Source organism: Vidua macroura, chromosome 6 (genome assembly GCF_024509145.1).
Source record: "Vidua macroura isolate BioBank_ID:100142 chromosome 6, ASM2450914v1, whole genome shotgun sequence".
Taxonomy (NCBI): Eukaryota; Metazoa; Chordata; class Aves; order Passeriformes; family Viduidae; genus Vidua; species Vidua macroura.
In genome coordinates, this window is record NC_071576.1 from 1,284,001 (window position 1) to 1,572,358 (window position 288,358).

General features: G+C 47.8%; 1 protein-coding gene across 1 annotated transcript; it reads right to left on the reverse strand.

The window, feature by feature from the left end:
* Nucleotides 1–17,938: 17,938 nt before the first annotated feature.
* MDGA2 (MAM domain containing glycosylphosphatidylinositol anchor 2) lies at nucleotides 17,939–225,461 on the reverse strand. Its single transcript, XM_053980828.1, has 18 exons — nucleotides 225,354–225,461; nucleotides 160,436–160,575; nucleotides 140,856–141,030; nucleotides 129,336–129,532; nucleotides 125,069–125,201; nucleotides 111,953–112,222; nucleotides 96,353–96,682; nucleotides 84,569–84,862; nucleotides 66,196–66,465; nucleotides 53,287–53,435; nucleotides 44,722–44,899; nucleotides 42,125–42,145; nucleotides 35,888–36,043; nucleotides 33,751–33,909; nucleotides 30,299–30,429; nucleotides 26,092–26,197; nucleotides 23,455–25,594; nucleotides 17,939–18,544 (listed from the first exon to the last, which is right to left on the reverse strand). The coding sequence occupies exons 1-17, from the start codon at nucleotides 225,424–225,426 to the stop codon at nucleotides 25,506–25,508; spliced, it is 2,871 nt and encodes a 956-aa protein (XP_053836803.1). The 5' UTR covers nucleotides 225,427–225,461; the 3' UTR covers nucleotides 17,939–18,544; nucleotides 23,455–25,505.
* Between the last annotated feature and the right edge of the window lie 62,897 nt (nucleotides 225,462–288,358).

Here is a 288,358-nt window from a genome sequence, read left to right on the forward strand (position 1 = left end):
CATAAATAACTGAAATTAAGGAAATTTGGGGAGTTTGAGAGCGGAAAAGCTCTGGGTTGTCGCCTCTGGACCAGCCAAAGCCCTGTGGCTCCTTGTACTGACTCCAAGCCTGGAGACTCCCTAAATTACCGGCGGGTTTTATCCAAGCTCTGCCTAAATTCCACTCCAGCACTCATCCCCATGCTCCAGCTCCCGGCTGAAGGGACTTTTCCAGGGATCTGCCTGGGGTTGGGTGAGGGAGACAGATGGACACCAACCAGGGCCGGAGCCAGGAGCTGGCTTGGGATTCCTCGGGAATTCCTTGGGAATTCGTGCCTTGTTGAGGCTTTTCTCAGGATCTCCTCACCTCCACAGTGGAGCTCCCCAGCTCCTGACCCCTGGAGCTGGCAGGGATAATTCCCAGGATTGGCTCCTGTGTGCTGCATCCCTGGGAACGATGGACTTCCAAATGAAGAAGGAAAGCAATCCCAAAAATCTGCTGAGGGAGGGGAGAGGGATCTGCTCCGCACGTGCTTTGGCTGTGGGATAACCAGCACATCCCCAGAGCTCCTCTTCCAAGGAAAAGCAGCCAAAAAAAAGACGTGCAGGAAGGGAGAAGCCTCCGAAGGTGCTTTCCCAGCTTGGTGCTCAGTGATCAGAGAATCACCAAGGTTGGAAAAGTCCTCCAGGATCATCAAATCCAACCTTGGACCAATCCCACTTCTAATCCACATTGGGAAGTGCCACATCCACTCTTTTTTTTTTTGGGTTGTTCAGAGGGAACTGCCTTAATTCCTGCATTATTTCCCTCATTCTGTTTTCTCTGATTTAATTTTAGACTCGGTCTGAGGTTGAACGAGAAAGTTTAGTCCACTGTACCCAGAATTAAACTGGGGTTGAACTGGGGTGTATTTGTGGTTTAATTCCAATGAAACCTCTTCCCATTTTCCCAAGGTCTGTGTGTCCCAGCACAAGAGCACTGGAATAATTCCTCACTTTTCCCCAGCAGTGGGAATTACTCTAAAATAATAATCTTCAGCTTGTTCCCATGCTCCTGCTGTTTCCAAGATGGAAACACCCAGGGAAGCGATTTCCAGCAGCAGAACACTTTTTAATTAAAATAAAAATATTGGGTTTGGAAGCCTGGGGCATCAGCTGAGTTTTGAAACTCAGAGAAGGAAATCTTGGGTTTGGGTTTAGTGACATCTCCAGTGTGGCACAATGTGGTGAAAATATTCCAGAGATCCACCAGGAACTGGGAATTCTGCACTTGATTGGAATGAGCTCATTCAAGGCAGAGCATGAATCAGGTTTTTCAAATACATATTTCCACATTTTAGATTTTTTTAATATTTATATCAAAAGTGCCCAACTTTCAAAGGACTGTTTTCTTTATTTTTGGGATTTTTTCCCCCCCAGACTTCCCGAGATTTTTCCTGCAGCTACAAAAGTCTCAGTTTGGTCTTCTCCCAACATTTTGTAGCTTCCCAGGTGTTGTCCCACCTCTGGAAGTGCCCAAGGCCAGGTTGGACACTGGGGCTGCTCCCAAGCCCCTGGGACTGTGGAAGGTGTCCCTGCCTTGGCAGGGGTGGAATGGGATGAACTTCAAGGTTTTTCCAACCCAATCCATTCTGGGATTCCATGATATGCAGTTAAACAGGAAAATAAACAAGTGAAGGACTTCAGTTTATTGAAATGTGATTTTCTGTCTATTGAAACAGATTTTTGGTGGATTCTCTTTGACAACTTTGGCTGTGCTTTATTCCAGACCAGGCAGTTTGTAAATTCCAGGATTTTCTTGGGAAGCACAGCTCCTGCCCTGTGCTGCTTAGGCTGAGTCCAGCTGCTCTTCCAGGACCTGCCTCCTTTCTAAATCAATACCATAAATACAAATTAAAAAAAAAAAATAAATAAACCATATATTTTTAACTGAAATGTTCCCAGCTTTAGCTTTGTGGAAAAATTCCATGCTCGGGCAGGAAGGTTGGGGGTTGTGCCACTCCCAGGGATCTGAGGGAATAAAATTAATCCATGAGCTGAGGGAGAGCCCTGGCAGCTCCCAAGGATCAATAACATTTATTTCCAAGTGTTAGAGAGCATCATTTGCATTTGGGGAGGTAGCAAACAAACAATTGAATTTTAATTAGCATTTTTGGGCTCTTCAGGGAGAAAATCCACGGATACTTCCAGGGGATTTCAGGCAGCATTGGAGGCAAAATTCCGACTCGTTTTTGATGTTCTGCCATTCCTGAAACCACCTCCAGAGATTTCCATAAACTTCCCACTGCCAGGACTTATTCCAGCAGCCCAAGAGTGGCTCTATTGTACTCGAAAATGTTTTGTCATTTTACATTCCTAGGAAACTGCTGAGAAGGAAAATGGAATAAATAAAAAGCCCAATTTTCTGGGATGAAACCACAGCTTCAGCTGGGAAAACGATTTTTCTTTTTTTTTTTCCCTGCACATAATAACGTTTGGATAAACAGAGCAGCATTTTCTCTGGAATAAATAATTGTGCTAAATGTCCATGTAAATGTTTGAGGTGGGAAAATACACAATGGGAGACAATAAATACTGGGAGTCAGAGCGCTCACGGAATGTGGGATTGCTGTTCGTTCCCTGGAAATGGCTGTTCAGGTGAGAAAGGGAGGGAAAAATAATCCACAAATATTTTAACCAGACCTTTATAAACCCTCAGCCAGGTGTTTGTGCCCATGGAAAACTGGAATGGCTCCATTTAACGGGAGGTTGGAAATGTTTACACAGGGTTGAGACATCCAGATTCCTTAACCGTGGCTTTCCCTCCTTCAATCCCGTTTTATCTTTTATATCCTGGCTTTGGCTGCCTTGCCCTTGGAAATTGTCCCTTCCCACGTTTCCTGTAGGATCCTTCAGCTCCTGGAAAGCCACACTGAGCTCACCCCAAAGCTTCTCCTCTCCAGGTGAGCAATCCCAGCTCTCCCAGCAGAGCTGCTCCATCCCTCTGCCCTGCCCTGGGGAGATCCCACCTGGAATTCTGCATCCATCCAGCCTCTGATATCCTTAAGTGTTCCTGGTTTTTAGCCTTCTTGCCCTTGGAAATTCTCTCTCCCCATCTTTCCTGTGGGATCCTTCAGACACCGTCACCCCAAAGCTTCTCCTCTCCAGGTGAACATTCCCAGCTCTCCCAGCAGAGCTGCTCCATCCCTTGGATCATCCTGGGCCTCCTCTGGGCTCTCCCCAGCAGCTCCAGCTCCTCCCTGTGCTGGGCCCCGGGGCTGGAGCCAGGATTCCAGGTGGGATCTCACCAGAGTAAGGCAGAGGGGAAGAATCCCTGAAGTTCTTCAATTCCTCCACTGAAATCCCACCCAGCTCCAGGCTCCCCATTCCCACATCCCATTCTCCAGCTCCCTCACGCTGCTCCAAAGAAATCCCACAGTGCCCCGAGGCAGCGTCCACCCCGGAAAAGAACTGGAATTGTGCAACCAGGCTGGATAATGCTGCTGGGGAGAAATTCCCATCAGTGAGAGGGAAAAGGAAAGGAAGATGTGTGATCCCAGCTCATTTTTAGGTCCTGGAAGGCGCCGAGATGTCATGGAGAGCGGGAATGATGTTCCTGCTCCTGGTGCTTGTCTGGAAATTCTGGATTTATTTCACATTTGTTGTTTCAAGGCAAATATTCCATGGCAGGCTGAGACTTCTCCTTTGGAAAGCTCCTCCCCACCCTCCCAGGCAGGAATTCCCAATTCCCAATCTCCCATCCATCCCTGCCCTCTGGCACTGGGAGCCATTCCCTGGCTCCTGTCCCTCCATCCCTTGTCCCCAGTCCCTCTCCAGCTCTCCTGGAGCCCCTTCAGGCCCTGGAAGCAAACTGGAACTTTGGGAATTCCACCCCTTTTATCCCTAACTTAAAATAGAAGTCGCTCTACTTTTCCCAGGACAGAATACACCAGGATATTTTTAATCTTATTTCCACTTCCTGAATTTTTTCCATCTGTTTTTCCTCACTAGACCCCCATAGTGAGCAGTGATGACATCACAGTGATGTCATTATCTCCATTGACATTAAACAATCCCTAATGGATCCTGCAGGAGACCTGGCCTGATATCCCTGGACCTGGAAAGGGCCATTCCCAGGAACTGTTGTTAGGATTGACCTCGCTATTTCATGGTTCTGTTTTCTTTGTGCCATTGGGCAAAATCCCACTAGAAACCACTTTTCCAATTTTGAAATAAACCCCTGAAAAGCCAAATTTTGCTAATATTGTTTCCATAGTTTTCCCTGGAATATATTCCTCCAATTTTCTTACCCAAATACCTTGGGATTTAGGATCCACACTCTTGGAAAATCAAAACCTGAGATGTTTTTCCCTCTTCCCCATCATTTGCAATGTCAGAGAAAGGAATTCAGTCTTGCTCCCTACAATTCCTGACAGGACGTTGGAGCCAGGTGGGAATTCTGTTCTCCCAGGAAAAAGCACCAGCCTTTAACCTCCCAATCATCCCTTAAATTCTTTTCCTTGGATCTTTCAATTTCCTTTTCTGAGAGGCTTCGGACTCAGAGCTTGTCCTGGGCTGTGACAAAATCATCCCTTGGATGTTTTTATGCTGAGGGAGGGATTTGAATTCCACAGGAAGGCAGAAATATTGGGAATTGTGTCATTCTGAGGGAAGACTTGGTCCGTTATTTATGGGACAATTTATGGGACGCTGTGGAGTGGAGAAATTTGTGCTGCTTCAGGCAGCACCAGGAAATAGCAGGAATTATCCATCATTTTCTATTTATTTGTTCCAAGTCTAATCTGGAGTGATAAGGAAAAGCCAGGAATTCTGATCACACCATCCTGGCCTTAGGAATCCTAAAAAACTCGAGGAATTTCACAAATATGTGGAGGAAAAATCACATTTTGTCTTCTTGTTTCTCCTTTTTTAACTCCCTCTGCTGAAGTCATCACGGAGCTGAATTAACGGACGCTTTTATCCCTTTCTTTTCGATTTAAAAATTAAATCTCCAGTAAGTAAAAAAAAAAAAAAAAAAAAAAAAAAAAAATCTATTTTTTAATAAAAACCCCATTCAGTCCTGGTTTATTGATGAACTCTGCAATTCCTGCTGATCCATGGGCCTGTCTCCAGCCCCAGCCTCCTCAGCAGAAATAAAAGCAGGAATCTGTCATTAAAATGTTTTGCTGAGTCCCGCTGAAAGTTGGCAGGAAAAATCTTTCCCTTGCAGGGATTTTCCTTCGGGAATTCGCAGCAGGCAAGGGAAATGCTGAAATACCTCAAGCACACAATCCAAGAAAACCTTTGGAATGAGAACCTTTGGCTGCCTGATCCATTTGTTGGCGGTCGCGCCGTGGATTCGCTGGGTGAAGGGTGGGAAGCTCTGGACTCTCCCCGTGCTGCTCTGGCAGGAGGGGAGGGAGGGATGGATTTCCTCTTTCCATCCTCTAAAATTCCCTCCCTGGCTCTGCTGGGCTCTGGGAGATGTGCCCATTCCAGTGCTGATGGAAAGGGAGCCAGGATCCATGGCCTTCCTGCAATTCCAGGGGTTCCTGGGCTCTCCTCCACTTGGGAAGATCCAAACTGGAGCAGTCTGGGGGTCCCTGCTTGGGGTCTCACCTTTTAATGAAGAGAAATTTGGGGGGAGCACCGAACAGGGAATATTCCCAAATCCAGGACTCATGGATACCATCCTGGGAGCAGCACCTGTGTCCATGAAAGAATTCCCAATTTTCCATCCTCTGAAACCCCTCTGAGCTGTGCAGACAGTGGGGAATCTGTCACCAACCCCTGAGGAAAAACCTGGAATGTCAAACCCTGGCTGGGACACTGGATCAGCATCACTGCCTGGGGTGGGGTTGTGGTGGAAATTTCCCAGGATTTTAAGTTGGGTTTTTCCAGGAATGCAGGGAGAGCTCTCAAGGAGTTCAGATTCCCAAGCTGTGACCGTCCCTTAGAGCCAACAAAATTGTCCTTCTTCCACACTGCAGGGTCATTGCATACTCTTAATAATAATTTATCTAATTATAAATAATTAAAATATAACAAATATCGATAGCACTGACATTAATGTTACTAATAATTATACAGAACTCTAATAACTAAAGTAATAGTTAGAATAATATTATAATAAGTAGATCTAGAATTCTAATAATTCTAATAACTGCCCTGTGGCAAGCTCTTCCCAATACACCTTTTCCATACTTTTTTTTTCCAATGGAATAATTCAATTTTGAAATCATGGAATCATTAAAGTTGGAAAAGACCAGGCAGGGACACCTCCCACTGTCCCAGGCTGCTCCAACCTGGCCTTGGGCACTGCCAGGGATCCAGGGGCAGCCCCAGCTGCTCTGGCAATTCCAGCCCAGCCAGGAATTCCCAATTCCCAATCTCCCATCCATCCCTGCCCTCTGGAATTGGGAGCCATTCCCTGGGTCCTGCATTTTTCCATGTGATCTACCTCCCACAAAGGCTCCATATTTCATTTTCCAAAAAAATTCTTCTCCTTGCCATTTATGCTGCTGCCTCATTCTTGCTCCATTTGGTTTCCTTTCAATCATTCCCAGGCTCCCTTCACATTCCAAGGGGATCCCTGCATCACTTTTAGGGCTTCTGTGGGATTTTACTGTCCTCGAGCACTTCCCAAACTCAGTAAATATTCCCTGCACGAAGAAATGAGGAAGACTTTCTTTAGGAAAGGATTCCCGGCTGGGAGGGTGGGGAAGAGCTGGGATGGAATTGCCAGAGCAGCTGGGGCTGCCCCTGGATCCCTGGCAGTGCCCAAGGCCAGGCTGGAGCAGCCTGGGACAGTGGGAGGTGTCCCTGCCATGTCTTTTTCCAACCTTAACAATTCCATGATTTTAAAATTGGATAATCCCTTCCAACCCAAACCATTCCATAATTCCATGACATTGTCAGGGATGCCAAAGATTGCTCCAAGCTTTTGAAGAGAAGTTTTGATTCCCCACACCCCTCGGTGCTCGTTTTGCCAAATATTCTCCAATTCCAGGAGCCAATCCCAGAGGGAATAAAACCCTTCTGTGTCCCTGTTTCCATGAAAGTGCAGGAATTAGTGACTTCCCGTGGATTTGCAGCTCCATGAGTGCCTCCAGAGATATTTTCCCTGCTTTTTCCAGCCCTCTGGAGAGCTGGAAGCGTTCCCAGCCTGGTGTCAGGCCTGACGAATGTCCTGGCTGAGCGAAGCTCTCCGGCCCTAAATGAGAAATGATGACTCCGTGATGAATTCCAAGGAAATCCAAGCTGGCTCTCTGTCCAGATAAGCAGGGAAAGAAATCACAGGGAATGTTGCTGGAATGATGAGAGTCTGGTAAAGCACAGCTTACAGGAGCTCAGCACATCCCCGCTCTGTTGGAAGCGATTATTTTCCATTTATCAGATCCGAGCAGGGAAAGAATTCCCGTCCCTGCTCATCCCATTCCTCAGGAGCAAATTCCAGCACAAAGAGGGAAGTTATCCCGAGCGGGGAAAGAGCAACCTGTTAAACCCCAGCTGGAAAAAATTTGTGGATTTTCCTAAAGAGATCCTTTGAAAATTGCATTTCCTCCCGTCCTTGGATTCTGCAGGATATTGGGAACACGAAATATTCCAGCTCCCAATCAATCATTGCTATTTATGGATAATTCATCTTTCCATCCAAGGGACAAAATGGACAATTAGAGCTCCTTTAGAGCAGAATTTACAGCTCTGAGTTGGGATGAAGTGGGAATGGGACGTTGGGTATTAAAAACCTCCAGTTTGCATGGAATAAATCCCATATTAATTGATTTTTATGGATTTATGGCATCACGGTTTTACTCTATTGAATAGTTCCTATTATAGTTTATCATCCATTTATCAGTGTTTTTATCGATATTTTATTGTATTTTAATTTGTAATTCTCACTCTATTTTTATCAGTATTTTTATCAATTTTTACTCCATTTTTATTTACACTTCTTACATTTTGCAAAGTTCTTACTGCATTTTTATCAGGCCTTTTATCAATATTTTTACTGCATTTTCATCAATATTTTTGCTGTATTTTTAGTCACAGTTCTCAATCTATTGAATCATTCTTACTGTATATTTCTTAGTCCTTTAATCAGTATTTTCATCAATATTTTTACTGTATTTTTGTTCACAATCTTTACTCAACTGAATAGTTCTTACTATGTTTTAACTATTTTAAGGATAGTTCTTAATATATTTTAATAGTTCTTACTATATTTTAATAATTTTATCAATATTTAAATCAGTACTTTTATCAATATTTTAATCAGTAAATAATATACTTTAGTATAGTATATTTTACTATATTTTATCAGTATTTTATCAATATTTTAACTGTATTTTTATTCATAGTCCTTTACTAAATTGAATAGTTCTTATTATATTTTTATCAGCCCTTTTATCAGTATTTTAATCCGATTTTACTGTATTTTTATCAGTATTTTGTCAATATTTTACTGTATTTTTATTCACAGTTATTATATTGAAAGTCCTTACTGTATTTTTATCAGTCCTTTTATCAGTATTTTTATCAACATTTTTGCTATATTTTTATTCATTTTTACTATATGGAATAGTTCTATATTATTATTATTATGTCACTATTATTAGTATACTATAATAATTATAATAATTGATTATTATAGTTATATATTAATATTATTTAATAGGAAATTAATTTAATAAAATTAATTAAATTGATTCAATTAAATGAATTTATTATTGAAATAATAATAATAATAATAATAATAATAATAATAATAATAATAATAATAATAATAGTAATAATAATAATAACAGAAATTCAAAAAAAGGTGATGTTGACCCACGGGATTCATTCCAAGGGATGCTGCTTTAGGAAGTGCAAAAATACCCCAAAATCCAAGGTGGAAAGGTGGAAAAGCCAAATCTGTGTTCATCCAGCACATGTCAGCCAGGTCCTGGGAGACTGCAGCAGTAATTAAATCAAGTATTAATTAAATAACTCTAATTAGTGCTGCACAAATATTTGTAAAGCCCAGTCCTGGAATGCTGGAGGTGATGAACAAAACCTCGGAGCAGATTCTTCATACCCACAAAAAAACCCAAAAAAACCCAAAACTCCAAGAGCTGCCCCCAAACAAAAAAGTAATCAGATAAAAATTGTTAGAAGTAAAAAAAAAAAAATTAATTTAAATAATAATAAGTTTTAAATAATAATTTAAAAACCCCAATCAAACAGAAGCAAAATAGAAATTAAAGCATCTACACCTCCTGCATTGCAAAAATCCTGGGAAAAGCTTTTCCTTCTACAGCACAGGGGTGCAGCCAAGCTGGGAGGGAGAAGGGAGGAGGTCTGATCATGGGGCAAAATTCCTTCTGGAAGGCAAAAGGAAGGGAAAAAAGAAAATCCAAAAACTGGTGGGAAGGAGAAGTTCCCATAGCAACAGCACCACTTTTTCCAGGGAAAAGGAGGAAAGAATCAAGGATATGAAAGAGGGAATCAAAGCAGCTTAGGGGATATAAAAAAATAGGGATTGTTGATAAATTATAGATAAAGCTGCTGAGAATTCCTATAAATCAGCTCAGAGGGAAATGGAAATGTTGATTGAATCCAAGGAAAAGAAAAGGATATCATTTGCATTCTAACACTTCCCTATAAATTATGGATGGGTTTTGTTTGGAAAACAGCTCTGGGAGGGAAGCGGAACGAATGAAAGGCCAAATATTTGACTGTAACTGCAAGTCTGGAATGGGTGAGTTTTCCTGCTTCCATTGGCATGGGATGAGCCACCGGGAGTGGGGGAAAACCAGAGGAACCCAGTGGCTCTTAAAGGACCCTGCAAACATCCCAGAATTGTTTGGGATGGAAGGAAACTTCCAAACTATCCCATTCCACCCATTCCATGGCAGGGACACCTCCCACTGTCCCAGGCTGCTCCAGCCCCAGTGTCCAGCCTGGCCTTGGGCACTGCCAGGGATCCAGGGGCAGCCACAGCTGCTCTGGCAATTCCAGCCCAGCCAGGAATTCCCAATTCCCAATCTCCCATCCATCCCTGCCCTCTGGCACTGGGAGCCATTCCCTGGCTCCTGTCCCTCCAGGCCTTGTCCCCAGTCCCTCTCCAGCTCTCCTGGAGCCCCTTCAGGCCCTGCAAGGGGCTCTGAGCTCTCCCTGGAGCTTCTCCTCTCCAGGGGAACATTCCCAGCTCTCCCAGCAGAGCTGCTCCATCCCTTGGATCATCCTGGAGCCTCCTCTGGACTTTCTCCAGCAGCTCCGGGTCCTTCCTGAGCTGTGGAGAAGCTGGAATAGCTTTAAAATAACTTGTCCTAAAGAGAACATATTGCCCAGCACAATTCAGAGTCATCCTAAGGCATCATCGGAAAAGACGCATCGGAAAAAAGCAGGGAATGTCCTGTGCCGTGTGCTCTGGGATGGCCCTGCTGGAGCAGGGAGCTGGGACCAGATCATCCACCAGGATCCCTTCCAAGCGGAGCCATTCCATGAATTCTCCTGCCTTGATTTCACCTCCTGGCACGAGGATCCCTCACTTCACCTCTTCTCCCAAGAAGATCCATCTCACCCACAGCAGCAGGTTGGACACGAGGTTTTCCACCTTATCCTTCTCAATCGGACCAGAAGTGGTGAGGAAAACCTGGATGAAGCTCCCAACAGACAGATTTCCCAGGAAATTATTCCCATGGAATGATGGAGACAGAGCTACACGCACAGACTGAGCTGGAGAGTTCCTTCATGGGGGATTTGGGTCTCTCTGGGCAGAGGATGACCTCGTTGGGTCCCCAAGTCTGGGGCATCCATGGGGAAAAATCCCATCCATGGGGAAAAAATCAGGTCAGGAACAAAGCCTGTTCCAATGTTTAATGACCTTTCCACGAAGAAATTCCTCCTGGTGTCCAACCTGGACCTCCCCTGGCACAGATTGAGGCCATTCCCTCTTTTCCTGTTTAAAAAAATCCACCCAGAAAAGTCCTCCCTAGGCAGGGCCTCATGTCAGAGGTTTACAAAAGCCTGATTCCCAATGGGAATGCATCACACATTCCCTGACAACATCCCTGCCTTTATCCACCACAAATAAAAATTCCTGCCTGGTCACTCACGTGAAAAATAAACTTCTGCTGGGAGGTGCCTGCTCCGAGGAGAAATTCCCACGCTGAAGCGCGGATTAAACTCTCCGATCACCCGGATCAGAACGGGGACGTCACAGCCCATTAAACCCCGCTGGAAATCCCGATATCCTGGCAGGAAGGACGCGGAAATCTTTCATTCTTCGCCGAAGGAGAAGCTGTTCCGTGCCACGGGAGACCAAGAGGCCGTGGCTGCCTGGGCGGGAATTGAGGAGCTGCCCCGTGCCGGGCTGGCCCAGACAATCCCGATTAGTTCCACCTGGCCAGAAACTCCTGCCTGACCTGCAAATCTGCCAAAGCACCCGGAAAATGGGAACAAGAGCGCCTGGCAGGGATCCCAGAGGAGCAGCAGCAAGGACAGCCCGCACAGCCACCCCATCCGCAGGGAAATTCCCGCTGCTTCAGCTTTTCCCTGGCAAATACAGGCAGGAGGAGTTGAGGCAGCTGTGTCTGGAGGGGAATTCCTTCCTGGCACCTGCAAGCAATTCCCTGGAGCCAGGAGATTGGATCCTATTCACAGATTCCACATGTTCAGAGACGCTGAGGGCAAGGAAGGCTGTGATCTCCTGTCCTGTCCATGAAGGGTGGGTGGGAGGTCATGGAGAGGACAAATCCCAAGTCAAGGAGGATCATGGAATGGGATGGATTTCGACAGAATCACAGCGGGATTTGGGTTGGATTTGGGATGTGACAGCTACACCATGCACTTTAAACATCATAGGATCATGGAATGGCCATGGCAGGGACACCTCCCACTGTCCCAGGCTGCTCCAACCCCATCCAGCCTGGCCTTGGGCACTGCCAGGGATCCAGGGGCAGCCACAGCTGCTTTGGGCACCTGTGCCAGGGCCTCACCTTCCTCCCAGCCAGGAATTCCTTCCCAATGTCCCATCCATCCCTGCTCCCACACATTCCCTGTGTTCTGTGCCTCCATCCCTTGGAAATCCTCTCTCCATCTTTCCTGAACCTCCTTCAGGCACTGGAAGGCCACACCTGGGTGACCCCAAAGCTTCTCCTCTCCAGGTGAACATTCCCAGCTCTCCCAGCAGAGCTGCTCCATCCCATGGATCATCCTGGTGCCTCCTCTGGGCTCTCCCCAGCAGCTCCAGCTCCTCCCTGTGCTGGGCCCCGGGCTGGAGCCAGGATTCCAGGTGGGATCTCACCTGAGAGGGGCAGAGGAGCAGAATTCCCAATCCCTTTCCTGCTGCCCACGCTGGGCTCAGCCCAGCCCGGGGGGCTCTGGGCTGGGGCAGGTCCAGCTCTCACCCACAGCACCCCCAAATCCTTCCCCAGCTGCTCTTCCCAGCCCGGGTGGATGCCAGGAGTTGTCCCAGCCCAGGTTCAGGACATGGATTGGGACATTCACTCTTAGGAAGTCCCTCAGGAGATCCCCTCAGGCTGAGGAACTTCTGGTGACACGGGGGGGTTGTACCCTGCATGTCCTTGTTCCTCTGGATATTGTCCACGTCCCTTCCAGGCTGGTCTTCCCATTCCCTTGGGGATTGTCACTGATGTTCTTTTGCACCTTCCCCTCATTTTGTCAGCCTTGGGAGAGACCCTTCCAAGGGGCTGATAATGTCCCTTCCAAGGATTAATAATGTCCCTTTCCAGGTTTGAAAAGGCCCCTTCCAAGGGGTCAACGATGTCGCCTCCAAGGCTTAAAAATGTCCCTTCCAGGGATTAAAATGTCCCTTCCAAGGGTCAGTAGTGTCCCTTCCCAGGGGTTAAAAGTGTCCCTTCCAAGGGGTTGATAACATCCCTTCCAGGGGTCAATAACGTCCCCTCCAAGAGGGTAAAAATGTCCCTTCCAGGCGTCAATAACGTCCCCTCCAAGAGGGTAAAAATGTCCCTTCCAGGGGTCAGTAATGTCCTCATATTTTCTCCTCACAGAAAATGGGGAATGAGACAAACCCAAATGCTTTTTTTAAATTTTTTTTTTTTTGCTACAATGGAGAAAATAATCCAAAACTTGCTCCTAAATCGTCTTCCTTGCTAATGGGTGATGATTGCAGGCACAGAGAGAGCCCAAGTGGGGCTTAAATGGCCTCTAAAGCTCTTCCTAATTGGAATTATGGGTCCTGCTGCTCACCCAGCAAGAGTTTTCTCCCTGCTGATCCCGTTCCCTGCTGGCGCGGAACACACAGGAATACTGATATGGAGCTAAAGCCTGAGAGATAAGAAAGTCTCTGATTTGATTGAAAAAGAAATCAAGAGCCAGCTTTAATTAAAAAGATTTATTTATCAGGACACCTGATGGGAAGAGCAGCCTGGCGTTTCCCATTGGATTCAGTCTGGGGAACATCTGGGACAGCATCATGTGGGAAACATGGATCCCGGGGAGTTTGCCCAATATTGGGAATAACGAGGCTGCCTGAGAGGAGCTTGGGATGCAAATTTGGGAACAACAGCGCTGTGAAAACGATGGCAGAGCTCGGTGGGACATGGGGCTGCCAGCAGGGAGGCCACAGATCCCGGCAGGATCTTCCACTCTGGATGATAAAATCTTCCAGAAAATACAGGGAAATAGGAGGATTCTGGGATTTTTACCTTTCTTCTCCAAGGTGGGGTTGTCTCTGTGGGCTGGGAGGTGGCTGCAGGACTCCAGGTGTCCCAAAGCCACGTGGGAAAGCTGCCAGGGACTGCTTGAGGAAGCAGCATTCCCAGCAAAAAGGGCTTTGGATGCTCAAGGAGCTCTTGTTCCTGCAGGTGTTCACCTTGAAAGGGTTTGAGTGATGCCATGGCTGCATGCCAGAGCTTAAAATTCCTATTTGGAACAAATGCAGAGGCACCAGGATGATCCCAGGGATGGAGCAACTCTGCTGGGAGAAAAGGCTGGAAGAGTTGGGAATGTTCAGCCTGGAGAGGAGAAACTTTGGGGTGAGCTCAGTGTGGCCTGAAGGGGCTCCAGGAGAGCTGGAGAGGGACTGGGGACAAGGGATGGAGGGACAGGAGCCAGGGAATGGCTCCCAGTGCCAGAGGGCAGGGATGGGTGGGAGATTGGGAATTGGGAATTCCTGGCTGGGCTGGAATTGCCAGAGCAGCTGTGGCTGCCCCTGGATCCCTGGCAGTGCCCAAGGCCAGGTTGGACACTGGGGCTGGAGCAGCCTGGGACAGTGGGAGCTGTCCCTACCCATGGAACTGGATGGGATTTAAGGTCCTTCCAACCCAAACCATTCCATGATTCTATTCTATTCCACTCCATTCCATATTTTATACAAGGAGGTGTCTGCCTGTGGGATTTTCTAGGAAATAAGTCAGGAAAAGCAGCCAGGCAGCGCAGAGGGTCGTGGTTTGTGCTGTCCATTGAGGCAAACTTGGGAACAAAAGTTATTCCACAGCTGGGGGATTCCTTCTGGATTGTGGGAAACATGGACAGACATTCCCACACCTTCTCCAGACCCTCCTGGATTTCCCAGACCCCTCTCAGTTCCTCTTCTGCAGCCCTGACTTTGTCCCTGCCCGTGCAAAATCTCCTTGAACCCTTCCCACGTCCCTTCCTCCCTCTCTGTGCAGATGCCGAAGGCCGAAAATCTCTGGAGCAGGAGCCCTACCAGGACTCTGGAGCATGGGGTGCTGCTGGTCATTAGGGTGCCTGATTAGCACCTCATTAGCAGTGTAATTAGCGGTGCCTGATCATCAGCTCCCGATGAAATGCTGGATTCCAGGAGGCTGGTGGCAAAAAAAAAGGGGGAAAAATGATAATAAAACTCCAAGGGATTCTCACCTTTCCATGGCCACCATTCCTTAATATCCCTTAATTCAGGATTGGAGCTTTTGGCAGTTTCAGGGCATTCCATGGAATTCCAGACTAGTTTGGGCACAAAGAGACCTTAAATCCCATCCCATCCCATCCCATCCCATCCCATCCCATCCCATCCCATCCCATCCCATCCCACCTTTCACTGTCTCAAGCTCTGTCCAGCTTGGCCTTGGACACTTCCAGAGATCCAGAGGCAAATCCTGAGCCATGAACTCCCTCTCCAAGCATTTTTCCTGGCTGGATTTTTGGTGGCCACTAAAAATCCTCCCCTCTCAGGAAATATTCCCTACAAACTCACATTCCCTAGGAAGCCTCATTCCCCAAAAAAACCAGCCCACCTCCAAATTGTTCTTGTGATCCCAGCTGCCCTTCAAGCCCCTTGGAAATGGGACACACATCCCAAGATTTCTTAAAATGAAAGGCCTGAGATCCTGCAAAAATCAATTCCTGGGAGGTTTTGTAATCCTTGTTCCCTGAGGAATTAGGCTGGAAATGTCAAGGATTACTGAGCACAGCAAAACTACAAATTTTTGCTGCATGCCAAAGAAACTGGGATTTAGATCCCTCCTCAAAATGTCATCTCACAGCTATTTTTTATTAATTTTCACCGCATAATTAAGCAATGTGAGAGAAGCATTGTGTTGTGGTGGGATTAGAGGGAATAATGGGGATTAGGAAAGGCCTGGAGCCACTCCAGTAATACTTTAATCCTTGCAAATACACCCCTGGCCTCCTGGCAGGAAAAAAAAAAAATAAAAAAGCAATGTGCCAAAAAAACCTCCAACAGGAATAAAAAATATTCCCTAGGGAGACAAATCTGACAGTCCTGGCAGTGCTACATCCAGAGCAGGAGTATTTTAACTCCACAAAAATAAGCAATGGATTAGGAGCAGGAATTGATTTATCCATGCATTTTTCAGGCCAGACTCAATCCCAGCTCATTTTATCACAAATTGGTCCTGGTTCTGCAGATAAAGTCTCCAAAAATCTGTTAAAATCCATCCCAAAGACAGATTGGATAATTCTGGTTTGGCTCGGAAATTTTTAAGAAAGCAAGGCCAAAATCAAATTTTTTTTTCTGAGATGTTTGTGTGACCCAACTTCCACAAATCTTTATGGAACTGTGTGGGGTGGGAACAGAGAGGTTCAAGTCTTGGGGTGTAAATCCAATTTATTTCTTATAATTCCGAGGGATAGAAAAAAATTTGTTATAGTTGGATGGGGCTTGGAGCAAACTGGGATCCCCTTTCCCAGGGGTGAATAGGATGAAGAAAGTTTTCCACCCCTCAGTATCCCAGGGATAATGGGGTAATGGCCTGTGGAATGACTTCGGGTTGTGAGATCCAATGGGATAATGGGATATTTTAGGCTGAAAAACAGGAGATGGGAAAGTTCCTCTTTTTTAAGGTGTAAATTCCAGTGTGTTGCTGTTTGTCACCACCTGTGGAGAGCAAGACTCATCTGGGAACTCTGAGTTTTCCCTCAGGAATTCGCTTGGGTATGTGGTCACACCGACAGGTGCTTTCCTGTGTTTCCTTGTTTCCTGTTTTCCCTGCCTTTTCCCATCACGGAAACGGCCTCCATGATTTTCCACAGGATGTCACCGATCCAATCAGCAAAATGATGGAGGCATTTTCCATGGTGGGAAATCATGGAGGCCGTTTCCGTGATGGAACAGAGCAAGGAAAACAAGAAGCAAGGAAACAGGAAAACAGCACAAGGAGCACAGTGTGTTTCCATTTCCATGGCCTCGTTTCACCCACAGGAAAAGTCCTGAAGGGTTCTGGGAGGGTTTGTCCCCCCACACAGACCAACAGGGACAGTGGCACCTGGGCTGTGCCAGCGCTGGGGTGGCAGCAGGACTGGTGATTGTCCCCTGGGCTGGCACTGCTGGGGCACCTCCAGTGCTGGGGGCAGATTTGGGATCCCCAGGTACAGGGCATGGAGGAGCTGGAGCGTGTCCAGGGAAGGGAACGGAGCTGGGAAGGGGCTGGAGAATTCCTGAGGGAGCTGGGAAGGGGCTGGAGAGTTCCTGAGGGAGCTGGGAAGGGGCTGGAGAATTCCTGAGGGAGCTGGGAAGGGGCTGAGCCTGGAGCAAAGGAGGCTCAGGGGGGACCTTGTGGCTCTGCACAGCTCCTGCCAGGAGGGGACAGCCGGGGGGGTCGGGCTCTGCTCCAGGGAACAGGGACAGGAGGAGAGGGAACGGCCTCAGGCTGGGCCAGGGCAGGTTTAATTTGGCTGTTACTGGAAATTTCTTCATGGAAAAGGCGGACAGGCAGTGGAACCCCAGGGCAGGGGTGGAGTCTCCGTCCTTGAGGGGATTTAAATCCCTGTGGATGTGGCACTTGGGGACACAGGGCAGGGGTGGCCTTGGCAGTGCTGGGGAACGGTTGGACTCCATGATCCAGAGGGCTTTTCCAACATAAACAATTCCATGATTCTAAGGTTTAGTCCCAGCAGAAGAGCTGGACAAGACCAGGAAAACCCAGGCCATGCCTGCAGCAGAGAATGGTTGTCAACCCCAAAAGTCCTGATGGGCACCCTCCACCCTGGGCCACGTATCCAACAAGCAGGAGAAATTTGGGATTGCCATGCAGCGATCCAGGTTGGATCTGGGGGTGCTGTGAGAGCTCCGTGTGCCCATCCCTCTATTCCCACATGGCACAGGAGGAGTTCTGGGGAACATCCTGCTCTGGCAGGGCACACACATCTCCATTTTTGGTCGCTTCCCAGGGATTACATGGGAATTATGGAAAGCCAAAGAAAAGGATTCTGACCCTCAACTGTCCATGAAGCTGGAAAAATTCTGCTGGAGCCAGTCAAGGGAAGGACTGTCCCCCATATGGAAGAGGGTGGCCCAGACTCTTCCTGCTCTAATTAAGACCTTTCCATACTTAACAAGAAGTGGAGGGATAGGGAAACACATTCCCACATTTTTACACCTCCCAGGAAGGCAGGGACATATGGAACGAGGAATATCCCCATCCCCCACCAAATCCCATCCCTCCCCTTCATCCCGGTGGACCCGGGAGCAGAAAACACTGGAAAAGACAGAAAATACTGCTGGCAATGGAAAAGGTACCCCAAAATCCGGAGTGGCTTCTTTTTTCTTTATAAAATGTACATAAAGAACATGAAACCCTTGAGGTAAAAGTGAGAGCAGTTTGGAACTCAACCAGATACAGACCCAACAATGACCCGAAATCAATCTACAGTGGGGGTGTAGGAAAATAAGAGAGCAAGTTTGGGTTCTGTACAACAGTGGGGATCGTTAAAATGTCCTCGTTATCCTATTTACATTAAATACATCCAATTACAGGTATTTATAGGGTATTTACAGACACAAATACCACGTTTGTCCCCTTTGCAGTTGGAGCGTGCAGCAGGTCTGAGCGTTCCTGAGAAGGTGCTGAGGCTCTTCATTCTTGATCTCAAGAACTTGTGTTCCTCCAATCCCTTTCGTGGCCGTATCCATCCAAAAATTCCGCAGGTGTGGCTGTTGCAGTGATCCCGTTCCTCCCTCCCATCTGTGGAAGGTGAAAGTTGCCTGCACAAATCCTGGATCCCGAGGGATCGGCAGGAATGTTTCCCCACTTGTAGCCATGACCTTGGCGGTGAGCAGAACTCAAGATTCACTCGTCCAAGCACCCAACATTCCAGTCTGTTTCTCAATGGGAAACAAAAAATCTTACGGAGGCTGGAAAAGGAAGGAAATCGGTTGTAAATCACCTGTCATAGGTCCTGTAAGGTGACATCCAACCTGAATGTGTCGCAGAGGAACCAGGCAGGAGAGGCACAGATCCATCCATCCCATCCATCCAGGCCCATCCAGAGGGAACTCAAATGGTTCTATTTAGGTTTCAGTTTCTTATCAGGAATCTGAGGTGGATTTTCTCACTGTCAGGTGTTGGAACAACTGCCCAGGGCAGTGGGGAATTCCCATTCCTGCGGGGATTTCAGAGCCCTGTGGATGTGGCGCTTGGGGACATCGATCAGTGGTGGCCTTGGCTGTGCTGGGGCATGGTGGGACTCGATGTTCCTGGAGTTAATTCCCAACCTAAATGATTCCATGATTGTGGTGCTCCCAGTGGGAAATGACTGGTGGATGAGGGCTGAACTGGGATGTTTTAGGGAATTTGAGGAGAGGCGCTCAGGGAAGAGGGAATTTCTCCTCACACCTACGGAGTCCATCGAGTGACTCCCTCAGTCTGTTCTCACGTGAGTTTTAATGTCACACAAAATATCCAAGGCCAGGCTGCATGGGCCTGGAGAAACTGGAATAATGGAAAGCTCTCTGCCCATGGAAGGGTGGGACTGGATGGGATTTAAGGTCCTTTCCAACCCAAACCATTCTGGGATTCTGGGATGTGTTGAATACAACCCCCCCAGTCTGACAGATCCAAAGGAAAACAAAATAATATTTTAACAGGGAACAGCAGGATGTACGATCCCAATTTCCCTGTGTTTGGGTTAATGATCACTCCCATCTTTTATCATGCCGAGCACAATTCCCTGCCTACACCAACATTCCCGTGGGATCTGGGGGTGACACAGTCAGGGTTTAGGGACAGATGACAGCAAACTTCTGCACACTGTAAATCCCAAGAATGTGGGATTGCAGGAGCTGCAGGTCCCTAAATTCCTTTGCACAAGGGATAATCCAATGGTTTCATTCCTTCTGTGCTGACTGACACCGGAATCGTGGCGGAGCACGTAAAAAGGGGAGAACATTCCTGCAGTGCTGCTTATTTTCCATAAAACGTAAAAAAAATAATTTGAAATGTAAAAATAACCTTTTTTGTAGCTTTTGATAGTTTTATGGGAAAATCCAAGAATTGTTCCAGATGGCTCCCAATTTCTTTATTAGCATGGGAGAGGCAGGGACTGCCTGTAACTCCAAACTGGAGCCTTTTTTTTTTTTTTTTAAATGGAAATGCTCCAAAAAGCCATTTTCCTGATGGATCACACATTTCTGGGGGAGGAAGAGAGTTTCAATTATCCTTCAATATATTCAAAAAATATTCAAAAAAGCATTCCCAGCAGGTAAACTCTCCCAAAATAAAATCAGGAATGCCTCTTCCACTCAGCATGGAAAAAAACCCAGATCCTTCTGCCTGAGCTGCTCCCTACAAAGGGAATTCACTGCCCTGACTAGGCAGGCAAAGAGAAAATGAACAAGAAGCCGAAGATTGATTTTGTTTTAAAGTTTGGGGATCCCAATTGCCCCAAAACTGATTATTCCATCTCCATGGTGGATGCAGCAGGAATTCCAGTGCTGGATGTCAAGGAAAGCTCTGGGGTCAGTGGAGGTTAGGGCTTGCAGAGGCTGGAAGATGCAGCTCCATCACTTTAGGAGGAACCAGCAGCTCCTGTCCCAAATTAAAAGGAGATTTCACATTCCCAGGCATTTCTGGCCTTCAAATCCTAATTGTGCATCCATGGTGCCACTGGAATGGGTTTACCCCCTTCTAATCCATGTTTTTATCCCTCCTTGTGTCCCATCCAGGATCCAGGCCAGGCTGGAGAAGAGGTGGGTCGGTAGCACGGTGAGATCCGAGTGTTTCGTGATTTTATGTGGGATTCAGGTTGTCCAGAGAAGCTGCCCTGGATCCCTGGCAGTGCCCAAGGCCAGGTTGGACACTGGGGCTGGAGCAGCCTGGGGCAGTGGGAGGTGTCCCTGCCATGGCAGGGCTGGCACTGGGTGGGATTTAAGGTCCCTTCCAACCCAAACCATTCCATGATTCCATGATTATCCCTGGTGAGGCGTCTCCTGCCTTTTCCATGCTCCGCTTTGAGCTTCTCCCAAACCCTTCCCTTCTTCCTATTCTCTTTCCAAACACACATTGGGATCTAAGATGAGGTTTTTTTATGGGAAATCCGTGGCTCAGACAACATTTAACCCTCCTGCTCCGTGGGTGACGGTACAGCCAAGACTTTTTTCCACCAAACCAGGTTTTTGAGGCAGTCTCCTTCCACACCCGGAATAATTGAGATATTTTCATTCTTAAGCAGCTCAGCAAAGCATTGACAGGAGAATTTATCCAAAGGATGCCTGGCTATCCAACTTGATTGTTCTTCCAATAGATGGCAGGGGTGGCACTGGATGGGATTTAAGGTCCCTTTAACACAAACTACTCCATAATTCTACGATTCCATGATTTCACATTCAATGTGCTTTGTGAAAGAAAAAGGAAAGTTCTCCAGGGCCATCCTTATGCTCCCAGATCAGCCTGGGAAAGAACTGAAAAAACCTGGAAAACTTATCCTGTGCTCCACCCTCCTCTGCTTTGGGAACACCCAGATAATTCCTGCAGCCATCCCATCAAACCCAGCCACTTTTCCCAACATCCCAGGACTTCAGCTGCACAATTCAGTATTTGATGTCCAGTTTAAAAATCCATCAAGGGCATTTCAAGGTTGGATACCCCAGAACTGAATCAGAGGGGTTTCAAATTCCAGGGAACTGCCAGTTCTGACTGCCTTTGATTGCTGATCCAACATTTTCACATCCACTTTCAGTCCAAAATGTAACATAAAATAAAAACCAAGAGTAGGAAATTCATATCTCAATTTGTTCTTCTTATTCATGGCCTGGAGTAAAATCCCATTTCTTTTTCAGTGCTTTATTTTGGGAATGTAGAAGAAGATAAAACTACTCCTACAGTCAACATTTGGAAGAGAAATCCTGCTTTTCTTAGCACCTCCTGCACCCCATAGTAAAACAGGAACGGGCATGGGAATACATTTCCTTTCCCACAAAAACCTGGCATCTTCAGGACACACAGATTATTCTGCCCTGAAAAAAGACATCTGTGGTCTTTGTCAATCGAAATTCTTTATCAAATATTCCATGGGAGCGAGGGAAAGGAGAACTCAAATGGAAAGAAGAAACAGGATTTCAGCCTGCAGTTTTTGCTTGGGATTTAAACAATGGAGCAGGATCTCCTGTTCCTTATCATCCAGCTCCTTTATCACAGGGGGAATCCCAGGGCACTTCCCAAATCCTAACTTCCCACAGAGTTCCCATCACTCCACCACCACCAGCCCTGCGGCCAGAGCTCTGCCCAGAAAGTTCATCTCCAATGGGCATGTAAGGTTCAGTTGGGATTTTTGAGGGAAATTCAAAGGAAAAGCAGGGAAGTATTTTAAAGGCAATGGAATGCTTCCCGTTTTCCTTCAGCCTGGTCTGTGGAAGGTGTCCCTGCCTGTGGGGCTGGAATGGGATGAGGTTTAAGGTCCCTTCCAACCAAAACCTTCTGGGATTCTGTGGAAATGACTGACAGACGGTCACTCTGGCTCCCAGCAGATCCAGCCCTTCCAAAGAGAGTCCTGCCAAAATCGCCCATGGAGAAGCCTCCTGGATCACCCCTCAGTTCCGTGGCTCTCAGGAGACATCCATGGGAAGATGCACGGCAAGGTTTGGATCCTGAGTTCCAAGACACACCAACCTCCAAAAAAAATCTGCCTCGGGGTCTCACCATGCCTGACCTGCTCCTCCATCCATCCATCCACAGTTAAAATCCAGAGCTTCCAATGGGAAATTTGGTGATTTCTCTTAAGGGGGTCAAACACCTTGATCCATCCAGACTAAAGAGTTCCAAATCCCCCAGGCCACCAGACTCAGAATTCCCACCATCTTCCAAACTCCACAGTCCATCCAGACTCAGAGCTCTCACTTTCTTCCAAATCCCATGGTCCATCCAGATTTGGAGCTTCCACTTTCTTCCAAACCCCATGGTCCATCCAGACTCAGAATTCCCACCACTTTCCAGACCCCGCAGTTCATCCGACTCTGAATTCCCATTGTCATCTAAACCCCACACACCATCCAGACCTGGAGTTCCCACTTTCTTCCAAATCCCCCAGTCCATCAGACTCAGAATTCCCACTGACTTCCAAGCCACAGAGTCCATTCAAATTTGGAGCTTCCACCATCTTCCAAACCCAACGGGCCACCAGACTCAGAGGTCCTACCATCTTCCAAACCCCATGGTCCATCAGACTCAGAGTTTTCCAAACCCCATGGTCCATCCTACCATCTTCCAAACCCCATGGTCCATCCAGATTTGGAGCTTCCCACTTTCTTTCAAACCCCATGGTCCATCCACGCTCCGAACTCAAATTTTTCTCCAAACCTCAGAGTCCATCCAGATTTGGAGCTCCCAGCATCTTCCAAACCCCGCAGTCCATCCAGACTTGGAGTTCCCACTTTCTTCCGAACACACCAAGGTGCTGATAACCCCAAGGTTGTGGGTTCGATCCCCACAGGGGTCATTCAGTTCAGATTTGGGCTCGACGATCCTTGCAGGTCCCTTCCAGCCCAGAATATTCCGTGATTCCAGGGATGAGCTTTAAGGTCCCTTCCAACCTAAACCATCCTGGGATATTCACTGAAAATGTCCTGACTTGGAGCTCCCACAGTTTTCCAAGCACAGGAACTTAAAGACACCAAAAATGCCTAAAAACCAGGGAGCCAAGAGCATCCTGGGAACGCTCCAGCTCCTGAGTGCCACCAGTATGGACCAGTACAACTCCAGCTGGCACCAGTTGACCAAGGAAAGCCCTGCCAGCGTCTCAACAAACACACGCACCACGGGGCTGCCTTACCTGGAAAGAGGCTTTATTGAACAGAGCTGGAAAATTATCTCTTCAGTGGAATTACTGAATTTGCACAAACATTTCTCTACAGAATAAAAAAAAAAAAATCAAGCCTTGTCATTGTTTTACTGCATCTCGTTGTGCTTTTTATACTCATATTTGCAATTATTATACTCATCTTTTGTTTGTTTTCACGTTTGTACTCCAATTATTTGCATATCAGGTTTTGCTTTTAATCCTAGGGTGTCGAGAGAACACAGAATAATAATAATAATTATTATAATTATAATAATAATACTCTTCTTTAGACAAAAGTCTTTTTTTTTTTTTTTTAAATGAAGTTAAAAGCTGAGCTAATTTAAGGAAAAAGGTCTTCAAATTTCATAACCAACTGGAAGGGAACTTTACAATGCAGTGGAAAACCGGCACGTGTTCGGGTAGCTCGAACCCATTTTGTACAGCTTTTTTGTTTTTGTTTTTTTTTTTTCCCTTGTAAAAGTGGATTATTTTTAATTTTTTTTTTTTTTAGATTTTTTTTTGTTTGTTTGTTTTTTGAATTTCGCTACAATAACAAAATAATCTTTCACCCTCTGCACCGAGTCTGGCTCCGGGGCAGAGGCAGAGCCCCCTTGGAGCGTCCGGAGCTCCAGATGTCGGGAGCCATCCCAACGGAGGGGGCGAGTAAGAAAATCCTCCTGTGTTTCACCACCTTCCGCACCAAGTGTGTGTGTGAACCACCTTTGTTCCTCTGGTTGACCCACTGGAGAACCTGAAACGACGACGACGACGACAACAAGAAGTGCTGCTCCCATCGGCAGCACCACCGGGAGCTGTTTCGAATGGATAAGAAGCTGAAAGGCCATGGCTGTCTGGAAGGTCACACAGCACGGATCTCATCCCAAAGGCTTTCCACAGCAGCTTAGGTCCATCCATCCTTCTCCAGAAGCGGCTCCGTCTCCTTGCCTGCACACCCAGGCTCCAGAGTTTGTTTAGAAAAGAGTTTGCACAACCCACGTTTTCAGCAGTGCAAAGCTTCCGTGTTGAAATCATCGTTATTACATTTATTATAATTTTTTTTTATTTTTATATATATATATTTATATATATATATATATATATTTTGTTCATTTGTTTTGTTTTTGTTTTTTGAAATCAGGCTTGTTTCATTGAAGGCACTTGGTTTCCATGGCAATTTATAAAAGACGGTGGTTTGGTTTCTTCACTTCCGTAGAGCTGATGACTCCGGTGGGGAGGGGAGAGGGATCTTCCAGCGGCCGCGAGCAAACTCCCAGTGAAGCCTGTGACAAATGTAAGCCCAGGTGGCACGTCCTGGGTGGGAATGCATGCAAAAGGAGACAGCACACAGTCACCAAGCAGAGCCGTGAGGAACGAAACGGGAACGTCTGCAAACAGCTCCGATTCCGGGTTATCCTCGAGGGGAGGTGACAGCCGAAGTAGAAAGGGCCGACATTTGTTTAACTCTACGCTGAAAACCTTCGGGAAGGGAAAATGAACGCCAGCTCTTCACGTACCCTGTTTGCAGTGAGGTGTTTCTCTCTCTCTGTGTGTTTGTATTTCCTCTCTCTCTCTCTCTCTCCTTCCTCTTTTTTATTTTTTTATTTTTTTTTTTTTTGGCAGGCCATTCGGTTTCCATGGTAACAAGCAAACGATTCATTTGAAACAAAACCAGCCATGACTTTGTGCTTTGACAAGGGTTTCTAGAGCTCTTTGCCGAGAGTTCAACCAGGTGATGCTGAATTCATCAGTGACCACAAAAGCACCTGAAGGTCTCTTCCTTACTTAGGCCAGATCTCGGTCTCAAGCTTGGTTCTTAGTGAGTTCCACTCCCGTGATGCCTTTTCAAGTCCCCAGTGCTTTCTTAATCTGCTTTTTTTTTTTTTTTTTTTAGATTTTTAAATTATTTATTTACGTATTTATTTAACTTTCGAGTCAGTCAGTGGAGGAATCTTTGGTAGTTTGTTTGGAAATGTCCATTTTACAAAGACTCTTTCTTCATGCCAGTGCCTGGTGAATCTTTTGTAGCCTCTGCCAGGATAAGGTCACCTCTGATGACTTAAGACAGACATGAGGATGAGGAGTGGGAGAAGCCGTATATGTGCTAATGGTCCAACAGCACCTGATCGTAGATCTGCAAAAAGGGGAGAAAAATAGAATTAAAGAGGAGCCCACACCCCCTCAGCATTGCTGCAGTGTTCCAAAGTCACCTCCCACCACGAGGGGACAGGGACAACCCTCACCAATGGGACCGAGCAGGAACTGGGATGCAAATCCACCTGGCTGTGTAGTTACCTCTGTTTTAATGCACACACAGGGTGGAGGGATGAGACAGAGCCCTCTGGGAATCCCAGCAGTTATTCCCATGGATTCCACATTGTTTGGGCCCCCTGGGCGTTGTTTTGATGTTGGTTTATCTGCCTGAGTATCTCAAATCCAGCCCAACCTCACGCACCGCTCTCACCTCTGCCTCACACCCACCCAACATCTTCCCACCTGAGCAAAGCATTCCCAAGGACAACATCCCACTTTAAACCTTCCAAGTGAAACAAAGCAGGGATTGTTCTGCTGGAAAAGATCCATTTGGGAAGGAGGAAGAGAGGAAGGAACTTGTGGGGAAGAGCCACTCACTGTTGGCCGGTTGGTCTGATTTCATACACTCTCCTTCCACAATGGACACATCGTCAATAGCAATGTCCCCTTCGATTCCAGGGCCACGGATCCCTTCAAAGATGAGCTGGGAAAAAGAAGGTCGGAGGGTGGTAAATTAAAAACATCCAGCGGAGCAGAGGGGGATAAATAAAAAACGTCCAGAAGATCAGATCTTAAAATCAAAACCAGCGCAAAAAGAAAGGACTTTTCTTAATTTTAAGACATATGCAAGTATCTAATTTCAGATTGTGGAAGTAAATTCCATGCTAGGGTCTACTTTTCCCAACATGTGGGTTCTCATCAGGTTTAGAGGCTTTGATTCCATCTAGGAATGGTTTTTCAGAGGAATTGGGATGAGTTTTGTCACAGTGAGTGACACAGTAGAGATTTTATTCCAATTTAAGATGAACTTCAACCTCTGCTGAGGGGATGACCGGGGTCTTAAAGTGCTCTTGGTACTTTTCTCTCCAATATTCCTTGTCTGAAACCAAACTGCTGGAAGAGGAATTCGTGCCTGGATCTTGAGACGAAAACGTCTCCTCCCCCAAAATCCAGCCCATGCTCCTTGGCAGCAGGAACAACACCAATCAGTGGAGTTGAAAGTCCAATTTTTCCGACAATGGAAAACAATTTCCAGCCTAAAGGGCTCTGTCCAAACACAACAGGCAGCATTTAATTAAAAGCTGCATTTGGCAGTGATTTCGGTGGCCCTCAGAGAGGGGTTGCTCCACGCTCAGAACAAATCACAGCCCAGGAGTTGGCAGGGCATGGAGCAGAACCCAGCCTGCAGCTCCCAGGGATGGGCAGGAGGTGCCAATTGAGCAGAATTCCCTATCAGTATCCCAAAAAAACCAAAAAAAACCAAAAACAAAAACAAGAACAAAAACAACAACAACAAAAAAAAACAAACCACCAAACCAACCTTTTATGCTTTTGGACAGCTGTTGTTAAAAATACTGCATCAAACTGGAGAAAAGGGGTATGGGAAAGGTCACTCTGCTCTTAATGGAATGGAATTATGATCCTAAAAGGCCAGTCCAGACTGTCTGGGGGGGGGATTCAGCTTCTGCCTCATCCCTGGAAGTGTCCAAGGCCAGGTTGGACAGGGCTGGGATGTGCCTGGGATATGGAAGGTGCCCATGCCCATGGCACGGGTGGAATGAGTTGATTTTTAATCCCTTCCATCCCAAACCAGTCTGGGATTTTCTGATTTTTCCACAGGATCTCAGGCAGATTTTTACGCTCCCCTGAGTGCCCCCCTCACCCTTCTCCCTTTCCCTGCTGGGAACTTGGGGTGTCTCAGGACAATCCCACTGGGTGGGGGGGGGTGCAGGAGGGGTTTCAGGGTGTCATTAACACCCCCAAAAGTGGGGAGCTGAGAGTTTTCAGTTTGGTGCAGATGGACCTGAAAAAGAGGGCTAAAATCCTTCTGGAGACTGGGCAAACTGGGACAAACTGGTATTCCACGTTCCCCCCGTCAGGGACACCTCCAGCCTGAAAACTGGGAATATTCCCTTTTGGATGGGTGGGTGAAAGCACCGAGATCATTCAAACACGGAGATAAATCCTAAAGTAGCTCCAGAACAGTTTTGTGATTTGGGATTGGGAATCCTGCAGGGCCAAGGGCTGCACACCTGGATGTTCCCAGCCCATCCTGCTGATGTTGGAATTCTTTGGACACAAAGTGACCAAATCTGGGTGGGCTGAGCCCCACAACGAGGGGGTGGCACTGACCCAAACAGGAGTGACCAGTACCTGCTCATCCCAATACTTCATGATAAATCCTGGAATTTTTACTTGGACACTGCAATATTTAGATGTTAAATTAGCAATAAATCCAATCCAAATCATTCATACCATCTCCATGTCCTGCTGCTCAAACCTGAACTAAAATTGACATTTTCTGGATGACACAACCAACATCTCCCTCTGTTTTTGGGGTTCTATATTTCTGGAGTGTTCCTTCCTTAAAAATATTGAATATCTGAATATCTGAGCTAGACTTATGCACTTTTTTTGAGATTTAAAGCACTGCAGTCCTCCCAGATCCTCATGACAAAAGCTTTGTTCTATATCACAGCGACTGACAAGGTATAAAATCTTTTACCCCTATAAATTACCCTATAAAAAGTTTTAATTTCCATGTCACTGCAGTGTTTTACTGCAAAGATTCACTTCAATTCCCTCTCCTTAAATTTAACTTGGAGCTTTATATTCCTTCCTACTTACACGCCTAAATGGAAAATAAAATTTGCTGTGATGCAAGAGATGCTGAAAAAAAGATAATTTAAGGCTCCAAGAGCTCTGACATTTATTTGTTATATTTGGTCAGAGCTTTACATTCATTTTATGCTGAAACCCTTAAACATAACAATGTAAAAGGTGAAAAACAGCCAAGGAGAGAAGCTTCCCTTTGGAATCTCTCTCCTCCACTCCTCTGGATTGCTGCTGCAAATCCTTTGTATTTTCCTGCCCAAGAGTCTGATTCTTCCCTGATTTTCTAAAGCCCTTCCCAGCTCTCCAAAACCCCCTCAAATCCATCTCTTCCTTCCCTTTCCCAGGGCATTTATTATGTTCAGATATTAAATCACTTCTCTCTCCTCCACTCTTCAGAATTCTTGGATTTATCCGACTTCACCAATGAAAAACTCAACCACTCTGATTTTCTGTGCCTGGCCTGGGGTCTGAGTGTTCCTGAGCTCTGCAATTCCTCTTTCCATTCCTGACTGCTTTGTTCCCATCAAAGCTCCCACACTCCCAACCTGGAACACCTCCCACTGTCCCAGGCTGCTCCAGCCCCAGTGTCCAACCTGGCCTTGGGCACTGCCAGGGATCCAGGGGCAGCCACAGCTGCTCTGGCAATTCCAGCCCAGTCAGGAATTCCCAATTCCCAATCTCCCATCCAGCCCTGCCCTCTGGCACTGGGAGCCATTCCCTGGCTCCTGTCCCTCCATCCCTTGTCCCCAGTCCCTCTCCAGCTCTCCTGGAGCCCCTCCAGGCCCTGCAAGGGGCTCTGAGCTCTCCCTGGAGCTTCTCCTCTCCAGGGGAACATTCCCAGCTCTCTCATGTCCCACTGTACTTCACATCTCCCTCTCCCTCAATTTTCCTCTAATTCCCATCCTTGGAATTGCTCTGCAATCCCAAACCCTTTCTCTCCTGCCAATGCCTCTCATGCACGGAAATAAAAACAAAGGGTCAGGATCAGGAATTCCCTAAAAATACAGGAAGTGGAACCCAACGTGGGTTTTTAGAAGAGGCCAGGTTGGACATTGGGGCGTGGAGCACCCTGGGATAGTGGGAGGTGTGGAATAAGATAGGGGTGGAACGGGATGGGATTGAATGGGATGGGATTGGATGGGATGGGATGGGATTGAATGGAATGGGATTGAATGGGATGGGATTGAATGGGATGGCGTTGAATGGGATGGGATTGAATGGGATGGGATTGAATGGGATGGGATGGGATGGGATGGGATGGGATGGGATGGGATGGGATGGGATTGAGTGAGATGGGATTGAGTGAGACGGCATTTAATGGGATGGGATTCAAGGTCACTTCAAATCCACTTCAGCCTGTGACTTTCTCCCAAAAAATACCTTTTCTCCCCTAGGAGACCTGGAAGTGACAGAGAGGGCTCAGAGGAGCACTCAGGGCATGGCTCGTGACTCCCACATTCCCTGAGGACATTCCCAGCCTCACCCAGAGCAGGACCTGCTGGCAGCAGCTGCTTTTTTGGGAGTGTTCCAGTTCCAAACAGCTCCCAGTGTGCCTGGGAAGTGCCCCTAAAGATCCATCAGCACCTCCCTGTCAACCCCAGCAGGAAATGTGTGAAAAACCTGTCACAACCCCCTGTGTCTCATGCTCCCAGATCATTCATTTTCCTGCAGGAAATCCACATATTTCCAAAAACCTTTCACACAGGGGCCCAAAGTAATTTCTCCCAGCGAATAATTTTATATTCCACTTGCTAATCTGAAATGAAAACCTGCTGGAATCGCTCCCAGCATCTTTGGGAAGCTGGAAAGTGTTTTGAGTTCAAGCATTGTTAAGCTCCGTGGTGCTCGAGGAAAGCAATTATCTGTCCATGAGCAGCTTCCAGAGCTGGGAAATCCCAGAGAAAAGGGTCATTATTCCCAGTCTCCCTCCCAGCCCCGAATTCCCAGTTCCTGGAGGTGCCAGCCTCACCTGGAATGAGGTGGGGGGGTTGATGTTCACCCGGGCTTGGTTCCAGTGCTGTCCCTTATTCCCACTCGAAGACCACAAGGGGTTTTCTATGGCAGTCTGACCTTTGAGCCGCAGGTAAACGTTCAAACTTCCTGGAAAACAGCAGGAGAACTGGAGTTGGGAAGGCTCTGCCTGCATGGCTGCAGCACCCTCCTCACCCCTTTTCCCGCGGATTCGAGGTGTGGAAGTTTCCTGGAGTAAATTCAAAACCTTTTAAATTCAGGAATGCAGAGGGGAACTGAGCACCCATCCTGCAGCTCAGGCAAGGCATAGGAATTCCAGGGAAAAGAGGCAAAAAGGAATTTTCTGTGGTTTAGAGCAAGAAATTTGCATTAGACCTCCTTATCCAGGGCAAAATCAGCGATTTGGTTGTTTTGTGCTGAATTCTTGCTTGTTTAAACTGCCCAGCTTTCCTCTGCCCATTGCTGAACTCCTGGAGTTCCCCAGAACCAGGCAGATCCCTCTCAGGGGGAGACCGGATGCCCTTGGGAATATTTCTGGAGGACAACAATATCCTCTGAGTTCAAAAAAACCTCCAAAATCCCTCCCAGTGCAGGAAAACCCCCCAGAGCTGCACCTTTGCCCACCAGTAAGTAACTGGTGCCAGCACGGACATTTTTGACACCAGGGTCACCTGCAGGCATGAACAGAACCAGATTCTCTTGGTTCTCTTGTATTTTTGGCACCAAAAAATAACAAATTTCATCTCTCTGGGTTCATTAATTCACAGGATTTGGGGGTTTTGGTCCTATTTGCCACCCTGGTTGCCTGCAGGTGTGTGGGGCAGTGAGGTCTCTTTGTGCTCTGTAAATTCAGTGTATTTCTCTTAATCTGAGACTTTCAGACAACCAAATTCCCACAGGAGCAGCGTTTTTTTGGGATGCCTGGCACAGCAGATCCCAAAAATTCCAAGGAAAGCTCCCAGATCTGCACCTGCTCAGGAGCAGTTCTTATTCCCAGCAAAAGCCAAACTTGGAGCCTTGGAAAACATCAGGCTGGAGATTTATTGGAGCAGGAAATATTCCCCTGATGGTCTTTTCACCAGGGTGAGAGAATGGGACCAGAATGGGACCGGAATGGGATTGGAATGGGACTGGAATGGGACTGGATTGGGACCGGAATGGGACTGGAATGGGACCGGAATGGGACTGGAATGGGACTGGAATGGGACCAGAATGGGACCAGAATGGGACTGGAATGGGACTGGAATGGGACTGGAATGGGACCGGAATGGGACTGGAATGGGACTGGAATGGGACCGGAATGGGACTGGATTGGGACCAGAATGGGACTGGAATGGGACTGGAATGGGACTGGAATGGGACCGGAATGGGACCGGAATGGGACTGGAATGGGACTGGATTGGGACCATCCATCTTCCCTGAAGGATCTGGGAAGGGAGAATCAGGAGCAGCTCCGTGATCCCGCCTGGAATGCAGGGAATGGGCACAAAGGAAACGGGATCTGGAGAGGAAAGTCTGGATCTTCCTCCACACAAAGCAGGGAAAGCAGAAAGAGGTTGCAAAGGAGTTCCTTTAGCCCAGCCCAGAGGTTTGGAGCAGGGCTGGGAATGCTGCTCAGCCTCATCCCTCCTCCAAATATTTATATTTATTTATAGTTATTTATCATTTTATATTTATTTAGGTTTATTTCTCTTTATATTTATTTATAGTTTATAATTATTTATATTATTTTATTTATTTCTATTTAATTTTTATTTATTTATATACTTATTTGTGTAGTGGTTTTGGCTTGTTAATTTGAGATTTTTTGGTTAATGTATTAATGAGTGTGGGGGGTTTAGTGTTGGTTAATTACTAATTTACTTACTTCTGCTGTGAGGTGGGATTAGGAGAAAGGTAAAGAAGGTTTAAAACTTTAAAAGGGTATAAAGAAAAATTTATTAATAGTAATTAAAAGGAAGAGTAATAAGAAGTAGAATAAAACTTTTAGAATGCTTTCTAACTTTTAGAATACAGAAACACTCTTTAACCCTTGATGTTTGTAGTTTGTTCTTCCTAATACACCATAAATAAATGACCAGAATATGACCAGATATTGCAATTTCTGTATTTCCTCTCAGAATGGAGTGGCTGAATCCCTTCCTTCCAATAAAAAAACCCAGCAAAGAGCCAGGAGAATTCCAACCTGGAGCTGCATCCACCTTCCTGCAGCACAGAGACAAAAAAAAAAAAAAAACAAAAAAAACCCCAACCTGAGTGCTCTTGTCTGCTCTGCTTAAAATCTGAGCTCTGCCTGGGGGCAGGGGGAGCTCGGACAAAGCAAGCACCAGAACTCTGGGAGGATGAGTTTGCCCTTGAAATAGAGATAAAAATACATCAAACCAGGTCACTTCGACATTGGAAAAACTCTTGGCACACTGGGAGCACCAAGAAACCCGCAAAGGACTTCCAAAAATTGGATTTTTGTTCTTTGGGCTTTTAAATTTTCTCACTTCTTTTTTTTTTTTTTTTTTTTTTTTTTTTCCCCCATACCACAAAAAGAAATTCAATGTGGGTGTTGAAAGAGGCAGGACTAGAAATAGACTGGCAGGTACCCTTTGAAAATCCAAATTCCCACGGTGTGTGAGCAAATTTTTCATTACTTTTCCACAGGAAACACCAAAGGAATGCAGCTGCTCCCTGCCTGATCCCGAATCCATCAGGAATGCCCAGAACACTCACAGATACTCCTTGAAAATCCAAATTCCTGCGGCTTTAGAGCAAATTTTCCATGACTTTTCCATGGGAAATGCATGAGGAATGCTGCTGCTCCCTGTCTGATCCTGAGTTTAGCCAGGAATGCTTAAAACACTCACAGATATCCTTTGAAAGTCCATATTCCTGCAGTTTTTGAGCAAATTCTCCTTGACTTTTCCACAAGAAATACATGAGGAATGCTGCTGCTGCCTGCCTGATCCTGAATCCATCAGGAATGCCTGAAACACTCACAGATACTCCTTGAAAATCCATATTCCTGCGGCTTTTGAGCAATTTTTTCCATGACTTTTCCATAAGAAACACCTGAGGAATGCAGCTGCTCCCTGCCTGATCCTGATTCTACTCAGGAATGCCTAAATCATCCCGTTAGAATCAGGAAAAATCCTTGTTAAAATCAACTTTTCCCTTTCCAGGCTCCAAAATTCCCATTCAGAGCAATGGGATTCCCATGCAATTCCCTGCCCAAAATCTCCCTCATGCAGGAAACACTTCCCAGCTGTAAGAGGGCAATTCCTCCTTCCTACAAATTCCTGATTAGTGGAAAACAGAATTTTGCCACGGTTTGGATGCCCTCAAGCACCTCCCTGGGTTATGGCAGGCTCTCAGAGGAGCTGACGCTCTTCCCGTGCTTTTCCTTCAAACAAGAGGAAGTTTTTCCAGGTATTTTTCCCAAAGGAATTGGCTTTCTCTCACCTATGTGCTGTCCATACATGTGATAGTAGAAGCTGAAGCAATAGGCCGTGTTGGTGGCTCCGTAGGGATTTTTGGGAGCGACGCTGAAAACGGGACTGACGAGTCTGGCCTTCTCCCCCTCCAGCCTGGGCCGGGACGTCTCGATGTACATGTAAAAACCTGGAAAAATCCAAAGGGAAATTGTTGGGATGAGGCCCTCAACGCCGGTGTACATGTGAAAACCTGGAAAAATCCAAAGGGAAATCATTGGCATGAGGCCTTCAACATCTGTGTACATGAGAAAACCTGGAAAAATCCAAAGGAAATCGTTGGGATGAGGCCTTCAACCACTGTGTACATGTGAAAACCTGGAAAAATCCAAAGGGAAATCGTTGGGATGAGGCCTTCAACCACTGTGTACATGTGAAAACCTGGAAAAATCCGAAGGAAAGTCGTTGGGATGAGGCCCTCAACGCCAGTGTACAAGTGAAAACCTGGAAAAATCCAAAGGGAAATCATTGGGATGAGGCCTTCAACATCTGTGTACATGTGAAAACCTGGAAAAATCCAAAGGGAGGTTGTTGGGATGAGGCCTTCAACACCCTACACAGAAGAAAATCCTTAGGATGAAGCCCTCAACACACAGGATTTTATGTAGATGTAAAACCCTGGAAAAATCCAAAGGGAAATCCTTAGCGTGAGGCCCTCAACGCCTGGGATCGCTCAATGCTCATTGAAAAACATGGAAAAATCCAAAGGGAAATCATTGGGTTAGGGCCCTCAACGCCCAACGCAGATGGAAATCCTTGGGAAGTCTCAATCTACACGTAAAAGCCTGGAAAAATCCAAAGGGGAATAACTGGGATGAGGCCCTCAATGCCCAACACAGATAAATGCAGGAACACCTTGAAATGATCAAGCATCCGGATAATTTTTTACTTCCATCTCCCACCATGTCATTTCTGGGACTCATTTTTTCCTACATGAAGCCCCCGTGTTTCCAAAATCTGCTCCAAAGCTGTGTTTTCCATGAAAACTAAAATCCAGGAAGCAGGCCAGTGTTGGAAAACATCTCCAAACTGATGAACCTTTGCACAAAATCTGAGAGGGTTCAGCCTTCTGTCCTGAGGGGGGGATTTCTCCCTGGAAACATGACTTGTAAAATAAAGGGAAAACATCATGATGGAAACCTTGCAAGGAGTATTTTCCACTTGCCCTGTCAATCCCAACGAAGACAATATCCATTTATTCCACTCCTGGACGTGCCAACCACAGAGATGTTATTGAATTGATCCAACCCAATGAATGTGGTGCAGGATGAATTTTTCCCCTTTGGAAGCGCACACAATAAAATAGCAGGAATTACTGAGGGTCTGGATAAATTCAGCTCGATGTGTTGGACTTTTCAAGTGCAAATCCCCACTGCAGTCAGGAGCACACGATAACAGGGGCAGCAGATTGAAAATTGCACTTTCGAACAATAGCCAGAGCAAAAATGGGGCAAAAACCACCTCGTTGTGATGGGCTGAGAGAGCCCAAGGGAGAATTTAAACGATGTAAAGCAGGGGAATTTTTAAGATGAGCCAGATTGCCCCACTAGAGTTTAATGTGAAGGGAATCGCTTTGAAAACGGCACAATAAAAATAAGGCAAGGTGGGAATGGCACCATCAGGGGCTGTGCTTTGGGACCTGTCACTCCTCAGCACCGGTAATTCCTTCTAGAAGTCCTTGAAGGATTTTGGTCTGAACTCAGAGCCCCTTGCAGGGCCTAAAGGGGCTCCAGGAGAGCTGGAGAGGGATTTAGGATAAGGGATGGAGGGACAGGACAAGGGGAAATGGCTTTAAGGTGAAGGAGGGTAGATTTAGATGGGATATTGGGAAGGAATTCCTGGCTGGGAGGGTGGGGAGGAGTTGGGCTGGAATTGCCAGAGCAGCTGTGGCTGCCCCTGGATCCCTGGCAGTGCCCAAGGCCAGGTTGGACACTGGGGCTGGGAGCACCTGGGACAGTGGGAGGTGTCCCTGCCACGGCAGGGATGGGACAAGGTTAATTTAAATCCTTTCCTATCCCAATCCATGTGGGATTCCATGACCAGGGAATGGCTGAAGTGCCTGTCCTGGGCAGTTCCCTTTTCCCAGATTGCTCACTGCTGGATCTTACCCTCCTTGGAGCCGGTGCGGTCGGCGTTGGGCCCCGTGTTGGGCGTGTACTTCGTGTCCCTCGTGGCAGTGCTTTGTTTTGTCCAGTCAAAGTTGTCGGTGTCATCTTGAGTGAAAAGGCAAATGTTCCCATCCTCAAAGCCACAGTGGAACTCTCCTGCCAAGACAAATAACAGGAATTTACAGGCCAAGGTTTTCCATCCGATCCTTATTTTTCAAATTCCTTGTCAATTATCCACAGTTTTCTTTAGCAGCAGGCTCAACAACAACAACAACAACAACAACAACAACAAATCAGGGTCATGGATTTGTGCTGGTGAAATTGAAATGATATTTGTATCTTTTTGTAGAGCTCCTCCTCACATATTCAGACTTATGCAGTGGTTTTAAGAGCTGTTGTCTCCTTTTACATTTCTAAAAAGCCAGGGAGAACAGAATCATTCCCATAAAACATGAAATATGGGGGGAAAAAATGTGGGAAGTGGTTTAGGAATAAGACATATTATGTGGTTTAGGAATAAGAGACAGCAGCTTTTCAAATTGTAAACATTATCTCCAAGTGGCATCTCCTAAATTATCCCTCATTTCAATAGGGATGGAAAGGGAAGAAGTGAATAAAATGAGGCAAAGGAGCTTTGGGATGGACATGAAGGAAATCTCTAAAAGTCAGGACATTGCAGCACATGGAGGGATACCAGGAGGAGAATTGAATCCCCATCACCAGATTGTCATAACAAATTCCTGGGAGGAATATCTGAATCCATATGGGAAGGAGAGGTGTGTCCTGGACACACCTCCTGGATTTTCACTGGGATTTCTGTGGTGTATTTGAAGAAAGTGGTAAACACGTAGGTCCAAAGAATAAAAATTGCCAAGAACCCCAAGGAGGATTCCTGGGATCCTCTCCTGCATGGAATTGTGGGAGCCCAGTGATCCCAGTGATCTGCCCTGCTGGGTGATGATGGGATGAGAAATTCCTCCTGTAATTTAAGAACCAAAACAAAGCCCAGCTTGGAGGTTCAGCTCTCACTCAGAGCATTACAAGGCTCCTGTGGAGTAGGACGTGCAAAAGCTGAATTTCGCTGCATGAACAATTCCTGCTGAGTTTACTCTTCCTGCAAAGTCCATTGATTTATCTGAGAAAAGAAGGAAATCTCCCTTCCCCAGGGAGAAGGCAGCTGCCTGCACACGGTGTCAGCTTGGAGGGGTGCAATTTATATTCATTGGTAGGAGAAACTCAAACCCCCGGTGTCGGGGGATTGTTCATCCCTGTTAAACTGAGGAGGTGGATAAATGTTTGCAGGTTTGGGCTTTTGGGGAGCTCTAAATCCACTTAAGCCACTGGAGCTTCCCTGTTAATCAGTGAGGAGAGAGGAACCTGGAGCTTAGTGCTGCAACACCCAGGTGATGCTGCAGGCTCAGAAATAAGCTTGGAAAATGCACTTCAAACCACAGGGTGCACTCGGAGTGATTTCCAAATATTCCTGGTTCTCCTCCCGCCTTTTCAAAGAACAACACGAGGCCAAAGGGGTCCAGGGGGGGTCAGGGAGGAGGCCGGGGAGGATCCTGCCCCTCTGCTCAGCCCTGGGCACATCTGGAGTGCTGTGCCCAGCTCTGGGATCACCAGGACAGCAAGGACAGGGAGCTCCAGGGTCTGGTCCAGAGGAGGGGTGTGAGGATGAGGAAGGGCTGGAGCATCTCTGTGCCCAGGAAAGGCTGAGGGAGCTGGGGCTGCTCAGCCTGGAGAGGAGCCCCAGCTGAGAGGGGCCTCAGTCATGTCTGTCCCTGTCTGTCCCTGTGTGTCCCTGTCTCTCCCTCTCCATCCCTGTCTGTCCCTGTCTATCCCTGTGTGTCCCTGTCTGTCCCTGTCTGTCCCTGTGTGTCCCTGTCTATCCCTGTGTGTCCCTGGCTGTCCCCAGGTGTCCCTGTCTGTCCCTGTATGTCCCTGTCTATCCCTGTGTGTCCCTGGCTGTCCCCAGGTGTCCCTGTCTGTCCCTGTGTGTCCCTGTCTGTCTGTCCCTGTGTGCAGGAGGTCAGAGCAGCCCCAGGCTCTGCTCCAGGCCCAGCGATGGCCCCAGAGCCACGGGCAGGGACTGATCCCAGCAATTCCCTGCACAGGAGGCAGAACTGCTGCCCTGGGCAGTGCCCAGCCCTGGGCAGAGCCCAGAGAGGGGCTGGAGTCTCCTCCCTGGGATATTCCAGAGCCACATGGACACAATGCTGTGCCCTGGGCAGGGAGTGGCACCCGTGACCCTCTGGGGTCCCTTCCAGCCTGATCCATCCTGGAATTCTGTGCCCCTCCAGAGCCATCAGTATAAAACACAACCCTATAAGACCAGGTTCTCACTGGAATGCAGCTCCCAGAACCTTCCTTGGCTCTCAGCTCCTCGAGCAGACTGATTTGGTTTCCCAGTAAATCCATGGACAGCATCAGATCCCCCGGGAGAATTCACTCCCCAAAGCGCCGCTCCTTCACTGCTGCCCTGAGCAGGATGTGGGATTCTGCTTATCCCTGGTACCCTCAGCATGCTGGGAGCTGCTCTGGGGACCAGCGAGGGAATTCCTGCCTGGGAGGGGCTGGGCTGGAATTGCCAGAGCAGCTGTGGCTGCCCCTGGATCCCTGGCAGTGTCCAAGGCCAGGTTGGACACTGGGGCTGGAGCAGCCTGGGACAGTGGGAGGTGTCCCTGCCAGGGCAGGGCTGGGATGGGATTCAGGTCCCACCAACCCAAACCAGTCCCTGAGCCTTTGATGGTTCCAAACCCTTCAGGAGAGAGATCAACTGATCGACATCTCCGTCTTTATCCCAAGCCTGGGAAGGGAATTCCAAGACCCCACCAAGGCTCTTGAAATGTTCCAGGACTCAAACGAAGCTCTCTGAACAAAGTGCCAGCTGTGCCTCTCCAAGAATTCTTTTTACACCACCTGAGCTCCAAACTCTCTTGATTTACCCCACATTTTTTCCTGCTTCCGCCTCCAGCTTTGCATCTTCCTGCAACGCAGAAGTTGCTGCTTCTACACAAAGAGATGAAATTAAAAGGCAAAATTTAAGTGAAGGAGAAAAGTTTTGATTCCCAGATCCAGTCCTGGAGCAAAGTGAACAAAAGAAAGAATTTTCAGCCATTCAGCACTTTCTGCACTGCCCTTCCAGGGCCTTAAAAGCTGCATAAATGTCTTGTGCCCTCAGAGCTTCATTAAGAAATTCCACATCAGCAGAACAAAAGATTTTTTTCCTGAGGTGAAGAAAAAAAAAAAAAAAAATATTCAGGCCAGATGGGAAAAAAAAAAGAGAGTCAAAGTTTGCCATTTATTTGATAGTCAAACATTGATTTTAAGTGGAATACCTTGGAAAAGGTTAGTGGTAAATGTTCTTGGCACTGAACACTCCTTAAAAAATGACACAAGGAGAAAAATGGGAGAAAGCTCCTCAGGCTTTGCTCCATGCTTTAGTAGGAGAATTTAAATAGACCTGGATGGTCTGGAGCTGTTAATTGCTGAGCAGGAGGGCAGGTGGACCAAGCAGCTCTTCCACAGGTGCTCCAGCCATGGCCCTAACGATGGTGCTAATTAACATTAATGAGAGTGGTGGCTTTTGTCAGGGCACATGGCAGCTCTGGAAGTGGATTCAGGTCATTAATAATTTCCTTGCCCATTAGGGCAAAAGCTGAAGCTGTTCTGGAGGTGAAACCCTTCATTGTAGCACGGATTTGTGTCGTCTATTCCCATAAAATCCAAGTTGGATGTGACTCCTGAACATCTCCTCTCTTCTGTTATCCAGGGGTGACCTCTAATTGTACAAATTGATCCAAAATCCTTCTGGTTTACATTAAATGGTTTCTGTTAGGTGGTAAAAAGTGGAGATGTGAGGCTCCACCTCAGCACCTTTGATGCTTCTTGCTTGGGTATCGCAGAGATTGCATCAAAAGGCAGGATCTAGGGAATGGGATTATTCCAGAGGTGAAGCAGGAAGAGCATGACTTCAGTTTCCAGTCAGGAATCTTGTCCTGGTTGGATACAGCTCCTCCTCTTTGTTCACACAGCATAAAGAAAACCAGAAATCGGCCCAACAGGTTTAGGAACAACAGGGATTTGGTAGGAAGCACAGACAAGGGAGCTGGGAAGGGGCTGGAGAGTTCCTGAGGGAGCTGGGAAGGGGCTGGAGAATTCCTGAGGGAGCTGGGAAGGGGCTGAGCCTGGAGCAAAGGAGGCTCAGGGGGGACCTTGTGGCTCTGCACAGCTCCTGCCAGGAGGGGACAGCCGGGGGGGTCGGGCTCTGCTCCAGGGAACAGGGACAGGAGGAGAGGGAACGGCCTCAGGCTGGGCCAGGGCAGGCTCAGGGTGGGCAGCAGCAGGAATTTCCCCATGGAAAGGGGGCTCAGGCCTTGGCACTGCCCCGGGAGGGTTGAAGTGCCCATCCCTGAGGGATTCCAAGCTTTGTGGAGGTGGCACTTGGGGCCACGTGGCAGTGGTGGCCTTGGGGAATGGAGATGGGATGCAGACTGGGATTTCTTTCCTACCAAGGGATTCCACTCAAAAAATCTTCAGGGAAAGCAAGCAAAGCAGAATTCTGCCATGGCTTTGGCCACCCGAAAGGAGTGGCCCTGGGGACCCTGCAGCTTTGGTGGGAAATCTTTCCCATCCCTCCCTTGAGCCGACACATTCCTTATTCCCATTCCACCCACATTCCATCATGATCCTACAAGACTTCCGGAAAATTAGCTTGAGATCTCAAAATCCTAGAGGAGCGTGAAGCACTTGGGATTGTATTTTTTCTTCCCATCAGAGCCTAGATTTAATATATTAATTAGCAAGAGCTTCACTCCCTGCTCGTTAGACTCCATGGGAGAGGTTCCTGCAGCTCCTGGCAGCTTTGAGCTAAGCCCTGCTTAATTATTAACACGTTGGACAAGATCTTCTGCAAATAGGTTTAAAATTTACACAAAGGCTTAAAGTTGAGTCTGAGGGATGGAGGAGGGCCTGCTCCTGCCTGATGGCTCTGCCCTGCAGCAGGAAAAATGAGAGACTGGACCTCATTCCTTAGGCGGGAATAATTTCGGGACGTGCAATTAAAAACAAGAATATGCTGTGACAGAAAATATGGATTTGTTGGGGTTTGGGAGAACACGATGGAGCAGGGAGCTGTGGGACTGTGGGAACAGGGTGGTTTTACTGGGATGTGCCGAAGCTCCAGCCCAGTCTCCTGCCTGGATGTTTGCAGGGATTTGGTGCCCAAGGGAAAGTGGAAGAACAAAGTGTGACTTGGACATTTCCAGCCTGGGACATTTCCATCCCTGTGCCTGATCATGTCCGAGTTCTCATTTCCAGTCATGCCTGAGGAGCTGTGTCCTGAGAATTTGGGGAGAACCAGGATCCACTTGGGGTCTCCCCATTTCTCTGTGAAATGAATCTGTGATTCCTGGACCACTGTGGGGAAGAACTTCCTTCTTTTTGGTGTCAATCTGCCCTAAAAAGCATGGAAATAACTCAAGAACCACCAGGAAGGCTCTGGGGAGACCTTGGAGAACCTTCCAGAGCCTGAAGGGGCACCGGGAGAGCTGGAGAGGGACTGGGAACAAGGGATGGAGGGACAGGACACAGGGAATGGTTTGAAGATGAAGGAGGGTAGATTTAGTTGGGATATTGGGAAGGAATTCCTGGCTGGGAGGGTGGGCAAGGGCTGGGATGGAGTTCCCAGAGCAGCTGGGGCTGCCCCTGGATCCCTGGCAGTGCCCAAGGCCAGGTTGGACACTGGGGCTGGAGCAGCCTGGGACAGTGGGAGGTGTCCCTGCCCTTCCATGATTTCCCGTGGCATTCCCAACACCTCCTGAGCTGCTCCACCTCAGCTGGGTCTGAATTTTAGCCCATGAATATTTTCCTTTGGGTGAAGTCTCTGGGGCAGTGAGAAAGATGAGCTGGAGCTGTGTTTTTCCTTCCTTTATCCTTGTTGGAACAAGAGGAATCCCAAATGACACCTTCAGGTGGTTCCTGCCACCCATGGGCTGCGACTGGAAGTAAAATACTTCAAATTTACTTTTAAAGAGGAAGTTAAATACTTCAACTTTACTTTTCAACTGGGAGTAAAATACTTCAACTTTTCAACTGGAAGTAAAATACTTCAACTTTACTTTTCAACTGGAAGTAAAATACTTCAAATTTACTTTTGAACTGTGAGGGACAAGCAATGCAAGGACTGTTCTTCATGGCACGAAAGATAAAACAATACATAATTTAAATACTTACGGAGATGTGGATTCACCGGAGCTGGAAAACAGAGGGAAAATAAAATCAATGCAAAGAAAAAATTCTAATTCATCAATATTCAGATTATCCTCAATTTCCTCTTGCTGAATATTGAAATTCATCTACTTCACACCTTAAGAGGTTGGCAGAGAATGAAATCCAAACGTTCACAAAGTCCACAATATCCTAAGCATGGGAATGGCTTCCCTGCTCAATCCAGAGGAATCTGTGCAATGCTGACACCCGGGAATGGGATTGAAGGAGGGATTATTCTGTGGCTCTGTTTGCAGCAGGAGAAATTTGAGGATGGGTGATTTAGTAAAAGGCCCTCCTGCCACAGCCCCACACATGTGGGCAGCAGAAGGAGGCTGAGCTCAGGGCTGGAATTGAATTTTATTCACAGAAAATCCAAAATTAAGTTTTATCTCCAGCTAATGGGGACATCTGACAATGCCAGAGCGTCACTCCAGGTTTTCTTGCTTTAATCCCAGCCTAAGATTCAGCAAAATCCTAAATTCAACCTGGAGTTTCCACACCAGCTCTAAATTAGCACCACTTCATCTGAAACACGAGCAGCGATTTGCTCCAGTGTCATCTCCCCGAGAAACCCAATTTTTACATCTTTTACCTACAAATTACCTCTGATTCTCCCAAAAAAAACCCTCAATTTTACAGGATCCCTGAGTGATTGAACCTGGAATTAGCTGCGCTTGCTGGCAGCTGCATTGACTGAGGCTTGATTTGTTACTAAATGCAGGGCTTTGGATGGAAAATCTCATCAGGTGTCACCTCCAGTCACACGCTCTGTGTCACACACAGGCACAGAGCAGACAGGAAAATGAAGGTGGTTAAGCTGAATTTATCCAGGGGGGAAAAAAACCCTCCAAAACAACCAGAAAAAACCCCAAAAAAATCCCACTTTTGGAGCAGCGCAGCTGCAGGACAACGTGTAAAAGAGGTTGGAGGATCCTGGGGATGTTTGGGATGGGATTGGGATGGGTTTGGGGGAAGTTTTTATCATTTTGGTGGGGATTTTGTGGCAGGAAGATGGGGATAAACAAGGAATTATGGAATTCCATAATTAAGGAATTATGGAATTATGGAATTTAGGGATCCTTCCACCTCTTCTTTAAGGTCCTTCTTGCTCATTCATTGCAACTTTTACAGCATAAAATCAAAATAAAAAGAGAAATTCAGATATTCATTAAATAAAACCCCAAAAATAAGTATTTGGAAGGATTTAACAGAGTATTGATTTTCTGGGAATACAGCAAACAGGATGTATGGATATTGTGTTTTTCTTGTTAAATTGAAGTGGATTAATCTTTGTCAGGGTGACCTTTTAGAGGGAAAATTTATAAAGCCCTTCCATTATTCCTTATATAAATTTATAGATTATATCATCTTGCAAAGGACTACAAACAGCTGCTGTTTTTTTAAAGACAGTAATTCACATTAAAATAAAAACTGCTCATTCTGGGGGAAAAAAACAACTTTGTTTGCAGGTTTTTCTTTAAAACTCATCCTTCAAAACAAGAATCAACTCTAAGTATGCTGTTTGATGAAGTTGGCATCCATTTATTCAATTTTTTCCTTATTTCCCACGAAAAAAAAAAAAAAAAAGGATGGGATTCTGGGGTTTTCCTGTCCAGAATTATTTTGTTTGGGTGATTTTGTTGTTATGAGAGGTGAAGATTTTCCTCTGTTCTCATTTCTCCTCTTCCTTTTGGGATGACCACACTCATGACGTGGGAAATTTATAAAGTCTTTCCATTATTTCTTACATAAATTTATAGATTTTATAATCTTCCATAGTAGCACAGTCACTGGGGTTTTTTTAAGACAATAATTCACATTAAAATAAAACCTGCTCATTCTGGAAAAAAACCTTTGTAAATTTTTCTTCAAAACTCATCAAGAATCAACTTGAAATCTCTGATTTCACGTAGTTGGCATTAATTTATTCCAAATTTTCCTTATTTTTCACAAAAAATTGATGGGATTTTGGGGTTTGGCTGTCCAGAATTTTATTAGTTGGATATTTTTGTTGTTCTGAATCATCCCAGAGATTAAGATTTTCCTCTGTCCCCATTTCTCCCCTTCCTTTTGGGATGACCACACTCATGATGTGGGAAATTTATAAAGTCTTTCCATTATTTCTTACATAAAGTTATAGATTTTATAATCTTCCATAGGAGCACAGTCACTGGGGTTTTTTAAAGACAATAATTCACATTAAAATAAAACCTGCTCATTCTGGAAAAAAACCTTTGTAAATTTTTCTTCAAAACTCATGAAGAATCAGCTTGAAATCTCATGAAGTTTGCATTAATTTATTCCAACTTTTCCCTATTTCCCACAAAAAATTGATGGGATTTTGGGGTCTGGCTGTCCAGAATTTAATTAGTTGGATGTTTTTGTTGTTCTGAATCATCCAAGAGGTGAAGATTTCCCTCTGTCCCCGTTTCTCCCCATCCTTTTGATGACCACGCTCATGACCATGCTCGTGACATTATCCCAGGAGTGGGAACAGCCACGCCGTTCCGGGTGACCCAGAACATTCCCAACCCCCTTTTCCTTGGGTTTTGGATCCTCACCGCTGTATTTGATGACCCGGATGGTGGAGTCGCCCTCCCCAAATCGGGTGATGGGCGTCAGGCGGACCTCGTAGGCCTCGGGCTTGATGAGCTCCGTCAGGTTGTAGGTGATCAATTCCCCCTTCTGGATGTTCCCGTTCACCGTGATCTCCTGCTCCCACCAGCGCTGCTGGCCGGCCTGCAACCCAAAAAATCCAAAAAATCCAAAGGTCAGGCGTTTTGGGATTTGGCTTCACCTTAGAAAGCAGAGCAGACCTGGGCAACCTTCAAAATTCCGGAAGAATCAACGAGGGATACAACAAGGGATTCAACAAGGGATGAACTTCTTGAAGTATCCCACCATGGAATGTTTCTGTAACAAACCACACTGAAAATTGGGAATATTTCTGCCAGAGGGCACTCCTTCCCTGCCAGCTGCCCATTGTCTCCCCACAGAAACCAAACGGCACTTGGATGGGTTTTGGGGCAGGAAAAGTGTGTGGGAGCAGAGCCTGGGCAAAATTCCAGAAGAATTAGAGATGGAACAAAGAATGGACTTCCTGAGTTATCCCACTGTGGAGAATTTCTCTAACAAACCACACCAAAAATCGGGAATATTCCTTCCAGAGGTCCGATGGCCCTTGGATGTGTTTTGGGACAGGAAAAGTCGGGTGTCACCCCAATTCCTGAGGATTTTGGATGCTCATCAGGCAGGGATTACAGCCAAGGAGCAAGGGCCAGTTTGGGGTGACCCAGAAACACCGAGTGGATCTTGTGGCATTTAAAAAATTTTAAATCCTCAATTTTTAAAAAAATCAGTGTTTTACACTTAAAACTAGCTTGTCAAAATCTGAAAGATCTTTCCTTTGGAAAGGAAAAAACTTTTTCCTTTCAAAATTGTTGTCCAGCCTGGAATCCAAAGGATTCAAAGGTCGGAGGTTTTGGGATTTGTCTTCACCTTAGAAAGCAGAGCAGACCTGGGCAACCTTCAAAATTCCAGAAGAATGAGAGATGGAACAAGGAATGAACTTCCTGAGTTATCCCACTGTGGAGAATTTCTCTAACAAACCACACCAAAAATCGGGAATTTTCCTTCCAGAGGTCCGATGGCCCTTGGATGTGTTTTGGGACAGGAAAAGTCGGGCGTCACCCCAATTCCTGAGGATTTTGGATGCTCATCAGGCAGGGATTACAGCCAAGGAGCAAGGGTGAGCTTGTGGTGATTAAGTTTTAAAAAATAAATAGAATAATCTTTTTCATTTCATTATGTCAATGATATCTGTGAGCACAGTAGGACAAAAATTAAAAGTATTCCCTATTCCACCTCATCTTTGGATAAGGAACCACAGAAACAGAGATTTCCCAAAGAATTTCAATAATTAACGAGGAAAATTTGCAGTTACCCAAACCAGACATGAATTTCTACCAAATTCAGCCTCTGCTTTGAATTCTTGCCCTGCCTTCCAGAAGCAATAAAATCTCCATTATTTTCTCCTTTCAGAAAGGAAAACAATTGGATTTTTCCTTTCAGGATCATCCCTCCAAAACCAGGGTTGGATACTGATATTTCTCCATAGGAAGCAACACAGATTTTGATTTTTTTTTCCCCTTGCAATCAACACCAGCTCTGGTCTAATCCTTATTTTTCACCATGGAAACCAGAGGAAAAAAAAAAATCTGAAACAACAGAAAATTGTTGCTGTGTTGGATGGAAAGCAATCCTGATTTTCCAGCTATGCTGTGGAACAAATACATATATAAAAATTAATATATAAATACACAAATATTAAAAAATTATAAATACATAAAATTATACAAATAAAATAATAAAATAAATATATACATACATAAATAGATCAACATATCAATATACAAACATATCAATATACAAATAATAAAACTACATATAAATAATATATATATAAATATATTGATAAATATAAATATTGATAAATATTGATAAATAAAGAAATTCAGGATCTGCCACACCCACCTTTGGTTTTCCCACTTGGAAAACCAACCCAGCATTGGAAATGGCACCATAATCCCAGGAGCTGCTTCCCAAACTTGGGAAACACCAACAACCTGGACTGAAAAATATGGAAATAAATGGAAGTAAATGGAGTCCAGGACTCCATAAAAGTAGGATTTAATTCCTACAATGCCCTGGGGTGCTGGAAACTCCCAGCACCGAGCTGGAGATGCTCTGATTCCAAGCTGGAAGAATCCAAAACTGTTTCCTTTGGAATCACCTTGGCTCCCCTGGATGGGAAAGAGCCAAATCCTCACCACCTCTTCCCAAAATTCCCAGTGCAGCCCATCCCTAACGTTGAACCTGTGCTTTTTTCCATGAAAAAAAACCAAGATTGAGGCTTCCAAGAGAAAATCCACAAGAAACAATCATGAGACACAACCTTGCACCTCAATCCCTGTGTCCAGAGCCAGAATATCCATAAGAACCAGGATTTGGTTGGAAAAGGAATTTTTGAAAGGAAAAGAGTCTCATAATCAAAGCCCTTTCCCTCACAAAGACAAGGCTGAAACTCAGGTGGGGAAGAGACTTTGGAATTACAAATTTCCAACGGTGAGGAATTGACTTTGGTGAAGCTGCAATAACAATTTTCCAGTGGTTTGGGAATATTTATGTAGCTCTGAAGAAAAATGGGAGAAGTTCCTGGAGCATTTATTTGCATTATGCTGTAATTAATTAAGCAGAGAATCTCCACACTCTGGCAACGTGGAGCACTGAAAGTTTCTGTAGGTCAGGACTCCTTTTTTCCTTGGAATATTTAGGAATCTTTGTTCCCAAAGGAGACAGAAAAGCAACAAGGGGGTGTAAACGGGGCAGATTTTTATTCCAGAAGGTTGGAACCACCCCAGTGCTGCCAATAAAAGGAGATTTATTCCTTGTCTTTTGTTGGAAACCTCTATTCTCTTAAAGCCTTGGAATTCTGGATTTCCTGAGGAGTCAATCCTCTGGGATGATTAAAGATTGATTCCTTGCGTGTTCAGATATGTTCATAAAAAATAAACATCTCCTCACTCTGTTGTTCGTGGCCTATTGATTCCCAGCACAAATTCCTTCATTGACTCCACCAGCTGGACAAGAATCTCTTTAATTAATGACAACGTTAGTTGATGACAAAAAAAATTAACGACAAAATCAATGAATCCATTGGATACTCCATAAAAAACTGTGGCGGTGTTTAAAGTCATTTCTTTGCCATTTATAACCATACAGATAGATTTTCCTTAAAAAATAAGAGATTTCTTTGGAAGTTTTATATCTAAAATCGGGCTGTTCGGCTCATGGACAAATGGAATATTTGCAAATATTCCATTTGCACATCACACAGGGAAGATTCCTAGGGATTTCCTAGGGAAAATTTGTGTTATTCCTGCTTTTCTTTCATAATCCTGACTGGAATATAATCAGAGTAATCCAGGTGAGAATATAAAATTGAGGAGTGGCTCCTGTGTCATCTTCATTCCCAAGGATGGATTTGGAATGACTCAGTGACAAATAGCTGGGATTCAGGCAAGCTGTAAGGGATGGCCAGTTCTTGATGGCAGAGAATCACGGAATTGTGGAATATCCTGCATGGGAAGGGATCCCAAGGATCATCCAGTGCAGCCCCTGTCCCTGCACAGACCCCCCAAAATCCCGCCCTGGCCATCCCTGAGGGCGTTGTCCAAACCCTCCTGGAGCTCTGGCAGCCTCGGGGCTGTGCCCATTCCCTGGGGAGCTTTTCCAGGGCTGATTCCACCCTCTGGGGGAAGAACCTTTCCTAAAATCCACCCTAAACATTCCCTGGCCGTTCCCTGGGTCCTGTCCCTCTCCCAGAGAACTGAAATCGGAGCTGCCCTCAGGAGGATGTTGAGGACCACAGTGAGGTCTCCCCTCAGTCTCCTCCTCTCCAGCTGCACCATCCCAGTGCCCTCAGCTGCTCCTCACGCAATTCCCCTCATTTTCCCTCATTTCTCTCTTTAATTAATATTTTCACAGCCAGCAGAGCCCCACACCCTGACGTGTCTTTCCGTGTGGAGCTGGTCCTGCCTCCCTGCTCTCCTGCAGAGGTGGCTCCCGGCTCCTGTGGATCCAGCTGGGAACAGCAGCTCAAACCCAGCCCAGACTGGGCAGGCGAGGCTTGGCGCGAGCCTGGGACAAACTGATCCTAAGTGTCCCAAGTGGGAGTGGGGCTCTGCTCCCAGGGAACAGCAACAGGACAGGAGGAAATTCAGATGTTCCAAGAGAGGTTTAGGATGGATTTCAGGGAAAGGCTCTTCCCCAAAAAGGTGGAATCAGCACTGGAACAGCTCCCCAGGGAATGGGCACGGCCCTGTGCTGCCAGAGCTCCAGGAGCCTTTGGACACCGCTGCCAGGGGTGCCCAGGGTGGGGTTGCTGGGGGTCTGGGCAGGGACAGGAGTTGGGCTGGATGATCCTTGGGATCCCTCCAACTCAGGGTATTCCAGGATTCACTGATTTGGCAGCTGCATGCTAAACCTCTTTGCCTTCCTTTTCTGCTCTAAAGCCCTTTCAACAGTGGGCACAGTCTTTCCCAATTAAACCACTCCTAATCCAGGAGAACAATCCTGGGCATGTAATCGACTTCCTTCTTGCAGGATTATATCAATAATCCTCCTGGACTTGCTCCTCCCATTAATTTCTATTATTTCATTATTTTATAATGTTTATCATCATTATTTCTGTGATACATACAACAACAACAAAAAAATCTCTTTCCCCCCCGTTTTTTCAAGAAACTAAAATTCCCAAGTCTTTAGGAATAAGGAATGTGGAATCCAAGGATGCAGAATGTTTTAGATGCAGATTTTAGGGGCCACAAATTGACAGCTGAGAAATTCAGGTGTCAGAAACAGCTGGTCCTGAGCCAGATTTATTGTCTGAGATCTGAGGATGACAGGGATGGGAACACTTCAGGGAAAGTTGAAAAGTCAAGGAAGCCACGGAGCCAACAATGAAATCCCCTTGAAATGTGGAAAACGGCTCCGGCTTTGAAGGCAGGGTGGGAAATGGTCACCAAGAGAGGGATCCTTTTTATCAGAGTGAAATCAAGCTCCAGCACCAAGATCTGCTAAAATCTGGAGAACTGGGATAGAAACCACTCTGCCTGCTGGAATCCCATCCCAAGGGATGATAATAAATGATCTTCGAAGCTCTGCATTAGGATATTTCAGTCCATTTGGTAAATAAATGGGAATCTGGGGGATTGCAGAGCTGGGAGGGGGATGTTGTTCCCTTGTTTTTAGCAGCTTCAAACCTAGGGACAGAGAGAGGGACTTTGGATAAAGGTCTGGAGTGCCAGGACCCAGGGGGAATGGCTTCAAACTGTGAGAAAGTAGGGATAGATGGAATATTGGGAAGGAATTCCTGGCTGGGAGAGGAGCTGGGCTGGAATTCTCAGAGCAGCTGTGGCTGCCCCTGGATCCCTGGCAGTGCCCAAGGCCAGGCTGGACACTGGGGCTGGAGCAGCCTGGGACAGTGGGAGGTGTCCCTGCCATGGCAGGGGTGGGAACGGGTGGGATTCAGGCTTCTAAGCCACAGCATTTTGGGAATCTGGGATTCTTTAATCAGAAAGGCAATAAATGTACCCTCACTCCCTTTATCCATAGCCATTCATCCAGGGCTGTGGGATCTGTGCCGCGGCACTGACAGAAAATTCCCGTCTCCGTTTTCAGCCAGAGACTGCTCAGCCTTCCCAGGAACCCTTTCCCAGGATATTTGAATCCACCTGTCCCTGCTCAGCGCCGAGTGACAGCAGAAGTCAAAAATCCACACAAATCCAACCAGGAGGAAGCGCCAGAGCCGTGCCCTGCTTGGGGCTGTTTGAAGAGATTCTCATTCCCAACCCGCGGACACCGCGGTCTCCCGGGGCTGGGAATAAAGGAAAGGTGGGAGCTTGAATCTTTTATGGAACAAGCTGGAACAAGCTGCTCTCTGGTTTACAGGGAGCAGCTGAATTTTTATGACTCCTTCACGGCGGAACTGCTCCTTTTCTAGGTCACCGCGGCTGCGGGGCCGCGGCTGTCACCCGCTGTCACCTGCTGCGAGCAGCCACCGCGGAGATCAGAGCTGCACGCCCTTCCTGGCTGCTCTGGAAAAGTCTCCCTGGTTCAATTTGCCTTCATCCTGCTGACAGGAAATATCAGAGAGCCGGAGGCGCCCGCTCGGATGCTGGGAGTCGCTAAACGTTGTCACTTATTGGGAAGAAATGGAATTCTGGCTTCGGGGACAGGCAAAGTGTGGGAAGGGAACATCTCCACGCGGTGCCAGAGGGAGCCAGAGGTGGCTGGAGCAGCTGCAGGAATGGAGCTGTTACCGTTAGAACCAGGATTTGGCTGGAAAAGGAATTTTTGAAAGGAAAAGAGGCTCATAATCAAAACCCTTTTCCTCACAAAGATAAGGATGAAACTCAGGTGGGGAATAAAGTTTGGATTTACAATTTTCCAACAGTGAGGAATTGACTTTGGTGAAGCTGCAATAAAAATTGTCCAGTGGTTTGGGAATATTTATGTAGCTCTGAGGAAAAATGGGAGAAGTTCCTGGAGCATTTATTTGCATTATGCTGTAATTAATTAAGCAGAGAATATCCACACTCTGGCAACTCCCTCTCTCTTCCCTCACTGCTCCTGGAAAAGCACGAGGATATTCACAGCTGCTCCAAACTGAGCTCCGTGAGGCAGGGGAGGTCCAAAAGTGGTTTTGTCTGGGTGGATAAACTTCCAGGAGCAGAGAAACCCTCTGAGGGGCATTTGGGACCATTTTTTAAACGTTTGGGAAATGTTTTCTTGGAACAAGCTGCCCAGGGAACTGCTGGAGTTGCCATCCTGGAAGTGTGGATGTGGCACTTGGGGACGTGGATTGGATTTGCTGGTCTGAGAGGGCTTTTCTGACTGAAATATTCCATGATTGGATGCTGAATAAAATAAACTCCTGGAGTGTTGGTGTCCCCAAAGGCTGGCCAGGGAATACACACAGGGATGCTTGGAAAAGCAAAAAAACAACCCCCCCCCCCAAAAACAAACAAACAAAAAAAAAAACCCGAAAAAACCCCAAAAAAACCAACCAACCAACCAACCAACCAACCAACCAAAAAAAAAAAAAAAAACAACAAAAAAACCACACCCAAAAGAAAAGAAAAACCAAAAAAAACCACCCTGGAAGAATCTGGGTCACTGATTCCAAAGCCAAATCCAAAAATGCATCGTTGAAATGCAGAAATGCAATGCAAAAATGCATCCATGGAATGCATTACTGTTGGAATATTCTTCAGACGGCTCTTGAGGAGATGGAAAAATGTCCCTCCTGTGCAGGAATGTCTTGGCAGACCTCGGCACATTCCCAAGGAAGCTGAGGGTGACCAAATCCAGGCAGTTCCCTGATGGGACACCAAGGTTGTCCCCATCCTTCAGCTCCAAATGGAAGGGCTGTGCTCAGCAGTGCCCTTGGAATGGAAATTCCCTGTGCTCCACACTCCCTTTTCCAACAATGCCCCATGCAGGAGGATTTGGAGCTGCTCCAGGATCCAGACCAGATGTCCTGACAGTGCCACATGTCCCAGGTTTATGGCTGATTCCTTCGGCCACCAAATAAATCCCAAAGCAAATCCCAGAGTGCCACGGGCAGGTGAAGTGAGGTCCCACCAGGAAGCTCACAGAGCCCAAAGGCTCTCCAAAAATAAAATAAAATAAAATAAAATAAAATAAAATAAAATAAAATAAAATAAAATAAAATAAAATAAAATAAAATAAAATAAAATAAAATAAAATAAAATAAAATAAAATAAAATAACAAAATGAAATTAAGTAAAAATAAATAATGTAAGATAACATGAAATGAAATAATAAAATAAAATAAAAAATAAAATAAGATAAAAATAGAATAAAGTAAAATAAAATAAGGTAAAAAAATAAAATAAAAGTAATGTAGGATAAAATAATATAAATATAAAAAAGTCAAATGAAATAAAATGAAGTTAAAAAAGTGAAATAAAACAAGAAAATAAGAGTAAAATATAGTAAAATGACATTTAAAAAATAAAATAAGTGGAAGTAAAATAACAGAAAATGAAATGAAATAAAAAACAAATGATGTGACGTAACATAACATAACATAACATAACATAACATAACATAACATACATAACATAGCATAACATAGCATACATATTGTAACGTAACATGAGATAATGTAACGTAATATAACATAACATAACATAACATAACATAACATAACATAACATAACATAACATAACATAACATTACGTAGCGTAACGTAACATAACGTAACGTAACGTAACGTAACGTAACGTAACGTAGCGTAACGTAACATAACATAACATAACATAACATACATAACAGCATAACATAACATACATAATGTAACATAATATGAGATAACGTAACGTACCGTAACGTAACATGCATAATGTAACATAACAAAACATACATATCATAACACGAGCTAACATGAAAGAAAGCAGCGCTCCCTGCGGGCCCGGCCGATACCCCCGAGCCCGGGAGGCTCCGAAGGCGAGCCCCGCGCGGGCGATTCCCGTCCCACCTGGCGGATGCCCAGCCGGTAGGCCAGGATGCGATCCACGGCGCCGGGATTCATCTGCGTCCACTGCAGGCTGTAGGAGTAGACCCGCGGCCGGTTCTGCCACAGCGGGTTGTACGTGTCATAGTAGAATTCCGGGGCGTAGGCTTTTCCTGGGGGAAAAGGATGGAATTAGGGAAAGCAGTGATGCCTCAGGTTTAGCTTTTCTATTTTTCACATTCTGTGCTGTTTTAATGTGCGGGTCTGAGCTTCATCTGGTGAGCTCTCTGGACAGAGCAGGGAGACAAAACAATTCCTGCTCCAGCTGGGCACCAAGGACAAATGATCCAAAGCTCAGGCCCAGGAGCACAAACAGCGTGGGCTGGAGAGAGAAAAACAAGCAGGATGGGAGTGCCTGGGCTAAAGCTGGAATGGGACAATGAACTGCAAGGTGCAAATGGAGCAGAGCTGATCCCAGTGAGAGCCCCCGGGAGCGCTCGTGCATTTTGGGACCATTTTGGTTCCTCTTGGCTGCAGCCCTGGCTGGGCTCTGGTGCTGCCCAAGGTGGATCCATGGAGGAGATCCTTTGAATAAATCCCTGCTTTATTCTGTGACTCCATCCAGCCTCTGCTCCAGGGCAGCCTTCTCAGGGCATCACTGGAAATCAGGCAGCCAGCGATTAACTCAGCCAGCCAAGAATTCACCCATCCATCGGGAAAAGGAGGGAAAACACAGGGAAATCATCAGGAAATAACTTCAGTTGGGCATTCCCAGATCCAAGGGTTCCAACTGGAGCCACCCCTCATTCCCAGCATCCAAGGGCTGAGATCCAACTGCAGCCATCCCTTCATTCCTGGGATCCAAGGGATGAGATCCAGCCCCTCATTCCCAGGATCCAAGGCCTTGAGGTCTTTCTACTTCTATCCATACTTCTGCAGGGATTTGGCAGTGGGGATAATTGGGAAAGGGATGGAAAAACCTGGGAAAGCATGGCCTGCCTGTCATATGGAATATGGGAGAGGTATGGATTCACTAGTCCCTGCCCTTAACTGGGATTTTAGGAGTTTGTGACAAAACAAACACTGAATTTAGGGATTTTCTCCTCCAAACTATCCCTGACCCAGGTGGAAATAGAGAGGGATTTCAAATTCAAAATGGGACAATTTCCACCAGCAGAAAAGCAGTGAGAAGAGGAGGAAAAAAGGCCTTAAAGGCCCCCCAAAATGCAAAGGAACAAAGGCAAAATCCTGGGAATAAACAGCAACATGGCACCTATTGATCCAGCTTTTCTCTCCGACCACTCTTTTCTTCTCCAAGGATAAAAAGCCCTTTTAGCCAAGATATTTTTCCCAATTTCCCGGGGAAGGAGGACCTTCAATTAGCCCGGAGTGGAGGAGCAAACAACAATATTCCAAGGAGAGGGAGCAAAGCAAAACTGCTGCTGGAAAAAAGGGACTGCAGTGGGGATAAAAAGGGAGCAGCGGTCGAGACGATTTGTTTTCCTTGTTCCTGAGAAGTGGGAATAATGGGAAAAGCTCATGCTGGATGCAAATTATCCTCTTCCCACTCCCACTGCTGTTGGATATAATGGGATCTCTGGGGGGGACTGAGAGGAGCCGTAATGAGCCACTTGTCACAGGAGGGGCACTTGAACAACACCGGCACCTTTGGGGGAATAATGAGGCGCCTGAAGAGCTGCATTATCCCAAATCCCTGTGAAAACAACACTGGGAATGGAGAGGCTGGAAATTCAACAGCACAACACTGAGAGCTTCCCTTGTAAACTTTGGGAAGTGGGGATGTGGTTTGGTGTGCAGGGAAAGCAGAGGTGGCTTCTGGAAGTGTGGGAGTTATGGGGAACCGGGAAATGTCCCCTGTCCCCAAAGCCCTTGGCTCTGGATCTTGGGAGAGGAGGGACCTGGAGCTCCTGGATATGATCCAGGGGAGGGATGTGAGGACGTTGGTTTGGTGTTTGTCTCCGAGGCTTCCCAGAGCTTTGAGTGGAAGCAGAATTTGGGCTGTGTCACACAGGAAGTTCAGCTCCTGGTCGGGAGGTTGGCAAGATGTGGATTTTGGGGTGGGAAGATCATTTTTAGCTGGGATGACAGGAATGTGAGAGGTTTCTGGGATGTCAGCTCTTAATGGGCTTCCCACCTCAAAGCCCAGGTGGTCCAGAGTTTGTGGAGTCTCATCCTTGGGGATCCTGTGCGCAGCTCTGGGATCAGCAGGACAGGAGAGACCTGGAGCTCCTGGGTCTGGTCCAGAGGAGGGATGTGAGGATGAGGAAGGGCTGGAGCATCTCCGTGCCCAGGAGAGGCTGAGGGAGCTGGGGCTGCTCAGCCTGGAGAGGAGCCCCAGCTGAGAGGGCCCTCAGCCCTGGCTGTCCCTGGGTGTCCCTGGGTGTCCCTGTCTGTCCCTGTGTGTCCCTGGGTGCAGGACCTTGGGCACTGCCAGGGATCCAGGGGCAGCCACAGCTGCTCTGGCAATTCCAGCCAGGAATTCCTTCCCAATATCCCATCTAAATCTTCCCTTTCCCAGCCTAAAGCCATTCCCTGTGTCCTGTCCCTCCATCCCTTGTCCCCAGTCCCTCTCCAGCTCTCCTGGAGCCCCTCCAGGCCCTGCAAGGGGCTATGAGCTCTCTCTGGAGCCTTCTCCTCTCCAGGGGAACATTTTCAGTGATGAGCATTTGTTGTGCAGCATTCAATCCCTCCAGGCAGTGCACCCAAGCATTTTCCACCAGCCCTGTACCAGTGTATGGTCAAAAATGGGATGAAATCTCGGTGGCACTGAATTAGACAAACCAAGAAAAGGGGAAAAGTCACTTCAGCTGCTCCATCCCAAGCTCCACTGGGATCTAAAAGATGGAGAAATGTCCTGAACAGAAGTGGATTGAGGCATTCCCCTTGTCCTGGCACTCCAGACCTTTATCCAAAGTCCCTCTCTCTGTCCCTAGGTTTGAAGCTGCTAAAAACAAGGGAACAACATCCCCCTCCCAGCTCTGCAATCCCCCAAATTCCCATTTATTTACCAAATGGACTGAAATATCCTATGCAGAGCTTCAAAGATCATTTATTATCATCCCTTGGGATGGGATTCCAGGAGGCAGAGTGGTTTCTATCCCAGTTCTCCAGATTTTAGCAGATCTTGGTGCTGGAGTTTGATTTCACTCTGATAAAACGGATCCCTCTCTCGGTGACCATTTCCCACCCTGCCTTCAAAGCCGGAGCTGTTTTCCACATTTCAAGGGGATTTCATTGTTGGCTCCGTGTCTTCCTTGACTTTTCAACTTTCCCTGAAGTGTTCCCATCCCTGTCATCCTCAGATCTCAGACAATAAATCTGGCTCAGGACCAGCTGTTTCTGACACCTGAATTTCTCAGCTGTCAATTTGTGGCCCCTAAAATCTGCATCTAAAACATTCTGCATCCTTGGATTCCACATTCCTTATTCCTAAAGACTGGGGGATTTTTGGTTTTTAAAATAAAAGGAAAGAGGTTCAGCTGGTCCCTTCTAGAGAAAATGATCAGCCAGGATTCCTCATCCTGTGGTCCCTTGGGATCACTCAGCCATTAATCCCTGAGGAAAATAATCCCTTAAAGGAATTGTTGCTGGACTGGGAAGTGCAAATTCCAACTGGGATGAGAGCAGAGCAGCACAGGGATCCCAGCAATCCCACAGGTGCCCCAAACCCTGTGTCCCTAAATGTCCCAGATCCCAGAGGGTGGGACTGGTGTTGGCTCCCTGTCCTGCAGGAACGAACAGTGGGAACTGTGTGGACACGGAGCATTCAAGGAATCATTGCTTTATCTGTTTCCTCCTCCTCTTCCCATCAAGTTCTGCCAGTTCCTCGGAGTTTTGGGGCTTGCAGCAGCTCTGTCTCATGTTTGTGGCACTGCTGGTGGCAGGAGCTGGCTGTGAGCGCTGAGCAGAGCAGCTCCCACTCTATCACATTCAGGGAAAGGAAATAAAATCAGAGATTTATAAATGCTTCTCGTTTTGGCAGCCTCAGCTCCAGCCCTTTCCATCTTTACAATGCTGGGAGAGCATAAATCCTAAATAAAACACTGCATTTAACTGTGTGAAATAGTGGGAGATGCTGAATTTATGGAAAACGCTGCCCCTTCCCGTGCTCTGCTTTATTCCAGGATCTCTGTTTTATGGAAGGGTTGCAGGAAGAAAGAGAAGATGTTTTGTTCTCTATTTGCATTTGGGGAAGGCAACATCTGTCTCCTCCTGGATCTGCCCCTCATCCCAATCCTGCAGATGGATCATCCCAGTCACCTCCTGCCTCCCCAAAACCATGGAAGCTGAAAATCAGGGAATTATTTGGCTTGGAAGGAACCTTAAAGATGTTATTGCATTTGTGGCCTTCCCTTAATCCTCCAGGAATGAATTCCAGGGCCTTCCCTGTCCTCCAGGAATGACTTCCAAGGTTTGGATTGTTTGGGCTGAGCAGCTGAAGGCACTTGAGCAGGGTTAAGGTTAATAAAGTCTATTAATATCAAAATATTAATAATAAATATTCCCCCCAATAGGTGGAGGAAGCAGCTGCTCCAGGGAATTCCAGGGACAGACAACTCCATACCTGCTGATCCCACTGGGAACTTGGGGATGAGACTTTCCCACCCGTCCCAGAAAAATCTCTTCCCAAAATATTTGCAGAATTATGAATATCTTGTAACTTGCAGGGAAGGGGTGATTTGGGAATAAAATGAACTTTTTAATGCCTAATTGGGGCACAAATTTCAATTTATCTGAGGTCTGTCCATCTCCAAGGGGTTTAGAGGTTCCCATTCCAGGCACAGAAACCAAACATCCCAAAGAAAGAAACACGTGGAATGCTCCAGTGGCATCCACGAGATTCCTTCTCCAGGTGCCCTTCCCGGCTTCCTCCCTTTCCCTGGGGTTTTCCCAAGGATCCAGCTCCTCCCCAGCGGTACCCAAACGTGACATCTGCTGGCTGAGCCCTGCAAGAGCTCCCGTTCCCCTTCCTGCAATTCCTGCTGCTCCTGCACGGGACTCCTGTGATTTATTAAAAAAAAAATATGGATATTGATCTAGCACCAATATCCAGCTGTGACGGACAAAAACTCTCTGACAGTTTCAAGTTAGAACGTGTATGTTCATTGCGGCGCCGGGCAGCGTGCGGGACAGCTCCCAAATGCACACTGCACCTTTCCAATGATTCCAGAGTCCTTTTATCCACACCAGAATTGAATACCCAAAATACAAACACATATTCATAATTTTGGTACATCCCATTCCTCGCTTCCTATGCTAATCATTCCCAAAGCTATTGAGCATGCGTAGTTTGTTCCTTGAAATGGGTCAGTGGTCCCTTTCATGGGGAGGGGTCCCAAAATGAGGAAGTAAATGAAGTCTTCCTCATTCTGACCTTTCTACCTTTTCAATGCAAATATGACAAATGAACCTTGGTAGAACTCCCATTCCCTGTCTTCAATTGGTTTCAGAACAGAGGAGGCCCACAATTGTCTCATGTTCCTAAAAGCTGTTTGTCAGTTTCTATATTCCTCATTATAAACCCAGCTAATTAAACATTGTGTTGACAAGCAATCAATTCTTAGTTAACTACTAACTCTTAACTTCATCAAGGCCTCCTTACAGAGTCCTTTTATTTTAATTAACTCTAGTAAGGCTTATCTCTAACTAAAATCTTAGCTCCTCTAAAATCTCTAAATCTCTTAAAGTTTATGTTTCGCCCAATCCCGCCAATCCCCACTGACCCCAGGAGCTGAGCTCGAGATGTTCCTCAGCTCCGTTTCCATCCGTTTGGGGCCGTGAGCTGCGTGGCGCTGCCTTGAGGGATAAATAATCCAGTTTTAGCAGGATCTGGAGATTCCTGCTCCCCACACTGGGATGGGTGAGATTTGGGAAGCATTCCCAGATGTCCAAACCTGCCAGCATTCCGTGCCTTCATTTTTACATGGCTGCACACACCCTACAGGTGTGCACGTCTGTGCCTGGCACGAAGCAATCCCTGAAGGAATGGGGCCCACAATTCCAAAGAAATCCCTGGCTCAGTGTGGAGGTGACAATTTACGTGTCACCAGTGGGAATCCTAGAGAAATCCCACGGGAATCCTGCAGAAATCCCACGGGAATGGCGCGTGAGGAAGGGGGAGGTGGTGTCACTTGTCAGGGAGTGCCAAACGCCTGATTCCTGAAGGATGGGCAGGGAAAGGGATGGGATGTGGGCCTGGAATTGTAAATAATCAATAATGAAGTGTCACCACAGGCACAGGGAGGGAGCTGTGGCCCCTGAGGAGGGGGGAGATGGGGAAGCTCCTGGAAAAATGGGATCAGAGCACAGGGAAACGCAGCCAGGACAGGGTGCAGCTCTGTGGGATCTTTGGAGCAACACAAGGAGCAGGAGTGGCCCCTGGATGGACTCCAGCCCTGGCCAGGCTGCTCCCTGTCTAAAAGTAGTAAACCTACTAGAATTTTAAGTTTCATTTCTTTACACTGTCAATAAGAAAGAAAAGGTTTTGGAGAGAAAAGAAGTATTCTAAAAGTTTTGTTCTGATTCTCATTACACACTTATTACTCTTTCTTTTAGTTGCTGTTCGTAAATTTTTCTTTATACCCTTTTAAAGTTTTGAACCTGCTTTTCCTGCCTCACAGCAAGAAGTGAGTACATTAGTGATTAGCCAACACTAAACCCACCACACTCATTTAGCACATTAGCCAAAAAAATCTCAGAATCTGTGAAATCTCAAATTAACAAACCAGAACCACCACACTCCCCCAGCCCATGGGAATCACAGCATTCCCAAGCATTCCCACAGCTCTGCCTCCACACCTGGGGCTGCCCATGCCCATCCAGGCTCCATCCATGGATCCCAGCTCCAGCCAAGCCCTCCAAGGCTTCCCAAATTTCTCAGGCTTTCCCAGGAAGCTGCAGCTCTCCCCTCTTGGCATTCAACCTCCCTGTCCCTGTCCCTTCCCAGCTGTGGGCTCCCAACTTCCTGACAAATCCAACAGGCTGCTCAACCACTCCTGAGCCAGCCCACAATTCCCTCACATCCCACAAAGAGTCACTTTAGAGGGAGAAACCAAACAAAATTGCAACCAGGAAAGGACTGAAATGAAGATTTCCAAGGAATGCCCCATCCCCGTGGCTGCCCCTGGATCCCTGGAAGGGTCCAAAGCCAGGCTGGATGGGGCTTGGGGACCCCTGGGATAACGGGAGGTGTCCCTGCCCATGGAAAGGGGTGGAACAAAATGGGATTTCAGGTCTCTTCCAGCCCAGACCTGTCTGGCATTCTGGATCACATCCAGCAATGACTTTTTGGGGTGAAATCCCTTTATTTTCCTTCTCCCCTGAGGGCAGACTAGCAGGAAGGATTCATAAACCTGGAGCAGAGGGAAAACCTCAGCCACCCTCTCCCTTCAGCCTGGAATTCAATCCTCCAGCCTCGGGATGGAATGAATTAACTTCATTTTCCTCTCCTCACTGCTGACAGGAAAAGCAGGATTGAGATCCAGCAATCCCACCTTGTCCCCTTCCCTAAAATTTGCCACTGCCTGCTCCTCTGACAAAGTAAATATCCCAAATTTCCACACTGGAATAATTGCCAAGCAGGTGTTTGATGGCTCAGTGTCCACTGCCTTTGCTGGGCATTGGACCAGGAGATCCATGAAAAATTCCTGTTTCCCAGTGGGAATTGTCGTTCCCACTTTCCCACCTGTGGTTTAAGTTGCCCTGGTCAAGTTTTTAGGGCAGGACAGAATTTTGTGCCAAGGGCTTGGCAAAGCTTCTCCTCATCCCAATCCTCCAAATCCAGGCAGGAATTCAGCAGGAAACAAAACAACACCCATGCTCTGCATGCCTTGGAAAGGATCTTTCCTGCTGGACATTTTTAGGAGATGCTCTGTTGGAATCTCCAAAGTTTTTAGTTAAAATAAAAACCCCTTTTTGTGGCAGATGAATGGAAAAGGATCTTTACACTGGTGCTGCTGCTCCAGTTGGAATTTTAAAGCTCACAAAAGCGGCAGCCACAGCTTCTCTGGGATTTCTGTTCCAGTGGGAATTTGGAAATGATTCCAGCTCCATGCTGAGGAGCACGGTGCTACCAGGAACGGTGGCAGGGGCACAGAACAAACACTGAGGCAGAAATTCCTGAACAAAGCACCTGGAGAGGTGCCTGATCTTATAGGGCAATGTTTAGTTGTGGTTTGGACAAGGCAGGAAAAGGGAATCTCCCAGGGAATTGGGAAAAATGAAAGGATCACCAGCCATCCTTCATAAATGTGGGAAAAAACTAAGGATGGTTTCCCAAAGAGAGGACAAAACATTCCTAAATCCACTAAATCTGAGTTCATGTTGACTTAAATCCATGGAGAGGGTTTGCCAAGGGATGGGGTGGGTATTCCGTCCCTGGAATTGTCCAAGGTCAGGTTGGATGGGGCTTGGATCAACCAGATTCCATTAAGAGTGTCCCTTCCCATGGCCTTTTCCAACCCAAACCATTCCATAATTCCAAGACCTTTCATGGAACAGGTCCATCCTTGCCCCATCCATAAGAAACACGATGGAGGTAAACCCAATCCAAGGTTTGCTGTGCTCCATTTTGCCACTTGAAATATCCAAAAATCAGGGAAAATGTGGAAAACCAAAATATTTCCATGTGGATCCTCTGGGATCATCAGAAGGGATGATCTAGTGTCCATCTCCTCAAATCCCAGTTTTCTGGGAGAAGGGAAGGCTGGAGATGGGAGGTACCTGAGTGTCCCATGGATTAGTGGTGGGAGGTTGGACTGGATCAAGTCCGAGGTCTTTTCCAACCTGAATCATTCCTGGCACCACCGGAACGCTGCCGCGGATGGGGAAAATCCCTTCCAGAGGTATTGGCAAGGAAGGAATGTTTGGATTGTCGGGGTTTGCTCGGCTCTCAATTCAGCATCGCCAGCTCCAAAGAGCTTCCAAGAGCTCCAAGGAAAGGGAAAGCTCTGATCACGAGCTAACAATTAAACCCTCCCCAATTAGCCCTTGATTGGCTTGATGTTGCACTTGGCTGGAAGCACTGTCGGGGTGATGTAAGACAAAGTAAATAATTAAAGATGAGCTCATTAATTAACGCAATATCCCCCAGCAGAAAAATTCCACAGGCCAGAACAACACGGAATTAATATTCCAAACTGTCTTCCCTCGCTGGTGGGATCAGGAGTTGGTTGATAAAAGGAATTAAGTCCATGGAATGACATTAGAGCTTTGTTTAGTCCTACCCAGGGCTGTGATGAATAATTGAAATATTGAATTTTAATATTAAATCTGCAGCCCTGCCAAGCCAGCCCCATCCGCTATGGACAGAGATTCCTGGTGGAAATTAAGGAAGGAATCCCACACAGATGTGTATCCGGCCTGATTAAAGAATTTAATGGATAGGGTACAAAATATTGTCTAAAAAAACCTAAAAATCCCTTTTTGGACACAACTTTGGGGACAAATTCAGCCCAGGGCAGCCCCAGCAGAGCAAATTCCAGCTCAAGGGGGTCAAACTTCCCAAACTGAGGAGAAATTTCAAACCAGGACTTGTCAGGTAAACTCAGTTCTAGGTAATCCTAATCCTAACTGGCTCCCCAGGGGCACAGAGAATCATGGAATCATTCAGGTTGGAAAGGACCTTTAGGAACATCAAGTCTGGCTGTCAATCCACCCCCACAGCCAGCACTATCCCATGGCCTCAAGAGCCACGTCCATGGTTTTTGGACAATTCCAGGGATTGTGACTCCACTGCTGCCCCTGGCAGTGTTTGACAGCCCTTTCCATGAGGAATTTCCCCCCCATATCCAACTTTAACCTTCCCTGGGGCAGCCTAAGGCCGTTCCCTCTTGTCCTAATGCAGAAAAAGAACAATGAAGAAGATGAAGTGGAAAGAGAAAAAGGAAGAGAAGGAGGAGGAGGAAGAGGAGGAGGAGAAGGAAAAGGAGGAGGAAGAGGAAAAAGAGGAAGATGAGGAAGAAGATAGAAGAAGTGGGAGAGGAGGACAAGGACAAGGAGGAGAAAAAGAAGAGGAAGAAGAGGAAGAAGAAGAGGAAGAAGAGGAAGAAGAAGGAGAAGAAGAAGAAGAAGGAGAAGAAGAAGGAGGAGGAGGAGGAGGAGGAGGAGAAGGAGACAGAGAAGAGGAAGGAGAAGGAGAAGGAGAAGAAGGAGAAGGAGAAGAGGAAAGGAGAAGAGAGGAAGAAGAGGAAGAAGAAGGAGAAGAAGAAGAAGAAGGAGAAGAAGAAGAAGAAGAAGAAGAAGAAGAAGAAGGAGGAGGAGGAGGAGGAGGAGGAGGAGAAGAGGAGAAGGAGAAGAGGAAGGAGAAGGTGAAGGAGAAGGAGAAGAGGAAGGAGAAGGAGAAGGAGAAGGAGAAGGAGAAGGAGAAGGAGAAGGAGAAGGAGAAGGAGAAGGAGGAAGGAGAAGGAGAAGGAGAAGGAGAAGGAGAAGGAGAAGGAGAAAAAAAAGAGAAAGAAGAGAAAGAGAAAGAGGAAGAGGAAGAGAAAGAGAAAGAGAAAGAGAAAGAGAAAGAGAAAAGAGAAGAGAAAAGAGAAAGAGAAAGAGGAAAGAGAAAGGGAAAGGGAAAGAGAAGGAAAGGGAAAGGGAAAGGAAAGGGAAGAAAAAGAAAAAGAAAAAGAAAAAGAAAAAGAAAAAGAAAAAGAAAAAGAAAAAGAAAAAGAAAAAGAAAAAGAAAAAGAAAAAGAAAAAGAAAAAGAAAAAAGAAAAAGAAAAAGAAAAAGAAAAAAGAAAAAGAAAAAGGAAAAGGAAAGAAAGAAAAAGAAAAAGAAAAAGAAAAGGAAAAGAAAAAGAAAAAGAAAAAGAAAAAGAAAAAGAAAAAGAAAAAGAAAAAGAAAAAGAAAAAGAAAAAGAAAAAGAAAAAGAAAAAGAAAAAGAAAAAGAAAAAGAAAAAGAAAAAGAAAAAGAAAAAGAAAAAGAAAAAGAAAAAGAAAAGAAAAAGGAGAAGAAGAAGAAAAAGGAGAAAAAGGAGAAGAGGAAGAAGAGGAAGAAGAAGAAGAAGAAGAAGAAGAAGAAGAAGAAGAAGAAGAAGAAGAAGAAGAAGAAGAAGAAGAAGAAGAAGAAGAAGAAGAATGAGAAGAAGATCCCACTTCATCTCTCCTTTGCAAACTGGGAACCTGCATAACACAGAGACCAGCCCACCCTGCCTGATAAGCCCAGACCACAGTGAAAAAGCCGTTCCTGGGCTGTCCCCAGCTGGCCAGGCCAGGCCAGGCTGTGACCCTGCAGGGCTCAGGTGTGTCCTGGAGGAACCTCTGCCACCTCAGCAGCTGCTCCAGGGAGGGAGAAGCTCCCTGTGCTCATCCCCCTCCTTCTCCAGCACCAAACCCTCCCTCGGGGAGGCTCTCCCGCCTCTGCCTTTCACAGATCCAGTTTGATTTATTTGCTCCCAGCCCTGACAGGGTTTTCCGAAGCCACAGCCTGGAATGGACTTTTTGTTGCTCTCTGGATATGATCTAGCCCTGAATAAGATCTCGAGGTGGTGAAGCTGTGAGGAGCATGAACCTCGGCTCTGCTTCCCCACAAACACAATTTGCCTTGTCACTTCTTATTTATTTTGAAGAGACTGGCAGGTTACATCTGCCTCGTGTTGGCCCAGATGCTATAAATTAACCCCCTTTTCCACGTGTGATTTATTTGGCTTTCATCTCCTCCAATCTGGCTCAAAATATACAGGAGAAAAAAAAAAAAAAAAAAAAAAAAAAAAACGAGATTCTGTAGGCTTGGGGGTCAGAATAAATCTTTCAAGCCAGGCTGCATGAAATGCTGTACTGAAAAGCTTTCTCTGAGAATACCAATGGTTTTCTGCAGCCCCAGTCCAGCACATTTCTATTTTCCTGCATGAAAAACCAGAAATAAACCAGCTAAAAATGGGTTACAACAACCCATTATTCCCCCCAAAACAAAAGCTCCACACAACTGCCACATTCCTGCCTTGCAGTTATTTATTGTGCTTTTTTTTCCAATTATGCCTAAGTGCCCCCATTTCTTGTCCCTATTCACATTCCCAGAGAAATCCAAGCCTCCTTTTTAACCATTTCATCATTTTTTTCAGCGTTTTCAGTTCCCCAGGGCTTTGACTCCATCTGTGCTGCTGAGATTCGGGAGCACAACAGAGACACAGCTCTGAGAGCAGTGGAAAAGAAATTATTTCCTAAATAAAGTCGGTTTTAACTTTAAAAGACTAAGAAAAGCCAAAGTGTTACTTCCAGCATCCTTAATCCACCATAAATTAGCAGGATGGGACGAACCCTAAATGAGCCCAGGGAGGGATGGGAAATGGAAAACATGATAAAATCATTTTAGGACTCATTTTCAGTTTTGTGGTTTGCTAAAACCACTCCAGCTGCCCCAATCCTGGCAAAATAATTGCCTTGGAATAAATTTCCACAGTCTGGGACCCAAATCCTGATGAATAGTTTGAACCAAATTTACTCATTTGAGACCGAACTATTTTTCTGTTTTCCTTCAGAGCTGCCTTTGGGATTCAAATCCCAAGGTTTGGAGAAGTTGGTGGCTGTGAAAACCCCTCCAGCAGGTTCTGAATGGTGTCAGCCAAAGGTTGGATCCCATTTGGAAGGAGCAGAACCACCCAGAACTGTGGGATTTGCTGTGTTCCCACCACATTTGTGCTGTGAGAAATTCCTGCCAAGGGGATGCCATTCCCATCATGTCCATTCATCTCCTTCTGGCTACTCCCAACCCGGAGATCCCGAACTCGAAATCTGGGAATCTTCCTTTTGTTGCTTGAGGTCTATCGAGCCTCACCCAACAAAACCCAAACCCTCCATGAACACGGGTCGGGAGAGAAACTCCAACCCCCCGGGAAAAACCGAACAAACCGACTAAAACTCCTTCAAAAAAACCACTCAAAACCAACTAAAAAAGCCGCTTAATTCCCAGCTCCACGCCTCCTACCTGTGACGAGGAAGCTGCAGCGGCCGGCGCCCGCCTCGTTGATGATGTTGCAGTTGTAGATGCCGTAGGAGTCGCGGGAGAGGCTGCTCACGGTGTACTCCGTGGAGTCCTGCAGGTCGAACTGGCCCGTGCGCAGCACGCGCCCGCCCAGGCGCCACTCGTAGCTCAGCACCCGCGTGGGGTACGCCCGCAGCACCCGGCAGCTCATGGTGACGCCGCGGCCCTGGCCCTGCCGCAGCTCCAGGAACGCCGGCTCCACCGCCGGCGGGTCTGCGGAGACACAGCGAGGGCAGAAGGGTGTTAGAGGGGAGGAACCAGGCCTAGGGACAGGATTAACCGAGGTTCTGGTGTGGGACCTGGCCTGGAGACAGGATTGATCCAGGTTCTGGTGTGGGACCTGTCCTAGAGACAGGATTGACCCAGGTTGTTGTGTGGGACCTGTCCTAGAACCAGGATTGATCCAGGTTCTTGTGTGGGACCTGTCCTAGAGACAGGATTGATCCAGGTTCTTGTGTGGGAACTCTCCTAGAGACAGGATTAATCCAGGTTCTTGTGTGGGAACTCTCCTAGAGACAGGATTAATCCAGGTTCTTGTGTGGGACCTGTCCTAGAGACAGGATTAATCCAGGTTCTTGTGTGGGAACTCTCCTAGAGACAGGATTAATCCAGGTTCTTGTGTGGGAACTCTCCTAGAGACAGGATTAATCCAGGTTCTTGTGTGGGACCTGTCCTAGAGACAGGATTGATCCCGGTTGTTGTGTGGGACCTGTCCTAGAGACAGGATTGATCCAGGTTCTTGTTTAGGACCTCTCCTACAGACAGGATTAATCCAGGTTCTTGTGTGGGACCTGTCCTAGAGACAGGATTGATCCAGGTTAGGAACCATCCTAGGCATCCAAACTAACCCAGATTCCAGTTTAGGACCCATCATACAAGATAAGACTAACCCAGTTTCCTGTTTAGAACTTGTCCTAGGAATAAAGACTAACCCAGGTTCTTGTTTAGGACCCATCCTAGGAGAGAGGACTAACCCAGGTTTTTCTTTAGGACCCATCCTAGGAATCAAGACTAACCCAGGCTCCAATTTAGGACCAGTCCTAGGAGACAGGATTAACCTGGTCCACTCCTGTTGCAGGAGGCGTGGCGGGTTCTTCTTTGCACATCCTAAAAACGGAACACGTTAAACCCAGGTTCCTGTTTAGGACCCACCCCAGGAGAGTGGGTCAGCCCAGGCCGGCGTTTAGGGCCTGTCCTAGGAGACAGGAATATCCCAAGTTCTTGTCAGGAGATCCCTTGGAACGACACTGAATAAAGCCAAGAAGCTTGTCTTAACTCGGACAGCGCTTGGAGCAACCTATGGAAGTGTCCCAGCCCACAGCAGGGGTGGAATGAGGTGGGCTGGGAAGTCTCTTCCACCCCAAACCAGTCTGGAATTGTGGGACTTTGTTTGGAGAAAGTGCACGAGGCAGCACCACCCCGGGCACAGAGCTGGTTCTGTGCTCAGGTGTGGGCACATTCCCGAGGCTGCCAGAGCTCTGGGAATGTTTGGACAGCGCTCCCAGGGATGCACAGCCTGCGATTGTTGGGCTGTCTGTGCAGGGCTGGGAGCTGCGCTGGATGATCCCTGTGGGATCCTTCCAGCTTGGGATAGTCCATGATTCCATGAACTCCCCACCCCAGGAGCTGCTGTCTGGCTTCACCAAAAATCATCACCTCTGGATCTTTTTTCTCCATTCCGGTGGAGGTTTTGCTGTCCCAGTAAGCCCAGAATGAACCGGTTCCCCACACCCAGAACAGCCCGTTCTGCCCTAACTCGACTAAAACTGATTTTAAATAATTCACATTCACAGCTTCAAACTCCGCCAGAATTTTGCTTCCAGTAAAACATCAAATAAATAAAATATAACCAACATCCAGTGTGCGCACAGACCCAACTTCCCGCTGCCATTTGCCTTTGGAAAACTTCATCGTGGCTGGAAAATAAGGATAATCTGGCCGAGCAATGGTTCATGCTCAGCTCGTGTCAGCACAGCTCTTCAGAGCCAGGAACACGCATGGAAAACGTGTTCCCAAAGGGATGTAAACCAGGGAATTCTGGCTCTCTAAAGAACTCAGCTCATTTTTTAACCCCTGAGAGGGAAGAATTCCTGAAAACCTCCCGTTCCAGGGTGGCACAGGGAGGTTTTGTATCCTTTTATCTTTACATAAAACATTAAAATGTTCCTGCTTCCCTAAGTTTCCCAAGGCAGCAGCTTTGCAGGGAACTGTTGGCTTAAAGACAGGAATTATCCTTGGGAAAGAAAATATTCCAGATCTCCGCTGCCTTCTCAGGAAGAGCTGGGAGTTGCCTCTCCCAAATCTCCTGTTTTCCTCTCACCACACTGTCTTAAATTATTTGAACTTCCAAAAAAACTCCTAGAACCTCCTGTATAACGGATATCAAAGGAATGATTAATCTGATTTTACTATTTTCCAGGCATTTTTCCACCTGGAAATGTAAGTTGTCCAAGGGGAAAGTTCTTCATGGAAAAGTTGGAAAATATTGGAAAAGGGCAGTGGAGTCCCCATCCTTGGAGGGATTTAAAGCCCTGTGGGGGTGGCACTTGGGGACGTGATCAGTGGTGGCCTTGGAAGTTCTGGGAATGGTTGGATTTGATCTCAGAGGGTTTTTCCAGTCTGAAGCATTCCAAGATTTCATGAGCTCTCCATATTTTTATGGATCATGATCACAACAAGGTACCCACTGCTGTTCCTGGTATAATTTGATCTTTACAGTAAAGCCAATTTTATCTGAAATAAGTATTTGATTTTAATTGGAAATTCTCTATTTTTTTTCCCCATTCCAGCCAGGATAATTCCATATCCATCACCTCTCCAGCCCTTCCAGCCACACCAAAATACACCTTAAAATCCTGGGAAAATTCACCCTAAACTTGGAGCCAGGCACAGAAGAATCTCCAAAATAACAAGAAGAAGATGCTCAAGCAGCATCTGCTGAGGACCCTCCTGATCCTGAATCCCTGAGGGAGAGCACAGGAATTTTGGGACAGGAAAATCACGGAAGCTCCGTGTTTGAGGTGTTAAAAAGCCTTTAACGGATAATTTTTCCATCATTTTCTCCCCATTGCTCATAAATCCTTGGAATGTTTGAACATCCAAAACTCATCTCTGGTTTGGAATAACGCTCCCTCCTTTGTTTTCCTTGCTGCTTCCATTGAATGCTCCAAACCCAGGGAATGATTTCCCCTCCCCGTGGCACCTCAGTTTAACAATTTTAACAGGAATTTGTATTCAGGCCGTTCTCTCTTCTCCCCCTGCTTTATTTACTTATCAAGCTACTTTAGCCTTATAAACAGCTTTTAAATGAAACTTTCCCCCGCCTTTAAGGTCAAAAAAGTCTTTAAACCCCACAATTCCCATTTATCCAGGGGCTGATGATCCCCAGTGACAGGAAGAGAAAATTAACTCGGGCTGCTCATTCCCGAATCCCACTTTTGCAGGTAATAACTTTAATGGGAAAGGGAAGGGCTGATAAAAGCCCCAACCCAAGTCAACAGCTCATTTTTCCGTCGTTTTTTTTCCCCATTGTTTTTATAGGATTGTGACTTCCCAGATGCGCAGACGAAAAACTGGAGTTGTTTGTGACTTCTCTGCGTTGAACTCATTTGCATCAGCTCTTCCCCAAGGCTTTGGCAATTTGATTTAATTTACTTTTTGCCTCCTTATTCCTTTCATAATTCCACTATTAGTTTTGGAAAAATCTCCAGCAAAGCTGCCAAGGGAGCACGGTTCATTCTCTTCCACAATTATCTTTGGGAAGCAAACGGGGCTGGAGTTAAATCAGGCTCTCTATTAATGTTTAATGAAGTTTTTTAGCCTAAGTACATTCATGTTTTAAGGATTAGGAAACAGAAAAAGGAAACTTCTGGAGCTATGCAGAGAAATGACAGCGAGATGCTTGTTTGGTTTGGGCCACACAGCTGCTCCTCACGGTGAGGGTTAAATCCTGGTTTTTATAGTGGGATTTGTTAAGGAGAAAATTCTGGGAATTTATTTCCACTGTGATGCCCCGAGCAGAGGCTTCACCTGCTGCTTTGGCCTCTCAATTTGCATTTTAAGCTAAACAAATAATGAGTTTTTTCTCTCCCAGCTCCAGCAAGGGGAATAAGAAATAAATAACAATAAAAAGTGGTGCCTCTGCTCTCTTTCCATTGGGTTTGTGGCCACTGTTGGATTCACCCCACAGGAATGTTATCCAACACTTCCGAATCCATCTATTCCCAGACTTTCCACTGCAGCCACATTTCCAGGTTTTTTAGCTCCTCAGGTGGGTCTGGAGGTGCCTGAACGGAGCCTGGAGCTCAGGACACAGAGAAGCCCAGACAAGATGGGATTTAGGAGCTTTGGGAAGCCCCAGTGCACAGGGATTGTGATCCCTGTGAAATGGCAACAGCGATTTTCCAGCCAAAGCTTGGAACAGGGGTATTACACCTTGGAGAATGGATTTATTCCAGTGACATGAAACCATCAGGACCAGAAATAAAAAAAAAAAAGCCATTTGACATCTGGGAGTAAATTAAAACAGGCGTGCAAATCTGTCCTGGAATTGTGCGTTCCTGCCCTGCACAGATATATCCATGGTACAGCGAGGAAAATCCCTGTTTCATGAATCCAGGGACATTTTGGGATGGAAGGGACCTTAAATCCCATCCAGTGCCATGGCAGGGACACCTCCCACTGTCCCAGGCTGCTCCAGCCCCAGTGTCCAACCTGGCCTTGGGCACTGCCAGGGATCCAGGGGCAGCCACAGCTGCTCTGGCAATTCCAGCCCAGCCAGGAATTCCCAGTTCCCAATATCCCACCCATCCCTGCCCTCTGGCAGTGGGAGCCATTCCCTGGCTCCTGTCCCTCCAGCCCTTGTCAGAACTCCAAAGATTCTCGTAATGGACTCCTAATTTTTTCATCTTATCCCTAGCAAGGTCCTAATTTTAAGTTAGAGGGATTTTGATGGAAACTTTCAGTGTGAATTTATTATTAATTTAATTTTCTCTTGCAGTCTGTGTCCGTGCCTGCTTTGCAGAAGGATTTCCAATGGAAAATCCCGGTCCCCACTCTCAGGAATTTGCTAACTTGGGTTTTGTGCTTCGAGTTGTCTCCCCTGTCTGCAAAATTTACTGGGATTTTCCAGGCTGGTGCCTCTGTCCTGGTTTGGCTCCTTGACAGGGCATTAAATTCTCTGGAAATCCAGATCCAGCCTCACCCAACAAGTCCCAGGTTCCTGAGCTTCAATATTTGTGCTGGAGCACGTGCAACATTTGCAAGCGATAAACATTCAGATGAGTAAAAACAAATGGATAAAATAAAAACTTTGGGGCAAAGCTGCACCATTCATTTCCCTCCATATCTGCAAATCTTGATTTGCTTGATTTGTCCAGCTGGGGCCAGAAGGGGATGGGTGAATAATGAGGAGCTTCCTTAAAAAGCCATGAAATGGGAATAATCCGGGGGTTTTTAAAGGTTTCTGCTCTTCTGAGTGTCTTTTATGGGCTCTGCTGCTGCTCTTCCTTGCATTTTACGGAATTAAAATTGTCCTGGCTAGAATATAAATCAATGAACAGCAGTGAACAACATTTTAATCCTGCAGACCTCACAAGGGGAGCTGTGGCTGAGCCCTGGGTTGTTCCTCCTTCTCTATGGACAGGTCTTGGATCCCAAATTTGTCTCTTCCATCCCCAGGATTAAGGAATGTGTCTGGAGGAGGAGGGACCCACTGGTGACCCGGAGAAAAAAACCCTTTGCACTCGTTTTAAAGCATTTTCCACCTCAAAACTCATGGAGCCGGGTTAGGAGTGCTGGGGGTGCTCACCTGGAGAAGGGAAGAATCCAGGGAGATCCTTCCAGGGCCTGGAGGGGCTCCAGGAGAGCTGGAGAGGGACTGGGGACAAGGGATGGAGGGACAGGAACCAGGGAATGGCTCCCAGTGCCAGAGGGCAGGGATGGATGGGAGATTGGGAATTGGGAATTCCTGGCTGGGCTGGAATTGCCAGAGCAGCTGTGGCTGCCCCTGGATCCCTGGCAGTGCCCAAGGCCAGGTTGGACACTGGGGCTGGAGCAGCCTGGGACAGTGGAAGCTGTCCCTGCCATGGCAGGGGTGGGATGGGATTTAAGGTCCTTTAAGGTCCTTTCCAACACAAACCATTCCGGGGTTCCATTTGGAATTTGAACCAACTCTCCTCCCTTAGGGACCCAGCCAGGGGTGCAACATCCTGGTTCATTCCTGGAGCGACTCACACCAATATTCCTTTGGAATATTTAGCAGGCAAATAATTTTTTTTCTACTCATTCCATTATTTGTGGGGCTGAACTCCACTGGACATGAACAGAGCAGGGAAGAGGATGGAGATTGGGTTGGGAAGGGATATTAGGGATCATCCCATCCCACCCCTGCCATGGGCAGGGACACCTCCCACTGTCCCAGGCTGCTCCAACCTGGCCTTGGGCACTGCCAGGGATCCAGGGACAGCCACAGCTGCTCTGAGAAATCCACTCCAGTCCCTCCCCACCCTCCCAGGATCCTTCAAGGACACTCAAATACCCCAGAAGGGAGGACAAAACAGGGAAGGAAGGCGAGAAAAGCACAGGGGAAATTCGAGATAAGGCACAAGGGAAGTGCTGGATTGTGCTCCTGGCTCCCCTCAGGCAGCTCAGATCTGCACACAACCCCTTTAATGCTTAATGGGGTGTTTTAAACGCTCTCCCCACTCCTGAAACCTCTCCCAGAGCTCCCTGCTCCGAGTTTTTTTACTTTTCCACAGAAAATCAAGGAAGCTGCAGCCCTTGGAGCAGCCTTGTCATTCCAGAGAGAATCCCAGAATAGTTTAGGCTGGAAAAACCCTCAGAGATCCTTGAGCCCAACCATTCCCAGCACTGCCAAGGCCACCACTGCCCCACGTCCCCAAGTGCCACATCCACGTGGATTTAAATCCCCCCAGGGATGGGGATTCCACCACTTCCCAAGGCTGGACAACCTTTTCCATGGAGAAATTCTCCCTAATGCCCAGCCTGAAGTTCTCCTGGTGCCACTTGAGCCTGTTCCCGCTTATCCTGTCCCTGGATTCCTGGGAGAAGAGCCCGATGCCACCTGGCTGCACCCTCCTGCAGATGCCACCGGTGCCACCCACCTCCAGCACAGCTCAGCCAGCCCAGGTCACCTTCACCCCCAGAGCTGGGGTCACCACATCCCAACCACGCCCACGCTCCCAAAAAGTGATGGAAAGGGGCGTTACAGCCTCCAGTGCCAAATAAACCAGGGATAAACACGGAACAACCAGCCAGGGAGAGGAGCAGAGAAACTGGAAACACCTGGGGGAGTTCTCAGCATGATGGCTTGGAATAAAAACTGTTTTTTACTCGGACAGGGGAGGCAAAAAGATGTTGTGAGGAGAGCAGAAAACACAGAAATGTGCACATAAAACAAATGTATGGACTTCAAACAGCACCAAAATCCCATTTTTACTGCTCTTCTGGACAGTGTTTGCAACAAATTTTATTTGCCTTGAAACAGAGATCAGTTTTCACCTCTGTATTTCATTTCTCCTGTGGACAAGGTCACTTTAGACCCAAATGGGGTTTTTGCTTTTGTTGATCAGAGCAGAGAATTACCAATAAACCCCCCAAATTTCTTTCTTTCTCTGTCCTTGGGAGATTTGGGGCCTGTTTTATGTGCAGAAGCCGTGGCTTTAAGTTAAATTATGCATTTACCTCAGGGCCAGGTGAGGCTTTCATCTCCTTTAGAACCCGGGACTTAGAACAAACCTCAGAGAATGGAATTCATTGAACTGCCCCTATTTTTAAGCAGCCAAGGTCAGGGCTTGAAAATTTGGGGTCAGGGATTGAAACCCTGGGGATGGCTCAGCCTGGGATCCGTGGAAAATGAGAGGGACTCAGGTCAGAGCTGGAGGGCAAATTGTTCTCAGGTTCCAAAATAAAAAAAAAAAAGCTTTGGGCAGGTTTAAAGAAAAGAGAAAAAAAAAAAAAAATAGGGCCAGAAGAGAAGAGCTCAGAGCAGCAGGACAGGGGCAAAATGGGAATTTAGTGGAGCAAATTCTCAGCGCAGAATTTCTCCCTGATCACTCCTGGTGTCTCCTGAGGAGGACAAGCAGGACAAGGAGCCCTCAGCTGAGCTGGAATGACCAGTTTGGGAATACAAACTCTGCTTCCTTCCCTTCATCGCTTCCGGCATTCAAAAGGGATCAAATTATTTTAAAGGTAGGAACATTGAGACTGAGCATTGATGGAGGCACCAAATGACACTGAAACAGTGATGGGATAAAACCTTCCCTATGGAGCTGGGCTGGGAGAGCTGGGAATGTTCCCCTGGAGAGGAGAAGCTCCAGGGAGAGCTCAGAGCCCCTTGCAGGGCCTGAAGGGGCTCCAGGAGAGCTGGAGAGGGACTGGGGACAAGGGATGGAGGGACAGGAGCCAGGGAATGGCTCCCAGTGCCAGAGGGCAGGGATGGATGGGAGATTGGGAATTGGGAATTCCTGGCTGGGCTGGAATTGCCAGAGCAGCTGTGGCTGCCCCTGGATCCCTGGCAGTGCCCAAGGCCAGGTTGGACACTGGGGCTGGAGCAGCCTGGGACAGTGGGAGGCGTCCCTGCCATGGCACGGGTGGGATGGGATGGGATGGGATGGGATGGGATGGGATGGGATGGGATGGGATGGGATGGGATTTAAGGTCCCTGCAACCCCAAAGTCCCCCAAAGTTCAGCCCTGTGCGTGGCCACAGGGAAAGAAGGAATTACAACTCCTAACACAAAACCACCCCATGATGTTCCCGTTTCAGCAGCGTCCCAATGTCCAGCATTAAAGCAGAGCCTTGCTCTGGAATGAAACTGCCCTGAGTAGATCCAAAAAAACCACAGAGAAACAGGGTTTGAGTTCATTTGGATTTTCCTGGTCCTGAATGCTGGGAGTAATTAAATCCCATTTGGAAGATTCCAAGGAATCAGGCCCTGCTCATCATCTTTGAGTCTGGATTTGCATTTAGGTCCCTACTCCAACCAAATAAAAACCTCAGAACTAAATAAATAAATGCATAAATAAGGGATATCACCTCTGTTTATAGGGCTGCTCTTAGGGCAGATGAATTTGTCTTCTGTGTCCAACAATTTCATGCTGAATGGAATAAACTCCAACATTTCCTTGTTTTCCTCCTCCCATGGGGGTCTCTAAAATTCTATATTATTGCTTCAAAGTGTGCTTTCCCCCCCCAGTGTTTTACACAGAATTGCCTTTTTGTTTCCAGTAAATCCAGATATTGCTCCTCTCCTTCTTCCAGCTGGTTCCTCTCCTGTTGGAGTTCATCTTCCCACTCAACCAATTTTATCAAGCCCCGTTTTATCTCCAAAATTGAATTTTCAACGTTATTGAAGGAATATCTTTTTCTCTCTTTTCATTTCCTCCCCAAACTCCATCGGGGCTCACCTTGGATATATTTGGGAGCGCTGCACAGTCAGTGGGATTGCCTTGAAAAATATCCTGGAATACCCTGGAGTTCCCTGTTTTCCTTGCTTTCCCACCATTCTCTTGGAGCAGCCTGGGATAGTGGAAGGTGTCCCTGCCCTGACAGGGCTGGAGCTGGGTGGGTTCAAGGTCCCTTCCCACCGAACCATTCTGGGACTCTGGGATTCTTTCCCACATCAGCCAAAGCCCAAGTCCATGAGAAGAAATCAACAATGATCCATGACTGATTCCTGGAGCAGGGATCCGGGTGGCTCCAGGCCTCATCCAGCCTGGCCTTGAAGAGGATCCGTGGAGTTTGGAGAACCCTGAAGGTTGACAACAACCGTGCCTGTGGCAGGGATGGACCTGGAGGAGCTTTAAGGTCCCTTCCGACCCAAACAATCCGGGGATTTTTTGATTTTCCAATTCCGACAGAGATGTGGAAGCCTTGGCAGTGCTGGGAATCCTGCTGGGCTCGATGATCTTTCCAACCTCAGCCATTCCATGGGTTTATATTTGGTCTTCCAGGTTCCAAGCCATGGATTTCAGCTTGCAAAGGATCATGAAACCCAACAGGAAGAGGATCCTCAGGGAATGGGCACATTCCCGAGGCTGCCAGGGCTCCAGGAGCGTTTGGACAGCGCTGCCAGGAACAGGTGGGATTGCTGGGGGGTCTGGGCAAGGCCAGGAGCAGGACTGGAGGATCCTTGGGATCCCTTCCAGCTCAGGATATTCCAGGATTCCAAGATTATTTCAGTAGAGGGGATGTAGAGATGTCGCTGTTTCTCCTTCGTAGTTCCCAATGTCTTGAGGGTACCAAACCCAACATCCAATGGATCATTCCAGAAATTACCAGGCTCCATGGAGCTTCTTGGAATGATTTTACATTGCCCAGACACATCATAATTATCCTCATAAAACAAATTACAGCAGAGTGTGAATCTGCAGCCTCTCCACTGCAAGCCAAGACCTTCCTAAAAGGAAAAATCGCCATCCCTTGTTGGAAAAATCAGCCCCAAGTCCTGTCATCCTAGCCAGGAATGGGAATTCCCATCCAGGAATGGGATTTCTTTGTGTCTCCACCCCTCTCTGCAAGCCAGCCCTGCCACAGATTGGAAAATGAGGATAGGATCAGTCTGTTCCTTGATAGAGAATAAAATGTGCCAATAATCCATCGGAATGTTCGAATAAATCCAAATAAACTGCCCCATCTGGAGGGAAACAGTCAATGAGAGCAGGGAGGAAAGTGGCTTTATGATAAAAATATCTATTAATGGGCACTGGGACTGCAATGGAGCCTGGAAAATGAGAGATTTGTATCAGTTGTGAGGGATATGGATCAATTCTGAGGGATATGGATCAATTGTGAGGAACATGCATCAATTTTAAATGGTTTGAATTTATTATCGAGGGTCGGAAGTACCTGGAAATAACAATTCCTCTAAAAAAAGTTAGAATGTCCCTGCTTTTGTTTGCCAAACCAACAGGAAATGGAAGGTGTGAAATTTCCAAACTTCCCTTTACTCTGCGGAGAGCTTCTGAATGTAAGGAAAGTGTGAGAAATCCTGTTACAAGGAATTTCCTACCAGGAATTTCCAGCAGGGAAGCTGCTCATGGAGCCAGCAGCCCATGGAGACCCCCGCCCCCCCCACCCAGGAGATGAGTGTGGTCTCCACAGAGAGGCGACACCAGCAATTCCATGGATGATGGATAATGACTGGAGTGATTCCCAAGGGAATGATGGTCCATGGAAGCTCCCCCAGGCAGGTGGAGGACCTGGACAACACTCCATGAGTGAGATCCATGCCCTACCAAGCCAAGGACACGGATGCAAAACCTTCATCTGCTTCGTTCCCCCTGTGCTGGGCACCTCCAGTCCTGGGGGAAATTGTGGGAAGACCTGGAGGGTCTTGAGCGTGTCCAGGGAAGGGAACGGAGCTGGGAAGGGGCTGGAGAATTCCTGAGGGAGCTGGGAAGGGGCTGGAGAATTCCTGAGGGAGCTGGGAAGGGGCTGGAGAATTCCTGAGGGAGCTGGGAAGGGGCTGAGCCTGGAGCAAAGGAGGCTCAGGGGGGACCTTGTGGCTCTGCACAGCTCCTGCCAGGAGGGGACAGCCGGGGGGGTCGGGCTCTGCTCCAGGGAACAGGGACAGGAGGAGAGGGAACGGCCTCAGGCTGGGCCAGGGCAGGCTCAGGGTGGGCAGCAGCAGGAATTTCCCCATGGAAAGGGGGCTCAGGCCTTGGCACTGCCCAGGGAGGTTTGGAGGGATTTCCAAGCCCTGTGGCACCTGGGGACAGGGGTCAGTGGTGGCCTTGGAAGTGCTGGGAACGGTTGGATTTGACGATCCCAAAGGGATTTTCCAACCTCAGCGATTCCACTCAAGACTCCTCTTGCCTTCAGTGATTTCACTCCTGATGTGGTTCCTCAGAGCCTGGTGGAACCCAAAGGAAATCTCTCCAAAAAATCATCTTTCCCCCAGACCCTCCCAGCATTCCCTGAATCCAGGACCTCCAGTACTGAATCCAGCATCCTCTGGCCCATCTCCACTGGAAAACCTGATTCTGTGGGACACAAAGCGCTCGAGTTTCATTCCTGCTGGAAGGAATCTTCCTGCTGACACTGTTCCCAGCTCCACAGGCAAAATGATTTGCAAACCTCCCTATTAACAGCAGCGGACAGGCCTGAATAATAACGCTGGAACTGGGAATGAAATCCAAAGGATTTGGGAGGGAGCACGGGGAAAGCAGCAGCTTGTCTTTAAATCTGTGGATTGCCTTCCAAACTCTGTTTTATGAGGCAATTACAGGCACAAAGTTGAATATTGGAAAGTGAGACAGGAGGAGAGGGATTTATGGAGCTAAAAAAACAGCTGGGACGAATTCCAGCAGCATCCATGGACAGTGTTATTTGTGTCCTGTGTCAATCCAAATAATCTTAATTTTTAATGCTGCACTTTGCAACCAGAGTTCTGTCGAAATCCATATTTTGTGTAATTATGGGAATTAATCACCTAAGTATTACAGGACAACAAAGGAATTATATTTACTCAGAATCTTCTGCTGTTAAAAATTAACTACATGGACGAGTTAATTATTCCAATTTACCTTTCCCTAGCTGCTGTTGAGTTGTCCTTGGTTTTTGTGACTCCTTTATATTCCAACCACAACATTCCCTCTCATCCTGCTGCTCACCTTCTTCCCATGATAACTGTGGGGATGGATATGCCTGAATTCCACAAGGTTTTGAGAATAATCTCATGGGTTTTCCTTGGCCCTTTTGGGCTGGAATTCCCATTTTCCCTTCAAATCCAACCCTTAACCTGTTATTAATTGGGAATAGAAGAAGTTATGGCTGTTCCATCCCTGGAAGTGTTCAAGGTTGGATGTGGTTTGGAGCAACCAAAGATCTGATCCTTCCTACTTTAAATGGGGATATGGAATATTTACATCTCCTCCCACTCGTTTTTCTTCTTCCAAAACCATTTTTATTTGGAAGACTCTTTGCTCCCGCCCTCAGACAGTGCAGGATTATCCTCTCCAAGACCAATTCCCAAAAAAATCCCAATATAAATAATTCCATTTTTGCCTCCCTCAATAACATCTCTGTTTATTCAGGTTCTGGAGTGCTCTGGTTTTTTTTTTTTTTGGAATTTCTGACAGGAAGGCCTGTCCATGATAATAATTTTAGTAAAAAAAAAAAAAAAAAAAAAAAAAAAAGAAAAAATTCAAATTATCTGGTTCTCATCTAAATTTTCCACGGCGCCAGGGTTTGCATATTCATCACCTCCCCAGGTCACCAAACTCACGCTGCCCTTGACCTTGCTAAATGTCAAAAAGCTCCTGGGATTTCCCTTTCCCCATCCAGCCATCCGTAATTTCCCTATTTTTTTTTCCCTGCCTTGCTCCATGTGGATAAATTACACCCAAAGCCATCCTTGCCTCTGGGTTACTCTGAAATCGGCCTCAATCCTCGCATGAGGATCTTAGAGAATAGATTTTGTTGTTTTACAGTTTTCTGGGAAATTCCTGGACTAGAAATTAAGGAGCAGGGAATGATCCATAGGTTAAAAACCACAACATGGGAATTATCCATGTGGAGTGCCCCAATCTCTCCACATTTATATATAAAATAAATGTAGCAATAAATATCCCCACAGGAAGGTCAAAGCTTTAAGCTCAGCTTAAAGCTCTTCCATAGCCTGGGAAAATCCTTTTGGGCAGGAATGTGGAATTCCTCGGATACAACCGGGATGGAAAAAAACACTGAAAAGCAAATCAAAATTATAAAAGCAATGGGAGCACCATTATTTCGATATTTTCTAATTGTTAAGGTCATTACTTCTTTGGAAGAGAAGGGAAAAAATGGCTCAGAATTTAAAAAAAAAAAAAAAAAATTGACCCTGTTCTAAACTTATTTTTAGGCTGTTCTTACTCCCACCACAAACAGCCCAAATTAAACCCAACTTTTATCTCCAGAGAAAGAATTCATTCAGAAAGTGATAAATGCACCAGCCTGGGAATGGATTGGGTTATGTAATATTTGTCCTGAATATTAATCAGCTTTTCTCACTCAAATCTTCAATCATAAGGAGGAAAAAAAAAAGATGTAAATAATATTAATATTAAATGCAAATTATGCTTTCCTTCATCATTCCAGCCTGTCTAAGCATAGATTTATAAGAGATTTGTTTAAAAATCCAGATATTTGCCCCACTTGATTTCCCAGATTCCTCAGTTATCCCTTTTTAATGAGTTTTCATAATTAAAATTTTATAATCTGCAAGATTTCACTCTTTGGGAGTTTTACCACACTCCTGATCTGCATTCACAAGACAATTCCATGAAGTTGGTAAATTCCCTCAGGGATTGGCCACCCTACCTGTTCAAACATTTTCTCCCAATGACTTTCCTAAAGTTCCAAGAGTTTTTAGCTCATTAATCCCAGTCCCATTTGGGATGGGGAACGCTTCCTTCTCGCACAACAATTTTTATTTCATTATTAATACAATATTTGCATATAAATATTTCATCAAGCAGATATTTCGAGAGCAGACCCAGCACATTCCTGAGCTGCCAAATTGCCTTTCCAAGGCAGAAAAATTCCTTTTCCCATTCCCAGCTGCAAAGAAATCGAAAATCAAGGAAAGAGAATTCAGGGCTGATGGAAAATGGGAATAACTCATTTCTGCTGCTCCCCTCAGCACCTGAGATCATCACTCAGCCTCATCCTTCTCCTTAATTAGCTCTGTTCCATTCCCAATCTAATTCCTGCAGGATGAGCCCCTTTTCCCAAGTTATTTGGAATTTATTACCAAGGAAGAATGACTCAAATAAAGTCGAGCTCCAACAGGACAGGAAGTTCTGGAGCATCCCAATGTGGCCACCAAAACTCTGCCAGCCAGGCTTCCATTAAATATCTTGGATATTTTAAGAGGCCTTCCAAGGGTTTGGAGATGGATGAGTTTGGGAAGGGGTTTGTGCTGTAAATTGGATTTTATGGAGCACAGAAGGAAAAGGGAGCTGGGGAAAACAATCCCATCCTCACTGTTCTGATCACTTGAGGAGGGACATGATGGAAATGCTGCCTAAGGTGGCATCTGGTGGCACTTTTGTGTCCCCACTGTCTCCTGCAGCTGGAAAAGTGGAGCTGGAAATTGTCCCTGGATTGGGCCCTGTCTGCCACCAGCAAGGTTTGATTTATTCATCAAAAATTCATTTATCCACAATTGCAGCTGGAAGATCATAATATAGAATCCCAGGATTGTTTGGGCTGGAAGGGACCTTAAATCCCATCCCATCCCATCCCATCCTATCCCATCCCATCCCATCCCATCCCATCCCATCCCATCCCATCCCATCCCATCCCATCCCACCCCTGCCATGGCAGGGACACCTCCCACTGTCCCAGGCTGCTCCAAGCTCCAATGTCCAGCCTGGCCTTGGGCATTCCAGGGATCCAGGGGCAGCCACAGCTGCTCTGGCAATTCCAGCCCAGCTCCATCCCATCCTCCCAGGCAGGAATTCCTTCCCAGTATCCCATTAACCTATGATGGGAAACCTCAGAGCAACCTGGGATACTGGGAGGTGTCCCTGCCCATGGAGGGGGTTGGAATGGGATGGGTTTGAAATTCCCTTCCAACCCAAACCATTCTGTGACTCCAGGATTTTCATTTTCCTAGAGAAGTTTTAAGATCTAAGGTAAAGATACCAAAAAATAATCTTAAACCACAGCTCAAGGACAAACTGTGACCAAGACCAAAAATCCACAATTTTCCTGAAGAACTGATCCTGACATCATTGAGATGAGATAAAGGGACAGCAGTGGAAAAGAGAGGTAAGGAAAACAAAAAACTCATTAGATGAGGGGGTCAAATTTTTAAAAAATCCTTTCTATTTGAATTTACTTTTCACGTTTCTTTAGCTTGACCCAACAGATATAACCTGGAGCAGTAATTCCATGGAAGGATTTGCCCTGTGGAACAGATTCCCAGGGAATGAGCACATTCCCAAGGCTGCAGAGGGCGAGATTATTGGGGTGTTTGTGCAGGGGCAGGGATTGGATTTGTGATCCTTTTGGGTCCCTTCCCACTCAGGATATTCCATAATTCCTTTAAAATAGATTAATTAACCACTTCTAGTGAGACAAAGTCCTGCTGTCACAAGGAGAACCTTCCCAAGAATGGGAAAGTTCTCACTCAGCACTTCCACAATGAAATCCATGAGTTGTTCTCTAAATAAAAGTGTTCCATTAAAAATCTTTCCCTGTTCATCACTGCTGGAAGCATCTAGGATAAATATTCCCAAATTCTGAAAAGAACTGGTTTTTATGACAATTGGTTAAATGCCACCGTCGGTACAGAAACGCCGCTCAAGTCGTTGGGAACAAAAACTTTCCTCCCACAGGAAAAATAATCAAAGCTTTCCATAATTTTTCTCCATTCATCTCCAATTTGTCACTTGCCAGGATGTGAACAAAGGGAGTGGAATTCTAAACACGGAGAGATGAAAGGAAAAGCGCCTGGAAATACCTGTTGAACTCCTACTTCTTGGAAGCATTTTCAGGTTGTGTCCCTTCTCTCAGAATTAGGAAAATTCTGCATCTCAAGCAGAACAAAAATGCATCAAAAGAAGGCGTTTGGCAGCAGGAAAAGGTGGGAAAATAGCAGCGACCCAAGCAATGCATCCCCAGAATCTGAGAGTCAGCAGAGTCATCCCATGGGATCCACCAGGAACTGCCTCAGGCCCTGAGGAAGTGGGAAGCTGTTGGAATTCCTGATCCACAAAATATTTTCTACTTTTCACAGCAAATCCATGCCAGAAAAAGGGGAAGGAAGCCACTTCCCCCCTCCTTATTTAGAAGGATCAACACTCCATTGTTTCTGTGGTGATTCTCATTCCCAGATTCAGAGAATCCTGGGATCATTGAGGTTGGAAAAGAGCTCCAAGATCAGAGTCCCAGCTGTGCCCAATTCCCACCTTGTCCCCAGGACAGAGCTCTGAGTGCCACCTCCAGGAATTCCTGGGACACCTCCAGGGATGGGCACTCCAAACCTCCCTGGGCAGTGCCAAGGCCTGAGCCCCCTTTCCATGGGGAAATTCCTGCTGCTGCCCACCCTGAGCCTGCCCTGGCCCAGCCTGAGGCCGTTCCCTCTCCTCCTGTCCCTGTTCCCTGGAGCAGAGCCCGACCCCCCCGGCTGTCCCCTCCTGGCAGGAGCTGTGCAGAGCCACAAGGTCCCCCCTGAGCCTCTTTTTTTTCCAGGAAAAAATGACTGAGCCAAGGACAGGAGGCACAGACCCCTCATTCTCAAGTTCCAGTGGGATGAACCCCCTCCTAAAACAGCCGACCCCACAACTAAGAGAAACCCACAAGGGAGAAGATTCCATCCTCCCTTCAGCCTTGACTTTGGGATTTAAAGCTGGAGCAGCAGGAAAAAGCTGGGCTGGAAGTCCTGCAGATCCCAACCGTGTAATCAATGCATCCAGAATTTGTTACAAAGCAGAGCCAGGAAAAACAAATCAGTTACTTATCAGCACTGAGGACGTGTGAGGAGCAGCTCTTCCCTGGAGGCCCCAGAAGAGGTCATTTGTGCTGAGCACAGAGTGCTGCTAAAAAGCCAAGTGACAGAAGATTGGGGCATCTGAAAGTGCAATAAATGAGGGCTGCACTTCATAAAACACCCAAATTAAGTCCTGACACAGCAGCAGACGCAGAGAAGTCGCTCAGCACAAAGAATGGCCCATTATGCCCCCGCTATTCCCCAGAAGCCGCCTCAAACCAGGCTGTCCATGTTCCGACAACAAATGCCGCACGTTTCCAAAATAAACCAGAACTGATTCCCCCCCTTTTCCCTCCCCATTCCCGGGGCTGGCTGGCAGAGCGGAGCAGGCTGGATCGGGATGCGGATCAGCTCCCGGGGAACAGCTCTTGCCCTCCTTTTTCCCTCCTTGTTTTACACAGCAGCAACAAAAGAGCTCAGGATCAGCTCAGCATTTAGAGAAATATGTCCTCCCATCTCATCTGCTTGTTCGTGTGTCAAGGAATCCAAAGCTGTGGGGAAAATAATGATTGCCTCACACTTGGTTGGCTTTCTTTTGTTTTGTTGTTGTTTTTTGTTTTTTTTTTTTTTTTTTTTTTGTTGTTTTGTTTTTTGTTTGTTTTTTTTTTTTTTTTTACCAGAAATGAGACTCCTATGTCATTTTTACTTCCACATTTACACAGAATTCATGGATTCAGGGAACTACAGAGACAAACAACCCCCCATCAAATATGTAACAGCCATAAGACTTTTGCTGCTGTTTGTTTAGGGGAAGAATAAATCAGCTTTTTCTCGGCACAACAAAAAGAAAATTGAGGGAAATCAGGTTTTACTCACACTGCACGATGAGCTGCACCAAGGCCTCTCTGGGTTTGACGTTAAATCCGTTGTACTGGCTGGTCTGGCAGCGGTAGGTCCCGGTCATTTCCCGGGAAACGTTGACGATCCGCAGGATCCCGTCGTAGCTCTCGGTCTGCAGGGCCCCGTCGGGCATGGCCACCTCCTTGTCCGCCCGTGACCACAGGATGATGGGTTTGGGCTTCCCGGTCACCTGGCACTGCAGCTCGATGGTGTCCCCTTCCCGCGTCACCAGCGGGGACTTCTCCTGAGGGACCGTCAGGTTGGGGGGCACTGGGGAGCGGGAAAGGAGAGGGGGTCAACAGTCAGGCACCGTGCAGGGATTTCCTGCTCGGGATCATCCATGGGAAGGCAATTTATCCACGGCCACGCGTGGGTTGTACCCATGGGAAGCTCCCACTTTTATGGGGTGAAGTTCTCAGCAGCCTGGAGAGCTTCAGAGTATTGTAAATGCAGGTGAAGCCGGTGGGAAGAAATGCTGATGTCTGACTCAGTTCAGGAGGCTGAATGATTTCTTTATTATAACTATGATATAATACATTAATATACTATTAAAAGGAGATACTAAAACTACAAACCTGCTTTTCTAACTCCCATCTCTAACTCACTCCCAACTCGTGCCCCTCTCTGAGAGTGCAGCCACAGGTGGGTTGGATTGGATTGGATTGGGTTGGGTTGGATTGGATTGGATTGGGTTGGGTTGGGTTGGGTTGGGTTGGGTTGGGTTGGATTGGATTGGACTGGGTTGGGTTGGATTGGATTGGGTTGGGTTGGGTTGGGTTGGGTTGGGTTGGGTTGGGTTGGGTTGGGTTGGATTGGCCACCAGCCCCAAACAATCCTCACCAGACCCCAACCAAGCAATCACCCCAGGGAAACAATTCTCCAAACACATTCCACGTGGGAAAAACAAGGAGCAGAAACAGAAATTGTTTTCTCTTTCTTCTCCCTGTGCTGCTCTATGAAAAATCCTGAGAGAGAGAAGAATGTGCTGCCACACAGAGAAGATTTCCCAGCCTTGCTGTGACACTCGTGCCCTCCCTGTGTGTCCCTGCCACCGCCCCAGTGCTCCCCAGTGCCCTCCCACCATCACTCACTTCCCCACTGCCAGCTCTGCTTTCCTTTAAAGGATCATTTGGTGCTAAATGGCATTTTTTTAGAACAACCTGGCTGCTGATTTTTTATCCAGCCCATGGATAAATGGCTGTGGATGAGGAAGGAGTGTGGCAACTGAGAAATGACCTCAGAATTGGAGGCCTGGCCCCAAAATGCTGCTGGGATCTGTCACGGGAGGTTCATCAAAGTGGTGTTTATTCCATGGGGACAGGCATTAACAATTCCAAAAGGGATACTGGAATTATTTCCAGCAAGAGTTGGGCAGCCCCATGGAGCAGGAGCACCCCACAGTGAGCTGGTGATGGCCAAGGACACGGGATAAGGATGTGGATGTGTGGGAGCAAATCCAGAGGAATCCACAGATCCACCAAGGGCTGGAGCTGCTCTGGAGCCAGGTTGGGAGAGCTGGGAATGTTCCCCTGGAGAGGAGAAGGCTCCAGGGAGAGCTCAGAGCCCCTTGCAGGGCCTGAAGGGGCTCCAGGAGAGCTGGAGAGGGACTGGGGACAAGGGATGGAGGGACAGGACACAGGGAATGGCTCCCAGTGCCAGAGGGCAGGGATGGATGGGAGATTGGGAATTGGGAATTCCTGGCTGGGCTGGAATTGCCAGAGCAGCTGTGGCTGCCCCTGGATCCCTGGCAGTGCCCAAGGCCAGGTTGGACACTGGGGCTGGAGCAGCCTGGGACAGTGGGAGGTGTCCAGCCTTGCTTGGAAAACGCTTGGAATGCTGTGTGGTGGGTGGAGAGATGGAAAATCCTGATTTAAACCCTGCCCACTCTTCTTTTCCTTTGGTGCCTCGTGAAAACTCATCTTTCCTCATGGATCTCCTGTCCTGAAGCTTGGAGAGACATTCCCTGAGGGAAAACAGCCCCTCCAGGAGCTTTTCCTCTCCTCCCTGTCCTTCTCTCAGCTCCTTTCCTGGAATGCCAGGGCTGACAAAACCCAGCCTGCACCTCCCTCCTGTCTGCAGGAAAAATACTCCAAAGCAATTTTCAACCCCCAAGGGACAGAAACAACAAACTCGTCCCCGTGAGAAGCAATTCCAGCTTTCCCCTGGGATCTGCTCCGTGTCACCAGCCCTGACAAGCCTGGTAGGAATTCGGAGTTGAAATCTGGGGCTTTCACAGGAACCAAAGTGCTGCTTTCAGCTGTTTTGAAGGCTTTAACAGCTCCTGTCAGGTGGGACAGGCAGACATGGGAAGAGCTTTTTCCACAGGGAAGGAAAAATTATTTTATACTTAAAAAAAAAAAACCACGGGAAAAATTAAAAAGAAATAAACAACAACTGCTTAATAAAACATTTCCAATATGAATAAAACATTATTAATTCTCAGTTATGTGGTTTTGTGCCACGGCGGGTTCTGAGCACAGGAAAATTCCCAGGGGAGCTGGAGCACTGTGAAATTATGGACCAAAGTGGGAGAAAGGTGCTATTCCAAGAAGGAAAATACAGTTTATAGGGAAAGGTCTGCAGCTAAGAGCCTCCCCCTGGATTTTCCAGCTCTCCTGACTTGTGGCTTCTCAGCTGAGGGCAAATTTGACAGAGCCCTGTGTGGATCAGGAAAAATCCTGGATTTGTCCTTCTCCAGCCTGTGCAGTGGATCTGCTCCTGGCCGTGACTCTTGGGATCCAAGCCTTTCCCAGCTGCATGGATGCTCCTCAGGTTTCCCTGGGAATCACAGCCTGCCCTGGCTCAGGGATTCACTGCCCACGAGAGCTGAGGGGTCACGGCCCTGGCATGAGATCCCTGATATCCCTGTGATCCCGATATCCCGAGGGAAAAGCCCTGTGCCAGCCCACACAGCTCTGCTGCAGCCCCAGCTGGGGCCAGGATGGGAGTTCTCCCTCAGGAAATTGTCCCTGTGGATCTATCCCTGGACTCGTGGTGCTGGCAGCCTCTTCCACATCCCAACATTTCCAGGCTGAGTGAGAGCAAAGGGTCTGAGCTATCCAATCCCAACCTGGGAATCCAATCCCAGCCTGGGAATCCAATCCCAGTCTGAGCTGTCCAATCCCAACCTGGGAATCCAATCACAACCTGGGAATCTAATCCCAACCTGGGAATCCCAGTCTGGGAATCCAATCCCAACCTGGGAATCCAATCCCAGTCTGAGCTGTCCAATCCCAACCTGGGAATCCAATCACAACCTGGGAATCTAATCCCAACCTGGGAATCCCGGTCTGGGAATCCAATCCCAACCTGGGAATCCAATCCCAGTCTGAGCGATCCAATCCCAGCCTGGGAATCCAATCACAGCCTGGGAATCCAATCCCAGTCTGAGCTATCCAATCCCAGCCTGGGAATCCAATCCCAACCTGGGAATCCAATCCCAGCCTGGGAATCCAATCCCAACCTGGGAATTCAATCCCAACCTGGGAATCCCAGTCTGGGAATCCAATCCCAATCTGGGAATCCAATCCCAGTCTGAGCTACCCAATCCCAACCTGGGAATCCAATCCCAGCTGGGGAATCCAATCCCAGTCTGAGCTGTCCAATCCCAACCTGGGAATCCAATCCCAACCTGGGAATCCCAACCTGGGAATCCAATCCCAGTCTAAGCTATCCAATCCCAGCCTGGGAACCCAATCCCAGTCTGAGCTATCCAATCCCAGTCTGAGCTATCCAATCCCAACCTGGGAATCAGCCATTCCAGCTGGGACAAGGCAGGGAACTTGGGAAAAACACAAGAAGCACGTCCAAGTTCGGCGGGGGGAAAAAAGCAGATCCGCGACAAAAATCCCCTGTGCAAGTGCAATAATTCCCCCTCTTTTTCCATCAGTTTTTCCTGAAAAAGCAGAGATAACAGCACAGCAAAAAGCTGCACCTCGCTGAGATAAGGAGCACCACCACGAGGGTGGTGACAGCTGATAAGAAAGGCTCTGTCAGTGTCCCAGATGGAAAGATCCCCTCAAATCCCCGACTCCTCGTCTCCCGTGGCATTTTGCAGTGCCTGTCACTGCGAGGCAGCTGATAGCTCGTTATGCTTCCCGGGATTTATTCCTGTTGTTCCTGGAAACAGCAGAGGGGACAGGAGAGACAAGGCCATCCATTAAGATGAAGAATTCCAGGGGCATTGCCATCAATCCAAAGCCTGGCTGCACCTCTGGGGCACATTTGAGGAACAGTGAGGTCCCACCAAGAATTTCTCTGTCCCCACCCCATTTTTGCCTCCAGCTCCCTCAAATTTAGACCCTCTAATTAGGGGGATTCTGCACTCTCTAATTAGCAGGAAAAAAAGCTCCAAACCTTTGCTCAAGGATGAACAATTCCAGGGCCATCACCATAAATCCAAAGCCTGGCTGCACCTCTGGGGCACATTTGAGGAACAGTGAGGTCCCACCAAGAATTTCTCTGTCCCCACCCCATTTATGGCCCCAGCTCCCCCTAAATTTAGATCCTGATTCTCCACTCTCTAATTAGGGGGAGAAGAAGCCCCAAACCTTTGCTCAAGGATGAAGAATTCCAGGGCCATCGCCATCAATCCAAAGCCTGGCTGCACCTCTGGGGCACATTTGAGGAACAGTGACCAAAGCAATGAGGTCCCACCAAGAATTTCTCTGTCCCCACCCCATTTATGGCTCCAGCTCCCCCAAATTCAGACCTTCTAATTTCTCTAATAAGGGGGTTCTCCACTCTCTAATTAGGGGGAGAAAAAACCCCAGACCTTTGCACAGGGAGGGTTTTTGGCAGGGTTTCCCCTTTTCAGCCCAGCTATTTGTTGTCACAACCTCACAGGTATTTAATTAGCTCTGAGCTGTCTGTTCCACTGGCAAATGTAGCTGGAATTAGCAACAGGCTGAAAAAATAAATCTCTGTTTTTGGGGAACAGTGACACAGCAGGCACTGACAGCCTGGGCACGTGTGATTTGTCTCCAGGAGCAATCCACCTCAAAAGGACTGAGGAGAAAATGAAAATTGGATTTTTTAAATTTTTTTTTTTTTCCCCAAGATTATGGAGACCCCAGAGCAGGGAATGGTGAGTCTGGGTGAGCAAGGTTAGAAACAGGGAATCATGGAATTGTTCAGGTTGGAAAACGCTCTGAGATCATTGAGTCCAGCTGCTCCACGGCCACCACTGCCATATCCAGAGGGATTTTAAATCCCTCCAGGGATGGGGACTCCACCCCTGCCCTGAGCTGAAGAACCTTTTCCAGGAAGGAATTCTCCCTGATATCCAAGTAACCCCTCCTGGCACAACCTGAGGCCCTTTCCTCTCTTTCCACCACTTGTGCAAAGATGAGCAGGCAAAGGAGGGTCCAGGGGCTCAAATCCATGAGGAAAGGAGCAGGGATGAGCCAAGGATGTGCCAGCCAAGATGCTGCCAGTGGGATGGGCAGCGAGGGGTGCCAGGCAGGTGGGGAGGGTGTCGCCAGCTGTGCCAGCTGCTGTCTCCCAGCAGGTGCTGCTGTGGCACAAGGAGAGCCCTGGAGGGCTCAGCCTCTTCCCGAGGGCTCCTGCAGCTCCAGAGGCTGCTCCAAGGAAAGGGCAGCTCTGTCCTTGCTTTGCAGAATGAAAAGTTACCCAAATCCTAGGTGGAAACAAGAAATGTTCCCTCAGTCCTGCAGTCCACTGCCCAGGCTGGAAAAGGATAAATCCATGCTTTTTCCTGATCCTAACTGGAAACAAGAAATGTTCCCTTATTCCTGCACCAAGGGGCGTTAAAATAAATTCACACTCTCAGCAGTTTCCTGAAGTGGAGGGTGACACAGGGAGAACAAAAAGCTTTGGTGACACTTGGAAAAGTGACACCTGGAGAACAAAAGGCTTTGGTGACACTCAGAGGACAAAACGCTTTGGTGACACCTGGAGAACAAAACCTGGAGAACAAAAAGCTTTGGTGACACCTGGAGAACAAAACCTGGAGAACAAAAAGCTTTGGTGACACCTGGAGAACAAAACCTGGAGAACAAAAAGCTTTGGTGGCACCTGGAGAACAAAAAGCTTTGGTGACACCTGGAGAGCAAAACCTGGAGAACAAAAAGCTTTGGTGACACCTGGAGAACAAAACCTGGAGAACAAAAAGCTTTGGTGGCACCTGGAGAGCAAAACCTGGAGAACAAAAAGCTTTGGTGGCACCTGGAGAGCAAAACCTGGAGAACAAAAAGCTTTGGTGGCACCTGGAGAGCAAAACCTGGAGAACAAAAAGCTTTGGTGGCACCTGGAGAGCAAAACCTGGAGAACAAAAAGCTTTGGTGGCACCTGGAGAGCAGACAGCCTTGGTGACACTCCCGCAGCACCGATTTAAAGCCACGTTGTCACCCTGTGAGTGGGCAGTGGCCCGTGGTGAGCAGGTTCTGCTGATCTCTGCCCAACCCTGGTTTTAAATAAAATATCTCAGACAGCTCGGCCTCCCTGGGCTGCTGATCCAGCACGAGGTGAGGTGGCAGGAGGTCACTGCTCTCCTGCCCTCCGATTTTTTTGTTCTGCTCCCTAGACAGACATTCCTGCTGCTGGAGAGAGTGAAACCAGGCAGGAACTCTTCCAGCTGCTCTCCTGTGGCAGTTCCAGTGTAATTCCAGAGGATCCATGATCCAGCACTGTCTAGAGGAGAACAGGGACAGGACAAGACAGCCATTTCCAAGGAAAAAAAAAAAAAAACACCAAAATTCCTGAGCCTAATTTGTTTATTCCTTGTGTATTCTGGGTGTTGTTAGTCCTACTCGAGCTCTCTGAAGTCCTGATGGATCAAATTCCAGCTTAATTAACGGATCAGAGAGATTAATTAAATGCCAGAGAGCCGTTTGCAGAGGCAAGGAGCTGCAGACAGAGCAATCCTTCAGAGGCGCTCTGATCCCATTAAAACGTCCTTGCCCATGGAGGCCGGATGGGATCCAACATCCCTTCCCAAAGCATTCCATGATTCCAGGACAATCACAGGTGGGCAAGGAGCCCCCACAAGTGGTGGCCTCACAACTGCTGAGCTCTTCCCTGGGGATTTTGGGGGCTGCTGGCACTTCTGTGTCCTTGGGAGCCTTCAGGAAATCATTTCCTTGGAGCGACCCCTGTCAGTGACAGGGAAAAAATCCCGGGATAATGCGGCCAGGCTACTCCACACGGATTCACCCTAATAATTAGGATCAAGCCCAGCAAAGGAGTGTTTGAGCAGCTCATCAAGAAATCATCCAAGCTGGAGATCACCCAGAGAGAATCTCCCCAAGGAGCTGTTGGAATTCACATCATCCAAGGAATTCAAACCCAGCCTGGCTCAGGAATATTGAGGAGTCCACGCTGTGCTGGCTGGAAGGGAGAACGAAGTTATTTGTGTGTCCTACTTCTGCAATATTTATGAATTTGAAGGGCTGAGTGGCCGGGATTAATCACCCTGTGCCTGAGAGCTGCAGTTTGGGCCCAGCTCATGATTCACGCCCTGACGTGGTGCTGGAGTTTAGACAGGGCTGAGCCGGGGCACAAAATAGATTTGAGCAAGATCATTCCACCCGGGAAGGGCAGCAAGGGATAATTATTCCTGAGGGATAATTATGCTGCTTCTGTCTGTAAACAGAGGCTGGAACTGCTCAGCTGCTCTGTTTTTTTGGGAGAAATGTTGGGAAACACCGAGGAGCTGCTGCTGGAGGGGACCCAGAGGTGAGAGAAGAGCCCGGGGGGAGATTTGCTGATCCAGGAAAATGCCTGGAAAAGCAGCTGAAGCCAAGAAAACTTAGGAGAATTTCCTTTACCCTTTCCTCCCCACGGAAGAGGGTCCATCAAGGCCCTGAAGTAGAAGGGAAATGGAGCAGCCTGTCAGGAATTCCTGGCTGGAATTTCACAGGTGCTTTCCCATCGTTCCAGTTCCTGTGTCTCCCCAGGCAAGGTCCCAATTCCAGAGGGGAAATTCCATGTTTTCTGGGGCACAAACCACTCCTAACTGCACATAAGAACACAATATCCACCATGGATTTTATGGAATCACAGAATCCTTTAAACTGGAAAAGCCCTCCAAGATCACCAAGTCTAACCATCAACCAGCACCGTGGTCACCACCAACCCATGGCCCCAAGTGCCACATCCACACGGTTTTTTAACATTTCCAGGGAAGGGGACCCCTCTGGACTGCCTTTTCCATCCTTTCTGAGAAGGAATTTTCCCTAAGATCCAATTTAGCCTACCCCTGAGGCTGTTTCCTCCCACCCTGAAGTGATGGTGAGGCCGTGGACAAAGGGTCCAGTCCTGAGGGTTGGGATGATCCTGATTTTTGGACAAAAATTCTGCCCAGGCAGGGAAATAATTTCAAGATCAGTGCTTGGAACACAGCACTAAAGCCCTAAGCCACCACCTTGCTCTGCAGCCGGAGGAAAGAGGAACATTTAAAACCCAGAACATGCAGAGCCAGCAGGAAATTAGGGAAATTAATTCCAGCGCTTTTGCAGGAGCCGTGCTGAGGAGCATCCACGGATGAGGAGAACCACGGGATGAGGAGTCCATGCACAGCCCCCTGGAGAAGGACAAAGAGACTCTGCCACACAGAGGGTGTCAGCTCCCAGAAATCCTGCTGGGATCAATCCGTGGAGGGTGGATTTATCCCAGATTCCCCAAGGGATTGTGCTGTAGAGCAGGACAGCAAGGGGCTCCCAAGGATGGAATCAACAAGGAAAACTCTGCACATTAAGCACTGAACCAGAACTATAAAAGACAAAGATTTGCAACAAAATACAGCGTTTTTCTGTCCCTTCTGCTCCCTGCTCCTTCCCAAGATAAATTCCAAGGATAAGGGCTCACCAAACCCATCCATTTGCTGCAATAACCAAAGGCCTCTGCCATCAAGCACCTCTCTGGACTGGTGCTTAAGGTTTACAAATATCTTAATTAGCCACTAATTACCTCCCAAACCCCACATCCTCATTATGCAACGGCTGTGATTCCAATAAACATTTCGAGCTGGAATCAAGGTCTCTTTTATGTCTCATCAAAGCAGGAACAGGAGGACCAGAGGACTCCTGTGGCAGCACCGGATCAAGGCTGCAGGTCCTGGAACGGCAGCCTGCAGCTTTAATTAATTCATTATTTCATGGAGAGCTGATTAGCTTGACAGGGAAGCCCTTTTCATATTGCAGAGCCTCACATGGAGCAGTTCTCCAAGAATTTCTCCGCCCGGATCTAGCAGAGCTTATGGAAAGCCAAATTTATCCCTGGAAGTGTTGGAGCAAGCTGGGATAGCAGAAGGTGGCCCTTCCAACTCAAAGATCCCTTCCAACCCAAACAGCTCCATGATTCCATGATTCCATAATTCCATGATTCCAGGATTCCATAATTCCATGATTCCATGAGATCTGGAGGCCTCCAGGCCCTGTGTTCATCCAAAATTCGTGTCCTGCTCCGGGATGTTCCCATCCTGAGGTGGTACAAGCTCAGCACATCCTCAGACTCCTCCTGAGGGCAGGAATTTGATGTTTTTCCATGTGGGACATCTGTCTGTGCCCACACGGGGTGGGAATGAGCCACGGGAATGACTCCCATAGGAAAAGAGGGATCAGCGCTTCCTCCAGACCTTCCCATGGCAATTCAGAGCAGGAACACCAGAAAATAAAGGAAAATACCCCAAAATAACAAATCTCTTCCCTGCTCGATGATGTCTCCAGGGAAAAGATGGAAAGGGAATGAGCCAGAAGGGATAAATTCTGATTTTTGGGAATAAAAACAGCGTCCTGAACAGAGCAAAAAATCCCAATCCAAAGCTGATTCTTCCTGCTTAAATCCAATATTTGAGGCAGAGAGAAAAATCCCTTGCACAGGCTGACACCCTCCAATCCACCTCTTTATTTTAGCTTACCACAACCCCACTTGATTGAGGTTTTCGCTGCTATTTTAACATCTTGTTGCTTTTTTAGCATCTTCTGCCTCCAGGTTTCCATGACATGATCCCACATATCCCGAAAAACCCAGCTTGGCTCTCAGCAACATTTGCCCAGGGTGGGTTTTATGGATGACAGGGTTTTTCTAGGGCAGATATTTCCACGTTTGAGTCTCATTCCCACTCTTCACTGACCTATTTTATTGAGATATGGGGGGAGCAGCGAGGGGATTACTTCAGGTCCATTTATATAAGATACTCAGGACATAAATCCGTGTTTTCCCTGCTGAAAATGTCAAGGGAAAAAAAAAAAAAAATATTCCTGCTAAACAAGGGCAATTCCAGAGCCACACGTCCATTCCCAACCTCCTGGAGAATTCCTGGATTTCCTCCTTCCTTAGGATTTGACACAGCCCCTGCTGCCCCACTCCAGGAGGAGCTGCACAAACATCAAGAAGAGGAAACTCCCCCCATCCCAGACATCCAGAGGGAAGGTAATAAACCCCTGCAAGTCGTGGCATTTGGGAAATGTGTTTGTGCCTGGGCCTTCTGTTCCTAATTAGCAGAGCAGTAATGAATCTTGATGAATCAGTAATGACCTTCAAAGCACTGCAACTATTTCAGCTTCCACTTGGCTGGGTAATGAAGTCATTCCAAGAGCAGAATTCCTTTTAGGATGCTGCAAAAGGCTGAGCTCAAATCCCACGATTTCTTCCCCCTTTCCTGATTTTCTGGAGTGTTCCAGGACGGGAAGTTTAAGGGGTGACAGAATTCATCATTTCCTGCAGGGATTGTGGCGAGCTGATAGGAATGGCCAGCTAATGGATGTGTCCAGGAAATCCCATCAGTTTTCCCAAGGATTCCCAAGGAAGTCCAGGGAATTCAGTAGTTACTGGATGCATGACACAGCACTGTTTGCTGCACAAAGTCTGCATGGAATGCTCATCCATCATTCCAAAGCTGGCTCTTCTCCTCTAAGAATCCTCCCAGTTCTTTTCTTGACAGAAAAATCATGGAATCATGGAATGGTTTGGGATGAAAGAGACATTAAATCCCTCCCAGTGCCACCCCTGCCATGGCAGGGACACCTCCCACTGTCCCAGGGTGCTCCAGCCCCAGTGTCCAGCCTGGCCTTGGGCACTGCCAGGGATCCAGGGGCAGCCACAGCTGCTCTGGCAATTCCAGCCCAGACAGGAATTCCCAATTCCCAATCTCCCATCCATCCCTGCCCTCTGGCACTGGGAGCCATTCCCTGTGTCCTGTCCCTCCATCCCTTGTCCCCAGTCCCTCTCCAGCTCTCCTGGAGCCCCTCCAGGCCCTGCAAGGGGCTCTGAGCTCTGCCTGGAGCTTCTCCTCTCCAGGGGAACATTCCCAGCTCTCCCAGCCTGGCTCCAGAGCAGCTCCACCCCAGAGCACCTCCATGGCCAAAAATGATCCAACGGGGAACTTCCTCCGGTTTCTGTTTTTTGACCAAAGCAACTCAGCCCCTGATTGAGTCTCAGGGAATCCCAGAATGGTTTGGGATTAAAACTCATCCCACTCCTTTGCCATGGCAGGGACACCTCCCGTTGTCCCAGGCTGCTCCAAGCCCCAGTGTCCAACCTGGCCTTGGGCACTGCCAGGGATCCAGGGGCAGCCACAGCTGCTCTGGACACCCTCTTTGCCAGGAATTCCTTCCCAATATCCCATCTACATTTCCCCTCTTTCAGTGTGAACCCCGAGTCCTGTCGCCCGCTCCTGACGAACATTCCCTCTCCAGTTCCCCGCAGCCCCTGGAATGTGCTGGGAGGCCTCCACACAACCTCCCCCACCACGGGGTGCCTTCATCCACACAAACCCAACCCCAGGGAATTCCCCCTCACCCGTGCTGCTGGAGATGTTGACATCGATGCTGATGTCCGAGATGCCGCCTCCCTTGAGGGACGCCACGCAGGTGTAGGTCCCGAAATCCGTGAACTTGAGGTCGATGATGTCCAGGTTGGTGGTGCCGGGGGACACGTCGGGGTCGGTCTGGGTGATCACCATCCTCTCCGAGCTGCGCAGGGGCCGCCCGTTCTTGAACCAGCTGAAGGTGAGCTCCTCCGAGGGGATGGCTTCCACCTGGCACGAGATCTTCACCTCCCGCCCGATCTGGATGTTGTCGTCTTTGTGGTACGGGTCGGGGGTGATCCAAAAGCGTCCTTTTTTTAAGGCTGAAACACACAAAGAAGAGCAATTTTCTATAATAGAGTAGAAATTTGGCTTCACTGGAGGCCTAAATATGATTTGTAGAGTGGCTGCAGCCACAGGATTTGATTTTATTCCCGGGAATCTGCACAGCACCAACTCGGAATCACGAGGATGAACCAGTTGGAAACTGGCACAGAATTAAACTCTGCGGCACGAGCTGAGCTTTTTTGGTATGGAAATAAACGAGATATCAGCCAGAAATTTTATATGGTTTTATGATTTTTATTTCTTTCATTTTTAGGATGAAACATTGGCACGGGTTCCCCAGAGAGCCAATGGACGCTCCATCCCTGGAAAAACTCAAGGCCAGGTTGGACAAAGCTTGAGAAAACTGGGATAGTGGGAGGTGTCCTTGCTCATGGGATGGAATAAGATGAACCTGAAGGTTTCTTCCCACCCCAGTAATTCTGGGATTTTTTGGTGGAATTTCTAGCCCTAACCCTTGGACCTTCCAAAGCACATGTTAAACACATGGACAATTTTTCCACGATGAAAAACAGGAAGTCCCAGCACCTAAATCAGGCTGAGCTGCTGCCAACCAAAATAATTCCTGAGATTCCAAGAGTAGTTTTCCAACTTTGGAGGGATTTCCAGGCTTTTCCTCACCCCTGCCCTGTCAGAGCACCAGAAAAAAGGGAAATATCACCCTAAAATCACTGCTACAACCAGTGGGGTCACCTCCAATCCACCTGGAATCTTCTCCTGCATCCAAGACTATCCAAGCCCCCACTACAAATCCAATTAATTCTCCACCTCGCGCCAGAGATAAGGAAATCTCAGGGTTCCAGACAGGAATTTTTTGAGGGATAATCTACACAGGGACACAGCAGCTCTGGAAAACCTCATTTCCCACCATCTTCCTGATAAAGGAGTATCTTATCCTGGCATTCCATCCCGAGTCTCCAGGAGTGAAACATTCCTGCATCTCGCTCACCTGAATTTTCTGTGAATGAACCTAGAACTCTCCAAAACTCCACCCCCACTGACATCAACTGAGGGTTGGGATGATCCTGACTGTTTTTTTTTGGGAGAATGTTTCTGGATCAGCCATTTAACCTTTCAAGGGCAGAGATTTTTTTGATGAACTGAATCTAAAATGCTCCTGACACAATCCCAAAATCCCTTTTTATTCCCTATAGAGATGTGCCAAAGTATGTTTATGGGCTTATCCAAGTGGTTTTTTTCCATCTGGATGGTCCCAAAACAAAAATATTGGTTAGAAACTGTACAAATCCCAAGGCTGGGTAGAAGTACTGAAGATAAATATTGATATCCACCATTTCTGGTGATTTCTACTGAGAGGTTTCACAATTCCCTGGGTTCCTCTCCCCATTCCCTTGGTCACGGATCCATTTCACAGAATCCCACAATGGTTTGGGTTGGGAGAGACCTTAAATCCCATCTCATTCCACCCTTTCCATGGGCAGGGACACCTCCCACTGTCCCAGGCTGCTCCAAGCCCCGGTGTCCAACCTGGCCTTGGGCACTGCCAGGGATCCAGGGGCAGCCACAGCTGCTCTGGCAATTCCAGCCCAGCCAGGAATTCCCAATTCCCAATCTCCCATCCATCCCTGCCCTCTGGCACTGGGAGCCATTCCCTGGGTCCTGTCCCTCCATCCCTTGTCCCCAGTCCCTCTCCAGCTCTCCTGGAGCCCCTTCAGGCCCTGGAAGGTTCCAGAGATTCCATATTTTGGGCATACTAAAAAATCTACCTGATCCATCCACGAGTGGTGAAAATGTGAGCTCAGATGCAATTTTGGAATTTTTGTTAATTCCAACTCAACTTTGCTAATTCCAACTCAGTTTTGCTAATTTCAACTCAGTTTTGCTAATTCCAGCTCAGTTTTGCTAATTCAGATTCAACTTTGGTAATTCTGACTCAATTTTGCTAATTCAGATTCAACTTTGGTAATTCTGACTCAATCTTGCTAATTCAGACTCAACTTTGGTAATTCAGTAGCTCCTTAAACAAGGACTTGCAAATTCCATGCTGGAAAAGAATTAACACTCCCACCACGTGGAAAAGAATTAACACTTCCAGAGTTTGGAAAATAATTCACATTTATTTATTAGGCTGTCTTTTCAAGGTGGGGGGAGGAAAGCCTGAATTTGAGCTATTTACCCAGTCCCACAGGGTAGGAGAGGATTCTTCCATTGAGGAAGGCAACATTTTTAAGGAGAGAATGGAAAAATTGATATTTTTCTAGGAAAAGCGTCATTTCAGACGCTGCTCCTCAGTTCTAACCACATCTTAAAGTATCCAACTGGTTGATTTTATTTATTCATTTATTATTTAATTTATTTACATTATTCATTTACTTATATTTATTTAAGGGAGTTTCATGGCTTTAATCAAGACGGAAGTTTTTGCACTTCTCTTTACTGAGCAGCTCTCCTTCCCTTGGGAAATTCTCAGCCAATTCCCAGGAATCAGCACTACCAAGTTGGAATCACGAGGATGAACCAGTTGGAAACTGCCACAGAATTAAACTCTGAGGCACGAGCTGAGCTTTTTTTTTTTTTTTTTGTGTGTGTGTGTGTGGAAATAACAGCACAAACAATGCTTACACACACAAAAAAACCCTCAATATTTTATGCAGATCCTTTTCAGGCAGGGGAAAACCAAAAAAAGAACTCGATGGGCACGACCAGCCCAAATTAGTTGCTCATAACCTCAATAAACTATTTTTATTTCTGAATTTTCAGCAGTTTCTCCTGCCTAGAACTGAACAAAGTCTAGCAGGGGAAGTCAGGGTAACTTTCCTTTGTGGAAAAGCACAAATTCCAAGGTAAGAAAAGGGGACAGAACCTCAAAGTTTGGGTCAAAGCTGTTTCTTGCAAGTAGAAAGGGGTTGGAACTGGATGGTCTTTAAAGTTCTTCCAACCCAAACCATTCCATGACTCTGGATGAGGTCTCCAAAATCCCTTCAGAGATTCCTGATTCCCACCACGCTGGGAACACCTGAGCTGAGCTTGACACAAACCCACCAGGTGAAGGAAAAGGGGTTTTTGTATAATTTCCTTCAGCCAGCAATCCCATAAAACAATGGCTTGGGTTTTCCTCATCTGTAGATTCCTGGACCTCCATTTCCAGGAGGAAATTTCCAGGAGGGCATTCCAAAATGCCAAGAAGGTTGAGCCATGCCATGGATTTTGTCCCTGCGGTATCAGTCACATTTTAGGCATTGCTGCGAACTTTCCATGGGGCGAGACACGGAAATAAAAGAGAAATTAAAGGTTAAGGGGTTTTTACACAGGCAGAGACAAGGGGGAATGGTTATAAACTAAGAGAGATTTAATGGGATATTGGGAATTAGGAATTCCTGGCTGGGAGGGTGGGGAGGGGCTGGGATGGAATTGCCAGAGGAGATGTGGACAGGTTGGACACTGGGGCTTGGAGCAGCCTGGGACAGTGGGAGGTGTCCCTGCCCCTGGAATGGGTGGATGGAATCATCTCTAAAGTCACTTCCCACCCAAACCATTCCAGGATTCTCTGATTAACCAGCAAAATGTGGGAGATGCTGCTGCAGACCCCTCCCAGAGGATTTTTGGGAACGTCACCAGCACACAGAGCTGCAAAGGAGCAGCAAAAGTGCAAATAAATCTGAAACTGTTCTTTGAGACTCAGCAAAGTGCCAGCCTCGCTCCGAAGAGGCCCCAAAGAACGAGGATGTGATCAAACAACCCGAGATGAAACAACTTTTGTCCTCAAACTCCTCACAAACAGTCCCTGCCCTCCCTCATTAATTATATTTTCAAAGTAATAAAATGCAGTTCAGGATCTCAAGCAAGGCCTATTTGCATTCATCAGGTTCTGTTGATTTTTTTCCCCACCCCCCTCCCTTTATCAACCCCAAATTTTCCTTTAATGCCTCAGAATGTTCCTGCCTCACCAATTTCCAATGGCTCAAACAGCACCACTAAATACATCAAGTTCTGCACCATTTTCTGCACCATTTTTAGGCTTTGACAGGAGAATTATGGACCCCTGGCTGCTTCCCAAGTGGATGCAGGATGCAAGGAACGCTCGGATTTGTGGTTGCTGATGGTTCTGTCCGTGTTTAATGTGTGCCAGCAGGGCCATGGAGCAGCAAAATTCCAAATTTCTGGTTTTAACCTTCACTGAGCAGCCAGAGCCCCCCTGAGGCACCTTTTGTGCCCTCCCCAGAGGACGTTTGGGGTAATTTTGTTTGTTCCCCTTCACTTTTTGTCAGCGGTTTTGTTTTGACCCATTCAGTGACCAAGAGAACTTCACCCAAGCAGATGTGGAGCCCCGCACAGTCTTGGAGCAGATGTTGGAGGTTTGGAGAGCTCAGAATCCAGCCTGGCCATTTTCCTGAGCACCCAGAGTGGGAAATTTTCCATATTCCACTAATTTCATTCTCAGCCCCGCCTCACTTCCAGGGTCCTCCAAAATCACTGGGAATTCTGTGATCTCCTGGATCTCACTGTGGGCTGGGTCAGAGAAGCCAGGAAACCTTTCCTGGTGTCCAGGTGTTCCTGATCCCTTCCTGTTCCCTTCTCACAGGTGGGAAAAAGAGTTTGTGATCCTGGGAAAGATTCTCCAATTTGTTTTTAAGGACAATGGATTACAGAGGAACAGCAAGGAAATGGCCAAAGATCCCAGAATTCCAGGATGGATTGGGTTGGAAAGGATCATCCAGTCCCAACCCCATGAACAGGGACAACTTCCACTATCCCAGGTTGCTCCAAGCCCCATCCAACCTGGCAAAACCATCCTGGAATGATGTGATAATGGATGGAGCAACAAAATCTGCTCCAGTGCCCCACATGGGAAGAGCCCTGCGGTCCATCTTTGTTTTTATCTGGAATTCCAGCCTAAATGGATCCATTTGCTGCCCAAACCCCTCATTCCCACTAGATAAACACACAGAAATCCTTCCCTGCTGTCTTGGCAGTAACTTGTCCACTGCTATCAAATCAAGAGAAGGAAAATCCAAGTTTTTATCCCAAGCTCCAAAGAGACATCAAATTTTTGCTTATTTTTTGCTGTGGGCAACAAAGTTGGGTCTGTCTTCAACATTCTCCAGGATTCCCTTAAATTCCATTACCCAAACACTTTAACAACTGTCCAAAAGATCTTTTTCACTGATGATAATCCCAGTGTGGTCATCAAACTTCATTCTTTATATGACAATACATTGTTCTGTGGATAAAAAATGGGAAAAACTCAGATTTGTGGTTGCCAAAAATTCGCATTTGCTGACATCAACCAGGAAAATATTGGAGAGGAAAATAATGGAGAGGAAATTACAGATTTCTGGCTTAATTGTAAAATTTAATTATGAATGGAAGAACACAACCACACCCCAAGTAATAGAGTTTGTGGATATCAGCTCTGCATAATCAAAGTGTAGCACAGAATTCCAGAATTATTTGGGTTGGAAGAGTCCATAAATCCTATCCAATCCCACCCCTGCCGTGGCAGGGACACCTCCCCCTGTCCCAGGCTGCTCCAGCCCCAGTGTCCAGCCTGGCCTTGGGCACTGCCAGGGATCCAGGGGCAGCCACAGCTGCTCTGGGAATTCCAGCCCAGCCAGGAATTCCCAATTCCCAATCTCCCATCCATCCCTGCCCTCTGGCACTGGGAGCCATTCCCTGGCTCCTGTCCCTCCATCCCTTGTCCCCAGTCCCTCTCCAGCTCTCCTGGAGCCCCTCCAGGCCCTGCAAGGGGCTCTGAGCTCTCCCTGGAGCTTCTCCTCTCCAGGGGAACATTCCCAGCTCTTGGAGCAGCTCCATCCCTCAGAGCAGCTCTGTGCATCCACACCTTCCTTTTCCTGAGAAGCCCAGACCTGGATGCAATTCCCGTCATAAGGACCAGTGTGGGTTGGAAGGTAATCAAAAATAATTCAAAAAAACATTAAAAAAAGAGAGTAACGAAATAAATAGTCAGAGTTTTTAGGGATGACACTGCAACTTGGACCACTCACAAAATTCAGATTCCTTAAACTGGGCATTTAGAATCATGGAATTGTTCAGGTTGGAGAAGTCCTCTGAAAGTCCAAGCACCAACCACTACCACCTCTGTGGTCACCATGTCCTCATGCACACTTTTTGGGCACAATTCCAGGGATTGTGACTCCATCCCACCCCTGAGCAGCCTCTTCCAACACTTCCCAATCCACGAGGAAAAAACTCTGTGATAACTGAGAAAATGCCGCTTCCCGAGTGTTCCCTTCGCATCCCAAGACAGGCTTGAAGCAAATTCCAGCTAAAAAAAGCTCCACATTCCCAACATTTCAGCACCAGCTCGTTCTGCTCCTGTCAACATGATTTGAGCTGGAAGTTTTTGAAATCCTGAACTTCCAGCAGCTCACCGAACAATTAAGATGTCAAACGTCTTCTCCTAAAGCATCTCCAAACTTTTTAATATCAAGTAATTATTTGGCACCTCCAAGGCCAGATGCATTCCCACTTCCAATTTAAATGCAAATCCCACGGAGAGACTTCAGGTTTTGTCTCTACTTTTAGAAACTGCTGCTAATTTTGCAAAGAAAAGGATTTTTTTTATTCCCGTTTTTCCGTGTTCTCGGCTTAATTAGCTCCCGGCTCCTTCGGAGCTGCTCTTTTGAAGGAGGGGGAGGTTTGGATTCCTTTGAATGATGAAAATTTCAGTTTACAACTTGCTCCAGATCTGATCCGTTAAAGAGATGAAGGTGAGATCAAAGGGGGAGAAACTCAGCGTGGTTCCTCTTTTAGCGGCTTTTAGAAGGAAAGATTCTACGGAAATCGGCGTCTCCAGGAGGAAAGACGCTGGGGGTTGGGAAGAGATGATCTCTAAGATCTCTTCCAGCACAAACCACTCTGTGATTCCAAGAAATATCCAAGTGGGATTGAGCTCAGGAGGTTCCTTCTCCGATCTCCAGCTCACACCAGGTTTTCCAAGGACTGAAGACCTCCAGGGATGGAAATTTCACAATCTCCCACCCTCAGCTCCCAGGAAAAAACAGGAGCTGTCCCAGTGGTGTGATTGTGTTTGGAGACAGAAATTGCTGTGCCCTTCCATTTTTCCTGATGGAAAGATGTTTCCTCCCTGATTTTTAGGGGATATAGATGACGGATCATGGATGAGATCCCAACACATTCAAGTGAGGGTGAAATTCCAAAAACTGCAGGAATTTGACCAAGAAGAAACAGGGACAACTTAGCAGCTGGAATTTTGTCACTTTTAAAACCCCAAGCAGAAGAAAAAGGGGAAAAAAGCTAAAATATTTCCCAAGCTCCAAAATCCCAGCTCGCCAAGGCATGGATGTGTGGCTGGAGCAGTGGATTAGGGCTGCCCCACCCCACAAGAAAATGGGAATTCAGGAGTCCTGTCAAAGCCAGAGAAGGATTGGGATAGAAATTAAACCCTTCAGAGAAAATACCACAACCCCCAGTGAGCTCTGTACTTGCCAAATAAATTTTAAATCCTTGGAATGTTGCAGCTGGATGTTTTTCAGGGCCTTTAAAAAGTTTAATTCTTGTGCCAAAGCTGTCCAAAAAAAAAAAAAAAAAAAAAGCCTTGCTGAGTTTTCCTGTCCCAAATTGACCCTTTGGAAATCTTCCCTCTTTGTACATGAAACTTCGCCATTCTCCCAGTCCCGGACAAACCCCCCATTCCCAAGGTTTCCATGCTGGATTATCCCTATTCCTGCTTTTGGAGGGGCTCAGAAGCTTTGTTGGAGCTCAGGATTTCCTTAAAGTCTGGATATCTTCCAGTATGGGATGCATTTCCCTCCAACACTTTTTTCTCCCACCCTTAAATACCTCAAAAATACATCAGGATCCTATAGAAATTCCCAAAATTATTTATTGGACTGGGCAAAGACCTAAAAAATCCCAGTCCCAGTTGCTTAAAGCAGCAGGAAAAGTGTCTTAAAACATATTTCAAGGGCAGCAAAGCACCTTGGGAACATCAGAAGAAACCACTGTGAACTCATCCTTCTCCTCTTGGTTTCCTCCCCCTCCAAGAGGAGAAAAAACTTGGAAAAATTCAACTTTTTCACTGCCAAAAAGAAAATGCTAATAAAAGTACCCAGACCTTGTCACATGTTATCAGCCAGGATCTAAAACAATATTTAAAGTCCAGCACAAACCCTGCCAAAACAATTAGTAATTAATAACTTCTGCCAATCAAGAGTGAGAATAACTTTTATCCTTGTCACCAGTGGAATCCCAGGATCACTGAGATTGGAAAAGAGCACCAAGTCCAAGCTGTGCCCAATGCCCACCTTGTCCCCAGCCCAGAGCTCTGAGTGCCACCTCCAGGAATTCCTGGGACACCTCCAGGGATGGGCACTCCAACCCAGAAGACAGATTTTCATGGAATCATGAAGGTTGGAAAAGACATCAAAGTTCATCCAACCATCCCCCAGCCCTGCCAAGGCCAGCACTGCCCCGTGTCCCCAGCTGCCACATCCACGTGGATTTCAAATCTCTCCAGGCATGGGGATTCCACCCTGTACCTGTGCCACAGCTGGGGAACCCTTTTAGGGAAAGAAATTTCCCCCAATATCCAATCTAAACCTCACAGAATCCCTGAAATTGGAAAAGAGCTCCGGGATTGTTGAGTTCAAGCCGTGCCCGATGCCCACCTTGTCCCCAGCCCAGAGCTCTGAGTGCCACCTCCAGGAAATCCTGGGACACCACCAGGGATGGGCACTCCAAACCTCCCTGGGCAGTGCCAAGGCCTGAGCCCCCTTTCCATGGGGAAATTCCTGCTGCTGCCCACCCTGAGCCTGCCCTGGCCCAGCCTGAGGCCATTCCCTCTCCTCCTGTCCCTGTTCCCTGGAGCAGAGCCCGACCCCCCCGGCTGTCCCCTCCTGGCAGGAGCTGTGCAGAGCCACAAGGTCCCCCCGGAGCCTCCTTTGCTCCAGGCTCAGCCCCTTCCCAGCTCCCTCAGGAATTCCCCAGCCCCTTCCCAGCTCCCTCAGGAATTCTCCAGCCCCTTCCCAGCTCCGTTCCCTTCCCTGGAAACGCTCCAGCCCCTCCAGGTCCTTCCAGAATTGAGGGGTCCAGAACTGGACACAGCCCTCGAGGTGCTCCAGCAGTTCCAGGGGACAATCAGGACAATCCCTTCCCTGCTCCTGCTCCCACACAATTCCTGATCCAATCCAGGTGTCTTTGGCCTCTTTCCCACCTGGCTACACCTGGGCTCGTGTCCAGCTACTGTCCCAAGCACCCCCAGGACAAAATGGGGAAAAATGTGTCCACCTGAACACAGGGAGAGGAATCAGATGAATCCCATCTCCTGAAGTCCCTTCTGATAAATCCTTGCAGACACGTGGTGCCCAACAGGTTCCTCATGAGATCCTCCAGAGCAGCAAACTCCCTTCAAAATCAAATTCCTGCTCACAGAAATTCTGGGAAGTCCTAATGAAAGGGCAGAAGGATCAATAAACCATCTCCGTTTTTATAGGAGAGCCTTTTATGAACTCATCCATGACCCTCCAGCCTCGGAAGAGCTCACAGGCCTGAGCCTGTGGCAGATAATAAAAATAAATGGATTTATTCAATTCCAAAACTCCACTTTTTTCCCATATTCATTCCCAGAGCTGTAAACTTTTAAGGAGCACACTGGGAATTTATGGCTGTAGGAACATCCTGGGTGAGGAGATCAGGTTTGCTTGGTTAAAACCTTTGGAAATCCCATCACAGAGGGCGTTTCTCCATGGAGGAGATGCCTGTGGATATTCGCCAAGGCCTTTGGAATTCTCCAGTCAGGAAATAAGATGGAGAATCAGAATTATTAAGGCTGGAAAAGCCCTTGGAAGTCATCGAGCCAATGTGCTATCCCAGCACTGCCAAGGCCACCATGGACCCACATCCCAAAAATTATACAATTCTCCCACTTGCTGGGAGCTTTTCCCAGGATACAGAGAGGAAAAAAAATGGATGGGGGGAAAAAAAACCTCCTTCTCCAATATAATGGAAGATCCAGCATTTTAGGATTTTAGCATTCCCAGCCAGTCCCAGATGATTCCAGACATGTGCCAGACCCACATCCTGAAGTTTATTCCATTCTGCTTCCTGGGAGCTTTTCCCAGGATACAGAGAGGAAAAGAAGGATGGGAAAAAGCTCCTTGTGCCAGTTTCATGGAAAATCCAACATTTTTTCATTTTAGAATTCCCAACCAACCCCAGATGATTCCACGCAGTGACCACACGTGCCAGACCCCCCATCCCTAAATTTATTCAATTCTCTCACTTGCTGGGAGCTTTTCCCAGAACACAAAGAAATAAAAAGGATGGAAAAAAAAAGCCCCTTTTGCCAATTCCATGGAAAAATGAACATTTTAGGATTTTAGCATTCCCAACCAGTCCCAGATGATTCCAGGCAGTGACCACACATGCCAGACCCACATCCCGAAATTTATTCAATTCTGTTTCCTGGGAGCCCTTTCCAGGATACAGAGAGGAAAGAAAGAATTAAAAAAAAAAAGCTCCTTGTGCCAGTTTCATGGAAAATCCAACATTTTAGGATATTAGAATTCCTGACCAATCCCAGAAGATTCCAGGCAGTGACCACAAGATCCAGATCGCTCACCCTCCTGCCAGGAGTGACCTGCTGGGTGACGACTATCCCTGCTGCCACCAAGCCCCAGTTCCACCTCCGGGATAAAATTCCAGAGCCTTTCCCAGGCTCTGGTGCTCAGCAGCTCATGGGGGCCCTGCTCACATTTCAGTTGATGGAATCTGGGGACATTCCAGAGGTGTTGATGTCCAACCAGCCTTAATTTTATCCTTTACTCCTCTAAACCTCAAGGGAAATTCCAAAAAAAAAAAAGCTTAGGGATAAAGAACAGGAAAGCAGAAGGAAGGCAGGGATAGAGAACAAAATCCCGGGATTTTTATTTAATTAAAAAAGCAACAAAAGTTCATTAATTTCCCAATCTGAGCTTCCTCCTACTTTTATTCCTTAATTTTCTTTTAGCAGCCACGCCTACAGTTCACACACAGTTTTTAAAGGGATAATCCAGAGGTACTTCCAGCAATCCTGGCCTTACAAAGGGATTTCCCTGGAGTCCTTTTTGTCCGGGAAGAGCTTTTGTGCTTCTGTTGAGCACGGTCATTATTTTCTATTTCAACTGACAGGGAATCCCACCCCTCGGAAAAATTAACTCCGAGGGTGAGGTTTCCACTTCCCAGAAGGTGAAAGTCACACAGGCAGAGTCAAAGGGAATTAAAAATGTGCTGCTGTTGCAATGGCAAGGAAGGAGGGATCCGATAAAAGATGGGAATGGGAGAAGTCGCTCAGGAGGGAATCAATGGAACAGGATGTCCAGGAACGGGATGGATTCCCCATTCCTGCAGGGATTTAAAGCCCCTGGATGTGGCACCTGGGGACATGGTGGCCTTGGCAGTGCTGGGAATGGTTGGACTCGATGGTCTTGGAGGACTTTTCCAACCTCAGCAATTCTGCGGTTCCATGATTTTCACGCAGCCTGACACCCTTCCCAACTCTGCCAGTGCTCTTGACTTTAAACCCTGGAAAATGTTTTTTGTGGCTCTCCCTGTGTCCTAATCTGATGTGCAGGTGTCCTTCAAGGATGTTGTCCATCATTTTCCTCTCTAACTGGATGGAGGAGACACCTTGGAATCAGAGAATCCTGGAATGGTTTGGGTTGGAAGGGACCTTAAATCCCACCCAGTGCCACCCCTGCCATGGCAGGGACACCTCCCACTGTCCCAGGCTGCTCCAGCCCCAGTGTCCAACCTGGCCTTGGGCACTGCCAGGGATCCAGGGGCAGCCACAGCTGCTATGGGAATTCTATCCCAGCCCCTCTCCACCTTCCCAGTCAGGAATTCCTTTCCCAAGATCCCATTCAATCGACCCTCTTCCAGCTTAAAGCCATTTCCCCTTGTCCTGTTCACTCCAGCCAGGAATTCCCAATTCCCAGTCTCCCATCCCTCCCTGCCCTCTGGCAGTGGGAGCCATTCCCTGGCTCCTGTCCCTCCATCCCTTGTCCCCAGTCCCTCTCCAGCTCTCCTGGAGCCCCTCCAGGCCCTGCAAGGGGCTCTGAGCTCTCCCTGGAGCTTCTCCTCTCCAGGGGAGCATTCCCAGCTCTCCCAGCCTGGCTCCAGCCCTGGAGCAGCTCCGTGGCCTCCTCCAACACATCCACACCTTCCTTGTCCCAAGTCCCTCTCCACCCTTGGAGTCAGGTGTGAGTGGCCAGCAGCTGTAAAAATATGAAAACATCTGGAAAAAATTCATGGAGATGCTTCATTCATGGAGTGAAGCACAGACAACAAAGGCACACTCGGATAAAGACTGAAATTCAGAGAAATTTAAAGGGTAAAAATTTCCTCAGAGCCCTGCTGGTGCTTTGAGGGAAGATTTATTTCTGGGTCGGATTGGGGGATTATTATTGAATCCTGGGATTTGGGGTGCACCTGGCACAAGATGGGAACTCCATTTACCAAATGCTTCTCCTGCCTGGCATGGAAGTTTCTATTTCCAGCAGATTCTCTTCTCTCCTCAGCTGCTGTGTGAAAATCCTGACCCACAACAGCAAAATGAGCCAACGTGAGAGAGAAATGAGGCAAAATGCTGAGAAATAAACACACCAAGTCAACCCAAACTCTGCTTTTCTCTCATATTTCACTCCTCAACTCAGCATCACTTGCAGCAAAGATAAATCCAAGACTGGAATGGAGATTTTTTTCCTTCTAAAGGAGAGCTTTTCCCATTTAACATAAATAAGTGGAAAATAATAAAACTGGGTCTGGGAAGGAGCTGAGCTTCATTTATTTAATGGGTTCTTCTTGTTGTGGTCCCATCTCAGCATTAACAAGGCCACAGAGCAGGGAGGGAAAAGGAAAAAAAAACCACCTGGAGTGTTTTAATGAGACTTTGTTCAACATCTTGCAGCTCCCAGGCATCATCTTCTATAAATAAAAATGTGAGGGGATATTATTATTATTGTTTTTGTTATGATGCCGTGACTCACGGAATTTGTGTCTGCAGGGATTTAGGGATGTGGCTTTTCCTCAGGGCTGGCTGGTGCTGTCTGCTGGGTCAATTAAAACACTGAGGTTTCTTTTCACACCAAGTTCTTCCTCTCCTTTTCCTTCTTCCAAGCTGTTTTCCACTCCCAGTTCCCCCTCCCCACCTCATCCCCATGTAAATCCTAGCAAATTAACATTCCTGAGCTGAGGAATGACAACAAAACCTCAGAGCCAAATGTCAGAAATTCAGATTCAAACACAATATTCCAAATAAATCCTTGCCCATCTCCTGATCCAATCCAGGCTGATCCAATGCTCCCTCCCTGACCCCCAGGACAGAAATAGCTGCTAATTCCTCATCCTGCTGGAGAGCAGGAGATGTTGGGGAATAAGAAGTAAGCAGAGGATGTGCTCCCATGACATATTCCCACATTGCCTCTTTATCCAGTTTTTCCTGAGTCTGATTAATCCCAGGTTATTCTTTCAAATTCCTATAGCTTGGAGTTTATGTTTCACCACCATTCCCAGATTAAATTGTGGAAAATAAGGTTCAGATGAAGTGTTTGGTTCAGGGAGGCGAATCCTCTCTGATGATGCCAATCCAGCTCTGTATCCAAACTAACTGCTCTGTCCCAGGGGTTTTCCAGAAGGGAATAAATGGGCTGGGAAAGATTCCCTCCAGCTGGGAGCAGTTGTTGTGCAAGCCCTCCCCTTTTATTTTCACTTCAGACAGACACTTTTCCTGGTATTTCCTGGAATTAAAGCACAGGGATCAATCTAAAGCTCCCCACCAGGGAGGACATTCCCAGCCTTAATTTCAGGAACAGCTTCAGATAAGGAGGAATGAAGAAATGAAGGAGGCAATGGGAACTCCAGGAGCCTGGGATGCACCCAAGGCCTTTGGTGATCATTTCACAGGACCATGGAACATCCTGAGTTGGAAAGATCCCACAAGGATTATGGAGTCCAAATCCTTCCCTGCACAGACCCCCAGCAATCCCACCCTGGGCATCCCTGGCAGCGCTGTCCAAACTCTCCTGGAGCTCTGGCAGCCTCGGGGCCGTGCTCATTCCCTGGGGAGCCTGGGCAGTGCCAGCACCCTCTGGAATAGTGGAAGCTTTCCCTGAGATCCAGCCATTCCCTGGCTCCTGTCCCTGGTCGCAGGGACCATCAGTCAGAGCTGCTCCTCGGGAGGATGTTGAAGACCACACAGTGAGGTCTCCACTCAGTGCCCTCCAGGCTGAACAAACCAATTTCAATTTCTCTCCACTTTGCATGGAAAAGCTGCTGCATCACCCAAACACAAAAAGGCACCAAACCACCCTTGTTCCACCTCAGGGCTTTGATCCCAGCAAAAGCACTCTGGAAGGCTTGGAAACCAACACTAATTCATCCCATAACTGATTAGAAATGACCAGAAATCCCGGAATGAGAGAATCATCAAGGTTGAAAGAGACCTTCAAGATTTAGTCCAACCAGGACCATTTGGAAACAGAGGAAACCCCCACTGTCAAACATTGAACATTGAACGTTGAATGTTGAATATTTAATCTTGAATATTGAACGTTGAATGTTGAACATCAAATGTTGAATGTTGGATATTTAATGTTGAACATTGAATGTTGAACAATGAACGTTGAATAGTGAACATTGAACATTGAACAATGAATATTGAACATTGAATGTTAAACGTTGAACATTGAACGTTGAATGATGAACGTTGAACGCTGAATGTTGAACAATGAACGTTGAACATTTAACATTGAGTGTTGAATAGTGAACATTGAACATTGAATGTTGAACATTGAACACTGAATGTTTAACAATGAATGTTGAGCAATGAACATTGAACATTGAACAATGAATGTTGAACGTTGAATGTTGAATAGTGGACATTGAACATTGAATGTTGAATGTTTAACATTGAATGTTGAGCAATGAACATTGAACATTGAACATCGAACATTGAACAATGAATGTTGAATGTTTAACATTGAATGTTGAGCAATGAACATTGAACATTGAACATCGAACATTGAACAATGAATGTTGAATGTTTAACAATGAATGTTGAGCAATGAACATTGAACATTGAACAATAAACATCGAACTTTGAACATTGAACAATGAATGTTGAACGTTGAATAGTGGACATTGAACATTGAATGCTGAACACTGAACGTTGAACTTTGAACACTGAACCTTGAATGTTGCTGTCCCACTAGATTAGGACTGGAATAATCCTCCAGGAGAAAAGTCTATGGTTTTCCAACTGAACTCACCTCTTACGATGATGTTGGTGGACTTCTTTGCGGGATTGCCGACGTTGTTGTTGGCGATGCAACTGTAGGTGCCGGAATCCTCGGAGGTGATGGCGGGAATGGTCAGAGTGCCCCCGTTCAGGACGGTCTTGTCGGGCAGGACCCCCGCAGACCTCACCCACGTCAGGCTGGGCGCCGGCTCCCCCCCGGTGGTCACACACACCAAGGTGATGGCTTCTCCAGGGTTCACCACGATGGGGTCGTCCACGAGGAGCTTGATGGAAGGGGATGCTGCAGAACAACAGGAATCACAGAATCAGGAAATGGTTGGGATGGAAGGGATCTTAAAGGATTGGAAGGGATCCCATAGGCAGGGACACCTCCCACTATCCCAGGCTGCTCCAAGCCCCATCCAGCCTGGCCCTGGACACTTCCAGGGATCCAGGGGCAGCCACAGCTTCTCTGGGCACCCTGTGCCAGGGCCTGCCCATCCTCCTAATTCCCATTATCCCATCTATCGCTGCCCTCTGGCAGTAGGAAGCCATTCCCTGTGTCCTGGCACTCACTGGTTTCCTGTTCCAGCTCTGACTGGTTGTTCCAGTAAGGAAAGGAGAAGGAGATAAAGAAAAGCAGGGAGAGTTATAGCCATGGAATCACAAAAATCACGGAATGGTTTGGTTTGTGAGGGACCCTAAATCCCACCCAGTGCCATCCCTGCCATGGCAGGGACACCTCCCACTGTCCCAGGCTGCTCCAAGCCCCAGTGTCCAACCTGGCCTTGGGCACTGCCAGGGATCCAGGGGCAGCCACATTCCCTGGACATGCAGAGGCAGGCAGGGATTGATGGATTGACGGGAGCAGGGATGGATGGATGGATGGATGGATGGATGGATGGATGGATGGATGGATGGATGGATGGATGGATGCATGGATGGATGGATGGATGGATGGATGGACGGACAGCCCTGCAGCCACATTTGGGATGGAAAATCCCACCTGTGTGTGGGACAGGTGCCAGCACACTGGATTGGAAACCTTGGAAAAAGGAATTAGTAAAGAACTTCTTTGGCAGGGGAAGCCTGTTCTCCTCACATCAGATCCTGCCACTCATCCGTCCCTCTCCATCCACCTTCTCTCCAGTGAACTCCTGGGAACTTGGCTGCCAACCGGGATGAATCCCTGGAGTTTGAATCCAGAGAGGCATCTCCCTTGGGACATCATCTCTTTGCACACGGAGAGACTGAACCATCCCGGACAGAGGCATTTTTCCCCCTCTGGGATGTGCAACCTGCAGCTCACACCTAATTCCCATAATTCCCATAAAATTCCCATAATATCCCATGACCAGGTGTAGTGGGAGCAGTCAGCACAGGTTGATGGGGAGATGCTGCTAACCTCAGAAAGAAGTGATCAAATTTAATTCTCTTTTCTTGTCTCGCCTTTTCCATGAAATATTTCCATGTGATAGAAGAGGAGCAAATGCTCAATAATAAGGGACAGGGCAGCAATTCATTGGAGAATATAGATATAAATAAAATATAAAGAATATAAGTAATATTAATATATAAACGATGTAAATATAAATATAAATATAAATATAAATATAAATATAAATATAAATATAAATATACATTAAAAAAATCACACTCTAAGCTGTGACATCCTGTGTGCCCTGTGGTGAGGGATCCACCCTTGCTGAATCCAGGCTTTGCTCCAAGGCATCCTTTAAGCTGCATAAATGATGAACCAATGCATAAATATCCATTGCTAGGCCACGAAAAGCAGCAGTTCCAAAAAAAAACCCCAGGAATAAAGGTGAAGGATTGACATTCTGGGCCAAGAATGCCAGCAAAAGTGGTAATAAAAAGGGAAAGGCAATAAAAATGTTACATTCCAAAATCACATCCCCATCCTTGTTATTACAGGGAGATATTCCCGGGTGTTCTGCTTTAGATGGGAATCTTATTTCAATATTAAAGGAATACAAACCAAGCACTAGAGGCAAATACAAGAATCAGCCATAAAATCAGAGTTGGCTTCATTTGGGCTTCACCCTGGAGGAATTTTCTTTGTCTGCATTTGGAAGTGGCAACAAAAAAGAATGGGAAGAGCTTCCTTTGTACCTGCCCTGGCACTGGGAGAACTGGGAACATCATATTCATGGAATATCCTGAGTGGGAGGGACCCACAAGGATCATGAATCCAGCTCCTGGCCCTGCCCAGACCCCCCAACAATCCCACCCTGGGCATCCCTGGAGTGCTGTCCAAACTCTCCTGGAGCTCTGGCAGCCTCGGGGCTGTGCCCATTCCCTGGGGAGCCTGGGCAGTGCCAGCACCCTCTGGAATAGTGGCACCTTTCCCTGCTGTCCATCCTGTCCCTCCTGGACACAGATCCAGCCACTCCCTCAGTGCAGTCCCACCAGAAGGAAACTCCTTAGGAGAGCAGAGATTCACAATCCAAGCCCTCTCTTCCTGTTCCTCCCATTTGTGGACTCCTCAAATCCTTCCCAGCATGAATTCCTGGTTCAGGTAATTTAAAACCAAAGTAGTCGGGCTCATGGCTAAAAATCCAGACCCCAAACCAGTCAGCTCTGCCAGCTGTGCCAGGGTCTCTTTGCTCTCATCCTCTGAACTCTTCTTCCATCATCTGCCTCCAGTAGCTGATGGATTCCTGGTTTGGAATTCCAGCTGGGAAACTGGGAATTATGCCATGTTTTCTGCTTAAGGAGTTTTTTTTGGGGGGGGAGAAGGTGACAAAACCAGGGATCCAGGTACCAGCAGAACCTGTGGGGTCATCACCAACACCCAGCAGCTGGCACCTATTTCCCTCTCCCTTCCTCTCTCCCGGGTTTCATCATTTTTCCTGAGCAATTCCAGCAAGGAGCTGCTCTTTGCTCCCACTTCCCATCAAATCTCGAGACAGGGAACAAGGGAGCCACAGATAATCCTTCAAAACTTGAAGCAAAAGATAAAAGCACCGACGTCAACCCAAGCTGGTGGGGCCGCTTCCATAATCCTGCAGATGAAAGGGAGCTCTTTGCCATCCTTCAGGAACAAAGTGGGGTGGATAAAAAGGCCGGGACACATCCCTTTCATCCCGGCACTCCAAACAGAAAGTACATGGAAATGAGGGTTTGGATACAGCAGTTTCCCTTCTTTTACACCACAAGTTTCACTTTCAGCTCCAATCCCAAAAGAGCAAACAGAAATCCCTGGATTTCTACAGCCACGGACATGGAAAGCCGGATTTAATCCGAAAAATATGAAGAAATTTAGGAAGGTTGTTGAGGTTTTCAGCGAATAGGACTCAGTGGAGCAGATAAAGGGTCAAGCCCCTCCTATGCTGGGAATATTCCCAATATTCCTGAATGAGCCTTTACACTGATATTTCTCTGCTAAAGGAGAAAAGAATGGGAAGTTATAAGCAGGGAATCATGGAATCCTGGAATGGTTTGGGTTGGAAGGACCTTAAAGCCCACCCAGTGCCACCCCTGCCATGGCAGGGACACCTCCCACTGTCCCAGGTGCTCCCAGCCCCAGTGTCCAACCTGGCCTTGGGCACTGCCAGGGATCCAGGGGCAGCCACGGGAACACAGGACAGGTTCATGTATGAAATCCCATAAATTCCAAGAATTCCAAATGCAACGAAACCATCCCTGCCAGAAGGAGTCAGGACTAAATGGGGTCTGTTATCACTCTCAAAGCCTCTTCCCAAGCTGAGGTCTGTTCTAAATGATTAGGATTAAGGAGGGGAACACTGGGCCATGGAGCTTTGGCCAGCAAAGCTTCTTCCAACCACAACCCCCAACCCAGCAGAGCCTAAGCCAGCCAACATTCCCAGTCAAAACCTTCCTTGGACTCTGTTAGGAATAATAAAAATCATTATCAAACAGTAGCAAGCTCTGGGAAACCCTCCCAAAACTCGCCTGGAGCACGCTTTCCAAACACCACATTTGCGCACCGCGAGAACGACTCCGTGTCCCGAGGGCTCTGCATCTCCCCTGCCCTTTGGAAGTCGCGGTTTCCGAGCGCCAATCCCACATTTCGGAGTCAGGCTTGGCTTGGCAGGGGACACAGAGAGCGGCAGAGCCCCTGGGAGCTCCTCCCCTGGCAGAACAAGGCCCTACTGATCGGAGGGAATCCGCCCCGCTCCCATTCACGCCGCAGCTGCAGCCTTGGGAAAGGGGCTCCCATTCAGAGGCTTCCGTGTGGGAGCGCTGCCGCCGCATCCCGGGATTTCGGAGCTGCCTGGGGAGCCAGCGGCGCCGGTGACAAAGCGCTCTTGGAATTACGGCGGGGTCACGACGCCCGGCCCTGCTGCGCCAGGCACGGCCGGGAATTTAAACGGGAATTACATCCATTTCTGTGGCCTTGTGTTAAAGGCAAGCCAGGCACCGGGCGTAGATGGATGGAGATTGATTAGGAAATTAATAATTAATGGCTCCAACATAGCCCGGTCCTCAGAAGGTGCTAAACCAGCAGGAAACACACCCTGGGCTTGATTAATGACTGGGGCAAGGCTTTCTCAGACTGAGCACAAACCCAGCACTCCTTAAGTCATCGTTAACACACTTAATTAGACCGGGCTGCCCAGCACTTGGACCAGAGAAGCTGTGGCTGCTCCATCCTTGGAATGTTCCCATTTCGATGGGGTTTGGAGCAACCTGACCCAGTGGAAGGTGTCCCTGCCCTGCAGGGAGCGGAGTGGGAGACTCCTAAACCAGCAGGAAATGCACCCTGGTCGTGATTAATGACTGGGGCAAGACTTTCTCAGACTGAGCACAAAGCAAGCACTCATTAAGGCATCCTTAACACTCTTAATTAGACCAGGCTAATTAAGGCCAAGCGCTTTGGACCAGAGAAGCTGTGGCTGCTCCATCCTTGGAATGTTCCGGGTTGGATGAGGTTTGGAGCAACCTGGGAGAGTGGAAGGTTTCCCTGCCCTGCAGGGAGTGGAGTGGGATAATCCTGAAGGTCCCACCCCACCTGAACAATTTTTGGGATTTATTCAAGGATCAGGTGAAGATGTTGAGGGAATTTGAAGGGGTGGAGTCCCTGCTGCTGCCTGGGATGGGGAGCTGAGGCTGGAATCGCACAGGGAGGAAAATCCATCTGTCATTCTTGGAGCAGCCCGAAAAAATCCACTGCCAACGTGTCATAATTACAGTGAGACAAATAGAGGCATTTAGGCTGGATGTATGGAATTGAGGAAATGTCACAATTGGCTTTAGGGATTACTGGAAATGCAGAAGAAACCCAATAATTTAATAGCAATATCAAAGTACAGGCAGCAAGTCATGTCCTTGACAAGGCTCTCAGCTGTGATGAATAGAAATGAAAGGACATTATTTCCTCCAGTTTGGGGCATTATTTGAAAGGCAGAACCGAAGTAATAGAACATAATTGAATTATATTTTTATATCCATTGCTGTGTGTGCATCCATTTCATTCACAGGCAGTATTTCTTGCAGGAACACAAAGCCAATATTCCTAACGAGACACACAGCGCACAGAGAGGAAGGGTTTGAGCTCCCTGCCAGGCTGGAAGCAGCATTCCTGTAACTATTTACTCTGGAAAGTTCAAACAAGGAATTCCCAGATTTTGAGTTAGAATCAGGAAAACAGAGAATGGGATTGGGAGGGAGCTTAAAACTCATCTTGTTCCACGCCCTGCCAGGCAGGGACAGCTCCCACTGTCCCACACTGCTCGAAGCCCCAGTGCCCAACTTGTCCTTCGGCACTGCCAGGGATCCAGAGACAGCCACAGCTTTTCCAGGAATTCCAGCCCAGCCCCTGCCCACCCTCCCAGCCAGGAATTCCTTCCATAAATCCAACATATCTCCCTTCCTTCAGCTCCATTCCCTGTCATCTTTGTTTTTTTTTTTTTTTTTTTTACTGTTATTTTACAGGGCAAAAATCAACTTTTTATTGCCCACCCTGCTTTAGGGCAGGTCCTTTCTTTTTATCACCAAGACTTCAAGAAACCCAAATTACCCCTAAAAAAATAAACCCAGGGAAAAATAAAAGAAAAAAAATCCTAAAACTGATCAAGTGATGAAAATCTTTTATATTTTTCTATGTTTATCCTCTGCTCCTCCAGAGAGATCCCAGTGGAAGTTGCACACCATGTGAAAAGAGGAGAAAATTCTCCAGCTGATCAGTTCTAGAGTTCTAGAATAGTTCTTGTCTAAAAACTTTGTGTTTAGGCAAATAAAGCATATTTCTCTTACACCTCATCTTTCTTTTTGACTTACTCTCTCTTTTCTCCCATCTCCTTTTCACTGCCTTTAAATTTCCAGCACTCCCAGGTCAAGAAGAAATAAAGAGAAGCTTCTCAAATCCCAGATCTTTCAGGTTTGTGTCCTTTTTTTTTTGACTTGATACATGGAATAACTGAGGTAAAATATTCCCAGAGCAGCTTTAAGCATTGCAAGTGCTTTGGGATCATCTTGGAATGGTTCCTCATGGAATGCTTTGGGGTAGAAGAGGCCTCAGAGATGATCTAACTCCAGCCCCTCATGTCACAGGCAGGATTTAGGGTTTTCCCTGGCACACAGGAGAAATTTCCAGCTGGTGAAATACCTGGATCTGTTCTGGGACAAAGGGGTGGCTCCCCCCACCCAGGGCAGGTGTCCCTTGCTGGCCAGAGCCACCCTTGTCTGTGCCCCTGAACCTCCCACTGGGGTCCCTGAGCAGTCACTGCTCCTGTCAGGGATTAAAAAGAAAAACAATCCTATTTTTCAGTCTGCCCTGAGCCTGTCCCTGAAATAAAGAAGCTTAACGTTGAGGCAAGAGCGAGATGGTTTTGTCTGGGCACCCTGTCAAAAATGGAAAATTCTGAGGTTCAGGGAGCAGAGCGGGGAGTCACAGGATAGAAATAAAGAATGGAATTATCAGGGAACTGTAAATTGGAATATCCTGAGTGGGAAAGATCCACAAGGATCATTGATCCAGCCCCTGTCCCTGCCCAGACCCCCAGCAATCCCACCCTGGGCATCCCTGGCAGCTCCTGGAGCTCTGGCAGCCTCGGGGCTGTGCCCATTCCCTGGGGAGCCTGGGCAGTGCCAGCACCCTCTGGGGGAAGAACCTTTCCTTAAAATCAAAAACTAGAAACAAATATAACTATAAATCACATTTATGAGGGTTTTTCAGCTGAGCTCAGCGTTTATACATTCCCATATATCCACACAAGCCAATCCAGGTCTCCCTATCCCATTCCTCAACACCCTTTTCTCCCCTCCTCCAACTTTTCCAGACTCCCTCTGCTTTTGGAGCCGTGGGGCCGCAGCTCTGGTGACTCACATCCTTATGCTCCTTTTTTTCCTGGGTGCTTTTCCTCTCCCTTTTCCAGCACTTTGCTGCCCCGGTGGGCTCGTGCTGCCGCTCACGCACAGAAGTGGCATTGAGAATTCCAGCGGGAGGGAGGGAGGCGGATCTTGGCTTTTCAAGGCACTTCCTCGCCGGTTCTGCTCGGGAGAGGCTACAAAAGCTCCCGACTCCCACACTGGAGGGATTCATTCCGTGGGGATTTCATCCAGAGGCGCTGAGGGAAGCGGGATCCTCCCTTTGGCGGCTTAAACCCGTCGTGGAACTGATGAATTTAGATCCCTTCCCTGCTGAATTTAGATCCACGCAGGATTAAATCCATCCCAGCCACGCCAAAGTCAGGCCTGCAAGCCGAGGTCGTGGATCTAAGAGCCCCTAGAGCACAATTCCCGCTTTCCAAAAATAGAAGGGATGAGCTGTTCCTCCATTCCCCGAGTGCAGCTCTTGCCTGAACAGCTCCAGACACCTCAGCCCTGCCCCACTGCAACGGCAACATCCTAATTAGTGGATTAGGGATGGCTGGCTAATGAGGAGCTGCCAAGGAGGGACCCTCAGGCTTCAGGAGGACACAGTCTGGGCAGGAACAAACATCAGCCATGCGCTCGGGAAAAGGGAGCTGGGGTCCAGGGATGTATTAAAAGGGAATTTTTTGGGGAACGCAGCTCTGGTTGGACCCGGTGTTTGTGGGGCTGGGAATGTGGAGAGCTCTGCGTTCCCACAGGGCTGAGCTTCCCCAAGGAGACCAGCAGGACCTGGGGGCTCTGGGATGATGTGACCCCCGTGGAGTAAAGGAAATGTTCTTTATGCACTCATGGAATAGTTAGGATTGGAAAACTCCTCCAAGACATCGAGTCCAACCATTCCCAGCACTGCCAAGGCCACCAGTGACCATGTCCCCAAGTGCCACATCCACTGGGATTTAAATCCCTGCAGGGATGGGAACTCCAAACCTCCCTGGGCAGCTGTGCCAGGGCTGGGGAACCCTTTCCATGAAGGAATTTTCCCAATGCCCACCCTGAGCCTGCCCTGGCCCAGCCTGAGGCCGTTCCCTCTCCTCCTGTCCCTGTTCCCTGGAGCAGAGCCCGACCCCCCCGGCTGTCCCCTCCTGGCAGGAGCTGTGCAGAGCCACAAGGTCCCCCCTGAGCCTCCTTTGCTCCAGGCTCAGCCCCTTCCCAGCTCCCTCAGGAATTCTCCAGACCCTTCCCAGCTCCCTCAGGAATTCTCCAGCTCCCTTCCCAGCTCCCTCAGCCTCTCCTGAGACGAGACACCCACATTCCAACAGGGAAAATGCTGCTGCAAAGGGAAAGAGGACAATTCCTTATTCCATGCCAGGACAAGATTCCCTCTCAGCCCTGCAGGGAGTCAAAACCAGCCAGGATAATGGGATTGGTAGGGCAAGGTTTAGACCTAATAGAGAACAGGACTGGGGGATCCCTTGGGATCCTTTCCACCTTTATTTCCTATTATTCCTTTTTGCCAAAGAATTCTCCTGGAAAAGCTGTGGCTGCCCCTGGATCCCTGGCAGTGCCCAAGGCCAGGTTGGACAGCCTGGGACAGTGGGAGGTGTCCCTGCCGTGGCAGGGGTGGCACTGGGTGGGATTTAAGATCTTTCCATCCCAAACCATTCTGGGATTCCATAAAATCATCCACCTGCATTGCTCAGCTGAAAGCACCCTCAGGATTTCCAGCCCCTTTCATGCAGATCCCTGTCACCTCCCCCCAGGAATGCCAGGAAATGTGAAGAGAAATATTTTTTCCACCTTCCATAATTCCCTTTGCAGTGCATTGTCTGACTGACGGGAAACAAAGCAAGTTTATCATGACAGACTTCAGCCTAATCGAGGGATTAAAAGTGAATTAAGCCTTTTTTAATTTGTCTCCCACCACATGCCCCAGACAGAGCAGCAGCTTCAGCTGTGATTTCAATGAGCTGTGGCAGGCAGCTGAAAAATCACGGATTGAAAGACTCATCTTGCTCGGGAAAAGTTCCTGGGCTGGTTTATTTTCTCCTGGAAGCTGCCAAAACTCAGCCTTAATTTATGGATTAATGATCACCTACACTAAAAACTGGCTTTCCAATATCATTTCCAAATGAATCAGTGCCACCCAAGCTGCTTCGTGGAGCGAGATAAAAGCCTGATTTGCTTTTCCTCAATCATATTCCAGGAACTATTCTAAGGAGCCCAGAATTCCCGTGGTTTTCTGGGTAAATATCCTGCATTTTCTCTGGCATTATGAAACAATGAACGCTCTTGAAAAGCTCCATTCAGGTTATTCTTAGCTCGGAGTGTTCCATGTGCCATTCAGCAGGAGCTGGGGCTAAAATTCCCTTTTTTTAGTGCCTCCCATGCAAACTGGTGACAGCGTCAGCTGTCAATAATTCCTCTTTGACACTCAGCTGAGCTGGGCTTGGAACAACAGATCCAGGGATTTCTACATGAGGAGGAATTTGTTGCTGCTCACAGAAACCCAAGCAAAGCACGGTCCAGGTAAAGGCAGAGAGATGGGAGAGAATTCCAGAATCATGGAATGGGGTTTGGAATGGACAGGGCCTTTAATCCCATCCCCTTCTACCCCTGCCATGGAGGTGCTCCCTTCAAATTTCTTATATATTGAGATAAGAAATTTGCAGATTAATTGCTGCCTTTAGACACAAAATCAATCACAACAAGCTCCTCTACCTTCTGCTTTAAATTATTCATTTTAATTGTCACCCTGGGCTTTGGCCTGTGCACGGTGACACCTCTGGGGTGACCTCAGCTGCTCCATTTCCAGCACCCACTTGGGGTTTAGGGGCTGGTTTTGTGTTTAAAACTGGTCTGTGCTGGAAAAAAAGAAATCTTTTTGTCTGAAAAGTGAGGTCACAGCATTGGAGGAGGGGGCTGAGGATCCAGGGCCCAGGGAGGGAGGGGATTGCCCCCCTCTGTTCTGTCCTTGGGAGACTCCACCTGGGAAATTCCAGCTCTGGAATTCTCAGCACAAGAAAGTTGTGGATTTGCAGGAGTGATCCAGAGGAGGCCACAGAACTGCTCCAGGGCTGGAGCACCTCTGGAGCCAGGAGGGAGAGCTGGGAATGCTCCCCTGGAGAGGAGAAGGCTCCAGGGAGAGCTCAGAGCCCCTTGCAGGGCCTGGAGGGGCTCCAGGAGAGCTGGAGAGGGACTGGGGACAAGGGATGGAGGGACAGGAGCCAGGGAATGGCTCCCAGTGCCAGAGGGCAGGGATGGGTGGGAGATTGGGAATTGGGAATTCCTGGCTGGGCTGGAATTGCCAGAGCAGCTGTGGCTGCCCCTGGATCCCTGGAATGCCCAAGGCCAGGTTGGACACTGGGGCTGGAGCACCTGGGACAGTGGGAGGTGTCCCTGCCATCCCTGGGTGGGATTTAAGGTCCAACCCAAACACATTCCAATATTCCATCAAAGGCAGAACAGCCAAATCCCCCCATTTGGATCCCACAAAGTGCAGCTGAATTAAACACACTCAGAACCACAACAGTGACAATAAATCTGGGACATCTTTGCACCTCTCAGATATTCCAGGCTCTCCATCCCATCCCTCCAGCTTCCAGCTAAAACCAATGGACAGAACAGGACTGAAACAGCTTCAACTTCAGGCTCCAATTTTCATTGCTTTGGATTTATCCTGGATTCCTCCGGATTCACAATTTCTCTAGTTTCTCCAGAGTTACACCAGGTGAAGTTCAACTGAAGAACTTCTGTGAGGTGAAGTTTTATTAAATAAGCAAATTTTGGTTTAGAGCCACCCCCAGATCAGTCCCTGTCCTTAATGAGCTCCTGCATTAACCACTTTTCACATCTAATCCTGCCCTTCATCAAATTCCTCACGGAAAAGAGGGAATCCTTGTTATTTTCCAGGCTTGTCTACATGGGAAATTACTCCAGAAAAGACAATTTTCTCCCCAAATAACCATGGCATGGATAAGGTGGGAATAATTCCTTCTTTTGGCAAAATTGCCCCTGGATCACCCATCCTGGGCTCAGGAAATGAGAGTTTGCTGCTCCCCAAGTGCTGGAACATCAATTTTTTTGAAGATGAGGCTCAACAGGAACTGAGATAGCGCTGGCTCCAACAGCAAAGTTATTCCAAGGAAAAATGGGAGTGGGATCAATTCCCACGCTCTCGTGCCGTGGGTGAGGGTCAGGAGCTGCTCCCAACTCCCAGCCCCTCCTCCCATGGAAAGGCTTCTCCTGCCATAAAAACCAGAGCTGCTCATGAGGGACAAACCTCACTTCAGGATATTTTTTTTTTTTCCCCTGGAAAAACTGATGGGAGTGGAAATTAAGGCCTTCCAAGTCATTTTCCCGGATATCTTTGGAGCAGACTGTAATTCCTGGTGGAGCTGCTTTTAAGGGTTGTGGACAGCAGTGGGGAAACCACAGGTCTGCTGTCTAGTCATCAATTCCAAAAAAGCTGGAGGCAACTCCTTGGAATAAAGCCCTGAGGACAGGAATGATGGCAAATATGGAAGTGCAAATAAAATTCCTCGTTGATCCCAACCACACTCAGCATTTTAATTTTGTGTTCATTTTTTCCCCGATTTCAGGGCCTCAGACACAAATTATTAAGTCATAACCCACCCTAATCTAACCTGAAGTCTCCAAATGTCCCAACACTTCTTGTGGAATTGTTTTCCAAAGCACATTCCCTTGAAATTCCTGATTAGTCAGAAATCCAAGCTCAGTTTGGCTCTTGGTAGGAGTTTTAGAAACCATTTCAGACACATCCTGTGCTTATCCCGGGCACGGAGCCTTTAGGAGAGGTAAAATCTGGAATTTCCATCCTCCCCCAGCATTCCCAAGTCCATTTCTTGGGATTGACCCCTGGTGTTACAATCACAACAAGAGGGAGAGACACAGCTGACTGATCCATAAGGGATGAGCCCAACAACCAGAATAAATCCACAAGAAATTCCACAAAATGGAAAAAACTTTTCCATGGATTCTACCTAAAGACTCAGAGACCTTCCCACAAAATGATTTCAACACAACCCCTTGGATAATTCCATTTGGAACAATTAAATGTGAAAGGAAACATTTTGGTTGGAATCAATGAAGGAATTGATGTTTAGGTCGATGTAAGAAAAGGACAAATCAATCCCTGAAATCAATGCCAGAGTAGAAAAAAGGTTGGGTTATTCCCATGAAATATTTTGTGGAATAAAAACCATAAAGTTCCAACAGCACAGGGAGCACAAGGAACTGGGAGGGATTCCAGAGGTCAGGGAGCTGCTCCGTGGAGCCCCTCTGCTCTGGAGCCAGGCTGGGAGAGCTGGGAATATTCCCCTGGAGAGGAGAAGGATCCAGGGAGAGCTCAGAGCCCCTTGCAGGGCCTGAAGGGGCTCCAGGAGAGCTGGAGAGGGACTGGGGACAAGGCCTGGAGGGACAGGACACAGGGAATGGCTTTTAGGTGGAAAATGGGAGATTTGGGTGGGATATTGGGAAGGAATTCCTGGCTGGAGTGACCAGGACAAGGGGGAATGGCTTTAAGCTGGAAGAGGGTAGGTTTAGATGGGATATCAGGAAGGAATTCTTGGCTGGGAGGGAAGTGAGGGACTGTGATGGAATTCCCAGAGCAGCTGTGGCTGCCCCTGGATCCCTGGCAGTGCCCAAGGCCAGGTTGGACACTGGGGCTTGGATCACCCTGGGATAATGCAAGGTGTCCCTGCCCACGGCACGGGCGGGAATGAGATGGACTTCAAGGTTCTTCCCACCCAAACCATTCCAGGATTCCCTGAAAGAGCCCCAGATTCTGGAGCTGAGCTCAGCCAGGGCAGGAGGTGCTGCTGGAGCTCACCAGTTTTGTTGGAGAGGCGGAAGGACACCATTTTATCCGGGATGCTGCAGACATTCCGCACCGAGGCGATGCAGCTGTAGTTGGCGTAGTCCTGAGGTCGCAGATTCTTCAGCTTCAGGATCTTTGTTTCTCCCTGGAAAAGGATGGGAGAACGTCAGGAAGGGGCAGAGGCAGAGGAAAATCTGGGATTTCCATCCTCCTCCAGCATTCCCAAGTGGGTTTCTTGGGATTGACCCCTGATGTTATATCCACAAGACACAACCAACGGATCCAGAAGGGATCAGCCTAAAAAAAGGAGTCAGTTTGCAAGAAATTCCACAACATGGAAACAACTTTTCCAGGGATTCTACCTAAAGGCTTTGAGATCCTCCTCCAAAGGATTTCCAAAGGATACAAGGAATATCAACACTGGAAAGTCACAGGGAAATTGGTTTGATGGAGTCCTTCAAGTTGCAAATTTTTCGGGATAATTTATTATAAGGTACAGTTTCCATGAAGAAAAAATCCCAAGGTACAAAATTGCTCCTGCTTTCCTTTAAAAATGAGGAGCTGATGGATTCTATTTTTAGCCAGGGAGCAGGGATGGAGCCGGGAGCTGAATGGGACATGGAATGTCAAATTCCTTCAAATACGGACAGCAGGAAACTGGGAAATGGGAAATGTGAGATCCACCCTGCAAAGTTCCAAAAGAAAAATGTGGAAAACGTTCATTATCCGGTGTCCTGATAAATCCAAACAACTTTAATATTGGCACAGCCTTTGGAACACATGGAATTATTTTTAACAATATCAGTGGACAAACTGCTCAGGAATGCCTAGGAAAAATATGGAAGTTTGAAAAAATGAATGCACAAACCTGGCAAAAAAATTAAATCCATATAAAAAAATACAGCAGAGCAAGGAAGAAAAGAAACAGTCCTTGAAGTCTTGGAGAGACTTTGGGAATATTGGGATTTAAGTGGTTTCTATGTACAACCAATCCCATGGAAATGATGGGATTAAAATTAAATCCATTGCAAGGCCAAGCCTTGGGAAAGCTGCGCCTAAAGATCAAATTTGTGCTTTTGGAGGTTTCTCTGGAATAGGGAAGGGCCTGGAAAGGCACAGCCTTAGGAAGACACAGACATGGATAAAGTACCCAGGAATGTCTAGGAAAAATAAGGAAATTTGGGGAAATGAATGAACAGAACCGGGAAAAAAAGAAACCCATATAAAATAATAGAGCTGAGCAGGAGAGAAAATAAACAGTCCTTGAAAGTTTGGAGAGATTTTGGGAATATTGGGATTTAAACAGTTTCTATGGATAACCAATTCCATGGAAATGATGGGAATAAAATTAAACCTTGGAAAGGCTGCTCCTAAGGATCAAATTCCTGCTTTAGGAGGTTTTTCTGGAATAGGGAAGGGCCTGATCCAGGCTGCCAAAGGCATTGAGTTCTGGAAGCACTGAGCAGCTTCATCCCAGCATTCCCTCCATAGCTCCAGGTTGAACTTGGGCTGAACTCCCAATGGAATTCTGGATCCTGTCCCCATCTCGCAGAGATTTATAAAAAATGTATATATTTTCCTCATTGGTTGGGATAATTAGTCTAATTATGTCTAATTGCGTAATTATCGTAAATACAGCAAATTTAATCTCGTGCTCAGGCTGAGCAATTCCAATGAGCAACGAGGATAAGAACTCTCAGGGAAAAAATCTCCATCAAGATTTGGGATTTGGGAACTTCATTTTCCCAACATTTTTGTGGACAAGGATGGGCAGGTTTGCTCCGTTTCTCTCCCCATGGGTGCTGGAACAAGTGGCTGATGTTTCCTGATTGACTGGAAGAATCTGATCATATTTAAGGAATTTGTTTGGACTTCCCCAGTTTTCCAAGCGTCTCCCGTGATTTAATTGCTGACTGGATTTTGGGATCATCCCAGAGGATGGGCAAAAAGGGAAAGGGGGTGGATTCTGCCCTGCCCAGATGGCACTCCACCTGCAGAGCTGCTCCAGCTCTGGGGACAGAGCAGGATGTGGAGCTGCTGGAGTGATCCAGAGGAATCCATGGAGCTGCTCCAAGGGCTGGAGCTGCTCTGGAGCCAGGCTGGGAGAGCTGGGAATGTTCCCCTGGAGAGGAGAAGCTCCAGGGAGAGCTCAGAGCCCCTGGCAGGGCCTGGAGGGGCTCCAGGAGAGCTGGAGAGGGACTGGGGACAGGGGATGGAGGGACAGGAGCCAGGGAATGGCTCCCAGTGCCAGAGGGCAGGGATGGATGGGAGATTGGGAATTGGGAATTCCTGGCTGGGCTGGAATTGCCAGAGCAGCTGTGGCTGCCCCTGGATCCCTGGCAGTGCCCAAGGCCAGGTTGGATGGGGTTGGAGCAGCCTGGGATTCCCGGGTTGGAATGGGATGAGCTTTATGGTCCCTTCCCACCCAAAGCATCCCAGGATTCTGTGTTTACCAGAATAATAAAAGCATCATAATAAAAACTTTTTTGGGGTAAAAAACACGAGAAATTTTGTTTCCCTTTCCATTCCATTTCACTTCCAGATTTAAATCCACCTTCAGACCCCTCAAGAAAAAAAATTCCCTCTCAAAATTCCCAAGTCTCAGTCCTCTGAATTCCCTCTGTCCCTCTTCCCATCAGCTCTCCCTATTTGCATCCCTACCATGAAATGAACTAATTAAGCAGAAGATGTTGATGACTCTTGAACCTTTAATTACAGCTTTTCCTCTCATAAACACAGAGCAGGTCTTGCCTGCATGGATCCAGGCCATGCTAATTCCAGCTGCCCTCCAATAACTGGAGAAAGGTTATGGATAAGATTTGGAATATCACCAGGACAATCTGATTTATTCATTAATTAAACCCACACCAAGATCTTAGGAAGGGTGATCTTAATAACCTAAAAAAAACCTAATTTCATGTGACACATTTTAGTAGATGAATCCTTAGATTTTAGGGAAGGCAATGCTCAGCATTTCCATAATAAAATATAAAATTAAAAAATCCACTTTCCCTTTTTAATTAAAACATTTCAAAACTCCAGTTTATACTCGAGTCCAAGCAAAGCCCCAGATTTGCTAAACTGGGTCCGTTCATGTTAAATTAAAAATAATCTCATTACATTTAGGACACCGATAACTTGGCTCTGTGATTTAATTCCCATCTCTGCAAGGTTCCGTGCTCCACATTTCTCCGGAAAACACGGAGCTGTTGGAGCAATATAAAGCTGTCAAGTACAATAAAAAGCCACAAATGAAGGTGCTCTCAAATCATTAACTGAAAATTATTTATGAAAGTCGCAGTTGCATTCTGCTCTGAACATCAAATTACCAGGCAGTTTTCACCTCTGTCTTTCCTTGTTCTTCCTTGGGATTTTCCAATCCAAATTTTCCCCCTTTTTTTTTTTTCCTTTGTTTTTATTTTTTTTTTTCTTTAAACACCATCCCATACTTTTGGCCACAGACAATGGGATTTGTCACCTTTTTTCATCCTGCCTCGGTGCAAATGTGTAAAAATTAATGATAAATTAATCTCAGCTTATCCGACAGAGCCAGGATCCCTTCAGGGCTGGGAATGGGAGCAGGAACACTTTGGACAAGGTTTTATTTCCTTTTTTGACACCTCATTTTTAAGTGGGGGAATTGTGAAATGAAACCTTATATTTAAAGATAAGAGAGGCAGGGAAAAAAAAAAAGGAGTGTAAAAACTAACATGGGGAGCTCCCATAGTCAGAAATCATGGAATTTTTCAGGTTGGAAAAGCTCTCCAAGACCATTAACTCCAACCATCAACCACCACCATGTTCTCCATGAATCCATGTCCTCAAGTGCCACATCCACACGGTTTTTGAACCCTTCCAGGGATGGAGACTCCACCCCTCTTCTGGGCAGCCTGTACCTCTTCTACAAAGAAATTTTTCCTTAAAATTTAATCTACATGAAGAGATTTTTAAGGCTGCAATTTAGGCTGAGAGTGGAATCACTGAGCTGGATCAGGAAGGATGAGGAAATGGGAATCAGAAGTTTGGCCTTCCAGGATCCAATAAAAATCACTTTAAAAGGCCTCCAGTAGATACCTCTCCCTCATCATTTAATAATTCCTATTTTTACAAAAATCTAAATACATTTTATGCCAGCAAATCTATTAACAACACCCAGGAGTGTTTGGGTGGGGCATCATCCTCTGGAGGCCATCCCCAATCCCCACCCCACAAATCCAGCGGGCAGATCCCATTACAAAGCCTCAAGATGGAAAAAAAAATTCCCGGTTTTTAGGCCTACCTGGGTAAAGAAGGGCTCGTAGATCTCCACTCCCTTGTCGGAGCCCTGCAGCAGCACCTCCTGGCCGCGGCGCCAGCTGTAGCGCACGGGCGGGTTGGAGTTGGCCACGCACCTGAGGAACACGGTCTTCTCATAATAAAACTGCTCCTTGGCTTCCCCGATGCTCTGGTGGACCGTGACTATGGGATCATCCAAATCTGGGAAAAAAAAAACGGGCAGGGACAACCAAGTTTAAGCCAGGCTTTAGCCGACCCGACAACAGCGCGGCACCGGGAACTTCCCGCGACGCCTCATAACTAGTCCAGGGTAAAACAGAGACAAAACAGCTCGAAAAGCCCCAGATTTTAGGAATTTTGCGGAAAAAGTCAGGTTTAGGATTTATTTCCTGCTCCCCAACTGGATCTCCTTCGAAACTCACATGTTTAGTCAGAACAACACAGCCAATCTCATGCTAATGCCAATCATATTTCTATTATAGTGCAATGATTACCGTGGTTTCGTCTGGTTCGCAGCTTTACTCCTTGTTTCTTCTAACTCTTTTCCACAAAATTATAAAGCTTTGGCAATAAATAGACAGCCTGATTTGCATCCAAATGGCAGGATCCAGGAGTCCATGGATCATGTGTACGCAGCTGTTTGCTTTAAAAGCTGCAATTTAAGGCAGCAATTTAATGCAGATTCCCTGCTTTTAGTTACAGACATTTAACTTCCAGCAGGTAAATTCATCCCGGGCTTTGGAACACATTTCTCTTGATTAAAATACAGATATCGGATAATTACTCCCACTGCAGCAACTCCAAGAAAATGAGATGCCCACAATGAGGAATTGGCCTCCGCAAGAAATAAAAACACAATAGCCCTTGGAATATGAGGATACAAAAGTAATTAATTTGGGCTTTATCCCACCAGGAAAAAAAAAAAAAAGATTCCTGGTCTGAGGGGTTTTCTGAACTTTGTCTGGAGGGACAATTTTATTGAGGAAAGAAAGAAATGGAACAAGGAAAAAAACAAGGAAAGCAAGGGATGTTTTTCCTAAGTACTGGTTAAAAACACACAACTTCCAAATGACCACTCTCACAGCCAGGAATTCCTTCCCAATATCCCATCAATCCTGCCTCTCTGGCAGTGGGAAGTTATTCCCCCTTCTCCTGTCCTTCCATCCCTGGAAGCTAATGGTTTCGGTGGGAAGAACATTGAAGTCCATCCCACCCCTACCATGGCAGGGACACCTCCCACTGTCCCAGGCTGCTCCAAGCCCCAATGTCCAGCCTTGCACTGGACACTGCCAGGGATCCAGGGGCAGCCACAGCTTCTCCAGAAATTCCATCCCAGCCCCTCCCCACCCTCCCAGCCAGGAATTCCCAATTCCCAATATCCAACCTAAATCTTCCCTTTTCTATCTTAAAGCCATCCCCTGTGTCCTGTCCCTCCATCCCTTGTCCCCAGTCCCTCTCCAGCTCTCCTGGAGCCCCTTCAGGCCCTGCAAGGAGCTCTGAGCTCTGCCTGGAGCCTTCTCCTCTCCAGGGGAGCATTCCCAGCTCTCCCAGCCTGGCTCCAGAGGGGCTCCAGCCCTCAGAGCGTCTCCACGATCTCTCCAACAATTGCTTGGAACAAGCAAACATTGCCATGTTTTTATTGTGCTGGATTCTTGGACTCGGCATTCCAGGTGAGCCCTCCAAGCACACAGGAACACAACATTCCATGTGCAACTCAGCCTTGGCTGCAACCGTTCCAGAACCTTCTCAGCACTGCTTATTCTTTAAAATTCCTTAAAACCCTTTGGGTGGGGTATTTATCTCCAAATTTTACATGCAAAGTCTGGTGTGAGTAATTACCAAAATTCTGGTTCATCAGGTTTATTTGAGGCCAAATTTCAGTGAAATGGAGAACGGGGTTCTTAAATCTTCAAGTCACCAAAAGGAACCAGTCAAAGGCACCCTCAAATCCCTCTGCAAAGGTGGAGAATCTGGGAATTGTTGAGGTTGGAAAAGCCCCCTGAGATCACCAAATCCAACCGTCACCCACCACCACATTCACCACTAAACCACGGCCTCCAGAGCCACATCCACAACTGGTTGAACTTTCCCAGCAGTGCTGACTCCACCCCTTCCCTAACAGCCTCTTCCAAAGCTTGACAATCCATGGAATTCTTCAGGAAGAACTTTGTTCATAAAATAAATAGATTAGAATGCATAAGAATTCCATGTTGAAAAGCAATTTCCAGCCAAGCCTAAAGACTAAAAATTCATCTTAAATCTAAAAATTCATCTTGAGCTGCTCTGTTTCTATTTGCATAAGAAGATGAAGCTGGAGAGTCTCTTGATTAATTAGAAACAAAAACTCTTCCAAAATTCCCAACAATTCCAGCAATAATACCTCATAATGGGGCACGGATTTTAAATAAATGTTACCTTCGTCCCCCCCACTCCAAAACATTTAATTTAAGATCACAGAAGAAAATCATGGATCTGCAGCTCCAAATTAGGATGGCATTTCCTAATGAGACTTCAGTTTTGTTCAAAAGGTTATTTGAAATCACGGCAGTCAGTGCTTGAAAAGGGTTGAGAGTGCTCAGGAATTCTGGCTTCTCCTCATGACATTGAAAGCAAAAAGGAGAAAATTAACTCGCTGCAATTTTTAGGGTCAAACTCATGAGTTTCAATGGAGAACAGAACGTTTCCCACATTGATTCCCAGGTTATCCCTATTAAAGCACATCCCTGGATGGCAAACAAGGAGCCATGAGCTCCATCACCGAGTCCCGGGATGCTCTTCCAATCTCTGACCTTCGGATGAAGGTGAATCCTTGGAAAAAAACACCGGAGAGGTCCAAATCTGGGCTCAGCTTCATTTCCATGAAGTTACTCAAGGCAAGGCAGAGGAAATCCCTTAAAACCTGGAACCAGGACAGAAACCAGGACTGAAACCACGTCCATCCCTGGCTGCAAGAGCAGGAGAGCTGTTTCCAGGGCAAAACTCCTTCTCATCCAACCCATCCCTGTGAGACAAATTCCTGAGCGCCCTGTCCAGCTCCAGACATGGATAAGCTGGAACAATGCAGGGAAGGCCACCAAGGTGACTGGGGGCCATCCAGATCCTCAGGGAGCTGGGTTTGGCCAACCTGGAGATGGTTGGATGAAGGGAAAATCCAATTTCTGTCTTCAAAAGCCAACCAGGGACTCCTGGAGAAGACGAAGACAAAGGAAAAGCTGGGATGAAGAGCAGATGGAATTTCTGCCTTCACCTTTCTTCACCAGAAAGTTCTAGAGAAGGTGAAAAACTCTTCTTGGAGGTGCAGAGGAAAGGACTATGAGATCTAGGCTGCACCAAGAGAAACTTCTCCTGGATATAAGGAAAACAAATTCCCTGTGTAATCAGACAAGTGTCCAGAGGGGCCATGGGATACTTGGAGACATCCAAAGCTTGGTTGGACAGAGTCCTGAGGAATCTGACCTTGCAGGTGGCCCTGGTTTGAGGAGGGGGTTGGACAAGAGGTCATTTTAGAGAAATTATTCCAAATCACCCCATGATTCCAGGAGCTGTGATGTCATCACCTGCTTGTCCAATCTGCCCTCTTGGAACAGGTCCATGCTGGATCATGGAAACACAGAATGGTTTGGGTTGGAAGGGACCTTAAGTCCCATCCCATTCCACCCATTCCATGGCAGGGACACCTTCCATGATCCCAGGCTGCTCCAGCCCCAGTGTCCAACCTGGCCTTGGGCACTGCCAGGGATCCAGGGGCAGCCACAGCTGCTCTGGCAATTCCAGCCCAGCCAGGAATTCCCAATTCCCAATCTCCCATCCATCCCTGCCCTCTGGCAGTGGGAGCCATTCCCTGGCTCCTGTCCCTCCATGCCTTGTCCCCAGTCCCTCTCCAGCTAATCCTTTCCAAGCACTGAACTACGGCAAGGGATGGATTTTGATAGGAATATCGGGAAAGCTCCAAGAAATCCAAGTTGGGAATGGAACTGCAGCAAAGCCTCTGCCAAAGCATTTCATAATGGTCAATTAATGGAAAATTCCCACTGCAGAACCTGATGGATTTTTTTTTTTTCCAACGGCAGTGCTGGAAAGATCCCGACAGCTGCAGCAAAGCCAAAGCAGAAGCAGTACCAGGAGGGTGAAGAATGCTCCCAATTTTTGGGAGATTTCCCTGAACATTCCCAGTGCTGGGAAGGGCCGCACAAATGCGTGACTGGCTGGTTACATAAGGCTGGGCTTTGCTCAGGCCGTGTCAGAGCCGGAAAAGAGAAAAAAACAGGGAAAATATGGTGTTTGGACAAAGGATTCTGCAGAGATATTGCAGGGAAACTCCAAAATTCCCTGCCTTTAGCTAGGTAGGTTAAAGCCACCTGATGCCAGTGCTCATGGAAGTTCTGCAGAATTCCGGCTCCAATTCTGATTCAATCAGCACTAATTGATTTTCAATTTTCTAAACAGATTTTAAACCCCCCCTCTTCTTAAAGCTGTGTGCGTGTGGGTGGCTGGGGGTGGTTGTTCTTTCCCAGCAGCACGGGAATATCCAGGGGCTTGGAAGGCTGGGAGGGAAGGGAAGGGCTTGGAATGGTCACCCAGAGAAGCCCCTGGATCCCTGGAAGTGTCAAAGGCCAGGTTGGATGAGACTTGGGGCAGCCTGGGACAGTGGAAGGTGTCCCTGTCCATGGCAGGGATGGGATGGGATTTAAGGTCCCTTCCATCCCAAAGCATTCCAGATACAATAATTTCAAACACCACGCAAAAATAAACCTACAAAGATTTAACGTTGGGAAGCTCAACGAGATGCATCTCTTCAGTGTTTTACAAGAAAGGGAAAAAAATATCCTAAAGTTTTCATTTTGGGTTGATGAAATTATGAGGAGTCACCAGATTAAATCAATCTTTAAATCAAACTGAACTCATGGGTGCTGCTACACGGTTAAAGTCTCTTAATCAACCTGAAAATAATTACAGAAAGATGTTTCCCACAGAGGTTTGTGCCACCATCAGGTTCAATTTCTCAGTCTTTAATCTCTGAATTGAACCAAGCACTCCCCAAAACCCAGATGGGCCAGGCATGGTAAACACTGGACTGGAAGAATTCCCCTCACACATCCCTAAGCTCTTGAACAAATGGAAAACTCAACCTAAGCTGATCAAAATGGGTCTAATCCAAATTCCCTGGGAATTGCATCATCGCGGTGGAGCGGAGGTGCACGGAAGTGTGGCAGACGTCGTTAAAATCCTCCTTGTGCAGAATTCCAAAGGCATTGAGCTGTCTGGGAGTGCGAAACAGGGATCACGATCCCCGCAGCCCTGACCTGAGCTACTCACAAAGACGAACAGCTTGGCAGGATCCAGGCTGGATTTGCTGGATCATCTCCTCCCAGCTGCTGGGCCTGCAGTTTGCTGATTTCATTTGTTAATTAGCTGCCTTTGTCTTCAGATGTTCGGAGCAGGCGGGATAAGAATAAAACACATCTGGGAAAGGGTTGGGAACGGCTTCATCCCGGCGGGCAGAGCGGAGACAGCGGTGACGCATCGCTGAGCTGGAGTTATTCAGCTCCCGAGTTATCCCTAAATGTGAAAGTCCTGTTTTTTCCATGTTATGTTTCCTCCGGGAGTCATTCAGCTCCTAAGTTATCTTTAAATGTGAAAGTCCCGTGTTTTCCAAGTTATTTTCCCTCCTTGGCCCAGCACAAGCTTTCAACCATGGAATCACTGAGGTTGGAAAAGAGTTTAGGATCATCGAGTCCCAACTGTGCCCGATGGCCACCTTGTCCCCAGCCCAGAGCTCTGAGGGCCGAGGCCACCACTGCTCCATGTCCTCAGGTGCCACATCCACGTGGATTTCAAATCCCCCCAGGCATGGGGACTCCACCCTGTACTTGTGCCACAGCTGGGGAACCCTTTTAGGGGAAGAAATTTTCCCAAATATCCAATCTAAACCTCACAGAATCCCTGAGGTTGGAAAAGAGCTCCAAGATCAGAGTCCCAGCTGTGCCCGATGCCCACCTTGTCCCAGCCCAGAGCTCTGAGAGCACCTCCAGGAATTCCTTGGGCACCTCCAGGGATGGGCACTCCAAACCTCCCTGGGCAGTGCCAAGGCCTGAGCCCCCTTTCCATGGGGAAATTCCTGCTGCTGCCCACCCTGAGCCTGCCCTGGCCCAGCCTGAGGCCGTTCCCTCTCCTCCTGTCCCTGTTCCCTGGAGCAGAGCCCGACCCCCCCGGCTGTCCCCTCCTGGCAGGAGCTGTGCAGAGCCACAAGGTCCCCCCTGAGCCTCCTTTGCTCCAGGCTCAGCCCCTTCCCAGCTCCCTCAGGAATTCTCCAGACCCTTCCCAGCTCCCTCAGGAATTCCCCAGCCCCTTCCCAGCTCCCTCAGCCCCTCCTGGTGCTCCAGACCCTTCCCAGCTCCTTCAGCTGCTCCTCATCAGATTTATTCTCAATAACTCGCAGAATTCCGGAATGGTTTAGGTTAGAAGGAAGGAACTTAAAGCCCACCCAGTGCCACCCCTGCCATGAGCAGGGACACCTCCTGCTATACCAGGGTGCTCCAAACTCCGTCCAACCTGGCCTGGAACACTTCCAGGGATGAAGCAGTGTCAGCTTCTCTATCAAGGCAGCTTTGAAATGTTTTCTGTGGGATATAAACCTCAAAAAATTAAATTAATTTCTCTATTTCTTGCATCCTACAGAAAGAAAAACGAGCTCTCCCGCTCTCCACCCCTTCACGTGTCCAGTGTGGACATACAACAGCTCTAACCAAGCTGGAAAGACGGGAATTGAGCTATTCCCAGCTCCATGTGAGCTATTTTCCCCTCTCCAGCCCTTTCAATGAGATTTATTCTGCATCTGCAGTGCTGCATGTGCAGAACAGCCCCGGCACTGAAAACAAGGAGCATTTCCAGCTGCTGGAAGGAAGCAAATGTTCCCTCCTTGTTCCCACGATGAGGAGCGTGACCCTGGGAGCCCCCTGAGGAGCTTCCATCGATTTCCAATGGAATTTCAGGAGGATCAGAGCCCTGCCAGGAGGCTGTTAACACACTCCAACACAAAAGGACAAAGCAAATGACTTCGGTATCAACAATCCCCACACAGCTCCAGCCTGTGATGCTTTCCTGAGGGTTCAGGCTACAACAGAATTCCAAAAAGAAAAATATAATGAGCTCTCGGCGATGGGATTTTATGGAGAAGATGTTTTCTCCCCTCTTTTAATGAGGCTATAAATACACCTGGTTGGAAATATGAGCGTGTCCTGGGGATGGCACAGGGGGTGCAGCACTACAGGAGGGATTTCCTTCTCCAAGGACACCAAACAGAGCCGATTCCCATCGTTTCTGAGGCTGGATTAGCACTGGAACCCCCAGGGAGCAGGCAGGTTCTCAACACTAACAGAACAAACAACCACATCCACGACAATGCTGGACTTCCACAGGGATGGGAGGAGCCCTGAGGAGAAAGATTGGGAATGTTGGGGGATCAAAGCCTGGACATGACCGGGAATTGTGCCCTGGGCTGATCCCTCAGCGTGGGATTCTGCCCCTCTGCCCTGCCCAGGTGAGACCCCACCTGCAGAGCTGCTCCAGCCCTGGATCCAACAGCAGGAGGATGTGGAGCTGCTGGAGAGATCCAGAGGAATCCATGGAACAACTCTGAGGGCTGGAGCACCTCTGGAGCCAGGCTGGGAGAGCTGGGAATGTTCCCCTGGAGAGGAGAAGCTCCAGGGAGAGCTCAGAGCCCCTTGCAGGGCCTGGAGGGGCTCCAGGAGAGCTGGAGAGGGACTGGGGACAAGGCATGGAGGGACAGGACCCAGGGAATGGCTCCCACTGCCAGAGGGCAGGGATGGGTGGGAGATTGGGAATTGGGAATTCCTGGCTGGGCTGGAATTGCCAGAGCAGCTGTGGCTGCCCCTGGATCCCTGGCAGTGCCCAAGGCCAGGCTGGACAGAGCTTGGAGCAGCCTGGGACAGTGGGAGGTGTCCCTGCCATGGCAGGGGTGGGAATGGGGGGGGGATTTAGGGTCCCTTCCAACTCAAACCATCCCATGGTTCCATGATTCTTTGGGCATATGCACAGATGGAAAAGGATCAGTGGATTTTCCCAATCACCGGGAGTCAGAAACTCACACAGAACGAGGCACATCCAAGAATTCCCAGCAGAGGTTCCCAGCTCCAGGGAATGGCCTGAACCTGCCCCAGGAAACACTGGAAAAGTGATGGAATAATGGGAATTTCTGGGACCACTGTGCAGGAAGGATTTCATTTACTCCCACACTCAGAATCAGTGCCTGGAGTACAGGATCCTAACCTGGTCTTGTGCTTTTAAGCAACATTAAATAATTAAAAGGCAACAAAAATGAATTAATTAAGGGTAAGGAGAAAGAATCAATTAAAGGGCAAAGAAAAGTCCAACAGGAAACTCTTCCACACTGGAAAATTAACTCGGGATCTGAGTTTGCTGGACAAGATGTAACAAGCACAAAACATTGAATTTTTCCAAAAAGAACATTTAATAATTTTGAATAAAATTTTAAAATAAGAAAAAAAAAATAAAAATATTAGAAGTTTAAATTTGTTTGAAATGAAATAGATTTATATAAAAGTAAATTTAAAATAAGAATAAAATTGAATAATAAATAAATTATATTTACAATCTATAGATTATTATTGGCTGTAAGCACCACATGAGGGAAATCAGTACAGAAGAGCTCTTTTGGCTCCAGGGAATATAAATATAAGGAATAAAAATAGCTGGAAATGGAAGGAAACCCAATTCAGTTTGGGGAAGAACCAGACTGGTTTTTTTTTGGAAAATGAAGCAGCTGAACAGAAAAACTTGGGCAGAAAGAGGGTTCCTCAAAACTCCATGATCAGATGGTTTTTAGGGGGAAAAAAAGTCATTAAATTGATTTTTAATAGAGCAGCAAAGGAAAAAATCAACCCTAAAACGCAGACAGAGCCATGAGACAAAAGAGGTCAAGCTAAACCTGTGGTGTGGTCAATTCAAAAATGAAATTCCATGGAAAAATGCAATCAGAGTTGCTTTTAAAATTCCAGATCATTATCATTAAATCAAGTACACTCGAATCAAGGCATGGAGTCATTGAAAGCATTTTTAATCCCATTTCCATCAGGCTCTTCCCGAATTTTCTTTGGATCCCCACCGTGCTGGAAAATCCAGATGGACCAGGAGCCCCCACCAAAAAAAAAAAGTGGAATGAACAAGATTTAAATCCACTCTGACACTGCAGGGACTGAGATTTTTTAACAGTAATTTTGGGTTATTAATTCCTTCTGTACCTGCATCATTTTCCCATAAATAAAGCAGGAAAAATGGATTTCCCCAGCCAGGAGAAACAGGCATTGATGCCAAAGGCCACCTGACGTGCTCGATGTGGAATAATTGTTACAAATTGGGAGTATTCATGTCTTAAGTCAGTAATTATTGGTTTCATAATCCCAAACCTAATTAATGCTCGTTCCTCCACTTCTTAAATGACAGAAACTTAATTTTGTGGAATTAATGAACAACAAACTGGGTTAGGAAAGTCTGGTTTTAGAGCACATCCATCTCTACTTAGAGAAATTTTTTTTCCAGAGGCTCCTGAAAAGGTTTAAATAAATCCCTGTTAAAAGGGAAATTCGGAATTGAGTGTAAGTAGTAAGGAGGGGCTCCTGGTGAGACCCCACTGCTCCCTCCCTGCCTTATTCCGGATTTTAAATGGTCTAAAAGGAGAATAAATATATTTGCATGGAGAAAAAAAATAAATAGTTGATTATTTCTTCATTTATAATAAACAAGGGAGTGCAAAGTGGGTGGTGGAGAGATCCAGGGGTTGGAGCACTTCTCCTATGAGGAAAGCTTGGGAGAATTGGGAATATTTACATGGAAAAGGCTCCAGGGAGAGCTCAGAGCCCCTTGCAGGGCCTGGAGGGGCTCCAGGAGAGCTGGAGAGGGACTGGGGACAAGGGATGGAGGGACAGGAGCCAGGGAATGGCTCCCAGTGCCAGAGGGCAGGGATGGATGGGAGATTGGGAATTGGGAATTCCTGGCTGGGCTGGAATTGCCAGAGCAGCTGTGGCTGCCCCTGGATCCCTGGCAGTGCCCAAGGCCAGGCTGGAGCAACCTGGGACAGTGGGGGGTGTCCCTGCCATGGCAGGGGTGGAATGGGGTGGGATTTAAGGTCCCTTCCATCCCAAACCATTCCAGGATTTTAGGAGTGCACCCAAAGCAAATTTCACAGTCCAGAGTCCAGAGGAGGCTCCAGAATGACCCAAGGGATGGAGCAGCTCTGGTGGGAGAGCTGGGAATGTTCACCTGGAGAAGAGAAGGCTCCAGAATGATCCCAGAGCCCCTTGCAGGGCCTGAAGCAATCCCAATCCTTTGCACTTCTCACTGCAATCCCAATCCTTTGTATTCCTCACCACAATCCCAATCTTTCCTATTTTTTTCCTCCAATTCCAATCCTTCACATTTTCACTAAATTGGAATGTTTCTTATCTTTCACCATAACCCCAACCCTTCACATTTTTCCCTGCAATCCACATCCTTCAGACTTTTCCCTGCAATCCACATCCTTCAGACTTTTCCCTGCAATCCACATCTTCTACATTTTCTCTCCAACCCCAGCCCTCCACATTTTTCACCACAATCCCAATCTTTCACACTTTTCCCTGCAATCCCAATTCTTTACATTCTTCACCTCCAAATCCTCCACATTTTCTCCTGCAACCCCAATCCTTTGTGTTTCTCATTGCAACCCCAATATTTCCTATTTTTAGCTGCAATCCAAATCTTCCACATTTTTCACTGCAATCCAAATATTTCTGATTTTTAACATCCATCACATTTTCCCTTCATTCCTAATCCTCCACATTTTTCCTTGCAATCTACATCCTTCATATTTTTCACTGCAATCCCAATCCTTCATATTTTGCACCACAGTCCCAATCCTTCACACCCTTCACCACAATCCTAATCCTTCCTATCTTGCCACAATCCCAACCCTTCACATTTTTCACTGAAACCCAAACCCTTCATATTTTTCACTCCAATCAAAATCCTCCACATTTTTCACTGCAATCCCATTCCTTTACATTTCTCACTACAATCCCAATCTTTCCTATTTTTCCCTGCAATCCCAACCCTTCACATCCTTCACCACAATCCCAATCCTTCACATTTCCCTTGCAACCCAAATCCATCACGTTTTTCACCACAATCCCAGTCGTTCACATTTTCACCGCGATCCCAACCTTCATATTTTCACTCCAAATCCTTCACATTTTTTTCCCTGCAATCCCAATCCTTCACAGTTTTCCCTGCAATTCCAGTCCTTCATATCCTTCACCACAATCCCAATCATCCACATTTTCCCCCGCAAGCCCAACCCTTCACATTCTTCCGACCGTAAAAACTCCGCGAACCCGCGGCATCCACCATTAAAATCGGGATTCACAAGGAGCCGAACGTTTCTTGGGAACAACAGATATTTTAAGGCATTCCTAAAGGACCAAAGGCAGAATTCCAAGGATTTACTCACAGTACACGTCCACTCGGATGGATTTGATGGCCGGGGAGCCCAGGCCGTTCTCAGCCTTGCAGTAGTAGCGGCCTCCCTGGTGTCTCTGGATGTTGGAAATCCTCAGGGTTTCGTTGAAGACACTGGAATCTTGGAATCTGTCAGAGGCACTTCCTGCTGTTTTGGTCCACCTGATCTGAGCAAGCACCAAAAACCAGGATTACCTTTAGGTCTGGAAAATTGACAGTCTAAAACTCAGCATCAAAATCCAGGATTACTTCAGGTCTGGAAAATGGGCACAGTCTAAAACTCAGCACTGAAATCCAGGATTACTTCAGGTCTGGAAAATGGACACTCAAACTCAGCTCCAAAACCCAGGATTACCTTTAAGTCTGGAAAATCGACAGTCTAAAACTCAGCATCAAAAACCAGGATTACCTTTAGGTCTGGAAAATCGACAGTCTAAAACTCAGCATCAAAATCCAGGATTACCTTTAGGTCTGGAAAATGGGCAGAGTCTAAAACTTGTCACCAAAATTCAGGATTACCCTTAGGTCTAGAAAATGGGCACAGTCTAAAACTCAGAACCAAAAACCAGGACTGATTAAGTCTGGAAAATAGGCAGAGTCTAAAACTCGTCGCCAAACCACGGGATTTGTGTGGGTGGCACCGGGATTTCACCTTGGATGACTCGGGGAAATTCCCAAGAAACTCAACAGCTCATGGGAACAAACACTTCACCCAGGAGTCCCTGAGGAGCTGCATTTCATGGAATCATGGAATGGTTTGGGTTGGAGGAGTTTAAAGATCCTGTTCCAGGTCCTGCCATGGCAGGGACACCTCCCACTATCCCAGGTTGCTCCAAGCCTTGAACATTCCCAGGGATTTCAGATCTGTGGGATTTGAGGCTGCCCGTGATGGGTCTGGGAGGATAAATGAATTCATATTTCCATTTTTTTCCTGATGGTTTTGTTATTATTGTAATCACAGAATGACAGAATGGTTTAGGTGGGAAGGGACCTTAAATCCCATCTGATTCCAACCCCTGGACACCTCCCACCGTGCCAGGACGCTCCAAACCCCAGTTCTCCACGAGAGCTGGAGAGGGACTGGGGACAAGGGATGGAGGGACAGGAGCCAGGGAATGGCTCCCAGTGCCAGAGGGCAGGGATGGGTGGGAGACTGGGAATTGGGAATTCCTGGCTGGGCTGGGATTGCCAGAGCAGCTGTGGCTGCCCCTGGATCCCTGGCAGTGCCCAAGGCCAGGTTGGAGCAGCCTGGGACAGTGGGAGATGGAATGGGATAAGGGCTGCAGTGGGATGGGATTTAAGGTCCCTTCCAAGCCAAACCATTCCAGGATTCTGCGATTCCATGATCACAGGGAATGGCCTCCCATTTCCAGAGGATACATTCCCTTTTTGGGCCAACTCATGTCCTTGGAATTGCACATCCCAACACTTCCTTTTTTCCCAGGGAAAGCACAATTTTTTTCCTGCTCCAAGGAAAAGCCGGCAGTGACCAGGCAGGACAGGAGCATCCGGATTCTGTGCCAAGGATCCCAAGGAAATTGCTCTTTTCCAGCTCAGTTGTTGTAACACACTGGGAAAAGGAGATTTCCTTTTACTTTCCAGCAGAGGAAAACTCTGGAAAATCATGGAAAAAATCAGCAGCAAACCCACAAAGCTACAACTCCTATGGAAGAATTTCTGTGGTTTTTTTTAATTTTATTCCCAAAGATTCCAGAGTAATCCTGAGACTGGAATCTGGGAATGCCTCCAAAAAGAAATAAAATCAATTAAATAAAAGCAATTTTTAAAAATCCATTCCTTCACCTTTGAACTCAGATTTTACACATTGACATCCAAACTCTGGAAAATCAGGCAGATATTCAAGAGGTCTGAATCCCAAAAATTCAGGATTTGGCTTTGGAATGGCAGAAGAAACTTTCCTTACCCTTCAAGGCTGAAAGTCCAAATATTACTGGAAAAATAAAGGGATTTTAAGAAATTGCTGAATAATTTAAAGGTCTTTTAATTAATGGATCCTGAGGGAAAAAAAATATTTCATTCTTAGGTAAACTGGTAAAACTTCAGTGAAAAAATGGTTTAAAATAAAAAAAATATAAAATCCCTTTACCCTGCTCAGTTGGATCAGTCTTTTTTTTTTTTACTGGAAAAGCAGGATTTAGAGAAACACTCACAAATTCTCTTCTAAAAAATATTGGAATAACCTGGCCAATTATTAATTGCAGCAATTAATCTTCAATTAATTTGGATTATTTTGATTCCAATGTTGTTCCTTAGGACTTCCCGATGTTTCCCTGCTTCCAAAAAATTAACACTTTAATCCTGAATAATCCATAAACGTTTTTTCTATCAATATCCAACTGAAGAATGATGGATTTTCCATCCTGCATGGCTGGAAAATGCCTTTTTCAGCATTACCTGGGAGCTGAGGTCAGGAATTTCACTGAGTTTTTTTCAGGATTATTTGAACCTTCCTAATGGGAAATTCTGGACTGGCATCTACCTAAATTATCCCAGGAATTTGAGGAAATTATCTGAACAGCTCCAAATTTTGTGTATTTTTTAAATTCTCCCTGCTTTTTTTTTTTCAGCGACTTTAATTAATTTTTTTTAATTTCATCTTCACAATAAAGATTAATAAATAACAAATAATTTAAGGGCAGAAAGAAGCAGACAAAGCTCCATTGGAATTCCTAATGATTCCTTTTTATGGAGGCTTTCCAATGCTGGAATTCCATGTCAAACCCCTGGAATCACAAACACATCCTCATAACTTCAATGCCTGGGAGTTCCCTGGAATTCTTTAAAGGCAAATAAATGCGACATATTTTGTCATTTTGAGCTTCTAAACCAGCACAAAATAAAGCCTGGGGATGAGAACTCCATAAAATCCAAATCCAGACTCTTATTTCCCTTGTGGACCAGTCTAAATCCTATTTTTTTTTTTTTTTTTCCCACGGACAGAAGAAGTTTGCTGTTGTTGCCATTCAGGTTCAGGAATTGATCAAATCCTCACATGTTTGGGGGGGAAAAAAAAGCTGAGGTTTAATTAAACCCGCAGGATTTAGGAGCTGTTCCAGAGGAAAGAGCTAAAACCAGGAAGGATGGGCACTGGGAAAGCTGGAAAGAAGGGAATTAGATCCAAGGATGAGGCAATTCCAGGAGTTCTGTGCGGGAGTTACCTCCCAGGAGCCAAAATTGCTCAAAAATGCACCTCTGCTAGGGAAACAGGATAATTGGGAATGCTCACCTGGAGAAGGGAAGGATCCAGGGAGAGCTCAGAGCCCCTTGCAGGGCCTGAAGGGGCTCCAGGAGAGCTGGAGAAGGACTGGGGACAGGGGATGGAGGGACAGGGCACAGGGAATGGCTCCCAGTGCCAGAGGGCAGGGATGGATGGGAGATTGGGAACTGGGAATTCCTGGCTGGGCTGGAATTGCCAGAGCAGCTGTGGCTGCCCCTGGATCCCTGGAATGCCCAAGGCCAGGTTGGACACTGGGGCTGGAGCACCTGGGACAGTGGGAGGTGTCCCTGCCATGGCAGGGGTGGCTTGGAATAAGATGGTTTTGAACATCCCTTCCAACCCATTCCGGGATTCCATGGAAAGAACTGGGAATGGGGAGGTGATCCCAGTGTTCACCATTGCTCCATGGTGAGCGCTGCTGCTCCATGTCCCAGCACTGCTGTGAATTCCCAGCGAGCTAAAAAATTCATTTTTGTTCCATAAACCAGAACTTAATCAGAGTAGGAATTTCCCATTCCCTCCAACTAAAGCTTCTACAATTCCCTTGGATTAAAATCCAAGGAAAGGGCACAGAAAGCCCTTTCTGTGTAACCTCGGGAAGATGTGGAATATCAAGCAAAGGTCTGGAGAAAAACCACAGAACTCATTAAAATAACAAAGATTTCCTCAGCAAAGCAAGAGATAAGCTCAGCAACAGCACAGTGTCCCAGGAAAAATCAGGGAATAACCATCAACAGATTTAAAACACCCAGGGAGGGAGCAGAAATCAATTGTGGATCAATTCCCAGTATAAAAGGCAAAGTTAAGGAAGTAACAAAATGGATCAGGAATCACTTCCCATTTGCTCAGCCCCAAATGTTCATGCAAAACATCTTCAACCCATGGTGTTCCCTTAAATCAGAGTCAGCACTTCCAAAGGATTTTTCTGGGAGTGCTGGAAGTCCCAGGGACTGGAAATCTCCTCAGCACCAGGATCAGCTCCATGAAACCATTCCCAGGTTCAGGATTTCCACCATCCAGCTGCCAACAATGCACCACCCTCAGTGCCCAAAGGTGTAAAAATCCCTAAAAATCATTGAGTATTGCAAGTTTTCCCAGGAATTTGCCTCCCTGGTGCTCCCTGGAGAAGCTCTGAGATCCCAGTTTACCCCAGGCCAGAGGTGAGGCCTTCACCCACTTTGGGAATGGGATGTTTGGAGGATGGAGATCTTTGGAGCTGCTCCCTCCCATCCCAAGCAGGACTGGGGAACCAGGAGCCAGCAGCTCCCTGTTCCCAGAGGGATTTGTTTCCCTCAAAGGTAAAAAGGCATCAAAATGTGTTTGTGTCATTAAATTCAAACACTGGAGTCTAAACAGAGAGGGGAAAATGCCTTAGACAGATTTTTTTCCACTGGAAATTCACTCCGCAGAGCAGATTCGTGGTTCAAAGTGACAAAGCTGTAGTGAAACCCAGGCAGTTCAAATTGAGACTTTTTTTCCTCTTAAAACAACAATTTCAGGTGTTGTTTCTGCTTTTCCTTCTCCCCATCTCCACTCATTTTACTCCCCTTGAAGGAGTAACAAACAGGGAAGCAGCTTCACAGAGCACCCAAAATGCTGTCACAGATGACAACGACTCAACTGAGCTCCACACGAGGAAATGTTTCTTCTCTAAGCTTTCAGCAATAAAAATCTTGGCTCCATTGCCTGTCACAGTCGTTAGGGGAGGGATTTTGGGGCTGACAAGAAGATTTGGGGATGGGAAGTGTCATAAATAAAGGAACCCGAATAAAAACCCCAAAAAAACAAAAAGGCCAAACAAAACCAACCAAACCCTCTTTCAAAAACCCCAAATTGGTTTTCAGGAGATTCCTGTCTCTCATAATTTCACAGAATCGTGAAGGTTGGAAAAGCCCTCCAAGATCATGAAGTCCAACATGGCACTGCCAGGGCCAGCACTGCCCCGTGTCCCCAGGTGCCACATCCACGTGGATTTCAAATCCCCCCAGGCATGGGGACTCCACCCTGTACCTGTGCCACAGCTGGGGAACCCTTTTAGGGGAAGAAATTTTCCCAAATATCCAAACTAAACATCACAGAATCCCTGAGGTTGGAAAAGAGCTCCAAGATCAGAGTCCCAGCTGTGCCCGATGCCCACCTTGTCCCCAGCCCAGAGCTCTGAGAGCACCTCCAGGAATTCCTTGGGCACTCCAGGGATGGGCACTCCAAAGCTCCCTGGGCAGTGCCAAGGCCTGAGCCCCCTTTCCATGGGGAAATTCCTGCTGCTGCCCACCCTGAGCCTGCCCTGGCCCAGCCTGAGGCCGTTCCCTCTCTCCTGTCCCTGTTCCCTGGAGCAGAGCCCGACCCCCCCGGCTGTCCCCTCCTGGCAGGAGCTGTGCAGAGCCACAAGGGCCCCCCTGAGCCTCCTTTGCTCCAGGCTCAGCCCCTTCCCAGCTCCCTCAGGAATTCTCCAGCCCCTTCCCAGCTCCCTCAGGAATTCTCCAGCCCCTTCCCAGCTCCCTCAGGAATTCTCCAGCCCTTTCCCAGCTCCATTCCCTGCCCTGGACACGCTCCAGCCCCTCCATGTCCTTCCTGTCATGAATGACCCCAACTGACCCCAAGATTTGAAGTGAGGTCCCACCAGTGCCAAGCACAGTCTCCAAAGCTTCACCCATCCCTAATTTTTTTTCTCCATCAGGCCCACACAACATTCCCACCCTCCTCCAAGGCAGATTCCACAGGAAGCCAGGCTGGTTTTTGGGAAGCCTCTTCTAGACAAGACCAAATCCAGCTCAGTGGAGCTCCCCCAAGGCCGGGTTTAAGGGGCTCCGTTCTCACCACGTCGTGCTCTGGAACATCACTGAGGTTATTGATTCCCTGCAGATCAATATCAGCCTGTTTGATTAAACCTGTTCCCATTGTAAAACTCCATAAAAAAATCATCCAGAAAAATCGTGCTGTCCTTCAGACAGTGCCAGCAGCAGAGGAAGAAACTCCAGGAAAATCCCGAAATATTGGGAGCTGATGAATCCCAGTTTATGTTCACATCAGAGCTTGTTGGTATTTCCAGAATATCCTGGCGAGACTGGAAATGAACCCCACCCTCATTTCCAGGAAATTTTCTGAACTAAATCCCAAATCTCAATGATCCAAACCCTAAACTGGTCAGTAATCCAAACCCTAAATATCAATGGACCAAAGCTAAGTTTCCCAGAGATCCAAATCCTAAATCTAAAAGATCCAAATCCTAAATCTCCCAGAGATCCAAACCCTAAATTTTCCAGTGATCCAAACCCTAAATCTCAAAGATCCAAACCTTAAATCTTCCAGAGATTCAAACCCTAAATCTCAAAGATACAAACCCTAAGTCTCCCAGTGATCCAAACCTTAAATCTCCCAGTGATCCAAACTTTAAATCTCCCCACCATCCAAACCCTAAATCTCTCAGTGACCTAACCCTAAATCTGTCAGAGATCCAAACCTTAGATGTCCCAGTGATCCAAACCCTAAATCTCCCAGTGATCCCAATCAGCTGTGCCATATTTTCCTCCCACAGGACCCCAATTCCTCCCACTGCTCTCGCTGATCCCAAAATGGGAGTGAGAGTCTGAGCTGCCACCGGGTTCAGCTGTGGTGACAAAGAAAGGAGCTGACATTTGATTTTGCTGGAAAAGTGAGAGAACTGGGAAGGGGGAGCAGAGAGAAATGGGTAAAGGGTGGGAATCTCGATAAGAGGGATTTGGCAGCCCAGCTTGGAAGGAAAGGCATCGACAGCAAAGGCCAGGCAGGAGCAGCAGCTGCTGAGAACGAGTCACAGATCCTGCAAAAACTCCCTGATTCCTTTAAAAAATCAGATAAAATATAAAATATTCCTTAGAAAATCAGGAATCAGATCAACCAGCTGAACAAGGGTTATTTGTTTGGGATTTTTCCTTTAAAAATCCCTTTTCCCTTTCCTTTCCTTTTCAAGGTCCTGATGGTCACAAAGTATTAAAAAATGCGATGACACAAAATTCTGGGATCTAAACACATTCCAAAAAGGAGATTATTGCTTGGTGGGAATTTAATCCATCCATACCTTCTTATCCCATTCACTGGATGCAGCTTTTCCATCAGGCAATTCCAAAATATCAGCCTGAGCACATCCTGCCTGCACAATCCAGCTGCTGGAGACAGGACAAGGAATGTGTGGAATCAGTCAGGGTGGAAATTACAAAGATTTTGACTGAATGTTTCCATGTTTTTTCCTCTGTGAGCACCGATTTTCCCTTTTTTTTTTTTTCCAGAGAATAAACTGGCAAAGTCTCCCCAGGCAGGAAAACACCTCAAACAATGTTTAAAAATACTGGAAAAGGCTCAAATCTCTCCTTCCCCAAACCTGGCATGGCTTAAAAAGATGTTGGCAATTCCTTTGTTCTGGGAAAAGGAATTGGAAAGGTGTTGGCATCCCACTGGCTGAGATTCCAGCTCATTTCCAATTCCAGTAGAAGAAAAACTCGGCAAACTCCAGTAATCCCAAATAGCATCATTCATGTCTTGTGGAGCGCTCCTGGCACACCTTCCAACGACTCCCACGAGTGCCAAGGAACGGAATCTGGGAAAGCTTCCCACATTTCAGGAGAATTGCAAGGAGATGTAAAGAAAGAAAAGGGAAAAAAAAAAAAAAAAAAAAAAAAAAAAAAAAAAAAAAAAAGCCTGGATCAGCTTGCAGCTAGAAATAAAACCAGGACTAAGGGCTGGGATTAAGAGTTTGGAAAGGCAGGGTTAAGGGAATCAGCACAATGGGAAGAAACAATGGGAATTTCCAAAGGGAAGGGAAGAGAGCTAAAAATCAGGGAATGTTTAAAACTGGACAAAGCACAGGGAAAAGGGGACAGCCACTAACCCATAACTGCCTGAGGGACAGGAGGGACAGGAGCCAGGGAATGGCTCCCAGTGCCAGAGGGCAGGGATGGATGGGAGATTGGGAATTGGGAATTCCTGCCTGGGCTGGAATTGCCAGAGCAGCTGTGGCTGCCCCTGGATCCCTGGCAGTGCCCAAGGCCAGGTTGGACATTGGGACACCCTGGCACAGTGGGAGGTGTCCCTGCCATGGCAGGGGTGGCCCTGGGTGGGATTTGAGGTTCTCCCAACCCAAACCATTCCAAGATTCCACAACAGTTGATGTCTCTTCCCAACAACACCATTCCAACCCAAATCATTGCAAGATTCCATAGCACTTAAAGGCTTTTCCCAGTTTCACCATTCCAGCCCATCCATTCATGGAATGGTGCTGTTGGGAACCCAACCCATCCATTCCTTGATTCCACTGAACTTAAAGGCTCTTCCCAGCTACACCATTCCAACCCAAACCACTCCATGATTCTGTAGCAGTGGAAGGCTCTTCCCAACAGCACCATTCCAACCCAAACCATTCCAAGACTCCATAGCACTCTAAGGCTCTTCCCAACTGCACCATTCCAATCTGAACCATTCCAATTCCCCACATGGGAATGGCTCCTGGATTTTCCAGACTTGAAGGATTTTTTTTCTCTTTTATTATAATTCATCTTTCTTTGGCTCTGGTGCAAATTCCCTGGATTTCTTTTCCACAGCACTCTAAGGCTCTTCCCAACAACACTACTCCAACCCAAACCATCCATGGAATGGTGTTGTTGGGAACCCAACCCATCCAGTCCATGATTCCACAGCACTCAAGGCCTCTTCCCAGATACACCATTCCAACCTGAACCATTCCAACATTCCACAGCACTCAAAGGCTCTTCCCAACAACACTACTCCAACCCAAACCATTCCATGATTCTGAAGAAGTTGAAGGCTCCTCCCACTACACCATTCCATGATTCCACAGCAGCTGAAGGCTTTTCCCAGCACTGCCATTCCCACCCAAACCATTCCATGATTCTGAAGTTGAAGGCTCCTCCCACTACACCATTCCATGATTCCACAGCAGCTGAAGGCGTTTCCCAGCACCGCCATTCCCACTCAAACCATTCCATGATTCTGAAGAAGCTGAAGGCTCCTCCCACTACACCATTCCATGATTCCACAGCAGTTGAAGGTTCTCCCCAAAAACACCAGCTACACCATTCCATGGTTCATTCCCACCCAAACCATTCCATGATTCTGTAGAAGCTGAAGGCTCCTCCTACTACACCATTCCATGTTCCACAGCAGCTGAAGGCTTTTCCCAGCACTGCCATTCCAACCCAAACCATTCCATGATTCTGTACAAGTTGAAGGCTCCTCCCACTACACCATTCCATGATTCCACAGCAGTTGAAGATTCTCCCCAAAAACACCAGCTACACCATTCCATGGTTCATTCCCACCCAAACCATTCCATGATTCTGAAGAAGTTGAAGGCTCCTCCTACTACACCATTCCATGTTCTACAACAGCTGAAGGTTTTTCCCAGCACCGCCATTCCCACTCAAACCATTCCATGATTCTGAAGAAGTTGAAGGCTCCTCCCACTACACCATTCCATGAGTCCACAGCAGTTGAAGGTTCTCCCCAAAAACACCAACTACACCATTCCATGGTTCATTCCCACCCAAACCATTCCATGATTCTGAAGAAGTTGAAGGCTCCTCCTACTACACCATTCCATGTTCTACAACAGCTGAAGGTTTTTCCCAGCACCGCCATTCCCACCCAAACCATTCCATGATTCTGAAGAAGCTGAAGGCTCCTCCCACTACACCATTCCATGTTCTACAACAGCTGAAGGCGTTTCCCAGCACTGCCATTCCAACCCAAACCATTCCATGATTCTGAAGAAGCTGAAGGCTCCTCCCACTACACCATTCCATGTTCTACAACAGCTGAAGGCTTTTCCCAGCACTGCCATTCCCACCCAAACCATTCCATGATTCTGAAGATGTTGAAGGCTCCTCCCACTACACCATTCCATGATTCCACAGCAGCTGAAGGTTCGCCCGAGAAACACCAACTACACCATTCCATGATTCCACAGCAGCTGAAGGCTTTTCCCAGCACTGCCATTCCAACCCAAACCATTCCATGATTCTGTACAAGTTGAAGGCTCCTCCCACTACACCATTCCATGATTCCACAGCAGTTGAAGATTCTCCCCAAAAACACCAGCTACACCATTCCATGGTTCATTCCCACCCAAACCATTCCATGATTCTGAAGAAGCTGAAGGCTCCTCCCACTACACCATTCCATGATTCCACAGCAGTTGAAGATTCTCCCCAAAAACACCAGCTACACCATTCCATGGTTCATTCCCACCCAAACCATTCCATGATTCTGAAGAAGCTGAAGGCTCCTCCTACTACACCATTCCATATTCTACAACAGCTGAAGGCTTTTCCCAGCACTGCCATTCCAACCCAAACCATTCCATGATTCTGAAGTTGAAGGCTCCTCCCACTACACCATTCCATGGTTCCACAGCAGTTGAAGGTTCTCCCCAAAAACACCAGCTACACCATTCCATGGTTCATTCCCACCCAAACCATTCCATGATTCTGAAGAAGTTGAAGGCTCCTCCCACTACACCATTCCATGATTCCACAGCAGCTGAAGGCTTTTCCCAGCTCCGCCATTCCAACCCAAACCACTCCAATCCCACACATGGGAATGTCTCCCGGATTCCCCAAACTTGCAGGATTATTTCTCTGTCATTGTAATCCCACTTTCTTTGGCTCTGGTGCGAATCCCCTGGATTTTGCCAATGCTTTCTCCTTAACGATGTATTTACCTAATTAGCATAATTGTCTGCAATTATGTAATTAGCGTTCATATGTGTAATCATTGGAACATGTAATTAGCCCTAATTACACCATTAAAGCCTGCGAGTCAGAAATATCTTTATCATTTTGATTGACAGGCATATGGGAAGGGGGGAAAAAAAATCCCACTCGTTATTTTTATCTCCTTGAATCACGAAATCTGCAGGAGGATCCAGGATTCAGCCCGGAATGGCGCTGGAATTATTTAAAAATTTGATATTATTGATCAAAATGATAACGAGGTCATTCCGTTGGAAGAAAAGGAGAAAAACTACTCGAAAATAAGGAAAATTCAGGAATGTGCAGCAAGATTTTTCTGGAAAAAAGAAATTGGTAATTATTCTGAAATATTTAATTTTTTGTGTCTAATATCATAATACGAAAATTAAGGAAAGAGTCCCCAAATGTAGCAAGATTTTTCTGGAAAAAGAAATTTAAAATTATCAAAAATAAGGAGCAAAATTCATGAAAGAGGCACCAAGTGCAGCAGGATTTTTCTGGAAAAAGAAATTAAGAGTTATCTTGAAATATTTTAACTCTAAAATTCACTTGATCTGAGGAAGAAAAATAATACAGAAAAGAAGAAAACAGAGAACAGCAGTGAGATTTTTCTGTAAAGAAATTAGGAATTATCTAGAAATATTTGCTTTTTCTAATTCTTATATCACTGGATTTCAGGAAGAAAAATAATACAGAAAAAGAGAAAAACCTTGCAGAAATTGTTCTGTGGAGATGCTGTCACAGCCTAAAAAAAGGATTTTAAAACTCCTTGGATTTTTAGTCCCTCTGAGAAAACCAGATTTATCTGAAAACTCAATATTTAGATATAGTTTGTTTTATTTTAACATCTGTGCTGGGGGCCAGCACTAGAACAAACACCTGGCATGGAATAATTTAATTGGGACAGCAAAAATAGGGATTTAAAAATTATTTTAAAATATTATTCCTTTACTTTTAAATATTACTTTTAAACAGTGACCCCAATTAAATATTTGGATTTGTTTCACGTTCAACTTCTGCTCTTCTGGTTCAAGGGTTCTTGGTTTTTTTAGAAGTATATTTTAAAAAGCCAAAAAAAAAAAAAAAATTAAAAATCAAGTGGCTGAGCTGCCCAAAAATTTGGGAGGAGTAGAGGGGAAGCCTTAAAAAGTGATATTTGGGAATAAATCTTCATTGGGAATATAAATATTCCTGGATAAAGATTTTCCAGCCTGATGAACTCCATTGCAGTGTCCAAGTTCAGGTGAAAGGCAGCAAAATCCACCTGGAGCTTCCCAAATCATTCCCAGCTGGCAGAGGAGGGAGGAGAGCTCAATCCAGGAGAAAATGTTTTCCATGGAAACGTCAGCATGGAGAGTAAAACATCCCAGAAGGATCCCGAGGGGTCGTTCTCCCATCCCAGCAGGAACATCCCAATTTGTTCCACTTCTCCCACCTCAGCTGGGCGAGGTTTTGGGAGCAGAATTTCTTCCCTTAAAGTTTAAAAGCCACAAACTCCAGAGCCTTAGGAGTTCATGGCATCACAGAATCCTGGAATGGTTTGGGTTGGGAGGGATTTAAGGATCATCCCATTCCACCCCTGCCATGGCAGGGACACCTCCCACTGTCCCAACTGCTCCCAGCCCCAGTGTCCAACCTGGCCTTGGGCACTGCCAGGGATCCAGGGGCAGCCAGGAATTCCAGCCCAGCCCAGGAATTCCCAATTCCCAATCTCCCATCCATCCCTGCCCTCTGGCACTGGGAGCCATTCCCTGGCTCCTGTCCCTCCATCCCTTGTCCCCAGTCCCTCTCCAGCTCTCCTGGAGCCCCTTCAGGCCCTGCAAGGGGCTCTGAGCTCTCCCTGGAGCTTCTCCTCTCCAGGGGAACATTCCCAGCTCTCCCAGCCTGGCTCCAGAGCAGCTCCAGTGCTTGGAGCAGCTCTGTGGATTCCTCTGGATCTCTCCAGCAGCTCCACATCCTCCTGCTGTTGGACCCAGAGCTGGAGGCAGCTCTGCAGGTGGGATTTCATGGACAACATTCCTTCCCCTCCTTCCACAGCAATGGGAACGATTCCCGGTTATCCTCCAGAAAAGCCTCCCAAGCGTTTCCTTGGGAGATCTCCTTCCAAAGCCACCAGCACCGGCTGATCTGCATCAGCTGCTGGTTTCCCTGGTTACCAAATTATCCATGTACTCATCAAACCCATCCCTTCCCAGCCAGACCTCCCAGCTCCAGCCTTTATTCCAGAACCACCCCCATCCCTGTAGCGGGAGACCGGAATGTTTTTCCAGGTGCCCGTGGAAAAACAGCTCCTGGTGCTTTATCCCAGAGCCGCTGCTCCGGCCTTTCCTGAGCCCGTCAGAAACAGGGAAATAAAAGCTGACAGCACAAAGGGAAAACAAAACACCGCAGAGCTTTGGGAGGGGAGAAAACAGATGGAAAATATTCAGAGGACAAGTGTCCATATTTCAGGAAAACTGGAATTTTTTCCTGTTTTCCTTAAAATAATAGGAGAGTCCTGCTCTGTGGGTACTGGAAATTTTCCGTATGGGATTTCCAGCACATCTAAGCTGCCCAAATGTCAAAATGAAACTGCTCTGGTGCCACTCCCCAGCCCTGATGTCATTCCAAGCTCCATGAGATTCCCTCCAGGCTCATCCCAATGATTGCTGAGGCTGTAACAAGTCCAGGCTCGATATTCCCAACTGAGGGAGTGGGGTTCAAACTCAAACTTTCCTTGCCTGATGCTGCTTTTTTTCTGGATTTAACTTCTTTGGATTGAACCTCTTTTTATCTGGATTTGACCTCTTTCCCTCAGCGCTTCCAAGCCCTTTTTAGGAACCTGCAAACACATTCCTTGTGGAGAGACAGCAGCCACCTGGAAACAGGAAAACTGGGAGGAACTGCTCAAATCATTCAGGATAAAACAGCTGAGGAGCTAATTCCTTTTATCAGCTTGCAAACCATTGGAATCATGGAATGGTTTGGGATGGAAGGGACATTAAAGACTATCCAGAGTTCAGGATGAGCTCAGAGGCACCAGTGGCTCATTCCCAAAGATGCTGGTGCAGCTCCAGGAGTCCCTTGCTCCGTGCTGTGGATGCTGTGATTCCTGCCCTGGATTTCTGGCACAATTCCTGCTCCTTCCTCCCGGCAGACAGAGCAGGGCAGGCTGGGAGCCCTGCAGAGCTCTGCAGAGGTGTGAATTCAGGTGCTGCGCTCGGGGGAGAAAACATCAAATAAACTCCCCCGAGCAGCACAAACGTCATGTGAAGCTTCACCACAGAATGCTTTTCATGCCGGAGCAGGATGGAAACATTTTTCCTTGCTAAACAGGAGCTTTATCCAGTCAAACATTTAGGAAAGTTTTTTTTTTTTTTTTTCCAGCATAAAATCCAGGCTAATTTAGTCATGAGTCAGGCTGGGTTTTGTCAGGTGCTCAGTGAACATTTGTAAAGTCTTCCCGTGAACTGAGGAGTGTCAGATGGAATCAGCATCAATTTTCCTAACAAGGCTCCAATTACTGCTCCAAGGAGCTGTGGAGTGGGGTGGGAAAACAGCTGCTCCCGTGTGAGGGACCCACCATCCCCCTCCCCTCGGCTGCACCGGCACTTGATAAGAATTCTTATCAATTAACACCAAAAACGTGGCACCCACTGTGCCTCGAAGGAGCCTTTTATGTCTCCCTCACAGCCAATAAAAGAGAGCAGAATGTGGGGGTTTTGCTGTGGGTTTTTTGGGAATGCTGCTTTTCCTGTTCTCATGGATGGAGTGCCAGGGAATGGGAATTTTTCCTTTCCAGGCACTAATCAGGAGAAGGCAGGATCCTGTTCTGCAGTGTCGGAGGAGGCTCCGCCAATCACGGGGAGTAATTAGGGGGATGCATTTGAAATAATTAAGGGGTTTTTATAACGTGCCACAGTTACCTGGGTCTGTTCATGGGAGAGCTCGGTGCTTTCCAAGGAGCTTATGAGTGACAGGATAATGGGGAATGGCTTTAAACTGACAGGGAATTCATTTAGCTGGGATATTGGGAAGGAATTCCTGTCTGCGAGGGAGGAGAGGCGCTGGGATGGAATTCCCAGAGAAGCTGTGGATCCCTGGAAATGTCCAAGGCCAGGTTGGAGCAGCCTGGGATAGTGGGAGGTGTCCCTGTCCATGGCAGGGGGTAGCACTGGATGGGCTTTAAGGTCCTTCCCATGCAAGCCATTCCATGATTCCATTAATTCCATATTCATATATCTATGTTTATATAGATATATAAATATGAGCTTCAAGGCTCCTTCCAAACCAACCATTCCCTGCTCTGTGTCACTTGGGTCCCCTCCTTTGGCCACCCCAATTCCCAGCAGGCAGGATGTGTTTTTCCAGGCCCACAGCCCCCTGGAGCAGCATTTCCCTGCCTCTGCTCCGGGCTCACAATCCCGGGAAGCCGCCGGGATCTCCTGGCAGCTCCAAGGGGAGCAGCTCCTGCCGCCTCAGTGGCATCAGCACAGCACCCAACTCCTACAAGTGGAAAGAAAACACAACCAAACAGAGGCAGGGAGAAATTCCAGGGCTCCTAAAAGCAGATCCTCCCCTGCTTTGCTTCCCAGGAAAGCCGTGGATCCGACACGTTCTTCACACCCCACCAGCACCGTGAGCACTCCTGGATTTTTCCGAGAGAAAGGGATGTGCTCCGATGGCCCTGCCTGGAAGAAGGGTGGCAGGAGGATGTGAGGAGGAGGTGGGATCTCGTTAAGATGTGTTGCAACCTCAAAATAGGAAAAAAAAAATCCCCCGAGTGTGCAGCTTCCAGATGGTTGGAATGACGTGTGGCACTGGCAGCTGCTCCTTCCCGAGCCTCGGGAATGACAGGGGACAAGAGTGGGGAGGCAGCACCTGGGAGAGGGAGGGACATGGTGGGAGGGCCAGAGGTCACCCTGCAGCACAGGGAGGGGCTGGGGGAGGATTTGGGCACTGTCCCCTCTCAACTCCGCACATTTTGCTGCTTGGAATGTGCCATTCCCACCGGGATAATGTCACCTGAGGTGGGACAGCACTTGGAGGGGAACCACTGGAAAAATCCAGGGGAAAGCAAACCCCAAGGAGGGGGGGGGTTGGACTGACAAACAAGGTCTTTATAAACTCCTGGAATCACTGAGATTGGAAAAGCCATCCAAGATCAAATCCCAGCACTGCCAAGTGTCGGAGTCTCCCCCAGATTGGGGTGACCCCGGGTGGTGGTAAAGTCTCTCCTCCAACCCGTGCCTTCAAAGAAAGACTCAGTAGTCTTCAGTTGTCCTGTCTCAAGGCAGTTTATTGTGTGTTATCTCAAGGCACTCAGACTCCCTGACATTGTCCCTGACTCCTTCTCCCTCTGCGTCTCTCTCTCCGTCTCCCTTCGTCTTCGTCACCCCCGCCCAAGGGCTGGTGCCATCTTTTATATCACACATTACCTGTTAAATGTTTATAGTTTTTCCCCAATGCCTATCACCTATATTGAACAGTGGCTTTCTACTCTAAACCAATCTGTGAGTGCCAACATCACCAAGAACATGGAGGATGGGAAGGAGAAAGAAGGAGGACAGGGCACGCCCAAATCTCTCCATCTCAGAACCTCTGACCCCCATGTACAAAACTCAGACCCCTCTGCACAAGGCCTAAAACCCCCCTGTACAGCACTCAAAAATCCTACCTTTCACTTTGTGACTACTTCTACTATAATATCTAAACTTTTGTGATTTCTTGTTCTTCCTGCAAGGTTGGTAAATTGTTCCATGGGTCAGAGTCAAAGCCACAGGGGTTTCCAGCTGCCAGGGCCTCAGAGGCTTCTGACCTGGACCTGGAACATCCAAGAGTGTCTGAGGGACACCTTGGGTTCCGACAGCCAAGAGCACCACGGACCCATGTCCCCAAGTGTCACATCCACAGGGATTTTAAATCCCTTCAGGGACAGCGACTCCACCAGGGCAACCTTTTCCATTAAATTTTTCCTAATCCCCAACATGAATCTCCTCTGGCACAACTTGAGGCCATTTCCTGTTGTTACCTGGGAAAAAAAAAGCCTGGATACACGCTCCTGTCCGTTCATCCTTCAGTGGAAAACCAGGAATACAAAAGTCCAGCCAATCTCTGCTCATCAGATGCTTCTCCCTCTGCTTCCCATGCTCCAAATGGCATTCCTCACTTTGGAAAGTCACAGGTTTTGTTTCCAATGACTGGACCTGCCAGCACAGGTGAGAATTCCCAAGGAAAATCAGGAAAAAGGACATTCCTCAAGGCTGGGCAGGAGGTTGTCACCAGTGGGGATAAAATGTCACCTCTTAGCTACTCAGTCCAGGAAATCCCTCATTTGTGTCCAGGGATAAGTGGCCTTTGGATGTCCTGGCACATCCCTTTGGAGCTGGAGAGCAGGGACAGCCCAGCCCCTGGATCCTGGATAAAATCTGGGAAAAGGACAAGTCCCCAGGGTGATCCTGCTCCAAACTTTGCAGGATTTTATCCAAAAATCAAACCAACCTCTCCTGACAGCCACAATTTATGGAAAAAAGAGCTGCGTTTACCTCACCTGAGCGGGGATAAAGTGTTTTAAAAATTCCAGCCAGGAAAATTATTTCTATGGCAACTAAGGATGCATTCCAAAGCTGGGTGTGAGAAGGTGGGAAATTGGGAATAACAAATACTAATGCCATGGAACATCTCAAAATCGCTCCATGGATAAAAAGCAGACATTCAAGGATGTGTTGGGATGCTCAGAGTCTTATATTTTAATTAGGAGTGAGGTGAATTTTGGGGGTTAACAGAGCAATTATTTTTAATTTTCCTCCTTTCTGATAATTCCCACATCCTTATATCATTCATCTCAAAAACCTCATTGATGCAGAGAAGACTCCATAAAAATTTAGAGGAGAAATTCCAGAAAATTTCCAGCAATTGGAAAGTGCAACCACCACTCTGAACACAGGAATTTTCCTGCCTGGAAATAATCCCAGGGAAAATTTTGGGGCACGTGGTGGGAAAGGCAGCAAAGAGAGCTGAAAAAATGGGAAGATTTGATAAATCTGAAGATCTGTGGTCAAAGGGAGGCCCCTCCAGAGTGGAGTCACTGCAGAGATGACTCGGAGCAGATCAGAGACATCCCTGAGTCATCAGATCCCAAAGAACGACATCCATTGATCCCAAAGTTAAGAGAACAAATGTTGGAAAGACAAAAAAGGCATAAATGTGTGCTTTGGTAAAACAGGAAGGAGGAGTGACAGGAGAGAAGGGGGAAAAAAATGGAATTTTTTCTCATTAATTCATTTCTCCTCCCAGACCCATCACGGGCAGCCTCATCCTACAGATTAGAAATCCCTGGGAATGTTCAAGGCTTGGAGTGGAAAATATCCCTGCCCATGGCACCAGTTGATTTTTAATTTCCTTTCCAACCCAAACCATTCCAGGATTCTGTGATTTCACAAACTCCCAGTCCAGGGTTGTTTAATTCTTCCAGTGTTTAAACCAAAAAGAGTTTCCGTGCCAAGAAGAATTGGAAAAATTGAGAAACGTGGAAGTGTGAAAGCATTCTTGGAATGCACAATTCCATATTTTATAACCTCCTTCCCCAGCATCTGATCAAACAGCAGCTGGAAAACAATTTCCATGCAATTTGCAGCCCAAATTTGAGAGCATCCTGTGGAAAAATCAGGAAAAAATTGGAATACTGGAAACACCGTCCCTAAGCCAGCACAGAATAAACTTCCACTACTTTAGCTTTGAATCTTCCCCTTAAATTGGGAACAATCATGGAATAAACAGCAGAGGAACAGCAAACCCCTCCTTCCTGGAGGAGCTCACACTGAAGGCCTCCCGGAAAATTCCCTGCTCCCAGTTCCTGCCTGTCCCTTGCAATTCCAAGAGCAAAGGGTTAAATTCATCACCTTGGAAAGAAAATCGCTGGTGATTATCCTAATTAAAAATAACTGATTAATGAGGTGTCCTGGCCAAAGGGAGTCACACCAGTGAGGTGCAGCAGGAGTTGCCAAAAATCTTGAGCTTGATAAATTAAAGTTAGGCCTGGAAAAAGCTGATTTATTCCCAGGTAATTCTGGTTTATCCAGCTGCAGCACTGGGGGTTCCATGACATCGCTGATCCAGGTGAACTGGGGGACTTTCCCAAGCTCTTGGCTTCCCTGCTCCAGCTGTCCTGTCCTTCAGAGTTCCAGCTGGATTTCTGAGGACTGGGATGTGAAGATCCCAGACAACAGGACAACTTTAGGGATTTTCATCCAACGATTATCATCCTTCTAATTGTTTTCCTTCTCCTTTACCAACCTCCACGGAAATCAAACACACCAGGATTTTAAAGCACAATAATGCTGATTTTAACACCAGATTCTCCAAAAAACCTCATCAACATTCCTGCTGTTGATGTTCCTCTGGAACACCCAACATCCACCCAACAGCCGGGACAGATCCCCCACCTGGATCCCCGTTGGATCCTGCCCACCGCGCACGCTCCGAGATGAAGGTGAACCCAACTCGTGGAGGGTTGAAGTGTGGTGGGGACAGGTGTGGTGGGGACAGGTGTGGTGGGGACAGGTGTGGTGGGGACAGGTGTGGTGGGGACAGGTGTGGTGGGCAGGGACTCACCTGTGGCCGGGGGTGGCCGGTGACCAGGCAGGTGAGCTCCAGGGTCTCTCCCTCACGGATGGTGTAGACCCGCTCGGAGTAGCGCTCCTCCTCGATGTTGCAGGCCAGGCCCGAGTGCACGATCCGCACCGTGGGGGGGGCTGCAAGGCCAGCAGAGAAACGGGATCAGAACCACACGGATCACGGGATCACGGGATTGTAAGAGCTGGAAGGGACTCACAAGGATTGCGTCCTTAAGGGAATCAAACCCGACCATGGAGTTCTCAGCTCAATTATCCAACCAACCAAGCCCACCCCAGACCACTCCACTCCTGGGGCTGGCCTTGAGCTGGGGGGCTGCAAGGCCAGCAGAGAAACGGCATGAGAATCACATGGATCACCAAATTAAGTTGGAAGAATCCCACAAGGATCAAGTCCAGCTCTTAAGGGAATCAAATGTGACCTTGGCATTCTCAGTCCAAGATCCAACCAACCAAGCCCACCCCAAACAACCCCACTCCTGGGGCTGGCCATGAGCTGGAGGGGCTGCAAGGCCAGAAGACAAATGGGATGAGAATCACATGGATCACCAAATTGTGGGATGTTCCAAGTTGGAAGAATCCCGCAATGATCAAGTCCAGCTCTTAAGGGAATCAATCATGACCTTGGCATTCTCAGTTCCGAGATCCAACCAACCGAGCCCACCCCAAACAACCCCACTCCTGGGCCTGGCCATGAGCTGGAGGGGCTGCAAGGCCAGCAGAGAAACAGGATGAGAATAACGTGGATCATGGGATTATGAAACGTTTTGTGTTGGAAAAAATCCACAAGGATCAAGTCCAGCTGTCAAGGAAATCAAATGTGACCTTGGCATTCTCAACTCCATGATCCAACCAACCAAGCCCATCCCAGACCACTCCACTCCTGGGGCTGGCCTTGAGCTGGGGGGCTGCAAGGTCAGAAGAAAAATGGGATGAGAATCACATGGATCACCAAATTACGGGACGTTCCAAGCTAGAAGAATCCCGCAATGATCAAGTCCAGCTCTTAAGGGAATCAAATGTGACCTTGGCATTCTCAATTCCGAGATCCAACCAACCAAGCCCACCCCAAACAACCCCACTCCTGGGGCTGGCCTTGAGCTGGAGGGGCTGCAAGGCCAGAAGAAAAATGGGATGAGAATCACATGGATCACCAAATTGTGGGATGTTCCAAGTTGGAAGAATCCCGCAATGATCAAGTCCAGCTCTTAAGGGAATCAATCATGACCTTGGCATTCTCAGTTCCGAGATCCAACCAACCAAGCCCACCCCAAACAACCCCACTCCTGGGCCTGGCCATGAGCTGGGGGGGGCTGCAAGGCCAGCAGAAAAATGGGATGAGAATCACATGGATCACCAAATCTTCGAAGTTGGAAGAATCTCACAAGGATCAAGTCCAGCTCTTAAGGGAATCAAACGTGACCTTGGCATTCTCAATTCCGAGATCCAACCAACCAAGCCCACCCCAAACAACCCCACTCCTGGGGCTGGCCTTGAGCTGGGGGGGGCTGCAAGGCCAGCAGAAAAATGGGATGAGAATCACATGGATCACCAAATTGTGGGATGTTCCAAGTTGGAAGAATCCCGCAATGATCAAGTCCAGCTCTTAAGGGAATCAAATGTGACCTTGGCATTCTCAGTTCCGAGATCCAACCAACCAAGCCCACCCCAAACAACCCCACTCCTGGGCCTGGCCATGAGCTGGAGGGGCTGCAAGGCCAGCAGAGAAACAGGATGAGAATAACGTGGATCATGGGATTATGAAACGTTTTGTGTTGGAAAAAATCCACAAGGATCAAGTCCAGCTGTCAAGGAAATCAAATGTGACCTTGGCATTCTCAACTCCATGATCCAACCAACCAAGCCCATCCCAGACCACTCAACTCCTGGGGCTGGCCTTGAGCTGGGGGGGGCTGCAAGGCCAGCAGAAAAATGGGATGAGAATCACACAGATCACCAAATCTTTGAAGTTGGAAGAATCTCACAAGGATCAAGTCCAGCTCTTAAGGGAATCAAACGTGACCTTGGCATTCTCAGCTCCAAAATCCAACCAATCGAGCCCATTCCAGGCCACCCCAGCCTTGGAACCAGCACTGAGCGTCTCCCCCCGACAGTTACTCTTTGTTTACTCAGCACATACTCAGCACCACAAGAGATTTCCATGGTTTTTATTAATCCCTGGCAATCCTCTGGATGAAACCTTCAGCACCCCCAGCTTGCATTCCAATTTTTTTGTTTCCATTTCCAAAATGAACTTGGCATTATTGTTTTTATTCCATATCTTCCTAAATGCATTATCACAGTCGTTATGCAAATGAAAAGACTTAATTAAAGCAGGAAAATTAAGCAGAAGAAACAGTGGCACTGATGCTGCTGCTTCCTTTCCAAATCCTGTCAGTGGGATCAGGATTTGGAGCAGGAGTTAAGTTCAGGCAGCACCTTACTTTAATTTCCTCGTCGGTACAACCTGTAGTACAGGAATTACTCAAATTTACACGTCATAAGTGTAATGAAACCATGACATTCCTGTTATTTACCTGCATAAATCCCCTGCTCTGTTTCCACAAGACTCCAAAGCACATTCCTGGCTCCACGATTTTGCTTCTGAATCATGAAATTCACAGCTATGACAATTTCCACGGAGTGGATCGTTAGGAGAAGGAAACTGATTTACAGACCCAAATAAAAGCACAGAAACTAAAGGGCACAAAGGATAAAATGGAATTCTGTGGGATTTAAACACCTGGAATTCCATCCTTTCTGTTCATCCATGTGATGCCATTGAGCTGGCAGCCCCAATCCCCATGGAAGGGCCTCAAAACTTCTCTCCAAGCCCCTTGCAACGCCTGGGTCCCCTTCCCAAGGCTGCTTTGCCAGGTCTCCGTGCTGCACATCACACCAATCCTGCTTCTCTGATCATTCTGCAATTCCTCTGCTAAGAGCCACATGGAATTCCCAGGATGCAGGGCTCTGGCATCCCTTCAGACCCTCCCTCACCATGGCATTCCTGGGCCAGTCCACTGTGTGGACACAGCCCATCGTGGGATCCTGATCTGAAGGCCTGGGATTGATCCAGACCTGCCAAGAATTCCAGTTTCTGAGCCAGGCTCTCCACAGCCTGGAGAAAATGAGGCTCGAGCCAAGGAGGCAGAAGAGGCAGAGGAGGAGCAGGGAATGGGTTCTTCCTCCATAGAAACACGGAATGGTTTGGGTTGGAAGGACCATAAATCCCATCTCATTCCAACCCAGCACATTCCACTATCCCAGGCTGCTCCAAGCGCCATTCAAACCCGGCCTGGGACACTTCCAGAGATTCAGGGACAGCCACAGCTTCTCTGGGAATTCTATTCCAGAGTCTCCCCACCCTCCCAGCCAGGAATTCCTTCCCAATATCCCATCCAACCCCACACTCAGTTTGAAGCCATCATTCCAGCAAAGCCTCCAGCAAGCTCTGCTCTTCCAGCCACCACATCCTGAGTTCCAAAGCCCCAGGAACTTTCCCTCTTCACTTTTCCAGAAGGTTTAACAAAGCTCCAGCCAAAACTGTTCCCAATTACTCCAAGTGCAACGCAGTGATGGAATAAAGGTGCTTGGAACAACCTGGAAGCTGTCCCAGCCCATGGCAGGGGTGGAACTAGGGTTAAGATCCATTCCAATCCAAACCCTTCTGGGATTCCATGATTCCCTTGTCCCATAGATACAGGTGGCTCTTCCTATGAAACTCCTGGAAGGACAGGAATGTCCTTGGTTAGGAATCAGGGCCACGTGTCACACTCTAACCTGGAAAGAATCTGTTAATTCCTGACTATGATTATTTTTCCAAGTAGAACAGCAGCACCAACACTTGGTGTGCTGGCTTTTCCCTGGAATTCCTAGGAATGCTGATCCCCCTCCACACTCCTCAGGAGTTCAACATCCCAAGGACACGGAATGTGCTCTTTGTTCTGCCATTTCCAGGGCTCCGAGTCACCACTGGGACTTCCATCCTCTCCCACACCACAGACTCCAAAATACAGGAATGCTGAAGCAGAGCCACGGAGCAGAAAGGTAAACGAGGGTTCAGCACGGCTCATCAAACTTGGGATCAAATTAGAGCAGTCAGCAACATTATTCCAACATCCTTTTAAATCCACATTCCATTAATATTCCATTTTTATTCATGTTATATTCATCTAACTCCAAATCACAGCTGAAGTGTCCTTCATTTTAGTGGCAGCGCCACTCTCCTGAATCCATTAAATTTGGGAAGGAGCAGGAAAGGAAAAACGCCCCCCTGGGTGTTGTTATCGCCAAGGAAAACACTGCTTTGAGAGGAGATCAAACCAATCAAGGGACAAAACAAATATTCTTCTTCCAGTAAGTGAAAAATCTTATGGTTCAGGAGCTATCCCATAATTATGAAATGTCACCTCCCTCTTTCCTGCAGGAATATTCATTCCAGCTCCTTCTGAAAGCTGCCTCCAGGGATTTCATCTATTAAAATATTATCAACTTAGCACTGATTTTGTTTGTGACATTTGAGGAGAATTTGGCTGGTGATTACCTGCGGAAAACGCTGCGTGGATCCTTCCCAGCGCCGTTCCCGGCAAGGCACAACCTGGAGCAAGGAAAGGTTGTCCAAGGAAAAGGCAAAACAACAAATCTGAGCACAACCCCCTCGTTCTGCCGCAGGACTTGTGTGCCCCACAAGATTCCCTCTTTCCACGAAAAAATGGAACGTTTCTCCTTTCCGTGTCTCCTTATAAACGCCATCCTTCTTGGCTGCTCTTTTCCACCAGTTCCAAGTTTAGGTGGGATATTGGGAAGGAATTCCTGGCTGGGAGGGTGGAGAGGCCCTGGAATGGATTTCCCAGAGAAGCTGGGATCCAAAGTCCTGATCCAAAGGAATTTCAATGGAATTCGGATGTTTTCTCAGCCTGGAAAGTCCTTACTGGACTCACACTGGGAAAATATTGGAGGCTTGAGGATGATTTGGTGATCCCTGAGCTGTGCTGATGGATTGGGAATGGCTGGGAATTTCCTCTGCTCTAGGTCCTCATGTTGACCTTTTTTTTATGGAAAATAATATCAGGATCCTATGAGAAAACTGGGAATGAGGTGGTGTTTTGGATTGGCAGAATGGGGGAAAGTTTGAGAGGACTTTGGGATTCATTTCAGCTGGAATGAGAAGGGGAGTTGGGAGCTGGAGATTTGTGGAGCTGGGAATGGGAATCATTCCATGGAGAGGGACTTGGGACAGGACACAGGGAATGGCTTCCCACTGCCAGAGGGCAGGGATGGATGGGAGATTGGGAATTGGGAATTCCTGGCTGGGAGGAGCTGGAATGGATTTCCCAGAGAAGCTGTGGCTGCTCCTGGATCTCTGGAAGCGTCCAAGGCCAGGTTGGAGCAACCTAGGATAGGGAAGGTGTGGATTCCAGGGGTGGAACTGGATGGGCTTTAAGGTTCCTTCCATCCCAAAACATTCCAGGATTCAATTCCAGGATCCCTTGGCACAGCTCTTTCCTGGTTAAAAGTTTCCCACACGCAGAGATTTGGTGAAGTCCTTGTTGGAAAACAGGGAATTAAACTCTGACCAACATCAGAACTCGGATCCCGGAGTGAGTTCCCTTAATCTGGGCAGTTCCAAGATCTTCCTGATTCATGGAATGTGTAGGATTCCTTAAAACTGAATTAAAACAAGACTTTTTTTCGGAAATAGGAGATCCATGATGGACCTGCTAGAAAATGCAGGATGGATTTGCCACGAATCAAATCCTTCTCGCCTCCTGCAGCCCTAAGCTTTCCCCCTGAAAATTAATTAGCAGGAGTGAAGCCCTCCGTGAATTTAGTGCACTTCTGCAGCAGAACAAGGAGGAAATAATGGGATTTTCTGAAGAAAGAGGAGATTTAAAGTAATTGCAGGCACTTGCTACTCTCAGAATTCACTTTTCCCATATTATCCCAGCTCTTAATTCTCCTAAACTGCAAATGGAATGACCAGGAATCTCTGAGGTATTGCCATGGGAATGAGCTGCCCTCATCAATGCAGAATTTGGAGCATTTTACTGCAGCTAATTTGGGATTTAGGGCTATTTTTCCAGCTGGAGGTGAGGCCCAGTCCACAAATAAATGGATTATTGAAACAGTTTTTTTATTTCTTCTCTAAGTGGCTTTTTCTTTGGGGAAAGTCAAATGCTACACAAGTAGTTTCAATTAAACAAATATTCCATTTAGGGAGAAATCTTTCATTTTGGCTCCAAGCTGAGCCAAATTCCAGGTCCTAAGAGAGGAAACTTTCAGGTGTGATGCTGACCGGATTTCAAACCAGTTCTGCTATTCCTGGGTCACTCCATGTCATTCCTAAATATTTCCCACCTGCTTTCACCTGATGCCCATGGGAATATTTATTGGGTGCCTTCCTCTGAGTTGATCCCAAGCCAAACTTTCCCATCAAACAGGACAAAGTCACCTTTTATCCCATTGGGGCTGATTTTTTCCACGTTGCTCAATATTCCTGGTGTTTGTGGAGCTCGGGAAGGCTCCGTGATTGATGGTGCTGCCATCCCAAGGCTCCCAGATAATCAAATCCCACTGCTGCTTCCCAACTCTGCTGCCACAAAATTAGGCCTGACCTAATTTTGACACTACAAAGCTTAGCAGTGCTGGGTATATTGAGTTTGGGCTGTCCTAATGCTGTTTTTTCCAGGAACAGATGGATTTATGGCTTTTTTTTTCCCCACCCTTCACAACTCCTCTCACTGCTGGTTATTGTTCCTGCTGCTGGCAGGTGTTAAAAACTGCTGGAGCTCAGAGAGGGATCAGGAAAAGGCCAGGAGAGCTCCTCAGACATGGATTTGGGCTGAGAATATAAAATCATGGAATGGTTCTGGAAGGAAACTTGAAGACCATCCCATTCCACCCCATCCATGGCAGGGACACCTCCCACTGTCCCAGCCTGCTCCCAGCCCCAGTGTCCAACCTGGCCTTGGATATTTCCAGGGATCCAGGGGCAGCCACAGCTGCTCTGGCAATTCCAGCCCAGCCAGGAATTCCCAATTCCCAATCTCCCATCCATCCCTGCCCCCTGGCACTGGGAGCCATTCCCTGGCTCCTGTCCCTCCATCCCTTGTCCCAAGTCCCTTCTCCAGCTCATTTCCTTTGGAAGCACTGGGATACTGAAGTCCTCCGTGCCTGGGAAATCACTCAAATCGGGGCTGTCTCACCCTCAGTTCATTGCAGGAGCAGAAATGCAGAATATCCTCTGCAAAACCAATTTTTTTTAGGGAAGTCAGAGAAGGAGATACTTCCTAAAAACACGGGAATTTGGTTGCTGGCTTGCTTTAATGATTCAACACCTCCCTACTCGCTTTTTATCAGCTTTAATTTGTCCTTCATAATTTATCCTGCAGCCCAAAGCAACCCCGGTGACATTCCAGTCCCTCTGTGTGCTGGAATTGTCCAGGTTGGAAAAACCCCTTGAGCCCATCAAATCCAACCATTCCCCTGCCAAGGCCACCACTGCCCCGTGACTCCAGGTGCCACATCCACATGGATTTTAAATCCCTCCAGGACTGGGGACTCCACCCCTGCTCTAGGCAGCTGTGCCAAGGCTGGACAACCCTTTCCATGAAGAAATTCCTACAAATATCCAAGTTAAACCTCCCCTGGCACAGCTTGAGGTCATTTCCTCTTGTCCTACCACTTGTTCCTTGGAAGAAGCCGCCAATCCCCGCTGGGATAAAATCCCATGGAGTAAATAAAACATCAGGAACCCCTTTTCCTGCTCCACACTCATTCCCCGTGAGAACATTGCCTTTTTTTTTCCTTCAGCTGAGCCCCAGACACGTCCCTGCAAGGCCAATTCCTGCCATTTCCGCGGGAGCAAAGGTCTCCCAAAGATCCGCCACCGCCGGGTCACGCCCGTGCGTCCCTGCCCAGGCAAACAATTAGGGATAATTCCCTCTGTGCTCCTGCAGGAATTTATTTCCTGATTTAACTCCTGCTCGTTCTTTCTCTCATCCAGAGTTCAGCTCCTTCAGCTCCAGGCGGGGAGCTGCTCTTCTCCATGCCTGGTGCCATGAGTGGATTTATGGATTTTGGCCGCCACGCTTTTCTCCCAGAAGAAATCCAGGGATAACGTGGGTACCCTCACTTCCACCAGCACCATGTGTGGGGCACTCTTGGCCAATAACCTTGGAATTAAAAATTGAATTCCCTGGAGCATCAGCACTGAGAAAATATCACTCAGGTCTGGGAATTCCAGGCAGGGATTTAGAAGAATTTTTGGATTTTTGTGCTGTTTTTAAGCTGGGTTTTGGTTTTGAGTGAGAATAAAGTCACTGGGAGACACTGCCTTGCAATTCTTATTTCTGCTTTGCTTGAAAGCCTTTTTTTTTTTACCTTTTTTTACTTAAATAACAACCTGGGAAATTGGTGCTTCCGAATTTCCCTGCCCCTCATTCCAGCATTTCCAGAGAACGACACTTGGTTAATTCACAACATTCCAGGTTGATCTATCACTTACACCCAACAAAAAGGGCATTTTCCATTTCTTTTCCCACCGATTAAGTGGGAATTACAGAGATGAGCACAGAGGGAACCCTTCCCACATTCCACTCCCTCCCTGAAGTGCTCCTGGAGCCGTTTGCATCCCACAGACAGCAGCAGTGGGATCAAGGAATCTGCTAAAATAAGGAATCGTCGACAAGGGAGGCCTTAATTGAAGCAACACTTCGTTGTTCCTGGCATCACAAAACAGACGACGGTGCCAGACCCTTTTCAGCACCATCACAGGCTGGCAGCAAACACATCTCACTTATTTGGGAGCACACAAAAAACGTGGAATTTCCCCCCACTGGAAAAGACAGAGAGGGGTGAAAATCAAGCACGTTAAAAAATCACCTTGTCAAAACAACTCCTGAATTCTAAATGATTTCTACAGGCTGGTAAAATTCCTTTTAGAAATGTATTTTAACTCATTTAACTCATCACTTCGGTTTTTTTTCATTTCAATTTAATTTTTAACTCATTTAAATTTATTTTCCTTAGCAGGAAATGCTGGTGGAGCAGTTCCTGACAGGCAGCAGCAAGGACATGGATTTATCCTGAAGGAAAAAGCACGTACATAAAATGAGGATGAGAGGAAATGCTCTCAAGATGTGCCAGAGGAGATTTTGATGGGATATTGGGAAGGAATTCCTGGCTGGGAGGGTGGGGATGGAATTCCCAGAGAAGTTGTGGCTGCCCTTGGATCCCTGGAAGTGTCCAAGGCCAGGCTGGACAAGGTGTGGAACAACATGGGGCAGTGAAAGCTGGGAAAGTTCTCTGGGATTATCCTATAAATCCAGCTGTTTCCCCACTTAGCATGAGTTCAAGACAGATATTCATGGAATCATGGAAGCATTAAGGCTGGAAAAGTTCATCCAACCTTGTCCCCAGCACTGCCCCAAGGCCACCACTGCCCCGTGTCCCCAGGTGCCACATCCACAAGGATTCAAATCCTTCCAGGCATGAGGACTCCACCCTGTAGCTGTGCCAGGGCTGGACAACAAATTTAGGGAAGGAATTTTCCCAAATATCCAATCTAAACCTCACGGAATCCCTGAGGTTGGAAAAGAGCTCCAAGGTAACCAAGTCCCAGCTGTGCCCGATGCCCACCTTGTCCCCAGCCCAGAGCTCTGAGTGCCACCTCCAGGAATTCCTGGGACACCTGCAGGGATGGGCACTCCAAACCTCCCCGGGCAGTGCCAAGGCCTGAGCCCCCTTTCCATGGGGAAATTCCTGCTGCTGCCCACCCTGAGCCTGCCCTGGCCCAGCCTGAGGCCGTTCCCTCTCCTCCTGTCCCTGTTCCCTGGAGCAGAGCCCGACCCCCCCGGCTGTCCCCTCCTGGCAGGAGCTGTGCAGAGCCACAAGGTGCCCCCTGAGCCTCCTTTGCTCCAGGCTCAGCCCCTTCCCAGCTCCCTCAGGAATTCTCCAGCCCCTTCCCAGCTCCCTCAGGAATTCTCCAGCCCCTTCCCAGCTCCCTCAGGAATTCTCCAGCCCCTTCCCATCTCCCTCAGTCACTCCTCCCATGTTTCACCCTCAGCAGCCCAGGAAAAGCTCTAAAAATACAATTTCTGAGGGTGTCCCAAAGCAGGAGGAAGTGCTGCAGGTGCCACAAAACCCCCCACGCAAATTCCAGCAGCAGGGATAACATCACCCCGAGAAAAACCTGTCCTGGTTCGGCTCTGGAACAAAAATTCCACTGACTATGGAATGCATCTCAATTTAGTTTGCTGCCTGAAAAAAGCACAGTTTAATATTAAAGAGGAAATGTAAAATACTGAACGTTCCACGAATGCAAATCAAGAAGGAAATGCCACTTTGGAATGTTAAGCGAAAATAAACAGCTTTTTAAACAACAATTTGCAGTTCTTGGGAGCTAGCACAGATCTGTCCCGAGAAAAACAAGGAAAACAAATCTCTTTTCAGGGAATACAATGATTTCTTGAATTAAAGCCGTGTTTCCTGTACTTCAATGTCTCACACCTCGTTCTCACATCTTTGTTGTCGAACACCGGGTGGAGAAGCAGCAGCTGAATGACTGGAAATGTTCCCTTTCTAAAGCTGGGAATTTATTACATGGATTTTGTGTTTTCCAAGCTCCATCAAAATTTATTTATGGGAATGGATCTTTTGGAATCGCGGAATGGTTTTTATAGGAATGGACCTTAAAGCTCATCTCAATCCACTTCCACTGTCCCAGGCTGCTCCAAGCCCTTTCCAGCCTGGCCTTGGACACTTCCAGGGATCCAGGGGCAGCCACAGCTTCTCTGGGAATTCCATCCCAGGCTTTTACCACCCTTCCAGCCAGGAATTCCTTCCCAAAATTCCATCTAACCTTTCCTCCCACCTCTCCAACCACTTCAGCTCCAGATGTGCTTCATCGGGGCAACCACAAAGTGCTTTAAGTGCAACATCTGGCACTTAAAATGTCATTCCAAGATATTCCAACCACTGGAAAATCTGATTTGCCTTAAAAACTCCCATTTCCTTCAAGCCCTGGCATTGGGGAAAAGAATTATCAGCCCTGAATATTTTCCTCCTGTGGAGAAATTCTGGAGCACCAAGCTTGGAATGCCTGAGAGCTTTTTCAGGGAAATTCCACATTTTCAAAGCATAAATCATCCCATTCCCAAATTTTGGCCAACTCAGGGGAGATAACCGGAGGTTTTCCTTCATTTCAGTAAATCCCAGGCTGTGCTGGGCCAGGAATGAGCTGCAGAGGAGCTGAGGGGACAGAGATCCTGGGGGGTCCTTGCTGCTTCCATGATTTCTGTGCCAACTTCCCACAGAACCAAGAGCGGATCGTTGGACCAACTCCCCAGGCTGCTTGGAAGAATTCCACCAGGAATTATGGAGAGGTTTAGCCCAGTTTCCAGGGAGCTGCTGCAGATGATCCAAGCTCTCCTGGCACTGGGAATTCATAACATCCCTCAGTCAATCCCTGCCCTCTCCCTTTCCCAGTTCTTTGATGGATACCAGCTCCCATGGCAATATTTCTCCTGGATCACTGTTAGGACACTCCTTTGTGTCCAACCATTGGAAATGGAAACAATTCCATGAGATTTGTGGGGCTGAGCAATTATTGAGGCTCCTCCATCATTGGAGAATATCAATATTAATTAAGAATTGGATTGACACAGAGTCCAGCAGAAGCAGAAATCACCTCCCTATGGATCTGATTCCTTGGGAATCCAACCTAACAGCTCGGTATTGATGTGAACAACTCCAGAGCGGAGTCACCCCTCAGCATTCCATGATTTACTTGGACAGGTATCAATGAGCGATCAACAAATCAATAAAAATTAATGAGGAGAATTCATAAACTCCCACCTGGGTACTCAGACACTGCCAGGTCAGGTGTTATTGCTCATATGATTTTCCAGCCCTTTTCCAAAGGCTAAGGAAAGCTCCAATCCTATTAACAGAGGGTAATTAGTCGTTAACTTCCATTAGGGAGTCGCTCCTTCCATGCAAAATTGGTGGGAGTGGGAAATGGATCTCACTTTTACCAGCCAAAATTCATCACCCAGCTCTGCACAGCCCCCGAGTTCAGCAGCAGCAATCCCACATCTGATCCCTGTCCACCAGCAGTGGCTTCCCAAGGGCTGGGAATGGCGGAGAGGAGCTGCCAGCTCCTCGTGGATGCAAGGGAAACTTTATCCACAATATCTCGGCTTTTCCAGAGAACAAGCTCGGCACGTTCATAAAGCATCAGCACCAAGATTTGGGAATACAAAGAGGGAGATACGGGGGGGGGGCGGAAAAGAGTTTATTCCTTCCATCTTTCCCTATTATTATCAAAACCCTCTGGCATGGAGAATACATGGATTTGCTGGATGGAATTTTCTAATCCTCAGTTTCCAACGAGGAACTCCACGTCCTCGGTTTCCATTAAGGAATTCCTCAGCTCCTAACAAGGAGTCAAGGCAGGGGACGAAGGCACAAAGGGGGATTCTCCTTCGTGTCTGGCTGCCTTTGGACCTCCCAGCAGCTCCGCTCTTCTCCAGAGCTCCTGTCCTTTGGTCATTTCAGACCCCAAACTTCCCTTGTCCTTCCATGTGGGAGCAAATCCATTCAAAACCAGCAGGGAAAAGAAACGACGGAATGAAGAAAAAACCCCAAAAAAACCAGTCTCCCAAAATTTTCTTTCTCACCATAAAACCACAGAATCATTAAAGCAGAAAAAGACCAGAAGAGCCCAGCACCACCACTGTGGTCAGCACTCACCCATGCTCTCAACTGCCACATCCACAGGTTTTTTTGAACATTTCCAGGGATGGGCACTCCAAACCTCCCTGGGCAGCTGTGTCAGGGTTTGACCACATTTTCCATGAAGGAATTTTCCCTGATATCCAATTTAAGACTGCCCTGGCCCAGCCTGAGGCCGTTCCCTCTCCTCCTGTCCCTGTTCCCTGGAGCAGAGCCCGACCCCCCCGGCTGTCCCCTCCTGGCAGGAGCTGTGCAGAGCCACAAGGTCCCCCCTGAGCCTCCTTTGCTCCAGGCTCAGCCCCTTCCCAGCTCCCTCAGGAATTCCCCAGCCCCTTCCCAGCTCCCTCAGGAATTCCCCAGCCCCTTCCCAGCTCCCTCAGGAATTCCCCAGCCCCTTCCCAGTTCTGCTCTCTTCTAAAAACCACAAGTTCCGAACTTAATTTTAAATCTCAAACATGGTGATTAACCTTCGGATTTGTCAGATTGCTGATTTGTTTTAAATCAGCTTTGGGAATGATCTCAAAATGTTTTTCATTTTTTAATTGGAATTGAAAACACTTCCAGCAGATGAGTAATGAGGAAGTGGCATCTGCCTGCCTGGAATTTTCACTGAGGAACAGGGATGCAGCAATTCCCCTCAGAGGACACCAGAGTTAAATTCCAGCCCTTTCCAGATCTCCAGCCTGAATTAGATTCCAGCCTTTTCCAGATCTCCATCCTGATCACTGATTTTTCCACCAAAATAAGAAAGAAACCCCTTTGTATTTTCCTATCAACACAGGTATCACCACCAGGAAATAATTTGCGGAGTCATTTCCATGTAGAGCAGATTCTGGTGCACTCAGGGTATTCCCAATCCCATTTCCCTCTTCAAATCCATCCCAAAATGTTTTTCCATGTGCACAAGGCCTTGACTTGATGAGTTTAATGGGGTTTTTTTTAATTTTTCCCCAGGCAAAGCAACAGATTCCTGGTACAGATCCGACTTCAAGGCCCAGGCAAGGGAAGAACTTCACACAAGGAAGATGAAGCCACAGAGGATTAAATGATTAAGGCTGAGCTTTGGGAGTGGATCCTCAACTGGAGGAATCCAGCAGCATCCAAGAACTTTTATTTCCCTGTCAATCCTTCTACTGATCTCAGCAAAGAAAATACTTGAGGAAAAGCAGATAAAAATGGGAAGGGTGCAAAGGAGATGCCTTCAAAACGTAGAGATTATGGCTTTAAACACATTCCTAATTAATGGATCATAAGCTGTCCTTAATACATCCCTCAGCACAGCAAACTCTGTCAGATTCCATGGACTCCTGGAATTGGAAATTAATTGGAAGGGCTAAAGATAGCGCCGAAGAATGAAAAATACTCACAGATGCTTTCAAACGTCCTTAATCAAAATAATGATTGCATAAATCCTTCGTGCAAGCTCAGAAAAAATAAAATATTGCTACCTAATATCCTCCTCATTATCTGGGCCCCAAAGTGTTTGATAGTTTTAAATTAGAGCCGATTTCAGAAGTGTCTGTTAAATATTAAAAACAAGATCCAAAAGGTTTAACATCTCTCCACACATCCATGGGAGAATCCATCCACTCCGAGCGGGATGTGGGCGAAAAATCCTGGTTTAAGCTCTTGCTCAAAGCTTTGATCAAACCACGTTAGACTGCAGGCAAAAATCAGACATCAAAGGCAGCTTTAATTCCCCTCTGTGCGAGTGGTGGCACTTGGGGACATCCCAGGACCCCCCAGCTCCAGCTGCACCACCAGGATGGGCCACGGCTGGAGGCTTGGAGCAGTCTGGGATAGTGGAAGTGTCCCTGCCCATGGAAGGGGTGGCACTGATGGGATTTAAGGTCTTTTCCCATCCAAAATGAACTCTGGGATTCTCCAAAGGCTGGAACCAGCCCAGGGACCCCAGGCTTGCAGCATCCATGGGCTGGGTTGCTCCTCACGGGGGAGAAGTCACCCAGAGGAGAAGCAGCACCATGGCAGGCTTTATTCCAGGTTTTGTTCCCTCTGGAGCAATGCCAAGAATTCCTCTGAAGACAAACGGGCTGGGATGGGTTCTGGATGCAAAATATGGGAATGGGATGCATTGAAAATAGAATCATGAAATGGTTTGGGTTGGAAGGGACCTTAAATCCCACCCAGTGCCAGCCCTGCCATGGCAGGGACAGCTCCCACTGTCCCAGGCTGCTCCAAGCCCCAGTGTCCAGCCTGGCCTTGGGCACTGCCAGGGATCCAGGGGCAGCCACAGCTGCTCTGGGCACCTGTGCCAGGGCCTGCCCACCCTGCCAGAAATTCCTGGGAATCTCAGAGGATGAAACCACCCCCACCCAAGGGACTGTTGGAGTTGGCTCTGGAGCTTCACAGGATCCATGAGTCCAACCTGGGTCAGTCCAACTCCTCTCTGTGCTGGCCAGGAGAATGGACACAACTGAGTGCCACCTCCAGGAATTCCTTGGACACTCCAGGGATGGGCACTCCAAACCTCCCTGGGCAGTGCCAAGGCCTGAGCCCCCTTTCCATGGGGAAATTCCTGCTGCTGCCCACCCTGAGCCTGCCCTGGCCCAGCCTGAGGCCGTTCCCTCTCCTCCTGTCCCTGTTCCCTGGAGCAGAGCCCGACCCCCCCGGCTGTCCCCTCCTGGCAGGAGCTGTGCAGAGCCACAAGGTCCCCCCTGAGCCTCCTTTGCTCCTGTCACATCTGACAGCAGCTCCTGCAGACAGCCAGGGTTTGTTCCACTCCGCATCCACCCCTCCGAAGGAATTGTCTTCCCTTGGACTTTCACCTGAGGCATCTTGTCCTGAGTTTTGGGTGCCTGAAGACAGCATTGATTTTCCAGACAAGGCTGAACAACTTCAGATGATGAAGAAATGTGATCCCCACGTGTCTTTGCCTGGGCTTCTTCCCAGAAGGAAAAGGTGCCTGACATTTACAATGGAGATGCTGATCGGAAAGCTCTCCAAAAAGAGATCCATGAAGGACACAGCTGAGGCAGGGAGGGTTTGGTTGGATATCAGGGAAAGCTTCCACTATTCCAGAGGCTGCTGGCACTGCCCAGGCTGCCCAGGGAATGGGCACAGCCCCGAGGCTGCCAGAGCTCCTGGAGCCTTTGGACAGCGCTGCCAGGGATGCCCAGGGTGGGATTGCTGGGGGGGTCTGGGCAGGGACAGGGGCTGGATCAATGATCCCTGTGGGTCCCTTCCCACTCAGGATATTCTGGATTCCATGATTCTATTCTTGAATTCCATTCTGTTCTTGAGGAGATGCAGGGATGATATCCCAGGACAGGGATCCCATCCCTTCTGCTGTCAGGGACTCGTACCCACATTCCATGGACATCCATCCACACCTCCAGGACAGGATCTTCCCAAAGGATGCTCCACCTTCTGCTCACCCACAAACCTCTCCATGCACCCAGAGGGAGAAGAATTTGGGACAACACTCAGCAGAGAGGTAAAAGATTCCTTCAAATCTCCCGATGGGATCAAAGCTTTTCAGAAGAATCCAGATCTCCATGGGAGAGGCTGAGGGTTATTTTCCACCACCACAGCATGTTCAGGGCTGGATCCTGCTTTTCTGGGAATGTGCCTCATGATTTCAGCCAGAGCTAGTCCCAGATTTCCATGGCACAGTTTAGCTCCCAGGGAATGTGCAAACCCAGCGTCAGCCTCCAGCCTGGGATGTTCTCCCACTCCTGCTTTTCCTGTCTCTGGATGTATTAAGGCCAAAGAATCATGGAATCATTTAAGTTGGAAAACCCTCTGAGACCATCGAGTCCAACCATCCCCCAGCACTGCCGAGGCCAGCACTGCCCCACGTCCCCAAGTGCCACATCCAGGGATTTCAAACCTCTCCAGGAAGTGGAAATCCAATGGAAACCCAACAGAAACCAAATTCCATGTACAATACATAAGACCCAAGCCTAGAGCCCTTCAGGATTAGAATCACAAACATCAGGATTTAGTAAAGAAAAACCTTGGAATGCTCAAATCCAGTGTGTCCATGTCTATCACTGCCAGCAGAAATCCAGACTCTCTTTCCTTCCAAATAATGGACCCAGGGATGTTTTCCACCCTCTCATCCCTCACCCTGCCCTGCTGCTCGGGGAGCCTGCACTTCACCTGACCCCGTTTTCCAACAATTCCATTCCACATTCATCCAGGTCCAAACTTTCCTGCTTCCCAGGAGCATTTCAGTCACTGGAATGTTGGATGTTAAAGGTTTCTCTTCCATCTAAACAAGGGAAGAGCTATTCCTGATCCAATTGTTCTGGAACCCTCTTCTGACCCATTGTTTTTTTCTTGTCCACAGAAGCTGTGGCTGCCCCTGGATCCCTGGAAGTGTCCAAGGCTGGGTTGGATTGGATTTGGAGCTGCTTGGGACAGTGGGAGGTGTCCCTGCCCATGGCAGGGGGTGGGACTGGATGGGATTTAAGGTCCCTCCCAACCCAAACCGGTCTGGAATTCTCTTCCAGCTCAGACACCTGAATGTTCCCCCTCACATTGAAATCTGCTCAACTTAACCCCCTTAGAAAACACAGACCCAAAAACCTGAATGCTAAAATGGCCAGCAAATCCATATTTTATCAGAGGGTGCATTAGTCATTGTTAGGGATGCAAGATCACTCCAGAAGGATTTCTGCCCAGATCCTTTGGTGTGGGCTGGAGCCAAATGGCACAAAACCCTTTTGGAGCGGCACAACATCAGCCCGTTGATGTTTGTGAGAATGATTTCAGCAAGTTTTTCAAGGGAACAACTTTCTGCATCTGCCAAGTGATTGTTACCTCCACCAGCTTGGCCCACACTCAGTGGCAGAACTTCCCTTAAAATCCACCAATCAATCCCAGGATGGTTTGGCTGGGAAAGGACTTTGAGGATCATCTCATTCCAGCAACTCCATGGGCAGCGACGCCTTGAACTAGAGCAGATGGATGTCAAAGTATTAAAAAATAAATAATGCAAGGCTGCAGATAATAAATATTTAAATTATTTAGACAGGGAAAAGGGAAGCCTTGAACTTGAGTGCAGCTCCAAACTCCCATTCCAGAGCCTGGGAGCTTCCCACTCTGCTCCATGCTCTGCTCATGGAGTCAGGTTTTGAGGAAGGTAATTATGAGTCAATAATAATATCACACAGTTCGTTAGGGATACAAACCCTAATGAGTGCTAATTAACAAAGCAGCCATAACACAACGATTACTGCCACACCGGGCAGGGCTGAGCACTGCCCACACTCAGCACAGCAGGACACACATTCCTGGGCACTTGTCCATGGACTCATGGAAAAGCAGCTCTCGGATAAGTGAATGAGAGAGCTCCCAGCTCCATCCTGTCAGGATCCAGGAACGGAGCACAAATGGGAGTGGCTGGAATCATCTCCTCCAAATGCTCAAGGAGAAATGAATCACCAAAATGAATCTTTAAATAAATCCCAATAAACAAACTTGTACTGACCCCAAGCTGTTTACACACAATTAATGAGCAATCAGGAAAAAAAAGAAAAATAAAAGCAAGCAGAACATGTCTCATAAACTTCAACAGGCCCTAGACTGGAGAATGAGTTGGGTATTCCAAAGTTAACTGAATCCCAGAATCCCGGGAACATTTAGGCTGGAAAAGAGCTCCAGGATCAGTCTGTGCACGATGCCCACCTTGTCCCCAGCCCAGAGCTCTGAGTGCCACCTCCAGGAATTCCCTGGACACTCCAGGGATGGGCACTGCAAACCTCCCTGGGCAGTGCCAAGGCCTGAGCCCCCTTTCCATGGGGAAATTCCTGCTGCTGCCCACCCTGAGCCTGCCCTGGCCCAGCCTGAGGCCGTTCCCTCTCCTCCTGTCCCTGTTCCCTGGAGCAGAGCCCGACCCCCCCGGCTGTCCCCTCCTGGCAGGAGCTGTGCAGAGCCACAAGGTCCCCCCTGAGCCTCCTTTGCTCCAGGCTCAGCCCCTTCCCAGCTCCCTCAGGAATTCTCCAGCCCCTTCCCAGCTCCCTCAGGAATTCCCCAGCCCCTCCCTATCATGAGGACCCAGAACTGGACCCAGCCCTCAAGGTGTGACCTCACCAGGACAAAAGTGAATTCCACACCCAACTGCATCCATGTTTTAGACAACCCCTGATAATCGTCTATCATAAGCCCACCACCAAAAATCTTGGAAAATTCATTATTTTCAGACAAACCCATCACTCCCAACATGAAGATAAATGCTGGGATGCTTCCAGAAAAGAAAATTGAAATAACAAATTATACAAATTATGATTTTTTTTTAAATTAGGAAATTTCTTTTTAATCAAATAGAGACATCTAGACTCAAAATATATTTTTTTTTCAAAATCAGGAACTTTTTTTTTCACTGATTTGCACAGGGCAAAACTCTTCCAAACAAAATTTAAAAGTTAAATAATACTATTAATAATTCCCAAAAATGCTCCATGTTGGTAGAGCTACCAAAGCAAAAGGAAAACAGGAATAGGATTTCTGCCTCCAATCAATGCAGGAGATGTATCCCAAAAGGAATTCCCTGTGCTTTATCCCACCTATAACCAACTGGTTGGACCCAGGGAATGGCTCCCAGTGCCAGAGGGCAGGGATGGATGGGAGATTGGGAATTGGGAATTCCTGGCTGGGTTGGAATTGCCAGAGCAGCTGTGGCTGCCCCTGGATCCCTGGCAGTGCCCAAGGCCAGGTTGGACACTGGGGCTGGAGCAGCCTGGGACAGTGGGAGGTGTCCCTGCCATGGAAAAGGGCTGGAATGGGATGGGATTTAAGGTCCCTCCCCATCCAATCCATTCCACAATTCCACAAAATTACCTCATGTTTCTACTCATCATCCCACATCCTGAGCTATCATGGCAATAACAGGAATGGGCACGAGAGAAGGATAACAACCTCCAGGTTGGAATTTAATCAATTAATAAAATTAATTACCCGAGACAGCTGCCCGCAATAAAAACCATGGGAATTCAGAACCACCACTGTGGTTCCATTTCTCCCCAACTTCTCCATCATTGGAGTCCTGCAAGGAGCCTCCCAGGCTGCTCCCCCTCTCCAGACACTCAACCTGCCAGGACCTGCCAGTTTTCCTGAAGGATTCATCTCCGACCTGGCACCGGCGGCGGCGCTTGGCTCGCGCTCCTTGGAGCCTCTCCCACTGTGCCTCCAGGTGACCCTAAATCACCTCTCCTCTTGTTGCTCCAATGCTCCCATTATCCATCACGGCAATGGCGACGGATCTTGTCGCCCTTCCAAAGGTAATTGTTATTCCACAGGAAAATTTACATCCCTTTAAAGTCAAGGAATAATGGAAAAGCATCTCTGATCGCACTCAGTTGGCAGGGGAGAGGGAAAACATCTCCTGGCTTTTATAAACTGGCATTCCTGGTTTTTTTCCCCCTCACACACATATCAAATTTCCATTTTCAAAGAGCAGCTTCCACCCCACTCCCGAACCCCAACCCTGCTGTGCCAGAGTTTAATCCCGCTCCCACACGATCCAAACAAAACACATCCCGAAGCCCTGGAGATGATTTATCCCAGCGCTGCAAAGACAGCAGAATCTTCCCATTGTTCTACTGAGGCATAAATCCCAATTAATCACCGAGATGTTTGTTTGGATGCTTGGGAATATCACACACAATTAATTTATCTGTAGGAATTACTGAGCCGGGCGCTCCCGGCATAAATCAGGAATAATTCCAGTGGTGTGACAAACGATCTCCCTTTTACCACACAGGGACACGATAAAGACTTAAACTCTCAATTTTTAATGAATTATTTACTCTTCCCAGGGCAACAAGTTGTGCACATGGAAGTGGATTTGGTTGGAGCAGCTGGAGGGTGGATTTGGAAGCAACAATAACTGCTTATAATGGATAAAATATCAATAAATGCAACAACACAATTCCCAAGATCCAGACAAGCTGGAGAAAGGGCTCAGCACCAGCAAGGGAGACTCCGGTGTGACAGCTTCCACCCAGTGGTACAGGATCATGGAATTCTGGGATGGCTTGGGTTGGAATGGACTTAAGGGATCATCCCACCCACAGCCATGGCAGGGACACCTCCCACTGTCCCAGGCTGCTCCAGCCCCAGTGTCCAACCTGGCCTTGGGCACTGCCAGGGATCCAGGGGCAGCCACAGCTGCTCTGGCAATTCCAGCCCAGCCAGGAATTCCCAATTCCCAATCTCCCACCCATCCCTGCCCTCTGGCACTGGGAGCCATTCCCTGTGTCCTGTCCCTCCATCCCTTGTCCCCAGTCCCTCTCCAACTCTCCTGGAGCCCCTCCAGGCCCTGCAAGGGGCTCTGAGCTCTCCCTGGAGCTTCTCCTCTCCAGGGGAACATTCCCAGCTCTCCCAGCCCAGCTCCAGAGCAGCTCTGTGGATTCCTCTGGATCACTCCAGCAGCTCCACATGCTCCTGGATGTTGGATCCAGAGTTGAAGGCAGCTCTGCACTTCCAGCCGTGGCATCCAGGCAGGAAACCCAGGAGGGCAGATCCCTCTCTGAGGAATAAAAGCTGATCCCTATTTTCCACCAGCACTTTGAGCAGTAGATTTGACCTTGGATAGCTTGGAAGCAACTCCATTCCCACTGAAAAACTCTTCCAAACCTTCTCCACCCTCTTTGGAGACTGGAAATTCAAACGCAGAAATATTCCTGTATTTGTGCACAGATCCGAGCTCAGGCACTTTTATGGATAAATAATCCCTGGGTATTTATAGAATCCCTCACAGCCAAGAAATTTGGGAATTTTAATGGTTCTCCACCATCAGAAAATGGGAATTTATACCCACCCCTATTCCCACTGAACGCTCTGAGCCAGTTTAGACCTAACAAAACGTAAATATTGACCCCTTTTCGTTGCTCCAGAGCGAATGACTTGGATTGATACCTTAAATTTTATATCCCTATTTTCTGAAATTCCTCATTCCCTTAAATAAATAATTATTGCAATCATTTATCCCAAGGGGAAAAAAAAAAAAAAACAAAACAAAAAACAAAAACAAAAAAAAACCAAAAAAAAAAAAAAAAACAACAAAACAAAACAAAACAAAAAAAAAAACAAACAAACAAAAAAAAAAACAAACCTGTGGGCACTTTCCTTTTATTATTTAAATTACTTTAATATCAAATATGTTTTTAATATTCCTGAGGTTGAACTCTACAGAAAAAACACCCTGGAGTTTCCAGGGAAAAAAACAGCTTTATCAGGTTTATAAGATTAGCACTTGTCTGTTGCTCCTACCAGCTCTGTTCCATGTTATTCCTGATTTTCCCTTGAGGGCTGATGACATTCCCTGGTGGCTCCAAGGTACTTGAAAAGACAACACGGGAACAGAACATTTGGGCTCTAAAACTTGTAATTCCCCAGGGAGAAAAGTTCCATTCAGCTCAGAAAAATGGGTTTTTTTGGCCTTTTTTCCCCCTTATTTTTTATAAATCTCTGGATTTTCTGGCAAAAATAACGCAGCAGGAAAATCCAGCTGATTTTGTCATTCCTGCTGCTCCTTTGAGGAGATTTCTCCTTAAAAGCCAAGTCAGGCTCTGTTTTAATTCTTCCTGAGATCCATGATCCATTTTGGAATGGGCAGGGGTGGAATCCCCCATTCCTGGAGGGATTTAAATCCACGTGGATGTGGCACTTGGGGACAGGGGGCAGGGGTGGCTTTGGCAGTGCTGGGCATGGTTGGACTCAATGATCTCAAGAGGGTTTTTCCAACCTCAACAATTCCATAATTCCCTTGGCATTTCCCATAATTCCCATCCTACACAAACCCTGTAAAGTGCAGGTTGCCCATGCCTGAAAATTCCATGATCCTGGAGCCAGACCAAGAAACCTCCTCATGTCCTTTAACGAGAGAATTCCAGGATTACTGAGCTTGGAAATGCCCTCCACGACCACCAAGTCCAAGCTATGCCCAATTCCCACCTCGTCACCCAACCACATCCAATCATTCCTTGGACACCAAGAAGGTTGGAGATCCACCCTTCCCAATCCTTGACAAATCCATAAAAAAATCCCTCCTGAGAAGAACAAACTCCTCAGCAGCTCCCAAAAAGAACTGCAGGCATTTTTTCTTGTTCCCATCCCTGCATTTTTCCCATAATTACATGAAACACTCCCAGGATTTGGAGTCCAGGACAATGGAGGGAAGACTTTGGATTGGGAATTCCTGAGGTAAAATAATGACCCTGCCAGAACTGGGTCAAATTTAAGCTCTGGATTAAATATTGGTGCTGGGAAAGGAATTTCCTCCCAATAAACCCTAAAAAACCCCGTATTTTCCAATCAGCATTTGTGAGGGAGTCAGTGGGAAACAAAACATTGGGAGATTTGAGCTATTAATGGTCTTTTCCAGGACATTTGGAATCATGGAAAATTAGCAGCTGGTATTTGGGATGATCCCAAAGATTTGGAGAGGGAAAAGAGTTTGGTTTTTTTTTATTTTTTCACAGCTTGGTAAATATTGAGGTTCAGATTCCGGCACAGGAGAGGGAAAACCACCCAATTCTGCTGGAATTTGTCACCTTTTCCAATCAAATCTGAGGTATCTCTATTCCCTAAATCCGCTGAGCTCCCCCGGAGCCACTGGACCCACAGGATGTGCACGATTAAGTACACACTGAAATAATAAATTCTGCAATTCCCTGCTAATTAAACATCCCACTTCCCTCAACAGTTAATTGCCAGAGGTTTCTCCTAATCCATCAGCACTCCAATGGAGTGAGACATCCCTGGAGCATCCCTCACCTGGCGTTATCCAGAATTCCAGAGATTTTCCTGATATATAAGAGATGATGAGCACCCTGAGCAAATTCCCAGGTTTTTCTGTGGGAATCCAGCCTTGGCAGCCACCATATTCCAAGGTTTCCCGGCCCCTTGCTATTAATTAGGTACTTAATTAGGATTTATCTTAATCTGGAGATTACCTTAATATTTCTCTTCTCTTGGACAGCATCAAGAAATGCCCTTGGAAAATTCCCTGGCTAAAAAGAAAGGAAGAGGGATTCTTTCCCTCTAAATCTCAGGAAATAATCCCCAAAGCAACGTTCCCATCCATGGGAATTCCATAAATCCACTCCTAACGAGAGGAAAACCCAGGAAACAAAGCCAAGGATCACTTTTACCTGGGAATTCAGCAAGTGGAAAAGAGCATGGAGGGACAGAGTGGATACATCCATGAAAAATTTATAGAAACATGGATAAATATGGCTGCCCAGTCCTTGGAAATGCCCATGGACAGAGCTTGGTGCAACATGGGATAGCAGAAAGTTTTCCTGGTGGAATGAGATGGGATTTAAGGTCCTTCCAGCCCAACCCATTCCATGATCTGCTCCCCATTTATTCCTAGAGCTCCTCATGGATAACACCCCAAAGCTTCTTCTCTGACTCTCCCCCGACATTCCTGAATTCCCCTCCATTCCCCTCCCTCTCCTTTACCCCATATTTCTCCAAATATAAAAACTCCCTTTCAATATCCATGATTTTCCTTTCCACCTTTCCCCTAAACACAAGCAGAGCTGCTCAGCCTTGGATAAAAAAACCCCACCAAGGAGGAAAATTCCCAGCCTGTTTTCCAGCCTCGCCTCCGAGCCCGAGAGGCAGCACATGACATTCCCTATTTTTAGCTCAGCTCCACAGGTACGGATTCCAGGGACACTTATGAACCCTGACATCCCAAAGGGGCTGCAGGGCACTGAGCTCAGAAGCTGTTATTTCCCTCTGGATGAGGAGAATTCCAGAGGAAAACAGGTCCTTTCCTGGCTCTGAGAATTCCAGAGGAAAATAATTCCTTTCCTGGCTCTGAACTGAAGAGAATCCAGAGGAAAAACAGGTCCTTTCCTGGCTCTGAGAATTCCAGAGGAAAATGGGTCCTTTCCTGGCTTTGAGAATTCCAGAGGAAAATAATTCCTTTCCTGGCTCTGAACTGAGGAGAATCCAGAGGAAAAACAGGTCCTTTCCTGGCTCTGAGAATTCCAGAGGAAAAGAAGTCCTTTCCTGGATGAGAGGAGGAGAATGCCAGAGGAAAACGGGTCCTTCCCTGGCTCTGAACTGAGGAGAATTCCAGAGGAAAACAGGTCCTTTCCTGGCTCTGAGAATTCCAGAGGAAAATGGGCCCTTCCCTGGCTCTGAGAACTCCAGAGGAAAACTGGTCCTTTCCTGGCTCTGAGAATTCCAGAGGAAAACAAGTCCTTTCCTGGCTCTGAGAATTCCAGAGGAAAATGGGCCCTTTCCTGGCTCTGAGAATTCCAGAGGAAAATGGGCCCTTTCCTGGCTCTGAGAATTCCAGAGGAAAATGGGCCCTTTCCTGGCTCTGAGAATTCCAGAGGAAAACAAGTCCTTTCCTGGCTCTTTTCTGGGAATTCTTTTCCAGGGCCTCTCCACCCTCCCAGCCAGGAATTCCTTCCCAAAATCCCATCTAAGCCTGCCCTCTGGCAGTGGGATTCCTTTTGCCATCACTCCGTGTCCCTGGAAAAAGCCAATCCCATTTTTAAAGCCCCTTTAAATGCTGGAATCCACATAAATATTCAGGAATTATAAGATAATTTCCTCACTTCTCCCAAGAGGATTCCTGAGGGTCACGAAACCCCCCCCAAAAAAAGAGGATAAGATTTCATAGGAATGAATTCTTCATGATCCTGAGAAGAACCACTCGGGAAGATGGAAAATGGATTGGGAAGGGTCATCAAAGCTGAGCTCGATCTCCAAAGGCTTTTCCAGCTTTCTTTCAATCCCAGGCTGCAATATTCCCTCTGGAGAGCTCCAGGACTGGATATTTCTCCATCACATCCACACCTTTCGGTCATAAATCCATGGAATATCTGGAGTTGGAAGGGTTTCATTAGGGTGGCTCATTAGCAGCCTGATTTTAGGCAGTCCTGACCACAAAGGCTCCTTAAAAACCAAAATAAATCCCGATTTTCCTATAAAAACAGGAATTTTTCATGGATGACAAGGAACAAAGTGAGCAAGCAATTAAGGAATAAAATAGAGATTTGCTGACAGCTGCCAAGAACCATGAGATCCCATGGAGCTCTCCCACATTTCAGGAATTACTTTGGACTACTTAACCCGGAATAATTTTTTTTCCCACATTCCTTCCACCGTTTGGCCATTAGGAATTTTTTTAGGAAGTTTAGGCCTGACTTAAATTCCCAGGGACATCTCCAAAGCCCAGCAGCACCACAGATGCACCAGAGCAGCTGCTGAGAGAAGCCAAAAGGTGAATGGAGACGGGAACGTCATCCTGACCTTACATAACATCTATTTATAGCCCAAATTCCCAAAATATTCCTGATTTTCCTGCTTAGAAAGGGATAAAATTGCTGGGGCGCAGGGCTGCGTGCTCTGATGCAGCTTTCACACAATTCCCAGGGAAATTTTCCATGTGGATTTGGCTGGAAGTTGATTTATACTGGGGACATTTGGTGATGTAATAAATGATGTAATAATGATATTTAATTAAAATTAATGGCTTTGGAGAGAAGGGATGGGCTCAAACTGTTCCTGGCTGGTGATCCCAAAATCTGCCCCTTCTCCTGCTCAGGGGTGACCACAGGCAAGGGATCCAGTGCGGGATCTCCCTAGAAAATATCCTGGGATAACAACCATTCCCAGTTTTCCTTCAAAAGCAAGGTGGGAGTTGACAATTCCCATGTTTTTAGGGACAGCCACGATGACAGGGCAGGTGAGGTCCTCACAGGCTGTCCAGAGGTGCTGCTCTGGGACACCTTCTGCTGTCCCAGGCTGCTCCAAGCCCCAGTGTCCAACCTGGCCTTGGACACTTCCGCAGCTTCTCTGGGAATTCTGTTCCAGCTCCTTCCCACCCTCTCATCCAGGAATTCCTGCCCGATATCCAACCTAAACCTCCTTTCTGTCAGTCTGAAGCCACTCCCTGTGTCCTGTCCCTCCATCCCTTGTCCAAAGTCTTTCTCCACCAGGTCCTGGAAGGCCACAACGAGGCCACCTCAAAACTTCTCCAGGCTGAATATTCCCAAACAATTTCTCACACACTGAGCCAACTCTTAGCATCGCTCCCAAACTTCCATATCTCCAAAGAAGAGCTAGCTTTGCCAAAAAGGAAAATTCCACGCTCACAACCAGCCTCAAACCAGAAACCACCTCAGAGAAAAATTCCCTGCGATCCAAGTTCTGTTTGGGCTGCTTTGCTGAAGAAAGGAGAGGGAAAGGGGAGGGAAAGGAGCACCAATAGGAGATGGAACTACAGGAAAAGTGAGGACAATGTTCTCCATTTCTGCTCCCAGATCCAAGACTGTTCCATCCTGCACAAAATCAGGGAATGGTTTGGGTTGAAAGGGACCTTAAATCCCATCCCCTTCCACCCCTGCCATGGCAGGGACACCTTCCACTCTCCCAGGTTGCTCCAAGCCTCGTCCAACGTGGCCTTGGACACTTCCAGGGACATCCATAACTTCTCCTTGTAACCCCCTCCAAGCACTCTCAGTGTCTTTCAGTGATAAAATATGAAAGCCACAGCTTTAATTCCATTTTTCACACAGCAAACTGAACAATCAGTTGCCCAAAACCCAAGAGCTTCGTACTTTCCAAGGGGCTGGAATTCACGCAACAGCTTTCAAAAAATATTTTGTTACTTTCTGGCACACAAAATCCACGTTTCCATCCCCTATTAATTGCTTATTTCCGACTCGTAATTTAATTTGCACCGCTATCCAAGATTTTGATTTTTCCTTTTCTTTTTCCACCGCTCATGTTTTGTGTTCCTGCGGCTCTGGCACCGCCTTTGGCACAGCTCTGGGCTTTGTTCCTTTCTGCTGAGATCTTTGTGGCAGCGGTTCCAACAGACCCTCTCTGTGGGACACGATCCAAAATCTCATCCAAGTGTTTCCCGGCTTGGGTGGCAGGATGGGGATTAGAGGGGAAGAAGGCCAAGAGGGTGGATGGAAATACAGGGGACTTTCCTCTTCAAATATGGATTAATCCCTTGATCCAGAGAATGGTTGAGGCTGGAGGCACCTCTGGAGATCACCTGGACCAAGGTGCTGCTCCAAACAGAGTCAGATTTTGAGTAAAAGGAATTCTTTTAGAATTTAGGAGATGACACAGCTGGCACTTTGTTCAGGAAGCTTCGTTTGAGTCCTGGAACATTCCAAGAGGCTTGGTGGGGTCTTGGAATTCCCTTCCCAGGCTTGGGATAAAGACGGAGATGTCGATCGGTCGACGTCTCTCCTGAAGGGTTTGGAACCATCAAAGGCTCAGGGACTGGTTTGGGTTGGTGGGACCTGAATCCCATCCCAGCCCTGCCCTGGCAGGGACACCTCCCACTGTCCCAGGCTGCTCCAGCCCCAGTGTCCAACCTGGCCTTGGGCACTGCCAGGGATCCAGGGGCAGCCCCTGCTGCTCTGGGAATTCCAGCCCAGCCCCTCCCAGGCAGGAATTCCCTCGCTGGTCCCCAGAGCAGCTCCCAGCATGCTGAGGGTACCAGGGATAAGCAGAATCCCACATCCTGCTCAGGGCAGCAGTGAAGGAGCGGCGCTTCGGGGAGTGAATTCTCCCGGGGGATCTGATGCTGTCCATGGATTTACTGGGAAACCAAATCAGTCTGCTCCAGGAGCTGATAGCCAAGGAAGGTTCTGGGAGCTGCATTCCAGTGAGAACCTGGTTTTATAGGATTGTGTTTTATACTGATGGCTCTGGAGGGGCACAGAATTCCAGGATGGATCAGGCTGGAAGGGACCCCAGAGGGTCACTGGTGCCACTCCCTGCCCAGGGCACAGCATTGTGTCCATGTGGCTCTGGAATATCCCAGGGAGGAGACTCCAGCCCCTCTCTGGGCTCTGCCCAGGGCTGGGCACTGCCCAGGGCAGCAGTTCTGCCTCCTGTGCAGGGAATTGCTGGGATCAGTCCCTGCCCGTGGCTCTGGGGCCATCGCTGGGCCTGGAGCAGAGCCTGGGGCTGCTCTGACCTCCTGCACACAGGGACAGACAGGGGGACACAGGGACAGACGGGGACACACAGGGACAGACAGGGACACCTGGGGACAGCCAGGGACACACAGGGATAGACAGGGACAGACAGGGACACACAGGGACACCCAGGGACAGCCAGGGCTGAGGGCCCCTCTCAGCTGGGGCTCCTCTCCAGGCTGAGCAGCCCCAGCTCCCTCAGCCTCTCCTGGGCACGGAGATGCTCCAGCCCTTCCTCATCCTCACACCCCTCCTCTGGACCAGACCCAGGAGCTCCAGGTCTCTCCTGTCCTGCTGATCCCAGAGCACAGGATCCCCAAGGATGAGACTCCACAAACTCTGGACCACCTGGGCTTTGAGGTGGGAAGCCCATTAAGAGCTGACATCCCAGAAACCTCTCACATTCCTGTCATCCCAGCTAAAAATGATCTTCCCACCCCAAAATCCACATCTTGCCAACCTCCCGACCAGGAGCTGAACTTCCTGTGTGACACAGCCCAAATTCTGCTTCCACTCAAAGCTCTGGGAAGCCTCGGAGACAAACAACAATCCAACATTTCCAGCTGATATTTTCCTTTACTTTCTCAGGAATGATTTTTTTTTTTTTTCCCCAGCAGCAGAACAACACAATCATCTCTATTTTTATGGTGACCTTTTAGTGTCTGTCACCCAAACAGCTCTCACTGAGGTCGCTTTTGTCACACAAGTGGCTCCTGCAGGTGAATTCAGACTCAATTTTCACTTCTGCTGAACACCTGCCACATGTGGCTGAGGGATTTTTGGCTGTTCTTTATTCTCTTCCCACCTTAAAGCCCTCTCAGGACCAGCAAAGCAGCCTCAAAGCCAGAAAATGACAATTTGAGGTTATTTGGAACTTTTTGATGCCCTCAAAGATAAATCAGCTCTAAAAGTGAGGCAAGGAGTGGCTCTTGGTCTAAGAAGTTCTGGAATGGTGGAGGAATGGGGAGAATTCATCACTGGGATCATCACCCAGAGGTTCCTGCAGCACTTGGGGGTTTCAGGCAGGTTAAATATGCAAATTTATGGTTCTTGTTCAGCATTCCCAGCTCAGGGCTGGAATTTTGGATGGAGGTGACATTCCTGCATTAGGAATAAAGCACAGCTCCCAGGATGCTGGAATTCCATGTGCTCCAGGGAATGGCTCACATCAGCATGGAAACAAACTGGGAGAAGAGGAGCACCAGAGCCTGGCTGAGGTGGAGAAAGGCTTGTGGAAGAGCAGGAACCTTGCACAGGACCAGCTGCTGCCTACAGGCCTAAACCCACCCAGGAATCTCCGGAGGAAGTGGGAACGCTCATTCCAGGCATTTCCTGCAATCCTAGCAGCACATCTGAGCTCACCCCGGAACGTTTCAACCGGATTTAAAATTTCAATAAGGCAGCGGCAGAACGAGGAGCCAGAGGATGGGAGGCACAGAACCCACAGAAGTTGCTCCCACTGCCTCCCATCAGGGCTTCTCCGGGAACCAATTCCCTCATTTTCACCCTCCTCAGGAGAGCAAGCCAAGCACAGCGGGGGAGGAGGGAGGGCTGCACGTGTTCCGTGCACGAGACAAAGTCAAACTGGGCAAAAAATTCTGTTTTCAGCTTTTACAGTGACCTCGGGACCTCCAGAGACATCCCAGAAGCTGCAAACAGCATTCCACGCTCCCTCATCCATGCCCAGCTCCTCCAAAATCCTTTGGGAAAGGAGACACACAAGACCTGTGAGCCCAGGTGGCCAAGAAGGCCAAAGGCACCTGGGATGGATCAGGAATTGTGTGGGAGCAGGACCAGAGCTGGGATTGTCCTGATTGTCCCCTGTGCTGGGCACTGGTGAGGGACATGCAGGGCTGGGTCCACTTGTGGACAACTCACGAGAAGAAGGACCTGGAGGGGCTGGAGTGTGTCCAGGGAAGGGAACGGAGCTGGGAAGGGGCTGGAGAATTCCTGGGGGAGCTGGGAAGGGGCTGGAGAGTTCCTGAGGGAGCTGGGAAGGGGCTGAGCCTGGAGCAAAGGAGGCTCAGGGGGGACCTTGTGGCTCTGCACAGCTCCTGCCAGGAGGGGACAGCCGGGGGGGTCGGGCTCTGCTCCAGGGAACAGGGACAGGAGGAGAGGGAACGGCCTCAGGCTGGGCCAGGGCAGGCTCAGGGTGGGCAGCAGCAGGAATTTCCCCATGGAAAGGGGGCTCAGGCCTTGGCACTGCCCAGGGAGGTTTGGAGTGCCCATCCCTGGAGTGTCCAGGGAATTCCTGGAGGTGGCACTCAGAGCTCTGGACTGGGGACAAGGTGGGGATCAGGCTCAGCTGGGACTCTGATCTTGGAGCTCTTTTCCAACATCAACAATTCCATATAAACCTCTCCAAAATCCACAGAACTTTTGGGCCTCCTCAGTCATGCCCAGCCAGCCAAGCCACGCCCTGCCACGGTGAAATTCCTTCTCTCCTTCCTTTCCCAAGTTCTCAGCATTTCCAAAGTCACATTTCCCCCCTCCTTTTTTTTTTTTTTTTTTTTTTTTTCCCTAACAACCCTCCCAGCATTTTCCCAAAGCAACAAATTAGAGCCCAAAGATTTTCCCACAGGTGAAAACTCTCTCCAGGCAGAAGCAGGAATGAGAAGGTTGGTCTTGACCTTTCCACTCATTTTGTTCTCCAAGGGCACTGCAGAGATCCCAAAATTCCCTTAAACACCGCTCCAAGAAGGAAAGCAAGATGGAAAAATGAGACCACCACCCTCGAGGCTTTATTAGAGCTCCTCCAAAAGCTCCAGGAAACTGAGTGACCCCTCCTGCAAATAAAGCAGGAGCCCTGGGAGAGCTTGGAATGGTGTCTGAGAGAAGCAGCAGCCTGGAAAGTGCTGGAAGTACAGGAAAGGCACAGCAGGAAGCAATGGGAAAAATGATTTTAGGGAAAATATCCCACAGAGAAAAGGTGTCCTTGCCCACGGCATGGTGCTTGGAATGAGATGATTTTAAAGTTTTTCCCAATCCAAGTAATTCTGGATTCTGGGAGTTAAACTCATCCCACCTCCTCTTGACTTTAATATCTGATTTTCAGGAGAACAAGACTAATTTAGGGACTAATTCCAGGCAGGGATGGAGGAGGTGGTGGAAAAGCTACAAAGAGGAGTAAACCCACCCTACAGCAGAAATTCAAGCTCATTCCAGAAGATGGATTTTGAACCTCGTGGATTCTGAGCTCCAGGTAACTGGGAAGCACAGCTGGATCTCTGGGAGGTCAGGATTCCATGAGCTGTGCATGGGAGACTCCAGAAATTCAGCCTTGTTTTCCTAGGGAATTGTTTCTTCCCAAGAATAAGCCAGTTACAAAACAAACAAAAACACCAAAACATTCACAGTCTCTTTCCCTGTTCTATTCCCTTCATCCCAGTGGAACATGAGAGTATTCCAGAGAAAGTTTGGAATATCAAAACCTGGTCACACATTGATAAATAAATGGGAGTGCAGGCAAAACCCAAACTGAGGCAAACGTGACACAGACAGGATTATTGTTTACATCCAGATGATACCAGAGCAGCCCTTTCCTGGGAAAACAAATCCTGACCAATAATTTGGCTTTAAAATGTCTCACATGGAGGATGCCCCTGCATCCCTGGAAGTGTCCAAGGCCAGGTTGGATGGGGCTCGGAGCACCCTGGGATAGTGGAATGTGTTGTGTTGGAATGGGATAATGGGATGAGCTTTAAGGCCCCTTCCAACCCAAACCATTCCATGATTCTGTGATTAATCCAAGCTTTTTTTCCCACCACAAGCAATTTCGAAAGCAAAAATTCCAACAAAACTCTCAGGAAGAAGAAAAGGAAGACTGGAATAACTTTTCCACCAGCATGCAATAATCATGGAGCACTGGGAAGCCAGGGGCTCCTGATGATCCAGGCTGGCTGGATTTGGGATCCACCACATCAGGAGCTGCCACTTGACCTTGACCTTCTCCATTTCTCCATCCCAACAAACGGCTCCAATCCCAATATCCCAGTGGGAATCCTGCCAGCAAATCCATGATAAAAGGAACCCGGGCTGATCCGACACCAAACTTTGATAACGATGGATCAACTTTTCCTGGAGCGGATCCTTTTCCTTGCCCCTGGGAGCGCCAGCAAATTCCAACATTGTATCTCTCCACAGCAAAGCAATCCCCAAAATCCCCAACTTTTCCATGAAAAACAAACAGATGCTTTTCCTTCTCCCCCCAGCCTGTTTGCCACGCAAGGCTCCGTCTTTGTCACTTTTCCAAGGACAAGGAAGTGACGGTGCCACCTCCAATCCCAAGCCGGAATGCCCGATCTTCCCTCAGCTTTCACTTCCCACGTGTCCCAACAGCCACATCCAGGTAGAATTCCTTCATTTTCACATCAAACAAGAAGATAAAAGCAAACTTTTTTGGGAAAACAACGCTCTGAGATGGAGGTTTCTCTCTCAGAAAATCCCACATGGAAAGGGATTCACACGGAATAACACCAACATTTTCCATCACTCCATAGTTTTTCCCAGAGCTGGATCTAATTTAAAGAGGGACAGAGCAAAGGCAGAAGTGTTTTCCCAGAGGAAAACCCGGGATTTTGCAGCTGTCTGGGCTGCTCTGCAAGGACTGTCCTCATATAAATCCAGAGCTTCCCAATCCCAACGAGAGGATGGGAAATCCACCAGGATGGATTCCCACCACCTCACGGGATGAATCCACTGCTCGCAGGACGATGGTGGCTGCTCCCCTCACACCTAACTGGTGTTACTGGGCAGCTCTGGGAGCCTTCCCTGCCACCCCCTTGTAGAGCTGCATTTTTGGGAATCCACTGAATTCCACGATCCTTGTGGGCCCCTTCCAGCTCGGGATATTCTGGGATTCTCCAGACAAGCACAGAACCTTCCACTCTCCTCAGTCACCCCCCCTGAGTCCTTCCCTTGTGGGTGTCCTGTCTGCCTTTCCTGATTTAAACAGAACCTGGAACGTGGAGATTCCCAATTTTAGCTGCTCTGCAAATCCCTGGAGAGCAAAGCCTCTGCTAACCCAGCCTAATTTAGGCCAAGCTTTAATTGTCTCTTTTATCGCTGCAATGGATGATGGATAACGGCGACGGCATTTTAGGGATAGCAGATCCACAAACCACCCCACAGAAATGCTGGATAGCCTTGGCCACCCCTCAGTTTTTGGGATGGAATTCCCATTCAGCTGCCTTAGAATCCCTGGATATCTGGCTTGGAATGGACCTTCAGAGTCCACTTTGTCTAAGCCCTGCTGAGGGCAGGAACAACCCCACGGGACCGGGCTGGTCTTGCGGTTGCTCCTAAAAAATCCAGTGTGTCCTTAACTTTCAGGATTCCCTCATCCACATTTTTCCTTATTTTGGAATAATTCTTCACCCAATCTTCCCTTTGTCTCCCTCTCCAGAGCTGCATCCATCCCATCCATGAGATCCCAACTTTGGACACCCTGGGACGAGCTTTTGCCACCGATCCCTTTTCTTCCCATCCTCTGGAATGACTTTGGAAGCAAAAACACAGCTCCTAAAAAAATATGGATGCAGGTTTCTGTCAGCTCGGATGACCTGAGCCAAAGTCTGGGTCTCTGGGAAGTCCTGCTGGATTTGGGAATACTCAGAACTGCTCAGCAAATTCTGATCTGGATGCTGAACACGGTGACTGAGGTGAAGGACTTGAGCATTCCAAGGTCAATCCAGGAATGGGAATTTCTGTCTTGGGTTTAGCAGAGCCAGACAGAAATCCTGGAGGCAGACAGAGGACCTGGACATCTGACAGATCCTGTTTTCCACAGGCTCAGACAAATTGCTGGATTTAAAACCTGACCTACTTCAGTGGCTGCTTTACCTTGGATTTTTTCCCCTTCAGGATTCCAGCTTTTTTTCTGGGATTTTTTTTCCCCCACCCTCAGAAAAGCATCTTTTATACCCTAAAATAAATGTAAGTACAAGAAACCAGCCGTGCCACTCTAATTAGGGAGTTTGCCAGGTTAAATTGAAGTTATCCTTTTTTTTTTTTTTTCATGAAAAATAAGGAAGAAACATTTCAGAAAAAAATCTACACTAATTATTTCCATGGTCAAGTTGTTTCACACATAAAAATTAATAAATTAAATAAGGACAAACCTTGAAAAACAAAATATTTCTGAGTATTTACAACAGCCCGGCAATCACAGGCTACTTAAATGTGGGAATATTCATGGAAAAAATTTTGCTTCACCCAAGGACACAAGGTTGGGACCATTCCCTCAAGGATCATCCCATAAACTGGAGTGGGATGGGAACGACTTTATCCCTCTCTATTAATGCCACTGGATAAGGAAAAACCAAGCCATTGACAGCAGTGATTTTGTCCATAGGAATCCCAGTAAAATAGGAATTATCCACATTTTCTAATTGGAAATAAATATAAATAAATATAATTCTCTTTAATTAAAACCTGGCCTCCACACGTTTTACCAAACAAACAGGAAAATGGAAAAACTCCCGCAAATATTTCTCCCTTTCTGTGCTGAAGACAAAAGATCCCAGCAGATTCCCACACAGATGATTCCATGTGCCCTGGGAATTATTTGAGTTCGACTCAGTTTTCCAGCTTTGGCCCCAAGACCAATCCCAGAATTCCAGAACGGTTTGGGTGGGAAGGGACCTTAAATCCCATCCCATTCCAGCCCTTTTCCATGGCAGGGACACCTCCCACTGTCCCAGGCTGCTCCAGCCCCAGTGTCCAACCTGGCCTTGGGCACTGCCAGGGATCCAGGGGCAGCCACAGCTTCTCTGGGAACCTGTGCCAGCGTGAGGATCTTCTCCCTCATATCCAACTTAACCTGGATTTTGGTCAGTTTGAAGCCATTTCCCCTCATCCCATCAATCCATGCCCTTCCCAGAAATGCTTCCAAGAGTGTTGCTTCCATGGATTTTCTAGCGGAGGAAGGATTTGGGCTGAATCCTTGTCTGCAACAAGCAGGAAAACCTTTCCATGTGCTCTCCTGAAGGAAATTTTCCTGAAGGAAAATGTGGATAATTAAAGCTGAAAGGAGATCAATGGCATCAATATTTTGGGAAGTGGTTCCTGGAGAGAGATGATTGCCCCTTTCCAAGAACAAAGCTCATCCAAGGACTTGGCCACCTTCCTTCAATCAAACCCAGTCCCTGCTGGAATCTGCACACCTGGATTGAACAGCTTTCCTAAAAACACACCAGCCAGGCTGGAAAAAGTGACCCAGGGAATGCAGGGGAAGGAATCTGTGATATCCTGGGAGAGGAAAATCCCCTTGCTGGACAAGGGATGGGCACCATTATGAATGAGGAAATCCATGGAAAGCACCAAATCCTGCAGGATTAGAGGAAGGAATCAAACCAGCAGGGCTTGGGGGATTTATTTTTGATTTTCTCCTTCTCATCAGCTGAAGGTGGAGGAGGCCCCTTGATGCCTGGCTGGCTCCACCCTCCCCATCCTGCTTTTCCACCTTCTCCAAACATCCCTCAGCTCATCAACTACGGCCAAGGAAAAACCCCACGAAAGAAAAATGAGCGACAGGGGCGACAGGGAGAGGGGGAGAGGAGGAACAAATGGATTTGGAATGGTCTTCCCAAGATGCTAATTAAAGCCTGGATGCTCCTGCAGGTGGGAGAGGATTGATTGCAGCTTTCAGGCGCTTCAGTGCAGGGAGGTTCGTTAGGGAGCGCACGGTAATTATTCTTTAGGTCCGGGCACTTGAAGCCTTGGTGGAAACAGTAATTAAAGGTAAAGGAGGAAAGGAGCTGGAATGAGTAATTAGGGACATGTGGGATGGGCACAGAGTGGGGATTGGAGAAACTCGGGACAGAGGAAGGATCCTTGTCCACGGCAGGGGGTGGGATGGGATTTAAGGTCCCTCCAGTCCAAATCATTCCATGGTTCTATGGATTATAGGGAATAAATCCTATGAGGAGCAGCTGGGCTGTCCCTGACAGAGGAAGGATGTGGAGATGTTGGAGCAAATCCAGAGGAATCCATGGAGCTGCTCCAGAGCTGGAGCCAGGCTGGGAGAGCTGGGAATGTTCCCCTGGAGAGGAGAAGGCTCCAGGGAGAGCTCAGAGCCCCTGGCAGGGCCTGGAGGGGCTCCAGGAGAGCTGGAGAGGGACTGGGGACAAGGGATGGAGGGACAGGAGCCAGGGAATGGCTCCCAGTGCCAGAGGGCAGGGATGGATGGGAGATTGGGAATTGGGAATTCCTGGCTGGGCTGGAATTGCCAGAGCAGCTGTGGCTGCCCCTGGATCCCTGGCAGTGCCCAAGGCCAGGCTGGATGAAGGTTGGAGTGACCCAGAATTGTGCTGATTTTCCTGCTGGGAAAAAGGGAATTTCACTGCTGGGATCATCATTCAGTGCAAAAAGGACGCAACAAGAAGGAGCAGAGGGAGAAGAGGACACAGCTCAGGCCTGGAATTAATAAAGAGGGAATAAAACTGGGAGCTTGGGGAGCTGGTAGAATTCCATGTGCCTTTCTCCCTGCATCACCTTTTCCCTGTGTTCCAGGAAATTCCTGATCCGAGCTGACAGGAATAAATTACGGTGGGATTTTGTGAGGTTTCTTCAGGGAAACATTTCCAAAAGACCCACCCAGCTCTGATCCTGCAGCCTGGGCCAGGATTCATCCAATCCCAAATTAATCAATAATTGATAAATCCATTAAAAACGCAGCCCCGCAGCCTTAGTGATGAACCCCAGAAGGATTTGGGGTGGAAGGACCTTAAATCCCATCTCATTCCACACTTCCTTTCACACTTCCCACTATCCAGGATGCTCCAACCCCATCCAGCCTGGCCTTGGACATTCCCAAGGGTGGAAAAGCCACAGCTTCTCTGAGAATCTGGGCCAGAGCCTCACTAAAAATCACAAAAAATTCCATTTTTAATCAAATTTAACACATTTAAGCCCATTTTTGTCCCATCCTCCAGCACCATGGCTCCAATTCCTAAAACAATTTCCAGGAAATTCCTTTTTTCCCACCTCATCTTGGTCCAAAGGGATAAAACCAGAGGTTTTAAGATAATTATTCCAAGAGAAAAGCAATTTCCAATGGAAACACAACATCCCAGGCTTTCCATCAAATTCCTGCTCATCTCCTCCAGTGCTTTTCCAATCAATCCCATTTTTTGGAGGGGACTGGGAAGGTCAGGGAGCTCTGTCTCTGTGCTTAATTAATATTTGTTCGGCTAAAGCCAGCCATGATTTCATATTAATTAATTTAATTAATATTACTTTACTATTTATTATTAAGTATAATATCAGTTCTATAAACTTATAAATTATATTGCTATTATATTGATCAAATATTACATTAATATTTCTTATTTGTTATTGATTAAATTAATCTTACTTTAATATAAATTATTATATATAATACCAATTATCTAGAAACTATAAAATATATTAATAATTTATTATTAAATTAATATTACTTTCATTTTTACAATTAAAGATAATACCTATTTTACAGAACCTATAAATTACATATAGTTTGTTATTAAGTTATTTTAATATTTATAATTAAATATGTCAATTATATAGAACCCATAAATTCAATTAATGATTTTATATTTATTAAATTAATATTAATTTAATTATTAAATATAATATCAATTCTATAAAACTGATAAATTATATTAATAATTTTATATTTATTACTTTAATATTCCTTAATAAATAATAATTCTATAGAACCTACAAACGATGAATCGTTTCATATTGATTAAATAATATTAATTTAGTATTTATAATTAAATATAATATCAGTTCTATAGAACCTATAAGATCACATTATTAGTTCAATATTGATTACTATCACTTTATTATTAAATATAATATTAATCCTATAGAACCTATAAATTCTATTAATAATTAGATGATTAATTAATTAAAATAAGAACTGTTGGGTTATTAGAGGTCGTCAGTAAGTCCTGACCTTGGCAGCTCCTGGAGCGCGTCACCGACGGCGCCGGCGGATCAGAATCGTGTGAAAATAGAAACCGTGTCAGCCCCAGATTAACTTGAAGAGCTCCACGGCCTAAAAATAACGACCTCATCTCCATTTTCCCCATGCAGAAATCCGGGATGGATTTTAATCCCTTTTCCGGGCGGGGAGGAGAAAGGTTTGGATTGGGTTTGAGCCTTAGTTCAAATTCCAATTTTTTTTTTGGTTTTTTTTCTTGGGTTTTTTTTGTTTGTTTGTTTTTTGGTTTTTTGGGGGGTTTTTTTTTGGTTTTTTTTTTGTTGTTGTTTTTTTGGTTTTTTTTGGGGTTTTTTTGGGTTTTTTTTTTTGGGGGGGTTTTTTTTTTTTTGTTTTTAGGAATAGAACTCCGGATTTCTCTTCTGCCCATACACGCCAGAGAAGGGCGGGGGTCTAAAAACAGGGTGGGGCCTAAAAATACAACATCCAGCCTAAAGAGTTTGCACCTGAGCCCAGTTCTAAGAGCAAATAATCCAAGCTCAACGAGGCAGAGCTGGGCTGGAGACGGTGCCAGGCACTGAGGGGAGGGGACAGGGAGGTGACACATGAGCCTGGAGGTCACCCAGCCCATGCTGACTGTGAAAAGTTGGAGCTGCAAGCGGGACATTCCCGAGGGAATTATCCCAGAAACATCCAGGGATTTATGGCCTCAGGTAATTCCGGTTCTCCTGGAGTGAGTCCTGCCACAAAACGCCCACGGGACAGCGAGCAGGCGACGCACGTGGGGACCTCGGAGCTTCACCAGCACCTTGGATGGAGAAGTTCTGCCAAACATCTGCTTTTCCTGAAGAATTCCCTGCATTTCCAGAGGTCCCAAGCTCAGAGGGATGAGCTGAGGAACATCAGGAGAACTTCCCAGCAATTCCAGCCAGAGAAGATGCGGCTGCTCCATCCCTGGAAGTGTCCAAGGCCAGGTTGGAGCACCCTGGGATAGTGGAAGGCGGGGATGGGATGAGATCCATGGGATTTAAGGTCCCTTCCAACCCAAAGCATTCCAGGATCTGAACCATCTCCCGTTCCCAGCACTGGGAACGTGCCTGGACCAGGATGAACAGGCCCAGGAGTTGGACTGGATGATCTTTGGAGGTCTCTTCCCACTCAGGATATTCCATGATTCCCACAGCAAAGCCCTCAGCCCTCACCTGAGCCCTCCCTTCCTCTGCAGCTGCTTCTCCCGAGACCCGGAAAACCATTCCATGGCTTTTCTGGGATTATGGGAATGCTGCAGGCTGAGCAGCTCCCGGTGAAAAGGTCCCCAAGTGATCATGGGGAACCTTGTGGAGCCCTGATAGGAGGGGACAGCCAGGGGGAAGTCAGGATCTGCTCCCAGGGAACAGGGACAGGAGGAGAGGAAGTTCAGATGGGATTTTAGGGAAAACTCCTTCACGGAAAGGGTTGTCCAGCCCTGGCACCGCTGCTCAGGGTGGATCCCCATTGCTGGAGGGATTTAAATCCATGTGGATGTGGCACCTGGGGACACGGGGCCGTGGTGGCCTTGGCAACTTGTCTGTTGCTCCTACCAGCTCTGTTCCATGTTATTCCTGATTTTCCCTTGAGGGCTGATGACATTCCCTGGTGGCTCCAAGGTACTTGAAAAGACAACACGGGAACAGAACATTTGGGCTCTAAAACTTGTAATTCCCCAGGGAGAAAAGTTCCATTCAGCTCAGAAAAATGGGGGTTTTTTTGGCTTTTTTCCCCCCTTATTTTTTATAAATCTCTGGATTCTCTGGCAAAAATTACACAGAAGGAAATCCGGCTGATTTTGTCATTCCTGCTGCTCCTTTGAGGAGATTTCTCCTTAAAAGCCAAGTCAGGCTCTGTTTTAATTCTTCCTGAGATCCATGATCCATTTTGGAATGGGCAGGGGTGGAATCCCCCATTCCTGGAGGGATTTAAATCCACGTGGATGTGGCACTTGGGGACACGGGGCAGGGGTGGCTTTGGCAGTGCTGGGCATGGCTGGACTCCATCTTCAAGGAGTTTTCCAACCCAAAGGATTCCTGACAATCCTAAGGAAGAGGAAATCCAACAGGGAGTCTCTCCAGAGGAGAGGAAAGATCCCTCGAGGCGCTGCCCAAAATCTCTTGGTTTTCCAGAGCTTCCAGGGCAAATCCCTGGAAAACCAGCCTGGAATAAAGGCATGCATGTCCTTAATTCCTATCTCAGATCCAAGAGAAACCAATTTCTGGCATTGTATTCCCCAAAAACTTCAGCACATGGGAGGATGTGTGGTTTTTTCCCTGGTTTTTCCCTCAAAAGCTGCCCCAGTGACGCTGTCCCAGCTCCAGAGCTCATCCAGGAGAGCTGGAGCTCCTTCCTCCACTCCCAGGAAGGAAAGGGCTCATCCTAAATTCTCTATTTTTCCCTAATTTTTCAGCTTCATTATCCATAGCTGCTAATTCACTGCCACCGGCACCCTCAACAGGGATTGTCCAACCCTTTCCCACATGAATCCACCTCAATCCATGACTTTTCCTCATCTTCCTCCCACCCTTGGGGATCCATATCCATGAAAGTGATTTTCCTTCATTCCGTGAGGGAAAAAAAAAGGCCAAAAAAAAAGGGAAAAATCTGGATTTTTCTCTGTTGGAAAAGCTGAGAAGGAAGAAAAAAGCACAGGGAGCATTTTCTCCTCTTTCCAGCCTTCAGGAGAATTTTCCATCACCGGGATAATCCCGACCCCAATTGCAGCTGGCACCGCTCTGGCTCCAAACTGGGAACTGGGAGGAGCCTTTCCATTCTCATGGATAACAAATCAGGGAACCACAGGAATTCCTTCAGACTCAAAATTCAGTGGATTATCCCCAAAATCCTGACAGGATTCCTACCAGGAAGGAGGAGCAGGGATCAGCTGGAATACGGATCCACAGGCAGAAAATAATTTTTCCAGAGGGGGAAGAAGAAAAATAAATTGGATAAAGCGAGGTTTTGATTGTGAATTTCTTGGATTTTCTGTTGGATTTTTAGATCCTATATAGGAAGTTTTGAGGGGAAACCTCGTGTCCGAGTGGCAAAGTCAAAATGTTCCCATTAGGAAAGGGAGAGTGGAAAAAATCCATAAAAAACGCTTCTGGTTTCAAGGGAAAGCAGCTCAGGATTTCAGGATGGATTCCTAAATAATTCAAGGGAATTGATTGGAATGTTCCACCTCCCCCTCTGGATGGGCTTGAAGCTCCAGCCCAGCTCGGATCCCATTCCATGAAATCTCAGCCCAAAGGGGAAGGAGGACGTGGTGTCCCAGCTGGAGAAGGGCAGGGATAAGGCCAGGAGAGCATCCCAAAATAGCAGCTAAACAGGGAAAATGTGGGAAAGAGGAGAACCAGAGCCTGGAATTCTCAGTGTGGGAAATAAGGGGTTGAAGCAAGGAGTGTCCATGAAGAAATAAAATAAATATTTAGTTAAAGCTTTTAGGAAAATGGGATCACTGATGATTCCAGGGCTGGAACCAGGCTGGGAGAGCTGGGAATGTTCCCCTGGAGAAGAGGAGAATCCAGGGAGAGCTCAGAGCCCCTGGCAGGGCCCAAAGGGGCTCCAGGAGAGCTGGAGAGGGACTGGGGACAAGGGATGGAGGGACAGGAGCCAGGGAATGGCTCCCAGTGCCAGAGGGCAGGGATGGGTGGGATATAATTCCCACGGATCAGGAAAAACCAATCCAAGGTGGAAATGAAAATGTAACACCAGCTCAGGGAAAAGCTGCAGTTATTGGATACTGATATTTTTAATGGGATTTTTTTTTTCCCCATCAATCCCACAAAAAGTTATCCCAGCAATGAAACCACTTTCCTGTGTTTTATCCAAACCATTCCCCCACCAAATCACGACCTCTGTGGAATGTCTGAGGATCCAGGGAATTAACAATAACTAAAATAATCCAAATAATCCCCATCAGCTCTGATTGGGATTTCCCCTTCTTCCAAGCCCTGGTGACAATGACAATTCCAAGCCTAAAAATCTGGGAGCAGAGGGGTATAAAAATCACATTCCATGGGTTTTGTGGGATTTTGGGACCATTTGGCAGTGCTCAAAGGGTCTGAAATCCCAGGAATTGCTAGGAATATCGACAGTGGTCAGGTTTCCAGAGGAATCCTAAAGTTATTTAAGCTAGGAAAAGCCTTTAGGATCGGAGCCCAACCATATCCTTAAGTGCCATATCCACATTTTTTGGGAATATTTCCATGGATAACGACTCCACTACTCCCTGGGCAGCCCATTCCAAGCCTTCCTGGAAAAAAACAATTCCTGATCTCCAATCTGAGCCTCTCCCAGAGTGACTTGAGGCCGATCCCTGGCGGAGCCACTCTCCCGCTTTCCAGAGTTTCTTGGAAAATTTTCCTCGTTTCCTTTGATCAACTGTATCCAAAATAAAACCTTTTCCCTAAAAATAGCTGGGACTGGAATACTCGGCTGATTTTGGAGGGAGCATTTGTGGAGCTGGAATAAAAAGACCCAGCAGCACAAATCCCTGATTCCAACATCACGCACAGGGAAGGGACAACTTCCCCATTTTTCCTTCCTGGATCCCGAATTGTTTTGTGGGGAGTGTTCCTTTTGTTGTACACCTGCAGAAGGTGCTGAAATAATTCCTGCCATTCCCGTTTTCTGCATAAAGGATGGTTTTCCCACCTTCAGCAGCCATTCCCAGCTTTCTCGTGTCCCTGCTGGTTGGGACAAAATTCCAGAGGCAAAATCGAGCCCTGGGGAATCTTTCCATGAGGTTTTGTTGCTGGAATCAGCTGGAAATGGATCCCCAGGGACTGGACAGCCAATGGTTGTGGTTTGGGATCTTCCCCAAGTCCTTAATCCTTAATTTAAAGCAGTAGGAAAGAGAATTCCAGGAAATCCCAAATTCCTCTGCCAAGAAGTGACCTCCACATCCCACCCTGGGATCACTCCCTATTCCTGCTCTCTCCATCATTCCCAGCCCAAGGCTCAAATCCCCGGGAAGCACAAATCCCACAGGAGCCACTTGCAGTGGCTTTCACTCCACCCAAAAACTCCTGTGGGAATTTCATTCCGGTGACACTAGAGCCTTAGGGGAGAAAGGGTTAAAAACTGGGATAAAAAGGAAATCATCCCAAACATGGAATGGAAGGGATTTTAAATTTCATCCCATTCCAGCCCTTTTCCATGGACAGGGATCTTCCACTGTCCCAGGCTGCTCCAATCCCATCCAGCCTGGCCTTGGGCACTGCCAGGGATCCAGGGGCAGCCACAGCTGCTCTGGCAATTCCAGCCCAGCCAGGAATTCCCAATTCCCAATCTCCCACCCATCCCTGCCCTCTGGCAGTGGGAGCCATTCCCTGTGTCCTGTCCCTCCATCCCTTGTCCCCAGTCCCTCTCCAGCTCTCCTGGAGCCCCTCCAGGCCCTGCCAGGGGCTCTGAGCTCTGCCTGGAGCTTCTCCTCTCCAGGGGAACATTCCCAGCTCTCCCAGCCTGGCTCCATGTGAGAAGTCTCTTCAAATCCCAAAGTTTATCCCACTTTTCCATGATATCCAGGTGTTAGGGAACACTGCACCAACTCAGGTTCAAAGCTGACTTCATCAACATTCCCAGGATTATTTGCTCACTCACACCAGGTCACCTCCAAGGGCACAAATCCTTGGAATCGGGATTGATTATCACTCCACCAAATTAAATCCACAACAAAAATAAAAACCTGGATCATGAACTCCTTTTGCCACTGGAATAAATCAATCTGGGCTCCATTCCCAACTGCCTTAGCCAAGAAAAATCGGGATTTCAGACGGAGCAGCCCCACACACTCAGAGCACACCCTCATCCCACCGGCACCCAGAGCTAAAATCTCCAATCCCAGTTTGAATTCCCAAAATTCCTTAATCATCTTCCCATGACTTGGCTTCCCGGAATATTCCAACAATCCAAATCCACACTTTTAAAACTCCTCCCTCTGCCAAGGAGGAACAATTTGGCTGCCAGGGAAGTCAGAACTCCAGCAACAAATTTTGGGAACGCAGCACCTGATGGGCCACTCTGGAATTTGGGCCGAGTGACTCCGAGTGGCCCCAGCGCATTTCGGTGGGAACAGCACGTGGATCATCCAGGCTGCGGGGAAAGCTGGGAACGCAGCCGGCACTTAAGGAGCAATTAAATTTTCAGTGGTTAATGAAGCATTTCTGCAGCATCAGCACCCCTGGCCCTGCTGGTGGCCATCAGGAGAGGGAAAAGCGGCTCTTAGTGGGATCTCCAGGGGAAAATTCCATTAAAATTGTGGATTAGAGCCATTCCATCCTGGATTTGGAGGGGTGGGAAGAGGTTGGGCGGTCGCTTGGGGTTGAACCTCATTTTCTCAGCTCCCTCTCCTGGAGCATCTCGAGGCTTGGATTGGATTTTGTGTTTGGAAATTTGGGAATAAACAACATGGGGAATTTGTGGGGGGAGGAGGTTCTGTTTGCACCTCCTGGTTTTCCTGCTTGGATAAAAAGGTTGGAGGGACAAATCCATGTGAAACAGCTCCTAAGAAAGCTCTTGGGAGAGAGCATGGCTGGGGCTGAGGGAGAAATCCCAAATTTGATAGGAAAAATGAAATTAAATGTTCACGTGAACACAAATCCTGGAGAATTCACGGATTTAGGGAAATTGAATATTCACGGGAGACATTCCCTGCAGCCCACACGCACATTCCCAGCTCCAAGGAAAGGAGGAATTGTTTTCTATCCATTTCCCCCAGGCATGGAAATCCTTGGTTGCAAAGGGGAATGAGACAGGCACGGGAAAAGGGAATTCTTTCCCAGTTTTTTAGTGTTACCCTGGTCCATGATCCCTGCAGAAGATAACTTGGAATACAACCACAAACTCCTGATCCAACACAAATTCCCGATTCCCAGCAACATCAAAAATGGAAAACCTGCTCTTCTCCCAGCATGGATACAGGAGCACATTCCAAGGAAAGATGAGGATTAATGCTGGATTCAGCATTCCAGTCAGGATCTCAGATCCTCCAAACATTCCTGGGCTCATCCCCAAAATAACTGGGATTGGTTCTGCTGTACAAGAGCTGAGAAGTGCTAAGGTGTCCCTTGAAAAAAAATGGGAATGCAGCATTCCAAGGAGATCCATCACTTCATCCACAAAAGCTGGGATTTGACTGGAAGTCCTTGGCTGCAAAGGGGAGTGACACAGGCACAGAAAAAGGGAAATTTTTCCCACTTTTTAAGCATTATCCTGATCCATAATCCCTGCACTCCTCCAGGCATGGACATAAGAGCACATTGCTAAGAAAAAATAAGGATGAATGCTGGATTCAGCATTCCAGTCAGGATCTGAGATCCTCCAAACATTCCTGGGCTCATCCCCAAAATAACTGGGATTGGTTCTGCCATACAAGAGCTGAGCAGTGCCAAGGTCTCCCTTGAAAAAAAATGGGAATGCAGCATTCCAAGGAGATCCATCACTTCATCCACAAAAGCTGGGATGTGATTGGATTTTCCTCTTGTCACAAATCAACTGGAGCCATTGGATGCAAAATAAACCCGTAAAACATCCCGGGAAAGGGAGGATGATTTTTCCTTAAGGAGCACAGGCTGTTTATAAATGCTCCAATGGAAGTTGTCATCCCAAGAAAAGATCCCGACAGCTCCATTTGTATTCCAACTTATCTGGGAGGAACAGGGAAAGCTTGGAGCAGATCAGTGCTGGGATGTGGCCAAACTTTCACTCCCTGCATGGAAGAATCCAGGTTTTGCCCCAGGTTGGCACTTCCAGCCTGCTCCAGGGCAAAGCAGATCGCTCCCTAAAATTGGGATGAGCTGGGAAATGGCTCAGGGGTGAGGAGAAGGACTGGAGGTGCTGGAAGCGCCTCAGACTGGAATCCTCCATTCCCTGGGCTGATCCCACAGTGCGGGAAGAGGGAAAGAGGGAATTCTGCCTCCCCTCAACACAGAGCTGCTGGAGTAATCCACACGGATCCACGGAGCTGCCCCAGGGCTGGAGCCCCTCTGGAGCCAGGCTGGGAGAGCTGGGAATGTTCCCCTGGAGAGGAGAAGCTCCAGGGAGAGCTCAGAGCCCCTTGCAGGGCCTGAAGGGGCTCCAGGAGAGCTGGAGAGGGACTGGGGACAAGGGATGGAGGGACAGGAGCCAGGGAATGGCTCCCAGTGCCAGAGGGCAGGGATGGATGGGAGATTGGGAATTGGGAATTCCTGGCTGGGCTGGAATTGCCAGAGCAGCTGGGGCTGCCCCTGGATCCCTGGCAGTGCCCAAGGCCAGCTTGGAGAGCACTTGGATGCACCTGGGACAGTGGGAGCTGTCCCTGCTTGGTCCCTGGATGACCTTTCCAAGCCTCTTCCCAATCCCAACCATCCCATGATTTTATGGAGTGACATTCTGGACACACAGGAAGCACCACCACGTTCCTGCAGCTGAAGGTGCTGAATTCCAGCAGCTCTGGGATTGCTCCTTCAGCCCCACAGCCCGTCCAGGCTGAGTTTTTAATCCCAAAATCCCTGAGCTTGGAAAATCCCTCCAGGATCGAGTCCCAGCTGTGCCCGATGCCCACCTTGTCCCCAGCCCAGAGCTCTGAGTGCCACCTCCAGGAATTCCTGGGACACCTCCAGGGATGGGCACTCCAACACCTCCCTGGGCAGTTCCCACCTTTCCAGGAAGAAATTCCCCTGTAAATTCCCACAAACCTCCCACAGCCCCAGTCCCAGATCCACGTAAAAGGAATTAAACAACTGGAGTTCTGCAGGAGGAGGACTTCCAGCTCTTTGTGCTGCCACTGGATGGCCCAGAAATAATTTAATTTAATCTCCTTTTGACCCAGTTCTGGGCAAACACTGATTTATTTTTTTTTTATTGTTGTTCACTCACCAAAATGAGAGGGAAAAAAAAAAATCATTTAAGCCAAGACGAAGAAAAATGATTTTGTTTTTACTACTGGGTTTTGGATTTTGTTGAAATATCAACATTTGGGGTGTTTTTGCTCAACCCAAAATATTTGTCTTGTTGTTCTTTGCTTTAATCACTTCATTAAATATGCAAAAACCCAAATGAAAATATCGAGGTGACAACAACATTTTAATAGGGGAAATTACAGTTCTCCAGGTTTTTCCCCCCCCTTTTCTCAGATGTGGTTTTATCCAAGAGCTGTTTCCACAGGAATTAATTATTCAGGATAAATTAAATAAAATAAAATAAAACCAGAGCTGAACTCGGCCTTCATGGCCAGATCCAAAGGAGGGGAAAAAAAAGTTGGATAAACCTTCTCCTGTTTATTTTGGCCTGACACCCTTGGATATGGGAATGATGCATTTTTAATGGATAAACGCTATTATATATTTTTTACTACTTATAAAAAATAAATAAGGATTTTTTTGGTGGGTAAAAAAGATTTTTTTAAGCTGCTGGAATGAGCCCAGAGGAATCCACGGAGCTGCTCCAAGAACTGGGAATGTTCCCCTGGAGAGGAGAAGGCTCCAGGGAGAGCTCAGAGCCCCTTGCAGGGCCTGGAGGGGCTCCAGGAGAGCTGGAGAGGGACTGGGGACAAGGGATGGAGGGACAGGAGCCAGGGAATGGCTCCCAGTGCCAGAGGGCAGGGATGGGTGGGAGATTGGGAATTGGGAATTCCTGGCTGGGCTGGAATTGCCAGAGCAGCTGTGGCTGCCCCTGGATCCCTGGCAGTGCCCAAGGCCAGGCTGGAGCAGCCTGGGACAGTGGGAGGTGTCCCTGCCCATCCAGGATGGGATTTAAGGTCCCTTCCAACTCCCAAGAAAATCATTCCCCCCTCAGCATCATCCAAATGTCTCCAGTTGTTCCACATGTTGGGAGAGAAGGATCTTCCCCACTGGAATTTATGGGAATGAGGAAAACCAGGGAAGGCAGGACGCTGAAAAACGGCATCGGAGCTCCCGCTGTGCCGGGATTTTTGGGAGAGGAGGAGCTCTGCAAGAGCTGCTGGGTGGGAAAACAGAACTCCTGGCAGTCATCGTTCAATATCCTTGTTAATTGTCACGTGGATTAATTCCTAGAGGAATTATTTTTCCTAAAAATAATTTTCCCACCATTTTTGCTGAGGCAGAGCTGCTTCCTGCAGGGATGAGGGGTCTGGGGGGTGCTTCGGTTGTGGATGGGACCCAAATCTAAATCCAGGCCAGCCTGCAGAGCAAAATTCCTCAAGAAAATCCCTAAAACCCTCAGAGGGGAGCAAAACCTTTCCCTGAGATCCAGGAGATGAGAGGAAATTCCTGATTGAGCCTAAAATGAAACCCCAAAAGCAAATCCCAAAGGGAATTATTTCCTGACATGTCCCAGACCTATTTTAGCTCGCAGGGATCAGGGAAGAGATCCCAAAAAATCCACACCACCTTTGTTTTAGGTTTTTTTTTTGTCTTTCGTCCTTTTAGACCCCCTGGAATTCCTCCAGGATTAAGTGTGGATCTCCCTGGGATGTTTTCCTTATCCCTGCCCCGATTTTGGATATTTTTTGGCTGTCTAAAGCCCCAAACTCTTCCAGTCACACCCAAAACCCCACAGAGGTGCCCAGAGGAGGGAAAATTCAGGAAGGTTTTTCCACAGGCAAAGGATTCTGTCAAATTCCAACATCATGGGAAAAAAAAAAACAAAACAAAACAATTTTTCCCCTGGAAAAGTAACATTGGAAGTGTTGGCCAGGATTGGAACAGCCTGGGATAGTGGAAGCATCCCTGGGCAGGGATGAGCCTCGAGCTCCCTTCCAATCCAAACCATTCCAGAATTCGGGGATTCTAAAAACTCCATTTTGCCATAAGATAATTAGGGAATATCCTCAGCACCAACCACCCAGGACCCAAATCAGATTCCCAGACTGTCCCAAATTCCCACCTCTCCCTCTGCTTGAGTTTAGGAGGATTTCTTGGATGCACTGAGGAGAATTCCAAGGAAAATTTAGGCAGCACCGTCCTTTGATTCCCACTTCATTCCTCCACAATCCTCATTTTCCCCTCCCCATTTAAAGAGGCACCAAGCTGAAAAACCTTGCCATGTTTTCTTTAAATTCCCAATTTCTCTGTATTTTTCCTCGCAATAAAAGAGGGAATTATTTCCCAGCACCTCCTGGAAATTCCCCTGGAGCTGGGCAGCTCAGGGCTGATGGAATTCCCACTAAAAAGAGCTCCTGGGATCAGATCTCCTGAATTTTCCATGAAATCCAAATGATCCTTTAATGCTTCTTACAGTAATTAATAATCTCTCTCCTTTTGTTGGGATTTTTTTTTTTCCTCCCCTTAAACTCAATCCAACCATGGCAGCTTCCTCAGGACATGCTAATTATGATGATTATTATTATTTCCATGGCCAGAAATCCTTGGAATCTGTGCCAGGAGCTGAGATCCCACTGGGCCAGGTGATGCAAAACCCACCCTAGAGGCTTTGGAGGCCAAGGAAATCTGGATCCAAGGGGGGGAAAAAAACAAAAACAGCTTTAATTTTCACTCCCTGCTAAAGGTCTTTATTCCTTGGAATTCTCCATTTCTCCCATTCCCTTCCCAATAGAAATATTCCCATCACATCCTCCTGTTAAATTTGGGAATCGCCCTCCTCTTCCCACAATTTAACACTCCGGGAATCCTGAGATTCCCTGGATGTGAACACCTGAGATCAGCCATCTCTGGAGCATCCAGAAAATCCAGGACCATGCCTAAAAATCCTTTATTCCTGCTGCCCCATGAAAATCCCAGGTTGGTGCAGATTGTGGAGGATTTTAGGAACATTTGGATGTGAAATAACCTCAGAAGGAGGAGTTAATTAAAGGAATTCTCTGATGAGGGAAAATGCAATTCCCACTCTCAAGGAGGGGCTGCAAACTCCAAATCTTCGTGGAGAGAAATCAAAACCAACCCTTTGGGGATCTCCATTCCATGTGGGATTTTGTTCCCACTTGGAACCACTGAGGTGGGAAAAGCCCTCCAAGATCAAGTCCAACCATTCCCAGCACGGCCAATGCCACATCCACAGGGATTTTAAAAACCCCTCCAGGAATGAGGATTCCAAACCTCCCTGGGCAGTGCCAAGGCCTGAGCCCCCTTTCCATGGGGAAATTCCTGCTGCTGCCCACCCTGAGCCTGCCCTGGCCCAGCCTGAGGCCGTTCCCTCTCCTCCTATTCCCTGGAAAAAGAGCCCAAATCCCAGCTGGATACAAACCTCCAGGAGCTGATCACAAATGAACTCCAAATAGAAACTTTTTAACGCCAGGATCGGAGCAATTCCAGGGATTGGATCCTTTGGGAAGGTTGGAGGTGTTTTGTCAAGTTTGGGGGCAGCAACCAAACTTCTGCAGGAAAATCCACAACATCCCATTCCAGCCCCAGCACTTCCACTGTCCCAGGCTGCTCCAACCTCGCCTTGGATATTTCCAGGGATCCAGGGGCAGCCCCAGCTGCTCTGGCAATTCCAGCCCAGCCAGGAATTCCCAATTCCCAATCTCCCATCCATCCCTGCCCTCTGGCACTGGGAGCCATTCCCTGGCTCCTGTCCCAATCCCTCTCCATGGAATGATTCCCATTCCCAGCTCCACAAGTCTCCATCTCCCAACTCCTCTTCCCATTCCAGCTGAAACGAATCCCAAAGTCCTCTCAAACTTTCCCACATTCCCAATCCAACAGCACAACCTCAATGCCCTTTTTGCCAAAGGAAGGATCCCAAGGTCATTCTCCATTAAAAAAAAAAAAAATTGACACAAGGACCTGGAGCAGAGGAAATTCCCAACCATTCCCAATCCATCAGCACAGCTCAGGGATCACCAAATCATCCTCAAGCCTCCCAGTGTGAGTCCAGTGAGGACTTCCCAGGCTGGGAAAACATCCAAATTCCATTGGAATTCCTTTGGATCAGGACTTTGAGGACATCCAAAAAGCCCAGAAAGGCTCATCCCATTCCAATCCAGGAACATCTTGACTGTCCCAGCTCAAATCCCATCCAACCTGGCCTTAGACACTTCCAGGGATCCAGAGGCAGCCCCAGCTGCTCTGGGAATTCCAGCCAGGCTCCTCCCAGCCAGGAATTCCTTCCCAATATCCCATCCAGGGAAGTCATTCCCTGTGTCCTGTCCTCCAGACACGCATTCTCCCACACCCCTGATTTTTCCAAATCTCCACCTGCAGAGTCTGGATAAGGAAAGGGTTCATTGGTTATCCAGGTTTCACCAGTTTATCCCACCCTGTCCCAGTTTTCCCAGACAGCTCAGGCAGAGCACACAGAGCCTTAATGTTTCCCAAAAAAATCACCTGGAAAATCCCACCCAGGAGTGAAGAATTCCAGAGCACACACAGAAAGGAAGGCTCCCATTAATTCCTTGAACACCCTCATTTAAGGCCTGCCTTTATTCCTACAGTCTCCCACAATCCCTAAAAAAATATTCAGGAGCTGCCTGGAAAGGCAGGAAAGGGCTCTTAGGGGAGGTGGGAAAACCCAGAGGAGCAATCCCATTGGATTCCCCAGGTGGGAGTTTGGTTCCAGGGTATTGACAGAGCACTTCTAAAAAAAACCCAGAATTTTGAGGGATTTTTTTTTTTTTTTGGAGCACGGAGTAGCTGTGGGCAAAAAATGTTCTTTTTTTCTCAGGATTGGGATCCCAGCAGGAAAATTCCAGGGGTTTTGGTGCCTGAGGTAAAGCTAAGCTTTGCTATAAGGCAAAACTAATTTAATTAAACTAACGAGGTCCAATTAGTGCTCCTGGAGCTTGGAGCAACCTGGGATAGGGAGAGGCTTTCCTGGCTGGCAGGGGTGGGAATGGGGTGGGATTTAAGGTCCTTTCCAGCCCAAACCATTCCAGGGGGGATTTTTTCCCCTCATATTTTATTTTTTCGAGGCTTTTCAGCCTGGTCGAGCAGAGATTGCTGGGATCTGCTGGTGTGTGGAATTCTGCACTTGGGAAAGAGCTGGCACTGCCTGGATGTTCCCTTTGGCCCAGGAATCCATGGATACCAACCCAGGATAAATCCCACCCCGTCAATCCGGGAAAAGCTTCTTAATTCATCATTTCAGCCCCATCTGCTGCTGGCACAAACCATTCATGGAATCATGGAATATCCCAAGGTGCAAAGATCCCACAAGGATCAAATCCAGCTCCTGGAAATCCCCAAAATTCCAGCTCCAGCAGCATCCCACAGCCAGGTGCAATTAATTAACAATCAATTAATTGGTGTCCCAGTACAACAAATTTATTTTGAACAGAGCCCAGGTGGGATCAGGAACCTCTGGTCAAGATCCCACAAGGATCAAATCCACTCCAGGCCCTGCACAGGAAAATCCCAACAAATCCCACTCCATCAGCCAGGTGACATTAATTAACTGATAATTAATTAAATGATGTCCCCATACAAAGGCTGATAGAGCCCAGCTGGGATCAGGGACCTCTGGGCAAAGATCCCATGGGGATCAAATCCAGCTCCTGGCCCTGCCCGGGAGAATCCCAAAAATTCCTTCAGCACCCACAGCCAGGTGACATTAATTAATTGGTAATCAATTAATTGGTGTCCAAATACAACAAATTTAGGATTGATAGAGCCCAGCAGGGATCAGGAACAGATCCCACAAGGATCAAATCCAGCTCCTGGCCCTGCTCAGGAGAATTCCAGCTCCATCAGCACCCACAGCCAACTGCAACTAATTAACTAATGATCAATTAATTGGTGTCCCAATACAACAAATTTAGGATTGATAGAGCCCAGCAGGGATCAAGAACTTCTGGTCAAGATCCCACAAGGATCAAATCCAACTCCAGGCCCAGGACAGGAAAATCCCAACAAATCCAGCTCCATCAGCCAGGTGACATTAATTAACTGGTAATCAATTAACTGGTATCCCAATAAATTGATTTTTTTTTTTTTAATAGAGCCCAGCTGGGATCAGGAACAGATCCCACAAGGATCAAATCCAGCTCCTGGCCCTGCTCAGGAGAATCCCAGGAATTCCAGCTCCATCAGCACCCACAGCCAGGTGACCTCAATTAACTAATAACCAATTAATTGGTGTCCAAATACAACAAATTTGATTTTAATAGAGCCCAGCTGGGATCAGGAACAAGGCCAAGGAGCAAACCCAGCCTTGCTCATCCCAAACAAATTATCCCAAAGACTTCCAGCTCCCTTCCTGCCCATGGCACGTGCACAGCCTGCTTTAAAAAAACCAGGAATTCCTGGAAAAGGCTGGGATTGCTCCCATTGGATTGGGGAGCAGCTCCTTCCTCACCCACTCAGGAAGTGGCTCCAGCCTTCCCTCTCCTCCCACCAAACTTTTGTTCCAGCTAGAAAAGGGACAGATTCCAAAGGCTGACGTATTCCATGAATTCCTGATTTTTGAATAACTGGAAAACGTCTCAGTGTTGTGACAGTTTTGAAGTGAAACTCCTCAGTTTTGAGAGTTCTCCTCTGTTTTCTAGCCCAGAACTCGTGCAGGAAAATAAAAACACCACATTCCCAGCACATTCCCATTTTTCCAGGTGGTTTTCCTGCTCACCTGGGATAACTCTTGCAAGTCACAGTTTATCCCAAACCCCACATCTCTCCCCTTTAGGTTCAACAGCAGTAATCCTAAATCAGCCTCATCCCAGAGACTCCAAATTCCTTAAAACCTCCTTTTTCTCCCACATTCCCTGGAATTCTCTCAATCCACATGGGATAACCTGGAAAAGCACGTGGGAGAGCAACTCCAGAGGCAGCCCTGGGAGCAGAACCCCCCTCCAGCCCCACAAAAGCTGCTCCAGGACTTTTACCCAAAAAAAAAAAAAACCAAAAAAATGGAGCACAACGAGGAATTCCCCTCCCTATCCCTGTTTTAAGTTACTTGGAATTGAAATTCTTTTTCTAGGAAAATACTGGATTTTCCAAAACTCTCTGAACACCTGGGATAACTCTTGGAAATCACAATTTATCCCAAATCCCACATCTCTCCCCTTAGGTTCAACCTCAGAAATCCTAAATCAGCCTCATGCCAGAGATTCCAAATTCCTTCAGACTTCCTTTTTCTCCCTGGAATTCCATCAATCCACGTGGGATAAGCCAGAGGCAGCCCTGGGAGCAGAAACCCCCTCCAGCCCCACAAAAACTGGACCTTCATTCAAATCCCACAGAAAAACCTGGAGCACAACAAAGAAATTCCCTCCCTCATTTATTTGGAATTTCACACCCAGGAAAACCCTGGATTTCCCACCCACTTTTCAGGCAAATAAATTATTTTAATTAAAAAAAAAATTAAAAAAAAAAAAAACCCTTACACTGGGAAAAGCAGGATAACAGGAGCAGCTCTACCAGCTCCTTCCAAGGTGTTTTTTGGGAATTAAATCAAGCTCCCAGCTTTAAGTCATGGTCGGGATTAGTTCCAGGTGGGAGGAGTTTATAAAAAAAGGGAGTGGGAGCAGCTCTGCTTGGTTAATGAGGTGCTCCCGCTGCACCAAATTGGGATAATTCCCATTTTTCTGCATCTCATCCTACAGGAGGGACAGCTCGGGAAAAAAAGGGAATTACTTGGTGCCTGAGGAGAACAAATTCCAGCTTAAAACCTATCCCAAAAACTCCCGTGGCAGCATTCCCATGTGGATTTGAGCCCCACTTCCCAAATTGCTCCACATTCCATCAAAACAATGCCAAAAAGCAGGAAAATGGGAAGGGAATCTGATATCCAGGGAGCAGCGTTTCCATTTCCAGGGAAAACAGCCTCCAACCCTGTGGTGACCCCAATTCCTGAATCTCCCCTCCCCTGGGAATATTCCCTTAATTCCTAACTCATATTCCAGAGGTGTAAAATCTCCCAGTTTTCAGCTCAGGGGGAAGCTGATGGAATATCTGGGATGGGATCCATGAGGGAAGTGGGTGGGATGCAGTGGGAATATGGGAAGGAACAACCCCCATCCCATCCTTTGCCCTCCTTCCTCCTGCTCCTCACTCCCATTTTCCCATTCCCAGCACAAAAAGCCATGGATGGCACAGCTGGGATGCCAAAAATCCCTTTGTTTTGAATCCTATGGAAATCCAGGAATTTTTCAGGTATCCAGCTCCATTTTTATCATGGATTGTCATAAAGAGTGCAAATAATTTCCTTGGAAAAGGGATGATATTTATGGGATGAAGGGATACAAAGGCAGGAGAGGCTGGAGAAAATGGTGTTGTCATAAACATTCCATGATGTGGGAATTCCATCAGTTCCTCAGATTGGATCTTCCTTCCCAAAAGGCTGAAAGAAACCATCCCAATTCCCTGCAGGCACATTCCAGCTCCCATCACTTCCCAAGGGTTCCCAGCTGAAAATCCTTGGGAAAATCCTTCACAAGGATCTCCCTGATGCCAGAAATTCCAAGGAAAACCTCACACCCTCACGGGGGGGATGATCCCTGCAGGATCCCTCTGGAAGTGCCTGATTATCCCAGGATCATCCAGAGCCTGCCCAGCCACCCCAGCAATCCCACCCTGCCCATGGCTGGGAGAGTTTTCCAAATGTTCCTGGAAATTCTGGAATTCTGGCAGCCTCGGGAATGTGACCACTCCCCATTCAGAGCCCAGCACCCTCTGGGGGGAAAATCTTTCCCTGAGATCCAACAAAAAAATTCCTGTGAGGAATTTCAAGTGATCCTTCAATATTCCATGGAAGGAGGAATCGCTTGGACAGCCTGATCCCACATCTTGGGAAAAAACCCTCATCCCAGAAGAGCCCAGATTCCAAACCTGTCTGGGAAGAGCCAAGCGAGCGCCCTCCATTCCCAGCTAGGTTGGGAGAGGAGATTATTTCTGGAAAAGGCAGGAAATAATTCCTCTGGATCCAGACAGGGCTCGACGTTGGAGAGAGGGGCTTTAAAAAGATCAAGGAGCTGATGGGGTGGGATTTGGGAGGACTCAGGATTCGAGGGAAGGGTGATGGAGCAGCGGCATCCCAAATATCCAGCGTGTGATGGATCCCAAAATCCCCTTTCTCCAAAAAAAAAAAAAAAAAAAAAAAAAAAAAATTCCTTCCAAGCTATAAAAAATATGGGAAATCAACAATTCTGTCCCTGAGCCCATCAAGATTAGGGAGAGTGCTTCCCAAATCCCAAAGGGATTTTCCCACTGGAAGAAGGGGATTTCATGTAGGAGACCCCATTCCCTACAAGAATACTCCCAGATATAATCCATAAAATAATCCTATATAATCCATATATGGACTGACAGGGATCACTCAGCCCTTCACTGGTGGGAATCCCAAATATTTTTGAGGAATGTGGAAGGCAGAACTGAACTTTAATCCTTTCTGTTTCATCCCAAATATCCAGCATGAGACTGGGCTCCCAAAATCCCTTTCCTTAAAAAAAAAAGAATTCCTTCCCAGCTATAAAAAAAATATGGGAAATAAACAATTCTGTCCCTGAGCCCATCAAGATTAGGGAGAGTGCTTCCCAAATCCCAAAGGGATTTTCCCACTGGAAGAAGGGGATTTCATGTGGAAGACCCCATTCCCTACAAGAATACTCCCAGATATCATCCATAAAATAATCCTATATAATCCATATATGGACTGACAGGGATCAATCAGCCCGTCACTGGTGGGAATCCCAAATAATTTTGAGGAACTGAACTTTAAGCATTTCCATTTCCTTCCTCTTCCTCACACTGCTCAGAATTTAACTGGATTTTGCTCTTCTGAGCCCCAGGAATTTTAATTTTGGGTGGTTTAAGACTTTTCCTTGCCACATTCCCTCCAAATTTCCCTCCCGTGGAATCAAAGGTGACGTTTTGACCCCGCAGCTCGCGGGAGGCAGAGTTGGGATGCAGCTCCCGGCACTCCAGGAGGATCCTTGGAGCTCTCCACGCATCCCAGGACGCACCAAACCTCAGGGAAGTTGAGGCTCAGCTTAAATCCCACACATTTACCGAGCTTCAATTACATTGAAACCTCAACATTTGCACCCTGAACCCCAAATCACCCCCTGGGCCACAACCAACACCTGAACCCACTGAGAGATTCCCCCCCCAGAATTCCGGAATTCCCAATTCCTTACCCTCGCCACAACCCCATCCGTGGGAGCAGAGTCCATCCCAATCCCTTGGCTATCCATGGATTCTTCCCCACTCGGGGAGCTGAAGCTCATCCCAGAAATCCCCGTGCGAGGGAGGAGGAGGAGATCCTTGTCCGGGGCTCAGGGAAGAGTTAAAATTCCCAAGGATCCGCAGGACTCCTGGAGCAGGCGCGGGAGGAGCGCAGCTGCCCCTGTGGCAGCGCATAATTCCTGCCCTGTTCCCAGGGACGCTTCCATGGCACAAAGTCGGGAATTGTGCGGGGTTAAAGCACCCCGGACAAGGCCGGCATTCACCCAGCGAGGCCGGAAATATCCCCCGTGGAAATATCCCTGTGGAAATATCCCTGTGGAAATATCCCCCGTGGAAATATCCCTGTGGAAATATCCCCCGTGGAAATATTCCTGTGGAAATATCCCCTGTGGAAATATCCCCCGTGGAAATATCCCCTGTGGAAATATCCCCCGTGGAAATATCCCCCGTGGAAATATCCCTGTGGAAATATCCCCTGTGGAAATATCCCCCATGGAAATATCCCTGTGGAAATATCCCCGTGGAAATATCCCCTGTGGAAATATCCCCGTGGAAATATCCCCCGTGGAAATATCCCTGTGGAAATATCCCCTGTGGAAATATCCCCCATGGAAATATCCCCCATGGAAATATCCCCCGTGGAAATATCCCCGTGGAAATATCCCTGTGGAAATATCCCCCGTGGAAATATCCCCATGGAAATATCCCCCTGGAAATATCCCCCTGGAAATATCCCCTGTGGAAATATCCCTGTGGAAATATCCCCCATGGAAATATCCCTGTGGAAATATCCCCTGTGGAAATATCCCCCGTGGAAATATCCCCCATGGAAATATCCCTGTGGAAATATCCCTGTGGAAATATCCCCTGTGGAAATATCCCTGTGGAAATATCCCCATGGAAATATCCCCCGTGGAAATATCCCCCATGGAAATATCCCTGTGGAAATATCCCCTGTGGAAATATCCCCCGTGGAAATATCCCCCATGGAAATATCCCTGTGGAAATATCCCTGTGGAAATATCCCCCATGGAAATATCCCTGTGGAAATATCCCCCGTGGAAATATCCCCCATGGAAATATCCCCTGTGGAAATATCCCCGTGGAAATATCTCCCGTGGAAATATCCCCCATGGAAATATCCCTGTGGAAATATCCCCTGTGGAAATATCCCTGTGGAAATATCCCCCGTGGAAATATCCCCCATGGAAATATCCCCTGTGGAAATATCCCTGTGGAAATATCCCCATGGAAATATCCCCCATGGAAATATCCCCTGTGGAAATATCCCCTGTGGAAATATCCCTGTGAAAATATCCCCTGTGGAAATATCCCTGTGGAAATATCCCTGTGGAAATATCCCCCGTGGAAATATCCCCCGTGGAAATATCCCCCATGGAAATATCCCTGTGGAAATATCCCCGTGGAAATATCCCCTGTGGAAATATCCCCCGTGGAAATATCCCTGTGGAAATATCCCTGTGGAAATATCCCCCGTGGAAATACCCCCCGTGGAAATATCCCTGTGGAAATATCCCCTGTGGAAATATCCCCTGTGGAAATATCCCCGTGGAAATATCCCTGTGGAAATATCCCCCGTGGAAATATCCCTGTGGAAATATCCCTGTGGAAATATCCCCCGTGGAAATATCCCTGTGGAAATATCCCCCATGGAAATATCCCCCGTGGAAATATCCCTGTGGAAATATCCCCTGTGGAAATATCCCTGTGGAAATATCCCCCTGGAAATATCCCTGTGGAAATATCCCCTGTGGAAATATCCCCCATGGAAATATCCCTGTGGAAATATCCCCCGTGGAAATATCCCCCATGGAAATATCCCTGTGGAAATATCCCTGTGGAAATATCCCTGTGGAAATATCCCCCATGGAAATATCCCCATGGAAATATCCCCTGTGGAAATATCCCTGTGGAAATATCCCTGTGGAAATATCCCCCATGGAAATATCCCCCGTGGAAATATCCCCCATGGAAATATCCCTGTGAAAATATCCCCTGTGGAAATATCCCTGTGGAAATATCCCTGTGGAAATATCCCCCGTGGAAATATCCCCCGTGGAAATATCCCCCATGGAAATATCCCTGTGGAAATATCCCCGTGGAAATATCCCCCATGGAAATATCCCTGTGGAAATATCCCTGTGGAAATATCCCCCATGGAAATATCCCTGTGGAAATATCCCCTGTGGAAATATCCCTGTGGAAATATCCCCCGTGGAAATATCCCCCATGGAAATATCCCCTGTGGAAATATCCCTGTGGAAATATCCCCATGGAAATATCCCCCATGGAAATATCCCCTGTGGAAATATCCCCCGTGGAAATATCCCTGTGGAAATATCCCCCATGGAAATATCCCCATGGAAATATCCCCCGTGGAAATATCCCTGTGGAAATATCCCCTGTGGAAATATCCCCGTGGAAATATCCCTGTGGAAATATCCCTGTGGAAATATCCCCCGTGGAAATATCCCTGTGGAAATATCCCTGTGGAAATATCCCCCGTGGAAATATCCCTGTGGAAATATCCCCTGTGGAAATATCCCTGTGGAAATATCCCTGTGGAAATATCCCCTGTGGAAATATCCCTGTGGAAATATCCCCCATGGAAGCACAATCCATGAAATATCCTCCATCCAGAGGTTTCCCTGCCCGCTGATCCAGAGGTTTCCCAACAAGGAGCCAGCACTTCTCATGAGCCAAACTCTCTCCCTCCGATGATTTTGTTTTCCCATCCCTCCCCTCATCCTTCCAATCCACTCGCTCGATCCCTAAAAATGTTGGGAAAGGCCAGGTCAGAGCGGCTGGAGGCCACTCCCAGCTCCAAAGGCAGCGCTCCTTAATCCCTCCGGGATCTCAGCTCCAGGGAATGATCCCAGCATCACAAAGAGGCAGCCACAGGGGCTGAAGATCTTTCCCTGATCTTTCCCAGATCTTTCCCAAATCTTTCCCAAATCTTTCCCTGATCTTTCTCTGATCTTTCCCAGATCTTTCCCAAATCTTTCCCAAATCTTTCCCAAATCTTTCCCTGATCTTTCCCAAATCTTTTCCTGATCTTTCCCAGATCTTTCCCAAATCTTTTCCTGATCTTTCATTGATCTTTCCCTGATCTTTCCCAGATTTTTCCCTGATTTTTCCCTGATCTTTCCCAGATTTTTCTCAACACCATCTGCTCCCTGCCCCAACCTCCTCCAGGCTCCAAGGAGCTCCAGCAGCCCCCACTTCAGCTGAATCCCGGGAAAAAGGGGCAGCTCCAGGCTTTGGGATGCCCAATTCCAATTTTCTTCGGAAATTCTGCAGCTGCAATGAGGGTTGAGGCCGTTGGATGACATTTGGTGCTTGGATGAACCGGGACAAATTCCCTGGAATTTAACACCTTAAATACCTTCGATTCCAGGCATTTTGAACCAGCAATGGGAAAACGCCTGGAAGCCTCGTTGTTCCCAAGGCTGTGGGTGCTTCTCCCAAAATTTTGCACGGCCAGATTTGGTGCAGAGCCTCAGGAAGGCTCTGATATTCCTGAGAATGGTCAACACTCATTCCATGAGTGATTCCAGGAGGAATTCCGAGCCATCCTGAGGTTCTCCAGGGGATGCTGAGCCCTGTTCCCTGCAGGAGTTGGGGAGTGGTCACACCTGGTGTTCCCAGGCATGGAAAACATCCCGGGGCTCTGCTCTGCTTAATTCCAGCTGAAATCACAGAAAAATTCCTAAAACCTCGGCGAGGAGTGGATAAATCCCAGCCCAGTGAGCCTGGATCTCCGAGGGGGCTGCACCCCCTGTGTGACCCCCCATGGGAGCAGTGGGATCCCACAGCAGGATCCCACCCAGTGGATCCCACAGCCAGATCCCAGCCAGGGGATCCCGCAGCTGCTCCCAGATTCCTGTGACCACTTGGATTCCACTTCCCTGGGTCAGGAAATGTGGCTTTGCCACTGGAGCCAGCAGTGCCAGGATTGTCACCCCACCAGAGCCTCACTCCAGCGAGGTCCCCCCCATTCCCAGGATTTTTCCAGCCCCCACCCTAGAGGTGCTGGAAGCACTCAGGCTCTCCAGGAATTCTCTGGGTTCTTCCTCACTCCCCAGGGCACAAAACGGGATCCCAATTCCCTGGTGAGCCCCCCAGCCAAGGCAGCTCAGGGACAGACCCAAAAATCTTTTCTCCACTCTCCCAAAATTCCCGTTTTTTGCTGGGCAGCCTCTGAGCTGTTAAAAGCTCCCCATGCCCACGTGGGCCTCTTCGCTGAGCCCTTTTTTCCCTCTGGAAGTTGGAAGCCGGGTGAAAGGAGAACCATCCTGTCCTGAATCCCTACATTTTCTCCTTTATCAACAGTGCAAGTCATGCACCAGTGAAAGGGGAGGAAACGTGCACAGATCTCGAGTTGTTCTCGACCTTTGGCCAGGAAAACAGGGAGAGCTGAGGAACTGTACGAATTCCCGAGGATTTCAGCAGCTCTGCTCTCCCCCATCCCCCGAGGAAGCAGATTGTGGGCTGGGCCTGCCCTGCTCCCAGTTCTCCCAGTTCCGTGCTGGTTTCCCTTTAGGATCCCAGTTTTCCATCCCAGCCGTAGCTTTCCGACGGATCGGAGGGAAGTAGCAGAGGTGCTGCCCAGCCAGCCAGCACGGCACATTAATCTGGAGTTTAAAGGAACTCGGAATCAGCAAATGGGGGATTTATTTTGCATTTAAAGGCGGCAGAGCTGCTCTCTGGGCGGGCACGGGCGGTGCCGTGCCAGGCTCTGTGCCAGCACCTTCCCGCACCTCCGGAGCCACGGGAGCATCCAGGGCTGGAAAACAGCCTGGGAGAGCCGTGCCAAGGACAGGTGGGATGAGCCAGGGAGGAGCTGGGAGAAGCTGGAGCAGCAGCCGGAGCAGCAGCCGGAGCCTGAGGGATGGGTCTGAGCCACCTGCAGGGCTGGGAATATCAACAGGGAGCAGGGATGGATTCCAGGCTGCTCCTTCCCCTCGCCACCTTCCTCACGGAGAGGCTCTGGAGCTGTGCCCGCTCCCAGAGGAGCACAGAAACGAGGAACAAGTGTTAACATGGCAAGACACCTCCCCGGCAGCACCACACTCACAAGCAGAGCTGCCAGGCTCTGAAGATCTTCGAAAAAACGCCAAAAAACTTGTAAAAAATCCCACAAACCGTTTTTTTTTCCAAAGCAACAAGATCCAAGCAGGCTCCCTCTCCCAGGCTGGGGCTCACTTTGGATAATCTGCAGGCTCCAGCCTTCCCATCCTCCTTTCTCAAAATGGCCCTGCAGCACCGGGGGCTGCGGGCACACCCCGGGCTTGGGAATTTTTTTTTGTCCACATTCTCGAGCCGACCTTCAGCAGTCACTGAAGGCCCCCCAGTTCCCGGGGCACTGCTCTCGAACACAAAGCAGCCGCACACGACTGAGTTCACAGCGCTCCCCCCCGCTCTCAGCAGCCCTCGCTCCCCGGCCTGAGCCGAAACCAGCCTAAATCAGGAGGAGAGAGCAGCAGCACCAAAGTCTTACTCCCAGCCCCATCGCCCGGAGCTGAGTCCGCATCTCCTCCCTCCAGCCCCCACCACGCTCTTCCTGAACAAGCCCTCTCCTATTCACGGCAGCCGCTGCTCTTCCCGAGCATCCAACAATATCTGCCTGTGTGCCGGGGGAGGCAGGGAGCCGCTGCCAGTGCCGAGATCCGCACCAGCCGCGCATCCACCGCGAGCCGAGCCCCTCAGGCGCCCGCGGTCACGTCCAAATTTTGCAAAATTAAGGAGGGAAAAAAAAAAAGGGGGGGGGGGTGAGTCTCTAAGTGAGGCTCCCTTCCCGGTGGGAAGCGAATATGGAAGTGCGGGAGCGGACGGGCTCGGAGGAGGCAATGTCACACGAAGCATTTACTGGGAGATTCATGAATCTCCTTGCTCAGCCCCGGGTGCCAGAGCTGCCGGCAGCACCGCACCGCCGCCGAGCCCCGCCGCGCCGCTTACATAACCCCCCCCGCCCGGCCGGGCAGCGCCGGGAACGGGGCAGCACCGGGAACGGGGCAGTACCGGGAATGGGGCAGCACCGGGAATGGGGCAGCACCGGGAATGGGGCATCATTGGGAATGGGGCATCATCGGGAACGGGGCATCATCGGGAGCGGGGCAGCACCGGGAACGGGGCATCGCCGGGAATGGGGCATCATCGGGAACGGGGCAGCACCGGGAATGGAGCATCATCGGGAACGGGGCATCATCGGGAACGGGGCATCATCGGGAATGGGGCATCATCGGGAACGGAGCAGCACCGGGAACGGGGCATCGCCACAGCCGGGGCATCGCCGGGGACGGAGCATTGCCAAAACCAGGGCATCGCCACAGCCGGGGTATCTCCAGAACCAGAGCATCACCGGGGCCAGGGCATCACCGTGGCTGGGACATCACCGGAAGCGGGGCATCGCTGGCACCGAAGCACTACCACGGCCCGGGCACCACCGGGACCTGCCACTCCGCGGCCGGGGCATCGACAGAACCGGAGCATCAGCGGCACCGAGGCACCACCGCGGCCGAGGCGGCGCCGGCACCGGGGCACGGGGCAGCATCCCGGCCGCGCAGCCCCGCGCCCCGGCGGAGCGCCCGGCTCTCCCCGCCTCTCGGCTCCGCGCAGCGCCGAACCGGGGCCACCTCGAGGGCGCGGGGGCGAGGGGGAAGCAACAAGAGCGCGGCCCCAGCGCGGAGGGGGAGCGGAGCGGGCGATGCCGCCGGCGATGTGCAAGTCACGGGCGGGGGGCAGCGGGGCCGGGGGAGCGGAGCCGCCCGCCCGCGGGGTCCGCGCGCCCCCGGCGGAGCCCCGGGAAGTTTGCGGCGCCTTCGCCCCCGCCCCTGGCTCCGCGGCCGCGGGCGGCAGCGCCGCCGGTAACAAGTGCGGCGGCCGCGGGCGCTCCGCGGGCGCGGAGGAGCCCCGCGGAGGCGGCGCCCCCCCCCGCTCCGCCGCGGAGGCCAGCGCGGCCCGGGACCGGCTGCGCGCCCCCTCCCCGACCCCCCGAATCGCCCCCTCCCGCCCCCCGGCCCGGTTTTTCGCCGTGAAATGTCAGCGTCTCATGGCAACGGCGCTGCCTCCGCTCTGCCTCCGCCGGCTCCCGCGGCGCGCAGCGGGGCCACGCCGCTCGCCCCCAACCCCCACCTCCCCACCCCCCCCACCCCCCCCGCCCTTCCGCCCCGGCGACAGTCGCGACAAGGTCACGCGGCGCCCCGGACTCACCGTACACCCCTTGGCCGGAGCTGCCCTCCAGCAGAACCGTCAGCAGCCCCAGCAGCCCGATCGCTACATCCATCTTCACGTGAGCATCCACATATCCAGCCCGGCGGGGCGGGGGGGGGCAGCGCAGCGCCCGCCGGAGCCCCGCGCTCCGCTGCGGCCGAGCCGCGCACGCCCGCGCAGGCAGGGCGGCGGGGGCAGGCGGCGGGCACCGCGCCGGTCCTCCTCCTCCTCCTCCTTCCTCCTCCGCCTCCGCCTCCTCCTCCTCCCGCCGCGCAGCGGGCGGCGCGGAGCGGCGCGGGGCGAGCCCCGCTCAGAGCGAGCCCCCGGCAGCGGCAGCCCCCGCACCCCCTCCGGGCCGCGGCCCCCCTCCTCAGAGCTCCGGCCGCCGCCGCCGCCGCCTCCCGGGGCCGCCGAGCGCCGCGCGGGGCCGCCGCAGCCGCCTGCGCCCCGCGGCCATCAGATGCCACCGCGGCGCCGCGGCCCCCGCATGGTGCGCGGGGCTCCCCGCGCGGCGCGGAGCGGAGCGGAGCGAGGGGGGAGGCGGGGGCGGCGCGGGGCTGGGGCGGGCGCGGGGCCGCGGGGAGGCTCCGGCTGCGGCGCTCCGGGAGCGGCCCCCTCCTCTCAGCGCGGCTGCGGGGCGGCGGCCGGGCCCATGGCGGGGGCGGCGCGGGGCTCCCGCGGCCGCGCTGGGTGCGGGTGCGCTGCTGTGCGAGCGCGGGGGAGCGGGCGCGAGTGGCGGCGGCGGGGCCGTCACGTTGTGCTATACGTGCGGGGCCGGCAGCCGCAGCCCGGCGACGTCAAAGCTGCGTGGCTGCTGCTGCTGAGCGCCTTCCTCCGCCTCCTCCTCCTCCTCCTCCGCCGCCGCCGCCGCCCCCCGTGGCCCCGCGGCTCCGCCGCCGCCGCCGGGCGCGCATGGCCGCGGGCGCTGCCAAGGGGGATGCGCGGCGTGACCGCGCCGCGCCGGGATGCGCGGAGCGCTGTGACCCGCACGGAGCCGGTGGATGCGGGTCTGGCCCGCTCTCTCCCGGGGTACGCGGAGCGCTGTGAGCCGGGATGCGCGGCGCGGTGCGGCTCGCACGGAGCAGGGTTGCGCGGCGCGGCCCCGCTCTTTCCCGGGTCCCGCTCTGTCCAGGGATGCGCGGCCCGGTCCCGCTCTGTCCTGGTCCCGCTTTGTCCCGGTCCCGCTCTGTCCCGGGATACGCAGTGCGGTCCGGCTCTGTCCTGGTCCCGCTCTGTCCTGGTCCCGCTCTGTCCCGGTCCCGCTCTGTCCTGGTCCCGCTTTGTCCCGGTCCCGCTCTGTCCCGGTCCCGCTCTGTCCCGGGATGCGCAGTGCAGTCCGGCTCTGTCCCGGTCCCGCTCTGTCCCGGTCCCGCTCTCTCCCGGGATACGCGGTTTCTCGCGGTGAGGTGCGGACGGTGAGGGGCGCCCTGAGCCCGCGCTGCTCTCCCGGCCCCAGGGGTCCGTCCCGGGCTGCGCTTCCCGACTCTGAGCCCGCTGTCCCCCGGTGTCCCCCCGTTCCGCCCCGCTCCCTCTCTGCCCGGTTCTGGGGCACCCCCGGGCTCAGACCCCGCTGCTTCCCCAGCCCCAGCGGGTAAAACCCCTGTGCTTGCTCCAGGCTGTGTCCCAGGGCACGGGGCTGAGGCCTGTCACCAGCCTGGGGTGACGGAGGGGCACAGGGAGGTGACAAACCAGCCGCTCTCCGTGTCTGATCCAGCTGAGACACCTCCGCCGCTGGGTTTTTATCGGGTGACTCCCCCTTTAGGAATCTCAAATACTTGAGCCCCCTGACAGGCTCCCAGCACCTTCCCAGCCTGCCTGATGTCCCCGCGTTTTGTGATCCCATGGGATTTGTGCTGGTCAAAGTCCTCTTCTCTCCAGTTCCTCAGAACGAACCAAGGATTTTTGTGGGAAAGGCTGCCCCTGTCCTCCTCCCTTTTTCCTTGATTGCTCCAAGGGTTGCCCCAAACCCGTGGGCACCTTGGACACTGATGCAGCTCCCTCTGCCTGCACCAATGAGGATTCGTGCTCCAGGCCAGGACAGTGACAGTGCTCTGGAAGGGACAATGGCACTGTCAGGGTTTTTGTGACACTGCTAACAAGGCTGGGACTCTTCCAGAGCGCTCCTGACAGGGCCTGAGCCTTTCCATCACCTCCATCAGATGATCCAGCGCATTGCTCTGCTGTGCTTCCACCCCCAAAGGGCTCGGGGGATCCAACCCATCCCTGGAATTCCAGCAGGGAGCTGAATTCCGTCCCAGCTGGGGCTGCTCCCTATTCCCAGCCTGGTGAGGATGTGGGAAGTGGGAGAAGGGATGGGTGCAGCCCTTCCCTGTGCCTTTCCCATGCCCCCAGAGCTCAGGCTGGCACCCAGCAGTGCCCAGACCCTGTCTCCAGCCCGCTGCCAGCTGAGGGTGACACTGAGGTGGCCCCGTGGTTGTGCTGGAATCCTGTGTCCCCCTCAAGGGACACCGTCCTGTGCCATTCCAGACACTCTCCCTGCCTCTGGCTGCGCCCCATCCCCCTCACTGCTTGGTGTCCTGTCTGAAGGGACTCTCAGGTGGCTTCTCTGAGTCCATCTGATGCTCCTTTTTCCCTGGTTTTCAATTCCAAGGAGACTCTGGGGACATCTCCAGAGGTTGCACTCCCAGCGCGACCTTCAGCTCATCACCTTCAACCTTCAGCTGCCTTTTGGCTTTTTTCTACCTTCACCCCCTCCTTTTTCCCCTTTTCCCCCCTCTCCCTGCCACACCTGTGCCCCCCAAGCAACATCTGGGCCACATCTGGGCTGTGCCCATCCCAGCCCAGAGCTCTGGTCCCTTCCCAAGGATTTTCCCCCCATTTTCTTTTCTTACTCCTCCACCCAACCATCCCACAGCACAAACGTGGCCACGCTCCAAAACTTCTTTGACCTGCGTGAGTTTTTTCCTCGCCTGTAAAACCCCATCCAGGGCAGGTTTGGGAGGAAAAGCTGGAATTCCTCACATGGAAATGGTGGGGAAAGTGCCACAATCCCTTTTGGCTGCTCTGTATGTTGAACATCGGGAACACTTTAAAGGGTCGGGCCTTTCTCTCCCTATTTCCAACCTTCCCGTGGTGAATTCCAAGATCCTCCCAGCACAGCCAGATGTTCCTGGATCCTGAAGTCTGGAATCATTACCTGGCTGGAACAGGATGCTGTTAGCAGGTTGTTAGCACGCCACTGACAGCATTCCTTTGGCACTGCAGAGGGAAAAGGAGAAAGAAACCTCACCAAAAAACCACACTGGGAATTGGGGAAAAATTCCCAGTTGGAATTTAAGCAGGTGTACAAATCTCCGTGGGGTAAGAGCCCAAATTATTTCTACCTGAAGTGTTTTTTTTTTAAAGTATTTGTTCTTAAAAATTTGAATATTGCAGCTACTGCTGAGATTTGCTTGAGGATGTTCAGCTGTGATCCCAAACCCAGGAATCTCTCTGGACAGGGAGGAGAAAGGAGGAATTAAAAGAACTCACCGAGTCAGAGCCGATTTTCCTGCGTGTCCCAAATCACTTCCTATGATGTTAAATATGGAGTTGCTCCCTGCTGGAATAATCTAACTGGGAATTGTGAAATTCAGCTGGTCCCAGGATGTCCCCAGGAGCAGGAGTGGGGTTTGTGGTCGGGCCCCAGCATCTCCAGAACTTGTGGGAAAACATTTCCCAAAGAATGGGAAATTCAGAGCCTGCAAACCCCCCCTGGCTGCACTTCACCGGGAGGGCTCACGAGGCCCATTTGGCACTTTTAACCCCAAAACAAATCCCTGCTTTTGTCCCTGCTCCCAAATCCATGAGATTTCTCCTCTTACTCAGCCAGGAATTGCAAAGTGCATCCAGAGGGCCACCACACCTCGGGTGGGATCCATGGGGAAAAGAGCTGGGAGAGCAGCAGGAATTCAGGATTCCTGAATTCTGGGGCTGGATTGGGAATCTCTTGGAGGGAATCAGGAGATTTGGGATTCACCCATGCCTTGCAGAGGATGAATGCAGCCAGGGACTCGTTGGGTGTCTTGGTCGCGGGCAGAGCTCTCCAAACTCACAATAAAAGTGGACTTTCACAAAATCCTGAGATTCTTTTGCTTTCCCCCGTGCACAAGGAAGAATGGAGCAGCTCCAATGGGATTTCCTTTTATTCAGGGAAATAAACTTTCATTGCATTATTCCAAAGAATTCCCAAGCTTCATTTCCATACTGCAACAGGGGCAGCTGCAGCAGCACGAGCGTTGTGGGTTGATAACTTCCTTTACCTTCACCAGAATTCCCTTTTTTCCTGATTTTCCTGCTGATTATGCACAAGACACTCACTATTTTTGGAATGTCAGCCATCCTGGAGTTATCCTTGTTCACTCCTTGTTTGTCCAACAGCCAATCTTTGGGAAGGAACACATTTTTCATGTGGTTTCTTGATGATTTCCAGGATGGAAAATTCAAATTTCGTTGCCATCGTTTTGGCCACCCAACGGATTGAGCAGCCTTGTTTCTCACTGGTTAATTAAATGTGACCCATTTCTTTCCCATGCTCCCCAGGGATTCGCTGTTCCCATGCCAGGGAATGTTGGCACAGCGGGGCACGAGATTATTTTGATTGTTTGACACCACAGGGCTGAGTTTTGCAGCCAGAGCTGGGGGAGAACACACACAAAACCAGGAACAGGAACATCCACACCCTGCTGAGGAACAACAGCACCGTGGTCCGGAGCCAAATCCCGAACAATTCCAGCCTTCCGTGGCAGGGTTTGGAATGAGATGGGCTCCAAGGTCCCATCCAAGGCAAACTGGGATTCTGTGGTTCCATACCCCAGCTCCAGGCAGGAGGTGTTGGGTGGTGAAAAGGACTCTGAGGACATCGAGGCCTTTCAGAACTTATAAAAATGATGGAGAGGGAATTTTCCATGGGCGTGGAGTGATAGGAAAAGAGGGGATGATTTAAACTAAAAGAGAGTGGGTTAGATGGGATTTTGGGAAGGAATTCCTGGCTGGGAGGGTGGGCAGGGGCTGGGATGGAATTCCCAGAGCAGCTGTGGCTGCCCCTGGATTCCTGGCAGTGCCCAAGACCAGGTTGGACATTGAGGCTTGGAGCACCTGGGACAGTGGAAGTGTCCCTGCCATGGCTGGGGCTTGACTAAATGATCTTCAAGTTCCCTTCCATCCCAAACCACGCCATGATTCCATGGAACATGAATGTCCCTTGTGGTCACCCCACAGGAACTCTTGGATCTGCTGCTGGTTTCCAATGCTGGTTTGCATTGGAATAATGCTGGCTTGGGGGTGGAATCAGCAAGAACCACCCTTTCCATGGGGAAATTCCTGCTGCTGCCCACCCTGAGCCTGCCCTGGCCCAGCCTGAGGCCGTTCCCTCTCCTCCTGTCCCTGTTCCCTGGAGCAGAGCCCGACCCCCCCGGCTGTCCCCTCCTGGCAGGAGCTGTGCAGAGCCACAAGGTGCCCTCTGCTCATTCCAACCCCAACCATTCCATGATTTTCCTGGGCTCTCCCAGTGGCTGGGCTCGGAGTCCCCTTTCTCAGCCATTCCTGAAAAACCTGAATCCTGAATTCCTGCATCCAGAGCAGTAACCCACACAACAAATTCCGGCCACTAAACATCCCACAGACTTTTCCATCATTGACATCCCTGACATTATCCTGGCATGTTTTGATCTGGAAAAAAGGGAAATCCCACAGGGAGAGCCAGCCTAAGGCACAGCCTAACATTAAGCTTGGCCTTAGGCGCGTGTATATCCCACCAGCAGCACTAATTGTTTCTTCCATACAAATATTTGGACATCGGGAGGATTCCTCTTAATCCCAAGCGATCCTGGGGAGCAGAGCTGGGCTGAAAGGAGGTTTGATGAAATTTATAATAATTCTGGGATTTGAACTGCACCGCTGAGGAAAACAGGTGTGGCTAACGGGTCTGTCACACGCCATTATTTACCCCAAAACTCCATCCCTCCGAGGCTTGGCCCTAAAAATGGTTCCAGTTTCTGGGACAAACTCCAGCTCATCAGGAGAGTGGGAAAAGCACAAGGCAGATGCTGCTGGAACCTTTGGGGGAGCTGGGCAAATTTAAAATGGGCATTTGGTGGTGATCTGAAATTCCAGCATCTGCCCCAAAAAGGGAAAACCTCACTGAGATGGACTGAAATCCAAGGGCTGGGAATAAAGTTAGGAAGAGCCTGTGCTGGCCTAATGGAGACAATTAAGTGTTTGGGTTAGATTTGTTCCTCTGCTGGTTTGAAGAGGAAAAAATCTGTGGGAAAAGGAAAAATTCCATAAAGCATTTCAGTTCATGGAATTTTTGGAATGGTTTGGGGTGGGAGGGATCTTAAAACTCACCTTATTCCACCCTCTGGGACACCTCCCACTATCCCAGATTGCTCCAAGCCCTTCCAGGACACCTCCAGGAATGGGGAATTCACAATTTCCCTCTTCCAGTGCTTCCCCACATGATTTTGGGATGATTTGTTAATTATCTCTAATCTGTTCCCACTCTAAACACACCCCAAATCCATCAGAATTATGAGACCGAGTGAAATCATTGAGTTTTCCCTTTGTTTTTGTTGGAAGTTGGGAAAAGGAGGGAATACAGCACCACAGAACTCACCCACACCACAGAATTACTCAGGATTTTAATGGTGCTTAATGGTCTCCTTCAGTCAAATCCCAATTATTTGTGGACTTGCTCCCAACAGGGAGAGAGGAAATAATTTCCTTCTGATTGGCGCAGGATAAAATGGAAAAACTGCCCAAGAGCTCCTGGAAGAAATGGCTGCTGGAATGTGGGAAGCATTAAAACCCCGGAATTTTTGTTATTTGAGTAAGACTAATTCAGATTGATTTGATTTATCTGCGATTAAGTTTAAAGTCGGTTTTATTTACCTGCAATTTGTTCCCTCCTGTTGCAATTTGTTCCCTCCACACCTCTGCACAATCCTCTAGATCTGGGAATTCCAATGGCTCCTCATTGCTGAGGGGAGGAAAGCACAGTCAGGAATAATGCTGCCACTACATCTCATAGGGAAGTGCTGTGGGCGAAATCCTTGGGATCCAGGGGGTTTTTAGACCTGTCTTAGGTTGGAAATGCAGGATGCGGCTGAGGGTGTGTGTGTTCTGTCACATCTGGCAGAGCTGGGGCAGTTCTCTGCTGCTCTCTGGGCAGTTTTCTTTGTCTCTCCCACAGCCAATCCTCCCTCCAGGAGATCTCTGCTGTTCATGGCCAGTGAGTGTCCCTGCATGGCTGAGAAAATTCCATCATCCCATGGGGAGAGGCTGTGCCCAGGGCAGGAGCCAAGCATTCCTACCTGGATCCAATCTGAGGCTTTGGGACACCACAGCAGCCTGTGCCCACTGCATTCCCAGAGGAGCAGCTTTCTGCCCCACTGCATTCCCAGAGGAGCAGCTTTCTGCCCCACTGCATTCCCAGAGGAGCAGCTTTCTGCCCCACTGCATTCCCAGAGGAGCAGCTTTCTGCCCCACTGCATTCCCAGAGGGAGCCCAGGCCCATCTCCAGCAGCCCTGGAGCTCCAGAGGAAAACTCCAGCCTTGTCCAGGATCCTGCTCCAGCAGAAGCACAGCTGGCACTGCAGGAGGGCTGAGCCCCCATGGAATGGCACTGCTGCCACCAGCCTGACCCACAGGCTGCCAGGGCCTGCTCTGACTCTGGCAGGGTTTGGTTTCTTTTTTGTATTATTGCATTTATATTTTTAATTTCCCTGGTAAAGAACTGTTATTCCTATTCCCATATCTTTGCTTGAGAGCCCCTTGATTTAAAAATTATAATAATTCAGAGGGAGGGGGTTTGCAATTTCCATTTCAGGGGAGGCTCCTGCCTTCCTCAGCAAACACCTGGCTTTTCAAACTGAGACAACCAACCCTGATATTCTGATGGACCAAACCATTCCAGCTGTGATCGCGCACTGGACAACCCTTGGAATGTGAGGGATGGCGAAAACGAAGCAGTTAAAACCAAATCCTAGTGCCTGCTACAAATATTTTCATTTTTCCTTTTTATAAATTAGGAGCACCCTGATGCTTGCAGAAATGGGTCACATTTAATTAACCAGTGAGAAACGAGGCTGCTCAATCCGTTGGATGGCGACAACCATGGCAATGAAATTTGAATTTTCCATTCGAATTTCGAATTGGAAATCATCAAGAAACCACATGAAAAATGTGTTCCTTCCCAAAGATTGGCTGTTGGACAAACAAGGAGTGGACAAGGATAACTCCAGGATGGCTGACATTCCAAAAATAACAAGTGTCTTGTGCATAATCAGCAGGAAAATCAGGAAAAAAGGGAATTCTGGTGAAGGTAAAGGAAGTTATCAACCCACAACGCTCGTGCTGCTGCAGCTGCCCCTGTTGCAGTATGGAAATGAAGCTTGGGAATTCTTTGGAATAATGCAATGAAAGTTTATTTCCCTGAATAAAAGGAAATCCCATTGGAGCCGCTCCATTCTTCCTCGTGCACGGGGGAAACAATTAAATTGTTCCAGGAGCTCGTCACTGCAGCCACTCCACACTAAACACAGAGTGGATTTATTAGCAGGAGATGTTTCCACAGGCATGGAATTTCTTTGGAGTGGTCGTGGGCCGAGGGATCCAGCACCACCTGATCCTGCTTTGCTTTCCAACCACAAATCCATGCAGGTACCAGTTCCCCTTCCAGAAGATTAAGGATGAAAATGAATATCTTTATTTTAATCCAGTTTTGAGCGGAGCCGATGGGATGCTGGGAGTTTCCTCCTGGATTTCATGGGATGGAACCTCTTGGGAAGGCTCTAAAGGATCATTCTCACACTTCCCAGGAAGCTGGAGATGAACAAATTAAATTTTCCCTGGGCTATTGCACTGTGAGTGTCGCTGACACAGGACAAGGAGCTTAGAGGTGTCTGGAGAAAGTGTTATTAAAATTCCAGCAGGGTGGATGCTGCAGAGCTGGATTAGGATTTGGAATATTCCCAACTGAGGTGGTGTAAGGTGTGAGGGTGGTAAGGGCCTGGAATTGGTTCCCAGAGAATTATGGAATCATTGAGGCTGGAAAAGCCCTCCCAGCATTTAGGCTGGAAAAGTTCATCCAACCTTATCCCCAGCACTGCCAAGGCCACCACTGCCCCGTGTCCCCAGGTGCCACATCCACAAGGATTCAAATCCTTCCAGGCACGAGGACTCCGCCCTGTACCTGTGCCAGGGCTGGACAACAAATTTAGGGAAGGAATTTTCCCAAATATCCAATCTAAACCTCACAGAATCCCTGAGGTTGGAAAAGCCCCCAGGATTGTTGAGTTCAAGCCGTGCCCGATTCCCACCTTGTCCCCAGCCCAGAGCTCTGAGTGCCACCTCCAGGGGACACCTCCAGGGATGGGGATCCAAACCTCCCTGGGCAGTGCCAAGGCCTGAGCCCCCTTTCCATGGGGAAATTCCTGCTGCTGCCCACCCTGAGCCTGCCCTGGCCCAGCCTGAGGCCGTTCCCTCTCCTCCTGTCCCTGTTCCCTGGAGCAGAGCCCGACCCCCCCGGCTGTCCCCTCCTGGCAGGAGCTGTGCAGAGCCACAAGGTCCCCCCTGAGCCTTCTTTGCTCCAGGCTCAGCCCCTTCCCAGCTCCCTCAGGAATTCTCCAGCCCCTTCCCAGCTCCCTCAGGAATTCTCCAGACCCTTCCCAGCTCCCTCAGCCACTCCTGGGGTTCCATGGTGACTTCACTGCCTGTGACCTTCTGCTCATCCCTTGTCTGTCCCACAACGAAGGGACAAACACCGAGCAGGGCCCTCACCTTGACAGCCAAGGACAGTGACCTCCCTGCACTCTGAATCCAGTTATTTCTCCTGATCCAGACCAGTGGTCTAAGATGGAGTAGAATTTGGGATCAGGTAGATTTCGAGGCGTCGTGGGGGTGAAATCAACGGGAACGTCCCCTGGCTCTCGCACGGGGTTGTAATTGTGTAATAAGCACCGAGTTTGCTGCAAAATCTGCCTTTTAATTTCTCTCCAGTTTATGAGGCACTTCACACACCTGCCTAATAATTTGAACAATAATAGCTCGCGGCAACAAGATTTGCAGGTGAATTCCAGACATTAATTGCTCCTTTTTCATCTCTTTTCAGCCAAGATGTTTTTCTATTCCTGTTCCAGATGAGTCAGGCTTTTCCTTCTTCTTTTTAATGTCTCTTTTTCATCTGTGAAAGCTGGGCTCGAAAGGGAAACCTGTTTCAGTTCAGCTTGGGTGAGAACGAGCTCCATTTGGAGCATCCTTTGCCTCATTTTCCCATTTTTCCAATGGGATGAGCAGGAAGGAGCAGCCCATGATGGACATTCTCAGTGTCAACGTGAAGGGAATTTTGGATTTTTGGAACCACCAGTTTTCCTGGAGAAACTGGGGAAGGAATTGGTGGCGGGTGTGATGGAGAGCCAGGGATATGGAATCTCATGGAGCTGCTCCTGCAAGGAATTACCCAATAAATTGAAATATCAAATATCCTAGCAATCTCCTTGACATTCCATCCAAATTCCTGCATTTTGAGGGCAATGCATATTTGACCACTTCATTAACAACCTATCAATTATTTATCTAATTCCTGTATTATTCATAAAGCAGAAAAATAAAGAGGATTTCCCTCCTGAAATGCACAAGCTGGAGTAGAAAGAAGGAAATTAAAAAAAAACCTCTCCCATACAATCATTATTTGAGGATAATTATGGAATTTTAAAGATCACATTTCACATGGGTCAGCTCTTCATTCCACAAGAGACGGTTTGGATTATTTGCACTTGGAAGTGGGAGTTTCCACCCAGTTGCTGGGATGAAAGGGTTAAATTTAGGATTTGAGCCAGACTTCAGAGGCAAAGGGCTCGGAATTTGCTGTCCTGATTTCAGTATTCAGCTTTGCTCTTGTTTCAGAAATCTTGGATTCTTCTCAGGTTTTGCAGGCTGGTCAAAGAGGCACCACTTTGAGGTGGTCTGTGGGGCAGAGGTGCTCCTTGTCCCAAGCAGCAGGAATTTGGGATAGAATCCGAGGAAGGCAAAGTCTGGAGCCACAGCTGGGCCAAGAATTCCTGCAGGAAACCCACAAAGGGCTCAGTATCCCAGAGATCACCACGTGGGGTGGTTCCTTTGTCAAGGAACAAAGAAACCTGTGGATATGAGGAGTTTAACTCATCCCATTCCCATCATGTGGGATTTACTCTAAACTCTATCCCAGGCTGCTCCAAGCCCTGTCCAGCCTGGCCTTGGGCACTTCCAGGGATCCAGGGTCAGCCACGGATTCTCTGGGAAACCTGGGGCCTCCTCATCTTCCCAGCCAAGGATTCCTTCCTCAACTATTCCCACCAGGAGATGAAACACCCCACAGGTAGCTGGGGATGAGCAGAGAATTCCCAGCAGGGAATGTCTGGAAAGTCCAATTTTTGCACTCAGAAAGGACAAAAGGAAAACAAGAGTGGCCAACAGGTGATGTGGGTGTGCGCATAAAAAAGGTTATATATAATGAAAATTAGAGTTAACTGAAAAAACCCAAATCCTGGATGAATTTCCCTTTGTTTTCTGTAAGGAGAAGGAATCCAGGAGTGGGAACTCTCCATCCTTCTGGAATGGAAGGGATGCAGCCAAAACTGCACGGTAGGAGAAGCAAGAAAACCTCCCAGTGCTGCATGAGGAGAAGCTGCATTTTTAATTTTGCTGCATTTTTCACTCCTTTGGTACTGAAAAAAAAAAAAAAAAACCAAGAGGAAACACCACTCTCAAGATCTTGGTGGGTTTAAAATATTTTTTAAAAAGAAAAAAATTACTGGGAAAGGCCTGGGAAGCTCCAAAACTGATTGGATAACTCAATATTCTGCTCAGCCTTCAAATTCTTTCCTAAGGAAAGAGTAATTAAGGCCGTGAAAGCAAAGGGAAGCAAAGGATAATTTCCACCCTGGTTTTATCTGGGATAAATTACAACACCTTTTTATCTTTCAGATAAGAGAACAGGTTCTTAGATAAGGGAAATGGAGCCGATCCAAGTTATCTCATTTAGGGAGCACGTTTGAGTTTGTTCCCCACAGGGAATTGTTCCTAAAGGTGGAGATGCTGGGATTCATCCCTGATTTGCAGCTGCTCTGGAATGTCCGTGTGTGCTCAGCAGGAATTTCCTGGGATGTAGAGAGGGAATGCTCTGCCTTGGAATGCTCCGACTTATTTTGGGAATTAATCAGAGAAAGAAGTCCAGAGCAGAAATTTGGGATATAACAGGTGCTTGTCCCACGGAGTTTGGTTCCAGAGAATCCCAAATTTGTTTGGGTTGGAAGGGACTTTAAATCCCATCTTGTTCCAAGGGCAGGGACACCTTCCACTATCCCAGGCTGCTCCAAACTTCATCCAGCCTTGGACTTTTCCATCGGCCCCGGAACATGGAAAAGATGAACTAATCCATGATGGATTCAATATTTCCCAAACCCCACGTGAAGTAACTTCATCCCCGGTTTTTGACCAGATTTTAAATTCTTGGAATCGGAGCTTTATTTCTGTTGGGAAGGATTTATGGAATTCCTTGGCCCCAGCCTCCCTCTCAAAGCAGTGCAAAGCTAAATGAGGCAGAGTTCAGGCCAGTTTATTTCTGGATATCTCCAAGGATAAAGATCCCTTCTCACAGTCAGGATAAATTCACACATTTCTCCTTCTAGGAACTTTCCCCACTTCATCTGTTTGCACAATTTTCCCAAAGAGCCAGAACTTTATTCACACCCTCAAAAATCTTTTAATCTTAAATAAAAACCCCAAAACCACTGGGAATGGGAAATCAGAGCTGGCTCCAACAGGGTGAGGCTTGGGAGATAAAAAGGCCAAAAAAAAATTATAATTGTTCAGCCCTGATAATTATTTCCTTTGGCAAGTGTCAGAACTCCATGTCTTGGGAATTTCTGGAGGAAGTGGAAGTTTCACACCTGGAAAATGACTAAAAACTCCCACCCCCACAGGTGAAGGTGGTGTCAAATCCTGAAAAATCCTGAGTTTCCTTCAGGAATGGGCTGCTCCAGCCTGGATCCCCTGGAGGGTCACAAATCCTCCAGCAAACCTGGGCTCCTCTGTCCATGAATCCTGCCAGGACCCTGCTCCAGGCTGGACTCCTCTGTCCATGGTCCTGCCATGACCCTGCTCCAGTCTGGGCTCCTCTCTCCATGAATCCTTCCAGGACCCTGCTCCAGTCTGGGTTCCTCTCTCCATGGTGCTGCCAGGACCCTGCTCCAGTCTGGGCTCCTCTCTCCACGGTGCTGCCAGGACCCTGCTCCAGTCTGGGCTCCTCTCTCCATGGTCCTGCCAGGACCCTGCTCCAGGCTGGGCTCCTCTCTCCATGGTCCTGCCAGGACCCTGCTCCAGGCTGGGCTCCTCTCTCCATGAATCCTGCCAGGACCCTGCTTCAGGCTGGGCTCCTCTCTCCATGAATCCTGCCAGGACCCTGCTCCAGGCTGCACTCCTCTGTCCATGAATCCTGCCAGGACCCTGCTCCAGGCTGGGCTCCTCTCTCCACGAATCCTGCCAGGACCCTGCTCCAGGCTGGGCTCCTCTGTCCATGGTGCTGCCAGGACCCTGCTCCAGGCTGGGCTCCTCTGTCCATGGTGCTGCCAGGACCCTGCTCGAGGCTGGGATTCTCCATGGGATTGATTCTCTCCTTTCCTTTATTCTTTAATTCCAAAGCCCTGCCAGTGTTGCTGCTGGGCTCAGCCTTGACCTGGAGGAATTCCTTCTCATTCCTTCTCCATCAGGAATGGGGGGAGCTTTTGTCACCTTCCCACAGATGCCACCCCCGCAGCCCCATTGCCACCAGAACCCCAAAACACGTGAAAATAAAACAATTTTGTGCGTCGGTTCCTGAGAGCTGCGTGGAGGTTTTTGGTGCATTCCTCACCCTGGGGCAGAGAATCCTAATTAATTATGTTCAATTATGTTGCTCGTCAGTCCTCAGAGATGAAAACAAATAAATTTGTGCAGTTGTGGCCCTGAACCTGCTTCGTTTTTTGCTCTCTCTTGGTGTGGCCCCAAACCTGTCCCTCTGCCTCGTGCCTCAGTTTCCCCAGCAGAGCTTCCCCGCGCAGCTAAAATCACACAAAGCTCATCAACCTTAATGAACCCATTAATGACAGCACTCTGCTGATTGTGGTGATGAAGGCCATGGAGATTCCTAAATTAATTCGGGGGGCTGATTTAGGAACTTGGTTGAAACGTGGCTCCGATTTCTTCCCCGGCTGCCTGGAATTCTCTCGGGGAGCTGTTCCTCCGTGAATCCTGTCAGAATCACATCTTTCCCTGGATTATCCCCCTCTGGAAATGAACACAGATTTGTTGTTGCCACTCCAAAACCTTTTCTCTGCGTGGCCATGGATGAGGGAACTCAGGAGCACCTTCCAGAAATGAAGCTCCTGTGAAATCCTAAATGATTTTCTGCTCTGCTGGTACCCTTTGGAATAACGATGGAGTGGAGTGGGGAACGGGGCTGTGTCAGACAATTCCCTGAAGGGGAAAGGCAAGGGAGTTTTAACACTCACCACCCCAGACCTGCTTTATAAAGTTGTTATTTTATGGCTCTAAATCTCACAGCAGCACAAACCAACAGCCGTGGGTCAGTCAGACGGAGAAATCACTTCAAATGAATCCACGTGGGACAGCACTGGGGAATTCCTGTTATTTGTGGGATCAGCAGCGCTCCTGCCAGGCGTGGGGCCAGCTCTGGGCTCTGCTCCGTGGGCAGGAATATCCATCAGCAGTTAATGCAGCTTTGGCTCAGCTTCCACGCTCCCATAAAAACCCGGTGGAGGTTCAGCTGCTGGGATGGGGATGGACTGCATGGAAGTGTCCCCAGACTGTCTCAGTGTCGCCCCAGCCCACGGAATCATGGAATCATGGAATGGTTTGGGATGGAAAGGAATCTTAAATCCCACCCAGTGCCACCCCTGCCATGGCAGGGACACCTCCCACTGTCCCAGGCTGCTCCAACCTGGCCTTGGGCACTGCCAGGGATCCAGGGGCAGCCACAGCTGCTCTGGCAATTCAAGCCCAGCCAGGAATTCCCAATTCCCAATCTCCCACCCATCCCTGCCCTCTGGCAGTTTAAAACATTCCCCCTTGTCCTGATTCTGGCTGTCCATATAAAATTCCCTCTTCCTCCTTTTTAGAAGTGGGGTCGGGCTCTGCTCCAGGGAACAGGGACAGGAGGAGAGGGAACGGCCTCAGGCTGGGCCAGGGCAGGCTCAGGGTGGGCAGCAGCAGGAATTTCCCCATGGAAAGGGGGCTCAGGCCTTGGCAGGGGCTGCCCAGGGAGGTTTGGAGCCCCCATCCCACCCAAGCAGAAGGCAGAAGATCCCAAGGAATCCTTCCCTGTGCACTCAGGGATAACGACGGCACCTTTGCTTTTAAACATCAATTCCATCAGCACTTGGAATGTCCATTGGGCACAACTCTTCTGGAACTTCCCTCCAAATTTAATTCTTCTTTCATTGCCCTGCTTCTTTTTTTTTTTTTTTTTTCCCATTTTTCCCACACTTCCTGCTTATTAATGATCAGAGAGATGATTTTATTTGCTTGTGACTCCAGAAATTTTCAATTATCCGGCACGACTGGCTGCACGTGGAGAATAATGTAACATATGCTAAGTGTATGCATGACCTATTTAAAAGCATGGATAATTTTCCTAGTAAAACTCTTCTAATGGGACGTGGCTGCCACACTTCAGTGAGTGGAAAATTGGGATTTTAAGGGACGTTACAGTTGGTGCAGAGAGGGGAGCAAAGATAAAAACAGGAGCCAGGTGTTTATCTAATAATAAAGTTCATTATTTGGAATCCAGAGATTGTGGAAATAACCTGGAATGTTGAAGGTTAAAGGATCAGAAACCTGGCCAAGACCTTTAGGAATTTTGCCAATATGCAGGTGTTTAACCAGAAGCTGAAATATTCAGGAAAATTGTTGCTCTGACTTTGTCCACTGCTGAAATCCAAGAAAATTCCTCAAGTTTTGCTTCCTTCAAAGCTCAGATTCCTTAAATGCATCACAGGTCTTTATTTTAAAACATTTGCTGCTTTATTTTAAATTCCTCTGATTTAAAGCTGTTAAAAATGGGCCGTTTTGGGGGCCAGATTAAAAACCATCACATGAGCTGAGCTGGTCCATGGGGTGGATTCTCTCCTCCCCCTCTCAGAACCCCTTCCCAAAAATTCCCACCTGAAGTTCCTGCCAAATCCAGAGCTCCCAGCAGCAGATCCAAACTGGATTTCAGGCCTTCAAGTGGCAACAGACTAATGGAAAATCTGAGTGGAGAATTCCACTTCTGGTTAAAAATCCCACCTCATTTCCAGGCTGAGTTTTTCCAGGCCTGGGTGCTAAATATTATCCTGAATTACTCCTGGAGGGAAGAGGCCTCTCCTTGGGAATGGTGTCACATGGAGGTTCTTGGAAATGACAAGCAGGACACGCTGAAACCTTCTCCAGACCGAGCCATCCAGCCCTATCATCAGCAGTTTTCCAGCTTTTGTGCTCCTGGTGTCCATGGATTTTCACTGCAGACACCAAAATTGGGTCTGATCAGTGGCAATGAAATCAATAACACAAAATCACGGAATTTCTGAGGCTGGAAAGAGCTCAAGATCAGAGTCCCAGCTGTGCCCGATGCCCACCTTGTGCCCAGCCCAGAGCTCTGAGTGCCACCTCCAGGAATTCCTTGGACACTTCTAGGGATGGGCACTCCAAACCTCCCTGGGCAGTTCCAAAGCCTGAGCCCCCTTTCCATGGGGAAATTCTCCCTGATTAATTTGTAATTAATTAATGAATGGCAGTAATGCTGGCTGCGAGTGTGACACTGTGTCCCTGATCTCCTGTCCCCTCCTCCCCAGGTCACCTGGAGGGTGCTCAGTGGCATTTTTTGGGATATTGCTTTGCAGGGCTTGGTCTGTCCCACCTGCAGAAGGGCCAAAATCCTTCTGGAGACTGGGCAAACTGGGGCAAACTGGTATTCCACGTTCCCCCCGTCAGGGACACCTCCAGCCTGAAAACTGGGAATATTCCCTTTTGGATGGGTGAGTGAAAGCACCGAGATCATTCAAACACGGAGATAAATCCTAAAGTAGCTCCACAACAGTTTTGTGATTTGGGATTGGGAATCCTGCAGGGCCAAGGGCTGCACACCTGGATGTTCCCAGCCCATCCTGCTGATGTTGGAATTCTTTGGACACAAAGTGACCAAATCTGGGTGGGCTGAGCCCCACAACGAGGGGGTGGCACTGACCCAAAGAGGAGGGAGCTTCTGATATCAATCCTTAGTGATCAATCCTGGAATTTTTATTTGGACGCCAATTCCCTGCTGTGGCTATTCACTTCCAAGACACACAAGGACAAGGAAAAGGCGCAAACTGAAGGAATTTGCCCTCCAGCAAAGGCAGAGTCCAAGTTTCTGACAATTCTTTCCCATCCAACCTCTCCAGACCTTTATCTTCCTGAGAAGGCAGCAGCTGCAACTTGCTCAGGCACCCCTTAATGCAGTCCCAAAGGGCAGGAGGAATTTTTTGTAGGGATCACTACTCCCAGCTCATGGAAAATTAAAGGGCAGCTGAGGATGAAGTTCAGGCAGACTGAATATTTTTTTGTATAATGCTGACTTTCTTCATAAAATAAAATTGACATTATTTTTTTTTCCCTGTCCGGTTCACAACTTCCTCTGGCTCAGCTGGAAGCCTACGAAGGAGAGAGGGATTTTGTGGAAAAACCATCAGGGGAAAGGGATTTTTTCCAGGGTTTACAACTCCAGAAGGACAGCACACAGCTCTGGGCGAGAGGCTGGAATAATTAACGGAGCAGAAATTCATCAGGAGTCCCTGGCTACACAGACACCTCTTGTTCTGCTAATCCTGGAGGATGGGGAACCCAAGAGTCACTGAAACTGTGGGAAAAATGAAAATTCTCCAACACTTTTAGGATTAGAGAATCAAGGCATTACTTTATTCTGGCCAGGATGTGCAACAGAAATCATTTAATCCACACATTGCCCAGGTTATGCAGAGAAAATCATCCCATCACACATTCATTTTACTCAATTTTTCACGCATTTTATACAGTCAAAACCCAGAGAAATTCATTTTTTCAATGTTCATTGGTCCCAAGCTGTGCAGTTCTTAGTATTTGGTTTCCTATTGGTCGTGGATCCCTCTGTCTTTGGTGTTAATTAGGTTCTCATTCTTACCGATCGTTCCTGGACCAGGTGTCTCTGACCATGCCAGGGGAGATGTTTGGAGTTGATGGTTGTTATCTTCCGTGGGTCTCCTGTGCTACTCCCACTCTGCTGAGATGTTCAGCTCATCAGGCCTTGAGGGATGGAACAGTCCTCGGAAAAGAAACTTAAAATTCCTTTCTCCCAGGGGAAAGGAGAAAAAGACTGACTAAAGTTACAAAAAAAATTTTGTGTGGTGTTCTAACAGCAGGGTGGTCAGATGTGCTCCTGGTCACTTCAGCAATTATTGGATTGTTAATAATTTTTTTCTGAGTGTGGGATTGTGCTGGCCATGGACTCGGACAGGGGAACTCATTTTACAGGGGGCTCCTTCAGGGGATTGTGGCTGCTCTGAGAATTCAGCGGGACCCCCCCAGCCCCGGCACCCTCGGGATTCAGGTCAAACAGGAAGGATGAGTGGAGAAGCAAAGAAACCCCTCGTGAAGCTGGTGACAGGAACTGGGAGCCGTGGGCACGGCCTTGCCGTGGGCTTTGGCACGAGTGAGAGCCCAACCCCGAGGGGACGCTCGATTGTCCCCCTGGGAATGAATGTCTGGGATCCTTACTGTGGAAACCCAGGGCACCGGGAATATTTCTCTGTCTGCTCTGGGGTGTCCTGACCCCCAGGGGAGCGCTGACTTTGACCCTCACTCATGGAGAAAACTTCCAAAGCCTCAAGGTAAACCAGAAACCACAAAAGTGTGAAATAGATTGTAGAGAGCAGTGTAGTGTGTCACAGGGGTGAGAAATTTAGCTTTTCACCCCTAAGGGTGTTATAGATGGGTTCAAGATGGAGGGTACAGGGTGTTGTCTTGAGTTCCCTTCTTTCTTCTTCTTCCTCTTTCTTCTTGGGTTTAGGTGGTGTCTTGTAATTGGGTGGAAAAATCCGCATTGCTGGTCTTTAGGGGTCAGTAATTGGGTTACAAAGGAAAATAATTTAGGCGTCACTTCTTAATTGGGTAGCTTAGTTTTTGATTAGCCTTAAAAGGCCTTGCAACACGAGGTCGTTGCCATTTTTGTGCTGTTTTTCCTGCACGCAGTCTGGTGCAGACAGTGCTGAAGTTTTGATAACAATAAACAGAAGCTGAAGACAGAAAAAGTCCAACGCGTCTCTGGCTCCTGACACAGAACTGCTCCAGGAGGGTCTCCCTGCCAGGGCAGCCCCCAGGGAGTTGCCCAACTTGGGGCCAGCAAACTCACACTTACCCCGTGAATTCTCAGCCCGCGGGGGTGGAGATCAGCGCTGTGTGCTCGGAGCAGCCCGTGGCCAGAGCCCCGGGGCACTGAAATCCCCGGGGCAGGAAGCCCAGGGAGCAGAGCCGCTGCCTTTGGGCTCTGCTGTGCAGCAAATCCAGCCAGGGGCGCAGGGACAGCGCCGGGGACAGCCGCGCACGGGCGGGTGGATCCAGCACACGCGGGCCAAGGGCCCCAAAACCCCGCGGATTTGGACTTCTCAGCAGGAGGAAAGGATGGGAGACCTCGGCTTCCCGGAGCCACGGCTCATCCACAGGGACCTCTGGTGACCGTGGGCTGGCAGGAGCTGGCGTTGGCTCCTTAGGCTGAGCTGGGTCTCTGGATTTCCTTGGCACACCCAGGGCAGGGGCCAGACTGGGAAAGTCAGGAAGGGATGTTCCAAACGTTCCAGGCTGTTAGAAACGGTGAAGTTAAAAATAACAAGGGTTTGTGAAGGCAAATTGAGAAATAAGAAGAGGAGGGATCCATAGGGAAGAGGTGAGCTGGTGATTGTACAAACAATTCCTGGCTGAGGGGATGGGTGGGAATGGCTTTGAGCTGGGGCTGGATGTCTGTCCCCTCTTCCATCCATGGGTTTGTCACAGAGCCTGGACAGTTCAGCTCCTGAAATGGCCAAATGGGAGTTTCTGAGCTTTGGGATTAACTTCCATCCATGGGTTTGTCACAGAGCCCGGACAGTTTGGTCAAATGGGGTCGCACGAGGAGGAGTTTCTGAACTCTGGGGGAAATGCCAGGTTCAAGGGGGGATCTGGGGCAGGAGCTGGGGAAGGCTGCGCCTTCCTGGTACCTCAGCAATGGGAAAGGAAGCGGGAACGTGCAGGAGTCTGGGATAAAAGGAGGCTGCACCTCTGAAACCTCGAGAGGGAAAAGCCCAGGGGACTCCCCTTTATTGGAAAGAAGTTCCAGGACTCCTCTGTCTCCTTTATGGACACTGGCTCTTTCCAGCGGGGTTTTCCACACACTGGGACACTGGAAGGTTTTCCATGGCAGGGCGTGGAATGAGATGGGATTTAAGGTCTGTTCCAACCCAAATCACTCCAGGAATATCTGTGTGTCCTTCTTGCCAACAAGTCCATGGGGTACCTGAGTGCTCCACCACAACTCAGGGCTCCTCACCCTGCAAGCATCCCAAAATCTGGTTCTTCTTGGCTATGGACACTGGAGAGTTTTCCCATGGAAGGAGTAGTTTAGGTTCAATTTATTTAATCCCAATTTGTGAGTGAGGCCCTCCAGGACACTTTCCGGGCTGGCTGCAGGAAAAGCAGCAAATGCTCACTCAGCTGAAGTAGGGAAGATTTATATTTCTCTGACATTGGATAAATCTGCTCTATTTATTCCCAATTCCTTCCCTAAAGGACCGAGTTATCCTTAAAACAAACAACAGAATAGCTGGAGTGGGATATTTCATTCCTGCCAATAAAATAGCTGTAAGAGTAGCAATTTCTTTGTGTGGGGTTTTATTTCCCTTTACTGGGTTAAGGTTTCTGCTCTGGGAATGGATTGCTCCAATTTCCCTCTCCATGTGGGAAGCGCCACTCCACAGGCAGAGCATGAAGGACTTGGCTTTCCTATGGATGTTCAACCTCCAGCGAGGACAAGGGAATTTTCAGCTTCTGAGCCTCTTCCCAGAGGGGTTTTCACAGCGCCATAAAGAGAAGCCTTTGCTGGCAGACACAGAGGAGAATTCCATGGAATCCCACAATGGTTTGGGATGGAAAAGCTCATCCTATTCCACCCCCTGGGACACCTCCCCCTGTCCCAGGCTGCTCCAAGCCCCAATGTCCAACCTGGCCTTGGGCACTGCCAGGGATCCAGGGGCAGCCACAGCTGCTCTGGCAATTCCAGCCCAGCCAGGAATTCCCAATTCCCAATCTCCCATCCATCCCTGCCCTCTGGCAGTGGGAGCCATTCCCTGGCTCCTGTCCCTCCATCCCTTGTCCCCAGTCCCTCTCCAGCTCTCCTGGAGCCCCTTCAGGCCCTGCAAGGGGCTCTGAGCTCTCCCTGGATCCTTCTCCTCTCCAGGTGAGCATTCCCAGCTCTCCCAGCCTGGCTCCAGAGCAGAGGGGCTCCAGCCATGGCTCTCCTCATCATTTGGGAGACACCTGGAAAAAATTCATGGAATAAGACTGAAGCTCTGCCTGTCTTCCCTGAATTTTGACTTTTTCCATCCCATCTGTCCCAGATCCTCACTCCTTGGCATGGACCGATCACTCAACACCAGTTAAAATTCCTGAATCAGCTCAGACATCTCTTCCCAGCCCTTCCAAATCCTCAACACCAATTTTTTTGTGATAAGGGCTTGCTCCAATTAAAAATTTATTTCAAATCCCCCCTTTTTTTTTTTTTTTTTTTTTTTTTTTACTTTCCAGGACACCTGGAAAGGATATGGAGCCCCACACTAAAGGATACAACAGTGCTGATAATGCCGACTTCAACGCCTTTTCCAGGCGAAATATTTTGGAATGCGATCTGTTTAATTCTCTGGGACCTTTGGGACACAACACCACGGTGGCTGAGCAACTCTTCATCTGGAAATCAGCTGAAATAGACTTTTTCCCCCCATCATTTTGTGTTTATCCTCTGCGGGAATCAGGTTGATCAAGGAAAACAAGAATTTAAAAGGATTTTCAGGTTGCTCTGTCGGCATCGAGTCCCTTCCAGAGCCCAACAGTGCCTGGAATCAGTGATGTGTCCTAGGAAATCACCCTCTCCCTAAATATGGAATATCCTGAGTTGGAAGAGATTCACAAGGATCATCCAGGAGTTCAACCCCTGGCCCTGCACAGGACAGCTCCAAGAATCCCAAAATGAGTTTTTTCCTTCTTTTTTTCTCTCCCCTCTGCCCTGCTGATAAAGGCAGTGATAGAGTGGCTCCATCAACCCAACCTCACTCCATCCTCATTCCCAGGATGGTGCCAACACTGTCAAGGTCTGGTTTCCCAAATCCCCTTCTGCACATGGAAGTGATGTTGGAATCATGGAATCTTAGGATCATCAAGGTCAGAGAAGACCTGGGCATGTCCAAGGCCAGGTTGGACAGGACTTGGAGCACCTTGGGACAGTGGGAGGTGTCCCTGCCCATGGCAGGGGTAGAACAGGATGAGCTTTGAGGTCCCTTCCAACCCAAACCATTCTGTGATTCTCCTTCAGCTGGTGAGGAGGACTTGGGGGGCCGTTCCCAAATTTTAGGAGGGGCCATCCTTTAATTTTGATCCCTGCTGATCGTGATCCCATGGAAATAAGCTGTCTACACACTGGAATTTTGGCCAGAGGAGAGGAAAAAACTCTCTGGAGAGGTGGGAACAATGGAATTTTTGAGTTTTGAGGTGCTGGCCAAGAACAGAATGAAGGGTGGAAAGCTGAGTTTGCTGCTCCTGGATAAGTCAGAGATGTGGGGAAATAATTGTGGAGAGGAACCAGATCGTGGACAACAAAATCATGGGAAATAATTGTGGAGAGGAACCAGATCGTGGACATCAAAATCATGGGAAATAATTGTGGAGAGGACCCAGAGCATGGACAACAAAATCGTGGGAAATAATTGTGGAGCGGAAACACATCATGGACAACAAAGCCAGGGGAAATAATTGTGGAGAGGAGCCAAATCATGGACAACAAAGCCACAGGTGGGGCAGTGAACTCCGCAGGTGCTGTAAGAAAGATATCTGTGGATGTGTGATAAATAATCGGGGAACTCTGGAGAAGGACACGATGGAATCGGAAGTGGGAAGACGAGTTTTATTCTGGTCATGGTGTTCTGTGAGCAGCAAGATCCAGGTCGGAGTGCTGTGGACACTGAGGATCTCTCTTGGGATTGTGACCAGAGCCAGGAGCAGACAAACAGGAGCAACACTGAAACTTTATCCGACTTGGCTCAACTGGAAATTGAATCCCAAATTTTTTTGCTTGGGAAGCTCATGAAGTCCAAGCACCCAATTAGCAGCAGCTCTGCAGCGGGGGCTGATGAGCTTTCGATAAACGAGTGATCCTTGCAGAGCACGGAGCCAAAGCCAAACCACTTCACTCCCAAGCCAAGGGCTCCAGCAAGGTAGGAATTCCCAAGTTTTGCATTAATTGGATTTTTAATGGGTTTCAAAACCAACTGAAAGTGTGAAGTGCTCAGTAATTACAGCAGATTAAGGTGACACTTTGAAAAATGGATGGGACGAGAACATGAATGAAGCAAACCTTGCTTCAGCCCAATTGCAGATAAACAATGGATCATGTGGATTTGATAATCCTCTGGAATAAATAAACACCAGGATCAGGCTCAACAGATCATTTTTCATGCTGGTAAATCACCTTTAAAACAACAGCAGCAACCAGAGATTGCCCAGCACTGCCTACAGCTGGAGGAGCAAATCCACTAAAATTCACTTTTACCACATTATTTCCAGGAAATCCAGAATGATTTGCCTTCCTTCCATGAGTTTTGTGGGGGGAAAATGCAGCATTTCAGTTCCTTGGGAAGGAAGAAATAGAAATAGAAATAGACATAGAAATAGAAATAGAAATAGAAATAAGAGAAATAGAAATAGAAAAAGAAATTAGAAGTAGAAATAGAAATAGAAATAGAAATAGAAATAGAAATAGAAATAGAAATAGAATAAAATTAAGACTAAAAATAGAAATAAAAATAAAAATAAAAATCATGTACAAATTTAAATATAAATACAAATATAGTGTAAAATTAAATCTAAATCTAAATATAAGTATAAAAACAGTGGGGTCATGCAGGACACTGCAGACTCTTGTGAAGGTAAAATGAGTAAATCCTATGAAAACTGTGGAAAATATTTGCACAAATTCCAGGCTTAAAGGTGGAAGTGCTCCGATTGTATCCCCACATGCCTTAATTGCTCTTTATGCATGCAACTGCATGATTTTAATGTGCTCTCATCATAATTACAGCAGCAAATTAAGGGACATAATTGCCCATGCAAATGTGCCATGCCTGGCTTTTTATCCCTTTTCTTGTCCAAGATGTTCGGAGCACCAGAAAACAACGGAAGGTCACGGAACCCTGGAATTCCGGGATGGTTTGGGTTGGAAGGGATCCGCTCGTTCCATGCCCTGCCATGGGTTCCGCTATCCCAGGTTCCTCCAAATTCATCCAAAAAGGATCAAGGGAATCATTTCTTACCTGGTTTTTTTAGGAGAATTTCAACGATCAAGAAGGAATTCTTACACACTGGGAGAAGTGGCTCCAGCTCTTTCCCGGAGGTGCCCAAGGAATGCCTGGAAGTGGCTCTGGGCTGGTGGCAAGGTGGGGACGGGTCACAGCTTGGACTTGGTGATCTTGGAGGGCTTTTCCAACTGAAATAATTCCATGATTCTGTTTGGGATATCCTGAGATATCTGAAGGTGGCGCAAATTCCTCTGCTGAGGACGATTTTCCCAAATCCCACTCTTTTCCTGCACCTGTTTTCCTATTTTTTATTTATTTCTAATAACCTTTCCTTCTGTTTCATTCTACCTCTGCTCAGAATTGTTCCTCTCCGCCCTCCTGGCAGCTGGACCCCAATCCTCATCCTGACCTTTCCAAGTCCTCTCCTCTAAAGGTTCCCTTAATTCTGTGGCACATCCCCGAATAGCAATTTTCCGGATTAATCCCGGGTTACTGGATGAGTCATTTTGTTTATTTGTACAAAAAACACGTTCGCTTTATTCTGCCCTCCCAAATCCCGGGATGAAAAGGCAGGATGAGCAGATTATAATGCCGGATATTTTTATTCCTAGAAGGAGATTATAATGCACATTTCCTGGGGCTGAGGGAGATTGGGATGCTGGAAAAGCTGCCATGGGAAGCAGTGGCCAGCTCTGCATCCATGGAATTAATTCCAGTGTTTTGGTTTTTTGCTTTTTTTCCTGGATGCTGTGACAGAACCTCTCCTCCTCTTCCCATTGCATGAGGAGCTTCTTCCCAGCTCCAGGAATTTGGGAGTGCCTACTGGAATATTCGATGGATTTGCTCAGTTTTGGGAGGTGGAATCATAATAATAAATAAAATTTTAGGGGGAAAAAACTCAAGGAAATGTGAAAGCAGGAATGGTGACTCCCTCCTTCCGAGATCACTGGGTCAAACAGGGAACATCCATAATCCCTCCTGGAAAAGCTTAGCTAAAATGTTATTTTGGGAATAGGAGGGGGGAAAAGGGCAACAAAATCTTCTCATTTTTCTCAGTTTGGAGGGATTTGAGGGACAAATCAAACAGAGGGAATATCCATAATCCCTCCTGGAAAAACTCAGTTAAGTTGTTAATTGTAACCTGAGAGAAGGGTAAACAAAGAGCAACCAAAGTTTCCCGGTTTTCTCAGTTTAAAGGGATTTGTGGGACACATCTCCCATGCTCATCCACCCCTCCCATCCAGGGCAACCTGGAAAATTGGCTTTTCCTAACAAATAGGACAGAAGTGACTTCCTGCATCCTGGAGGCTCCTGCTGCACTAAAATAAAAAATAAAAAAATAAAAAGATAAAATTCCTAAGGAAAGGAAACAAATGCATTCCATAAACCCCAACACAACCCTGTTGCTTTTCCTTATTCCAGCTGCTGTGGGAGCAATGGCACTTCCAGAATTCCATGTTTGAAAGCCTCGTTGTGCTTTGGGAATCTGTTGCCAGCCAGGGATTTTGCAGCCAAGCGACCAAAAATAAAGGGAATATTTGATCCAACTTCTCCAGCCCTGGCTCCACCTTGGGAGCAGCCAAAAATGTTGTGGCCCTTCAGAAAGGACAAAGGTTTAAATTTCCAGCACTTCTCCCTCACTTCTCACTCCATGGGGAACTTCTCCCCAGTTCTGGATACCCGGGAGATTGGGAAGATATTGGAATTTCATTTTATGGATTTGTTCAAGTCTGGGAGGTGGGACAACAATAATATTGCTGTCAACCCTTTTCCATGGCAAATTTTTCCAAAATATCCAATCTAAACCTGCCCTGGCCCAGCCTGAGGCCGTTCCCTCTCCTCCTCTCCCTGTTCCCTGGGACCAGAGCCCAAACCCCCCGGCTGTCCCCTCCTGGCAGGAGTTGTGGAAATTTTCCATAATTTCCACCTGGTTGAACATTTTATTCCTCAGCTGGGCAGCAGGGAATTGTCCAAGCTGCTGGAATTCCTTATCCACAAAACTGAAACCCCTTAACAAGTTGTTGGTGACATTTGTGGGGAAATATTGGTGGACAGGTGGATAGAGCCGGTTTTACCCGGATAACGGAATTCCCACTGGACAAGAACGAGGATGAATTGGTGAATCATGGAATCATGGAAAGCCTTGGGTTCAAGGGATGTTGAATCCCATCCAGTCCCACCCCCTTCCATGGGCAGGAACACCTTCCACTATCCCAGGTTTTTCCAAGCCCCATCCAATCTGGCCTTGGACATTTCCAGGGAATTCCACTTGAAATCCCGGCTGGAGCAAAGTTTATATCAAAGCAGCCGGATAAACCGGTGGAGATTGCAGAGCCTGACCTCCTTTGGGACAGGAGGATTTCTTGGGACAAGGCTACCTGTCAGATTCCTTTAAAACCTATAATTATTGGACTTTTCACCCACATTTCCCTGTGGATCCTATCCCATTTCCCTGGTGGGCTGCACAGAGCCTCAGCCCTCATCCTGTGCTGGATTTTGGCCTCAGGAGCAGCAGAATTTTCCCATCCACAGCTGGAAACATCCCAGACTATTTGATGATAAGGTTTGGAAAGGGCTGAGCCATATTTTCTTCCCTATTCCTGGCCGGAAAAATCATCTCCACCTGTCCAGCAGGTTCAAATAAAGGAGTAAAAAAGCTGCATCATGGATATATTACACAGGAAATCTTATTTAAATCCATTTATTCACTACATTGGGAGCCTTATTTAAATCCATTTATTCACTACATTGAGAACCTTATTTAAATCCATTTATTCACTACATTTAAATAAAAGCCAGAGCAAAGAAAATGAAAAAAATTGGCATCACAAATACTGTGGTTTTGTCATGTTTTCTGTACATCGAATATTTGTTTTACAGCAGAACTTCCCGGGAATCTTGCTGGGAGCTGCCAGGGAATTGCCAGCAATTATTTTCTTGGTATTTGCTTAAATAACCCTGAGGTTTAATATTGTTTGACGCCTTCTGAAATATCCTGGGAAGGCAGAACTCTGAGTTCTGCTGCTGCCCAGAGATGAATTTTTATTCCAGAAAATTGGGAAGTAATTCCACATCCCTCACTCCTGCCAGAGTGCAGGAACAGGAGACATTTTCCAGCAGCCTCCTTGTCCATGACATTGAAAATTTTTAGGTGGGACAGCCAGAAAGGCATGAAGAGATCTGGGAAAAAGCAAAAAATTATGGAAAAATTCCATAATTCCACCTGTGGAATGCTCAATCCACCAATATCCTACAAAAGGTTCCTTCCCTCCCTCCCTTCTCCCTTCCTTTCCTTTCTTCCTCCTTTCCTTTTTTCCCTGTTGGTCCTTCTGCCCCATGGATCCAATAAATCCACGTCCACATCGCCCTGGGGGGAGATCTGACCTTGCTTTGGGACCTCTGGAATTTTTCCTGCACTGTTTGCAGATCCTGGGGAAAGTTACAGCCTTGAGCTGGGCCTGCAGGGACACCCAGAGACACCCAAAAAATGGGATTTGGGGATTTCCTGGTTTGGCTTTTTTAGATGGAAAGGCTGGAGAGGAGAAGGCTCCAGGGAGAGCTCAGAGCCCCTTGCAGGGCCTGGAGGGGCTCCAGGAGAGCTGGAGAGGGACTGGGGACAAGGGATGGAGGGACAGGACACAGGGAATGGCTTCAAATTGGAAAAGGGGAGATTTTGGTGGGATATTGGGATGGAATTCCTGGCTGGGAGGGTGGGGAGGGGCTGGGATGGAATTCCCAGAGCAGCTGTGGCTGCCCCTGGATCCCTGGCAGTGCCCAAGGCCAGGTTGGAGCAGCCTGGGACAGTGGGAGGTGTCCCTGCCATGGAATGGGTGCGATGGGATGGGATGGGATGGGATGGGATGGGATGGGATGGGATGGGATGGGATGGGATGGGATGGGATTCAAGGTCCTTCCAACCCAGATCCTTCCGGAATTCTGTGACACTGTCCTCTCCCTGTTTTCCATACTGCTCCTTTATAGTATGAGTAAAAGCATTATCCCTTCCGTAGTACTTCTTATTAATATAAATGGATATTAAAAGCTAATTTTAGATTATTTAATTTTAGATTATTTTAATCTGATTTTTTAATTCAGACTTTGGGTGTTTAAACAGATTTTTCAGTCCATGGTGTCAATGCACCCACTTGAATAACCTGAACACACTCAGCTGGACTATTATATTTAAATAATAATAATCTAATTGTATTATGTTGTACGTATTTAAACATGTCATAGAACAGAAGGAATTTCTGCCCCCACAACCACAGCCTGCCCATATTAATAATTTGAAGGATTAGCATTAAAAAAAAAAAAAACCCACAGAAATCCAGCTTTGTTTGCTGACCTGAGGTTTCCACGTTCTGCAATAAATTCGGACCAATCCAGACTGCAAATATTTACTGCTGTCCTCAGAGCCATTAGCAGAGCTTCAGTCAATAAAAGATGAAAATTCTGATGACAATAACTCGTTTAAGATCCCAAAAAAATAATTTCTTGTATGAGGAAAGAGAAAAACACCATCTGAGAGGGTGAAATTCCGTGAGATGTTGTCACAGAGCGTGGTTCCACCTGGAACAACGCCTGTCCTGGGAGATGGAGCCTTTGGAATTCCCAACACATCACTGGCATTTGGTGCCATGGACCTCATCCTGAAGAAATGAGCTCTGAGCATGAATTATGTTCAACACATCCCCAAAAAGCAGCAGCACATGGGATTGGTGCTGCTCACGTGAGGCTGACTGGGAAACACGAGGCCCACGAGGCAGAATGCGTGTCCACTTCCAACATTTCCAAGGATTTCCTTTGGATGGAGGGCTGGAATCAAATCTCCATCTCCTGCTGGCGTTGCTGTCACAGCGCCCAGGTCAGATTTGTTCCCACAGGGTCAGCAGGGCCAGTGGCATCCACGGTGTCTGTGTGGGAGCCCAGCACACCCCTCTGGCTGCCCTGGCTGTCTGAGACCCTGGCAGGGGCTCACAGACCTTGGCACCAGATCAAAACCACCTGTGGCTTCCATTTTAGCCCATGGAAAAAACTGACAACTCTGTGTGAGGAATTACAGCCACAAGGGTTTGAGCAGTGTGGTAGGTGAATTAACACAGGGTGGAAAAGTGGAATTTTGGGGCTTTTTTAGAATGGGGTTCAGGGGTACAAGATGGAGGGATTTGGGCGTGTCCTGACCTTCTTCTCCTTCTCCTTGCCCTCCATGTCTCGCTGTGCTGGTGACACTTTTCTGTTGGTTTCAGGCACAGACACACTGTCCAACATCAATGACAGACATTGGCACGTTATTGTAACCACGGCACACGGAGTTTTTGGTATAAAATGTGAACACTGCCCTGAGGGCAGACAGAATGCCATGGCCGAGCTGCTGGACAGAGCTCAGCAGGGCAGAGAGAGAATGTTCTAGAGAAGGGGAAATAAACACCCTTGAGAAGCCGACCCTGCACATTCAGACTCCTCCTTTGGCCGCACGGGCTGGGAGAAAAAGACTTTTTACATTCTCAGGTTCATCTCAACCACCAGACCCCCAAGATCTCTGTTCCTTGGAAATGTCTTGGAATATAATTTTCCTGCTTCGGCTGCTGCTGCTTTAGAAATAACTTCCCCTGAATTCAAATCAGTGGCGTTGGAACCCAGAATGGTTTGGTTTGGAGGGACCTTAAATCCCATCCCATTCCATGGCAGGGACACCTCCCACTGTCCCAGGCTGCTCCAGCCCCAGTGTCCAACCTGGCCTTGGGCACTGCCAGGGATCCAGGGGCAGCCACAGCTGCTCTGGCAATTCCAGCCCAGCCAGGAATTCCCAATTCCCAATCTCCCACCCATCCCTGCCCTCTGGCACTGGGAGCCATTCCCTGGCTCCTGTCCCTCCATCCCTTGTCCCCAGTCCCTCTCCAGCTCTCCTGGAGCCCCTTCAGGCCCTGCAAGGGTCTCTGAGCTCTCTCTGGAGCCTTCTCCTCTCCAGGTGAATATTCTCAGTTCTCTCAGCCTTTCCTCACAGCAGAGTTTATATTTTTTGTCCTCTTCAAAGGAAAAATTATTCAGAAAAAGAAGTAAAAAACCCCAACAACTGTGAAAGGCTTTAAAAGTCCTATTTCTCTTTTCCTCCCTCGAAAATGAAGTTTTTATTGCTTTTTCTGGTCGGGCCTAAGGCAGGATTTGCTATTTGAAAAACAAACTGCCAGCAGCCTCCAGCAAAGACAAGCTGCAGTCTCTGCTTTCTTCCCTCCACCTGTGATTTCCTCGCCTTTGTAAATATTTCTTCCAAGCGAGAAATCCGGCAGGATTTATTTGATCAACCACACATTTCTGCACAATCCATTGGGGAACATCAGGTAGGATTTGCAACCTGATCCAGATGGAAGCGGGACTCAGGGAAGAGTGAGGTTGGAGGGGTTTATCCCCTCTAACCTTGGGATGTTCCTTCTTAAATCCTTAAGGCAGTGAAGCCCCTGAACTTTGGGAATATAAAGGACATTTCCTATTTGTCAGGAGGCAGCTCTGTGACTTTCCCAAAAGGAAGGAAGTGAGGTTTGGCTCCAGAGTCCATGGAAATGTTCTCCAGGTCCCTGTGCTGAGGAGCAGAGCCAGGATCCAGCGGAGGATGCAGGGAGAAGGTGGGGAAAGGATGGGATTTTAAATGTGGGTTCTTAAATCCATCCCAGAACTCAGAGAAGGAGCAGGGTGGGATTTTGGGGTGTCTCATGCAGGGTCAGGAGTTGGACTGATGATCCCTGTAAATCCAGCTCAGGTAATTCCATGATTCCGTGATTCAGTGGAGAGTCAGTTTATGCCAAAAGAGCTTTCCCTCTTGTTCTTTGCAAATCCCTAAGAATTCCTGCTCGGAACAGCTGGTTCCATGAAAAGCCAGTGGAGTGGTGGCCGCTGCAGGCACAATCCTGCCAGGAATGCCGGTGATCCTGGCTCCACCCAGGACTGACGGCTCCTCCAGGCTCACTTCCACCCTCTGTGCTTCATTTCCCAGCTCTATCCATGCCCATGGAGCTGGAGAGGGAGCTGGAGGGAGCTCCCATCTCCTCCTGCTGCCCTGGGACAAAATATCTTTCCCTTAGTGCACGGATCTGACGTTGGAGCGTGAATCTGGGTCCAGGAGCAGCTCTGGATCAAAAGCAAAAGGCACAGCCCACTTCCCAAAAGTCTGGAAAATGTTTGGAAATTGGTTAAAAAGGAGTAAATATAAACCACGGGTGAACTTCTGCTTTCTATCCTCCTTTCCCTAATTCCTAGGAGCGTGTGGAGGGCTAAAGGGATGCCCAAACCCATGGGGAATCAGGGCAGGAAGTTCCAGACATTTGGAATTTATGGTTTGCTAATCCCAGAATCCCAGGATGGATCAGGCTGGAAGGGACCCCAGAGGGTCACTGGTGCCACTCCCTGCCCAGGGCACAGCATTGTGTCCATGTGGCTCTGGAATATCCCAGGGAGGAGACTCCAGCCCCTCTCTGGGCTCTGCCCAGGGCTGGGCACTGCCCAGGGCAGCAGTTCTGCCTCCTGTGCCCGGGAATTGCTGGGATCAGTCCCTGCTCATCTCTCTTGTCCCACTTCTGGGCGCCACCAAGAAGATCCTTGGTTCAGTTCATGGCAATTTCTTTGCCATTTGGGAAAAATGGCATGCCCCAAAAATTGGGAAAATTGGGGAAAATGATGCCCCAAATCCTGCACTGAAGCAGACCTGCACCAACAGTCATGCCCAGCTGTTTAAGACCAGAATGAAACCTTCCTTCCAGAGGGGAGGTTCTATGTAAACCCTCAAAAAATTGCTCTTTTAAATACCTCCAGACTCTGTGGGAAACCAAATGAAAGCAGGAGCTTTTAAGCAGCAGGAATGTGCAGTGTGGGCTCTGAATCACCCAGACTGCTGCAGGTTTGCACTTCTGCTCGGCAGCTCAGCTCTGCTCCCGCCCCAGAATGCGCCAAGTGCTGCTCCTGCAGCAGCTGAGCCAGCACAATCCTCCTGATGGCCCCTCTGCCGCCCTTCGTTCTGCTCCAGCTGCTCCCAAGGCTTCTTTTCTTCCACCACTTGCTCCATTAAGGATTTTATCCCAATTACTGAGCCCCTGCCCGTCCCCCTGGCAACAGAATCTCAAAAATTCCCCTCACGGGGCTTTGGGGTGGATCTTCTTCAGCCTGGGAGAGCTCAGAGACCAAAGGAGCTCCAGGAGAGCTGGAGAGGGACTGGGGACAAGGCATGGAGGGACAGGACACAGGGAATGGCTTCAAATTGGAAAAGGGGAAATTTAGATGGGATGTTGGGATGGAATTCCTGGCTGGGAGGGTGAGGAGAGGCTGGGATGGGATTGCCAGAGCAGCTGTGGCTGCCCCTGGATCCCTGGCAGTGCCCAAGGCCAGGTTGGAGCAGCCTGGGACAGTGGGAGGTGTCCCTGCCATGGCAGGGGTGGCACTGGGTGGGATTTAAGGTCCCTTCCAACCCAAACCTTCCCAGAATTCCAAGATTCTCCAAAACCTGCGCAGCAAAGGGAGAGCAGGGCGCTGCAGAGCTCATTTCACTCCCTAAATCAAAGCCTAATCAGAACCTAATAAAAATGGACAAATCTCTAATTGCATTTCACACCGGTTTTCTTTCACGGCCAAAGTCAATATTCCAACAATAAAGCTGATCCCAGAATAAACCTGGATTATCAAATCCGTTTGGTTTGTTGGATGACTGAATCATCAAGCCCTTAATAATCCCAGCAGCTCAGGCAGATTTGTGCAGCGCTGCAAACAAAAGGGGAAATTCCATCTTTATTTGCAGAAATGCTCATGAATTTTTCCTTCCTTTCCTCCTCCTCCCAAGACTTCTCCAATCCCTCATGGAAAATCAAAGTTTATCCCTGAAACCAAGTCCTTCTCCTCTCCCGAGCCAAGCATTTCCTCACTCAGAACAGCCCAGGACTTGATGCAATGCCGTGTTTGGCTTTGGAAAACTTGGGGAAGGTCAAAATTTAGGGAGAGGTGAGGGATCACATCTGGCAGAGCTGAAACAGGGGGGTGCAATAATGGATAAATCACAGCAAGGAGAGCTCCTGGGGGTCCTCACAAACTTCCCAAAAGTTTGGGCACAAAAAAAGCTCACAACATCCTAATTACTTATGAAAATCTGGGGGGAAAAAATGCTAAAACCACAATGGACAAATCCCCAGCAATTTTATAATCCCATTTTTGGGGATCTGTGGAACAACCTGCTTCTGACATGTGCCATAACAACATCCCCACCGAATTCAGAGCTGTTGAGGGGCTTTAAAATGCAGATATTTAACGAGATGCCCAATTAAGCAGAAGCACAGCCATTTGTGCTGCCATTTCTCACAGAAACCTGAGGGATTTGAGGCTCTGACTCATTAGGACTTGGACGTGTAAAGTCTTTGTGGGGTTAGAAAATAGAAAGAGAGAAAAAATAAGTTAATTTGCATTGTTCTGATGGAAAGGGGGGATTAGGAAGGGTAGGACAGGAAGGCTGGGTACAAAATTCCTTGGGGAGCGAAGGATGCAAGGCAGGGATGGTTCCACAGGTGAGGACATGGAAGAACTGGGAAAACCTTGGCTTCTGTAATGTGCATCTCCCTGGACAGAGCCAGATCCATTCCAAGTTTCAAAGGAAAGTTGCTCACATGGAGAAGGGAAGGATCCAGGGAAATCCCAGAGCCCCTTGCAGGGCCTGGAGGGGCTCCAGGAGAGCTGGAGAGGGACTGGGGACAAGGGATGGAGGGACAGGAGCCAGGAAATGGCTCCCAGTGCCAGAGGGCAGGGATGGGTGGGAGATTGGGAATTGGGAATTCCTGGCTGGGCTGGAATTCCCAGAGCAATTCCATGATTCATTTTGGAAATGGGCCCATCCCATCTCCTGCAGGACCTGCCTGCACTGGGACATCCCCAAGGACCAACCATTCCCATTTCCAAGGTTTGGCGTTCATGAAACATTCAGAGCTTCCCAAGCAAGTCAACAAAAGGATCTGAGGGAAGTTTCAGGTCTGAGGCCACGCTTGAATGGCTCATTCCCAGCCCTCTGGGATTGTTTTCCTTCCACTCTAAGTAAGGATGGAATAATCAATTTATGATGAAGTTTGTGCCATCCAATATTCCCAGTAATTCAGTTTGCCAGGTGGAAGCATCCGAGTCATTAATCACCTGTTCTGTGCTTGATACTCTTTTAATATTTAACACCAGGAGAAGGCATTTGTTTGTTTAGCGATGTCAGGGACAAACCAGCTGTGATTTCAATTCAGCCCAGACAAGAAAGATGAAAACATCTTTTAAAACTGCTTTAAAAAGGAGTCTCTTTGTCTAAAGGAAGAGTCACGATGTAGAGGGAATAAATCAAGTCAGGCTGAAGCTTCAGAAATGAGAAGAGCAATAAAGAAGATCCCTTGTTCCTTTGCTGGTGCCCAGGACAGATTTTTTTCTAAGCTGTGTTGCTTTAAAACTGGATTTAGATGCTTCTTCTGAACAGAGAAAGGGCAAAATTTAATCTTATTCTGGCCCCCATGTGACAAGTTGGACATGGAGGGGCTGGAGCATGTCCAGGGAAGGGAAAGGAGCTGGGAAGGGGCTGGAGAATTCCTGAGGGAGCTGGGAAGGGGCTGAGCCTGGAGCAAAGGAGCTCAGGGGGGACCTTGTGGCTCTGCACAGCTCCTGCCAGGAGGGGACAGCCGGGGGGGTCGGGCTCTGCTCCAGGGAACAGGGACAGGAGGAGAGGGAATGGCCTCAGGCTGGGCCAGGGCAGGCTCAGGGGGGATATTGGGAAAATTCTTTCATAGAAAAGGAGTTGCCCAGGGCAGGGGTGGAGTCCCAATTTCTGGAGGGCTTTGAAAGCCCTCTGGATGTGGCACTTGGGGACATTGGGCAGTGGTGGCCTTGGCAGTGCTGGGGAACATTGGACTCCATGATCTCAGAGGGCTTTTCCAGCCTCAGCGATTCCACGATCTTATGAGCAAGCTCCGTCCATTTTGTGCAAAAATTCCTACAAGGGAGACAAATGTGGAAAAGTCCGGAATTTTCCAAACCTCTGGAAATTGCCAACACTGACCAACAGCCCGAAATAACCAGAAAGAAACAGGCAAAGGCCCTCTTCATCCCTGTGCTCCAATTCCACCTCCCAGAGCTGGAGAACAGATCCCACTTCCCAAATCCCACCCTCTCCCTTTTCCAGTGGGAAACAAGGAGCAGCTTCCCTGTTGTTCTCAGCACATCCTATTATGGCAATGAACACAAATCATCAAATTACAGCCCCTTAATCACCCTAAACAAGCTCCACACCACGAGTTCCCCCATTAAAACCCACGGCCTGTTCGTCGAGCCGACAGTTCCGTGTGAGGAATGACATTAAAATCCCTCCTTGGTTGGGAATAAAAAATTGAAAACTCCCCTGTTGTACTGAACAAACAACAGGGGGAAGGGATTGACTGGTAATGGATCCATGTGGATGAAGGAGTTGGAGCTGGGACTCAAATCCAGTGGATCAGGAGGGTTTAATAAGGAGGGACGCTCGTCTCTGTCACCATTTATTGACTGGGGACACAGAGGTGTCACCTGCTGACAAAAGAAATTATTTCCTTGGCCACGGCAGTGAGAGGAAAGATCCCACAGGTTGCTGGATTTCAGCTGGGTTTTAATTTGCCGTGGGGGAGGAGGAAAGGAAATTCTCTTGGGAATTTTCAGGGAGAAGGGAAGAGCACCTGGCACATCCCAGTGAGGAGGCCTAAAACCCACTGAGGAAGCCTATCCCGTTTTTGTTTTGTCCTAAAACCAAAAATGGGATAACTGGGAGCTCAGCCAGGGGCACTGGGCTTGTCCCAGCTGTGGTGTGGCCACCAAGCCCAGGGCAGTGACAATCCCTGAGCTGGCATCTCAAATCCTGGGATCATCTCTGGGCCTCTCCCAACAAAACACTGAGGGGCTGGAGCGTGTCCAGGGAAGAGAATGGAGCTGGGAAGGGGCTGGAGAATTCCTGAGGGAGCTGGGAAGGGGCTGGAGAATTCCTGAGGGAGCTGGGAAGGGGCTGAGCCTGGAGCAAAGGAGGCTCAGGGGGACCTTGTGGCTCTGCACAGCTCCTGCCAGGAGGGGACAGCCGGGGGGGTCGGGCTCTGCTCCAGGGAACAGGGACAGGAGGAGAGGGAACGGCCTCAGGCTGGGCCAGGGCAGGCTCAGGGTGGGCAGCAGCAGGAATTTCCCCATGGAAAGGGGGCTCAGGCCTTGGCACTGCCCAGGGAGGTTTGGAGTGCCCATCCCTGGAGGGATTTCAAATCCCTGGGGATTTGAAATGTGGCACTTGGGGACGTGGGGCAGTGGTGACCCTGGCAGTGCTGGGTTAACAGTTGGACTCCATGATCTTAGAGAATTTTTAAATAATTCCGTTATTTTCAACACATCCACAAGCTTCTTTTCCTCCCTCCTTAACAAAAGAGACACAGAGGAGCAAAGAACTCTGAATTCCGAATCCAACAGGAGAGCAAAGAATCATCCAAACTCCAGTGGTTTGATTTGCTTTTGGGTTCTTTTTAAATTGACTTTAAATGCAACCCACAAAGGGTCACAAAACTCAAGGAAATCCTACCTGGAAGTGCCTGATGGCTGTGGAAAGAATTCCCTCTTCATCCTTGCAAGCAGCGCCTTCCTCTGTGCAGATTCCCAGGATTTTCAGCATTGTGGGGGATGCTCAGCAGCTTCACAAGGCTGGGGGGGCTTCAAGGTGGTGGGAAAGGAATGGTGCCAGATGACAGCGATGCCTTTTCATTATCCTAAAAGCTTAGGAAAATAATTCCAAACCCAAAGAGGGTAAAACGGGATTAGAGGCATTCTCCTCTCCGGAATGCAGCGAGGAATAATCAAATTGTTATTCAAAAAAAGGGAGTGGGTGGTGTTTAATTTATCAAACATGGGGCTTGCCCTCCTAATCCCTCTCAGGTTCGCTACCACTTCTGTAGGAAAGTGCCCACGTGGGATTTAGGAGATCTCAGTCCTGGAGGAAGGGATGGCAAAGCTGGAGGGGCAAAAGGGAAGGAATGTGTGACTCCAGAGTCACTGGAGCAGGAATAAATTTGCTCCAGTGTGCAAAAAAAATAGGATATTCTGCGTGCTCCTGATGTCTGGAGCTTAAGGAGTTTTTTGTCTGTTTTGCACCTCAGTCCCATCTGCTCTGCCCCACTTTGGGGAGGATTCAAGGAGAGGGAATAACCATTCCCAGCCTTCCCTCCCTTTCCCAGTCAGCTCCCAGATCAGCCATAAACCGAGTGACAAATCCGATCCTCATCTGCCAAGCTCAGGACGTCTCATCCCTTGGTTTTACTGATATTTTTGGAAAATACAATCAAATGTGGAAGGCAGGTGCCTTTGTGTTGCATCAGGGCTTCACAGGAACAGGATAAAATTCCATCTGCACCACAAATTTATGGTTTTTCCTCTTTTTCCTGTCTGCGTTTTACACTAAAGGACTCCTGTTGTGGCCTGAAACATCTACAAGGTGCTTGGACAAATAAATATCAGTGAACAGGTTGCAAGATGTGGATATTTATGGAAAAAACAAGTAGAAGGTAATTATTGAATTTTTTTTACTCTTTTTTTTTCTGTATTAGGGTGAATTTGGCCAGTATTGGATTCTTCCCTATGGAAGCACAATCCCAGGAAGTCTTGTCACAGCCCTGTGGCAGTAAATGATCACAGAAAACCTTGGAATTCTGAATGTTTTTCCTTGATAAATTCCTTACATCACTCCATAAAACTGAGCTCTGCAGGGCATTGTTTTGGGGGAAAGACGGAATCAAAACAACCATGGGATACCAGGCAGATCCTGACTGGGAGTGTCTGGTTAATTTAAAGCCACCGGGAAAAAAAATCCAAAAAAAATTCTTGGCATTTGAGATATAAAAACATAAACGATGATTCTTGTTAAAAATGTATGGTCAAAAAATTATTGCCTTTGAGTTTTGCTGTTCACAGTTGGAGCCTCTGAGTTCTGAAGACTCAAACCCTTCAGCAGAGTCAGCTCCTCACTCTTAACATCAATTTATTGGGGAAATAATGAGCTCAGATGAAAATATTCCAAACTGAAGCATACATGGAGTTATCCTCTCCCTTTTCCAGCTCCACCATGCCCATCCTACTCTCCAAAGCATCATTTTGGGTGGATGAGGACAATTTTGACCAGTCAATCCCATATTTTGCTGCTGGAGTTCCTCAGCCAAGGCAGGGTCTCGGCTCTGGGTCTTCCCGGGTCCTGCAGGTTGAGTTTCCAAAGCTGACAGGTTTTCCTGGCACAATTCCCATCTCCTGGAGTGCTGGGAGCAATCTGGCTCTGCCAGAGCCTTTTGGCACATCCTGGTGCTTTTTGTGGAAAACAGGAGGTGAGGAGACAGATTTTAATCACTGGACAAGCACTAATTGACATCGGTTGTGTCCTAATTGGGAGAAGGGAAGGAATTGGTTATGGACATTCCAGGAAGAAAAAGCCTGGATTTTTCCACACTTTTATAAAGATAAAGATCCTTTTCCTCTTTAAACCTGACAAAAATGGAACTGGAGGAAAATAACTTGGTGAGATATCAAATGATAACAACCTTAAATGCTCACCTTGGACTTCCTTGGAATCCCTGAGTTATCCATGGAGCCCAAGAGAAGGTTTGGGATATAAATAGGGCCCAGTGGGAGCTTTCAAAAGCAGCTTGTTCAGTGGAGAGGAGCTGCCAAAACCAGAGCCTTTTCCAGGGATTTATGGGGTTTGACAAGTTGCAGGTGGGGTGTGAGGACAGGAGGCCGCCCAGCAGCTGACGGAGTCACCGGAAAATGAGGAATTTGTTTCCAAGTGGCTGCTTGACCTAATTCCCACTGAAAACATGGATTTGACTTGTTCTTGCCGCAGGAAAGCCAAGCTGCTCCTGCTCTGGTGAGTTCTGCGCACTTGAGGAGGTTTAACAAGGAATCGTGGGATGGTCTGGATGGGAAAGAGCTTAAATCCCATCCAGTTCCCTCTGCCATGGCAGGGACACCTCCCACTGTGCCAGGCTGCTCCAGCCCCAGTGTCCAACCTGGCCTTGGGCACTGCCAGGGATCCAGGGGCAGCCACAGCTGCTCTGGGAACTCCAGCCCAGCCAGGAATTCCCAGTTCCCAATCTCCCACCCATCCCTGCCCTCTGGCAGTGGGAGCCATTCCCTGGGTCCTGTCCTTCCATGCTCTTGGCCCAGTTCCCTCTCCATATTTTGCTGCCTAATAATAAAACTGTCTCAAAAACAAAAATTTGATTTGCCTGTGAAGGACATGATGTTGTCACTGGGATAACGTCCCTTGCAAGATCCCCACTTTTCTGCTGAATGTGAAATCTCAGATTAGAGGGAAACATGTAAGACATTTTGTCATCCTTGTCAGGAGCAGAAGGTTCAGCTCCGGGCTCTCAGAGCTCCAGGGGGTATGAAATTAGAGGGAACGGCCTCAGGCTGGGCCAGGGGAGGCTCAGGCTGGACATCAGCAGCAATTTCCCCATGGAAAGGATGCTCAGGATTTGGCAGGGGCTGCCCAAGGGGTTTTGGAGTGCCCATCCCTGGAGGTGCCCAAGGAATTCTTGGATGTGACACTCTGGGCTGGGGACAAGCTGGGGATGGGGCACAGCTTGGGCTCAGTCTGGGAATTCTTTCCCAGCTCCGGAGACCCTAGGATTCAGTGAAATGTGCACCTCCTTTTCTTCCCAAGTCCTTAAATATTCAAAACAAGATTTGACAAAAACGTGCCAAGAAATATTCCGTGGAGTTGCTTTCAAGGGGATAAAAATCCACATTGCAAAAGAACTGGTTACGGAATATAAAATACGGGATCATTAAAGGAAGAGCACATGGATGTCTCCTGTTTTCCTTGAGGTCCCAATCCATCAGGCAATTCCTCTGGAGGGAAGAACATTCCAAACTTTCTGCATCTGCCTGAATACAGATGGACTAATGCATGTGCTTGGTCGCTTTGCTCAGCAGGTTTCTTAATTAGAGAAGTTGTTTAAAAAAAGGTCCTGTGGTGATTGATTTTCCATCCTTGCTTTTGGAACCAGTGGATTTCAAACTGGTGAGAGGCAACCGCAGCTCAGCAGGTTGCAAAATATTAATTAAAGCCATGCTCTTGCAAAGAGTCCCCTGAAGGGAAAGAAATTCAGGCAGGAGGAGCCACTTGTTGGTCTGAGGACAAATTCTTGTGTTAGACATGTAAAAACCACTGGGGTGATCAGGAAATGAACTCCAGGAAAAATGAATCCTGGATATATATATAATTTTATTTTTATTTTCTCTTGGCTTTTTCCTATGGAAGCTATCAGTGTAAGCTCCTAAAATGTGCCTGGATTTCCTACCTGGAACAGCAGGGAATAAATGCTGGAAGTCCCTAATCTCCCACTGAGGGAAAACCAATGATGGAATCTCGCTCTGCATCCGTGGCGGCTCAGTCAGAAGTCATGGAATTACAGAGTCGTGGAATCACGGAATGGATTGGGTTGGAAGCGACCTTAAAACCCGCCATGGGCAGGGAACCTTCCACCAGATGATGGCCTTGAAGGACATGGAAACCCCTCACCAGGGCTGAGCTGGGGGTGAAAATCTACCCAGGCAACGCCGAACCCGCCAGCACCAAAACCTCCTTCCCACCCCCAGCCATTTGCATATTCCCTATTTCCTATTGGACAACCCAATTTCCATAAGCTTGAATCATTATTTTGCTTTTGAGAAATTAAATCATCGCCTTCCCAATTTTCATTCCTGTAATTTATTTTTATGAGGCGATGCTGGAAAGGGCAAAAATAATGAATATTTTGAAATATGTGGAAGGCAGAGCTGTGTGTTCCCGGAGAGCCGTGCAGGAGAGGCAGGAATAAACCTTTTTTTTTTTTTTTTTTTTTTTTTTTTGGGAAAGAAATAAGAACATTCAAATTTGTTTTTAGTAGCACTGCAATGAAAACTGCCAGGGGAGGTTTAGGTTGGATATCAGGGAAAGGTTTTTTCCCCCAGAGGGTGCTGGGCACTGGAACAACTTCCCAGGGAATGGACTCCAGGAATGTTTGGACAATGCTCCCAGGGATGCACAGGGTGGGATTGTTGGGGGTGTCTGAGCTGGACTGGATGATCTCTGTGTGCCTGTAGCACTCAGGATATTCCATGACTCCATGATACAAATCCTAATGCCCGTATTCCACCATTAAATTTTGGCATGTGAATTTTTTTTTTCTCTTGTTCTCCAACATCAGACAGATTTAACAAAGAATTTATTTTACAGTGAAGGTGGGAAGGACCTGGAATGGAATTCCCAGAGAAGCTGTGGCTGCCCCTGGATCCCTGGAAGTGTCCAAGGCCAGGTTGGACAGGGCTTGGAGCACCTGGGACAGTGGGAGGTGTTCCTGCCATGGCAGGGGTGGCATTGGATGATCCTTAAAATCCCTTCCAACCCAAACCATCCCATGATTCTATTTTAAGATTAAAGCTCACAGACTGTGGCTTTTCTCCTTCCTGTCGGGAAGATCTTGATGGATTAAGGAAACCATCCCATTTTGGGAACTACACGAGACAGTGGGAAGAGCCCAGTAAAAGGAAGGGATCTGGATTCCCTGGAAAAGCTGGCCCTTAATTAATAACATTTTGAAGCAGTGAAATACGAAGACCAGGAAGGTAAAGGGGAAATTTTTTTAATGGAAGTGATATTTTCCCCTATTTTCCTTCAGTGGCCATAGGAAGCCAAATTATGCTGTGCGAGGAGGGGAGGAAGAAGAGGGGCACAACATGGTGTTCGTGGGGGGACGGGAATGCAGGGAACAATATTCCCTCTGTCTGGAGCATCACTGTGAGAGCGGGCCCAGTTTTGGCATCTGCACCCTGAAAGGAGGTGGATAAATGGAAATGTCTGCACAGAGCTGCTGTCAGGGGCTTTTTGCAGACACTAAAGGCATTCAGGGCCTGAAAAAAAAGCAAATTCCTCATTAGCTTGAGCACAATGTCCAAAGGATCCAGGAAAGGGCAAAACCATTCCTCTTCCTGAGCTGCTCTTTCATTCAGGAATCCAATGGCTATAAATAAACACCAGCAGAGCTGCACTGGGAGAAAAAAAAAAAGGATATTATTATTTTTATTTGGTTTTTTTATTGTTCTTTTCTTTTTTCTTTTATTTTCTTTCTTTTCTTTATATTTTTATTGTTCTTTTTTTTTTTTTTTTTTTTTAAAGAAGATTTTGGAATAGCTCACAAAGGGATGTAACCAAAACCCTCCCAGCACTCAAACCTATCCCAGTTTTCCCTGCAGAGATGTTTGGCTTTGGATGCAGAACAGAAGAGTTCCTAGCGGCCACTGAAGAAATTTCTCCCCCAAGGTGCTGGTCAGAGCCATCATCCCGAAAAATTTCTTCATGTAAAAGGTTGTCCAGCATTGGAAGTGATGCCCAGGGAAGTGGGGGATTCCCTGTCCCTGGAAGTGTTCAAAACCGTGTGGATGTGGTACTTGAGGACATGGTGTAGTGGTGAACCTCGTGGTAGTGCTGGTGGATGGCTGGACTTGATCTTGGAGCTGATTTCCAACCTCAACAATCCCATGACTGTATCAGTCTGATCCTGGTGTTTCTTCCCAGATCCAGCCCAGGAATCCCCCTGGCACTGGTGGGTTGGGATATGAAGCCACCAACGTGAGCTGGTTTTCTGGCTCTTGGTTTGTTCTAAGATTTTACAGAGCAACATTTTGGTTGGGGTACGAGAGGTGGAGCTTCATTCCCAACAAATTTCCCGGGACGAACAGAGCAATTCCAGAGCCTCAACACCAACCACAAAGCAAAGCACTTCCAAAAGTTCCTTTCCAAACCCCAGGTTGGAGGTTCTCCACTTCTTCCATGCTGTCCCCTGCAGAGGCACCTCCCAGCAGTGCCACCCTCCCGGGATCATCCTAATGGAGATTGAGGGATTGCTTTTGTCCCCAGAAGTGGCAGCTGTGACCTGCAGGGAGCAAAGCCACGATTAGCAGGTGATTTCCCAAAGACCTTTGGTTTCCAATAATTCCTCTGGCCACCCATGCTATTGGATTGAGGAGCTAAAAGCAGTTCCCAAAGGCTTTTAATTTTATTTAATGAAGAAAAGAGCTGATTTCATAGTGAATGAGGTTTTTCATAGTGATCAGATTATAAGATAATTAAAAATATATATATAATAGGATTTCAAGAAGCTTTCCCTTCCATTTCCACCAGCATTTCCCAGCAGGAATTTCGCTCTTCCTGCTCCTTCATGGAGATTATAAATAAAAACTGAGGAACTGTCAGGAAAGACAATGGGAGTTTGCCACAAAAGAGAATTTTTGGCTCATTTTGCATCACATTGGTGGCTCAGAAATTAATTTGATTTGATTCTTGATAAAATTCCAGGAGCTGCAAGGGCTCCAGACTATCCCATGAAAGCAATGCCTCCTGCCCTGGAACAATGCAACTGCATCCCAGTTGGAACAAAAATCCTCCCAGGTGAGTCCTGGGACATGAATCCACACTAAAAAGACATTCCAATTTTTTTAAGATGGCAGGAATTAGATGGCAAATCAGTTAATTCCTGTTTTACATGGATTTCTTATCCAGGATTTTATTAGATCCTGGTTTTATTTCATCTCACTGGGGTGAGAAGCTGTGGCTGCCCCATCCCTGGAATTGTCCAAGGCCAGGTTGGACAGGGCTTGGAGCAACCTGGTGGGATGAGATGGGTTTTAAAGTCCTTCCACCTCAAACCATTCCATGATTTTATAATTCCATGTTCCAGGATATTAATTTAGCCCAGAGCCTCATGGATGTCTGTCTTCTTTAATGTCTGGGGATTTTTCCCAAGGGAAGGAATGTGGGTGCAGGGAACATTTCAGCTGGGCAGGATCTCTGGAGATCCCTGGTGCGGTGTCATAGCACCACAGGGTGCAAATTCCTTGGAAAAAGAACTCCCTCAGCATGTTCTGAAGGCTCAGCTTTTGTAAAACCAGGTTTGAGCCCAACTTAGACATGAGAGTAACATTAAGTTTTTCCCTGGGGATGGAGTATTTTCAATGCTGCCAAGTCCACTTCCCATTTTCCTGCATAACAAACTTCAAAAAACATAGGAAACAAAATTAAAAATTCCTGAAGTTCTCATCCCATTTTCTAAATCTGATCCTGGCAGCTTTGGAGCAACATGGGAGTGTTTTAACTGAAGCAGCAATTTCCCGTTTATATCCATCCATCCATCATCCATCCATCCATCCATCATCCATCATCCATCATCCATCCATCCATCATCCATCCATCCATCCATCCATCATCCATCCATCATCCATCATCCATCCATCCATCATCCATCCATCCATCCATCACCCATCCATCCATCCATCATCCATCATCCATCATCCATCCATCCATCATCTATCATCCATCCATCCATCCATCCATCCATCATCCATCCATCCATCCATCATCCATCCATCATCCATCCATCCATCCATCCATCCATCCATCCATCATCCATCCATCCATCCATCCATCCATCATCCATCCATCCATCCATTCATCCATCCATCCATCCATCCATCCATCATCCATCCATCCATCCATTCATCCATCCATCCATCCATCCATCCATCCATCATCCATCCATCCATCCATCCATCATCCATCCATCATCCATCCATCCATCATCCATCCATCATCCATCCATCATCCATCCATCCATCATCCATCCATCATCCATCCATCCATCCATTCATCCATCCATCCATCATCCATCCATCCATCCATCCATCCATCCATCATCCATCCATCATCCATCCATCCATCCATCCATCCATCCATCATCCATCCATCCATCCATCCATCCATCCATCCATCCATCATCCATCCATCATCCATCCATCCATCATCCATCCATCCATCCATCCATCCATCCATCCATCCATCCATCCATCATCCATCCATCATCCATCCATCCATCCATCATCCATCCATCATCCATCCATCCATCCATCCATCCATCCATCCATGGATCCATCCATCCATCCATCCATCCATCTCCTGAGCATCTCCCCACATTCCATGTGGTTTTTTTTCCTGTCAGATTGATCCATGCAGTAACTCAGGAGACACAGAAGGGCAGATTCCTTCATAAATAGCCACCAATGATGAGTAAATCCTTCAGGAAAATTAATTCAGATGACATGAAACAGAGAGAATTTATCTTTATTAATCCATTTGAGGAAAAACCCAGTAGGTTTAATTTTGGGATGGTGTAAATAGTTACAAACATCTTTGTGTAAAGTGTTACACAAGGACAGGGTTACCCAAAATAGGCAATTCTGCGGAGATGGGCAGAGATTTGTTGTTCCACTGTTCCCAGTTTGACATCCTTTGGATCTTTCCCTGGAAATGGCACGAGAAAGAATTTCAGGCCCTTTTCCCCAGGAAGAATTCCCAGCACAGCCCTGTTCTGCAGCATAAAGATGTTCAAGGACCAAAGAGACACAAAAAAACCCCGAAACCAAAAACCAGCTTTAAAAAAATTATGAACTCCTAAAATGAGTCCATCTGCTGGCTCCTAAAAGGAAATTTATATCCTTAGGAAAAGCCACTCAGGTTTCAAAGGACATGAAGCTCATTTATTACTCCTTGCCTTTGAGTAAAAAGTGGTTTATGGTGTCTTCCTCTTCCCACCTTTAGCTCGTTGTGGGAACGGGGCGACAGCTGATATTTACAGGCATTAACGGGATCAGGAAAGGAATTGTTCTTGATCCCTCCCTTGGAAATTTGATGGGATTCACAGTAACTTAATTGGAAAAGAGAGAAATCAGATCAGGAGAGGCAGTTGACCTCTAAAACCATGGTGATAAAAGAACCTCTTTTATCAGATGTCATAAAAGAGATGTTCTGAGAAGGAACAATGCTGAGATTTAGGGGATGTTTTATGTTCCTGGCTCTGCCAGAGCTCCCGGGGACCCGGGTCAAGACATAAAGTTTGTGTTGCTCAGATGATGGTCCCCTCACTCCTCCACAATCCCCTCCTTTCTCACTCCTCAGGATTCACTCAGCTCCCTCGGGGAGGTCAGGATGTCCCTGACATCAGGTGTTTTCCACAGGGCCACCACCACTCCGTTTATGGAGTTAATATCCAGGGGATTTGGGGAGCTGAAGGATGTGGGGGAGGAAAAGTGGCTGTGCAGGGTCCTGGGGCATCTCCTGGGATTTGGGGGAACCTTTTTAGGGGTGAGTTTCCCACCCTGGAGAGTTTCTCCCTTTCTGTGGAAATCCGTTCTCTGCACACTCTGCTCTTCCAGACCTTCCTGGGGATGAGTTGGAGATTCCCGGGGTCTGGGGTGGTCTCGATCCCCCTCCAATCCGTGGGCACTTCCCAGCCTCATTCCTGCCCCGTGCTGGGCTGTGCTGATCTCCAGGAGCCAGACCAGGGATGGCATTCCCAGAAAACTCCCACCTCCACATGGCCCCTTCTCCAGCCACATCCTGTTTTTCCCAGGGAGTGTCACCAACAACCCTTGGATGGCTCCACCCAGCTGTGGGTTTTTGGCCTACTGCAAATGCCCCTCATCCTCTAATTTATGAGAGGGAAAGTGTCTTATCCCCTCACCTTGGAGCAGAGATTTGCATGGAATACTTGGAATAATACAGGGAATCGTAGGATGTCACTGGGAGAAGTTCTACAAAAGCGTCAAAGAGAAATCTGTGAAGCTGAACACCTTCGGGAAGCAGGCCAGAGGTGTCTCAAGGTGCACTGTGGCAACTCCAGGACGTGGAATCATGGAATTACACAGTCCTGGGTCTTGGAAAACCCTCAAAGACCATCAGGCCTAACCTACAACCCAGCACTGCCAAGGCCACCACTACCCCGTGTCCCCAAGGGCCACATCTGGATGCTGAGGGGGACCAGAGCCAAAACTACCGGGAACAACGGAAGGGATGGATGTGGATTGTTCTTCCACCTTAATTATGGCGTTTCCTGACATTTGCTGGGCAGAATTCCAGTGCTTTCTTGGGGATTTATTTCCATGCCGGTGGAGCTGTGCTGAGTCAGCTCCCACCCCTGGGAGAGGACCCACACTCATTCCATACCCAGCCACATCCCGTTAATCAGCTGCCATTTAATTAATCAAAAAAGATCCCATGGATTAAATTCCCATTAGGGCCCTGTTGGAAGCAGTGACATTTCCAGCACTGCCGGGCAACCTTGCTGCCTTCACAGATGGCAGCGCTGCAAAATTGGCCAAATATTTTGCCCACGACTGGTTGGACAAACCAAAATCCCTCCATTCTAACGAGCTGTGGTACAGCAGGAATGAAATTCCTGCCGGAACAGATTGTTCCTCACTCCAACATATGCTGACTCTCCAACTTATTCCCACTTCCTGTCCACAAACATGGAAATACAGCTGAATTCAGTGCTTTGATCTGGGCCATGAATCCACAGGTTCCCAAAGAAATCCACTGGTTATTATGTTATTCAAAGAAGTGGAATTTATTTTTTCCATTTCTGGATGTTTTTTATTAAAACAGTTTTTGCAGGGGGAAGTTATTAAAGAGCCGTTGTGGGTCATTCATCAATAAGAAAACAGTAACCAAATAAATAAATAAATAGAATAAAAAGCCGCCCTGGGTACTCCAGCACACAGAAATTCCTTGCAGTGACAAAGCTGGAGCGTAATTACTTCTCCACATGCTGGGATGACTTTATTGTGGGAATCTGCACCCATCTGACTTGGAAATGACAAATTTCGCAGTGCTTTATTAGGATGTGACTGCTCAATGACTGATGTGACAGGGACACATCGAGCAATCCCAACCTCCGAATGCAGCTGCACTTTGTGATCTCCCAAATGGAGCTGCTTCCACTGATTCCAGGAACCTAAAGGAATTTCAGGGTGTTGTGGTGGCTATGAAACTCCTAGAAGCTTGGGTATTGATGTTCAAAGTGTTGCCATGGGCCTTTATAATATAATTAAATAGAAATATTAATGGAGTAAGACCCCATAATAGCCGCAGCTTTTTCTAGTGGTGGCTAAACACAGGGAAAAGCCATTTACTTTTGGAATGAACCAGAAGCAGAGCTGAAGGAAGGATGGTGTTACATGGCCTGGAGGCCTCAGAAGTCCTGGGATATCCCAGTTCCACTCTCCAAATTCTCTGTGTGTGGAAGGAATATCATAAAACTGGAGGAAAGCCCAAAAAATGGGGTGGGAGCAGTGACAATCCCAGTGTTCATCCCTTGGGACAGCTCCGAGCTGTCACTGCCTTGTTCCTCTTGTTCCCCTCGTTCCCAACATCCCCACTTGAGGAAATGGCCTCAAGTTGCACCAGGGAAGGTCCAGATCTGATTTTAGGGAAAATTTCTTCCTGGAAAGAAAGCACAGGCTGCCAGGGCAGTGGTGGACTCACCATCCCTGGAAGTGTTCCCAAAATGTGTGGATGTGGCACTTGGGGACACTCAGGTTTAGTGGTGACCATGGGGGTGGTGCTGGTCTATGGTTGGACTTGGTGACCTTAAAAGTCTTTTCCAACCTTAAAAATTCCATGATTTTGTGATCCAGTTCAAAGGTGAATTTAGCTGGAATTGCCCTTTGGACATCACTGGGTGGTGGCTTCAGTGGTGGTGCTCCCTGGGAACAAGGAATCCTTGGCCCTACGCTGAGCTGTGCCTGTTCCTTTCCCTGGGGATGGGCAGAAAGAAGAATTAGGGCAGCACACGGATAAAAAGATTTCAGTTAAACTGCCAGGAAATCAGATTTCCCAGAGAATTTGTGGACTCCCCATCCCTGGCAGTGCCCAAGGCCAGGTTGGATGGGACTTGGAGCACCCTGGGATAGTGGAAGGTGTCCCTGAGAATGGCAGGAGGTGGAACCGGATGGGTTTTAAAATCCTTTCCCTCGTGAACCATTCCATGGTTCCCCATTTCTATTTCTTTCTCCAGCCCCATACGGAGCAGGACATCCACCGGAACAGCCCCCAGGGGTTTGCAATTAAAGCAGAACAAAGATTCCGCACGGAGCAGACACAAACCCCTTTATTATCCCAACTCTGCTCCGGGGGAATTCATCCCTTACTCAATTGAAATTTCCATCTCAGCTCCACCTGTAAAAGAGCGTTGGAATCCTCATTATTCAATTAGACAGAGACAGCAGCAATAAAATATTCCTTTTTTTGCAGCAGAAGCTGAGTGATATTTCCTTGAATACCTGCAGCCATATTCCCTAATTGCTGCCTCATATATCCTAACTGTATTATTCCTGATTTCCAAGTGTAAATAAATGTACTGCTTGGGATGATCATATTTCACACCAATTTATTTGAATGACATTAATGAGTTCTCTCCACCACTGAGACCTCGCTTGGAGAGCTGGGCTCTGTTTTCCTGCCCATAATTTAATATAAAAAGGGTTCCCACCATCATGAATTAGATTTAAATAAATAAATAAGCAGCAGCTCTGGGGATGCCTGAAAGGATTTAATTTTTAGTTATTTGCATTCCTGTTAGGAGTCTGCAAAAACATTTAAAAAAAAATAACAATTTTATTTTTAAAAGGGAGACTTGGAAGTGATCTTGAAAAATCTGAAGTTTAGAAGATCCACTTTGCTGGGTCTCTTTAACAACAACTTTGCAGTTGGAATTGTCCAGTTCAAATTTGTAATCCTGGAAGGCACAAAATTGGCATTGGAATGGTTTAAAAAAGGACATAAAATCAAAGGAGGAAGAGATGGGTGCATGTTCTACCCAATATTTCTAAATATCAATGATATTTCATTTACCCAATGATAAAATATCTCGACATTTCTAAAATTACGACACAAGTGGGGCCTGAATTCCAAAGTCACATTCACTGGATCCTGTGGACAGAAACTCCCATTCCATTCACCTCCCGGTTTACCACATTCCCTTGGAATTCCCTTGGAATTCCCCTCCACCACTCTCCACTCTACATGAGCAAACAGCTCTTTGTCGTCTTCTGCTGAAGTTTTGGTGTCACCTCGATGGTGGAGCAAGGTCACGATGCCAAAAAAAACCAAAGTTTGGGCAAATAACGGCACCAAATTTAGGAGCTGTGCAGAAACTGAGTTAGGAAAGGGTTTCTCTGGATTTAGGGAAGGGTTTCTCTGCATATAGGAAGGGGTTTCTCTGTGGTCACTCCAGATGTGATCCAGGAGCTGGTTGGGACATGAATGGGAGATGCAGGGTTTGGGGTTCAATTCCTGTGCCGATTTTAGTGGAGCTTTGTGCCTTTGTCTCAGTTGGTTTTTTAGGCGCATCAGCAGGGATTTTTAGGTGTATAAATATGTTCTTCAGTGCAAAAATATAGGGGGGATTTAGGTGTATAAATGGGTTTTTAGGTGCATAAATAGACACCCTTGAGGGCCAGGGCCTTGAAGACATCAGTGGGAGGGGCTTTAGGACAGGAAGGGTGAATTTCCCTCTAAAAGAACCTTTTCCTGCACTTTATCCGTGGGTGAAACACTGGTTGGTCCTTGGCCTAAATCCCTGGCTGCCAAATTCCTGGATGCTGAGGTGATTCAGGATCACTCCTTTTCTCCCTGTCTCCAAGGGAGGTGATGATAAATAATTAAATTGAAAATAACAAAGTAGTTAAATTGGAAAGTATACATATTTTATAGTAATCAGTGCCCGTAATTAACACTGAGAGGCAGATTGGCCCTGAGGGGTGACATTTCAAATCCAGCATTTTCCCCCGTTCACATTCCCTCTGGAAAACCCTCAGTGGGAATGCTGCTCCTTTGGGAAGCGTCCTTGTGACCACGTGCTGGTGGCACCAATGGCTCGGTGACCTTCCCCCTGTGCTCTGCTCCACCCAACCTGGCTTGGGCACTTCCAGGGATGAGGCAGCCACGGTTTCTCGGGGAATCCCATCCCAGCCCCTCATCACCCACACAGGGAAGAATGTCTTCCCAATATCCAATTTAACCCCCCCCCCTCCTTCAGCATAATCCCTTCCCCCTTTTCCTATCAAACCTTTGCACCCAAACCCAACAGATCCTGCCTGGATGTCACTGCCCAGCCTCTGGATAGGCACCAAAATTCATCAGGCTAAATAAAAAGGCATCTCCCAGAGCAGTGCTTCCTTTGTGGAATTAAGATTCTTCGTGGAATTAAGATCCTTCATGGAATTAAGATCCTTCACGCATCCGCAGGGCTGCTCCTCTACCGTCGTTTCTCCCGACATCTCCGCAGGGCGTCCCCATCAACATTCCAGAGCCACCACCTGCCCACTGAAGCAGAGTTTATCCTCCACTTGATATTCCAGGAGTGCTTCTCCTTCCTTGGAGTGGCACAGTGCCACCCATCCATTCCGGAGCGAGCAGAACTCCGAGGAATCGCCGGAGCCAACCATCCGTTCCGCGCACGCCGGGGTCCCCAGCTGTCATTTCCCACACTGTTATGGTTCCATAAACTACCCTGACACCGTCATTATGCTCCCAAATTCGATCCCACTCCGCTGCTCCATGGAGATGGATGATCCCAGAGGTTGTTGCATTGGCAAAGAGAAGTTTGTGGCAGGGGGGTGGGAATGGCTGGGATATAACGCCGGCTGGAAAACGTCGGGGCAATTGATTCACTGCTGGCGACAGTAACGGAAAAGGCGCTGCTGATTCACAGGTGAGAGGATCCATAAAGCTTTAAATCCAGATTTATTGCAGGAGGTGGATTTATTTCCCTCAGGAACTGGAATTGCAGCTCTCCTCCCCCTCTTTATGAGGCATTTAATTAATCAGCCACAATAAACACGTTCAAAACTCGCATTAAGGTCTGAATTAGTCTTGGTGCTTGCTCCATTATGGATGTTTGGGAAAGCAGACAGGCTCATTCCAGGAATGAGGCCTCTCCAGCAGAGCCAGGAGCACCCAGAACTTGGGAAAAGGGAAAAAAAGGGGCTTATCCCTAACATAAAGGGAAATGCTCTGCTCACTTCTGTGTGGTGGAAAGGGAGAGCTCTGGATGTGGATTTCTGGGATGGAGGCAAATGGAGAGGTGAGGCCACCAACAGCACACGGTGGGGCTGCTTTTCCTTAAAAGAGAATCATGGAATGGTTTGGGATGGAAGGGACCTTAAAGCCCATCCAGAATGGCAGAGGGCAGGGTTAGATGGGATATTGGGAAGGAATTCCTGGCTGGGAGGGTGAAGAGGGGCTGGGATGGAATTCCCAGAGCAGCTGTGGCTGCCCCTGGATCCCTGGAGGTGCCCAAGGCCAGGTTGGACACTGGGGCTGGAGCAGCCTGGGACAGTGGGAGGTGTCCCTGCCATGGCAGGGGTGGCACTGGGTGGGATTTAAGGTCCCTCCCAACCCAAACCATTCCATGATTCCACGGGAGGAGGTGCAGACAAGGGAGAGTTCATGAACCCCGTAAGCCAATCCTACTAAATTCCATATTTACAATTGAATTCCATAATTCCTAGATTGCTGCTCCCAATGGCGAGCTGTGAATTAAATCATGGAAATCCCCAGGGGGGATGTGGCCACTTGTTCACAAACCAAAAAATATCATCAGAAAATAACGTGTGAGGGCAAATTCTCCTTGTGCTTCCCAGACTCTTTCCCATCCCAGATTTCCTTCCCCATTTCCCAGGTGCTGCTGTGTTCGTGTGAAAGGGAAAGGTGTTGAATGCAACCTGCCAGCCTGGTCTGACACAACTCCTGCCACGGAGCTCTGCCTGCTCTCATCCTCGGGGATGAAACGCAGGGAAGGATGTGGAAAATCAGCCCTGGATGAGGAGGGAGGAGCTGCTCCCTGGAGCATCTTTGGAAGATTCCAGGGTCACTTCCATGGCTGGGCAAATCCTCCCAGTCCTGGAGCTCTCGGGGCTGGAATTGCCGCTCTCATTTCAGGCTCAGCAAACCACGTTTAATCCACCCTCCAGCTCTGGGAGAGTTTAGGGCTCCCTGGGCAAGGAAAGGACATCCAAGGTAAGGGAAAGATGCTGATGGATGAATTTTAAAGGAGTGTTCCCAGGTTTCAGGGGTAGGGAAAGAATCCTTGGTTTGTGCTGTCGGGCAGGGCGTTATCGAGTGGAAAACTTGAGCTGCCAGGTAGAAAATACCAAAATTTGCATTGAATTAGTGGGATAAATCTTAATTTCAATCAATCAGGAATATGATTTAAAGGTTTTCTATAGGAATATGAGTCCTGATTGATCCCAGTCAATCAAAAACAGGATTTAAAGGGTTTCCCTTATCCTGCAGTCAATGCACAACCCAAAGAATAACAAATCAAACACAACCATGTTACATTCAGCTACCTGATCCCTAAATTACCTGAAAAAAAAAAAAAAAAAAACCAGAATATTCCAGTGTACTATTTATTTATTCCTATTCAAGCAATTTAAGGAAGGAAATTTATTGAAGGGAATTTAAGGGAGGTGAAAATTCCATGTCCTGGCACTCCTTTAAATGGCAGCACACCTTGACAAATAAGCTCATGCTGGGATTTAGCAGCTTTTTAAGTGACAGAATCCAGCCAGGTGCAAATGGATAAAGCTTCCCTGAAGTCTGAGACATACCTGAGTCCATCCCAGAGCTGGACTTGGGTTATAATTTATCAAAAATTGGGAATACTCAATAATTTTCACTGTGCTCAATATTCCCCTCCATATTAAAAAGCAAAAAACCTCCTGTTTTCAAAAATCAAAGATTCACAAAGTCTTGGGCCCAGAATAAGGTCAGACAAGCCCATCTGCATGGGAAATTTTCCTTTTGGTTTTCCAGAGGTGGAGAAGAGCCTCGGCTGCCTCTGCACTGCAGCTTCCATGGAAAAACACGAGGGAATCTCCTGTTTCATTCCCTGCATCGTGCAAAGCATTAGGGAAGCAGGAAGGAAGGGTAAAAATTGAAAATAAATTAAAAAAAAAAACACCCAGAACTCCAAAGATTTTTTTTTTTTCCAGGAATACATGGAATAAAGGAGAAAGGAAAAGGCAGGATCTAAAACCCCATTGTAGCTGGTTAAAATTCCAGGAAGGATAGTAACTGGAGACCTGGATAATAATTGGACAATATTCTGGGAAGGATAATAACTGGACACCTTTGGAGCTGGTGGTGAAGGAACTCTGCTAAGGATGGGAAGGAATTGGAAAATATTTCAGGGATTTTAGGGGAGTGACACAAGGTTACATGGAAATACAGCAGGAACTGTGTGTAAAACTCACTGGGATCAACAAGTGACCAAGGTGAAATAATTCCAGCACCTGGGAAAGCTCCATTCCCTCTTCCCACATCACTGACAGAATTTTTATGCTTTTAATGTTCTGAATTCCCAGGGCTCCAGCAGCCTCTTGAATTCTTCAAGTGATTTCAACAAAATTACACTAAATTTGACACTGGCCATTCTTATTTCTGAATATTCTTCCTTGGAAAGATTAGGAAGACTTTAGCTTCAGCTTTTAGGAAGACTTTTAGCTTTATCCTCGTGCCATGAAAAAGCTCCAATCCCATCTTGTCCGATAATTGCTGGATATCATTTCCTGCCAGTTGCCCTCCTTGCCTTTGATCCCTTTGTCTGCTCATTTTCTCTCGCAGGAACAGAAATGTCCAGTTTAATTTCATTTCCATGCAGCTGATACCTGATTTGATTTCTTATTCCTTAAAATGCCGCCCTTCTGAGCTCTCCCTGAACTTCCATGACCTTCTTCCATTAGGAAGAGAATACATCTAAATTTTGAAAGATCCTGCTTTTTTGTGCTGTTGACCCTCACTTTGCACTCCTGACTTGCACTTGTTCAGAACAAGGAGCTTTGTCTCTGGCAGCAAAATCTGCCTAAATTCCATCTGGGGTGAGTCAATCCTTCAGGAGAAAGATTTGTCAGGGCAGCTGCCGTGGCTTTGGATTCCTCTGAGTAGAAACTGCCTGAGGTGATTTCCCAGGATGTTTTCACAGAATCCTGGGATGATTTGGGGTGGAAGGGACCTTAAAGCTCATCCAGTGCCACCCCTGCCATGGCAGGGACACCTCCCACTGTCCCAGGCTGCTCCAGCCCCAGTGTCCAACCTGGCCTTGGACTCTTCCAGGGATCCAGGGGCAGCCACAGCTGCTCTGGCAATTCCAGCCCAGCCAGGAATTCCCAATTCCCAATCTCCCATCCATCCCTGCCCTCTGGCAGTGGGAGCCATTCCCTGGGTCCTGTCCCTCCATCCCTTGTCCCCAGCCCCTCTCCAGCTCTCCTGGAGCCCCTTCAGGCCCTGCAAGGGGCTCTGAGCTCTCCCTGGAGCCTTCTCCTCTCCAGGGGAACATTCCCAGCTCTCCCAGCCTGGCTCCAGAGCGGCTCCAGCCCTTGGAGCAGCTCTGTGGCCTCCTCTGATCCTCCATTCCAACAGATCCTCATCCTTCTGATCTTCTTAGCGTAATTCCACTCCGTTTATTTGGCAGCTGCGGGTGTCCAGACACCTGCTCATTCCAGGTATTGGATCATGGGGATTTGTTGGCTTGGGAGCTTGGTAGGATCACAGGAAAAACAACGTTTCATCCTTGAGGAAAAACCTGGGGAAAAAATCACCTGCCCTGTCAGCTTTGAAGGAAATCATCCCTGGGAATGCCCTTAGTGGGGAGAGAAAAGGAGATCAGAGAATCTTGGAATTGCTTGGGTTGGTGGGACCTTAAAGCCCATCCAGTTCCACTCCCTGCCATGAGCAGGGACACTTCCCACTATCCCAAGTCTTTGTTCTCTCAGAGTTATCTGGGAATTAACATTTGGTTTATCCCTCTAAAGAATTGGGGAAGCTCTTGGATTTTGTAGGCCCAAGATTTTGCAGGCCCAAGATCCAGCAAAATTAAAATAAAATAAAATAAAATAAAATAAAATAAAATAATAAAATAAAATAATAAAATAAAATAAAATACCCTCACTTTGTGACACAAAAGGCAACATGAATTTATTTGAAGGATGTTTGTGCCACAAACACTAAAAAATTCTGTGTTTTCCAGTGATTTTGAAGGTTTTTGTGAAACATTTCTCCCATTTCTTTAAAATTTCAGAGCAGTTCTACTTCAGAACATTTGAACCTCTCCCAGAGTGACAGCCTAATCTCTTGTGCATATTTTTAATAAACCCTGGACAAAGCCACAGTGGAATTTTCTTCTTGAAGCACTGAGAGGAGCGATTTAACATCAGATATCCAGGAAATCAAACCTTGGGAATGAGTGGAAAACACTGAGGGGTTGATTTCCACATCAAGGCTGAGCCTTGAGTGCTGATAAGGCTGAGTTTAATTTAGTAATGAGCAGGAGTTATCAATAACCAGCTGGTTTTACAGCAGCAATAACAACATCATTAAATCGGGAATCAAAAGGAAAGGGATGAAAAAACTCCATTAGTCCGCGGAAAAAATGGAAATGGCGGAAAGCGCCGCTAACGGGATTAAAGGGAGTCGGAAAGGTTAATTGGGAGCAAGAAGCGAAGGAAAATTATTAGCAAAAAGCTGGAAATGTTCAAAACAGTGCTGGGGAAATTACAGGATACATCTGGGAAGCGCACACCTCGGATAGATAAGGGAATTGCACGCAGCCATTCCTCACCGCGGGGATTTGGGGAAAGAGATTTTAGGGGAAAAAATCTGATTATGGGGAGCAGAGGGTGGTCAGGGGCCCTTCCAGGCAGGAATGGGACTGGAAGTGCTTCATCCTCCTCCTGCAAATCCTTGGAAGTGTCCAAGGCCAGGCTGGATGGGGCTTGGAGCAGCCTGGGAGAGTGGAAGGTGTCCCTGCCCACGGAACTGGATGGGATTTAAAATCCAAACCATTCGGGGATTCTGTAATTTTATGGAATAGCTCCATTTTTCCTTCATCTCCGCTTTCCTTTATTCCCTTCCCGTTTTGTTGAAACACAAAGGACTGAAGGAAAAGGGCAGTTAAAAGAAATGAAGGATTTGAAGCTTTGCATCCATCTTGTTTTGGAAGAAAATTAAAAATAAATCCTGTCCTCACCTTCCCTAAATGGTGTCTTTTCCAAAATTAAATTGTTCACAGGAATACTGAAAAAAAAAAAAAAAAAATCAATTTTCATTATTATTTTCCAGCCTAAAGAAAATTATTTTCACATAATTCATAAAAAAAAACAGGACACAGCTGAAGTGAAATTCATGATTTTCAACTGATAAGAAAAGTTAAATATTGAATCGAATAAGCCAGAGGGTATGGAAGGGAAATCAGGTTAAGGGGGGTTTATTTTCTTGGAAATTGCTCTCCTGTAGGACTGAAAGTGGAAAAAATGCACAGATTACCCAAAAATAAACTTCCAACCTGGCCTTAAAATCCTAAATGTGGTTATGATTTGAGTTTGTGAGCTGTAGCCCTCACATAGAGCACAAAATTGCAAACTTTTTGTTTTATAATCCTTGACGAAAGAAAAAAAAAATAGAATTATTCATAAATATCCGGGACAGGTTCACCTCAGCCGTAAACGGAAATAAAAAGGAAATGTTCCCTGTAACTCACACATTCCAAGAGTTACTTTGCAGGGATTTCTCCTGCTCAAATGCACTTCTCAAGTGCTTCAGAATTTCCAATTCCTTGAATGAGTCTCAAAATTCCCATTTGAAAAGTGCTGTTTCTCTACAGGAATTTGTAATGGATGTCTCCAAGGAAAGGCAGAGCCGGGAATGAACGGCTCAGGATTAATCCACCCCACCAAGGAGATGTTACCTTTAGATCTGGGGATTACTTGGAGTGGAAAACATGAATTTTCATCTCTTCCATCGTAGTTTTCCTATGACTAATTGCAGCCGCTCCAAATATTCCCAATACTCATCCCAACATGTTAATTCCAGGTCTTGCTGTGTTTTGAGTTCCCTCGCGTCCCCAGAATTATGAATTCCACAGGAAAATCACTGCTTTGCATGGAAAAACATTTCTCTTTTATAATTTCTTTTAGAATCCTAGAATCCCAGAATTATTCCAAGTGGAAAAGCCCTCCAAGACCATCAAATCCAAACGTTGCCCAGCACTTCCAAGCCCAAGACTATTCCATATCCCCAGAAGCCACATCCACACTCAAATGTCAATTAAAGTCTTTATTCCCAGTTTTTGTAGGTCAGATTTCCCAAGCCTTTTTCTCCAGGCCATTTGTCACCTCCTAAACTTGAAATTCCCGTGCCAGAGGCATTCCCTGTGTCCTTTAACCTTGAGTATGGAGAAGTGGACACAAGTTTGGGGATAAATAAAGCACATTTAAACAGAGAAGGTCCATTAAACTTCTCTTTTCCTTTCCCATTATCAAGCACTTGGAAAATTCCTTCTGATTTTTATCACCTTCCAGCATGTTTCTAAAATGCTGGGAGAGGCAACTTTCTCCAGGCTTTCCTTCTCCATTAGAAATGTTTTTATTTGGAAAAGTTTTGCCTTGAGATATTTAAAACAAGACCATGAGAAACAGGAATTTCTTTTTTTTTTTTTTTTTTTTTTTTTTTTTATTCCACAAGGCTGTACAGATTTATGGTTTTTTTTTTTTTACTTATGAGGCCATGAGAAATGGGAATTTTAAGTCAGGAATCCTCTTGATGATCCCAAAGGGCTTTTCCAGCTTTCCATCTGATGGTTGGATATCAGGAGGAATTTCCCCATGGAAAGGGTGGTCAGGCCTTGGAAGGGGCTGCCCAAGGAGGTTTGGAGTCCCAATCCCTGGAGGTGTCCAAGGAATTCCTGGATGTGGCACTTAGGGTGGGAATCAGACACAGGTTGGAATCAATGATCCCAAAGAGCTTTTCCAACCTCAATGATTCCATGATTTCTTCAGTTAACGTCTCAAATGAACAGGAAAGGCCAAACAGGGCTAAAAGCAGGGGAAAGCACAGAATAAAACTGGGAAAAGCTGTTTTGATGGAGAAAAGGGAAGAGCAGGAGTAAGGCAGAGTTTTAGAGATGGCAGCAGCTTTGGTGCATCAGCTGTACAAGAGAGAGAGTTGATCCCTCCTTATTTCAGCTGTGCTGAAATAATTCGGATTACTCCAAGGAAAATGCAAATTTGGGCTTAGTTATAAAATCTCTGCCTTATTTCTTCCCCAAACATTTCCAAATCCATTTAAAGAAAAGAGAGGCGATGTCATTAATTAGATGCAAAGTGTGATGCAACAGGAAATTCTTCCGTTATTTAGCCATTGGCTAATTACATTTAATTTGTCCTTTTCCTGGGAGCCAGTAATTAACCCAAGGAGCTTTGCCAAGCAAGGAGTGAGGACTCTGTGCTGGAGCAGAGCAAATTGGGCTTTGATGTGTTGCTGATGAGTGGCAGCTCCTTCAAGGTGAAGCATAAAAAGGCTTTAAAACCCTTTAAACATGAACAGAAGCCTTTGGCTTTCCATGGTAATTAACACCAGAGTTAAATAGGATTTAGGATTAAAATGAGGCCCCACATGTTTTCCTGGAAGTTGATCTTCACTTCCCGGGTCAAGAGAACAATTTCATGATGAACCTGTTGGAGTTTGGATTGCTGTTCATTCCCAACCCAGGGTTTGACATCCTGGGGAGCAAATCCTTTAAATCCATTCGGTTTTGGTCTTTTAGGATCAATTACTCCCTACATTTGAGCAGCAGCTCCTGGTGTCCAGCAATTCCTTCTTTTGTGCTAATGGGATCTGCACGACCGGGACGAGCCTGGAAAACTTTAAGGAGGAATCTCAGATCCATAACTCCTCTCCCACCTTTGCACAGCAAAGAATTGGAGAATCCCAAAATGGTTTTGGTTGGATGGATCTTAAATTCCATCCAGTTCAACCCCCTGCCATGGCAGGGACACCTCCCACTGTCCCAGGCTGTTCCAAGCCTCAGTGTCCAACCTGGCCTTGGGCACTGCCAGGGATCCAGGGGCAGCCCCAGCTGCTCTGGACAACTGTGCCAGTGTTTTACCACTTCCTTTGTTTATTTCTTATCCCACAAATAAACATTCCACAGTTCCATGAGTGTGGAGGACGAGACAGCACAGGCAGCTGGGATAAATCTCCTTTAATCTCCAGGGTGTTGTAATTTCCTTTAGGCCTCACAGTCTTTAATAATATCTGGGATGATAACAACGTCTGGGAATATTTTTAGCATTCCTTTGTTACTCAGATAGTGTCAGGACTATGCTGCTTTTTCTTGTTCACAGCTTCTCATCCCGAGCTTTGTGCTGAGGGCAAAGTGTGGAATTAATATTGTGCTTATTCGTTGAAACTTCCACTGAGATTCTGCCAGGATCAGTTCCAGCAGTTGTTGTTCTTTCCAATGCATTTATAAGCTGAAAATCCAGTCCTACAAATATTTATGCGTTCACTGGGCTGTGCTTTGGGATTTGGAGACAGAATTCCAGGATTTTTGAGGTTGGAAAAGCCCTTCAAGATCACCAAGTCCCAGCTGTGCCCGATGCCCACCTTGTGCCCAGCCCAGAGCTCTGAGTGCCACCTCCAGGAATTCCTGGGACACCTCCAGGGATGGGCACTCCAACCCTCCCTGGGCAGTGCCAAGGCCTGAGCCCCCTTTCCATGGGGAAATTCCTGCTGCTGCCCACCCTGAGCCTGCCCTGGCCCAGCCTGAGGCCGTTCCCTCTCCTCCTGTCCCTGTTCCCTGGAGCAGAGCCCGACCCCCCCGGCTGTCCCCTCCTGGCAGGAGCTGTGCAGAGCCACAAGGTCCCCCCTGAGCCTCCTTTGCTCCAGGCTCAGCCCCTTCCCAGCTCCCTCAGGAATTCTCCAGCCCCTTCCCAGCTCCCTCAGCCTCCTCACAGGACTTGTTCCAGCAGGACAGCTTCATTCCTTGGCACAGACATCCCTTGATGGAGTTTCTGACCCAAAGAAAACTCCGTGACCAAAGCAACTGCCCGACAACACCGAGTCCAGAAAAGGAGCTTGAATGGGGTCCCTGATTAAAAAGAAATCAATTTCAGGAACACCAATCTTCCAAATTTCAAGGGGCAAGTGAAAAAGCTGAGGAATGTAAAGTGAGCAAAACCACTGGAGAGAGCCCAGAAACTCCAAAATCCTGCAGAAATCTCCAGGAGGTCCCTTTGGAATCACATCTGCCTTTGTCTGATGTGCTCCTCAACCCCATCCCGCAAAACTCCTGTCAAAGAAGAGGCTTCAATATATGGACAGGTAGATGTGGCATTCCCCGTGTTCCAAGGCTGTTGCTGCATCTCTCCCAGGTGTTTTGCATGGATCCATTTGCATTTTTCCAGAGGACTTTGCAAAGGAGGCCTCCTACAAAAGTAAATCTCAGGCTGTTTCCCAAAACAGACCTTAAATCTGACACGTGAAATGGACTGGGAGTCAGAGATCCTAAATTCCAGGGATTTACAACACAGGCTGCCTCGGCTCCAGGAACACCCAAGAAAGATTAAGGAACACAAAAGAATTAGAACTCGAGGACATAACAGCTCAGTCCTGCCTGGAAGCTGAGCTTTGACACATCACGAGGGGCTGGGTTTCCCCTTATTCTTCGCAGTTCTTGAGAGTCATGGAATCATGGAATATCCTGAGTGGGATCATCCAGGGGTTTTCCAGCCCAACTCCTGGCCCTGCCCAGACACCCCAACAATCCCTCCCTGTGCGTCCCTGGGGGTGTTGTCCAAATGTTCCTGGAGCTCTGGCAGCCTCAGGAATGTGCCCAGGCACCCTCTGGGGGAAGAACATTTCCCTAAGATCCAGCCTAAACCTTCCATCACAGTCAGCAGAATTCCTGCATTATTTAAATCTCTCCACAAAATGGAATCCAAACGGAATTCTCTGTCCCACCCTGCTTTTTTGACCTTTCTCAACCCAACATCTGCCTGTGCTGCTTCCCTGGATCCTGCAGTGCCCAGGTGCCACCTCAGGATCAGGGCTCATTTTCCTGGGAGCTGGAAATGGCCTGGAATCAAATTCTCCACAGCTCCAGTGGAAGAAAACATTCCTTTCCCTTGATATCCCCTGAAGCTGTAGCAGCTGAGTTTTCCTGAGGGGAGGAGGAAACCATTGATCCCAGTTAATGACTGGAAAAGTTCACTGGATGGAGCCGCCCAGTCTCCTGTGAGCTCTGCGAGGTGATGAGAACTTTGGAGAGCTGATCCCAAAGGATTTGATTCTGGGTATTTGCAAGGCAGATCCATGAGCTGTGAAAAGGAAATTCTGGCCGATCCAAGAGCAAATGTCGCTGCTCTGAAGTGTCCTCACATATTTTATAATCATGGAACTGCTGAGGTTGGAAAAGAGCTCCAAGATCAGAGTCCCAGCTGTGCCCGATGCCCACCTTGTGCCCAGCCCAGAGCTCTGAGTGCCACCTCCAGGAATTCCTTGGACACCTCCAGGGATGGGCACTCCAAACCTCCCTGGGCAGTGCCAAGGCCTGAGCCCCCTTTCCATGGGGAAATTCCTGCTGCTGCCCACCCTGAGCCTGCCCTGGCCCAGCCTGAGGCCGTTTCCTTCCA

Bases quoted from the DNA above. Each gene is read 5' to 3' on its own strand.
- MDGA2 (XM_053980828.1), bottom strand. From the start codon at position 225,426: ATGGATGTAGCGATCGGGCTGCTGGGGCTGCTGACGGTTCTGCTGGAG. The intron at 96,683-111,952 runs GTGAGTTCAGTT...TGTGTGTTTCAG, and splicing joins CACCAACATCATCGTAAGAG to CCTTAAAAAAAGGACGCTTT. The intron at 44,900-53,286 runs GTGGGACGGGAA...TTTGGGTTGCAG, and splicing joins ACCGGCTGGGCATCCGCCAG to GCCGGCCAGCAGCGCTGGTG.